The following is a 240,783-nucleotide window of genomic DNA, read 5'->3' as shown; positions in this document are numbered from 1 at the left end:
GGCATCACCAGGGTGGGCGTGTGTACCCCACAGAGCACTGGATATTACTGCTAGTGTTGCAATCTCCCAGGCCATCTGAGCACATCTTCATTTATACCTGGATGTAATGGTTTAAGAGCGAATCCCACGCTCCTCCAAGATTTCCAAGAGCATCCATTCTTCTCATCGTCTCCTGTAAAAATGTCCGCTTATGATTTGGTGTCTTTATTACTGGAATGTTTTATTTTATCTCTTCTATAGCACCTTTTGGTGGATGTTGAACCTTTTATTTTATTTCCGCCCCAGATAAACAGAAAGCTTTGGCGTAAAGCAGATTGACTAAAGGCTTTTTTGGGGGGCTGCAGTTTAGCACTGCAGAAAGAGTCATTATGGAAAACAGTATGGGGGATCCTCATGAAATTAAAAATAGAACGCCCATAACCCAGCAATCTCGCTTTGGGTATATAGCCACGGTAAACAAAATAACTAACTCAAAGGGAGTCTAGAATAAGAGCTCTCACAATTTTGAAGGTGAGGACCTAGCTATTAAGATCACAATTTGGAAAATCAATACACATTGTTTTGTGGCTGCTACTCCGAGCCAGGCACTGCGTTAGGCACAGAAGGAAAAGAGAGATGAAGACTGTGTTGGAGGAGACAGAAACCTCAAGTAACAATCAGACGATGCAAAGGTTTGAGAAGACGGGAGGCATCTTCCAAGGGCACATCACGGGGAGCCAGCCTTGCCCTGTGGGAAGCAGGAACGCCGGGTGGGGCAGGTGACGCTTGTCGCCGGGTGGGGCAGGTGACGCTTGTCGGCCCTCAGGGAGAAGAGACGGCTAACCGAGCACAGCACATCAAGAACAGAGGCATGGAATTCAAAGTAACTTGCTCAGAAGGAAACACTGGGTTTGGAAAAGGCACTCTAAGGTTTCATCTTTTCTATCTCTCAAAAGAATAACGAGGGTAACAAGCATTCAGATCACCCAAAATCTATCCCTTCTGTTGGGTATGTTTCTCTTTTGGTCCCCAACTCTGATGCAGAAAACACATGTCATATTTCTGATACAAAAGCAAGGGCTGTTTCTGGCTTTAGATTTATGGCCTGGAGAAAGTACTGAGAAGGATACCTGGGAAGATGGTGGAGCTTGTGTCTATTTCACCACAAATGGTACAATAGTGTCTGGGTGACTCAAGAGAAATCTGCAGGCTCCCAGAAGGCATTGGGAGTGCATCTGAAATCAGGCTAACAATAAGACACAGGTTCTCTTGTGATTTCTGAAACATCTCTTTGTTTAATCATAGAATCCTTTTCATCTTCCATTCATCATAAATAATCCACTTCATTACTTTACCAATCCTTTTGAAAAAATTTGGTATTTAGCATAAACAAACACTGAACATTAGCCAGAGGTGTGTTAATTTAAACAGAATAGGAAAGAAACTGAAAAAAAAAAAACACAAAAATTTTAAAACTTAGAAAAGAACTTAAGAATAAACATTATCACCCACTAAAAAAAGTCAGATTTCCTAACAGCCATTAAAAAAAATCCAGTTGGAAAAATGGGTAAACATAAATATAATCTAATTATTTCTTTCATAAATACACTTAGACAAAACAAATGCATAGAACAGATAGCTTGACAGTACATAAACATAATAAAGTATTTTCAGACATGAATAATTAAATCCCAATAAACATGAATTAAAAATAAATTTTAATTCTGTTTTTTTCTTTATGGAAAAATATGCCACAGCATTTGTGTAAAAAAAAAAAAATAGGCATAAACATATCACTAAAGCCACCAAAATTCACCATGTAGATTATTTAAAAAAAAACTTTTTTTTTTTAAGCAAAAGATGTTATAGTATTTTCAGTTGAATTCTATCCCATAATCACACACCTACTACAGGTGTTTGACAAGAGAGGTAGATAAGTTGGGGGGAAAAACAGTATTCTAATGCTAGCTTTTATTGTAACTCAATTTCACTTACTCTGAACTTTAAAGAAGTTTACAGGAACAGAACACAGAAACCTTTCTGAGCTCCATTATTTGTAGGCATCCAAAGTATCAAGCAAAATTACAAGCAAAAGTCTTGACAATGAAAACTCTTGACAAATAGCCCATTTAGCATAGTTTTATGCAAGGTCTGGCACTAGCTTTAAAATTGACACCGAGGATAACTGTTCTGAAATTTGTGAAATTCAGTGATGTGGAAATGAGTCAGAAGAAGCACACAGGAGATGAGACCTGGTAGTAACAAGAATACAAAGTTACACTATGGATAAACTTGATAGCTTCCTAAGGAATTATTTTCTTTTGTTGACAAAACAAGAAGACAGCTGCCGAGGACAGTGTGGCCCGGTGTGACCCCAGGTGCCGATCTTGTCTGTCAAATCAAGAAAGACACGTGGAGAGGATGTCACAGAGGGTGTGCAGGAAGCAGAGAGAGTGTCCCCTGATTGTACATATTGCTTTATTCTCTCTTTGGGTCCAGTGAATGCTCTCCAGCCATCGCAGAGGCAAATATTCCATACTGTTTTGAAAGCTGAAGCCCAATTGGGAATGAATTTTACTTAATAGTTTGGCCAATAAGTGGTTTTGCATTTTCTGTGCCCACTTTTCTCTCCATTTGGCTAGAAAGAATGTGTATCTGTAACATCTGTTTGCATCTATGACCTTCATATTTCCATTTATTCATAACAGCAATCTGATTTAAATTTTTTTAATGTCGCAATCCTTTGTCAAGTTTGCCAAGGAAAATTTCATTCATAACTTGTCTCAAATGCCGTAAGTATGCTTAATTCAAGGATGTAACAGGCTGCTTCTGGCTAAAAGGGGTGATTTGTGCTCAGCACATCTATGTAACAGGAAAAAGTTTTTCTCAATCGTGGAATGTGAATATAGTCCATCATTAATTGCTGCTGCTCTCAAACTGATAACAGTTTTGTGTCTCACATTGGCTGTTACGAGTTTGTGAGTGTGTTGGAAAATAGGAAAGAAATTGGAAGAAAAATGAAAAATCTATGATTTTGAAAATCCTGAAAACCATATCTTGTAGTTTTCCTCAAAACATCACTTAATTGACTCATAACTCAACCATCAGGTCATTTCCTTGAAGCAGCTTATAGTAAATTTAAGACACATAATATCACAATTTCTGATCATGGCACAGAGGAATTTCTGTGTGGAAACTATTTGAAGGAATGTCTAAAAAAGTGATGTCAAGGAATGCAGATAACTTATGCTTTTCAGTCTCTGACTCCTGCGGAGTTGATAAGAGGCATGTCACAGTTGTAGAAAAAAAATCACACAGTAAATCAAAGTACTTGTGATTAAGACTTTGGAAGTTCTCCCCGTCTTCGGAAGGGCATTCCTCTGATGGCACGACCTCCTTTCGAACAGTACAGTAGCCATGACAGAGTTGTGTGCACAAAGCTGGGGCTTTTGTCACTTATGATAAACAACTCCAAAATGCTGCACCACCCCTGGCAGTAACCACCAAAGTCGGTTTTGGAAATAACGCTCTTGTCAAATACATTTTTAAGGCACTTCAGCAGTTATATCATTTTCTGTGTGTAAAAAAATAAAATATGCATCGAAGCAAAATTCACAAGTACGCGTCTCAGGACTGTGCACAACCCTGTACATATGTACATCGCCGCAGACCGGGCACCGCCTGTGCTATACGACTGGCCTCGTCAACTTCACTCCCTGCAAGAGAGGAGAAGATGCAGTTCAGAGCTGGACAGCACCCATGAGCCGAGTGCAAGTGTCAATAAACACCAGATCATCGATGCTACGAGAAGGAAGAGGCCCACCCAGAGAGCACTAGGTAACCACTGACCCAAACCTCAGTGACAGAGACATCGCCCGCCCACCTCTCTGGCCTGCAGGCTGTCACCTCCCCGGCCTGGCCTGGCCACTCACACAGTCCCCTGTGCACTGGGGTTGGCCGCAGGTCTCAATCGGTCTTGTCTGCAGGGCCATCGGGGATACCCTTGTGATGGGTGCTCTGTGTTTGTTTTTGTGCTCAAATGGGAGGGATGACATCCTAAGCCCCTGGCGTATTCTAAGTTAGACAGTGGCCCCAGTGTGGGAAGATGAACAGCGCTGTCCAATGTCGTCTCCCCCTTGGAAATGCTTCTTATCTGCACAACAAATGCCAGGGCTTTGGGACATTTAGAAAATTTCACTCTGATTAGTTTGCTATTTGCTATGGCTGTATATTATTATTAGGGTATCAGGATTTTCAGATAATTTTCTTCATTCTTTGTCAAGATGTATATGTAGAAATTCTGGTCCATAAGGCACACATACATTGATAAACGTAAGCATAAGTCTAACTGAAAGTTTTCAAAATGGGTAAACAGTAAAGAATAAGGTACTAACATGCTCCTCTACCAACCTGAGTGGGAGGACCAGGCCTGGAGCCGTGCCCAGCGCAGAGTGGCACTCACGAGCGCTTTGTTAAGTAACTAAATGAGCGACGGTGTTGGGTGCGTTAATCTTCCCAGGTAGGAGCCTGGGGACCTAGGGTGCATCTTCGAAAAGCAGTGTGTACTTCTGTCTGGAGTGTCCTCATGGTGCAGGGGAAAGGTTTTGGGAGCCAAAGAGACCAGGGTTCAAGTCCTAACTCTAACACTGACTAAAGCACCCACACGGCCTGGGGCAAGTTGCTCACTCTCTGAGCCTATTTCCCAACCTGTGCAGCGGGGGTAGCGGAGCTGCTGCAAACAGTGCTGCAGACACTAATGGACAGCAGTGACAGGAACGACAACCACAGCAGCTAGCTTTTGTCAGACACCTGCCACATGCTCTCCCACAACTCCGAGGGGGAGATTTCAGCATCAGTCCTCGAGTGGCAGACACTGAGGGGCAGAGCCGGCTGCTGGCTGGCTCACGGGTCACATGTGCTTTGAGTGTATTTACTGAACCTTCATCCCATTGCACCATGCCCTTCAGTATGAGCAAGTGGAAAAGAGCTTTACAAGCTGCATCTTAAGTGTAATTGTCCTTTTATAACCATACAAAACATTTAAACTCAACCCTCCTGCTCAGACTGAAGTGGACGCATGCATCATTATTGGATTTAGTTAAGGAAGTATGTCCACTGAGAATGAGAACATGCAGTGTGTGAACAGCTAACACTCAGAAATAGCATTTCAATCTGACTCGGATCCAAATAAGATCTGTCCGGAGTCCCACCTTCTGCCGCGACACCATCCACGACTTGATCGTGGGCACCAGCACGCTCCCCAGGAGGATCTGCACCGGGTGGTAGATGAGCAGAGGGACGGAGATTAAGGAGAGGTGCTCGTGGCCTGCGAACACGATCTTCAGCATTGGGATTCCTGATGGACAAAGGGAGGAAATCGAGAGGCACATTCAGTCTGTCATCAATTAAGGACATTCTCCAGTAACATTGGAACTTGGAATAGGTCATTGCTGCATCCCCCGGGGGTGCTCACAGGACTGGAAAGGGAAGGTCTCAAATGAGTCACCAAGTCGGTTCATCTTCTTTTCACTACGTAAGCTCTGAGCTCCACCTGGAACCAAGGAGAGCACAGAAGGTGCTCAGTATTTGAGGGCACCAGTATCTCAGTATCTCTTGCTGCATGAGCAGCCTGTCTAACAAGGGGAGGGGAGGAGACAGCGTGGAACAGAGTTGCTTCAGGAAGGCTGAACAATCCCAGAGAGGCCAAAGTTCAGAATGGATCCTTTCTTGCTTAGTCGTGAAATAGGGAGGCCTTCCTGACACCGTTTCAAAGCCCCAAAGTTCACTTTTGCGAGCTGGAAGGATATGGTCAGATAACGAATGGTACACACTGCTGTAAGTAGGAGGGTACTTTAGCCAAATGAACATTAACAAAGGCTTTGCATGTTCTCATTTGGCCAAGGGTCTCAAGGCGTGTTATACAACATTGCATATGGCGGGCGAACTCTAAGACGAGCGCTGACTGTTTAAACCCACATTGAAAGTTTTAATGGAATTCAGGTACATGAACACTACTTCCTGAGTCTACACTCTATTACACCAAGGGCGCGGTGTGCATATTTTGTAAGCAGCTGACTATAGTGTGTATCGATTAAGCTTCCATAACAATCCAAACATTGGCGGTTGAACTGTTATTGCCGATGGTTTTAATACGGCCCGGTTGCCAGGACGGGTGTGTACTGTGTGTCAGCTCTGTCACCTGGGTCGCTGTGATAGCTTAGCCTTCTCCTCGGTTCTTTCGAATAGCTTCTGAAAAGGACCCCAGCTCCCAAGCTCTCACAGCGATGGCACAGAAACCACCTTTTATTATAACCCGGCGAGGGGAAGCTCTGCGTTTTCAATTACTTGTGCTTCTGGTGAATTTCAAGCCTTTACTAAACATGCATTTTCACGCTGCCTTCCTTCTCCTGGCCTCACGTGCCATTGCCGTAAACGGAAAACACTCCACTCTTCCCGACAACGTCCCTCAGAGCTGCAAAAGTACAGGATAAGGTTTTTGCACAGGTTCTGTTTTCTTGCCGATATAAAAGTCAAAGGTTTCTCTTAAAAAACAATACGCTCAATCTGTTCACAGTTGAAAAGCCACATCTGACATTGGAAAGTTGTTCTGATGAGAAAAGGAGAAGTGAACACACCCACCCTGTTTCAGGAAAGATGACTTGGTCCAAAGGGATGATGCCGAGAAGCTGGGGACGGGGGTGAAGGAAAGGTGCGGCTCCAGGGAGCGCATGAAATATGGGAATGTTTGCCCCTAAAGGTGATCAGAGCAGGGGTTTCTGACCCCAAATTCGAGGACCGTGGCTGCTGGGCTACAACGCCTGAGGTGTCCTTTCCTGGCTAAGCCTCGGGCTCAGAGTCCCTGGGCACAGAGGGAAGCCAGGGAGACAGTCAGGCAGCTGCTGCGACCGTAAGTCAACAAGAAACCGACTGCAAGACATACAAGGTGCCCTAGTGTCCGAGACACCGGAAATCCACTGGCTGTGACCGATCAGGTCGAGAGACAGCAATGCTAAGGGTAAAAGTGGTTCGCGTGTACTGAGCGCTTACTAGATGCCATGCACGTCCGTCTCGCGCTTTCCCACGTTAACTGAACTAGGCCTGGCAATAACCCGGGGGCTGATGAAACTACCCTGTGCACGTTCTCCTAGTGAGGAAACGGACTTTCCCCATGGTGACACCGGCACTGCAACGCAGGCAACTTGGGTTTGCAGGTCTCCATGTCAGGGGAGACGCCGAGGTCTTCAGTTCCGACGCCATGGGGACTGCAACGCCTCGAAGCAGAACAGGCCTGGGGTGCAGAAAGCTTTCCAGGCAGAAGTCCTGGTGGGCTCCTCCTCCTTGGCGGGGCTCCTGTGACTTCCTGTGGATGAGGGACCAAGCGACTGTAGGGACCACCCCGGAGAGAGAGAGACAGAGACGAGCCAAGTCCTTACCCCCAAGAAGCTCCCGGTGTACAGTGACCTCTACCTTCTGTGGACCCGAATCCACCCTCCACCGCACCGGGAGGAAGGTCCCTCCTGCCTGTGCTGGACTCCCCACACCACCTCCTGTCCAAGCCACCTTCCACTCTGCACCGCAGTGACCGCTGTGGAGCACAATCTCATCACGTCAGATCACGCAGGCGTTTACCGAACGGGACAAGGGCCTTCTGACTGGCCCCCACTCCCTCTGTGTCTCCCCTCCCCTCCCCTCTCCTGCCCCTGTGCTCAGCCATGAGGAGCACCCGTGCTTCCTTCCTCGCCAGCCCAGCCGTGCGCCATTCCCACGCCCTGTTCCGCCTGTGGGCCTTCGCACTTAAGCTCCTTTTGCCTGGAATGCCCATCACCCACTTCCTGACCGGCTCGGCCTTTCAGCCCTTCATTCTTAAGCTGCATCCAAGGCTGGCTTTCAGCTCTGTGCTCACCAAACCTGGGGCTCACCCCAGCCCAGGGTCCCAGCACTTGGTATCGTTGTGCGTTTTCCTCACTGAGCTAAGCTTCTTAGGGTCTGAGACCATTTCTTCTTCAGCTCTGAGCATCCAGTAGGTGCTCAAGAGGAGTGCGTTGAATGAATGGGTTTGTATTTTTCCAGATTCCATCATAAAGTTACTGTGCTGACTATGACTCCATTTTGATTACATTCATTAACTAGGTAAAAAAAAAAAAAAGTGCAATGATTTTAAAAAACCAAACTCACTAGAAAGAGTTTTCTTTTAAAAGTAAAATTTAAATATAGGACTCTTTTCATCTCACCATCACAGCAGTAATATAAATGAAGGAAATTAATTTTAATGCTCCCAGGTACTGATTCTGTGTCACCATGGCTGACAGGAGCCAACGAGACTTTATGAGGTGGCATCTGACTTTATGGAACTGAACACTAGGCATGCATTTACAATTTTACAGGGACTTTAAGCTGTCATGCTGAAAAATGTTTATAAAACATTAATCAAAAAGTGCCTCTTTAATACAATGCATTGTCTGAAAGATGTTAGAAGGCGCACACTGTAAATGGATTCTTTTTCTGACTAAAGTAATTTCCACCCAAAGCATTTCCCCACTGCTCTACACGCACACCGTGCGGCTGGATAAAGAGCCCTTTCGCGGCACGTCACTGCCTGATGCGAGCACTTGGCAAATCCCTAATGTACGGCACGCCACATTTCCATGTCGCACATGACACACTCGTCTAAAATCGCCCAACAGAGTTTGACACGGCAGCATCTTCCATAAGCACAGCTTTCAACAGACATCTGCCCGGTAGGAACTTCAAGTGCAAGCTTTCTTCTTCTAACAAGCAAGGAAGGGGTTTCTTTTATCCTTTTCTTTTATTCTTTGTTCCCAGGATGGAAGGGATAAAACAATACGAACCAGAACAGCCGCCCCCCCCCCCCATTTTAAATATGTTTATTTTATGTTCTCTGAATTACAATATTCCCTTTGTATCAGTGTTCGAGTTTCAAGTCACTACTTTCTACTGGATGAACTGTTTTCTATTTTTCCTTGAGAAACAGATATCCGTCTTCAGAGATTAAACATGGGCCTTTGTAGAATTCCCACTAAAGGGTTATTTATAGTTCACAATATAAAAACTATTGACTTCATATCATTATTTAGAGTTTATTTTACTTGTAGGTACACACTGTTCTCTATCTTTCTCCCTATCTATCTATCCATTCATTAAAAAATACTCTTTGGGCCTCTGCTGTCTGTGAGTTACAGTTCCCATGCTGAGGACATAAGGAGAACACAGGCAAAGTCTCTGCCTTCTTGGGGCCTTGACTACCTCAACTTTCCCCCAACTAAGGGATGAGTGTCCCCTTTCTGTCACCGGCTTACCCAGCTTCTACAACTCAAACTTGGGGGGTCACCTTGACTAATCCTATTTGTCTTTCCAGCTCTGGAGGAAGCCACCAGCTCTACATGACGCTCCTGCAGAGTCTCCCCTCCACCCACCATTCCCCTTCCCTCAGCTTTCACCACACCTTCCCAATTCAGTTCCTCAACAAATCAAGCCAAGATGACTCTTCAGCCTCCTGCCAGAGCCCGTATTCAGACTCTTCCCTTCATCAACGCTGCAGACCAGTCGGATGCATCTTCCTAAAGCCCGGATCCATGAAAGCCCACTCCCTGCTCAAGAATCACAAGGACTTTCCAGAGCCCATTCATCGAATCCTCTACCCACTCAACCTCAGTGCAAACCACTGTTACCCGCCCCCTGGAGTAAGTGCTCGCTGCAGGCCCAGTGCTTTGCCTGCGTTCTCTCACGTAATCCTTCAGCAACCTATGGTGCCGTTTTCCCACTTAAAGATGAGGAACCCGAGGTTTCGAGCAGTTAAGTGACTTGTCTGCCATCACACATCAGGGCAGGTGGTGGAGGCAGACTTAGACCCCAGTCTACTTTACTTTTCATCACGAAGCTATGTTAACTCCATGAAACCCAACTTTCCACTGCCCCTTGCCCTCACGGCCCCGGCCCAGCCCTGCCTTGTCTTTGTAGAAGCTGAGCCCGCCTGGGTTTGTCCTTTCTCACCAGGTGCCTAAATCCTACCACGGGTTCTCTGGGCTCCGCTGTGTGTTTTCCTCCACCATGAAGGTGGCCCCCGTGGGTGTCTTCCTCTTCTTTGTGTAGGTTTTGTTTCCCCTGAACACAGGCAAAGGATTATAATTTTCGTTGACTCTCCTATGGTGTTTTTAAGCGCAGCGCAGGACGGTGCTCAATACATAAGGGATTGATTATTTAGGAACAGGTGCTAAGTAATGTTTCCTGTTGAAAGCGACAGGATGTGGAACACATACCTGATGCTCCACTGGACTGTAAAGGGAATTGTTCACACACACCCTCTGGGGAGGACTGTATTTTATAGGATAAAAATAGGAGCAGGAGAGGAAATATTTTGAAAACGCCCCTTGTGTCTTTTGGAATCTGATATTACGTGACTTTCTCACGTGGCTGAGAGATGGTCTACTCCACTCACCTGGACCATTTCCTGTCTTTCAAAGACCCGCTCGCCTGAATTCACACGACTTGTTCCCATTTAAGTGCTTTCTCCAACTCTCCACTGAGCTCTGGAGAGAGCTGCTGGCCAATCGGGGGTCCAGTGGCTTCTCTCTTTAGTTGTCATGGTGATTTCCCACTTTTGTTTCGTTTGTTCTTAGTTAGAAGCATCCATAACTTTACTATCCAAATGCCCTACACGTTGTTATTTGAATTCTCGCTCTTCCCGGTCAGTGGATCTCTCAGGAAAGCCCATGTTTGCCTTTAACAGTCATTGGGATAGACGGTCTCCCCAATCAAAATGCAGTCCAGCAAGGCGGTCAGTGTTTGAGAAACACGAACCCTCTTGTCTGGCATCGCTAAATGCCAATCTCTGTGTCCCCGTCCCCAGCACATGTACACACACACACACACACACACACACACACACACACCCCACAGTCTTTCTCTCGGAGACAAATAGTCACAGAAAATCAAACTCACTGGCACTGATTTATTTCCATGACTAAACGAAGGGGCCATTCTGTGCCATTTCTAGAGCACGAAACGATGCTTTGATAAGGTCCAACAGCAGTTTTGGAATTTGGTTACAAAAGGCTTTCAGGAAGGATTGTCCCAAAGCAAGCTAGTTTTTAGTAACACAGATGTTCCATGCAGCGATCGATAATCCATCCTACCCAGGAGCCTGCACGGGGCAGTGCAGTGCAGTGGGAGAGGCCTGACAGCCAAGTCAGAAAGCCCTGGGCTGGACCCACTCCCACCCCTTAACTCCTGAGTGACCATCATGGGGCAAGTTACACAGCCTCGGTTTTCACATCTGCAAAATGTACCTACTTTATAGGTTTTTTTTTTTTTTTTTTTTTAAGTGAAATAATACACAATGTCTGGTAAGTAGTAAGTCTTCATTGTTATGTGCCAGACACTGGGGTCGGTGCAGTGAACAAATGGGCAACCCCCCCTCCCCCCCGTCTTATGCTCTTACTCATTTAACCAGGAGAGAAGACAGAGACCAAGCCGAAGCCAGGCGAGGAGCAAGCCCACCGGTCACAGGGGGCTGAGAAGACACAGCCCTGCTATCAGAAGCCGTCAGGCAAACGGATTCAGCGAGCCTCTGTGTTACCCCGATTTTTAGAGAGGGTGAAAAGGAAGGCCACCTGCCTCCAGTTGAAGGCAGGGGGGCCCGGGCCCATCAGAGGCCGGCTGATCAGCCGAGAGCTGCCCAGGTGTGGCCTCTGACAAGCACCAGCGGGCACTGCAGCGGGTGGTGCAGTGAGGAGCACAGAGGCCTGAGGAGCCCCTGGGCGAAGAGCTGTTTGACAGCATTAGCACAGCGCACCAGAGGGGGAGGCCCGAGAGGAACAGTTACACGGGAAAGGTCTGAAAGGGAGGGAGGCGCTCCTTTCAACGAGGGGCTTGGGTGGCTGGCCTTCGACTCGCTTGGAATAGAAGTGGGTTCGCGAGCGTTTTCGGCCCATTGGGAAAATCAAAGCTTGTGTTTTTGCCTTCCGTTACCTGGGCTGTAATGCTACCACTTGGCTGAAAGTTTTATGTCAATAAAGATGCAAACTAGACCAAAATGAGCACCTGGTGTTGCTTTTGTTTTGAAATAGGCACGTTCTGGTGGGAAAAGATGTTTAATGAACGGGCTGAGCGGGCTCACCAGATGCTGGAATGAAACATTTAACTTCACCCAGGGAAGGTTTCGGCCTCGGAAGATGAGGCGCACCCTCACCTGTCTGGAAGCATCGGTGGAGTAATTAGCGAGCAGGGAGTTAAGAAGAAGAGCTGCGCGAGGAGCCTGCATTCGAACACGGCTGCGTCTCCAGGAGGCATCGCCATGCTGAGGGAGACCAGCGGGCAGGAGGGCAGAGAGAAATTTTCACTTTTCCAGGCTCTGAGTGAAGAGTCGTCTGTCTTCTGAAGAGAAAGTCTGGCTTCTGTTCACACTCGAGGATGTGAGAACATCAGAAATAGAAACGAGGATTTCATATGACAAAAGTCATGCAAAGTCACCAGAATGTGTTGGACAGGGTCATCGACACAGAGCCGGCCGTCTGATGGCCCTGGAAAGCCTGGTTTAGTTTCATAGGCTGTTTTAGGCGTGTTGTCACATAAATGAAGGAAAAAGCACGTGGACATGTTAAGTCTGAGGCAAAGAAAACAGTTTTCCCTAAAGTTTCGTATCCATAATCCTCTTACCAGTGGACAGTGGAACTTCCAGAAGGCTTCAAAAATCTTAGTTAAGTGGTAAATGTGTGTAAGCTGTGATCCCAATGAACAATAATTGTTTTTAATGTATATATTTTTTAAAATTTTAGCAACATGGTGATAATCACCTCTGGTGATAACTTTCTTCTTCCTCTTTTTTTTTTTTTTTTTTAATCCTCACCCAAGGATATTTTTTAATCCTCACTGGAGGATATATATATATATGTTTTTAATCCTCACCCGAGGATATATATATATATTTTTAATCCTCACCTGAGAGAGGGAGAGAGAGAAACATGAGAGAGAAACATCGGTTGTTTGCCTCCCGCATGCACCCTGACCCGGGCTGGGGATCGAGCCTACAACCAAAGTACATGCCCTTGACTGGGAATTGAGCCCGAGACCCTTTGGACCGTGAGCCTATGATCTAACCACTGAGCAACCAGCTAGAGTGGTAACTTTCTTCTTGATGGTACCATGTGTATGATGTACACAAACCTCAGAAAGGATGCCTTCTGACATAAAAGAACAAGGCAGTTTTGATTTGGGGGATTAGAAATCAATTATTTATCCTTAAATCCACCTCTTAAAAAGGCTGCCTCGGGTTCCCGTGGTGTAACCTGACCAGATGGCGTCCTGCCCACTGGCTTCTGCCCTTCATTTATTCTCAATGAAACATGAATTGGGCAGTTTAGACCTCATGTGGAAGACTCTTAGGCAGAAGAAGAAATTAAGGAAACTCTGGGAGCCATTTCTGGAAATGATGATGTTTTTTTAATCTCCTCTGTCCTCCTTAACCACTGAGTACTTAAAGCATCTAATAACACAGAGAATTGTGGATTCCACAAATCGGTACACACGAATGGCCAATTTTATGAACAATTAAGTAGGTATAATCCTGTCTTGTTAGAACACAGTGGAACATAAATGCAGACACAAAAGGTGGTCCAAGGAAGTGGCCATCAGCCCCGGCCGCGCCTCAGAATCACCTGGGTGGCTTTCTCAAAACTATGCCTGAAAGATTCCGAGTTAATGGGTGGGGGGAGGGGTCCCAGCACTCCTGTTACTGGACGGCTCCTGGGTGATTCCAGGTGGGCCAGGTTCAGAGCCGAGTCTGGTAACAAGGGGGAGCGAGAGGACACCAGGAGATTCTGGAGGTGGACCGAGGAGCCGCTGCAGGTCAGCTCTGTGTGAACTGGGGGGACCTCTCTGAGGTTCAGTTTTCTAGTGTGGACAATGCAATCAATAATAGCTATTGTGCAGGGTTGCTGTGAAGAATAAATGAGATGATAAGGCAATCTATGTGCCTAATACAGTGCCTAGCATGTAGTAGGCACTCAGGAAATACCAGAGCCTTCTGCTTTTAATGTTTCAAAGCGTCCTCATATCTATTTTCTGATTTAATGTTCGCCTCAACCTTGTGAGATAGGAGAAAAATATAGGCTTGCCAGTTTGGATGTCTCTATGCCTGGCTGATTTAGAATTTCATTTCATTTTATTATCAAAACTAGAGGCCCGGTGCACGAAATTCGTGCATGGGGGGGGTGTCCCTCAGCCCAGCCTGCACCCTCTCCAATCTGGGACCCCTCGAGGTATGTCCGACTGCCCTTTCACAATCCAGGACTACTGGCTCCCAACCGCTTGCCTGGCTGCCTTCCTGATTGCCCCTAACCACTTCTGCCTGCCAGCCTGATCACCCCCTAACCACTCCCCTGCCAGCCCAATTGCCTCTAACTGCCCTCCCCTGCCAGCCAGGTCACCCCTAACTGCCCTCCCCTGCAGGCCTGGTCCCCCCCCAACTGCCCTGCCAGCCTGGTCGCCCCCAATTGCCCTCCCCTGCAGGCCTGGTCCCCTCAACTGCCCTCCCCTTCAGGCCTGGTCACCTCTAACTGACCTCCCCTGCCAGCCTGGTCGCCCCCAACTGCCCTCCCCTGCAGGCCTGATCACCCCCAACTGCCCTCCCTTGCAGGCCTGGTCACCCCTAACTGCCCTCCCCTGCAGGCCTGGTCCCTCCCAACTGCCCTCCCCTGCTGGCCTGATCGCCCACAACTGCCCTCCCCTGCCGGCTATCTTGTGGTGGCTATCTTGTGTCTACATGGGGGCGGCCATCTTGTGTGTTGGAGTGATGGTCAATTTGCATATTACGTCTTTATTATATAGGATAACTCCACACAGGTATTTTTTTTAACTCACTGTGCATTAGCAGTCAAGCACAAAAACAGTCTAAGCAACCTGCACGCCCCAGCTCTGACCTTCCCAGTGCTCTCATTGGCAGTGTGCATGAGGGGGTCACTCAGAACAGGTGCAGCTCATTTGAGGGCAGGACTCAGTGACCTCACAGTCAGCCTCAGGCAACCATGGAGCCTCCTCAAAGCAGCTGGGCACAAAACTGGGCAGAGCTTAGCACCCAGCACAGCTCTAGGACTTGCTCTTTATTTTTTTATTTTATTTTTTAAATATTTTTATTGATTTCAGAGAGGAAGGGTGAGGGAGAGAGAGATAGAAACATCAATGATGAGAGAGAATTATTGATTGGCTGCCTTCTGCATGCCCCTTACTGGGGAATTAAGCCCGCAACCTGGGCATATGCCCTTGACCGGATTTGAACCCGGGACCCTTCAGTCCACAGGCTGGCACTGTATCCACTGAACCAAACCAGCTAGGGCGGGACATGTCTTCAAAGTTCTCAGGCAGTCTGCATATCAAGGAGTCCATTAATTAAATTTATCACAGACAGTGACAAGTCAGTAATTTCATCAATAAAAACCTATTTCTGAATTCATTATGCTAATTAGTAACGTCACCTGTTGGGTTGATAAAGATAACACAAACATTTGTGTAGCTGCTCTGATAAAATAGTAGCTGACTACCCCAGTGAGAATTTTCCATTTGAGTGACTGTCCCTGGCATTGAGGTCTAAACTGACCAGTCCAGTCATATACCACACTGCCAATACAAAAGGATTTTCAAGTGAATTACTTCATATAATGAGCACTTAGCACAGTTTTTGCCTATTAAATACTCAATGTCAGCTGTTATTATTATTACTACTTCTATTGAAAACATAATAGAGAAATAATTTTTAAAATCCTATATAATAAAAGCCTAATATGCAAATTGTCCCCTTGGGCAGTCGTTCAACCAGGAGTTTGACCGCTCGCTATGACATGTGCTGACCACCAGGGGGCGGCGCGGAACATGGCGGGCATCACTGATGTGGCGCTGGCAGTGGGTGGGAGTGGAGGCACTGCTGGCCCTGATAGGCCCTGATAAGAGCGGGACCACAGCAGGATGGTGGAGCAGGTGAGTGGGTGGCGCCAGGCCAAGGCAAGTGCAAGTGGGGGCCCAATTGCCCCACCGATTGCTCCGCAGACAGCAATCAGTGGCGGCAGCTGGGAGCCGGGGGGCCCGGCCCTGATCAATCGCTCTGCAGGCAGGATGATGGAGCAGGTGAGGGGGTGGCATCAGGCCACGGCCGAGTGCTAGATGGGGCTGCAGAGTTGTGAGGATGGGGGTGCAACCTGGGGCCTGATCCCCGCAGGCCACACCGAGGGACCTGTGCATGAATTCGTGCACTGGGCCTCTAGTAAATCAATAAAAGGCTTAGAAATGTTACAGAAGCTGAACTAATAAAATCTAAATATAGGTGATCTTATATCATATGGGTCAGAAAATAGCACCAAATGACAGATCCTCCCCGCCCACCCCCCCAAACCCCCAACCCCCCTCCGGTCTCTTGAGCATGGTAGTAAAATCTACTGGGCCTCTTTAAGGGTCTGTCCAAAGGCAGGGGTCCCCGAACTGCCCTTCCTTAAAGAACTGTAATTCCAGGGGCGAACTACAGGGCAGAAGCATTTACGGCTCTGCCCCAAAGACAAGCTTGTATCTTCTGTCTTTACTCTGACTTCGGTTTCCACGTCAGTAGTCTATTGTCGGACAACACTGTGGCTCTTAGCTTGCAGGAATGGAGGACAGGCAGCCGTGGCCTCACAAAAGGCGGGGGTGGGTGGTGGGGGAGGCTGGCTCATCAAGACTCACTTTAAATAGGGCACAACCTTTTGTTAAGAAAGAATGAAAGGAATGAGTACCAGTTTGTGACTGGGCCACATGAAATATGTTTATGGGAACAATGATAGAGATTAAGTACTTAAAAACCATCTTATAACCAGCAATGCAATTGGAGGTAATTTTCTTTTTTAAACAACTGATAAAGCCATCCAAGCCAAGCTTAGCTCATAGTTACAACGGCTGGAGTAACACAGCACTATTTGGCCTTCTAAGCCCTTTTGTACCCTATTATCCAATCGGTACAGGAAGTCCAGAAGCCCAGACTCCATTCTCTACAAGATCTAGGATAAGTTCTTAAGTTTCTTTCTATGCTTTCATTTCTGTGTATGCAAAACGGGACAATAATTGCTGACTTGCTAATATTCTGCCTTGTTCAGGTACCATGACATGATGAGTTAAGTGCTTTTAAAAAGTGCTTCCCAATTGTAGGGAGGGTAGTTTTATTAAGATAATAATCTTTATGTGCCAAGTGGAATCACAGATAAGCTTTAAGGGAAAAGAAAAAAGAAAGGCAAACTTTGGTATTTCAATTCCATTTCCTCTTGAGAAAATAACCTAGATGCTATTAAATGATCCTCTCAGCCCAAGTTGCAGGGAATCGTTTAACCTTCTTGAAAAGCTTCCAAGTAAAACTGAAAACAAGAACCATTTCAGCCCGGCCGATGTGGCTCAGTGTTTGCGCATTGACCTATGAACCAGAGGTCACGGTTCTATTCCCAGACAGGGCACATGCCTGGGTTGCTGGCTTGATCCCCATCTTATAACCAGTAGGGTACATGCAGAACGCAGCTGATCAATGATTCTCTCTCATCACTGATGTTTCTATTTCTCCCTCTCTCTTCCTCTCTGAAATTAATAAAAAATATATATTTTAAAAAGAACTGTTTCAGATTTTGTTGCTCCTCTGAACATCTTTGCAGAGTATTATGGTATTTTCTTATCTTCAGGAAGAAGCGACAGCCAGATTTCCTTTCCTGTAATACTGTAACATCACTCACAGAACCCTTCCTCTTGAGTACTTGTTTCCTTTCACACAGAGCAGGGGAACGGCTGTCCTACAGAACGGAGACATCCGCTGCTGAGCGCAGACGCAGACACATGAAGCTGGCAGGAACCTCAAGCTCAAGGCCACCTGCTCATTTCACAGCCGAGGAAACTGAGGCCCACAGCAGTTCAGGGATGTGGTCCAGCTGCTGGTGAGAGAACCGGAACTTGGATCCTGACTAGACTCAGGTCTGTGGTTCTTTCTACTCTTTCCAGAAGCTGATGTCTACAGAAAAGTTATATTCTTTTTGCTTAGTGCATAGTTTCTGGTCACAGCTCAGCTACAGACTCACAATGGAGTATAAATGTCAGGAGGAAGAGCTGCTTGATTCGCCTTTGTACAAAGAGTCTATAGATGGCAAGACACATACTGGACTTGCAATAAGTGTTGATCATGACCCTCTACTTAACATTTACATAGCATTCTTGCCATTGACATGCTTTGCAAATAAGAAACAAGCGGGAACCTCACACCGGACTGCCGATCATCAGTTGACATGTTCTCAGAGTATATGCGTTCATTTTGCCATTTAAAAACTTTAAAAACGAATACAAACATACACTTCACTGAAGGATCTCAAACACCCTGAAACGTTCTCTTTCCAGGTACGGTGAGGAAGTTTCCTACGTCTATTAGAACTCTAGATAACAAAAGTGACTTGAATACTCAAGAGAAAAGACAAATAAAACACTAATTTCACAGGGCACCTGGGATCGAATTTCTTTCTTGATGTGGTCTATTGACCCACTGTGCGCGCAGCCATGTTAATAGGGCACGAGCTGCCCTCAGTCTCTGCTGTGTAAAACAGCTCTGGTTACTGTACGAACATCGGCGTCAAGCTGGAGAGGCTCTGGGAGAGTCCACGGCCTTTAGGGCAGCCCACAGCAAGGGATGCTCCTGACAAAATGTAAGATTATCTGCAGCCCTGAGCTGAAACCACGGGAGCACACGGACAAGCCGGTGGTATTGTTTCCGACGGAGCCCCTGATAGTCTGCGCTTCCTCCGGAGCCTCCTCTTGCTTCCTCAACGAACTCCGGGGAATGGCATCATGTCAGGCTTTCCAGATGGATTACGTGAAGCCATAGCTCAATGTCATTTTCAATAGGAAGCCTCATAATTAAAGGTCAAATAGTCACTTCATCTGCAATCAATCAATAGAAAAAGTACTAATACGAAGAACTAATCAATCAATGGCAAATGCACTAATAAAAGCAATGAATCAAATTCAGCATGTGTGTAGGTGCGAGCACATGGAGGAGATCGAGACAGGGCAAGAGCAAGAACAATAAAATAGATCGAGAGTGTACATACAAGACAGCATTCAGAAGGCTTCTCACGCAAAGTTTTCACCTCTGGTTCTGTAGTTACATGGGTACCACTTGGACTGCAATGATTTATTCTTAAATACGAATACTGGATGTAATAATGAATGGTATTCATAAGATTCTATATGAGATGCTGAGTGTGTGTGCGGGGGTGTGTATGTATAAAACCACTTGGAGAATACTATGACAGTGACTGCCAAAGGTATAGATATATAATCTAAATAACAAGTAGATATAATCTGTTGTATTTCAGCTGTGTGTGTAAGGTGAAGGTATAGCTCCAAGTGAAATTATCTGAAATTTCCTCCTTTGTTCTGAAATATGAATTGCTCGCACTTAGTGTGATGTTTTTTCATGTCCATGCGGATAGAAGTTGCATTAGGCCACTGTTGTGACACATCCTCTGTACCAGTGATGTCGGGCACCAGGAGATGGGGACATGTACTCGATCTGGTGAAAACAGACACAGTAAATTTATAGGGTGTAGCAAGGCCATTCTAGCAATAGGATCCAAACGCCCCTTTGCTATATGGGAAAATAAGGGGGCTCCTGAGACAAGGGAAGCGGCAAAGAGGCCATTTTTATAAATGCTAGCCAGGTATGATCAAGGCACGATAAAATGGCCAAGTTGGAACTAAAGTCTCTAATGTCAGAGCTAAGGAAACAGGCCTGGGAGGTACCAGAGGAAGAGTCAGGATGAGTACTTAGGTTTTATAGTTCCAAGAGAGATTGAGTCTGTCGTGTTACAGAAGTAACTTAGGATTTACACTCCATGGTTACTTAGGTAACTACACTAGTATTGTATTGGAGAATCTAAGTACCTGTTTCAGGAGAGGACACTACAAAAGCAAACAAGTCCAAGTTCCCCCAACCCTTTTCAAGAAACAGCTACATCTGATTGGTGTGCAGAGCACCTACCTGTTTGTCTGAAAATTCGCTTTCAGAAAGCATCAAGAACAGAGAGTATGGCCCTGGGATTATGGAAAGGAGAGACAGAAAGGAAGAGGGAACAGGAGTTTTGCTTATAGAGAAGAAGAGGATGCTGATTGTGTGCTTTGAGGGGTAGAGTTCATCATTCGACACATCCAACTCCAGAACAAAGATCATGGAGAAACCAAAATATGCCCCGTTGGGAGGGGCGAGCCTGTAGAAATGCTGCGGCTCAGCATCTGCTCGAAGAACACAGGCTCAGGAGACCCCGAGTTGGGACATCTGAGACATTTGCGGGCACCCACCTCTGGACTCCCCACCTTTATAACAACCCCTTACTTTTTAGGAGACCGGGAAATCCAGACATCACATCACAATAACCACACGGGGAGAAAAGTGTCAGATGATTTTGTTGAGGTCAACGATTAAACCACACCTGTTACATGAAAATCTACAAGACAGACTGGGAATGGTAACACAGTCATAACTAATATAGTTAAAAGTAACTAGTAACTAGTAATACAGTTAAGAGTACCTGCTAGGTGCCAGGCAGCACACTAGCTCTTTTGGGCTAGCTCATTTAACCCATAGCAATTTACATACATTCTGGCATGAACGGACTACCTGTTACATATAAGCACTGTGCTAGCTATTTAACAAATTTAATTTTGATCTTTACAATTGCCTTACAAAGTATTACCACCCCATTTTACAAATGAGAAAGCTGAGGTTCAGGAGGTTCAGTGATTTGTCCAGGGTCACAAAATCAGGACTGGAATGTGGCTTTCAAAGGTCTTTCAACTTCACTTTGATCTTGATTATAAAGAAAACCTACCAAACATGCTACAATGTATGAACAGTATATTTAAAATTAGCTGAATCCCTAGATAGCAACTGCTCCTCAAAGAGTTTGTCCAATTTCTAAATCACTTTCCAAACTTGGCGAGAGTGTCAGACTCAGGAGACCCCGAGTTGGGACATCTGAGACATTTGTGGGGGGGGGGGGGGGGGGGGGGGGGCGGTTAGCAAAAACATGATGAATTGTCTGTTTTCTAGGTTCAGACTGAACTTGAACATGAGCAGACTCACAGCCACGTCATGATTCTTCCTTCTCTTCAGTGAGTCACAAGCCAAAATGAAAAGGAGTTTTCCTACGATTTTTTGCCACAATGCGCCTATTAGCCCAAAGAGTTTATGAGTGATGTATATTTCAATGAAGTTCTGATTACTTAATGACTTTTAATGACTAGAAACATGGATTCTGGATACCTAAACATGTTATTGGGATAATGCCACTAAACTGGATAAAGCTAAGTAGAAAACAGCATTTTCCTTCTTGATCTATTTTGGTCCATTAAATAAATACTTATTTCACTTTAGATGCTAATCAGATTGAGTTAATAATAATGATAATGTGTTTCTTAATCGACACAACATAACATTCTGAAATGAACTTCAAATTAATGTCAATATCCAATTAGAGAAATAATTTTATTTCCACCTTGCCCCAAGCTTCCAGAAAATAAGTTAATATTTTCCAGGGGTAATTTTAGAGCCTTCCAAAGCTGAGTTTTTGCCCATTGTGCACTCCCATCCCCAGCTTTTAACATTAACATTCCACATTGAAAACCTTTTATGAGAATCAAAAACCTTACAAATTAAGCTAGATCCTACATTTTTAAACTTAGGCCCTCCAAAATTGGTTCAATCATATAATGGTATTTCAAAGCAATGGCCCATTCTCATTTTGCTATTGTCCTTTAACCCAGTGGACGATACTCCATTCCATTTAATCTGAAGCACTGCTTGAATCTCAGACTCATAATACGTAACTATCTGAGGGCTAAACTAGTTTGTGAGTCTGTGAGAATCACTTACCCAAAGTGAGGGATTTGTGTGTAGAACAGAAAATGATAGCCACAGTGTCTGCTGGTGTGAAACCCGAATTATTCCTAGGGGCAAGAGAAAACAGTGCTTTACGAATACTTTCATTAAAAGCCTATTTAACATACCCTAAATCAAACGTAGTACCCACCTTCGTGTTACATCCCTTTAACCAATCCTGGAGACAGAAGAAATTCTATGCCCAAATGTCTGAATATCTTTACAGAGAATCATTTCTGAGTCACTTATCCTTGGAAGGGAGACGGTTTTAAAATGGGTGGTGGAGGTTTCCTAAGATCACATATGGAATCAGCTGGTGGCGCAGGACTCCAGGAAAGTCGCCGGGAGGCACTGCTGGCTAAGTGCCTAGGCTATCACCTGATAGCAACCTGCTGGCTTGACAGAGTCACTGTGTCTGCAAAACTGCTCACTCAATGAACAACATGTCCTTTGAGAAACGCATGGTATGAACAAAGACTCAACATCACAGGTTTTAGTAAAACATTATCATTTTTTAGGAGTTCCCATATATCAAGCCTCCTCTCAGGCCTCTGCATGTAAACATATCAATCCATCCCTGCTCACAGCTGAGAAAATGGAGGCAGAGCAGGCGCCTGGGACCCAGCGCCCCACAGCCAGGGTGTGACAGAGCCGGGATTTAAGTTAAGTCTGGCTCCTGTGCCTACATAGCTCTTAACTGCTATGTTCTACTATTGCTATATAGTATGTTAAGCATGAAAAACCCTCACTTAGCCAAAAGCCATTGAATGGTATGAGGGTCAGTACTGGTGAATATCATATTCAGATTTCCTGTTTCAGATTATAAAAACTTAGAGACCAGGACAAAGGCTGGAAATGTCATTATTATCATTGTGTCCTTGACATGTTAGAGATGATTCCTTCCTGAAGAATGAGGGTGTAAAGCCACAGTGAGTCCGTTCATCCTCTGCCTTGGACCCAGACAAGAGTCAGCAAATGGAAAGACACGCTAGACCCGGTGTCATGCATACAGCTGCAGATGTATAGCACTCTATCCGGTTTTTAAGGATCTCCACAAAAAGAGAGCCCACTATTTCCTTTAGTAACCTCAGCCTCATATATGACTTCCATTGGAAGAGCAATCTTCCCTAAACAGGTCCCCACATCCTGTTTTCTCTGTGACACACTCACTGGAGGGAGAAGGGCCGTCTCCTGCACATCATCCCTGTCCCCTGTTACCAGGTTGACAGCATTTAATTGCCCTTCGGTCTTCTTGCCTCTGAAACATCCCATGTGCTCATGCTTCCTAAACGGTCTTACCTCCAGCTCTTTTTCTGATAACAACTTTCCAAACTGCATTTCTGGTGTCCCCCCTCAATTGAAAATCCTCCGTGGATTTATGTCACTTGAGTATAATAAGATTGCCTTGCCGTTCCCACATTTCATTCTCATATTTATATTGTGATACCATTCTTATTATTTGTTTATTTTTTTAATTAATTTTTTTGTGTTAATCCTCACCTGAGGATATTTTTCCATTGATTTTTAAGAGAGAGTGTAAAGGAGGGGGGCGGGGAGAGACAGAGAGAAACCTTGATGTGAGAGAGACACATGGATTGGTTGCCTCCTGCATGAACGGCTCCCCTCCCTACCCAACAAGAGCCAGGGACCGAGCCTGCAACTGAGGTACATGCCCTTGACCAGAACTGAACCCAGGACCCTTCAGTCTGTGGACTGACACTCTATCCACTGAGTCAAACTAGCTAGGGCCCACTCTTATTCTGTAAACATTGTACTACGTGGCCGACATAGTCCTTGATCCCCTCATTTATCATGGAGGCCGAATGTGAAAGGAAGACAGGTATGTACTCCATAAAAGAGAAAGAACAAGAGTAGGGTGGGGGTGATTTGGAGTGGGGCCAGGATTCTCTCAAGCTGGGCAGGGGAGTGGGTGATGATGGAGCATGAAGAACCTTCTAAAGGCCAGCCCACAAACAGCTAGTGCGCTGGCCTTTAGAAGAACAGGCAGAGACATGTGCAGGCTCTCCAGGCTGACTGCGCGCAGGGACACTGGCTTGTGACAAGGAGTGTGGCCTTGATAAGTGGGGCCAGGAGGAGGAAGAGGAGTAATCACACGGCGCGGTGTGAAACTGAAGATGATGAGAGGATGCAGGAAGAACCAGAGCAGGGGCTGGAGGTGGTGGGACAAGACACGAAGACAGAATTAAAAGAACTTGTCAAGTGTTGGCCTCTATGAAATAAATGTTGCCTCCCTAGAGCTTAAGAGCACAGCCTTTTGGGAAAAATGCACCAGAAGTTAAACTCAGACCATCCTCTGATAGGACATAAAATGGTGATGATAGTGCCTGCCTCTGAGGGCCACTGTCAGGATAAACGCCAATGTTTGTTTAGAATCTGGCATGCTGCAAGTGTTTAGTACTTGCTAGTTATTTTACGGTTACTGTTGCTTTGTCAAAGGAGGAGGGATAGAAGAAATGAGAAGCTTTGAGCATGTAGGACTGAGAAAGGCATCAAGGCATTGTGGGAAGTGGGGAATGGGAGGGCCCAGTGCTGTCTGGGAGGAGCCTAGGAGCTCATGTCCAGGTGCACTGAATTGGAAGTGGTGAGAGGGAAGAGTGTCCAGGAAATCTGGTGAAGAGAAGAAGAGGGTCATGGGAATGTGATTACCTAGAGAGGGAAGATGCAGCAGGAGAAACAACGGGTGAGGCCAAGTGCTCAGAGAGGCCCCAGAGGATGAGACAGGGGTTTTAGCCTCCGAGGGGCTGTTTCCTCTGGTCTGAGCTGGGAACAGAGAAGACAAGGTGAGTGAAAAACTACAGAAAATTTCCAGGTGAAGAAGCGGAAAATGGAGGCAATTTATATCAGAGATTTTACTTTCTATGTAAAGGGAGAGTCACTTCACTCATCCATAGAGAACTGGAGGTAACACGGAGGCCCGGGAACCTAAGAAATTAGAAAAGCTTGAAGTAGGCAGATTGGGGATAGAATGTACAGTCAACTGTGTGGGAATGAATGCCACCTTGATTGCAGACCATGCAGTGTAACCAGCGGGGCTAGTGTGGACTGCCCCAGCAATGCCTGGGGCTGCAACCCTACGGAGGCCTTTCCTTCTAGTTCTTTGCTCCCTCGTTTATATCAAGTGGTTGCTGCATCTGGATTCGCGCAGTTGGGTTTTCTTCCCAGAGTCGGACAATACCCTCTCCTTTGGGGAACTTTGCTCTGCTTCGTATTCGTTCCTTTCCAGATGAGAGCACATTCCCAATGTGTCTACATCTCTCTGGCCAAGAAGGCGCTGACTTAAGCTGGCGCGGCTGCCACTGGTCAGAGCAGCGTGTACAGTGGCTGAGGAGGATGTCTGCAGGGACATGCTAATGCCTCTGCTCCAGGAAGCAGGCTCAGCCGGGCCCACACTGGGCGGTGACAGGCCTGATCTCAGGCAAAACTGGCCTGTGGCTCTGTTGACAGGATCTGCAGTCAGGAGGGAGGATCAGTAAATCCAAGTGGAATGTTTAAGGTTAGAAACAATATTCCCCTTAAACAGGGCTGGCCTATACCTATTTAGAAAGTAACAGACCACTTCACATCTCGGACCTTGGGGAAAACCAACAGAGCGGCCGCTCACCTAGCCCTCCAGTCACGATGTCGTTGATGCTGATGAGTAACCACAGCAGGGAACGTTGATTGTTTTCTAGCACTTCGCTGCCTGGACTTTTCCTTCTCTGAACAGTCTCCTAAGGTAGCTAGTATTATTACCTTGCTTTTTCCACAAAGGGAACTCGAAGCACAACTGCAAGTCACACAACTAGAAAGTAGGCTGCCCCATGTCTTGGAGATAAGTTTACCTCTGAGAAGAAAAATTATTTTTTTAAAAATCACCAAAGAAAAACCAACCAAACAAAAACCCACCACTAAATGTAGTGGGTGAGAGCTGCTATCTTGTTAAGTGACCTTCCCTCAGCCATACTGTGCTCTGCACTTACCCATAATGACTCTACTTTCAGCAATTAGCATCTCTATTGTGTCTGCTCACACGTTTGAATCACATTACTATTTATTTTCTGATTCGACCTTATGTCTTTTTAATATTTTCTTTTTATCCTGTTTTTATAATTCTTTTGATCCCTCTGGCCTCCCTTGAGATGTTTATTTCCTTTCCTTCCCAGCCAGTTTCTTTATTCGCTCTTACAGAGATTTCCATCCACGTTTCCCACATAGCATTTCGTTTGCCTCCCTCTGTAGTACCCACAAAGGAAAACATGTCAGAGGTTTTACAGGGAGAATCACACAATGTGGAGCAGAAAAGCTCCTCAGAGAGTCCTGTGTGAGTGCTATTAGAGGGAACATCCACGAGAAATGCTTTCCTTTGTTGACCTCTGGACCTGTGTTTTGTTTTCACTCATTTTAGGAGGTGACCTCCTCTGTCATTAGCTGAGCAGCATAAAGAGTTACCCAGAGCTCTGTGGCTCCGCTGCCTCATCTCTGAAATGGTAAGAGACTTATCATTAACCACAGGTTGTCTTCCTTCTCTCCCTCCCGCCCTCCCTTCCTCCCAGGGCTATAGAGAGAGGCCCATTGAGACCTGGGATTGAAAATGTACTGATAAAGATTAAAAGACCTGCACAAATATTTGAATATTTGTTTTCTTCCTTTTCCCTTGTTAATGCTTTCTTTTGTCACTCTAGTGACATTCTAGGTTTCTATTCCTGTTATCTGCTTATCAAACTGTCTTTTATATATTTTTAAAAGGCTCCCAATGACTGCTTTATTTTTCTAAGCCTTTTCAACAATTTTCTTTTCTTCACTTTGACAGCTTTCCAAAGTTGTAGAAAGCGTAGGTCACCATGGACGGCTGAGTCTTGGTTTGATGAATAAACTCTCATTTCCTAGCAACAGTGACACAGAAACGTCTAAAAGAATGTATTACAAAACCAGAAATGTTAATTCCCTCTCTTCCATAATTAGTTATTGAAATAATATGTTATTTGATATAATAAATATTCTGCAGTAGCTAACATTTACTGAACACTTACTATATGCTAGGTGTTATGCTGAGGGCTTTGTGTGCACATTATTCAATTCTCCAAATGCCCTGATGAGATAGTACTACTACTGTCTCCATTTTATAATTGGGGAAATTGACAAAAGTTATAGTTATTACACAGGATTGAAACTCAGGTCTGTGTGGTTCTAGAGTTGGAATTTATAACCCGAACACTATTCTATAGACAGAGAGATGAGAATACACTCATTACTCTCAAGTGTATTTTAAATACTCAGAGCAGAGGAGGCTCACATGCCATGTCCGTCAGGCTAAGCGGTATTAACCAGGGAAGCAGAGTGTTGCAGGGAAGTTGGATTTTTCTAGGTGGGTCTCTCCAGGTTTAAGCTAAACTTCCATCCTCGGAGGTCAGTGACATGCTGTACAAAAAGACTGCTTTCCATGCTGAGACTTTTGTGTCTGGATAATTGGATTGGTTTGAGATATACTGAATTGGTAAGAAAAAACCCCACAGGCCACTTTCACCAATTTTAAGTAGAAAGGAACAAAAAGTGGGAAAAGAAAAATAAATTCAACAGCATATAAACCAATGGGTATTAGTTCCAATTTTTGGTGTCTTTGATTAATTTATGTGTGTTTCTGTGTAAACCTGAAGAATTCAGTTAAACATTCTCTAAAAATTTCCTAACCAAAACAAGTGTTATGAATTTTTAAAGAACTTGAAGTAGTTTATTTAATGCAGTAGAAAAAGCATGGGCCAGTGCTTTTGGAAATGTCAATGGCAGTGGATTTCAATGCTAGGTGTGCCATCTGTCATCTGATTTTGGGTAATTTACTAAACTAAACTGCTCCAAGCGTGGGCTCTCATCTGCAAAACAGCAACAAAAATGCCCAGGATCATAGTCTTTGCTGTCAGACTTACAGGAAATAACTCATGCACAATCCTTAGCACAGTGCCTGGCCCTGAGCAGGGTTCGCTAAATGTTGGTACCGTATTTTCTGGCATATAAGATGACTTTTTAACCCAGGAACATCTTCTATACACCCAGTTGTCTTATACGCCGGAAAATACGGTAATTTTCATTCCTCCAATAAAATCTCCAGGCATTATAAGGCTCTCAGCATGAAAAAAAGAAAAAAAGAAAAGTGAAAACCATCTACTAAATCTTGTCCAATTGCAAATCCCCAAATGTTAATGGAATATTTGGGGCTACATACCCATTAGCCAGGAGCACAATTACAGTCACTCCATGGTCTTGTTTATCAAAGAATGTGATGCCTGACACCAGGTCAAGCACATTCAAAACCCAACAGAACTTCAGTGAGGGCACAGGCCTTATGAAAGTCCAGTCTGCTTCAGGCTGAAAATCCTCAGTTTTCATTCAACTATTTGTGATGTCACCTGTCCTCCTTCAGCAGCCCTTGTAGTGGCTATTCTGTGTTTTTCAAGAACTTGTCAGTCCCTCACTCATCAGAATTTGTCAGAACCCCCTCTCTGCATCTCTATTTGCCGAATTACTAGCCATTCTTCATGACCCAGGTCAAACCCCATCTCTTCCAGGAAGCCATACTCCATCACTGACTTTGGAGGTGCTTTCTTTGAATGGACTAAGGTTGGCTTACTGTACCACTCAGGACAGGTAGTTATCCATGCATATATCTAGTCTATAACTCACGCAGGATCGGAATTATTTCTTATTTCTGGCATTCGCTATGGTAACTTTCTCATACCAAAGGCTTACATAATTTCTGATGGAAGAAGCTGCATTAGAGGTGAGCCGTTAAGACCAGAGAAGATGAACGAGGGTATGGAGACCAATTTTGATACGGGGACAGCCTTAGCAAAGACAAGGCATGAGAACGCAGGAGGTTCTTTCAAGGGACAGCAAAGCCCTTACCTTAACCTAAAGCTTTGGCAGAAAGATTGCCAGTGGTGGTGCATGAGACTGGCCTTGCCTTAGCCCCCCAAAGTGAGCTTCACTCTGCAGGCTCTGGATAACCAATGAAACTCTCGGAACATGAGCGCTACTGTCAGAACTCTGAGTGATTCGAAGCAGTATGAAATGCACTGAGAAGTCAGGCCTGGAAGTGAAAATACCAGTAAGATATCCATTGCAATAGACTAGGGCAAGAAGAGGTAACAAATCCTGAATGAGGGAAGTGGCTTTGGAAGCACAAAAAATATTCCTGAAGTAGGATCAAGAGATTAAAAAAAAATAATGATGTGAAGGGTTCTAGTCTGAGTACCTCTGTGGATGGCGGTTCCATTAACAGTAAATAAACAAATGAGAGAGAAAGAGATAGTGTTGGAGGAAAAGCTGGAGCCCGTTCTGAACATCTGGAGTGTGAGCTGTTATGATGACAATAGGGTGAAGTTATCTAAATGGTAAGGGATGAGTCATGCTGGACTCAGGACAGACATCGGAAGGGCAGGTCTGGGCTCTACATTCATCAGCTCACAGCTCACAGCTCGAGCCAGTCGAATGGAGGAGCTCCCAAGCACACGATGTGAACAGAGGAGACAAGGGCCACGGGCAGGTCCTTTCCTAAGTCTCCCCTGGAGGACGGCAGGAGCAAGGTGGAAAGGAACGGCCAGGCGGGCAGGAGAAAAACTGCAACAGCATGGTGGCACAGAAGTCAAGTCAAGAGCATGCGTCTTCATTTAGAAAAGCACAACCAACAAAAAATACCAAATCACTTACCTTGTTGAAAAGATGAAGGTTAGAAGCATAAAACCCAGCTGAATAGAAAATACTGGGGAGAAAAAAGGATTGAGTCTACATTAGCACTACAAAAGCAGTGTCTATAGCATATTTACTGGTATGCTAAGTTTGATCTGAAACTAATGGGAATTCAAATAGAAAAACAAACAAGCATAAATTGCTGAACTAATACAATCATTTAAATTAGTGGGATTCAACCTGTTCTATTGAAGATATCCCCAGATACAATCTATGAGGTCTACTACTCACAGCAAATCTAAAACCCTGTTTGATTTAAGATTTGGTTATTAAATTTGTGCAGTTTAGAGCCAACTGGTTTATACTACGAATATTTATAGCAAATAGCGTAAGTGTGGTAGGACATAATAAATATTTTGGAATAACACATCTTGATTTTTAATAACGTAAGATTCTTCGATGTTACAATTACCAAAAGTTGTCTTTGGTATTATAGGATAAATGGAACACAAGATTTCTTTTCTTTTCTTTTCTTTTCTTTTCTTTTCTTTTTTTTGTTAACAGCCCATGTTTTAATTACTTACTACATTTTAAAATATTGTCCTGAGCTCTGCCTGTGCCTCGATAGAGGCTGAGAAGTCAAAAACAGCCAGGATTAAATGACCTTTAAATCCAGACTGGCCTCTTCTGTGGTTAAAGTGTAGGGACATCCCCTCCCTTCCTGTCATCTCTAGTCTGGAGCAGAAGTCAGCAAAGTTTAAAGGGCCACATAAAAAATACTTTAGGGCCCAACTGGCGTGGCTCAGTGGTTGAGCATCGATTGATGAACCATGGTTCAGTTCCCTGCAACATGGCCGGGTTGCAGGCTCCATCCCCAGTGTGGGGCGGCAGGAGGCAGCTGATCGATGGATTCTCTCTCATCGTTGATGTTTCTCTCTCTCCCTCTCCCTTCCTCTCTGACACCAATAAAAATCTTTAAAAAATACTTTAGGCTTGAGGGCCATATGGTCTCTATGACAACTATTCCATTCTACCTTCTAATTGAAAGCAGCCATAGATAACACATAAATGAATTTTTGAGCAGAGTAGGTAACTATTTTATAGTCTGCTACTTCTTATAATGAAAGGATATTACTTTGGGTATACTGTAATAGGAAGATGATGTAAATATTCACATTTCAACCAACTGTTATAAAATAATCCTATATAAAAAGAGAGGAATATGTAATTATCCGTTATGCCGTGAGGCGTAACGACCAACTGTGTAATGCCCGGATCATGGAGCTGCAGGAGGGTGGGGCATCGAACTTCAAGTGGGTGGCTGAGAGCTACAGGAGGGGGCAGGGCAGCAAGCTATGAGGGAGTGACAGGGGGAGCTACAGGAGGGCGGGGCAGCGGGTGGAGAGCTACAGGAGGGCGGCAGCGACCTACTGGCGCACAGATTCGTGTGCAGGGCTACTAGTAGTATATATTAGAAATCCTACTTTTGATTTATGATAAAGAATAAGAGTAGCTCAAGTTATGATAATATAAAATTGGCAAAAAGTGCTCAACCTAACATTTGAATTGGACAGATATTATGACTTCTTTCACCTGGCATCAACCCTTGCAAATCAGACATAAAAGGATATAGGAGAATAAGAATATGTGTATTATTACTGATGTCTTTATAAAAAACAGATGCACTTGGTAAAGTCACTGAGCACATTTAGTACGAAACTAAGTATTCTTTTCTAATCAAATTAACATTCAAAATGAATACAGGGAACACACATGCTATGCTTTGCTATTGAGGGGACAGCAAAGGTCTCCTGTCTCCCACTTACTTATGAACAGTATGACCACAAGGCTGAACTTATCCAAGTCAATGTTCGGGTTGGAGAACGTGCCGCAGAAGGTGGTGTAGATGATCATGAGGAGCACACTGCTGCTGATAGCACCGAAAGGAGGCTTCGTTCTTTCAAGCCAGTCCTTGATGTACCTTCGGACAATCTGAAACACAGAGATCAACAGGTGGCCTCTTTTCAGAGATATAGGGAGTGGGATGGGGCATCTCAAAGCGATTCTGACAGCAGGAAGACAGAAAGGAAAGAGAGCAATTTGGGTGATGGCCACAGTGGATTTCAAAGCATCCCTGCCACCCCACTCTTCTTTTGGGGAATTTAACATTTGTGCTGCAGCTTCCACTGGTGTCCATAATAAGAGTATGTTTTCAAGTGCATTCAAACCCATCCTTTATCACGCCAAATGCTCTTTGCTAGCTGTCACCGAGACATGCCCATTAAGCCTCCCCAAAGTTTATCTCCTCTGTTCATCCTAATGGATGTGTGTAATTATCACAGTCCCCTTTGCCTCAACAGACAATTCTGAGTGTGACTTTGGGAATCTTAAAAATCTGACATCTTCAAGAATTTCAAGACAGCAGATAATAGAAAGTGATCCATGGAACATATTAATATTTAAAATGTTAGCAACGCACCAGAAGTTTTTAATTAAATTATAACTCATGCTTGAAAAGCAAAAGTGCATGTGTTGTGGGAGCTTAAATAATTCAAACTCTGAATATCTAGAGTTTTTGTGAAGCCAAAGACAAATGCCATTTGCATGCTTTCAGAATTCCAGAATTAACACTTAACAATGAGTAAACCTGTCCTAACTTTCCTACAAAAAGGATCAGTGAAATATAAAGTTATAGAGCAATCCTCTCATATTTTAGAACCAAATCAGATATTTAAAATCAGGACAGTCTGAATATTGGTGATAACTTCCATTGGGACAGAAGCGTGAACCACTATTTAAAACCCTTCACTTTTGAAAGAAGCTGAACAAGCCCTATAATAGGGACCCCAGTTGAGACATATTACGTTTTGAGTCACTCATTATCCTGCCTAATTGAACATGAGACTTCACAACAGGCTGAATTACCATGATCCATTAGCAATAATGAGGTCAGGGGACTTCTCCTGACAAGGCTGCTGGGGTTCTGCCATCCTCCACGGCCACTAAAAAGGCTTAATTTGCCAGGGGGCATACCTTCACAGGTACTCAGGAACAAAACACACCACTCTCAGAACAAACCTTTGAGCAAATGGCTGTTCAATAAACCGTGTCTGTTCTCCTGGTCTCAGTGAGTGAAATCAGTCTTAGTAAGTGGAGTCCTGGCAGAAAGCTGACCGCGGGCACAAGACAGAGAGAGGAAGCTCGGGTGGGGTGGGATGAGGGGAAAGAGTGTCATATAAGTATAAATAGTGGTCAAGTTTTTTTAAAAAGTAGATCTTGTAATTAAATTTGTAAAAAATTATGTTGTTGTTGTTTTTGAGAAGTGATCCCAAACCACAGCAATTTATCTAGTGTTCGTTTCTTTCTTTAACGTTACAGTGTGGTGAAGTATGGGGAAATACGAGCGGCCTGTCACACAGTACTAGGCGCTGATGTATTAGAATGGTGTAAATTTAGGATAATAGCGTTCAAGGTGCCCAGATGGCCCATGTTCTCGTGTTACAGTGTGTGTATGTGTGGTGGTGGTGCGGGGGGCGGGCGGGGGGGGGGGGGCTGCTTATTCGAAGGCTACAGAGGAACTTCATTTAAAAGGTCACTTCATAATCTATTGTGTTTGGTAGCATAAACCTGGTAGTTGCCCAGATTTAGTACAACTCAACTCATTTAGGAAGGAAAATAAATGGAAATGACATGGAGTTACTGAAACTGATGCTGTCCTCCAACCTTGTTTAAAATAAAATGATTAAAAACACAACGATCTCTCTGCAGTAGGTTAGAGCATGTATGATTCTAATTCCAAACATAAAAGTGTCTTTCTTTCCCACCATTGCCCCTCTGACAAAATAAACAAATACATGTGAATTAGGTATATCCTGAAAGTCAAAGGCATTTTCAAAGCCAAGACATATTTCTAATCTAAGCAGCGATGGACTTGGTTAGCCTAATCATCTCTTTCTTCGTTACCAAGTGCTCAGGGGCTCCGAGCAGGGAAGCCTCCTTCAATGTGGCAAGTTCAGGTCCCTGAGTCCTGTGTCCTCCTCCCTAAAATGCGTTTCTTCTGAACACGTCAGGGCTTGGACCTGTACACTTAATCTCGATAAAGAAAACAACCAGCACTTGGGGATTGGAGAGACCGGCAAGTGAGACAATACCCCTAGAGGAAAACAGATCGTCTTTACTGTTTTTAGTCTTACAGTGATATTTATCTCTGTTTTCTAAGTAAACCATTTTATACCTTGCCAGGCTCTATAGAGCTTTTCCATCTTCCTCTCAAATTAAATTCACAAAGCAGCTGTGTTTGGCCTGTGTAGCCAGAAAAGTGTTAAAATGCTTCATAAGCGACTGGGTGAAGTAGAGCTGATATTGCCGTAAAGATTGATTTGGATATAAACTCCGGGAAACCTCTCCTTCTCTTAGTTCAGCCACTTTCACTTTCCATACATTCTCCATGTGTCAAGAATCCATGTCATGTTGTAATTCCCCAAACTTCTTTGCTTACGGGAATGTTTAAAACCGTACAGGAAATAAGGCTTTGCTTGAGATGGTCAGCACAACCTGACGGGTGCCTGAGAATTCCCTCTTTTGGGGAAAAACAACATGCAGACGAGGGGAAAGGCACTCTGGTGAGGGGGCCAGTGTGTCTTTCCTCAGAATCTGTGCTCATTCGTTTGCTCTCAGCGCTCAGAGAAACTCAGGCATTCAAAGCCAAGTCACAAATTCTCATGAACTTGCCTGCCTTTTCCTATGGAGAGAGAAGGGACAAATCTTCCACAGCTTTTTATTTTATTGTCTCACCTTCTGTATTTTATTTTCTTTGTTTTAAACTAAGCACCAGTAACGGTTACAGGGAAACTTGCATCCCTGTACTTCTAACAAGTTGAGACACATGTCAGTTACTGCGGGACCCGCACGACGCACTGGGAGACTAACACACCTCAGGTGACAAGTGTCCCTATTGGAGATAACCAAAAAATGTAATATATGTCACTCTAGTTTCTGGTGTTTTGTTGTTGTTGTTGTTGTTTTTTTCCCCATGGTATTTTCTTGCCTTTTCCCCTACTGGTATTTATATCTATAAACTGATTTTTGAGTGGGGATATAAGGTGGGTAATTTTCCATGTTAGGTCTGAATTTTAAAATGTATTTTTTCTTAAAGGTGGCTTCAGATTGTTTCTCCAATTTTTATCCTCTATTCCATTGACCTCATCAATTTTCATAAAGTGTTTTGTTTCTTCATTAATATTCTGTTGAAATGTGTAGTCGGGATATAAAATCAAATCCAATGTATATTTTGTAAAAAGTATACTTTGTAAAAAGTATAAACAACAACAATAAATGAACACAGTAAGCACCCATCATCTACTTAACATTTTGAAAATTCTTTCCCACTATTACTTCATCGTGTTGTAATGAGAAAGGTCATACAGATATTATCCTGCTCAGTTTACTGCTGAAAACACAGGCTTGCAGAGCCCAAACAACTTGCATAAAATGTTCCAAAGCTAGTTAGCTGGCTGAGCAGGAATATGACTTTCTTCTCCTGAGGGGTCCCTGGTCCAGGGAGCTCACCTTCTGGTTAGAGGAGATAAATAAAAAGCAAAAACAACAAACATCAAGAAGCAGATACTATCCTGTTAGGCAGAGGTTTACACTGGACAATAGCGAGCAAGGCGGGGGCTGGGGGAGGATGAGGAAGGGTCTTTCCTTTCTGAGAGGGACAGGGAGAAGGTGTTCCAAGCACAAGGACTGACGACAATGCAGTGTCTAAGGCAGGATCGGGCTGGCCTGTTTGAGAAGCAGAAGCAAAGGCAGTGAGTCCCGAATGCAATGGGCGAGGGGGAAAGTGTTAGGGGAAGTAGAAGGGGTTTGAAAATATAGGACAGGGTGGAATAACCCTATGAGGAAGTCGAGTGAGACGTCTAAGAAGTGTTGTATGCCATTTTACATCTGGGCTCAAGAATTTTAAAAAAGGTGAGACCAACTATGTGTTTCTCTCTAGCAAAGCTGGAGACCCAGGGGAGATGCTGCTGGGGACTCCGTGAAGGTAAATTCAGAGTTGTCTTCAGGCAATCTTTTTATACAGCTCACACCCTACGATGGAGTATGCTATTAAATATACTTATTATAATAGAGTCTCTGCTTCCAGGAGGTGCACAGATCAAGTATAATCTCCCCTGGTAAGTATTATGCATCAAGACCCTGGGGGACCTGGAACTGGGGAGACAGAACAGGTGGACTGCACGTCAGAGGGCGTCTCTGTACCGAGTCTTGAGGAATGAGTAGGAGTTTGCTGGCAGGAAAGATGGGACAGTAAGATAAAAGGCATGGGGCCGTGAAGGGCCTGGTCCGGGAGGGGAGCTGCATATGGCAGTACAAGAGTCTAAATGAAGTGGGGGAGGTGACTGTGGAGAGGCAGGCTGGGGCCAGAGGATGAAGGGCTGTGTGGGCCACACAGCAATGGGCAGCAGGGAGCAGCAGGATGCTTTAAGGAGGGGAATAACCTGGCCTGATTTGTTTTTAGGACCACCCCAGAGACAGCAAAGACCTTGGGTCGGAACTGGAAGAGGCTCACAGCAGAGACAGTTTGGGAGGTGCATTTAGACAAGACAGGATGAAGATGTGGATGTGAAGATGCCAGACATGAGATTTCCAAGGCAGAAATGGGGGCACTGCCTGCCTGGATGGAAGGAAGGATGTAGGGGAGGCAGGAGGCAAGGTGGTTTCTACAGGTGGAGGCTGGGGTGTGATGGTTATCTTAGAATATAGGAGGGAGCGGTAGATGTAAATATAGCCACTTTGATACCTAGAGTACTTTTAAAAAACCACTTATACTACTTTTGGCTACCTTTACTATTTTATAATTTACAGTAATACTTTACTACTGAGCATGTAGAGGGCAAGAAATTTAATAATTTATTATTCTCTTTGGCTAAATATTCTTAATTATATAAATTATATAGCCATTTGCATTTAAAAAAACAGGTGAATGACTGACAAAGATATTTTCTTTGTCCATATGTTTTAAGCTGAACATTTATTATTAACAGACATATTTCCAAGATCCACTAAGAGAAGAATGTATGAGCCCTGGCTAGTATATGAAATTATTTTCAGAACCAAGAAAATAAGTATGGGTTTAAGCTAATACTATCCACAGTGTAAACTGTCTAGATCTGAGGAGGGCAGGTAGGTATTTTTATATCTCTATAAGATACAACATTTCCCTCACTGATCATAGAACTCTCACTCATTCCCTCCCTCATTCATTCATTCATTCATTCATTCAGCATATATGTATTGGGGGCCTATGATCTGGGTATGTAATGATAAGCAAAACAAATATGATTCCTATACTCATTATAGTCTAATCAAGGAGACAAATAGTTAACAGGGAAACAAATGATAAGAAAGTAGTGAAAAAGGACAAGAAAGGAATCAAATGAGGTACTGCAATAAAGATAATCAGGAAATCAGATAGGTGGTTCAAAGAAGATATGAATTAAAGAGTCAAATGAACAATGAGCTGGGGTGGGTAGAAAGACACTCTAAACAGAAAAATTAAGCAGGAATTGAGAAAAAGACAGGAAGGCTAGAGTGTAGAAAATGTGGCAAATAAGTTAGAGAGGTAGATGGGGGAAGTAATATTTATTCAGATTCCTGTTCTGTGATCAGCACTGTTCAAGTATCAATCATATTTAATTAAATTGTATTTTTGAGTGCTTTAAAATCCTTCCCCCTTATCCTCAATTCAGTCCCTTTTCTAAGTATAAAATGAAAATAAAACCAAAATGTGCCTGTATAGTGGATGCTATGATGAGCCACCCAGTTCCATCCCTTCAGGAATGGGCTGCTTAATTGGCTGAAAGATCTCAGTTGAGCTCTTTTGGGAGTTGCTGCTGACTGAGCAGATTCACCCAAGGGCACACCTCCCATGGGGAGTGGGAGGGACAGGAGTATCAAGATAGGAACTCTGGAGTAGGCAGGACAGTCTGAGGGGTCCTCCCAGCTCCAGGGCACCCCTGGGACGTGTTGAGGCCACTGCAGGATTGGTTCACAGTACACCTCCTCATCCCATCCTTCCTTCACTCTCCCAAAAGTGTTGAGCCCCAGGGTACTTCCCCACATGGAAACACTGGTCTCAGTGTCTGTTTCCCAGGGACTCTAACCCAAGATAGCTTGTAAATACTACATGTCTATACATACACGATTTTTTATAGTTAATATTTCAAAGAGTTGCCTTCTGTGTTGTATTGTAGGGAATTTGATAGTGTGGTGATGACAGATGCTATGGAGTACTTACCTGTGTCAGGCTCTTCAATGACAAAACCTTTATATGCATCCTTATGTCATTGGATACCTTTTAAGATGGGCATTATTATTATGTGATTTAGTAAGTTGTGAGTCTGGAGCTAAGGAGATCAAATGATTTGCCAAAGGTCACACAGCAAATAAGAGGTAGAACTAAGTCTAGAACCTACTTGCTCTTAAACCCAGGTCTATGCCCTTAATCATCCAAATATATTCTTTCCTAAAATTCACTCATTTAGTAGCACATTAAATTCTGTAGTTCTTTACTGTGGCTACCTGTGAGTAGAAAAACAACCTTGTTTTAAAACCTATATCTTATAATTAAATTACATGGTTATTATAACCTTGTTACAAGAAATTAATTTGTAAGAATTTATTTTATTGTCCAATTCAATAAGAATGGTAAAGGGAAGTAAATTTTCTAGGATCCAATGTAAGAGCTTATAGAATTAAATGTTTATTTTACCAACTACACGATCACAAATAGGATACCTGCTGCTGGAGGAGGCTCTGAGCAGCCAAAGACAGATGCTTGCTCCCAGCAATGGCCCCAAATGTCGAGACCTTACCGGAGGTCACAGAACAAGGTAACGGTTTGCTAAATGTTTCAAGTTAGCTGCATAGCTCTAAAGAAGGGATAATAAATGTTAAAAAAAATATATCAAGATTCTGGGCAGATGTCCCTATCTATAGCTATCTATAAAGCATATTGTTATTCACTAAAAAAATAAAACGATGAGAATACTGTGATTGATAAAACCTGTGTTGCCCAGTCTTATATTTTCATTTAACTGTCTCTTCCTCTATCTTTTTCTCAATTGTCCTGACATTTTGTAAGAATTCACAATTTGATCTATAAAGAAAAGAGCAGATGGAATTGGAGACCTTACCTGTCCAATAATGAGAGGAACCACAACTGTCACAGAAAGCTGAGAAAAAATAGATGTAAAAGGCACCGAAGAGGATGAGCCGAGCTGTTAAACAAAAATATAAGAGGGGTTAGAGTTACTTGGAACCAGTGAGCAAACAGTGCTGTTAGACAAATCATGCAATAAGATAATTCTTTCATAATGCACCCAAAATTTGGTAGCTATATACAAAGAGCAAGTGAAGTTACTTAAAAATTTTTAAAATTTAACACAAAATAGACTGCTAAGTAGTTTAGTATACAATTTTTATTGGGACACTAAGTTTGAGGACAAACAATAATATTGTTTTACAATGAACTGAGATAGCTTATTATGAAATCCAATTCTGAAAAATAAAGCAATTCTGTGTTCATAGTGTCTATAATTGTATGGCATGATATTTCACCTATAATCATAGTTTATGTGATTACCATTTCACCTATCACCTACCTAAAACAAACAAGTATATCTTATTCTCTTATCAAGGTGATATCTTAAGTTATGAAAATGAAATATTTTCTAACTTTCTTACTCCTTCAAAACAAAGGCAATGAGTCTCATAGTCTTTAATTTTTTTTCTTACACCAAGTCTAGCAAATGGGAAATCCTGAACATGACTTATTTTTCAACTTAAAATGTCAGTATACCTCTCCCAAATGTGTATGTCTTAGCACTGTTCATAATTCCTATTTTTTAACCCTTCCTCACTTTTTGGCTCTTTCTTTGCTAATTACTGCATTCTCAGCTTCATAAGAGCCAGCAGCACAAGATGGAGTTTGTCTACAAACACAGTTGCACCCTCACATTAGCCTCAACCACCAAGAACTGCTGTCTTCCTATGAACTTGAATGTTTTTCAAACCTCCTTCTGGTTTTCAAACCTGACAAGATACTAACCTGTTCCATAGATGTTTATCTCTCTCATAACTCCCTTCTGCCATCACATTCTCTCAAACCATCACTAACAAGCTCCCTGGCCCTTGGAATTTGCAGTCACCCTCCCCCTGCAGACCAAACCTCAATTTCCATAGTTACCTACATTTAGTTAAACTTGGAAATACCTTTTGGAAAAATTATTTTTGTAAAATACATTGAGATGGTGATGACTGAGGGCATAGAATGTTAAATGAAACAAATCAAATCTTTAGATCAATGAAGTCAGTAGCTCAGGATGAAATGTGAGATCAGATTCTGTGTGAACTGACTCATCAGAACCTTTCTCCACCTGGAGTAGTTTATCAGGTTCTGCACCCTCTCGCCAGCCCAATTTAGATGCATTCAAAAGGCTAAGAATGTATGTCCTGCCCATTGGTGCTGGCACTCATTCAACACTACCTTCAACACTGGCCACTGGTTTAACTCATAAGTTGTAGCCCTTTCCTCCCTTGACCGAGACACACTAACGGAATGAAGAGAGGGAAGCAGGAAACGTGGAACTGGTGAGGAGCAGATAGGATTCCTGATGTAGCAAATGCTACATTTTTGTGAGAGGTTTCTTTTAATGCAAAGCCGGAGTAGTAAAATCTAATTTCAGACTATTTCAGAGCAGCAATGTCCTGGAGGCACAAGGTACTTAACAAATATATTCTCTTCACAAATATCAATTCCAAGGATGCCCCTGGGGCAAGGATTGAAATAAAGAAAAACATATCTTACAGGAAATTGAAGCACTAGAAGAACAGAAAAATACACTTTAAAGAACAAAGTTTTCAAGTTCAAAACATCCAGCTCAATGGTCTATCCATAGGTTTGCAATGTTTGGAGACAGCCAGTAGTAGTCAGGGTAATAATAACTATCTATTAAAAGGTGATGATTCTTGTCTGGAAGCTCATGGATGATCTTACATGGCCCAGCTCCTCTTTCTATCTCAACTTTATTAAGTCAATACTTTCAAGGTATTTTAATGAACAATCATGTCACAAGCGATCGTCCCTCTGCCATTTCTGTGCTTAACCCAGTAACTGGCACAGAGAATGCATTTGTGGATGAATAAATTTGTGCAGAACAAAGAAATGAAGTAATGTGCAAACATGACGTGCTAAAAAATGACAGACTCTTATTCAAAACCATATCCATTTTTCCTAAAGTTAAACAAACACAAAACTTAAGTATACTAGTATATAAAAATATTATCATGTGGTATTATAGAACTTACATGGTATTTTTTCTCTGTTTATTACTAGTAACACAACTAATCCATATGTGCACCTAAACACAAAGGGCATACAGTCATGATGATAGCCATGTGAAGAAGGATGTGAATGTGTGTGTGTTCTGTGAGTGTGACTGTGTCTCTGTGAGTGTGTGCATTTCTGTGTGTGTCTGTGAATGCATATGTGTCTGTATATGTGAGTGTGTGTCTCTGTGAGTGTGTGTCTATGAGTGTGTGTGTCTGTGTGAATGTGTGTCTAAGGGTGTGTGTCTTTGTGTGAGTCTGTGTCTGTGTGAATGTGTGTGAATGTGTGTCTCTGTGTGAGTGTGTGTCTGTGTGAATGAGTGTAAATGTGTGTGTGTCTCTCTGTGTGTCTGTGTGAGTGTGTCTCTGTGTGAGTGTGTCTCTGTGAGTGTTTGTGTGTCTGTGAGTGTGTCTCTGTGTGAGAGTCTCTGTATGAGAGTCTCTGTGTGAGAGTCTCTGTGTGAGTGTGTCTCTGTGAGTGTTTGTGTGTCTGTGAGTGTGTCTCTGTGTGTGTGTCTCTGTATGAGTGTCTGTGAGTGTGTCTCTGTGTGAGAGTCTCTGTGTGAGTGTGTCTCTGTGTGAGTGTGTGTATCTGTGTGAGTGTGTGGAGCAGAGTGAGGGCAGCCTGTTCTCTGCCCTCAGCTCTCCCCGCCTCCTTAGATCCTTAATGCTGCTCCGGAGGAGAAGACCTAAGATTGACAGATCTTAACCCTGGAAGAGACTTGTAGCACCATTGCATTCCCTCTTTTTAAAGATGTGAAAACTGAGGTTTCTAATCGCTGCTTTATGATATGAAATTGGCTATGCTTCTCAAACACATTCAAGCCACCCTTCAGCCAAATCTGCTCCGTGACAACAGCTCTCCCACACTGGGAAGGCTGTTTGCTTAGCCATAGAGTATTCCTGCACAGCAGTAAGCTCAGAGATCAAATGGAGAAAAAAGTAAAATTGTGGCTTCATTACTAAGTTAATTTGGGGGGTTACTTAGCAGAAAAAAGGTTCCCCACCCCTGATCTAAAAGATCAAATTTGGCATAAGAGAAGTAAAGGAAAATCCATTTCAACTTCGGTTTTAAGAATGCCATGTATTCTAACTTCCATTCATCATTTGCACGGTCAGTGCTTGGAAGCTTCCTGCTCCTCGGAGACAGTGGAGAGGGCTACGGGGTGAGGGGCGGTTGCCATGGTCTCCAGGTCCCTCTGTCCTCTGCGGTGCCTATGATCTTAGATGCACTAGATGAGGAACACGGGTTAGAGCCTCCCTCCTCGGAGGCCTTGTCAGATCAGAGGCCAGAGCAAGCTAGCCAGAGATGTCATTAACAGGTTACACAAAGCCAGGCTGGGTCCGCGGGGATGCTGGGAGGCAATCCGGCAGGAGGGCTCCCTTAGAAGTGGCTCCGAGAGGAAGGGAACCTCAATGCGGGGCTCTAATTTGGCACAAGTCCTAGCTTTCGAATTGGCCGCCAGACGGGTCTTGGGTCAGTGTGGAGATGCAGGGGACCCTTGGGGAAGTTTCTGACTCTGTGAAGCATGCCTGGCATCCAGAAGAAAGAAGAGCGAATGCCGGCACAGGGCGGCTCCTGAGAGCATGCCTGGAAGAGCCGGAGACCCAGCCGTTCTGCATGCAGAGCTGACCTTAACTAAAGCAGAAGGAAGCTCGCTGTCTGGGGTACTCAGCTCATCACACTTTAATGAGGAACCTGTCGTGGTTTCTGCCGTGAAGACCAGTGTGTTTATGAGAAGCATCCATAATTCGCACTTGGATAGACTTGCAGGTTCAGAAACGCCTTGTTTGGTCAAGCAAGTGCTCTGGGCCTCACTGAGCTACCGAGGTAGCACAGCTTCAGTGGTGACCTACCTCCTGCTGCCAACCTGTGCTTCAAGACACAGTGCCTTAAACAATCCGGTCATCGGTTACTTTCTTTCAGGAATATAGTGCTGTGAAGCAGAAACTCACAAGTAGGTTTGTTGATTTGTTTTAATATCTTATGCTGAAAAGAAGTGATTCAGTGAAAATCAAACATGTGGAATTTAGGAGCTTTGTGTTCATTCACAAAGCTGTGAGCCATGGCACGCCCTAGGTCAGTGATGGGCAACCTTTTGAGCTTGGTGTGTCAAACTTTGCCAAAAAACTGAGCATAACTTGGGTAGTGTGTCACTTTGAGGAAAAAAACATTATTTCGCAAATGTTTCATCCTCAGGAGCAGCAAATGTTTCATCCTCAGGAGCAGCAAATGTGTCATCAGAAATGGCTACGCGTGTCAGTGCTGACACGCGTGTCATAGGTTCGCCATCACTGCCCTAGGTGCTGGGGATCCAGCCGTGCACTAAGCACAAACCCTTCCTCTCCAGTTTCAAAAGTTGAGTTTCGTGTGGGATCCACCCTTCATCTTCCTATGAATGTCCTCCCCCTCCTCACTGAGAACCAGAAGAGTTCTAGTCTCTTTCTAAGACTCAGTTCAGGCATTTCTTCTTTAGGAATTCTTTCCAAACGCTCCCCCCAAAATGCAGATGTGGCCACCTCCTCTTTTGTGGGGCCATAGAGTATTGTGGTGTCCACAGGACCTCTCAGCACCCTCGGTTGCTCTTGTTTGCAAGTCTGTCTGTCCCAGGAGTCTGTGTGCTCCTGAAGGCCAGGGACTTACTCAAGTTCACATTCCCCGTGCCCAGCAGAGTGGCTATGTTTTTACAGCTGGGGCACTGGTTCTTACACTAGCACATCAGAAGCATCTTTTGGGCAGAAACCGGTTTGGCTCAGTGGGTAGAGCGTCGGCCTGTGGACTGAAGGATCCCAGGTTCGATTCCGGTCAAGGGCATGTACTTTGGTTGCGGGCACATCCCCAGTGGGGGGTGTGCAGGAGGCAGCTGATCAATGTTTCTCTCTCGTCAATGTTTCTAACTCTCTATCCTTCTCTCTTCCTCTCTGTAAAAAATCAATAAAATATATATTTTTAAAAAACAAAAAAAAACAAGAAGCATCTGTTGGGTTTGTTAAAACAGAGACTGCTTGGCCCCACCTTCAGAACATATGGGGAAGAGGAAAGGCTGGTGCTGCAGAGCTGGGGTTCCAACTTTGAGAACCACTAATCCAGTACACAGCAGGTGCTTAACGAATGACCACGATACACAGGTAGAAAAAGAGGCCTGGCAACGTTTTCTTTCCTTCCCGTCCTTCCAACTTCAGGTATGTTACAAGGCCCTACTGAATTCACAGGCCCAGGCAAGGATCGGTGGGCTGGCCTCCCACACAATTGTCCTAAGTACACTAATGGCAGCAAGATTGTGCACGTTCTATGTGCCAGACACTGCTCTGAATGCTTAATGTGTGTTGAATAATTTAATACAGCAACTCCCCGAGGCAGGTCTTATCGGTACCCCAATTTTCATGAGGTAAGAGTGGCACAGAACAGACTTGGTCAAGGTCACCATAGCTAAAAGTGTCAGAGCCAGGATCCAAACCCATAAGTGTCGCTCCACAGTCTCTAACTTCATCCTACACTCTACTGCATGTTAATTACAGAGGGTAAGGAGCAGTGAAATGGGTAAGGGAGCAGGAATGGGCTCCCCCTTTCCTGACCCTGTGGGAGAAGGAGGGGAAGTGCATTAGTATGTGGGAGCTGGGGGCTGGGGGTTAGGGCTGCATGGAGATGGGGAACTGAAGGCAGGCAGAAGCAAGAAGAGGAGGAAAAGAAAGAAAGAATGGGTGTGTGTGGAGGCACTCGATCCACAGGGGTTGATGGTACAGCCTTTCTCAACTGGGGTTCCCAAATTCAACCACAGGGTCCAGAAAATTATTTGAGTGACATTTTCTCACCGCTCTCACGATGATACAAGACTAGTAACAGGGTAGCTTCATCAGCGTTAATCCAGCACATACAATGATGTCTTCTGGGCATTAGGACTTGAACTTGGCAGCAAAAGGCTGAATGGAAGCAGGGTTGGCTGCTATCAATCCATTCAATTCAGAAACTATTTGATTTGGAAAGAATCTGGGGGTCCAGTCAGTAAAATATTATGGGGCCAAACTAACAAGACACAGAAAGACAAACAAGTACCAATTCTTGACGGAGGGACGTTGACTGTCCGTAAAATCATACTTATCAACCTCCAGTTAGAAAACAGATGGTGCGTTTTAAATCTCTCCTGTAAGTGAGCTGACCTGTAAATTGTCATTAATGCACCAGGTCTTCCCTTGCTCTGCTGTGTAATCAGCCTTTTATCTCCTACCAGGGAAATCCATTAGCCACGGGCGTCTCCACTATGTGTGCCTCTTCTCAGCTATTAAAACATTATTGCATTAAATAATTCACCCTTGATGACTGGTCTTCGCTTTCATTAGCACCGCATTCAGGGAAAAATAAGGATAGATATTTATAGTGTATACAGTGGAATGACGGATGTTAAATCTCTTTTTGCGAGGAAATGGGAAAGACACTGCTTGAGACAGAATAGGACTTGTTCACTTCCTGTCCAGTGCCCACCCTTACCCTGCCCGTCACCCATTACCCATGGAGCCCAGTCCTGGGGGAAGGGGAAGAAGGAAGGGACTTGTTTCCTATCGCACCTTACTTTCTAGTGCCCACAGACAGATGTACTCTCCCATACCGCTCTCCTTTCCTTCAGAGAGAAGCCGACAGGAGTGTCCCTGGTCCCCAGCCCCCAATCCCTTCTAGGTTTCCATCTTTCCCCAGAAACTGCAGTTGAGCCTTTCTTTCACCCAGCTGCTCCTTCTCTCCAGGGACACATGCAACGGCGTTGATTACTTCCACACACAGATGAGTTTAGTGTACACCAGCTGACAGGCTCAGTGTCAAACTGGCTTTTATTTCTATTAAAATTAAGAACATGATTGTGAAGAATGTGGTTGATTCTGATTCAGCTGCCCGAATCAAACTAAAGCTGGGTCACTACCTGGAAGGCATGTATTTAGTTGGGAAAGGACCCTGTTTACTCTAGGTGCATGGTGTTTCCTTCTCTGGGAAGGAACGAGCAAAACAGGCTTCAACTGATTTTTCAAAGATAAAAAATATGTAAAACATGTCTTGTTGTTATAGGCTAATTTAAAACCTAAAATGAAAAGATTACCTTCCATAACTGAAGGCCCCAATGTACAACTGTAAGTTCCGGATACTCAAACCACACAGACATTTTAGTGGGATGCACCCAAATGAACGGTAAATTGGCATATCATGGTGCACAGAGGAAAGCTGTGGGGAGACGGACTTTGGGGACCTGGAGAGCTAGGGGCAGCGGTACTCAGAAGCATCTAGAAACAATCTTTGCTTCTAATCCCCTGACCACAGGATTTGGTCTTGTCAATATGAGTTTGGTTCAGGAACCAAAGTGCCTACTGTTGCAAACTAAACAGAGCAGATGTTGACGCTCCCCCAGAAGAGTGCTCTGAGTGTGGGGACCCTCAGCAAGGGCGGTGGAGGGACGCAGTGTCCTCCTCATGCTGTGCAGAGCAGACCCCGCCTGCTCAGCGAGCCCAGCAGCTGGAGTTGGGAGGAGCTAGGGGCAGGGAAAGTGTGGCAGAGGCGGCAGCGCTGTGCCTGAGCTCACCCAGTCACTGCCTCCCTCCCTTCCGTGGAGCCTGAGAAGTCCCAGACCAGCAGGGAGCTGGCCTCCGGGACAGTGGTCCTTAAAGGAGAAGGGAGGATATCAATGTCACTTCTAGCTAGAGCATTTGGAAATGGTGTACCAGGTGCTCCTCCTGGCCCTTTAGGGTTCAAAAGTCTGGGGGTGGGGGGAGAGCCCCGGCAGGGTATTTATCAAAGACTCCAGATTATTTTGCCTCAAAAAGTTCTCCCTGTGTGAGAACCACCGCTGTGCGTTTTACACACACAGTCAGAAGATAAGCTACTCTCGGGTTCAAGAGAATATGGTCCTCACTTGCTTTAGAAACGTTTACGGGAGTAAAACATTTGGGCCAATTAAATGGATAGTTTCTCTTTAAGTGTTTTGTCATCATTTTATACATGTGACTATCAATTATGCAATCATCACTGGGAACATATGACAAAAAGTAGAGTACTGCATATGACAGTAATGGCTATATTCATTGTTTCTATTGATGGATCAGAAGTTGAAGAATTATTTTTTACCACAGATAGCCATTTACTAGAAAAACTAATAATGACTGCAGCCTCAAGGTCAGGCCCGGATCTCTCTCCCTGACCCCGACCTCTCTCTTCCATGAACTCCTATGCAACTCAGTCTGAATAAAACAGTGTAGCGGTTAATTTTCCCTCTAAATGTCTTCATTACTCTTTATTCTTGTTTACCCAAATAAACTTTAAGTTTGTTCAAGGCAATAATTATGCCTTGTTCTTGTTTAGTCTTTCCTGTGTTACCCAGAATAAAAATATTCAAGAAGTAGCAATTGAGTGCTGATCGTATGTCTTAAAACCACTGTCTCCTGGGAGGATTGCTGTGTGAGTATCACCTGGAAGGGGTCCCCGGGGAGGCAGACTCTGACTGAAAACGCTTGTGCTCTTTACTAGTTGTGCAGTCTAAAGCGAGTTACAAAAACTCTTTGAACCTAAGTTTTCTCATATAAAGTGAGGATAATACCTACCTCTAAAGGTAGTCATGCTGTTCACATGGGATTATGTAATAAGTTCCCACTATATTTACTCAATAAGAATTATTCTACCTCTTTCTCTCCCATTACTATGGATGAACTCTGTGTTTAGGAGGCCACACTCTCCCTTTGTGAATGAGGACACACCCCCTTTCAAGATATGATTTTTAAAAAAGACAATTCAATTTCCAGGCGTTGTTTTAGTTTCTTCTGTAACATTAGAGGCCTGGTGCACGAAATTCGTGCACTTGAGGGGGGCGTCCCTGAGCCCAGCCTGTACCCTCTCGCAGTCGGACATCCTTAGTGCTCCCAGTTGAGCGTCTGCCCCCTGGTGGTCAGTGCGTGTCATAGCCGTTTGGTAGATTTGCATATTAGCCTTTTATTATATAGGACAGTGATGGCGAACCTATGACACGCGTGTCAGCACTGACACGTGTAGACATTTCTGATGATACGCAGCCGCATGCCGAGGATGAAACATTTGCTGCTCCTGAGGATGAAACATTTGCGAAATAATGTCTTTTCCTCAAAGTGACACACTACCTGAGTTATGCTCAGTTTTTTGGCGAAGATTGACACACCAAGCTCAAAAGGTTGCCCATCACTGATATAGGATAACATCACAAACTGGGTAAACAGAAATATATTGTTTCACAGTTCTGGAAGCTATTAAGTCTGAGATTAATGAGGTCATGCTCCCTGTGAAATCTGTAGGGGAGGATCCTTCCTCATCTCCTCTTGCTTCTGAAGTTTGCCAGCAACCCTTGGTGTTCCTAGAGTTGTAGACCCAACACTCCTTCTCTGCTTCCACCTGACGTGCATTCTCCTTGTGTGCCTCTGGCTTCTCTCCTATAAGGATACCAGTCATATTGCAGTAAGGGCCCACCCTACAGCAATATGACTTCACCTAAACCCATAGTCGGCAAACTGCAGCTCGCGAGCCACATGTGGCTCTTTGGCCCCTTGAGTGTGGCTCTTCCACAAAATACCACGGCCTGGGCGAGTCTATTTTGAAGAAGTGGTGTTAGAAGAAGTTTGTTTAAAAAATTTGGCTCTCAAAAGAAATTTAAATCGTACTGTTGATATTTGGCTCTGTTGACTAATGAGTTTGCCGACCACTGACCTAAACTAATTACATCTGTAATAAGCCTATTTTCATATAAGGTCACATTCTGGGGTACCGTGGGTTAGATCTTCAACACATCTTTTTGAGGGATACAACTTAACCCATAACAGGGGTGTTGATAAGAACAACAATACTACATCTTTTATGGAATGTGATCATATTTTAAGTTGCTTGGGGTTTTTTCCTCTTAGGAAATGAGGCCTGGCAACCCAAGTGTTTAAGCAATGCCCATTGTTTGTAAACTGCATGACAACCTAAGTGCTATATGCCTTGCATGCGAGTTAAAGTCACAGAACATAGAAGTGTCTATCAATGTTGGGTGATGATGCCCGTGACAACCTATTGGGACAGCCCAGGTGGCTCAGGGAGATACATTACACTTTTAAGTTCAGGGTCTTGGAGTTCCTTTCACTATTCTTGTTGCTCTATTATTTTAAAATGTTGAACCAACTAAAGCTCACAAGTCTGTGGGTCCAAGGGAGGGGGGAAGCTTGCAATAGTATAATGCCATAATATTAATCCATGGAGAAAATCTCTATGGCATGAAGATGGGAAGGAGAGGGAAAAAGTACTTCTCTAGTTCTTTAGTCATGAGCCAAAACAGGGCCACAGAGATTCCAGCCTCTGAGATACTCAAAAGTGCTACCCTAGGTCTCAGCCCTCTAGCTGCGGCTATGACTTCTCCCGGATTTTCTTAAGAGTCACTTGAGTTAGAGATGCCACTCTTTATTTCTTCTGCAGTGGAGAAAGCCTGGGCTACACGGCCATACACTTACCAGATACCTGGCTCTGTACTAGTCCTCTGGCCCACTGCAGCGGGACTGCAGACTGGCCCGAGCTGTGCATGCAGGGGATGCTCCTGGGAAGCTGTGACCCTTGTCTCGGAAACAATACCGAGGGATGATCCCAGGCCCTCACATCTGGTGAGCAGGTAGGTATGTACCAAGTCTTGTGTTTCAAACAAATGCAAATCAATATTCACTTCAGTTTCAAGTGGACTCGCTGCAAATTCTGAACTGGTGAAGTCCAACTGAATGAGGCTTGTTATGCTCAGAGAAGTAATCTGATTATTCGACTCCTCGAACCTGGTCAGAAGGAAGCTAACATTTCAGGAGAGAAGGAAAGGAGAGGGAAGGCTGGGCCTTTGTACTTAAAGGTAATGTCTTTCATGAATGATGCAGAATCCAACTGTTTAGTAGTATCTCTCCCTCTCCACTTCCTGCACAGCTTGTAAGAAATGAAGTCCCTCACTCTATTACTCTAATTGAATTCCAACTTGGGTAATTACCCTATAATTAAATAAATTTTCCCTATAGTTTTAATTCACTGACAAACAGTGCTAGTTAAACAGCTACATTTCACTCCTAGAAACACCCCCCTCCATTGCAGTGATCAGTAGAGTGATTTATATTTGGGAGATGGGTGTATGAAAAATGCACAGTTCATAAAATATTTTAGGTATCACTCATGATTACATATGCTTTTCTCAGCATGAGATAACATTAATTTCTATTATAATTTTTCATCTAATTTCTCATATGCTTAGTACCAAAAGAAATAAGACAGCTAATTAGCATTTCTTATTTTCTGTACAATTTTTGTTTAGTTAACCAGTAGCTTGTATTTTTTTTATTTCTAAAGCACATTTCATTCCTGGGAGGCACACTGGGGTAGGTAATATTGCTTCCCATACTACAGATGAAGAAATTGAGGCAGTATTCCCCAAAGTGGGGAAGCCTGTTACTGTGAGCCTCGGAACCTAAGCTTCCTCTGGTTCTGGGTCCAAGGCTCTTTCTATCAACTAAATGCTGGGTCACTAGCAATCACTTTGATTTTACTAATGAAAAACTAAAGAGCTGTACATTTGTGACCTATGTCACAGGCCACTAATTTCTAATAATTCATGACTTCGCCAGGAGTTGGAGGCTTAATAACTGGGCCCTGACACTGGCCTTGGATCATGGGGCTACAGAGACCCTTTGGGTCCACATGTTATTACTTGGTACAGCTCAAATGGGAGAACAGTTCAAAATGTGATGCAAAGTCATACAAAATGATTCAAATTTCAATTCTATTTTAATGGCCTTTCTTCAAGGATTGTAGATGGCTTTTAATAAAAGATATTAAAGACAACATCAAAATACTCACAAAAAGCAGCAGTAGCAGGGGTGTTATAACAATGCCCTGAAAGAAATAAAAGAGATGATGATCATTTATCAGCATAGAAATCAGCACACTTTCTTTGCCATTTTAAACTCTGATGCATGGAAATGCTTATCCTTTAATAAAACCTAGGAGATAAAGAAGAGGGAGCCCCAATCTTGGCTCTCTCCACCATAATGCCTTAGCATCTCGGTGATAATTATTTGTATCTGGCATCTTTAAGACCACAACCACCAATCTTCCTTAAACTCGTCTTCCTTTGCAAAACTTAAGTTGCCTTCCACGTTGCATGTGTATCACTCGGGTGGAAGCTGGCAAGCTTTCTCACTCCTAGGCTTTCAGCTCTAACTCAGATAAAGTGCCTCTTTGCAAGGGAAGACAGGTGGTTTAGTCCCAGTTGGGGTTCTCTCCTGAGCAAAGATTGAGTCAGTTGTGATGAATGAGACGCCATGATTTTGTAATGTGAACTGATCTCCCCTAGGAAATGAGCTGGGATCTCAGAACTCATTTTGCTTGATTAGACTCCATGTCTCCATGGTGGAAGGCAAGTCTTTCATCTAGTTCGGCCACACAGGACCACCTCCGTCCCTCGGCCTCCCCTAGGCAGGAAGGAGCAAAAGATTTGTTTTCTGAGATGACAAGGAACAGTTTGAGGCTGTTGTCGATGAGGCAGGATACAAACTTTTAGGTTTCTTGTAGATAAATCTTTTAAACCAGGTGTTTGAGTTGGGAGTGAACTGACAGGTTTCAGTAGAAAGCAGGAGATTATTATTCGCCCCTTAGTTCTTCCTTTATCTCTCCATACTTCACTATGATTTATAAAACAAAACACATTTCATATTTTTATTAATGAATTCTACTTGGAACTTTAAAATCCCAAAGAGTCTGTGTGCATGCATGAGAGAGAGAAAGGGAGACAGGCAGACAGACAGACAGACAGACAGAGAGTATACTCTGCCCGGGATCTATGGACGGTACTGCTTCATTGCTTTTGGGAAAGAAACCCTTTAGGAAGACCTTTTGTCATTAGTTACTACAATCTTTTGGACATGGCCCCAGAGGGACTGGCCTATCTTATGTGAACACTGCTATCATGACTTTCTTAGGAGTATACTCATTTGAATATTCACACATATGCCTGTTTTATTGTTAAACTAGAGGCCCGCTGCATGAAAATTCATGCACTGGAGGGGGGTGGTCCCTCAGCCCGGCCTGCCTCCTCTCACAGTCCGGGAGCCCGCAGGGGTAGGAGGCGACCCGGCGATCAGGGGAAGACGACACTCCCATCACACTTCTACTGCTGCCACTGCTGGCAGCGCAAGCCTCGGCCGGCCCTGGTTACCTGAGCCTCAGGCCAGCCCTGGGTGGCTGGGGGCTGAGGGACTGGGGGACTCTGGAGGCAGGCGGGCCCGGCCATGTGGCACGCCTGCTGTCCCGGCAGGGCTGAGGGGACTGGGCGCCGACATCTTGTGGCTGTGGGCGCTCCCATCTTTAAGGGCATGGCAGTCAATTAGCGTATTCCCTCCTTATTGGCTGTGGGTGCTGCCACCTTTGTGAAGATCTCAAATGAGTTCTGAGATCCCAGCTCATTTCCTAGGGGAGATCAGTTCACATTACAAAATCATGGCGTCTCATTGGCACCTGTGCTGCCACCAGCTGTGGGTGCTGCCACCTCCTCTGCCACCTAATTGGCATGATGGCCAATTAGCATATTCCCTATTTATTAGATAGGATAATAGAACACATGCTTTTTTATTTTTTTTATTTTTATTGGCTTCAAAGAGGAAGGGAGAGGGAGAGATAGAAACATCAGTGATGAGAGAGAATCACTGATTGGCTGCCTCCTGCACGCCCCACAATGGGGATCGAGCCCACAACTCAGGCATGTGCCCTTGGCCAGAATCGAACCCGGGACCCTTCAGTTCAAAGGTCGATGCTCTACCCACTGAGCAAAACCAGCTAGGGTGAACACATGCTTCTTGATTGTGCCAACTTTTGCAATGGACATTAGGGAATATAGCATTTTAATTTATGTTATATTTTTAACCTATTTACTAAAACATACTGTATATTGTGGCTTATCAACTCCATTAGTGTCTATGAAACAAGCTCTCATTGGCACATTTAGGAGAGCTACATGTGCAAAATAATTTATAAGAGTTATTGCCTTTTGATGATTTGGAATATATTCAGACATTAGTAGGAATTTCAGACTTTGGAAACAAAAATACTCGCTTGTTTCAGTCTATGTAGGAGCCATCGGATTTCAAGTCAATTTGTTTAAACATTTATTGAATGTCCACTTATAGGCTAGGCATTGTTCCATTAATTATAAGAATTAATGGAAACAGATCCAGCAGACAGGGGTAAGGATATTTCAGGAAGAGGGAAGGGCATCCACAAAACTATGAAAAGTTGAGCAATTGATCACCAAAGGCCTTGCTGGTCAAGAGAGGGAGCTTGGGATCCGATCAACAAATGGCGAATGACTGAAGAACTTAAAGCGAGGGTGTAATGAGTTGGTAAATAATTTAGTATATGGACAATGGATATGACTTAGTTTATAACCTAAGCAGTTTTTCTGTTGTCAATTCACTTAAATTCAGATAAAAAATAGAATAGAAACATATTAATGTGAATTTTGGATTACCAATAACGCTAATAATACTTCTGAGACACAGGTAGTATATCTGTCATAGGATAAGGATTTTCAGCCAGGAAGAAGGTTGAGTCTCCTCACCACTCTGAGGATATTTGTCTTGTGTTTGAGGAGTCATACTGGTGTCATATATAGTACACAGGGACCCATGTTCTTCCTGTTCCCACTTATTTTCCTTTGCAATAGTGGCATGGTATTAGTAATAGTAATAATACCAGTACTATTAATGGCATTTGGCTTCAGCACTTTTATGCACATTTACAATCTGACCCTCTTGAAGGAGTTAGGTTATGAAATAGCCACATTTCACAGATGAGGAAACTGGGGTTGAGAAAAGCCAAGCAACCAGACCAAAGCCACACAGAAAATAAATGGCGAAGCCTGGACTCGAGCCTGCTTTGTCCAACTCCCAATCCAGAACTGACTCCACTACCTCCCAGGTCCCTGGAGAGGAGATCTCAGTGGCCAGTGCAGTTTTCTAGAGCCCCGCTGAGGCATGTGGGCAGCGATTAGTTGCTGTAAGACCTTGGTCTCTAGTTGACAACTGATTCTTAGAGAGGACCTTATTCTGGGAGGCAGAGCACTATGATCTGCAGGTTTTCCTGCCCGGACATTTCAAGTGTATAGTCACCAACACACATTAGGGTCTTTGCAGTTCTCCCAAGGACTTATGATATTTGTTCCTAAAATAGTTAGATATTTGTTCCTAAAAAGTTCCTGGCAAATAGGATGTATTTTCTAATTCTGGATTCAAGATTCCTCATTATTTTCTCAAAAATGGCTGTTCAAGTTCATTCGCTAAGAATGAATTGTTACACAATGCCGAAACCTGCTTTGCAGCTGTATAAGGGAATGATTCCGCCACGATGTCATTAATCCGGACAAGAGCTCCATAATTAAGGTTTGGTGAAGCCATTAGAATTAGTACTAGAATAATAATAGCTAACGTTTATGGGAAAATTAAGATGTGCTGAGGGCTTAGTGTCTGTTACCTTATATAATCTTCACAACAACCCTATGAGCTAGGTACTATTATTTCTCCATCTGCTAGGGAAGGAAACTGAGACTCAGAGACACTGAGTGAAATAAAAAGAGGCAATGCTGGAAATTCAATCTTTAGCTTCCTGACTCCAGAGCCTGGGATCCTGAGTGGTGTAAACAAAATCTTTGCAATCTTACCCTGTTTCCTCAGGGTTATATTTTAAGACTAAACCTGAGAGGAGCTTTAAACTCATTATGTCTTTTTGATGACATGAAACAAATTGAGAAATAAGCCTCTGTGTGTCATGGCTGATGCACTTTTTAAGTCAGGTTTTTGCAAATATCAATGATAAAAAAGGTGACCTAAAAATCTTACTTTATAATAGAGTAACATGCAAATTGACCGCACCTCCGCTATGCCCATGATTGGACCTGCGAGAGGCAGGGGGCGGGACTCCAGGTGCCTATATGGCCGTTGAGAAAACCAAGATGGCGGCCGCCAAATCCTCTTAGTTCCCCGGGTCCTGGGGAGCAATGGCAACCCTAGAGGGGCGTGGTAAGGAAAAGCCAGAAGCCTCCCTGGGTCCCCGGCTGGATTGAGATGGGGGGGCGTGGCCGGGCACGGCCAGCAGCCTCCCGGGGGTCCCGGAACCCATCGCGACCCCGGGGGGCGTGGCCGGGCACGGCCAGCAGCCTCCCGGGGGTCCCGGGACCCATCGCGACCCGGGGGGGCGTGGCCGGGCACGGCCAGCAGCCGCCCCGGGGTCCAGGGCTGCATCGAGACCTGGGGGGGCGTGGCCAGGCACGGCCAGCAGCCTCCCGCGGGTCCCGGGACCCATCGCGACCCGGGGGGGCGTGGCCGGGCACGGCCAGCAGCCTCCCCGGGGTCCCGGGACCCATCGCGACCCGGGGGGGCATGGCCGGGCTCGGCCAACAGCCTCCCCGTGGTCCCGGGACCCATCGCGACCCGGGGGGGCGTGGCCGGGCACGGCCAGCAGCCTCCCGGGGGTCCCGGGACCCATCGCGACCCGGGGGGGCGTGGCCGGGCTCGGCCAGCAGCCTCCCCGTGGTCCCGGACCCATCGCGACCCGGGGGGGCGTGGCCGGGCACGGCCAGCAGCCTCCCCGGGGTCCAGGGCTGCATCGAGACCCGGGGGGGCATGGCCGGGCACGGCCAGCAGCCTCCCGCGGGTCCCGGGACCCATTGCGACGGGGGGGGGGCGTGGCCGGGCACGGCCAGCAGCCTCCCCGGGGTCCATGGCTGCATCGCGACCCGGGGGGGCGTGGCCGGGCACGGCCAGCAGCCTCCCCGGGGTCCATGGCTGCATCGCGACCCGGGGGGGCGTGGCCGGGCAAGGCCAGCAGCCTCCCCGGGGTCCCGGGACCCATCGCGACCCGGGGGGGCGTGGCCGGGCACGGCCAACAGCCTCCCCAGGGTCCAGGGCTGCATCGCGAGCCGGGGGGGCGTGGCCGGGCACGGCCAGCAGCCTCCCGGGGGTCCCGGGACCCATCGCGACCCGGGGGGGCGTGGCCGGGCACGGCCAGCAGCCTCCCCGGGGTCCAGGGCTGCATCGCGACCCAGGGGGGCGTGGCCGGGCACGGCCAGCAGCCTCCCGGGGGTCCCGGAACCCATCGCGACCCGGGGGGGCGTGGCCGGGCACGGCCAGCAGCCTCCCGGGGGTCCCGGGACCCATCGCGACCCGGGGGGGCGTGGCCGGGCACGGCCAGCAGCCTCCCCGGGGTCCAGGGCTGCATCGAGACCTGGGGGGCGTGGCCGGGCACGGCCAGCAGCCTCCCGCGGGTCCCGGGACCCATCGCGACCCGGGGGGGGCGTGGCCGGGCACGGCCAGCAGCCTCCCCGGGGTCCAGGGCTGCATCGCGACCCAGGGGGGCGTGGCCGGGCACGGCCAGCAGCCTCCCGGGGGTCCCGGAACCCATCGCGACCCGGGGGGGCGTGGCCGGGCACGGCCAGCAGCCTCCCCGGGGTCCCGGGACCCATCGCGACCCGGGTGGGCGTGGCCGGGCACGGCCAACAGCCTCCCCGGGGTCCAGGGCTGCATCGAGACCCGGGGGGGCGTGGCCGGGCACGGCCAGCAGCCTCCCCGGGGTCCAGGGCTGCATCGAGACCCGGGGGGGCGTGGCCGGGCACGGCCAGCAGCCTCCCGCGGGTCCCGGGACCCATCGCGACCCGGGGGGGGCGTGGCCGGGCACGGCCAGCAGCCTCCCGCGGGTCCGGGGACCCATCGCGACCCGGGGGGGGCTTGGCCGGGCACGGCCAGCAGCCTCCCGGGGGTCCCGGGACCCATCGCGATCCGTGGGGGCGTGGCCGGGCACGGCCAGCAGCCTCCCCGGGGTCCATGGCTGCATCGCGACCCGGGGGGGCGTGGCCGGGCACGGCCAGCAGCCTCCCCGGGGTCCATGGCTGCATCGCGACCCGGGGGGGCGTGGCCGGGCACAGCCAACAGCCTCCCCGGGGTCCAGGGCTGCATCGCGACCCGGGGTGGCGTGGCCGGGCACAGCCAACAGCCTCCCCGGGGTCCAGGGCTGCATCGAGACCCGGGGGGGGCGTGGCCGGGCACGGCCAGCAGCCTCCCTGGGGTCCCGGGACCCATCGCGACCCATCGCGACCCGGGGGGGCGTGGCCGGGCTCGGCCAGCAGCCTCCCCGGGGTCCAGGGCTGCATCGCGACCCGGGGGGGCTTGGCTGGGCACGGCCAGCAGCCTCCCGGGGCGGGGTCCCCGGCGATCGCCACCCTGGCCTAAATGGCTGGTGCTGAGAGGGATCAATGGGGCCAATGGAAGGAGCAGGTGGTAGTTGACCACGGAGGCCATCTGCAGCAGCTGGATGCAGAGTTCGGGTCCACGTTCTCCAGGTTGGCCTCCATGGGGCCCGTGTCGCACCCATTGTAGCCGAGTGGGCATGCTGGCATAGTAGCCCCAGCATGAGGCCAGCTTCCCAAGCCAGGCTGCGGAGGGAGGGAGGGCCTCTGGGCTGGGAGCACTCCCCGACCCCAGTGGACAGGGCACAGAGCAAGCAGCAGAGAGCTACTAGGGGTGGTGGGTGTGGTGGCCTGGCTTCCAAGAGGCTGGCTTCAACTGCTGTGGCCTGCGCTGAGGTGGCTGGTGGTGGGGGCAACTGCGTGGGCGCATCCGTGGCTGGGGCACTGGGAGACGTGGGACTGCAGCCCAGAAAGCGAGGCTCAGGAGGACCTGGTCACCGACCCCGGGCATTGAAGCCGCCTCCTACAAGATGGATCCTAGCCTAGGTGTGTGGGAAGCAGGTTCAGGAACCTCTCCCTTTGTGGCGCCAGAGCCCAGGCCTGCCAGCGCCCCAGAGGAGACCCCCACCAGGATCGGGGGCTTGACCGGTCTCTAAACCAGGGTGGCCATTAGCCCAGGCCTGCCAGCACCCCAGAGGAGACCCCCAACAGGATCGGGGGCGTGACCGGCCTCCAAACCGCCAGTGACCCTAACCCAGGCCTGCCAGCGCCCCAGAGGAGATCCCCACCAGGATCGGGGGCATGACCAGCCTCTAAACCGCCCTCAGCCCTAGACCAGGCCTGCCAGCACCCCAGAGGAGACCCCTGCCAGGATTGGGGTCATGGCCAGCCTTCAAACTGTGGCGGCCCCTAGCCCAAGGAGGCCTCCTGGCCGAGGACGCCTGAGTCTGTTCTTGACCTAGGGCCGGGCTCTCCCCGCAAGGGACTCAGAAGCCACCAGAGTCTAACTGCCAGTCTCTGGGAGTGCATCCACTGTCCACCAAAAAGTAGGGCCATCAAACCATTCAGTCGCAGTGCAGGCACAGGTCCGTGGCTGACGGGGTGGAGGCCAGACCAAAACAAAACAGCAGAAACACCCTGCCCACCTGGGCAGGTACTGCTGTAGTCCACATGGCCTGGGCAGTGTAGAAAGCGCTACCTTCTCCCAGGTCCTGTGCTGGCACTGCCGCCTCGCTCACCCTCAAGCCCCCCTGAGTCCTGACAGCAAAGTGTGTGGGGCATTCTGCAGGAGTTGTACCCTTCTGAGTGCTTTTGCCCAAAGACACACTTTGGGATGAATTCAGAGCCACATCTCATTTCCCATGAGATTGGAAGAACCATGTGAAAGGATTTTGACAAAAGCTTTCCACATCTCTGTTTATTCTTTTGAATCCATAAAATGACCTTAAAAAAAGCATCCGGGCCACCTAAGAAAGAATGCACTTTCTGGCCAGAGCACGCAGGATTCTTTTGCCCAACAGGTTAAAGGGAGCAGAGCTGGCCCAGTGGGAATGGCCCTGGTGCCCTATGAGGAGACCGGGGGAATGGGGTTGCCGAAATTCCATAAGCCTCTTGCCACCTTCTCCTTTGCAAACCACACCATCCAGATCCACCAGGAGTGGAGGCAACTGGGAATCACAGCCGTGATTTGGGACATGGTGAGCAAATCTTGAGGGGCCTCTGAAAACATCTGCAACTGATTATAAGACTGGTCTTTATTTAAAAAGAAATAAAAGAACAGCTTTGTTGAGATATAACCCATATACTGTACATGTCACCTAAAGTGTACAATGAACTGGTTTTTTAAAGTAAATTCAGAGTGGTACAACCATCACCATGCTCAATTTTTAAATATCTTCATGACCCATCCCCTCCAAAAAAAACTTCTACCCATTGGAATCACTTTCCTGATCATCTTCCCCAAAATAGATTGCACTTTAAAGGTGGGTAAAGGAAAGTTGAGGGAAGTTAAAACACTGCACAAAGGATATTGTAAGATGACAAAGCCCAAAGTGAAGATGATGTGTTTTCTTTAAAAAAATATATATTTTTAAAATTTCAGAAAGGGAGAGGGAGAGAGAGATAGAAACATCAATGATAAGAATCACTGATCAACCGAAACCGGTTTGGCTCAGTGGATAGAGCGTCGGTCTGCAGACTGGAAGGTCCCAGGTTCGATTCCGGTTAAGGGCATGTACATTGGTTGCTGGCACATATCCCGGTGGGGGGTGTGCAGGAAGCAGCTGGTCGATGTTTCTCTCTCATCGATGTTTCTAGCTCTCTATCCCTCTCCCTTCCTCTCTGTGAAAAATCAATAAAATATATTTAAAAAAAAAAAAGAATCACTGATCAGCTGCCGCCCCAGGCCCCCTACTGGGGATTGAGCCCGAAACCCAGGCATGTGTGCCCCTGATCAGAATCAAACCTGGACTCTTCAGTCCACAGGCCGATGCTCTCTCCATTAAGCCAAACTGACCAGGGCCATGTGTTTTCTTCAAGTTCTGCGTGGTTGTAATGGTCCCCAAATCTATACTAATAAAAGGGTAATATGCTAATTAGAGTGGTTGTCTTCCGGACATCTTTCCAGACAAAGCCGCAGTGGCTACAAAGGCCAAGGCTCAGGCAGCCATAACCAGCTGCAGTGGCAGCAGCATTGGGGTTATGGGGGTGGTGCCTCCAGAGGGAGGCCAGACGGGGGGCCAAGGCACAGGCAGTTTGGGGTGATCAGGCTGATAGGGGAGTGCAAGGTAGGGGCAATCAGGCTGGCAGGAGATCAAGGTAGGGGCGAGCAGGCAGGCAGGCAGTGGGGTTAGGGACAATCAGGCAGGCAGGCAGGTGAGTGGTTAGGAGCCAGTGGTTCCGGATTGTGAGAGGGATGTCCAACTGCTGGAAGTTGGACATCCCCTGAGGGGTCCCAGATTGAAGAGGGTGCAGATTGGGCTGAGGGGCACATCCCCTCACCCCCCCAGTGCACGAATTTCGTGCACCGGGCCTCTAGTTTAAACTATAATAGCAACCATCATTGGGAGCTGCAAAGTCATATCAACTTGTTATTTTCCCTCACACTCTGAAGCTTCAATTTGATTGCTTCTCCTTTCTCTTTCCCAAGTAAATTCTACGCCAATGGCTAAAACCAAGAGGTGGTGGATGAGCACTTCTAGCAAAAGATGTCACCACGCCCCCTCCCCCCGCCCCCACTGCAGATTCAAGGTCAAAACATAGTTTTAGCATCCTTGCAAGTTGGGAGGGTTTGTTAAGCTTTCTGATTGCAATACCTGAAGAATTCAAGTCACAAAGTGATGGGCTTTGATTGACTCTTAAAAAACCTTCAGAAAATCCATTTACACCTCTGGGAGGGAATGACTGGGTGAGTATATTTCCATGACTTTAGTGGAGAGGGGAAAACATCGAGATTTAGTCCATTAAATACAAACCTAAGCCCCCCCCCGCCTCCCCCCCCCCCAAACTCCCAAGTAACAACTAAAACAACAAAACTGTGGATACACTTCTCTCAACAGCAGCACTTGTCAAAAAGGCAAAACTGAAGTGAATTATAATATTTTTGTTGTTGTAATCCTCACCCGAGGATATTTTTTCCCATTGATTTTTAGAGAGTGGAAGGAAGGGAGGAGGAGGAGAAAGAGGGAGAAACATCAGTGTGAGAGAGACACATCGATTGGTTGCCTCTGCACTCACCCAGACCTGGGCAGGGGGTTGAACCAGGAATAGAACCCCAGACCCTCCCGAGAGAGAGGAAGAAACATCAGTGTGAGAGAGACACATCGATTGGTTGCCTCTGCACTCACCCAGACCTGGGCAGGGGGTTGAACCAGGAATAGAACCCCAGACCCTCCCGTGAGCTGGCCGATACCCCAGCCACTGAGTATTAACAAAAGGTTTTGCTACAACAACTCCTGTGATCACACGGATACTAAAACTGACTCCTTAGGCTTTTGTCTCCAGGATACTGAATGTCAAGCCTTAGGAAAGGTGCTTTCAGTTTTTAATTAAAAGGCAATAACTCAAGGTCTACAGAATGACAGAGTCTCAGTTTTGCAAGGTCCAGTCCTCATCTGATGTCTGACACCCTTTGACTGTCTCCCTTGCTTGCTCTGTGGGTGTGACGGCTGAACCTTTGCCAGAGATCCCCTAGGGAGACAATGTCCTTGCTCTCCAGGCACACACCGCCCTGGCTGGAGCTCTTTGACAAGGAGGAAGCTCTTTCTCACACTGACACCAAACCACTCCCATTGCTGCCCGTCTTCCCCTCGGAGAAACTTAGGGCGTGTCTTGCCCCTCTCCTTCCTTGTGATGGCTTTTCTTTTAAAATTTTAGTTTTCGATTGCAGCTGACTTTCAATATCATTTGATATTAGTTTCAAGTGTACAGCATAGTGGTTAGACAATTACATAACTTACAAAGTGTTCCCCCTGATAATTCAAGTACCCACTTAGCACCATACATAGTTATTACACAGTATAACTATCAGTTTGTATTTCTTACTCCCTTCACCTTTTTCACCAGCCCCTATCCGCCTCCATGGCAATTATCGGGCTGATCGCCGTATCTAAGAGTCTGTTTCTGTTTTCTTTCTTTGTTTATTTTGTTCTTTAAGTGGCCTTTTAACTGCTGCTTTTGAATGGTGTAAATAAAATCCCTGCACTCTAAAATTATCATTTTTTAGGGCTACATTTACAAATTTAAGAATAATGGTGAAGTGAGCTTTTGGGTCCCCACACTAAGTTTTCTCCAGGCTAAAAGTCCCAGGCCTCCTACTGTCCCTCCTGGGGGAGGGTTCTGAGCCCTCTCTTAAGACATTATCTCATCCAGATGAATCTCAGAGTACACAACACTCGCTTAACAAAAATTGACCAAAACTTGGAAATAAGTCCCTAAGAGGACTGCATGTCTTTTCTATGCCATCCTGGAGCATGGTCCAATAGGCCAGCCCAAGGGTTATTTTATTACCTAGAGCATATACCTTTCTATTTACTATTGATTAGAGTCTAGACTATGACAGTTCATGTTAACATATCAAGTTTTGTCCTGTTGGGACAGAAATAACTTATGTTTAGTAGAAAAAACAGCCACAAAGGTTATGTTTTTATTGCCCCGTAGGTATGAGCAAAGTTATTTTGCTATGCTTTTCTGATGGACCCTCATTTCTATAATCTCCTTGAAACCAACTTTACCATCCTGCTGGTTCCTCATTGTTCAGTTACTAGTAAATAAATGCTCGGTGTGTTTTCATTCTATGTTTGTAAGAAAGTCGTGTTTTCAACATTTGAAAATTATACTGTGCCAATTCCTTTACTCTGAACCTTGTATTTATATTCGACGCAAACCTCTCTTAAAAAAAATAAGAAAAAAAAAAGATTAATGCTAATGAGATTCCTAGGTTGTCTTCACATTTTGTCCTGTGGTCAGTATATAGCGCTATCTTAAAAAGTTAGAGCAAAGTTTATTCCTCAAGCACAAAATTATGTCAAACCAATATGTAATGAGTGAGACTGGCCAGTGTAACCTAAACAATAAATCATAAAGGGGTGGCAGGGAATATTTTGGAGATACCTACATTTGAACAAAACGACCAGGATATATGGTCTTCAGAGACCATGACCTGATAAACATGGGTGGCAAGATATATACTAGTGGTTGAGTGAACTTTATAGGAGAAAACAGGAGGCATTAGGAGCCTACAGAAGGGCTGTTGGAAAGAAGGTGCTGGGTGGTTGGTGGCTGAGGGCTCTTTCCCCTCCTCCTTCTATACTTGCCTCTGTAAAACCGGCCCTTCACAGGGTAAGACCCTTTCTCAGTGTGTTCATGGCTCCGTCAGGGAAGGAGGAGCGGGCATGAGCACTCTGGTTTATTTACCAGGCGCAGTGCACTGCAGTAAAGACAGCTGCATCAGACTATTGCAGCTAGACAACACCCGCCATTGAGGACACTAGGTAATCCTCTCTCGTCTGTGTCCATGCTTGCCAGGAAAATGTTGAATAACACGTTTGTTTCCCAAGTAGGGTTTCTGATAGGAAGAGAACGCACTCACTAGCTGACATGTTTGTTTCCCAGCACACAACCACCTTGGGGGACGCTAATGACAGCTAGTCTCTAAGTCTGCACAGCTAAGAATCCCTCTTCCTGGATGTGGTGACCCCATTGCAGGAATGGTAGCTGGCTTGTCTCAGGGACATACATTTAGTTAAACAAGCATTTACTGAGTGCCCACTATGTGTCGGACATCATGGTGCTGAGGGGAAAAGGATTCCAGAGTCCCCTAAGCACATAAAACTTCAGTCGTTTTGGGATGGAATTTTAAACAAAACTCCAGAAAAGTTTCTGTGAAGTCCTGGAGTTGTCTTTCATGGCTGAATTGTTGTTTGTTTGCTTTGCTTTAAAAGGAGAAACTTGAGGATTTTAAAAATTCATAAAAAGGAGCCAAGAGGGGGCAGGGGAATAGAGATTTTGTAAAGAGAAGGGACTGTGCCTATTACCCGAGGAGGCAGCAGGGAAGGAGTTCCAGTGCACAGCTGGACAAGAAGAGAAAAGGATAGATGGGTAGAGAAGACAGACTTGTATGCTTGATGTCAGAGAGTGGGAGGGACATTCATTGAAGAGCTTCTATTTTCTATGTTAAGCACAAAGTGAAGGGTTTTACTAAAATGAGGGGAAGACAGGCAAGGCTGGCGGGGCTGGCGGAGCTCAGTGGCTGAGCGTCGACCTATGAACCAAGATTCACTTCCTGGTCAGGGCACATACCCAGGTTGCAAGCTCGATCCTCAGTGTGGGGCATGCAGGAGGCAGCCGATCAATGATTCTCATCATTGATGTGTCTCTTTTCCCCTCTCCCTTCCTCTCTGAAATCAATAAAAATATATTAAAAAAATAAATAAAATAACATCAGGGGAAGACAGTTTCAGGGAAAGGGGAAAGTTAGTGATTGGAAACCTGTGCTGTGGCTGTTGGGAGAGAGTCTCTAAAACTGTGAAGGTGCTGAGGTTTTACCAAACTCTGAAGACAACAAGTTGGCCTACCGCTGTTTCATGGATGCTGGAAGAAGACAGGAGACTCCTGGGTCAGGGCCAAAGGAATTACTTCTCACAGCAGAGCAAGCAGCCTAAGCATGATGTTGGCCTCAGTTCCCCTTGCCTCCAAGTTAAGCGGGGTGGTGCAGCTGGGCACAGACGGATGCCTGCACACACAGTGGGTTGCATTACAGCAGTGGTTCTCAACCTTTCTAATGCCGCGGCCCTTTAATACAGTTCCTCATGTTGTGGTGACCCCCAAACATAAAATTATTTTTGTTGCTACTTCATAACTGTAATTTTGCTACTGTTAATGAATCGTAATGTAAATATCTTAGGCGACCCTGCTAGTGGTTCTCAACCTGTGGGTCGCGACCCACAGGTTGAGAACTGCTAGCAGGGTCACCTAAGACCATCAGAAAACACAGATATTTACATTACGATTCATTAACAGTAGCAAAATTACAGTTATGAAGTAGCAACGAAAATAATTTTATGGTTGGGGGTCACCACAACATGAGGAACTGTATTAAAGGGCCGCGGCATTAGAAAGGTTGAGAACCACTGCATTACAGGAAGGGGATGTGGAGTTTAGGGAACCTGAATCTTTTGTAATGGGCAGAGAGTATGCATGCCCTTTGCTCCAGAGGGAGATGCTATCTCTCTCTCTCAGGGCTGTTCACTATACAAACATCCTTGAAAAAATAGCTGGGAACCATGGGCAGTCAGTGCCTGCTCATGAGATATATGGAAATGTGAGAGACATGTGGAGAATTGTCTTCCAACAGAGGAAATGTCCAGCAGACCAACCCTGTTTTTATTGATTATCTAAACACTAGAGGCCTCATGCATGAAATTCGTGCAAGAGTAGGCCTTCCTTTCCCTGGCTGCCGGCACCGGCTTCCCTCTGGCACCTGGGACCCGGGCTTCCCTCGCAGCCCCGGCTTCCTCCGGAAGCACATCCAGTCTAATTAGCATATTATGCTTTTATTATTATAGATTATTATAGATTTGAGTTATCAAGCTCATTATTATTCCCTTCAAATATCATCACTGAGCTAATGTCCTTATATAAGGAAATGATCATTAGATGATCATTTTTAAATGACCCAGAAATCGTCTCTCTAAGATGACACTGATCCTTAGCACTCCTTGGACACTATGATTCAAATGAGTAAGAGTCTAACCAATGAAAGTGATTTCCAACTCAGAATTCTCTCTCTCTCTTTAAATGGGGGAATTGATATACATGTCTGTTTGGAATCTAGGTCCTTGCTAGACTGAACTGTGGTTGTGGACCAGCAGCATGGGCCTCACCGGCCAGCCTGTCAGGAACTGCTGACTCTCAGACCCCACCCAGCCCGACTGTATCATCATTTATATTTTTTGACAAGATTTCCAGGTAATTTATAGACTCATTAAAATTCAAGATGAACTGATTCAGACTCTGGAGCAGGGGTAGGCAAACCTATTCGGGATAGGCCCAGATAATTATTCTAGGCTTCACCGGCCATACAGACCAGTGCAATTACTCAACTCTGCTGGTAGAGCTGGAAAGCAGCCAGACAGTAGGTACACAAATGTCATGGTCAAACATGGCTCACGGGCTATAGTTTTGACCTGGCTCTGAAGTATTGTTTTGGAGTAGCAGTTATATTTAAAAAAGAAATGATAGTATAACAAACTTTTATTTTTAATGGTGTGATTTCTCGTGAACATATGCCAGCTTCTAAGCATTACAGTCTGTTCCTTTGTAACAGCTTATAACACAACTTCTTAATGATTCATTCTTCAATTTTTCTCTAGGCTGGAAACAAATGACCAGTTAATAGTGTGTAAAATCTACTGTCTTCCTCTTTTTGATATTTGCAGTGACATTTGCACATGGCCAGCTGCTGATTCTACTTCCTTTCTTTATGATTTTTCAAAACCAGCCATTCGGCAGTCTCAAATATCCACTTTCTCAGCACCCTGTGAGGTAATGGGTCTGGGCCAGCACATAGAGTCCGCTTATCCTGAGCCTACCTTCCTTTGGCCAATATTTGCTGTTTCTAATCTGAAGATGATTCTCTTTGCTGAAGGTGATGGAAGCAAAGGGAAGCGCCAGTGGGAGGGGAAGTTAAGGATGCTGAATAGCAGGCAGAATGTGGGGGAGTTGAGGCCCCTAACATCCTGCGCTATACAAGAGAAAACGGATAAGTGCAAGAACATGAATGAGAAATACCATATATGTTACTAATCAGAACTAATACTGTGACATGTTAAAGTTGAAAACAGGGCTGAAACTTACAATTTTTCTTATTACATTTTAACTGAAAAAGTGAATCTCAGACTCTGTAAACTCACAGACCTTTATCAGAACTATTAACAATTAACTTGGCTTTTTTCTATCCAGCTTAAGAGTGATAACAATTTGAAATTCGATGTCTTCTAAGTTCTTAGATTTAATATGTAATAAATAACTTTCTGAAGAAGCTTCTTAAAAATGCTTATCTATAGAGTATACATGGGACCAAAAGGCAGCAAAAGGAATTAGGTCAAAGTTTCTTTTTTGTTACATTAGCTTTTATGGCTGAGGAAATATTTCAGCCAGCGCTCTCCACTGGCACTCAGCTACATCCGATGTGCTGCAGTTTCCTTCTCCCTGGGAATACATGGGGCAGGCTATTGAGGATTATTAGCAGCACAACAAGCATTGTACACAAGAAGCACAGCTCTCTTAGAATGTCAGTAATGGTTCCATAGAATCCAAAGGGCAACCAAGGTTCCCAGGGCCGGAACCTTCTACATAGAAGCTTATGGTACTCCTGCTTCGGAATCCCTGCTTCAGTGATACCAAATACCACCATCCTAACAACTGCCAATATTTCTTTAGGTCTTTTATGTACTAGAAACGATGCTAAATGCTTTGCACACATTATCTAATTTAAAATTCCAATAATTGAATTGATTTTCCCAATATTATAGTTGAGGAACAAGCGGCTTATAGAGACCTTAGCTAAGCTGTAGGAAGTGCCAGGAGGCAGAACCCCAGCCAAAGGGATAAAAACAAATGTTGAGAGGTCAAGAGATGGTCCAAAGGGAAGAAAAGTTAGAAAAAAAGGAGGATAGTAGGAAACTTAAAAAGATATTCAGGAAGTGGATGGAAGAGAATCAATAGCAAATATGTAATAGAAATTTCAAAAAGGTCAAAGATCACAACACAATCTGCCAGTGGTGAAGGAATATATGAAAAGGATGCACCAAGTACCTCGCTCAGGCCACCAGAGTAGCACCGAATATTTACTACCCACTGGCTAAATGATTTAATGTGTCTCTGCCATTTTTCCCATTGGTGCCTATAACTGCATGGTACCTGGTACATATTAGGCACTCCATAAACATTCTGCTGCACAAACGAATGCCTGAAAGTGTGCCCACAAGTATTTCCCTCAGGGAGCAGCATATGTATTTGATGAGAAATACACATCTTCTGAACTGCTTGAAAATGCTTATGCTTGAAATAATGATGAGATGTTGACGTTTATTTAATGCCTTCTCTGTGTGTGTCAGGGACTGTTCTATGTTCTTTATCCGCTCAACAGACTTGGGAGAAAGGTGCCATTATGATTCCCATTTTACAGAGGAGAAAACTGAGGTGTGCAGACAGAAGTGCATGAAATCCCTAAGGCAATCACTGCCGGTGGGACGCAGGCCTTCGAGTTTGACATGCTTGCCCTAAGGTATAGGTGGGAGAATGGGGAGCAAGCCCCACGCTCTGGCTCCAGAATCCTCTCTACCATTATGTGTCCACATAGTGGTTAAGAGTTCTTTGAGAATTCAGAGATAGCAGAGAATTCTAGCTGAAAGAAATATTAGGGATAATTTGTTATCTCATTTTACAGACTGCAGAGTTAGGCCCGAGGGTGTGGTGTCTCTCACAGCCTCAGTTAATGGAAACACTAAGACTAGCACAGTGTCTTGAATTCCCTGCCCGGTTCTTCATTTCTGATACCCCACTGCTTCTCATAAACCAGCTGAGTAGAGCAAAACTTACATATGAGGACCTAAAAACTGTTACTCAGCACCGTTATTTAGCGTATGGATAAAGAAAAAATACGATATAGATAATAAAATTAGAACAGATTATAGAAGGGTTTTATGAAGAAAATCAAATCATGAAACAGGTGCTCATAAATTGCTAACAAGGCTATGGAAGAACTGTTTCGCAAAATTTTGCAAAAGCAAAGTAGAGCTGTGGAAGATGGGGGAGAGGGAGAGTAGGAGGGCCACTGAGGATAGAGACGGGGGTGATGAAAAGTGATTTACTTGGGGGAGATTTGGGAAGGTGTGTTTAATGCAGGCCTCTAGATGGCAAAATAATCTTCCAGAAAATAGTAAAATGATTTTCTTGTAAAGAAGACATTCAAAATAATGGTTTAATCAAAACTAGTGTTCAAACTCCTAAGAGACCTTTACACAAACAAGCAGCAAACAAAAGAACCGGCCTGTGTCTATGCATGAGAAATGAACGGGGTTGACACAGCGCATCCACTCCTTGTGGATGTGTCTAAAAGACAGCACACGCCGCCGTTAGACCTGGCTGTGACGATCAATACTGAGTGTAAAGATGGACAAAATGAATGGAGACAGCTGCACTCCACTTGCCTCGTCTCATATATCAACGGTCTGATTTACTCGTCGTTTTAATACTATTCCTTAGCCAGAGGCATTCCTATAGCTTAGGAAACTGGCCCTGAACTTCGTGACTCAGAGAACTTTCAGTTAGGGCAGTGGTTGGCAAACTCATTAGTCAACAGAGCGGCAAACTGAGGCTCGAGAGCCGCATGTGGCTCGCGAGCCGCAGTTTGCCGACCACTGAGCGGAAGGGCATGGATTAACAATGCTCCTAATAAAGGCCTGTTCCTCACAGGAGCGCCGTTGGTCCATATTCCTCTCCCCACCCCACCCCGCTGCCCCCACCACCTCCATCACCAAGGGGGAGGCAGGAGGAATCTCATATTCAGGCTAAATTTCGTGAGTCTTCTTTCCTGACCCCTCCCCACTACCACCAATGGCCAATTTAAACAGGCTTCTCCTTAATAATGTATTTCTTTTTATTAAATATCAGTGGCCCTCTCTAGGGCAGCGCTGCCCACAGCCTGACAATTCCTGGAGGCAGAAGGAAGAGCATGGAGGAGGCGAGGAAGAACAGTGCCTTGTCAGTTTATTAGAACTGGTAAACACTTGGCCATTTTATGATCATGTGACTTTTTGGCGCAAAAAGTTCAAAAATTAATACAAGTAAATCATTTCTACATAATCAAATTTCATCTTATGACCCAGGAAAATGCAAAGGAGGTAGCAAAAACAACTTTTAGTGCTTAGACTTTCATTCCAAAATTCCCATGATGAATTTCTAAAAACAGTCCTGACTCATGTTTGCTTGTATAATTACATACAGGGGATTCTCCTTAATGATTTAGCAGAGACTCATTCGTACGCAATTACTTCAGGAGCTACACCAATGGGCGTTGTCACCAAGGAGTTTTTCAGAAGGAATAGCCAATGTTTCCACTCAGAAATGGCTGTGGGTATGTTATTCACATCAGGTACTTATTTTTAAATGTACTCTGCTGACCACTTCAATATCTTGGGAATTTAAACGTGCCAGAGAGCACAAAGTGATCATCTGAAAAAACACATCAATGAATTTATCTATGAGTCTTTAAGGAAACTGAAATCTATGCCAACATAATTTTTCTAGTTCCCCAGTAGAGGGCAACTTCTACACACTTTGACAATTAAAGAAAAAAAAATCTATGCATACCACATCAGTAAGAACCATCATATGTTTAAAATAAAACAATACAGCTTGTGCCTATAAATGGATTTTCACTAACAGGTAGCTATAAAATGTCATGAAGCTTTAAATATGTAATTAGGAATTGAGTATATTTAACAATGAGTAATTAGCATTTTGTGATTAATAGAAGTGATCCCAGGAACTTTAAAGTAGCAACATTTAGGTCCTATGACAGAATTATCGGTAACTGAAATACAGAAGGTAAATGATAAGAGTACTGATCTTTAGTAAACATTTAGATTAAGTTTCATTATGACCAAGTTCCAAATATAGCTAACATAAAAGCATAAAGTCTTATTTAAAAAAGGCCAAAAAAGGGGGAGAGGAATAATAATACAAACATCTCTAAGTATAATTGAATCCGTTTATTATAAACTTTAAAATAACACTTATCAGTGTTCATGTTTTAAATGACATTAGATATAAGAATGCAAATGTATATATATTTATGTATATGCAAATAGAGTAAAATTCTACCATAATACATCTCATTACTATATAGATTTGGACACAATGTGATATGTTCTTATTCATTCACTCATTCAGTATTTATTTACTGAGCACTTATTATGTGCCAGATGCTATTCTACAAGTCAAGAAAGCAGTGTGATAAATCTGACAAAATTCTCTACCTTTTTGGAACTCATATACCCCACAATAAAAAATAATGTGCCGTAAAGCCTTCTGAAAAGATATGCCTATAAAATAGATGCTTACCATGTTTCATAATGCTGGCTTCTTCATCTTTTTTTTTTTTTTAATTAAAAAAGGATTTGTTTTTAATACAGAGAAATATTACAAGAAAAAATAAGATAGTTCATAATATTAATACTCAAAGAACCCTTGTTGATCTTATAGTAATGCATGAAATTGATTAGAAAAACTTTAATTGTATAGAATAAAAAATAAAAAGTGAAATTTTCTAGCATCCCACTGTCTCGAGATATTAACAGTTCCTGGAGACTCCTTCTAGAGATGAAAATAATATGCCAGTATCCACCCATCTAGTCCCTTTAAATTATTCAAATTCATAGGTTTCTTAAGACAATCATAATATATACAGTATTTTGCACATGGCTTTATTTTTTTCTCACTTCACTATGTTTCTTGGAGGTCTTTCCATAGGAAAATATATTAGTGCACCTCATTCTTTTATTTGACTCATTTTATTTTTAATATATAAGTATTTTATAACATCTTATCTTTAAAAACCTTAAAAATTCTAGTTTTAAAAGTGGTAATACAACTTTGAAACTAATAAGAGCTATGGTATGTGGTATTAGTAACTATAATTTAATCTATAAAGAGTGGGAATTCATGGACTTCAAAAAGAAGTCTGGAAAAAATGACATTTAATTTATTATAAAGCAGCAAATAAAAAAGTAAAAGGAATGAGCACCTGTTTTGCATAAAAACTTACCAATAATCCCATTAGATCACATACAATGTAATAACCTTCAAAAGGGTGTCTTAGGTTGTGAATTTAAAATAGTATTTTTTTATCAGTAAATTTTTATAATAGTTTTGTTATATAATATTTTAGGAGTTCCACTTAAAAATTTTAATTACTTTGTCTCATTCTATTTATAATACTGCTTAAACCATATATTTATATCAGTGCCATATTTGATATTAAAATGTGATCAGAATTTTTTAGTTTACAAAAATATTATGCAAAATAAAATACAAGACACTAGGTGGTGCTGTGGGACCTTCCACATAAACCAATGCAGTCAAGTGCTGCACTTGATGAATTAGTTGTGTGGCTAATTCTATGTTTAAACGTTCATTAAAAATTTTTTTTCTAGATAAACCAGTCTTCTAAATAATAAAAGCAACAAAATGCAAAAGAAAACTGTTGATAGATGACCTCTTTCAGGATGACATGGCCCCTTTCATAATCACATACCCTAACTCCTATGGTAAGCTATTAAAAACATCTTTATATAAGCAATGCCATTTTTGAGGCATGCCTCTCAAGAAACTGTTATTTTACACATATCTTTAAAGTTATTTTTCATATGTCTAAGAATAAAAAAAATCAGAAATTATATATTCTTGTCAAATAATTTTTGATTAGGTAATTTCCTATATCAGTCACAGTATATAGTGTAATTGTCTTAGGTTCAATTTGTTTCTATTTTTTCTGGTCTCCCTTGATATGACTACCTATTGTAGAGCTGTTAATTCAAATGCTGACAGCGGGGCCAAAATGACAAGGTAAATGTATGCATTAGGCCATTTGTAAAGATAATAGGGTAACTTAAAAAAAACAATATCTGCATTCAAATGCAGACGAAAAATAACACACACACACACACACACACACACACACACACACACACACCACTTAGGCCAAAGAAAACACATCAGTGGTCTGCATGTGGCCTGTGGGCCACTCATTTGTGACCTCTGACCAAACACAACATGCCCCATACCATTTATTAATAAGTGATGTTTTCTTAGGAGAAACCTAAAAATTTCAGTTCAAATGAAGAAGTGCAAATGACATTTCAGCTGTCCTTTCAAAATGTTTTTTTATCACATATGTATGGTTCTCCTTAAAGATAGAAATTACTAATGACTCAGGAGATGAACGGCAGTGGTCGATAACATTAATTCCGCATGATGAGTTTCTGCTTTGAAGAAAAGCATAGATTTAGCAGCCTTTTACCATCCTCATGGTCTTTCTCTCCCTGCATGTACTTTGAGGATTGTGAGGGAGGTGGAGATGAAGTATTTAATAGTGAATGAATAGAAACATATGATAAACAGAAATAAAAAAGGGGCAGAATTTATTCACACTGATAGTGATGGTGGAACTTACATTATAGGCACAAGGTGTGATTAAAAGGAATGAAAATGAATTTTTGACAAGTGAAACAAAACTCATCTAAAGGAATGTTTTTCCTCATCTGTCACTGAGAGAAGCCCAAATCATTTGTAAATGATGCACCATCCCAAAATGTTTTAGCTGTCTTCAGAAAGAGCTTGTGTGTCACATAAGAAAATAATATAAAATCATATCATTTCTGAACGGGAAGAGACCACAGAGATGAACAAGCCTCTTGTTACTTTAGCTACACCTCACAAATCAGTTCTTCCTGAAAGGTACACATGGTGAGGCTCCAGTCTCCAGGTGAGGCTGTGCCATAGGAGCTGAGTGCCCTGATGCTCACCAGAAGCCGGAAGCCATGAGGGAATCACAATGGACTTTGAATGGGAAGTGAGCCTTACACCAGGAACCAAGGCAATAAGATCATGTTTCAGGAATTTCAAATATTGTCTAAACACCCACAAGAGTCTCGGCTAACCCTGAAAGTCATTTGGACTTTTCAGAGAACTTAATGGGTTTAAACACAGATATATGGGAGAAGTGAGGAAAAGCAGAAAAAGATTAGAGCCAGGCTGCATGAATTCGTACCATTCACTTTTCAGACGGCCTGAAATGCCATCTCAGGGGAGAGTTTTTATACTTAATAAGCATCTTGTTTTTCAAATTGCATGTCCTCTTTGAGAATAGCAGTTCTCAGTGCGGTCTGGGACCTACGGGATCTGTAAGACTGTTTGGGGGGCTGGCAAGATAAAAACTAGTTTAATGATAACACTAAGACATTATTTGCCTTTTTCACCCTCATTCTCACAGTCGTACAGTGGAGTTTTCCAGAGGCTACAGGATATGTGACACCGAAAGATCTGATCCAGGAACAGATAGGAGACTCTGAAGCCAGACATGAAAGAGATTTGTAAAGTGTCAAACAACGATACTCTCTTCACTGGGTTTTCTTTTTGTTTTGGAAAATATAGTTATTTTTCACAAAAATATGTATGTTGACATATCATGGTGTTTTTGTTATGTTTTAAATGAATAATTTCCCAGCTTTAATTTCAAATACGATAAATACAGATAGGTATAACTTACATAAATAAAAGCTCTCTGTGGTCCTCAACACATTTTAAGAATGGAAAGAGGTCCAAAAAGTTGGAGAACACTGTTTTTGAGGTAAGCTGCTCACATCTTAGTCTAAATCCATTCCACTGTGTGCTAAATACCTACGTGAACCTAAAAATTCTATCACAATGAGACTTTGTTAGAAGACTTTGAGCAGGAAGCACTTATATAGACAAGGTGGGCCTGACTAGCTTGATGCAGAGGAGTAAACAGTGGCATAAGAGCTATGGGCTTAGGTGGAAAAAACCTGGATTGGGGAGGAAGTAGAGAGGCAGTCAGGAGTGAGCAATGGCAAATGTTTTTTTTGTTTTGTTTTGTTTTTGTTAATCCTAACCCAAGGATATCTTTCTATAGATTTTTAGAGAGAGTGGAAGGGAGAGGGAGACAGAGAGAAATATCGATGTGAGAGAGACACATCATTTGGTTGCCTCCGCACTCGCTCCCCAATCAGGGCTGGGGATAAAGCCTGCAACTGAGGTACATGCCCTTGACTGTAATTGAACCTGGGACCCTTCAGCCCGCAGGCCGATGCTCTATCCACTGAGCCAGATCAACTAGGGCACAATGGCAAATGTTTTGATTTTAAAATTTAGCCTGGGAGCCAGGATACATCTAGGAAGGGGTCTCTTCCTCTTACCTTTATTCTCCAAACTGAAGTGCAGTCCTTCATTGGTTCCCCAATAGTCTTAAAGACCCATCATGGCCTACAACAGCCTGTACGATGTGCTCCTGTCTACCTCTCCATCTCGTCTCTCCTCGTTCTTCACCTGACTTTCCATGCTCTGGCCACAGGCCCTCAGTCCATTTCCGTGAGGGAGATGCTCCCTTCTGCTGCCGATCTTAGTTTCTTTCCTTCAAGGCGTGGAGGAAGCCTTCCTGTCAATATCAATTTCCTCTGAACATGCACTCTCATGACATTATGGGTCTCCTTTGTGGCCCTCATCACAGTTGCAACTTTACATGTATTGGTGTGGTTCTTAATGAATATCTGTGTCTCCTCCACTAGTCTATAAGCTTTACAAAAAGGGGACCAGACTTATTTTTTACTGCATCTTATATTCTCTGTACATAGTAAAATGCCTGGGGCATAGTCGGGCTCAATTAATATTTTTGAATGAAGGGCTAGATGATTTCTTGCTTCTAGAACTGTTTAATAAGTATAATAACAAAAATGGGCCGTATTTATTGAGCATGCTTGTTTTATGTACTTTGCAAGTGAAATGTAATTTTGCAAACAAGCCCATGGAGAGGCACAATGATACCCCCACTTGCAGATGCAGAAATCAAGGCACACGGAAGTTAACTAATTTGCCCAAGGTCAAACAGTAAGTTTTGAGGTCAGGATATGGACTCAAACAGTTTGATTGTACAACACATAACATGATATTATAGTTTGTGGGCCTCGTTCAAAATTATGTCCCATAGAAATCAACAATTGATAAACTTTAGGAAACTAATTTGCAAACTGATAAGTGATTCTAATGGGGAACTAGAATATGTTCAGAAATGTAGAAGTATTGAACAACAACAATAAACAGCCACTTTTGCATTAGAACTTTAGTACCTTTCTATGATTCCTTGATTAAAAGAGAAATATATTTGTGCATCTGTTTTCTGAAAGTATAAGGGTGGTTCAAGAAATAATGACAAAAATGAAGTTCTCTTCCAGATATCTAGAATGAGATAGCACACCATTTGATTTAGAAAATATTCTTTGCCCTTTTAAAAAGGAAGTGAATCAAAATAAAGCAGAGCCTAAACTCTCACAATTAAATAAATATATATGTCCCTTCCCCCAACTTGGTTTAATTTGAATTTAAAAATTTCAGCTATTTTTATTTCTTAACTAACACAAGTTTTATTTATATTAACCTGGTCATTTGAAATTACAAATTAGTCTCATGAGTCTTTAAATGCAAAATATAACTGTAATCCAAGTTTATTTTTTTTCTGTTATCTCAACATTCCTAAGGATATATATCAGTATATAAAAAAATAAAATGAAAATCTAGAAATGCTATAAATTCTAACAATTTATCATCTAAAATCTAACAACTCATATCATCATGTTTAGGTTCAATTTTATATTTTTAGTATCTTTGTAGGTTCATTCAATACATAATTATGGGACATCTACTCTATGTTAGGCATATCCTAGAGGCTGGGGACACAATGATAAGGGTGGTCTGGTCTCTGCCTTTGCTCCAACTAGATATTACAGTATAGCTGGGGCAAAGTAAAAAGTCAAAGGCCACATAATGGAGTGAGTAAAGGCTGCAAAGGATTCCTAAAGAGGTGACATGTAAGACCAGAATGGTGAGTAGGAATGGCCAAGAGAAGGGTGGAGGTGAAGAGTACCTCAAAAGGGTCTGCGCAGGAGGGGAACAGAATGTACAAAGGCCCAAAGGCAGGAACGTGTGCTCATGGTGTTTAGAAGGAAAAGAAAGACAGGCGTGGTAAAGGGGACATAACAAATGCTACTCCCGTGACAAGAACCTCACACATTCCTCCTGAAAAGATAACCAGTTATATCTACTAGCCTTCTCATCTTCTAGTAAATAAATAAAATAAATAAAAAGGGCAATTAGATTAAGGAATAACTCAAAAGTGCCATTTGGAATTTAACTTTCCTTAGCACTAAACTTAATACATATAACCAAAACGTCAGCAAAACCAAACATTACTAGTATTGCTAAGTTGAGAGATGGTTGGAGTGGAGGACAGGGGAATAAAGTTAGGATCTTAAGAGTGTCCAAATCTTCTATAGCTGGCAAATGCTTTGTTCTCTGAAGAATATTTATTACTAGAGTAAACTCACTCCTTCTGGAATATTAGTTATTTAGCGAGGAGTTATTTCTATTCAGAAATGGAAAATTCAAAGACCAAAAACCCCTGACTATATGGTAATCTATATGGCTTGTGCACTGGCGCTGTCTGCGGGCCCGAGTCATCAATTATGTATAGAAATGTACAGCTCCAGCAGGAGCCGGTGTCGGGGGCCTGCCAGGGATTTCTTAAGGGGAACAAAAACATTTGCTTGTGTCTTCTTTTAGAAAACACAGAGTAGGTGAAAAGAGGAGGATCTCTGAAAGGAAATACGAGTAATCCTCCATACATATACTGACTCCTTATAATAAGTGAAACAATGAATTTTTTAAAAAGTACTTAAAGTGACACCAGAAATATAACTAAGGAGAAAGCCTCAGAAATAGATACAAGAAAGGCTGGCTTCAGTTCATCAAAACCACACACTTCAGAACACAAATTCATTCCTTCTATGTGGAGGAAAAATAACTAATGGGGGTCACCAAGCTCCAACCTCACGGAACCAAATTCAGTGCACTCAGTGTTTACAACAAGGAGTAATCACATTATGTGAAATAAAATGCCCTGTAACCCCCAAACCTGGCTGGCTTCTGAGGTGTGAGTTTTGCTTGTAAATGAATGAAGCATGTTTACAGACTGACCGGGGAGCACACGGACTATGAAGATTACTACGAAGAAAATGCAATCTAAGATATCTTATGGAATTTTCTCTATTATACCAAACACAACAAAAGCTTTCACTGGGATTTCAATAAATTTAGTTCTGCACATTGCTGCAGAAATTTAGTTATTCTCCCTTTCTCTAGTGGGTAGCCAGGGTAGCAGCTGGTGTGTTTTGTATTTAAAAACGGGAAAAAGACCTCTCGTTCTCTCTCAGTACCTACATAAATGCGCTTGAGAGAATTTGGAAAAATGATTTACTTTAAGTAAAATGACTTTTTTTCCTTTCCTGTATAGTATTTGACACATTTTTACCATACAATAAAGTAATTAAAAAAAATAAAAAATAAAATAAACATCTAAGGGTAAGAGTCATGCTTTCAAAAAGCATATAGATTTCTTCTAGAGGAAACTACAGCACATAAAAACATATTTAAATCCATGTAAATTTAAACACACATGCTTGAAAGTACATCCTCATTATTCAACACTTTCTGGGTAGAATTTATAATACCTGATTTTTATAAAATAACTCAGGTGACATGTAAATACTGTGAGGTAGCCAGACAAAGGTATCATAATTTTATATTACTTTAAAGAGTGTGTAACAGTCTCATTGTGTCATTTCTATACAGGTTAGATCACATGTCATATTATTCAGCCAAATTCTGTAAAACTGAAAGCATATTTAAAAATCAGTGTTAAAACATTAAGGAATGCCAGAAGCTGATGAAAATCAAATCAATTCCTTATTTCTTAGATTTGAAATGGGAATAATCTGCTGATCATTCACAGAAACTGTAATTTAGCAAAATAGATCCCTATGAATGCTGAAATATTTAATTTTTCTCAGCTTCTATTTCCTAAACAAATGATTTCTGCCTGTTAGAATGTGAAAAACTCTAACATATTTAAGCACATTGCAATTCACATGACACATGACACAAAAAACATGACATACATCAAATTAGCTACTTGTTACTAATAGAGTCTGTTAAAAAAGGCAAGGCCTCAGTTCCACAACCATTACAGTTTAATTTATTGACTTCTATATTTTGGCTTATATACACTGTTAATTGAACACTTTGCAAATTCAGTGGGAAACCTGAATTGAGGCCATTTAAAATTATCTTCCGCTATGAATTTTTAAATTCATATTTTATTACATACATGAAGTGGAAAGGAAATCTCAGTCACCTGTCCATTTTGTGACAGGTGCTTTACATTAATTATATCATTTCATCCTGAGAAATATATTACTGCCTTTTGCTCCAGGAAGGCAACTAACTTGTCCAGAGGTCACATGACTACTCCAAGCTCCTCATGTTACTCCATCACCAACAGCATGTGATGTCTTCCTTCTGCAAACATGTTGCTCCTTTGGCTTCTGGAATATTACAAACTCCTCTTTTATCTTCTCCTAGATCTTCCCCCGACACTAAATTCAGGTGTCTTATAAGACTTTCCCTGACCACCCACTCTGCAACACACACACACACACACACACACACACACACACACACACACACACAAACACACACAACTTCCCTCCTTGACCACTTTTTATTCCTTAATCTTGCATTATTTTTGTTCACAAAACTTATCACCAGTTGACATTATATTTAGTTACTTGCTTACTGTCTGTCTCCCCTACTGTTCACCCATCCCCACTCCAATAAAACTCCACAAGATTGGGATCCACAAGGCTGGAATCTTGTTTGTCTCTTTCCTCCTGTGGCCTCAGTCACTACATCAACTGGCACAGAGGGAGCCCTCAATATATGTGTTGAATGAATGGCTAGAAGTTGTGGAGCTGGGATTTGAATTCAGGTCTTTCTAACTCTAGGACTATGCTTATTTCACCAATTTTGGTTTAATTCCAGGTATAGTACACCTTTGTTAAGTTTCTAAACAGTGAGCTCATATTCTTTATAATGAACCCTAGAGCCCTGCCCTCTCTTCTCTACCCAAAACCTGAAACTAAAGAAAGCTGCTTTACAAAAGAAAGGGAGTGAGAGGTTACACAGTCCAGGGAGAAAGAAGAAAGGAGCTGCCTTTATTGTGCACTTCTTTTGTTCTGAGGAATATGTGTGCAGTACATGTGTATGGACATGTGTCTATTTGCATGTGTATACTTCTGTATAGGTATAATTCCTTTCTATTTCATTCTCATGGCAACAATACAGAGCAGGTAATATCTCTTACTTTGTGATGTGGACACAGAGGTTCCCAGTTATTTGCAGTCACCCAGGAAAGCCCCAACAATCTTTGTGCATGGGAATGGGTGTGCGCATGATAAAGACTATGTATAGGAATCTTGCCTTTTCTATCTGAAATGTTTTTTTTCAGAATACTGAAAAACAAAAATAACTGCACAGTATTTAATATTCCAGAATGCTTCTTTTCATTCAAAAAATCCTCAAGTAACTAGCAAAGAAGGTAGAACAGATAAAATGGTTCTCTTTTGGACAGAAACCATTCATTTGTTCTCTAGCTTAAAACAATAACTGTTCTTTCTATCACAGGTTCATTATCCACTTTCAAGCTATGCACGAAAGGCAGAAGCAAGACTAGTAGAGGCAACTTCTTGGGGAGAGTTGTCATTGGACTATGTAGCTGTCCACTCCCCTCTTCAAGATTTCCACCCAGGGTAAGTGAGGGAGCTTCAGAGAACTTGTCCTCGGAAGTCTGGGTAATGGGGAAAGGGAGCACCAGTGAGTAGGGCCTGGTCCCCTTCTAGAGAAGCTTGAAGCTGAGAGGCTGAAAGGGGAGAGAGGCTACAATGGGGCAAACTTCTAGTTCTCCATGGCCAGGCAAAGATGTGTCAGTTTTCCTATGGGTTAAGTGCTCTAAGGAAGAGAACTGAACTTGAGTCATTCTGACCAGGACACAAGTAGATCATTAAAGGCCAAGATCTGTGGCTGGAGTTTTCAGAGGATCACTGTCCCTGTCAGGCAATGATGTGTTCGAATGTTCCTAGTGAAGCAGAACCACTGAAAAACGCACAGATATGGTGATGGAAGAAGATTTGACTTGGGGTGGTGGGCACACAATGCAATATACAGGTGATATGTCAGAGAAGTGTATACTTGAAACTTATATGATCCTATTAATCAATGTCACCCCAATGGATCTAATTAAAAACCTCACAGAAGCACCCCCAGAAGAGAAAGATGTGCCATACTAGAGGGTTTCAAAGCCAGGTGACCACCCCAAGACACATTAGAACTTGTCCATTCATCTCTAATCCTTCCTTCCCCAATCTGCCTGATCCTTCAGGAGACAAAAGCAGGGATCCTACAGATCCCAATACAAAACATGTCTATTAATGTAGAAGGATCCCCCAATCTTCCTCCAGTCAATACCCACCCTGCCAAAGTTGTCACCATAGGTTAATTCTTCTTAACTTGAACTTCATATACATTAAATAATATGAACTCAATTGTGTTGGCTTCATTTGCTCAATATTATGCCTGTGAGAGTCAATCATGTTTTTGGGTGGGCCAATAGCTCATCATTTCCATTCATATTTCGTGTTTTATTAAATGAATATATCACAACTTACTTATCCATTCCCCTTAAGATGGGCATTTGAATTTTTTCCATTTTGGCTTATTTAAAAAGTTTCTATAAGTCTTAAACATGTCTTCTGGTGGACATATGCTCTCATCTCTGATGCACATACACCTGAGAGTAGAATTGCTAAGTCACAATTCAAGCATATGTTTAGCATGAGTAGATAGTGTCAAACAGTTTCTCAAATATTAAATAATGTATGAAAGTTTCAGTTATTAGAAATCTGCACCAATACTTGATAATCTATATATTTCAGCCATTCTGATGCATGTGTGGTGTATCTCATTGTGGCTTTAATTTGCATTTTTCCTGATCACTATTGATGTTGAGTCTTTTTTCATATTCCTATTGAAAACTTGTATATCACCTTTTATGAAAACTTTCATTCAAATATTAGCCCCTTTTTAATTCTGTCACCTATGTATTTTTTATTTGTATGAGCTATTTATATAGTTTGACTATAAGTCTATTGTTGGATACGTAACAAACGTGTATTCTAAATATCTTCTCTGACTCTGTAACTCACCTTTTATTTTCTTACTGTTGGCTTCTGTTGAACAGACGCTTTAATTTTAATGAAGTCCAATTGATCAATAATGTAATACATAGTTATGTTTTGTGACTTAAGAAGATCTTCTCTTGTGTTTTCTTCTAGTGGGTTGAACTTTTTAATTCCTGAAAGTGCCTGGACAACCTTGGGTTCCTCCTGAAATTTCACCCAAAAGGGGGACAGAATGATCTCACAGAGCAAGTGCAAAAGGGTGTTAATGAGTGACAGTAATGTTGCTCTCTTCTTGCAACTGATAGAGCCTAGCTCATTTAATAAGTCAGTTATACTTGGCGTGACCGTGAAGATTCATTTGAGAAGTATATCTTGTCTTTTTCTGTTAATGGACAATCCTCCTGATGAGTATATGAGACACCCCTGATTTATTAGCTAAGTTTATTGTAGATATGACATAGTTATACAGAATTAGTAGACTCTCCATCACTGATACATATCAAGTGCCCTAGGGCAATCCACACAGAGATGTGCTTCGTTTCTAATTTGGTTTTCTGAGAAATGGTATTTGCTATTGGAGTTTGTGCGATGCCCTGAAAAGATGCTGGGTAGGAATTTAGAAATTTTTCAGTCTACTTTATCACCACTTTCAGTCTACTTTAGAGCTACTAGTGATAGCTCATTCCTATCCATAGTTGATTTTCCATAACTTCACAAGGTTGGATTTGGATTTAGAATCTGTTTTTCTGTACATACCCATGGTCCAAAGCTAGAAACCTAAGAGTCATCCTTAATTCCTCTTCTTCTCAGTTGCTACATCGACACTCACCAAAGACTCTATTCTATGTCTAGAGTAACTTTGCAATATACATTTGCTTCTCATCATTCCCACTGCCACTGCTTTACTCCTCTAGGCCAATGTTCCTTTTCCCGTGAATCACTGTACCAGCCTCCTAATTAGTCTCCACCCCTCCAGTCTAGCCCTGCTCCAGTCCATTTTCTACATGTAATGAAGGTGGTCCCTCTAAGCTAATAATAACTAAGATTTTTATAGCACTTCCCCTGTGCTTGGTACTGTGTAAGCATGATCTCATTTAATACTTACAACAACCCTAAGAGGGTGGTGCTATAGTTCTCTCTTTTTTTTAAATGGTGACATTGAAGCTTAAAGAGGAAGGATAACTTTCCCAATGTCATGCATGTAGTAAGGAAAGAGTTCATAAGTCTGATCAGGTCACTCACCCCACTTGTCTGTACATTCATCAAATGACCCAGGTTTCCTCTGCACTGGGTGTCTGTGCATGCTGTTCCCTCTGCCCGGAACATTGTTTTTCTACTCCCTACTCCCCACACCCCCTTTCCCTAACTTCAGGCATCAGTACTCCTGAGGTCCCTAGGATGGGTTAAATCTCCAATATATACTTGCATAGCTCCCTATCTTCTCCTATCATAGCCTTTACCACATGTTATTCCAATATTTATTTAATTATCTTCTCCCCCTGTGAGGGGAGGGATGTTCTAGCTTGATTATTACTGTTCCTGTGGCCCCCACAAAATGCCTGACTTTTAGTAGGCACTCAACAAATATTAGTTTAAAAAGATGTTGGCAAAATATTTTGCGATGTGTTGCTTGTTCGATAAGAAATCCAATGGACCACTGGTTTTCCCTATTATTGTCCAGTAGAACTTTCTGCAGTGACGGCAATATTCCACAATGTGCACTGTTCAGTTCAATGGCCAGTAGCCACATGTGGCTATTAAACACTTGAAATGTGGCTAAGAACCTACATTTGAAATTTTATTTAATTTTCTAATTAATTTAAATTGAAATTTAATTAGCCACATGTGGTTAGTTACTCATGTATCAGACAGTGCAGGTCTATAAAATTCCAATAGTTTATGCAGTCCTTTTCAATGGAGACACTAAATGGCACTTCTATTTTAAAATCACTTGTAATATTATCCATATGATGAAATTTGGGAGCTCTTTTCTACAATCTGACTTATAAAGAATGACTGAGAATCAAATTGTCAGAGCCTCCATGAATGAAAGCTTCTACTTCATCATGCTATGTTGGTGGTAGTTGGTTAAGAATGTATTGCTTTATCCAACACCTGTGCTTGTCTGTACGTATTCTCTAGCTCTTTAGCTTATTCTATCCACCCTATATTACCCATTATGCTTCAGGCAGAGAAACATTAAAAACAAAACAAACAACAACAACAACTAAACAACAGATAGTCAATAACAAATGAGCCTTCAATCAAAGAACTATGGCAAACGACAAAAGCCAATTAAAAATCTATCACAGTTAAAAAACAAACAAACCACACACACCCCTTTAAATTCCACCCCAGTACACTCACCCTTAATACATGCTCAGTATTAAAATCTTTAACCAATGTTTGAAAGCATCCAGAAAGCTTGTCCCAGCATTCATTACACAATTAACATGGTCAGCCTCCTTTCTAATTAATTATTCGCTAAGAAGCCTAGCATTTCTTTGGAGCCCCTTCCCTCAACACCACAATGCTTTGAGAAATGACACATGCCTGTGTACTTTTCAGAATAAAAGGCAGACTTTAAGCAGGTTTTAACACTAAATGAGAACAGGGGTGAGAGAAGAGAAATCGACCCTTTTAGTAAAACTGGAGCTGGCAGCGAGCTGCAGGCAGTGCACAGCGTGAGAGCTGGTGGCTCTGGAAAGTGCCCATGTGTTGACAGCTGACTGAGTTGGAAGGCTTAACGGTGCAAATGTCCTGTCAGTGGTACTGCTGCAGAGGGCTCTCCTTAACCAGAGCTGCCCCAAATCTCCCAAGCTGTTGACAACCAATAGTGAGAAATTAGTTCTCTCTGGGCTTTGACATGAAATTAGCAAGTTACTGTTTTTACATAGGTAGGAACCCTGCATTGACTGCATTAACTGAAGAAAAAGGGGTCATTTTGTCCAGCTTCAAACTCTACAGGAATCAGACTTAGTTAAAGACCATAAAATATGACAGCTTGTGCCCCTTCCATCTTCTATAAGCCCACTACATATTAAACTGGTATTGTGTAACATTTTTACAATATGTAAATTCAACTTGTGTCACAGGTGAGAGATCTACAAAGTGAAAGTTTCCCCAAAAGTAGAAATTTTCAAAATAGGGAGTAAGTTAGCTTCAGTAAGAGAGAATCCCCACCAGTATGTAGAATCGCATGTGAAAATAAAGATGCTCCAGTCCGTGAAATTGCTTCAAGAATTAACACGCGGTGTTTGGGATTTTTAGAGCTTTTCCTAGGCATCAAGCTCAGCTGTAAGTTACTCTGAGAGCCGCCCAGCATATACTGTACTGGTAATGTCCTGGGTCTTTTCTTGAAAATCTGCAGCATCTGTCGGGAGATACTCAGGTACTTAGCAACCTGTCTTTTAGAAAATTTGCTCAATTTTTTAGAAATCTGAGTAGTATCACAGAAATGAGAAAGCATACTATCTTGGACAGGGACTGCATGTCTCACACACAAATATGCCTCCAGCAGGTACGTTCTATTAGAGAACAGGCCCTGGGTCCAGACATCCTGGGTTCAAATCTTGTCCTATCACTTAACTGTGTGACCTTAGGCAAGTTATCTAACCTCTCTGGGCCTCAGCTTCCTCAGTAAAATAGGGATGACCATAGTATGACATACCTTAGTGTTACTGTGAGGATTAAATAAATGTATACATGCCAAATGCGTAGTATAGTTCCTGGCACTTAGTAAGCATTCAAAAACTCTTAGTTAACATTACCATTATTAGTTTTTTGAACAAAAAAACTGAAACTCGTGAACACAAAGAGCAATGTAGTAGTTGTCAGAGGGAAGCGGAGGGGGGGTGGGAGAAGGGGGTCCTAATATATGGTGATTGGAGAAGATATGAATTTGGGTGGTGGGCACATGATGCAATATACAGACCTTGTAACACAGAAACCCACACCTGAAACCTATATGATCATAGAAACCAATGTCATCCCAATAAATTTAATAAAAAAATAATCTATATATATAAAAGCCTAAGTGACCGTCGCAACCGAAACAACTGAATGGACGACCTAACAGGCTGTGTAGGGTGACCAGGCTGGCAGCGGGGTTAGTGAGGGCCGACCAAACAACTGAGCAGCAGGCTGCGTGGGGCGAACAGGCCAGCAGCGGGGGCTGTGAAGGGAGACCAGGCTGGCAGAGGGGGGCAGTGAGGGGTGACCAGGCTGGCAGAGGGGGGCAGTGAGGGGTGACCAGGCTGGTGTGGGGGCAGTTGGGGGCGAATAGGCTGGCGGGGGGGCAGTTGGGGGTCACCAGGCCATCAAGGGGGGCAGTTGAGGCGATCAGGCAGGTGAGCAGTTAGAAGCCAGTGGTCCCGGATTGTGAGAGGGATGTCCAACTGCCGGTTTAGGCCTGATCCCCGAGGAGTTCTGGATTGGAGAGGGTGCAGGCTGGACTGAGGAGGACCCCCCCTCCCCGGCACCATGCATGAATTTCATGCACCATGCCTCTAGTTAAAAAATAACAAAACAGCTTCATATTTAAACATCAGATATCAGGGTAAACAGAAGAAAGGTCAAAAAGGAAACTAGGTCATCCTCTTTTGAATATGTTTTTGCTGCTAATACTGACAAGTAAATTCTACGATCCCACATGATGTTCTATGAATACTCACCTTGTGATCCTTATACTACGAGGGCTCTACAACAGACAAATGAGGCTTACTCCTAAGACCTGATTACCAATAGAACACCAAGTGGGTAAAGTTCGAGGCATTATCTTTGTTATTACAGTGAATTATTTATTCTGCAACATAGCTCAGGAATCCTAATATTAACATATTTCACAGCAATCAATCATATTCAATTTTGACTTTCAAATCTTTTTGAAACATCAAATGAAACTGCTAAGCATACAGCTTAATTGTATAGGCTGCTGATGTGGCCAATAATGCCATTAGTGGGCCCAAAAAGCTAAATCAGCAGTACCAAGTCTGAAAACAAAAGGGGCCAGAATTCTGAAGAAAAAGAGTTAAACCCACCAATCTGAACAAGATAAAAAACACTAAAAATAATTTGCAAAACAATTTTCCTCATGCATTTAATAAACATGTGTCAGAATAAACAAAAATCACAGAAGCTGAAAGTAAAAAAAATCAATTAAAATAAAGTCACAGGGCACGGTAGAGAATTATTTCTGGCAGTTATTTGATATAATATGGTTAATATTTCTAGTCAGTCAAATTAACACAATTTTGCCACTGTAGTTTTACAGTCACAAAGGCACACTCCCAAGAGACTTGTTCCAAGAATGGGAGTAAAAAATATTCTTTTAGGCACAGAACAACTTGACCGTTTTCTTCTGAACATAAGTAAGGAAAGAGATGCCATCCTTTAGAAAAAAAACAAAACTTTATTTGCCACACATTCACATGTGGCTCTCTTTCCCCTCCTTGATTTCCCCTTCAAAGTCCTTGGCTGGAAACCAGTCCATTTATATCAACAGATATGCTTTTATTTCTTATCGGTCTGCCTATTCGTATCATGTGTACCCCGCCATGTTATTGATTGGAAGAAGCTCAGGCAAGGCGGTGTCAGCTTATATTCCTAAAGGGAGTCCCCTGAGCAGATTGGTGAGGCACGTAAGGTCAAGTCAGAATTGTGTGTTTCTGTGTTAAAAGTGTAGGGCGCAAAGAGAAGAAGAATGTAGAATTCTGGAGCATGTAATTCCAACATTCAGCCTTTCCTGTCTTCATCTCCCTCTCCTCTTCCCTCCCCATCTCCCCCTTAGAATTCAGAGGTACTTCTCTGGGAAGAAGACTTGGCTCTGTAAAAAAAATATATTCTATATATTTTAAACCATTCTTCTCACTTTACATGCTTTCTTCTTTCTTTCATCTTTATGTATTTTCCCCAATGGTTACTCAAAAAATAGAGAAATCATAAGGCAAATCAAGTCACTAAATCATATGGCCAGAGAAATAAGGTCTTGTAACTCCCTTAAGAGGTTCATTTGGCCTTTTCCTGATGGCTTGTGAAGTAATCTGTATACTTTGAAGAAGGAGAAAATAAAGTTAACCACACTTGCCAGTTTTTATGCTTAGCACCATAAAAATTTCCACAACTGCTTTATTGGAAGAACCTCAAGATCCATTCATCAAATGCTTTCCTGAGACAGAGTATGTGCACAGCACTTTTTCTGGAACTAGGATCTCAAGGATGGATCTAGTGTGTTTGCCCTCAGGGAACTCACAGTTCATTATATGACAGTGTGAGATATGCTGTGACACAACATTAACAACAGGACAGAGCAACATGTCATGGTGCAAAGAGCTTGGGAGTTAGATTGGGGTCCAAATCTGCTTGTTCCACTTATTGGTGATTTTTTTTTAGATGGCACCTATATTCTTGAACTTAATTTTACCCACACATAACAAAGACATCGTATTATTTATCTAACATAGTGACCCTGGGAGATAGTGAATAGATACTAGTTTGCTTTGCTCCTTGTATACAAAGTCGGGAACAATTCGTTTGGTGTAAAGACAGTGAGATGACGGGAGGAGGGGCCAAAGAAAGGGCAAAGCTGAGAGTGGGCTTTGTAGGACAAGTAGGATTTCCATAGAGAAGATGGGAATTAAGGGGTTCTTAGCAAAGGGAGCATCTTAAAGAAAAAATGGAGCTGTAAAAGGAACATGGTTTTAAAAAAAAGCATATGTGTGTTTAGAGGCAGCAGGGCAGAGTGGTTAAGAGTGGGAATTTCGAGGTCAGCTGGGATCATGTTGCTTACTTGGGGTGACCCGGGGTAAATAACTTACCTACTCAGCTCTTTACTCTCCCCATGTTTTGCCCACATAATAACAGTACCTAAGTCACAGAGTGGTATTTCTCATTCTGCCTTTTGACTGCCCAGCAAAACGGTTTAGTGGTACTCTAAAAGCTACATTTTACCTCGAACGGGTGGAAGGTTACCTCCATCAGGCTACCCCCTATCTGCTCCCAGTGCTAAATCTATTTTGGTTCAATGGCTCCTAAACCTGGCTGTGCATCCGAATCCTCCAGGGATCTGACAGAAAACAGAGACTCTGGGTCTACACCTAGAGGTTCTTACTCAACAAGTTTAAGGTGAAGCTCAGAAAGCTTAATTTTTTAGAAAATTTCCACAGCGATCTGATGGACAGCCCATCTGGAGGCTTCCACTGTAGTCCTCTCGGAAGCCAGGTCACCTTTATTGCCCACTGAAGGAAACAGCATCTAGCTTATCTAACAGAACAGAGTCCTTTTCTTTTTAATCTTACAAAAACACTCTGGTTCATTTAAAGAAGGTGTTAATAAAATAATGTCATTTTAATTAGTTACTGAAAAATTTTGCAAGGATGATGACATAAAGGAGCAATGAATGACAGAGACAAGTTAACTTTTTTAAAAAGAAAATACTATTTTTTCAGATTAAATATTATGACATTGCCAAAATTAGTCGTTTCATCATTATTTACTCCATTCTCAGTTACACTTAGCAATGTAAATTATGAAATGAGAAATAAGTAACTCATCCTGGTCTCAACATCATTTCCAGGGAGGTCTAAATCCCGACTTGCCCGAGGCCATGTGCCCTTTCAGTGGGTCTGAAAGAGGATCAATCCGCCACAGCAGACAGCCCTACCTGCTTCACAAAATGACTGTTTATTGTATTAAAATCAGTTAGAGTTTCTTAGTGCACCTAAGGGTTTGTTGATCATTATTTGACAGGAAGTCCTACACAAGAAAATGTTGATTAAAAATACAAATATTCATCCCTAAAGTTATAATATAAAAATAAGTTTATGTGATTTATGAATAAATTCAAGGGCAGGACAAGATACAAGGCCTAGCCAGATAAGCCCAGGGACCAGGTGAAGAAGTACCATATTAAAAGTTTGGGATTTATCCGAAGAGGAAGGAGGAGATACTCAGAAATTTTAATGGTAAATTTACATTAAGAAAGTTTCTATTATAGTAGCTCTCAACTCCAAATACACATTAAAATCACTCAGGTACTTTAAAAAATGTCTAAACTCCCCTACACCAGGGTCCTAATTTAATTGATCTGGAGTGGGGCCCACACATCAGCAATTTTTAAAAAAACCACCCAAGTTCTTTTAACAAAGAGCCAGGATTGAGAACTGCCGCCCAGACTGGAAGCCAGGACACCAGCAAGGCTGTGAAGGACGATGGCTGAACCAGGACCCTGGTGGTGGGGTCAGAGCAATGTGAATACATTTGATAGCTATTCAGTTCTAAAATCAACAGGATGCACTGACTGGTTACCTGTGAAAAGTGAGGGAAATACATGAAGCAAAGATTATCACGAGGTCTCCTCTAGGGAAATGGGCCACTGTGTTGTTATTCATTGGCCTTGAATTGTAATGGACCTGGGTTCGGATCTGAATTCTACATTTTCTATTTTGAGTCTTTGGGCAAATTATATAATCTCTTTGAACCCTACACAAAATGAAGATAATAACACTTCACAGACGTATTGGAGAGTTTATGTGAGATACCATAAATAAAGGACCTAGGACAGTATCGATCACATACTAGGTGCTCAATACATGTTTTCCCTTTCCATCGTATAACACACAGCTACTTCAGGTGTAGCTATTATGAAGATTAAGGTGTGCTCATTTAAATTCCTGAAAGAACTAAATTTGTTTCAATACATAAAATTATTTTAATATAGTATTTAACAAATACTATGATTTCTATCTCTCAGCAGATGCAAGCCATTTAAAAGGATGCCTTGCATGTTGGAAAATAGTGAACTATCATATCTAGAAACACAGATACAATGAGAGGAACCATCTGCTTCTAATATTGTTAAAATATTTCAAAAACAAACAGTAAGGACAGACAGGAGCTTGATAATGAAAGACTGATGTTAAGAAAAGCGAAAAGTGTTCTAGTTTCAATTTAGAAGAAAGGGTTGTTGAATATACCTTGGGGCCTTTGCATCGGCTGCTCCCTTTGCCTGGAATGTTCTTTTCTAGAAATTGTCAAGACCAATTCCTTTGTGGCCCTTAAGCTTTTGTTCCTCTGAAATGAGGCCAACTTGATCACTTACTTAAATCGCAGCCTCCCACCCCTGCCCCAGCACTTCTGGCCCCTTTAACCCATCTAACTCTTCTTTTCTTTATCTTTTTTCTTCTTCTTTTTTTTTTCCCTTAGCACTAACATCTTTTTAACAAACTGTATAACTTATTTTATTTTTTATTGTCTGTCTCTTCCCATTAGGGTGTAAACTCCATGAAGACAGAGGTCTAAGACTGTTTTATTAATTTGTTATTATTATGCCAAGTTACTAGAACAGTGCCTGGCACAAAGCAGGTAGAAATAAGCATCTGCCGAAAAAGGAAATATTTTAAAACTGCAAACAAAATTAAAAATTCACAGGTATATATTGAAGTAAGTAATACAGATTGTAAGTAAGCATGCTATGAATACAAAACCAAGTCATCAAAATTAATTTTTTAAGAAAAGAACAGGTGAAGGGGTTGAAACCAGAAAGACTTGCTCGCTGGCATTAATCAATGCTCTCTCTATTCTTAGAGCATCTGTGCAAGGACTAGAGCAGTGATGGGCAACCTTTTGAGCTTGGTGTTTCAAACTTCGCCAAAAAACTGAGCATAACTCGGGTAGTGTGTTCCTTTGAGGAAAAAACATTATTTCGCGATGTTTATAGTTTAAATAACATAAATGTTTCATCCTCGGCATGCGGCCACCTCAGCGGCCGTGTGTCATCAGAAATGGCACTGACACGCGTGTCAGAGGTTCGCCATCACTGGACTAGAGGAACATAAAGGAGAGTATGTGTTTCAGGGGAAAGGCTGGCTTTGGAAGCAGAACTCTGGGCCTGAGGCATGACCTGGTGATGAGAACAAAGACCAGGACATACAAGTCTGCCACTTTGCTTTTAAGCATGTAGGGATGCTTTCTTATGCCAAAGAAGGGCATACATATCCTTTTCAACAAGAGATCAGGAGTACTCCCTGCCTAACCGCAGAGATTATAATAATTTATGTCTGGGCAAAATATCAACTGTGTTAGTTTTCTTTCTCCCTCCTCTCCCTCTGACCTTCCTTCCCTCCCTTCCTCCTTCTGTCTGTCCGTTTCTCTCTCTGTTTCAGAAAACATGGAAGAATGATGGCGATATTCTGGCCTTTGATAAAAATGTAATTCACAATCCAGCCCAATTTCCTAACCCATGGAACCTGTGACTCCCAGAAGTAAACCACCACGGTCTGGAGGGGCACAGTCCAGAGAGATTACCAGGGCACCCAGGACAGCCTAGGCTGGAACGACTTCATGAATTTCCAGAGAAGAAATTAAATTACAATGTAAAGCTCCACCCACATTATAGAGAACATGAGAAAAGGAAAGGTGTCTTAGTAATTCCATTTTGCATGATATGTTTTTTTTCTAGTCTTAAAGGTTTCCAGGAGATAAGAGTGAAATAAATGGGGTTTAGGCAACTCTAGAGAATACAGATTAAGATAGAGAAAATGCCAAACCAAATAAGCCTAGAGTCATTTAACGAAGCGGTGCCTGTTGATTGATTTACATTTGGCTTTCTAATCAGGTTGCACACAGAGTCCACAGCGCCTAACTTCCCACACTTCACATCCAGCCCGATCCTTGGCAGCGGAAAGCCCAATGGGAAGGCTGATGATGGAAGATCAGATAATCTGCAAAGCAGATAATCTGCTTCTACAATTGAGCATTAGAACAGTCTAGTAGGCCACCTGAGCCCCATAATATATATACCCTTTCTCAGCCCACAAAGAGAGCCTTTCAGGTTATTGAACCAAGCCCAGAGGCATCATGGAGGCTCACAATTAAAAGGCTTTGACCCAACTTCTGACCTTAATGTCCGCTTCCTGTGGAGAGTGTCTGAACTGGCCTAACAAAATTGCAGACTTAGGAATGCTGCCCAAATTACTTTCATTCCACCTTCTAGCTCACAAGAGCATTAGGATCCCATTTGTTCAGCTATCTGCTGGTCCAACAGCTCCAGTTTATATTGGTCTTTGTGACATGGATGGCTAACAATGTACTCAACTATTATCCCTTACTCCTATCAAAAGTGACAATCCTTACTTTAACACATGTATTTGCAGCTTCAGCTCTGTGTTTAACCTATGAGTACAACATGTTTTATTGATGCAGATTTATCAGAAGCTTCAGCAAGATCATCATAAACAAGTCATTGAGAAACAAGACCTCCTATCAAAAAGTTACTGGTTACTGTTAATACTGTAATTGCTGTTGCTGGTAGAATAAATGTATATTCTAAACTAGGACAGCTGGTCTAAAATCAAACAAATATTTTCTCTCATTTAATTGCCTGTGAAACTGCCTAAGTGGCTGAGGAGATCAGAAAAGTGAGAAATAAGCATCTTTGGAAATGAAAACCCCAATCTGGAGAACCTCTTAGTTATAAAAAAATTTTTAAAAATTTGATACTAGCAATTAAGTACTTTGTTCTAAATCAATGTACTTCTCTCTCTCTCTCTCTCTCTCTCTCTCTCTCTCTCTCTCTCTCTCCATATATATGTATATCTTTTTTTATATTCTCTCCAAGGAGCGTGGTAACAAGAGACTGTACTATGCTGAGTATTTCTAGACCTTCTGACCAGTGAGTACTGAAACAGATATATTACTCCTAGCTGAGAGAGGTAAGATTCCTGATTGCTTGAAGAATGGCTCCAGCTCTTGACAAATTATTCAGTTCAGAGTTCATTCAGTGATTCCTACTACATAAATATCTGCTTGCCAAATAACTATCTGTGTGTGTGTGTGTGTGTGTGTGTGTGTGTGTGTGTGTGTGTACAAGACTATGAGTGGGTAAGAAAAAGAGAGCTAATCTTCTGTGTCTTAGAAGTTGGAGCAAAATTTGATATTCACGGGAAGAACACTATTCAAAGGATATAAGTTGCAGGTACAACTATATAACTGGTCAAATGAAATTTTGTCTGAAGCCAAGTACACTGCATTAGTTATATTTTCTCCAGGTCAATCTACAACCCTATCAAAATCAGAAAAACAAAACCTACAACAATAATGAAAAGTAAGAAAAAAAAACCCTCCAGATCTTTGAAGCATATGTGAAAATTTCAGACAAGGCACACAGGAGACCTGAATTAACCCTGTACTCACTAATCAGGTTACAATAGTGTAGCAGGTTTGCAATATTATGTTTACTGCACTTGCCAAAGGATGGTTATGTAATTTCTTGGGAAGTGGAGAATTTTGCTCCATCAAAGTTACTTGCCATTAATATACAAACGATTCTACTAATTATGTTTTATTATTTTTTTAAAAAACCAGACAGATTCTGCTAGCTTTTTTTTTTCTTTCAGTTTCAAAGCATTTCAATTCACAACATATACTTAGTTTCAACTCATCAAATACTTTTTGACTACCTACTATGTACAGGGCACTAAGTTAGTTAGGTATTGCTAAAGGTACAAGTTCGAATTTCATCACAATTCAGAATAAAAGAAATCTGTGAGTCTTTTTAAAACTAATCCATTTAATCTTTTTGTCTAATTATTGCACCAGTATAAACTTGTACCTTTATACTGTTATAGGGCTTTTTCTAGTTTTCTTTTTTTAACATTACTAACACTATATTTAGAAAATAATCATTATACTCACAAAAACATATAATTAGCTAGTACCCTGCTCATCTCAATTCCAAGAATTTCAAAAACTAGATAATTTAGAGGAAGCAGATACAGATCTAAGCATTTATTAAATTTAAACAGTTCCAGAATCCCTGAGGAGTGAGGAAATGCTGGCCTTCGCTTTGGAGAACTTTTCATTTTATGCCAGATGACTCATTTATACTAATTGGAATTTTATCGGCAGGGACAGATCCGGGTTTTGTGGGACCTGGAGCCTATACAATCTGGGGGCTCTACTTTAAGAAAGAAATGCAAAATTAGTCCCAGGGTCTGAGAAGAGGCCCGAGCAAATGAGAGACCCAGAAGCTGAAGTTTCATTAGCTTCTGAGCAAATCTGTCTTTGGGTTTCAGCCATCAATCATGCGCTTTCATTAAGGACATGATGTAAAACAGAGCAACAAGTATCTGAAATTTAAGTTGGGGCGGAAACAGTTCTCTGAAATTTAATTACAGGAGCAACGTGGACTTCTGTGAGGAGCTGCGGCACCCCCCAGAAATCTGCTCTCACATCACCACGCACGGCATCAGGAGGGGGCTCAAGGTTAATCACTCATTTCCCCTTCCAATCTGTCTCCATTACTGTTGTGGGATGCTTCAATTAGTCATTCTCATTCTCTCCAGGGAGAGATGGCAGATAACTCATCCCAAACAGACTTTGCAGTTGGAATCGCTACACCCTGCTAAAGAAAAACCTTCGCTGGAGACAAGCGAGATTCCCTATCACGCACTCTGTACTTGTCAGTGCCACTCTTTCATCAGACAAAGAAGCCATAAGTCTTCGGGGACTAGAGGCCTTCTTTTCCAGTCCCCCCAAGGAGCAAGTTCTGTTTCTACCACACACTCCCCGGCCCAAGACAGCCCTAGGCAATTGTTCTGAAAATTACCCTGTTCCAGAAGCTAACCCCTGAAACAAAGGCCTAGCCCTAGAGTCTAAAATCTGCAAAAGGAGGTGCTAATGACTCTTTTAGAAGCATATATAGTGTCAACAGTTTACAGAAGACCCATAGAAAAATAATGGTATCTAAGGTAGAAGGAGTAATGCCTCCTGTCAGAGGTGGTGTTCAATCTCTCTACACTCACGGGATGAGATGAAGTTCTAATCCAGCAAAAGACTTTGCTGCAAAGGTAGTGCTTTGACCTCTGCAAGAAAACCTAAGTAGCTTGGGTTCTGTTATCATGATATGGAGATTACATACATGTTGCAATGATAGCAACAGGATAAAATAACACCTGTGAGCGGATACAGATTTCTAGTCATTTGGGCATTCCGGTAACTGTTCATTCTCCTGTAGAAATAAATTTGCTCAGGTCCTGTGTGTAGTGGTCTATTTCTGATGGGTCATTCCCTCCTTTGTGCCATCATTGGGTTCACGCTCTCACAGCACTGCTAGTATGTCATATAGCAATTGCATGTTCTCATGACTGGTTCACTCAGTAAACTGTAAACTCCCAGGGTTGGGGGAGGGAGGGGCGGCACTGGGGCTATTTTAGGTTTTGTATCTTTGAGTGGTGAGTAGAGGGCTTACCCATGGCAGGCAGTCAATGCGAAAACGTACTGAAGGAGAGGCATGGAATGTGTAATATTAAATGGTGAGATCTATGTATTTTAAAAATTGACTTTGAATTGTGCTCTTCGATTACATGTGAATGGCAGGGAGCCCAATATCTCAGGAATTAACATGGCATATTGAAAAGCAAATAATAAAGCTACTTTATTAAGAGTTGGAACAAAATATGTTCTCAATGGAACCAAACAGCCCTAAGTATGGAGCGATTTTTAATATATAGTAATGTATCCTTCCAGAAAAAAAATTGCAAAACCAAGAGATTAAAAATATTCCCAATGTGTTTAAAATGGTATCATTTATTTCAAAGTTCTTATAAGATGTCATCTTATGTCCTCACTTTCGTTTTCATAACCTTGCTATTTCTGCACATGAGAAAAATACAAAACTCAGTCTTGACTTATGAAACTCTCCTCTATTTTGAACCCTGAATATCTCAAGACAAAATTTTATCAGTATTGGGGTGCGGGGGTGAAGAGAAAGAATAAATCTAATCAATATTAATGAAAGTTTCCTTGGTACCTTCTGACCAGCTCTTGGCACCACCGCCCCCTGGCACGGCCCCCACCCTTGCTTTGTGCACGCAGACCTCTGAAATAGCGGACTGCCCAGCGTGCCTCCGTATCTGCCTTGCTCTGCTCCCTCATCACACAGTGTAAGTGAGCATTTGTGAGTGTTTTAGTGACTACTTCAGGTTGTGCCTACAATCCCGAATCCAGAAGGGGATGGAAGCCCCTAGACAAGATTAATTCGTTCAAGCTGGTTCTAGGAGTCTGACTGCCTCTATCACAATAATAGTAAATATTTGCATCATGATTATTTTGATCCAGATGTTGCTCCAAGTGCTTTGAATATTAAAAAGCAAATACCCATTTCTCTCAACTCCTTAGAAGTTACTGTCCCCCTTTATAGTTGGGAAACCTGAGGCTTAGAAAGGATAACAACCGACTGCTAATGTCACTGAGATCTGATCTCAGTCTGGCTCCAAAATCTGCACTCTTTACAAAGAACGAGGATGACACTGATGCTACTGATGACAACAGCAAAGTAGTATAGCTCATCCTAAGGGAGCACTTTCTGGAGCCAGGCATGTTCTAAGTAGTTCATGTGTGTTCTCTCATTGTTTGAATTTAATTTCTGTAACTCCTAATAGAATGAACATCTTTTTATTTATTGGCTATTTTTATATTCTCCTGTAGATTTCTAGTCAGATGTTTTGCCCATTTTTTTAACTAGATAAGTTTGTTCTTTGTTAACTAGGAGTTTCTCACGTATTTTTATTTTTCCCCTCAACTTAAAAATTTTTTTTCAAACCTCCAGAAAAGTTGCCAAGAATAGTATAATGAGCACCCATACACCCTTCACCTATATTCACTAATTACCAATTGCTAACACCTTGCCACCTCTCTCCACCCTCCACCCTCCAAATTCTCTGTTACGTGCAGATTTCATGATGTTGTGACACTTCGCATCTAAATAATTCAGTATGTATGAGTCCTCTTCTACCTTCTGCTATCATGGCCCTCACCGATCCTTTCTCCAGCATAATAACTTCTCACCACTTCCTGCACTGTGCATTTACTGCTTCCTTTCCTTGGAGTGGGCTTCCACTATGGTCCACATGTCCAAACCTTATCCACGCTTCAAGGCCCAACTCAGGTGTTCTGTGAACCATGAAGCCTTCCCTTCTCAATTCTCCTTATCTGCACCTCGTTTTCCATCACATAGTGCTTTCCTCCTGGCACCGGTTGTTTATATGTGAGACACATGCATAATTAAGGGGCTTTTGCTCTTAGGGGTGCTGGTGATGGCCTAGGTAATTTTAGATCTGCTTTCATAATTGGCAATTCTGCCCAAGTCCCTCAGGTGGGGAACCTGTGACTTCTCTATTAAACACTGTATGTTACTGTGGGAAAAGCTTGGGCCAGGAGTCCAGTGTCAGCGCCTTTGTTTTCAAACAGGGATCTGGCCCCCAGCGCTCACAGGTCTGACCGTCAGTGGGCCCACCACAGCCTTTCTGGCTGATCAGGACTGTGGAACCTGAAATAACTGAGCTATCATTTCAGTTCCCTTAAAGTCAGATGCCTAAGTAACTGTTAGGCTTTGCTCTTTAAATGAAAACAGGGGAAAAAAGTTAGTGCTTAGAATAATTTAATCAACATTCATTTCCATGAACTGCATAAACATTCTCCCAAACCACTGCTGTGTTTTAGTTTGAATATACACTCTTACGGAGTCTGCTAACCCTTTCAAAGCAGCGAGTAGTGCCAACATAAGCAGTAGACGAACCCCTTCCCCTCAGAAAGAACTTCAGACTCTATGGTCCCATCTTAGTGTCTTCATGGCCAAGGTTGGGAATCAGCTTCTGATATAACGGCGTGGGGGGGGGGGGGGGGGCGGCGGGGGCGGGGAGGTGGCTATTGTTCAGATACGAACCCCAGTTTGGAATTAGGAGGCCTGGTGGGTTAGCCTCCTGGCTGCGAGACCCTGGGAAAATCACTTACTTAGCAGCTATGCCCCTCAGCGTCCTGAGTCTCAGCTATAAAATGCAGGTGACCATTTCTCCACAGGCAGCTATGAGAACTTGCCAGGTAATGGATGTGAAAGCACTTAGCACACTTACCTACCTTAATAAATGCAATAAATGTTAGTTGAATGCAACTTATGGGAACTCAAAACATATTCTTTAGGGATTATGATAATGAAAAGTAATAGTATATGACATTACTAAAATGCGAATGTTTGAACTGTAATCTTTTAGTAGTAAAATCTGTTGAAGACATCCTAGACTCTGCTGTTTGAAAGATTACTTTTAGTCATATTTTATATACCTTACCCAAAGGACTCAATCAACAAATGTGTACATTCGTTGACTGAATAAATGAGTACATAACTGAAAATGAGATTTTTTTTTTTGTTACAAACATGCCGGTTCACAAGAAACTGTGTTGAAATTGGCAATGGCAATTTTAGTGTTTTATGGTTTCAATTACTGGTTGTAGTACTCCTAAAGCTAATAGTTATTAAGGCTTAAAGTACGCTAGTCATTGGGGAGTTGTGGGGAAAGATACAGAATATGTAAAAGATAGCTATTTAAATCAGAATCCTAGGACTGGGAAGGTTCTGAGCAGGAGTGAAGAAAACATGAACTATTTCCCTTCCTACTTCACTAGTTACGTTACTTGTAAGTTATTGAAATTTGCTGAGTTTCAAATTACCTGCATTGCAAGTACTTTAAAAAAATATATTTTTTTTTACTGATTTCAGAGAGGAAGGGAGAGGGAGAGATAGAAACATCAATCATGAGAGTGAATCACTGATCGGCTGCCTCCTACATGCCTGCCCCACACTGGGGATTGAGCCCGCAATCTGGGCATGTGCCCTGTCTGGGAATTGAACCGTGATTTCCTGGCACACAGGTCTATGCTCAACCACTGAGCCATGCAAGTACTTTTTGCTTAAATTCTAACCTCAGATTTAGCAGACAAACAGACAGAAAATTCAAAATGGAAATGAAGGCTTAATAATGATAGAGAATATGGAAGCAAGAAGGGCTTTAGGAGAAACTAATGCTCAGAGCAACTTGAAAGGGAAAAAGAAATAGACAAACAAACCTCAATCTATTTTACGTAAATGGAGAGATATTCTGAAGCTAGAACAGGCATGATCATCCTGCTAGTGAAATGTTGATGTGTTATGTAACTGCAATTTCTAATTGTTTACAAAATGATGACACATACATAATATGTCAACTTGACTTATAAAGTAAATGTCTGCTTCCTCAACAAAGGACATGCCAACCGTATACTCATGCCCTTAGTACAATAAGTTGTAATTATCTCTCTTTTAGCTTTATTAATAAAGTATATTTTATATTAAATTATACCAGAGCTTTTAAATATTGCTCCCTGCCCCCAAGTTTGAACACTGCAAATGTGTTAAGAGGAAAACAATGTCAGATAGCCATTTGTGACTGTGCAAATCAATGTCTCCAAAAAGAGCAGTCTGGACTATAGGTTATTCTTGTTACCAAAAAGAAAAACAGCCTGTGTGACCATCACCAAGGAAAAAAAGCATAAAGTCAAAACACTGCTAAAAGCCAACAGAACTGTTGAACTTTCTGACCTAATTTGAGTTGAGAAGTGTCCCTAGCCCCTCAGTTCAAGTCCACGCAGATATGTGGGGCCGTAGAGCTGGGTTCCATTGAGCAGCTGGTCCGCTGTTAAGGACTGAGCTACACAAAAGGCAGGTGGAGTCCCCTCTTCTGAAAGTCAATATGTCTTCTCTAAGGTCCCCAAACATCCGAACTCTAATAAGCAATTGTCATTAAAAGCTCTCATTATGTGGAGTAAGTGTAATTAGAGTGTCTTGCCCTCACGGGGTGAACTGCACTGAGAAGGCTGGAAGGGTTCATAAATTAGTGCCAAGTCACTGTCCCTCTATCTACCAGACAATCTGCTGTGAGGGAGAAAAATTGTATTTGTACACATTACGGCTAAAGCCCACCGGCCCCTACCAAATTAGCCTAAACACTAACTGTGGTTATTTGAGGGACTCCCTATTTCATTATGTGCCTCAGAAATAAAGGAGATAAAGTTTGCTGCCATCAATAACCCTGAATATATCTGCTGAATCCCGCAGATTCCAAGACATTAATAATTCAAAATCTTGTGGGAATTTTGTCATGGTGGAGATACGACTTGTCTGCAGACGGAGCTTGGGGGGTGCTCAGTATGATCTATTCTTGTATATATACATAACTGCTGCATTCATCATGACACAGAGAACAGCACAGGATTCTCTTGTATCTCTACAATTCCTGAAATTTTGGAATCTATGTTATAAAGTCGTTAATGCATAACGCAATATGTTTCCAATTTCACATGAAGAGCAATCATCTTGCTATGTCATTATACTTTATAGATTAAAGGCATTGGTAAATATATTTTCTCTCCCTCATCTCTTATACATATATGCCTTAACTCAAAAAACATTACATTCAGACTGAATGGTCAGAGGCAGTAAATAGGAAAGAAAAACATGTTGGGCTCTCTTGCTATTGGGAGACAACATAAGAGTGTATGTGTGTGTACATATGTGTGCACACATACACACATGTGTGAATATTTATGTATGTACATACACATGTACATATACACAAATACATACATTCATAGTGTGTTTATACATTTGTGTATGCATACATATTTGTACATACTAACACATATACACATTCATTCACATACTTATGATACCAGATTTACTGGCGGAATTGACAATGTCAGTTATGTCACTGACTCTTTTCCCAGGACCAATACCCAAGAAGTGATACTAGCAAAAATATCCACCAATATCTTCTCTAAAATGTCCCTTTAGAGATGAGCCAGACCCTCAATTCTTGGTGAAAGATTCTGAACCACTCTCAATACTAAAGCCAGGACAATCTTTCTAAAACTCAAATCTAATTATGTCATTCCCCTGTGGAAATTCTTCCTATCGCCCTTAGAAAAAAGCCCTAAATCCTCCTTAACAAGGCCCCCGAGACTCCGCATGATCCAGCTACCCCAGCCTACCTCAGCCTCATCTCCAGCCATCCTCCTCTTCATTTTCTGAGCTCTAGGCACAATGGCCTTCTTTCAGTTCTTTGAAAATATCATGAGTAATCCTGCCTTAGGGCCTTTGAACATGGTGTTCCCTTTTATCAGATGTTTTCCATTTAGCAAATTTCTACCATTGTTCAGATCTCAGCTTAGAAGTTAATTGCTCAGAGAAGTCTTTCCTGACCCTCCCAGCCCACCTCCCACAAAAAAACAAATACATAATAATTACTAAATATTACTATGTTAGGCACTGTACCCAACTTTGTACATGCTTTTGTTTTTCATTTAGTTTCACAACAAACCCATAAATTTAGTGTAATTATTTCCATTTAAAGATATGAAAATGAGTCTCAGAAAGATTAAGAAATATATGCAAGATCACAAAGCTTGTAAATGGTGGGAGAGGAACTCATTTAGATGGTCCTCTGATACATTCTCTCCACATCCTACATCTTTGGTTAACACCACATAATCAGTTGCTTAATATTTGCTTTCCAACTAGAATGTAACCCCATAAAGGCAGAAAGCATGTCTACCTTGTTCACTAAGATATCGTGCTGGTGCTGGAACAGAGGTGAGCAAATGTTGAATGAACGCATGCATGACACACGAGTCATTTCTAACACAAAGAAAAAGGCTAACTAACAAAGCTTGTGATCAGATGCTACCTAACCATTTCAAGTGCTGGATTTGGAAAGCTGAAACAGACATAATTTATTATTAAGTACTATATGAAGTCCAGCCCAGTCTATAGTAAATATAATCTGAACAGGAACTATATGAGGCATGTCTTTAGGGAAAGGCAATGCAGTGTGTACAACTAACTCTATACTGAAACCTATTAGTAAGAGCAATTTACTCAGGGCACTTTCTGAAAATTCAGTTCTCAATAGCATTCAGAGTAGGCTTGACAGCTCCCAACTCCAATTTCAAAGTACCAACACATTTTAAATCACATGGAAAAATTATGTGTAATTAAGGTAAAATTGTTTCAAAGATCCAGAGAAGTTCTACCTCAATGAGTAGAGCTGATTCTTGCCTCTAAACAGGCAGCATTACTCTGTATTATGCCAAGAAATCTAATTAAATGAATGTAAATTTTTTGAGCCTAATACGTAAGGCCAATTCCACTAACTCTTGGGACAGGTCAAGGTCAGCCCTAGATTTTAAATTCTCATAATCCATGGTTATAACATGAAAGAAAACCTGATTTAAGTCTTTATTTCAACATCCTATTTCATTAAATCTTTTATCTACCAGTGCTGCAACTGAAGAACAAAATAAATAGGTCTTGTTTCATAGTCTTCCTTTATCGCGTTCTATCATAAAGTGGTAAATGAGCATTGACATGGCCAAAGGCATGAGGTAGATTGCCATGAAAAATTTTCAACGAGTACAAATATCATACTTTCAGCCAAAAATTACAAAGGCAACTTGTACTAGATCAGCACAGATGTGAGGACACCAAGTCAAAAGTGTGGAGCAAAAATTTGTAGCGAGCTTACAGAGTGCACTATGTCAACACACAATAAATATGAACCACATGAACAGATGGAAATGTGGAAGGTCTGGGAAAGATTCAAAGAAATCTTTCTTTAAGCTGCTTTTCTTATCCATGGGATCATATTCTTCCATTTCCTTATTCATATGCGTATAAAATGATTGTATTTTTCAAAACCCATGCCATATTAGATATTCATGGACTTTGTTTCTCTGTCAGAAATGTTGACAGGGAGTGCTGTTCTGTGAGCAACATCTCTACTTCGATGGAGCCTTCGCCAATCATTTCCACCTTTCCGCCTAAATCTCTACGTTCTTGCTCCATGTTGCCATGTCACCTGTCCCTCCATTACATACTTCCTCATTAAAGCACAGTTTCTACTAACTTGCATTTCATATTTATATGCACATGTCTCCTTTTTTAAAGGAGAAGCTCATTCAGGGCAGGCTCTTCATCTGATTAAATTCTGCCTACCTCCACCCCGCCCCCAGCACTTTTTATGATGGATGCACATAACAGATAGAACAATTCATTTCATGAATAAATAACATGACTGTCTGTGAGTGGAGTACAGTCAGCTGCTAATATATATTTGCTCCCAATATATATTAGCATCAGGCATACTCCTGAGTGCGCAAATGTAATAACTTAAGTGAAAAACCAAAAACAAGTGCATTTACATTACACAGAATGATTTTGCTAGAGGAGTTTTATTATTTTAGTTATTCAATATTTCAATACATATTTTATCCTCTAAAGTCCCCATCTCCACCCTGTGCTTAAAGATAACACCATATATGTCATTTGTTTTTCTTTGCTCAATTATGATTTTATAGAATTTAATATTCATAAAAATCAATAAGATGTCCTCATAAAAGTAAGCCAAGTTGACTCTTGACTTTGGTATGAAAAACTGGTTAGTTTTCCCTTTGCTACACATCATGGATTGTTCTCATTACAGGTCAACCCACAAGGTTTTTTTCATCCACATCCTTCCAATATTAATCATTGCTTATTTTTTCTGACCCAGATCAACTCTACAACAGGTTGCTTATTCATGTCTGTCTAAAGAGAACTGATAAGGTGCTCTGGGCAGTGTGGTTCCGTTGGGTGGGCATCAGCCTGTGCACAGAAAGGATGCCGGTTTGATTACTGGTCAGGGCACATACTTGGGTTGTGGGCTTGATCCCCATTGAGAGGAGTGCAGGAGGTAGCCAACTGATGTTTTGCGCTCTCTCTCTCTCTCTCTCTCTCTCTCTCTCTCTCTCAAAATCAATTAAAATATTTGATAAGGCAACCAGACCAAAATCATTGGATATTTTGTTCCCCAGGTTAATCACCCTGCTTAGTCCAATTCTTGACCACAAATAGGGGTCATTACGTTAACTTTTAAATAAAGAGATAACTAATTAAAACAAAGTAATTCAAAGGGCTTACAATATTGAAAAACACACAGATACAAGTAGAAAAGCTTATTTCAATGGAAGGAGCATATTTAAATAAAAAGGTTCCCTCCAATGATGGACATTTTACCACAAGCTTTAAATAAAATGCATTATTTCGTGGATTATGGTATGAAAGTCAAAAGCTCATGGAAGTAGAAAGGGTTGATAGTTTTAGATTACATTACTCTAAAGAAAGAAAGAATTGTTGCTGACATCATCTTAAATACACTGCATATTGACATGTGTTTGAAGGAATTAAAGTTGTGTGGCACAAGTCAAAATCAAATTTAGTTCAATCAGCTGCAGCGTATTTTTAAAAAATACCAACATATTATGATATGAATATATGAAGAGGTCTATATCAATTTTGCTTTTTATGTAGCAAATTTTTTAATCCCTACTTATTTGCAAGCAAAAAATATGTACATTGGTGAAGTTGTGGGATTATGTACATATTTATTTCACCTACACCAACAAAATTCCTGTGCACTACCTTTTCAAAAGTTCACTGAAAAAAAGCAGGGAGGGACCTGCCCCTTTAGAAATTCAGTACTAAATGTTTAAACCTATAAAAGGCAAAGTCACCAAGATTTAAACATAAATAATAGGAAAAAAAGAGGAAAAACAACAAGAGAATTAAGTCAAACACTCTATAAACTGAATTCAGACTTTAGGGTTTTATAGGGCATTAATCTAATATATGCCAAATCAGATTTTCAAATTCCATAATATTTGATTTCTTTTCTAAAACTGGTTTACCCTCAATCCCAGAAGTTTTTCTTTCAAAGATAAACTACAATTCTAAGTGAGATTTCTATTCAATAGGAGCTCCGGTATTGTTTTTTTTAAGTATTTATGAACCATATTTATGATTTTTACTCTCCCTAAACATTACTTTTGACTTTAATAAAGTTAAGACTGATGTAAGAACTAAAAGATGGTTTAATGTGGATTAAATAATACTCATTTTTTAAAAAGGCCACTTGCACGCTATTTGTCAACTAAAATAATGTCAGAAATGTTTTCACACATCTGGGACTTACTTCCAACTTAACAACTACAAACAACACCGAAGTCAACCAGAAATTTCAGGAAAAGATAGGTCTGCTTTTGCAACACAATTCCAAAAATACATGTAACTGCTTACAGGTAACTTGACTGTCTTAACTGTGGGACTACAACCTTTAGCATGACAAAACCATCGCTGTGTTCTAGTTTACACCAGGAAGAATTTTCTCAGCATCCTAGGACTTTCAGCAATTAGCTTGACCTTTCCTTCGCACCCTGCTTAATGGGGCTTCTCATTAATGCCACTCCTGAACTTCGGGTCCCAGAGTGAGAGCATCCAACAGCAGTCCCTCAGTATAACCAGACCACTCATGCTGAAGCGGTGTTGACACTGAGTCCTGGGTTGTTCAAGAGCAAATGAAAGATTGCAGAAGAAACCCATGTATGCAGTCATACAGAGAGCAGGTCTGAGGTAGCTTCAAAACAGGAGAGCAGAAGAAACACCTTTGAGAATTCTCTAGAGTATGATTTAAGAATATAAAACAAGTGTGGAAACTAAAGCAGAAAAGAAACCCACCAGGATGAAGCAATAACAAAAGAAGTTATTGGTTGTGGGCAGAGACTCTGGGGACCCGAGTTTAAGAGATGGAGTTGTAAAGCACAGTTAGCTCTTCAGGCAGTGCCGACGGATGTAATGTCACAAGTGTGCAAAGCGCTATCGATAGAGCATTGGTATTTTCTGCAACATCATGCCAGCAGAACACAATAACTCTTAGGGGCACCCAGGGATTCCTGGAAGCAAAGGAATGTGTGTATTCATGAGCAAATGCCCTGAATGAGTGGAACCCCTCTTCTTTGGGACCCTCTCAACTAAAAAAAACAAAAACAGCCCTAACCAGTTTGGCTCAGTGGATAGAGCGTCGGCCTGCGGACTGAAGGGTCCCGGGTTCGATTCCGGTCAAGGGCATGTACCTTGGTTGTGGGCACGTCCCCAGTAGGGGGTGTGCAGGAGGCGGCTGATCGATGTTTCTCTCTCATCGATGTTTCTAACTCTCTATCCCTCTCCCTTCTTCTCTGTAAAAAATCAATAATACACACATATATATATATATATATATATATATGTATGTATTATTGATATATATATATATCAATAATACATACATATATATATGTATGTATTATTGATATATATATATGTATATATAAACAAAAACAGATTCTATTATGTACTGACAAAAATAAATACATTTCTTTATATTAATGAGTGCCCTATAATTTGATATTTATTTTGGCAATGAAATATCGATTAGGATAGAAGGAAGAGCCATGTGAAAAAGGTAATAGTTATGTACACTTACACACACTCATATGGAATCTGTGGCATCCATTATAGTTTAGGTATGTGGTTACCTTTCTGGTTAAAGATATGGTAAGAGAAGAAGCGCCAAAAAGATTCTTCACCACATAAAAAGTCAAAGAAGACAAATGAAGATCAAGAAAACTGGAAACAAAGCAGCATCTATAGGAGATGACATTGCTGTGACCACAGAGGAACATTGGGCGTAAGGAAAGTAGACAGCCTTGGGCCAGTGATCAGGAAGTCCCTTAATTTGACATAATAAGAAAGCTTTATGGACCACAGCATGCTGGCACTACTCCCCTTAGAAGAGAATTTCTGAGTGATGTAAAAGCCAAGAAGGAGGAAATGTGGCTTTGTGAAGGCTGGTTAGAGATGGACACGAAAGACAAGTGCATCCTGAAGAAGGAGAAAGGAAGGGAAAGAGGAAATAGCCAAGGTGGGAAAAGTGAAACCTTGCCTGTGAGTACGTATCAGAACCACTAACTGATCAGACTCACAGATCCCCTGGCTTTTTGTTCTAGCCTGAAAAGCGGTCCATTTATGCTACAGCTAATTAGCACATACCAGGTGCCAGGTTCCAGCAGGGACACTGGAGTGAAAAATGTAGACAAAGACCCTCCTCTCTCAGAGCTTCCACTCTAGTGGGTATTGATGCACAATAGGTAAATGAACAAGATGAGACTTGATAATGATAAATGGGGCTTGAGGGAAACAAAACAGGTTGATGTAGTAGAAAGCACTGGGCATGGCGATACTCTGGAAAGGCCATTGAGAAGGTGCCATTTGAGCTGACACCTGAGTGACAAGGAGCCAATCCAGTGAAGACCTGAGGAAAGAATGTTCCAGAAAGATGGTATGGCTCATGCAAAGGTCCTGAGGGAAAAACAGGTGTATTTGTGTTGCTGAAGTGTGATGAGTAAGGGGTCTGATATAGACAGGACCAAGGAGGAAGGCAGGGCTAGATAACTGGACCTTATTGGTTGGGATACAGAACCTAGATTTTATCTTACAGACACCAGAGCGCTGAAAACTGGGAAAGAGCTGAGAGAGAGTAAGGTGATACGATGTCAGGTGCATATTCTAAAAAGACTACCTTAGCTATGTGTGAAGTCAGAATTTTAGGGGGATCAGGGAAGAAGAAGAGGAACCAATTAGGGAATAATTGCAGCATAACAGTCTTGAATTTGGGTAGTGACAGTAAAGATGAAGAGAAGTTGATGAATTCAAGATATGTTTTAAAGGTAGATCCAATAGAATTTGAAGATAAATTAGATACAGGAAGGGAAGGGGAGATGGTGGAAAGATAAATCAGGAAACATACTTTTTTTTATTTATTTTTTACAGAGAGGAAGGGAGAGGGATAGAGAGTTAGAAACATCGATGAGAGAGAAACATCGATCAGCTGCCTCCTGCACACCCCCTACTGGGGATGTGCCCGCAACCAAGGCACATGCCCTTGACAGGAATCGAACCTGGGACCTTTCAGTCCGCAGGTGACGCTCCATCCACTCAGCCAAACTGGTTAGGGCAATCAGGAAACATTCTTAAATTCAAATGAGAAAGCATGAGGGAGAAGCAGTTTAAGGATGGGAATTCAATAAGAAAAATACCCAAAATAGAATAAAGAAAAAAATGAAGTTATCAATGAAAGGAAAGAAGTTGCAAACCTTGAATGACCCCAAGACTTGGAACAGCCACAGTCTGCTTGCTGAGTAAGGAGTCAGAGAGGGGCATCAGTCATTCGGCTGTGATCAGGGTGGTTCTTAGAGATCATAAGCTACTTTAACAACAGACAACAACATTTTCCAGGCTGGAAAGACCTACTCTATCCTACCCTCGCGACTCAATAGTGGCTTCTTGTCCCCTAGTAACTCTCGGTGCTCCGGCAATCCTCCCATCCGTCTGTGCTCCCAGCCTTCATCCCCCAAATTATGATCACCGGCTGGCTTGGTTCATCTTCTAGATGATGATGGATGACTTAATTACACACATAAAGGTAAGACTCAGATACAGGAGGGAGGCCAAATATGAACAAAAGGGCAGGGACAGGGCCCTTTTCCTGTGGTCATAAAATAAACTCAAGCGAAGCTTTAAAAATTACTTTTCTTTCCCGGTTAAGTAGCTCTCCTTATTTTTCAAGAGAGTTTCAAGAGTGCCCTTTCATTTTTCTGTTTCCAGATCTACCATCTTGGTCGATGTCTTTCTTACCCACACCATTCATGATTTGATAGATTTCTACTTTCCCAGCCAAAGAGTCCTAATCTTTCACTTTGTCCTCATGTGTCAATTCCTCTTCCCTCCCCCCTCCTCCTCTGATCATTTTATAATGAATTGGTAACCACAATAATGAAATTTACTGAGAAAACTAAATTTTGAGATGCTGCCATAAATAATGAAGTCAGAGAAATGATGAAAAGGGCTTTAATGAGGTTTGAGATATGGTTGGGATATTACAGATAGAAAATCAATTTGAAAAATGCTGCCAGCTTCATCCACAGGGGGAAAATTATGTAAACGCGCACATCTAAAGGAGAGGAGTAACTCTGAAGGCAATGCAGAACCGAAAATGGTTTTATAATAGAGAAAACTTGTTCTTTTTTGATCTACCTATCTCTACATCTCTATATCTGTCACTATTTTGCTATGATTACAGTTTAACTAGGTAAATGTCCAAGTATATTGGGTATTCAGATTCTGGGTGGACCAGTAAATATTAACCCTTTGCACTTGCTTGCTTTTTTCTCGATTCCTGCTACCGATGCTAGAGTGCAAAAGGTTAAGCATTTGACTATTATACTACTTTACACCATTGGCTCTACCTAATCTTGGAGGCGGAAGGAAGAGTTTATGGTTCCTCTGCAATACCACTTAGAAAAACAAGGCATAATTTTTGTCATTCCATACAGACTCTTTATCTTCCTCAACAGAGAAACTGAATTTTGTGGGCTCAAAACTAATAAATATTTTGAAGAAAAGCATATCTTTTTCATAAAGCCAACTACGCCATATACTGTACGTATTGTATAGCACCTTATACATCAAATAAAAATTAACTTTTTTTTTTTTACTAGATTATCAGGTCATAGAACAATGAAAAGCCGTAGTTCTCTTAAAGTAACTCCACCGAGACCTAGAAAACTGCCTCATGTCTGTGTTATTTAAACATTCAACAGATTCTCTGTCCTTAATCATTTTTTTGTCCTTAATTTTTTAAAATTAAATGGAAGCTATGAACTTTCTCTCTAGAAAAAAAATCCACACACAAAAATCAAAATGAGCCAAAATGGAAGCAGAAATAATTCCAAGAATTGTGACATATCCCTTAAAATGTAATCCTGCTTTAAATTTTTTTTAATTTCAGTTTTACCTTTAAAAATTTAGCACTTTTAATTATAAGATTATAGAAGGAATAGCTTTTTTTAAAAATCCTCTTACCCAGCACAGAATAACACACATGCAGGCACTTAATATCTCACAGTGAGGTTCGTGCTGATGATTAGATAGCTACTTTCACATTCATTTGTCTTTAGTGACTTTCATTATAACAAGAGTGAGAAAGAAAGGTCATTTCTAGTTTCTACTGTTTTGTAGTGTCACTTAAACCTATGAGTTATCTGTTCCTGGGCGGTTTTTTCTTTTCTTTTCTTTTTTCATACAGAGATGTAAGGCATTCACTTGCTGGAATAAAACTTACAAAATGAAGTTCATTTTGCTTGTCGAGTACAGATAAAAGGAAGAAGGGGGAGAAATAGTTTAAATGTAAAAGACACCCTTTCCTGAACTCCTGACCTAGTTCCCACAGTAAAATGAATAATTTAACTCCCTGCAACCTCACGTGTACAGACGTTGGGTGCAGACCAGTGGCCTTTTCACTCTGGATTTGTATAGTCTTTAGTCAGCATACCTCATCTGCATTTCCAACACCTGCTCCACTCAGCCATGAAGTAGGCTCTTATCTCTTGACTGTCTTTTATCTTTACTCTGTCCATCGAACCCCAAAAATGCATTATAGAGTACTAGAGGCCCAGTGCACAAAATTCATGCACGGGGGTCGGGGGAGAAGGGGTCCCTCAGCCCGACCTGCACCCTCTCCAATCTGGGATCCCTCAGGGGATGTCCTAGTTAGGCCTGCTCCCTGTGGTTCTCTTCTGTCTGCGGGGCCCGCTTGGCCGCTCCCGGGTCGTTGCAGGCAACGGCCAAGCAGAACCTGCTGTGTGCTGTCTGCGGAGCCCGCTTGGCTGCTCCTGGGTCGCCATGGCGACAGCCAAGCAGGCCCTGCTCTCAGTGGCCACCCCCGGGACTGGAGGACTCCAGCAGGGCTGAGAGGACTGGGCGCTGCCATCTTGTGGCTATGGGTGCCGCCATATTTGTGTTGGAGTGATGGTTAATTTGCATATTACTCTTTTATTAGATAGGATATTACTAAGCCTAAAAGAGATAGGGAGTAATTCACATGATCTTCTGAAAGGTATTTCCTATATCTTATCAAAAGGCAATTTTAAAATGAGTTACTAATTAATGTTGTCTTTCTTTACTGTACACCTCTCCTTCAAACACTAATATTAATTTTGTACAGCAAAAATAACAGCACCTACACTTCTCTGCACTGAGTACCTGCCTTATGTGAAAAGGAAATAAAATTAAATGCTATGATTGACAAGACACCATTTGTGAAGTACACAAATATCTTTTCTAAGCTTGTCATTATGGTGTTGTTATTAAAACAATGTTCATCTGGCTTAGCCTGCCTATCATGACGTATGTTAAAGTTTTATGTATATCAGTGTAAATATTAGCCCAATTTTGCCTGTCACCAATCTACTTACTGTCAATGACTCCCATGATTTGTCTTGTATTAAACAACTTCATACAGAGGACTGAAGCAAAATCACTTAAAGGCTGAGGCTCTTTGATAAAGAAATTATCCTAGGAGAGGAGGAAAAATGGGGAGTAGCTGGAAAAATCAATGGACTAACTCTGAACAATTTCTGGTTATTATCATTTTGCTTATTTCCATCATAACATTAATTATAATGTAATTATTGTATCTGTTGTCCATCTCCCCGTTTGAATGTGAACTCCATCTGGACTTCTCCAGCACTCACTCTATTTCTCATGTCCAGCTTAGGTCTAGACATACAGTAAACACTCCATAAATATGTTTTAAACACATGAATTTTAAAAATTTCTACCAGATTGAATTGGAAGGGATTCTGAAGAACCATTTAACCTTCCTTATTTCCTTAGAATATATATGCAAGAATAAAAACCACCTCATTTATCCAGGATCATTACAGAATAACATTTTCTACATAAGCTAATTTTCTCAGATAGCTAGAGACGATCCTCTTAAGATACCAAGACATTTTAATTATGTGAGTCATTCAAGCATATATCGTTATTTCTTTCTTCCTTGTTAAAAAATAGTAGGTCTGCCTTAGCTGGTTTTGCTCAGTGGATAGAGCATCGGCCTGCAGGGCCTGCGGGCTGAAAGGTCCCAGGTTCAGTCAAGGGCACATGCCCATGTTGCAGGGCTCCATCCCTAATAGGGGGCATGCAGGAGGCAGCCGATCAATGATTCTCTCTCATCATTGATGTTTCTATTTCTCTCTCCCTCTCCCTTCCTCTCTGAAATCAATAAAAATATATTTTTAAAAATAGTAGGTCTCACAAAAGTCAATCATTTCTTGATGCCTTACAAGCAAAATTATATAAAACTCTGTGCCATATAACAGCGATTCCCTGAGATATTAGTGAAGTAGGTGAGATTATATGTCCCTAAAAAGGGAGACCTATCAATAAGATACTCATATTTAATGTTTTTGTTGGTATAGAGCATTGAAAAGTTAAAATTAGAGAATATTTTAAAAGGAAGAAATTTTACATCTTTCGATAACTGGTTAAAATGGAAAGTACAGTGTATGAGAAATAATAGGAACTGGATTCTAGCTGTGGTTATCATTGCTAACTAGATAAGTTTGGAGTAGGAGCTCAATGAAGTGTCTATTGGATGAATGAACTAGAGAAACTGCACATGTGCGGACAAAGCAGCTGCCTTGTGGGAAAGAAGACAGTGATGGGCTGAAGCTGGAGGAAGGCAAGGGACAGATCACACAGGACCTTGCAAGCCAATATACAAGGGACTTGGGTATTTATCCCAACAAACATTGAAGAATTTGAATTAGGAAAATGACATGATAAGTTTGTATCTTTCGAGATCATTCTCATTGCTAAATGGAAAATGGAAGGAAATGGGCCAAAAAAAGGGATGAAGAAATCCGGGCAACTTCCATCTCTGGGGTTAGTGCACGTGCAGGTGTCTCTCTATGTGAGAGTGTTGGTGTCTCTCTAAGTGAGGATCTTATAACATACACTGATGTCATAGGTCGTTGGACATGACATCACAATTCAATTTGCAAAGTTTCCAATATTCTCTCTCAAAATAGAAATGCTCCCCCTCCCCCAAATCTTTTCCTCTGGAATAAGCCCTGAAATTAAAATGTACTTACACAATTACTTTTAGAAAATTCTAATTACTTAGACCCCCATATATAATGTAGTCAGTACTTTGAGCTTACACAAAACATATCTTTGAACAAGGTCCATAGAGGTTCCAAGTAGCCTAATTTTCCGAGATTCCTTTTGCTATAAATTTGGCTAAGAGCTGGCGTAGTATGGGAAAGAAGATAAGTGAGAGAAACACCAGTGATTTAACCTCCAGTGTTCCCTTAAGGACAAACATTTGTCACCTTGACAGCAAGGTGAAAGGTTTGCATCAAGTGTGCTTATAACAGGACTCTTCCCCCCTTCCTCCTCCCCGGGGACCTGTGATTTCTGAAAAGGCATTATCTGAACGGATGATGATGATGATGATGAGCTACAGAAAGGGCGAGGGGAGAGAAAGGGGTTGAGACCCACATAACTCAGAGCCTCAAACGGAAATGCTGCTCCAGGGACCGTCACAAAGATTTACCATTTGTGACTCTCCTTCCTAAGATTCCACTTGAGGCTGGAGTAATCAACCCTATAAATTAACACAAAACGTTCAAACAGTGCCCAGTGTTAACAGCCTGGATCCCACTGCTAATAATTATGAGTGTCTCATAAAGCTGAAGTAGCTCCTAGCCACTTTTTATACAAATCTCTGATATTATAGGATATTATATTACATCAGGTGCTAAAATGGGCTTGATTTTTGCTCTTGATGATTACACATAACCCATATTAGCATTAATGTGATGACACCCACATATGTTAAATTGCTTATATTTTTTTCAAAAGTGAAACGGAAAGGGATATATTGAAAGCTAAGAATTTTTAACAAAAGAATTATAGTTATTAACTTATAAGCATTTTTGGTCTTAATTTAATTTCAAGAATCAGTGGCATTCATTTACCATATTTTCCAGCGTATAAGACGACTTTTTAACCCAGGAAAATCTTCTATATGCCCAGTCGTCTTATACACCGGAAAATACGGTATATGTTCCTTTGATAAATGGAACTTTATTTGATATTACCTTATACTTTTACTTTCAAAAAAATCTTCAGCTGAAATTATTATAAAATCAAAATTGAATCTGAATATTCCATTTGAATATTCATTCATCACCTCATCATCACTGACTCTAAGTATTATCAGAAGGGCCAAACTTATTTTTAAGAAAATAAGCTTTTAACATAATGAACTCAAGCAAGCATAATTAATGAAAAACTAAGGCTACAAAGCATACCAAGAAATGTTTGGGAATGGAGGGAGAGGCATTAGAGAGATAGCAGCTGGAACACAGAAAGGATGAGATCAGAAGTCTAAAAGAAGAAAGAAAAAGAAGAGGAAGAGGGAAGGGGATCAATGGTCAACCTAAAAGAATCTCTTGTATTGGTTTAAGATACATGTGTCCTCCATTCATGAAGAAAGAACAGATAGCAACCATGTCCATCCCTGACACCTGCCTTTGGATGCCTCAGAACTATCACATAACTTACAGGTTCAAATCCAACTTAACCATTTCACTCAAAATTATTCTCTCACTTAAACTGTCTGTTTTTGTTCATGACAGCACAGTTATTAATCCTGAGATCTTTGAGCCCTTGGTCTGTGTGTGTTCCTTGCATATCCTGGCCCCTCTACTCTATAGATATCCCAGACTCTTTCATGAAAAACTTGGCCAGTGAAAGTCTCTAAGTAAAAAAAATGGCAGTATAAGTTATGTTTAAAAAACAACAACAACACAAGAGAGAGACCTTAGCTATTAGATTCCTGCTGAAACGAGCTGATGACTGGGCTTTGCTTCAACATCATAGGTAGAAATAGGGGAAAGCAGATGGGGGTAGAGAGGAAACAGTACTGGTCTAAGTAAACCTAATTGAAGCTGAAAGATGAGTACACAAGATTCATTAATATTATTTAATCTACTTTGTATACGTTTCAAAATCTCCAATAAAAATGTTGTTTTAAAGGGGCCAGAGGTTTAGGTAAATACTGTATCTAGAGACTAACTAAAAAGTCAAGGTATAGGAGTAGAGAGGGTTTTGGCCATGGGGATAGAGAGGGTCAGGGTGGCACCCTTTCTAAAATGAGCTGAATAATAAAAATAGAAGCTACCACTATGAACTTTTGCTAATGTGCCAGACACTCCGCTAAGCATCTCGGGGACTCAATCTTTAACACAGTGCTGGGAGGGAGGAATGCCTCATTCAAAACTGTGTAGTGAGACTTCTGTATTGGGACCTTGCATACAGTAGCTACAAGGTTAATATTAGGTGTCTAAATAATTGACTAAATGATTAAGAAAGTTTCTCCCTTTCTTTGTGCTTGTGGTTCTTTCTTTGTAAGAAAACTCAAAGGCTCAGGTCAGGGTGTTCATCATCACTTATCTAGACTCAGAGGAGTCTACACATTCGTCTTTGACACACAAACGCATCAACACACACATGGCTGCCAGGCCACTTCTCCTAAAACACTACTTCTGGAATGACATACTCCTTGAAAACTCCTCAGTAATGCCTTTTTTTGGTATCAAGTTCAACTTTAGCCTCTCATTCAAGGTTCTCCATAATACTGTCCCAAATAATTTCCACTAACCAACAAGAATTGGCTTCCTCCAGTAAACATCCCTCTTTTCACTGTCTCTTGCCTGTAACTGCTGATTCATTCATTCATTCATTCATTCATTCATTCATTCATTCTATATTGACCATCTGCTTTGTATCAGGCTCTCTATTTGCCTCTACATGTGTATATACAGAGAGATAACAATGAGCATTACAGGCACGGTCCTTGCCCTTGTTGGGCCATATCCATTCTCAGGTTGACTTTCTCCACTTGGGTTGTTCTCAGTTTTCAAGATCTCACATGTAACATCCTTCAGGAATCCTATTGTGCTCATGTTATCATGTCTTGCTCTCCCTTTCTTAACTGGTGTTACAACACATTTGCGTACTTGAATATTTTTTCCTGCCCGCCCCCCCGACCCAAATGTTTTATTTATGCATAAAATATCCTCAATTACACTAAATCTCTTTGACAGAAATTCTCTTATATTTCTCTTCACCACTCAACTTAATGTAACTCAACTGAATTCAATGATGTGTATACACCATGCCCTTAAATAGCATTTGGTATTGAAAAGAGTATAGAATACTAAGTCAAACTAACAATAGACCAAGATATAATTTATCTTTGAAAACAGAGATACAAAAATCTCTCAGGAAGGACTAGGAATATGAAGGACATAGTTATGTAAATAGATAGAGAACAGGAACAAAAGGGAAAATTTCTCCTGTATGGTATAACTGTCTCCCAATCAGGTTTATAATACTTTATAAGTTCTATAAAACATCAGTCTTTTTCATTAATTTTTGTATTTTGTAGAACATAATTCAGAGACCATACCATCGGCCAAAATTAATAGGGCTCTGCTAAGATGTCAATAATATTGATAAAAGTAAATGAAGTTTTTACTTAGTTAACTTTTTAAAAAGAAAAACTATTTTCAACAGGAGCAAAGATTAATAATATATATAGGATGTCCCAAAAATGTATAATTTGAATGATTATAAAGGCTGTAAAATACATTTCATTTTCAAAATTGAGCTATCTATCAGCTGCCCAGCCAGCATGGTTCAGTGGTTGAGCATCAACCTATGAACCAGGAGGTCACGGTTCGATTCCCTGTCAGGTCATATGCCTGGGTAGTGGGCTAGATCCCCAGTGTAGCGCATGCAGGAGGCAGCCAATCAATAATTCTCTCTCATCACAGAGCATTTGTTAATAAGTAAAATGATTAAGTGCTGGATAGTTAACCAAGTAGTATCTTAACAACAAAATCTGAACAGGTGTATACAGAAAGCTTCAAATTCACTAGAGAAGACTGGAATACTAAGTTGGGCTACTGTACAGAAATTAAGACATAAAAATATTAGATACTAAACTATGTAGATATTTTGGCAATTAAACATCTCTCTTCAGTGCTGTCCAACAGAGTTTTCTGCAATGATGAAAATGTTCAACATTCTGCACTATTCAAAACAGTAACCAGCAATCACATGTAGTTACTGAATACCTGATTTGTGCTTAAAGTGATTGCGGAACTGTTTAACTTCATTTCATTTTAATTAATTAAAATTTAAATAGCCACATGTAGCTTGTGGCTACCATATTAGTCAGATCAGCTATATAGGATACATGATAAAATAACAACCTATCTCCCCTGTCTCTGAACTTGGAAATAAAGGAAATGCAAAATCACTTTAAAACATTAGAAAGGTTTCAATGTCAGCAAGACTTTACTGTAGGGCATGGTGGGTCAATAAAAGGGAAAACCAGTCAGCAATGAATGCAGTGAGAAAGAACCTAAGAGCAACTATTAAGAAAACCTATCTAACTATCTAGGAAAGAAGATCCCTGGCCCAAATGATGGACCTGTCTGTTTCCAAGGACAACGTACCCTTGTTGTGGAGCCAGACACAGTCACTTAAAACACCTGATAGAATCAAACTTGGGAATGATCTCCTTACCTCTCTCCTTCCTCTAATTCCATTCCCACCAAATAAACTTTTTGTTAAATTATTTTCTCATGTGAATTTAAGCATGAGGAGAGAATGCATCAACCCAAGTGTCTAAGAGTTTCTCCTAATTGTTTTCCCCACTGTCAATTTAAAAATTTGACAGTTTGCTTTATGTATCATTAGCTTATGAATATGATTAATATGAATCCATCCCTGAGAGATGGAGCCACAGAATCGGTTTCTGAAGTAGGAAGTAGTAAATTTATGAGTTCGATATCTAAAAATGGATAATTCGAATAGACAAAGCAAAAAATCCCACACATAATATTACTAGAAATGATTCTGTTTAGGGAAGACATCATGCCAAAAAAAGAGGTCTCAGATCTTTAAGATATCAAGAGTAATTTCCAGTGGAGGAAGAAAAACTTCATTAAGAACTATGTAGCACCCCACATCTCCGTCTTTAAGAAGAAAAACTAGATCGCACTTTTAAAAACACATGTCAAAATACATACTCAGGTGACTCACTACTTACAGTTCCCATTTAGAAATGAAAGGCCAGCAACATCTAGGAAAACTAATATAGAGATGCATAATGCTATCTGAGTTTTTTACTAGTTTATATTTTTGTCACTAGAAAACCTGTAGTGATTATTGCACCAGGTTGGTAGAATCTGAAAAATAAGCCAGACATGACGGAAGACTTGTTCAAGACCAAGGACTGTTTTTTAACATTGTTCCTAGAGAGGGCTTAATGTTCTTTTTCAAATATATCTTGAAAATATGTACAAAAGGACAACTGCATTCTGTTGCAAGAGAAAGTATTCTTCCTAATCTAGATATTTTCTACTGTTACACACTTAAACATTTTTTTAACCTCTTGTCTGCATTAGTGGGAGTTGCTATTCAATTTTGTTAGAGCTGAACATTTAACATTTTGACTTTAACACTGTTTGGCTTAAAATTACATTAGGTAAGGATCCAAAATTCTAAAGGCATTTAATGGTACATAAACAGGATTCGACTATCTTTGAAGGAAAATGCCTCTGCATTAAAGGGCAAAAGATGGAAAGTCTCTACATATCTCTAACGTTTTTCATGATCATTACTTATTTTTTCCTCTTCAGTTTGAAGAGATAGAAGTAAATGAGTATAAAAGAAAGAGTAACATATAAATCTACTTTGAGGGGAGGGAAGGGTAAACAAGAGATAACCTTTCCTATTGCTGACTTTAATTATTATAAAGACAAAAACTGTCCTGCTACAAATGCATATATGTCAGCAGCTACTGATCAGGCATTTTGAATGGCTAATTAGGCTGCTATAACAAATAGAAATAGCAATATGTATTTTTTTAGGTTATCATAAGAAAATGGAACCAACTTTATCATTAAAAAATCATGTCTAATTAACTATACATCCATTCTTTTAGTATCTTAAAATTCTGTCTCTACTTTTCTCCATTATTTAGAGATATATGTCACTCCCCAAAACTCTTCCAGCCCAAGTCACATCTTTATTATTTTCTATATCTCACTGAACAAATTTTAACCTCTGACAAGATGATAAGACCAAAGTCAAAGCAATACTGTGAATTATAAACATATGAAACTGAAGTGCAGGGGCTGTAACAAGATGCTTCTGAAGAAGGAACTGTATTAGCTTTCATGTGCTCTCATATCATATTGCAGGTTCAAGTTATCTGCTTCCTCATTATCACCTTGGCTTTTTCCTTTTATTTTTTCTTTCTCTTTCTTTTTTGGTCATTTCTATTTTATAAGTACTTCTAATGCCTCTCAGATATTAATTTGATCTATTTTTACACACCATTGAAATGATTCTTCTATTTTTCAGATTTATATTTATACCTCTTCTCTAAGATACAGTACAATTTCTTTTCAGTCATGCCTAGATTTCAGCTCTCACTTGCCAATTTAATTGTATTATATATTTCACAATTTAAAGCAGGGTTCCTCAAACTTTTTAAACAGGGGGCCAGTTCACTGTCCCTCAGACAGTTGGAGGGTCGGACTATAGTTTAAAATAAAAAAACTATGAACAAATTCCTATGCACACTGCACATATCTTATTTTGAAGTAAAAAACAAAACGGCAAAAACACCCACATGTGGCCCATAGGCCGTAGTTTAAGGACGCTTGAGTTAAAGTATAAACTTTAATAATAAAATATCTTAAATACCAACAGTGCAACAATGATCTACAATGCCATATAATGGTAAGCACTTACAGATTCTTATTTAAAAATCACCGACTCTTTAAAAATATGTACTAATCACAGTTGTAGCAATTTTTCATGGAAAACTTTCTGATGTATAAAAATGGAAATTATTTCAACGATAAGAGCATATGGGGTGGTAATCTACTACATAGGGATAATCTCTCCTAATCTACTCTTAAGGGGTTAGTGTGAGAAGAAACCTTACAAATCACCCATTATCCAAGTTAGATGTGGAAATGAGTTTCCACACCCAATTTAAATCTACACTGTGAATATAAAGCAATATAAATTTCTTATGGCTGGAGCATTTTTTTATTGGGAGTAAATTCATACAATTTTAAATCACTTTAATATAAGCAAGAAAAGTTTGGTAGATAATCACCAAAGTGACATTGCACTTGTTGTAAAACTAATTCAACATATAATTGTAATAATTAGCATGCATTTTCAGAGCATATTATATACAAGATGTTTTACACTCTTAGATATATTTTGAGTGTTTTCCATGTGCTAGATACATATTTTGAGTGTTTTCCATGTGCTAGATACTATAAGAGTGCTTTCCATGTGCTAGATACTATAAGACAGAGCAATGAACCAAACCAAACCAAACCAAACAAATACCTTCTTGGAACTTACATTTGAATGGGGGAGACAGAAAAAGAACTATCTAACTAAATAAATAATAGATAGATAGATAGATAGATAGATAGATAGATAAATGTTGGAAGACAAGTATTCTAGGAAAAAAGCAGAGCAAGATGATAGGCAGTGCTGGAGATGGAGCAGGAAGTTAGAATTTTAAGCTAACTAGTTATAATCCTATCTAATAATAGACAAATATGCAAATTGACCGCACCTTTGCTACACCAAGCCACGCCCACCAGCCAAGCCACACCCACCAACCAATCAGGACAAGTATACAAATTATCCCAACAAATATGGCAGCTAATTTGCATATCAAGACAGCGTAGAAAGAAGCCAAGAGCTGCAGAAGGGAGCAAAGCTGCAGAGAAGCAAGCAAGCCGGGGGGAGGAGAAGGGAGGAGCGGAGGCGGGGCCGGGGGAGAAGGGAGGAACGGAGGTGGGGCTGGGGGCAAAGGAAGGAGAGCCGGTGGGCTGGCGGAAAAGGGAGAAAAGCAGGCAGGCTGGCGGAGAAGGCGGGGCGGGGGAGAAGGGAGGAGCGGAGGCGGAGCCAGGGGAGAAGGAAGGAGAACGGGCGGGCTGGCGGAGAAGGTGGGGCGGGGGAGAAGGGAGGAGTGGAGGCAGGGTCAGGGGAGAAGGAAGGAGAGCGGGCGGGCTGGCAGAGAAGGGAGAAAAGCAGGGGGGCTGGCGGAGAAGGCGGGGCGGGGGACAAGGGAGGAGAGCAGGCGGGGCGGGGTAGAGTGCAGCAGGAAACCCTATTGCAGGATTTTTCCTGCAACGGGAACGCTAGTCTATATATATAAAAAGCCAGCAACCAGAACGCCATAACGACTGGAACGACTGGTCACTATGATGCCCACTGTGGCCAGCAAACTGGCCAGATCAGGGACAGGGCCGGCCCGCCGGCCAATTGCCCATGGCCTCTCCCCCTAGCTGGCCTGACCCTGACTGGACCCTGATTGGGGCCAGGCTGGCCAGATGCCACCTGTGCATGAATTCGTGCACTGGGCCTCTAGTCTATTCTAATCAGTTATAATCTAGATGGAAAGTCATCAAAAGAACTAAACAACCATAAAAGAAAAGTTAGAGAAATTGCTTCAATGGGCAGCCAGCCTTAGGAGCAATGGATAGGATATGGGAAGGATGAGAATAATTCCAGAAAACAGGGGGGAGCAGGAAAGTGCTCCAACTGTTGCGGGGGAGGGAGGAGAGAGTGAAGCAACAGTGAATAAGGGAATGAAAAAAAGACACGAGGAGAGAGAGGGTGGGCTGCTCTAGGAGGATCCCCAAATGGCCAAGTAGGTGGTGGGCAATTCCGAGGCACTGCAGGCACGGGGAATGTGAGTGACACAAAAGTAGTGTGTGAAGACAGTTTATCTCACAACAATGTACAGGATGGCGAGGAAGAAGATAGGATGCATTGCCTTGGCTCTTGGAAATTATCAGAAGCACAATGTTAACAAACATTATTGCTTCTAAATGCATGGATAAAAAGAATATAAACTTTCAAGTGAAAACCTAGAAACATTTTATAAAATAACTACTTATAAGAGAATTGCCTGAATGATAAAAAGAAAACCAAACCACAAACATCGACTACTAGATCCAGTCCTCTATTATCTGAAACTCTGTTACTAAGAGAGCTATTCACCTTACTCCATAATCCTCAAGCTAGACACATTTTACCACTAGTTTGGGTGCACATTTGCAAGTTAAATGGATAGAGATCAAAATGAGGTTTCTATGCCTTAGCCAGTCTGGCTCAGTGGATAATGCGTCGGCCTGAGTACTGTAGGGTCTGGGGTTCGGTTCCAGTCAAGGGCACATGCAGGCTCCTCCTGGCCCAGGACCTGGTCAGGGCTCATGCAGGAGGCAACCAATTGATGTGAGAACACATCGATATTTCTCTCTATCTTTCCCTCTCTCTTCCATTCTCTAAAAAAAATCAATGGAAAAATATCCTCGGATGAGAATTTTTTTTAAAAAATGAGGTTTCTATAATTTTCCACCACTATTCCATGTACATCTCCATTTTACACTTCAAACAAATAATTTTAAGTAATTGTATTAATGTCATGTGTAATGTCCTAAGGCTGTCATGAGTGCTAATCTAATTATCTTCCAGGACAAGCATATATGTCACTAGGTAGATATGAGAGTAACACTACAAAGATGGACTTACATAGAATAAAACCCCAGCAGGGGCAGCAGAAATTGACTTCTTTAACAAACGATATCATAATCAGCCTGGCCAGTGTGGCTCAGTGGTTGAGTTTTGACCCAGAAACCAAGAGGTCACAGTTCAATTCCTGGTCATGTCACATGCCCTGATTGTGGGCTCGATCCCCAGCGAGGGGGAGGGCATGCAGGAGGCAGACAATCAGTGATATTTCCAGTGATATTTTATCTCTCATTGATGTTTCTATCTCTCTATCCCTCTCCCTTCCTCTCTCTAAACTTAATAAAAGCATATTTTTTAAAAACATGATATAATAATCAGGTGAGGTGCTTTCAAACTGTGATTTGTATTAATGGAACCCCCATATAATAGGCTTTGCTTTTTAAAAAATAGATTAGATATGCATTTTAACTATAAAACTAATGAACAGTAAATGTGAAATTTTATTTGACATCATGATAGGGAAGAACTACAATATGGAAAATATCCATATGGAAAAGGTGAGTATTTTTGATAGACATAAAACTTTAAACTTCTACAACAATATGCAAAGTAATGAATCCCAATACAAACATTAACTCAAAGTAGATGACAGACTTTAAATTAAAAACAAAAACTATAAAACTCCCTGAAGAAAGCACAGTAGGAAAATCTTTGTCACTTTAGGTTAAACAAAGATTTCTTAGATAGGACACAAAAAGCACAAGCCATAAAGAAAGAAATATAAATAAATAGATAAAAAATTTAAAACTCTGCTCTTTGAAAGACACTCTTAAGAAAGTGAGAGGAAACACTGGCAAAAAACATATCTGATAAATGGCTGGTATCTAAAACATATTTAAAAATTTACAATCTATATACTAGTATATAAAAGCCTAAGCAACCATTCGACTGTTTGCTATGACATGCAATAACCACCAGGGGCTAGACGTTCAAGGGGGGCTGTTGGGGGTGACCAGGCTGGCAGGGGGGGCAATAAGGTGTGACCAGGCCGGTGGGGGGGCTGTTAGGGGCGACCAGGCTGGCAGGGGGGGCAGTTAGGGGCGATCAGGCTGGCACATAGAGGCAGTGAGGGGCCATCGGGCTGGCATACAGAGGCAGTTAGGGGTGACCAGGCAGGCAGGCAGGTAAGCGATTAGGAGCCAGCGGTCCAGGATTGTGAGTGGGATGTCTGAGGGGTCCTGGATTGGAGAGGGTGCAGGCTAGGCTGAAGGGACCCCCGTCCCCCATGCATGAATTTCGTGCACCAGGCCTCTACTTATCTACATAAAGTATAGACACATTTGTAACTTATGTATCAAATACACAGGGCATAAGCCAAAACACAAATAATAGTTATATCTAGTTCTACCGGTATTTTTCAAAACTTCTATAATAAACAGATACAACATTTATAATAGATTTTTAAAAATTAATTTTTAATACAATGTTCCCACAATATAAGTTATATTTGGTAAGGCACTTTTATAAATCAGCTTTTGATATATTTAAAATGCTAAATCTGGTAGCTAATAAACTGCTTTTTAAAAACATGTAGTTTTTAAAAACTTAAATAAAATCCAGTTTTCTTTGGGGGTGCAATAAAAATGGGAGAGTTTTTAAAAATAATTTTGAGATAATAATCTACTATATTTTACTTTAAATTTAATAGGTAAAATAAGGTGTCCTCAAACTTTGTGGGGCCCAAACACCCATCACCAGCGGGAAATTAAGAATCAGTTGATCTGGGATCACACTGAAAAACAACATTTAAATCCAGGATGCCAAGAATCACATATTATTCTTTTTGTTGTTGTTTTGTTTTAGTTCTAGAACCTAGCAGAAGTCCACAAATGTTTCAATAAAATTGATACAAAGTCAAATGGCAATATGCAGTGATTAAGAGCTAAGAAATATTTTGATGTTTGATTTTTTAATTTCAGCCAACTATAACGTGCCATTACCAACAGCACAGACCACTGATTTTTAAAAGTGCTAAATCTTTCCTTGAAAACCTGCATCCATGCTGGAGTCTGGATGTCTAACAGTGCTTTCATCATAAAGACCAGTAATTAAAAGGAGGGTTCTTTTCGGTTGGTAGAAACCACAAGTTTACACAGGTATGCATCCTCAGATGCCTTCCCATTTCTTCCCACGTGTCCATATTTATTTTGGACTGGCAGTGGGGTCTGACTCAATGAAGTGAATATATTAATAAGGGGAAGTAATTCCCTCCTCCCCCACTGCACCCCTTGCCATATGTCCTGATAGGCTCATCTTAAGAACCTGTGTTGCAGATAAAGACTGGAAAATTAATTGTTTGGCTCACCACACTATTATCCCTAGGTCCCCCAAATATTAGCTTAATAAACAAAAGAATCATGGCAAATTTTTGTTTTGAAGAAACAGAAGCAGAGAAATGAGAACTATCTACCACATTATCATCAGCTTGTGGCTAGCTATTGGGCATCTCCTACTAAGGTCACATACTAGACAGTTCTGTAGTGCATCAGATTCAAATTAAGGAAATGTAGTTTTAGTTTTAATCAACTATTAGTATCATATTTCTTTGGAGGCCCTTTACAAATATCCTGCCCCTCCCCCCACATTTATATTTATTTATTTTTACATAAATGGGTACAGAAGAAAGTACTTTTCCAGTTTGGGAATGCTGACATTTTAAAAATTGATAAAAATTAAAATAAAAGCACATGGCATTTGTTAATGGGTAATAAAATAACTTCAGTCAATTGGCTAGTTCTAAACCAGTAGATTTCTTTAAATAGTAATGAAATCATTGCTTTAAAAAAATCCATCATTATTAAAAAAAAAAAAAAAAAGTTGCCTCAGCCTCCACCAAAATTAGATTTGTAAGTTGCTGGTCATTCCTATAATTAAATCTATGTCACAAATTTGCAAGAAAAATGGTCACTGTGACTAATGCATTTACTTGCTACACAAGTCCTGTCAGACAGCATAGAGCATTATGCTGCTAAAATGGAGTAGGTAAGGATTCTATACATTTTTATTAAGTAACAAAGGCCATTTTTTATTTACAATGTCTGTACTTTGCATAAGAGTTTGCTTTAGAAACACATCCAAATGTAGCTATCATAGGGTTTTTCTTACACAAGCATTATAGCAGCATATTTTTAACTCTACGAACATGTTGGGCAGCCATGCATACTGCCTTTCTAGACAAGTGTTATATAGAAAACACTCTAAGGAAAGAAACAGTTTCTGATTCTAGAGGTTTCCTCATTTGACCTCCCCAAATGGTGTTAATTCTCCCCGAGGATGAAGTGAATGAGAATGTTAAAAAAAACAGGGCTTCCCAAAGTCTAAGAACAGTGCTGTCCCAAGAGGGAGTCAGAGCAAGACAACTTAAAGGACCCATAGACAAAGAATAAGTGATTAAACTTACTCTCTTTTCAAAGAAATCTAGACTTCAGGAAGGAACAGTTCTTGGTTTGGTACTTGTTCTAACTTCACTGTTTTATCAAAAGGAGGACAGGCATCGGACTCAGAGCCTTACATATGCAGCAGAGTTAGCTACAAATTAACACTAGTTTTTTTTCCACTTGATTTAATTTCAGTTATCTTCTATTCATGACAGTATTTTTTTATTTACAGTGTTGATGTAAAGTTTTGCTTAAAAATCAATTTAAATTTTAAAAGTGAATTTTATTTAACCTAATAATACAAATAATATGTCAACAGGGTAAAACTCATAAAGGTGCCTGAAATTTGGAAAACACTGCATTAAAGGCAGTTCCTGTCTTCCCTCTTTCTTAAATCTTTGATTGTTATTTATTGTTTCATGTATTTATGCTTTGCGTATTGGCTTCAGTATTTAGAAAAGTGCCTTGATTCGAACAGGCTCAGTACTTGTATGTTAATTTTATACCCTACTTTCCTATTTTGTGCCACAGTGCTAACTGAGCCAATGGTATTTTTAAAGAGAAAGTAGTCTTTCTCAGCAATCTGGCTTTTATGATGTTCATTTGTTCCAAGAGGTGAGGAAATGAAATGCATGGCCTGACGAGGTGTTCCATTTCATAAGGTGGTAACCAGCTCTCTGTCGTTTGAACTTAGGGTAAGATATGGTAAAGCTAAGATAGGTTATTTTAAATCCTGGTTTTATCAAGTCCTTAACAGTAAAAAGGATGAACTTAAGATAACATCCTATTAGGTGGTGGTGAACACTGCTGAATAATTCAGTTGTTTGTTCTGGCAATGAAAATAAAAGCCTGTTTTATAAACAAGTCATGAACTTTTGGGGGAAAACCAAGATCTCAACCTAATAACTTGGGTTGGTTAAGATTTTAAGCAAATTAAGGGAAAATATCAGCATAGTATTCAGTATTGCACAAAATGGGTATTCTATAAACATAAATTAAATTAAAAATTGACATCCTAGATTTAGGTTACAGGAAAATCAAATTAACCATCGAATCCTCTCTGGGAGCATCCCTAACCCTCTATGTTAATACTTGAGATCTTGCTCTGGTTTTTTAAAAGCAGTGCTGCCCAGCCATCAACGAGTACCAAAGCTGATGTGCTTCTTCTCTAACCGTGCTAAGGGTGGCTGAGTATATTTTTGTCCAAGAAAGGAAGAATAAAAGAAGTTACTAAACATACATCCCAAGTTCTTAAAACATGCCATTTGTATTTGGGATTTCTTTCTCTCAGCAACTAAAATAGCCTAAGTTAACTATTCAAATCTTTCTAAAAAGCTGGGTGATAATGGCGGCCCAGCCACAGCAAAGAGGAAAGACAGAAGAACTAGGTAAGGGAATGAAAATATGTGCTGGCTAGTTCTTCAGCTCAATGCAAGGAGTCCCTTTCACACTTGATCTCACATGAAAAGAAACAAAACTAGTCATCTTAGAATAGCTTCTTCTGGTTGCAGCAATGCCTATTTTAAGAGAAGATTTATATTTTTTTAAAAAAGACAAAAAGAAAATAATTTCTTAATACTTTAAATTAAGAGTTTTAGAAAGCAAACAGTGACTCGAAGATCTTTTATGCTAGGTGTTATCGCATTCACTAAGATGACTTTGTCTATAACTGCAGCTGTTTCCAAAATCCTTATATTTCTGTTGCCATGAATTGCTAGGGTTTTCCTCTAAGGTCAGGAGTCACCAAGAAAAATAAACTAGGCTGAGGAGTCTAAAAAGAAGTAGTTCTGCCTTTTCCTTTTAAATTTTAAGGTATAATTCTTGAAGACACGGAAACACCAAATTCAGCCTCCAGACAAAATGCTAAAAGTCTAACAAATCATGTGACCAAAGTTTTTTTTCAACATAGTTGAATCTTTTTAAATTAAAGAAAGGATTTTTTAGCTGGAATTTTTCAAAAAGTAGCTAATACCTTTTTTTTTTTTAATCTTCCTTTTGATGAGGAAGAAACACAAGTTTTTAAACTTAAAGTAGATAGTTTTACATAGAAAATATGTATATAATTTTGTTAACATTATAGTTATTCAGGGTGGTTGACTATCAAATTCTATTAAAATCCCATGAAGGGAAATCTCAAAACACTTATTATGCTCCACAATTATTGTAAGCCAAACAATTTAAATAAGAGGAGGAGATAATGACATTAACTTTTTAACTTAAAGCAATCCTCTGTGGCATGATTTTAAAATATTCTCTTGGTCTGAAATTTATGTAAATTAAATTCATCTACCATTGGTTATTACCAGCCTAGCTACATTTTTAAAAAAGATGGTTTTCTGTAACAATTAGTTCTTTAAAACACTGTGTTTTAATTAGACCTGGGACATTATTAAGCTAGCTATAAATATGTACAATATTTTATTTGGTATACCCAGATGTCTGAAAATCAACAAGAATGCCCTCAGAGTTTTTCTTCAAAAATTCTTCTAATAAAAGCCTTTCATTCAAAGTTTTAATGCAATCTGAAATAAGTACTCTTTTCAGATTCCATTATGTAAATACAAAAGAAATGGTCACTCATAACCAGACAGTAATAATTGGATCCGTGTATTTTAGCACTCACAGGAGTGAAGTCAGAGATAACCAATTTCTTCATTATATGAATGTTCATGGCCACACACACCCAAAATCATGGCAGAGCTTGGACAAAACCTAGGTCAGTTATTTCTACCACATCACACAAGCATATTACCACATTTAATCCTCACCACAACTGCACAGTTTAGGTACTATCATTATCCCATTTTACAGAGAGGGAAGGTTATATGGTTAGGCTGGTATTCAATCAAGTATTCAGACAAGTCTGACTCAGAAACCATACCACCACCCATTATACTAAATTTTTGGAATAGGTAGATATGTTCTATTTATAAAGAAAACTCCCCCCCAAATTTTAACATGTACCACCCTTTTAAGAATAACAAAACATGAAGGTTATAATTCGGAGTTCAAATTAAGTCCTTTTCTAAGCCCAATAAAAGCATCAAATTCTCCCCGAAGACTTCTCATCTCATTCAACTGAGACTAATCTCTTTCTTCAAACTCCTGACAACTACTGTGTAGTGTTCAAAGTGTTGGCTGCCTCTTAAGACCCACTCTCTTCTTCCTTAGTAACAGAAATCCAAATGTTAGCTCTCAGCAGATTGCCACATATCCCAACCCCTCCAGTGGCTAGGTAGAATCACATGACTAAGTTCTACAATAAACTATTACTGCAAGTATGGTGCTGAAATTCTAGGAACGCTGTTTTAAAAAAGCAGACATAGCTTTTAGGGGCGCTCTTTGCCTGGTTACCCAGGTGTCGTTTGGCTGGAGCTCCAGCAGGATCTTGGATCCTGAGGCAGCCTTGAGGAAGGGAGCTGCATGCTGTGGAGGGAGGAGGAAAATGGGCGTCTGGGTCCACAAGGAGACCATGCAGCCTGTTTGTCATACTTGGACAGCCTCCCTCCAGATGTTACCTAATAGAGAAATAGCCTCTATCTTGTATAAGCTGCTATTGTTGTTGTTTTTTTGTTAAATAAGCTGAACCCAACTCGAATTGATTTAGTTCAGACTCATACATATTTTATAATCCAAGGTTTACTGTAACTATGATGGAAAAGGTGAAAAAATAAATTATTTCTTTTATAATATTTGAGCAAACATATCTCCAAACCATAATTTTCATTCTCAAACCCCTTCTGGTACTTTTCAACTTTGGGAAAGGAAAAGGAGGGAAATGAAGCGGGAATAAAAATGGAAAAAAAACACACTCTGCCTCTCTGCAATTGCTCTGTGCGTCCTCTCCTCTCCTCTCCACAGCTAGGTCCTTCCATTCTTTGAGGCCCAGCTCAGTGAAACTTTCCATCTGACCTTTGAATTCAGAGTGCATACTCCCTCTGCCATCTGACAGCCATATATCATATAGTAACATCTTTTGTTTGACTTCTTAAACTTTTACACTGTATTTCTTTGCCCATGTGTCATCTTCACAACATAGTGGGACCTGGGTCATATTTCTTTGCACCCCCTAGAGCTTCCAGAAAACTACCTCTCTGTGGCAGGACATCAATGAGCACTTTTGATTGATTAGTTACGTTAAGGAGAGATAGAAGATGAAGAGAGAAAAAAGAGCAGAAGACTAAGGAATGAGAATGTACAAACTCTTAGAAGAAAGCATAACAAAAAACGCTGAAGATTCCCCAGGCCAAGTTTGACTTCACTGGGCCTTACCCAATAATTGCGCCTGTAGAACAAATACCATGACTGTTTGCTGTGCACACGCCAGTGCAAAGCTTAACCTATACCTACTGAGCTGGTTTTCCAAATAAGGGACAGCGTACTTTGCTTCAGTTACTCAGACAATTGCCTCAACCTCACTTTCTTAATTACCTTAGACATCAGACAGAGTAAGAGATCCAGCTTAGGGAACCATGTTTCCATAGTGAATGTATATGATTCCAAACCATATAATGAAAACTGGCTTCTAGCAAGATCATCTTTAACAAGTTATTCTGTCAATGTGAAAACATATAGAAAATAATACTGCCACACATGCAATAATGACATAAAATATTATTGCGTCTAAAATAAGTAGTTCATGATATCGTTTTCATTAAGTAGACACTATTATCTCTCTTCTAAAACCCAATAATAATACAGCTTCGGGAATAACATGACTACTTCTTTAAAAATAAGATGTATTTTAAACATATTTTGCAGAAGCTACATAAGTAAAAGCTCTGTAACACTGAAACATTAAGATCTGTATAGAAGTATATAGAATTAACACATTTAAACATATCACATGTTTAAAAGCTTTCACTCCATTTAAATACATACAATAAGTCAAGAATATTTTATACAGAAGCAATTGATATTTTGCCTAGACCCATGAACCAGTTTACACCCCACTGATTCTAGTCTCAATTATTTGTACTACATATCTGCTAATAAGTTATGTACCTAAAAAGAAAGTTTCTAATTTATTTCCATGAATTCAGCATAGTTTTAGGGAGGGTATAAGTAAAAATATTCAATTAACAGAAAATTCAGCTTCTTTCTCATTCTTTCATAACAAGTCTTTGTTACATCATCTATTTAAAAAATAATGATTAAAAATGATAAAATAGTATTGTCCTTATCATTATATTGGTTCTACTTATGAAAGTTGGACTATTTTTACATAGAATTTGTAGTTTGCCTGTCAAAAAATATTGCATTTTCTTGCAAATTACTCATTAATTTCCTCATTTCAACTTTTTTTTCACATAGATTTCTCAGAAGAAACCAAGATAGTAGCTTCTTTGACAATGAAATGTACAAAATAAATGACATGTCAACAAGTAAATTAGCATTCCCTTTCTGACCAGCTGGGTCGGTTTCCTTTTCAAAATCCTCAGTCCCATGATACAAAATAATAATAATCTAAAAGACCTCATTAAATGATCAATATATTGACATAACCTCTATAAGGAGACACATAGTGTTTTAATTGATTCCATGAATCCATTACATGGAATATTAAACCCAAGTCCCCAATTACATTGTAAGATAAATTTTTCCTTATTTATTAATTAATTTTCTCCCAATTACAAATAATGGAGCATAAAAAAATTAAAACACTTTTATATTTAACTAAACAGTAAAAGAAGTCCAATTTCACTAAATCTTTCATACAGATAATACTACAACAAAAGTTATAATAGACAAGTTAAACCATGTTTACTTACCAGAAAACTTCCAAAGGCTGAATTAAATATTGCTGCTGCCTATAGAGAAAATAAATGGGGGAAAAACTTGCTGAAGGTGAATAGGAAAAGCAAAAGCAAAGGTTTTCATTGTCCCATCCCCCACCATTCAAAATCTTAAAACATTGACCCTATAAAGCAAAGTTAGTCACTGCTTACAAAAATTGCCAGTAGCCTATAGTTTACTAAGATAGATGAGCTGCAGGTTAGGAATTCATAAATAATGGGTCCCAAAAGCAAGCAGAAAAGGCGTGCATGAGATGCTCTGAACCTATATGACAGTACCAAAGAATTGTCACCAGTAGTAAATTGAAACCTTGTTGTTATTGATTTTGCTACTAAAGTTAAAACAATCAGAGGGTGATTTATTCATAAAAAATTTCATATTATTGGGAAGTGAAAAACTAGAATTATATTAAGAAAACATTAACTGTTCTCTATCAGGGAGCCGAAGTCCTCGGAGATACACCCAGCAGAGTGAGATCTGTGGCCTCCGTACAACACACATTAAAATTATGGACAGTGTTTTAAGACCATGGAAGTTATTGCGATTCCATTAATTCTAAGGTAGAAATAAGCAAGAAAAAGTTCTATTGGGAGTTCAAAATTTAAAGAAGAAATATTTGACTTTGCTTACCTAAATATCCAGGGAATACACAGAAGATGTAACACAGCTCTTAACTTTAAATCAATCACTGTATTCCTTGAAGCTACACCTGAATCCTAAAAGCTTCTCCTATTACTCAAAAAGGACAGGAACTTGTATAACATCCAATTTGATGAAAGAAAGGAGAAAGAAAGAAAAAAATAATAAAAGGCAAAAGGAGGGGTAGAGAAACCTATTGACACTTCCTGAAGATCCACAGCAGAATTAATTAATCATCATGGACATTTGCAGCCACTTCGTAGTACGAAGATGATGCCAGTCTAGCAAGTTTGAACAGAGTCCAGAGCCAGGAGCTAGGAGCTGCAGCGGACATGCCTTCTGCTCCAGAGGAGGAGGCGATGAGAGTGCATGGGTAATGAGATCCTTGGCTCCGGAGAGCTTAGCGCTCCTGTTCAAGTTCATAATTAATTCAAAGCTTTGATAATTTCATTAGATTTCTCCTTTGCTGGCCCCATCAATAAAAGATGGCACTGAGCCACACCTCCTCTGTGGCATAAACATAGGTATAGGCACAGACCAGGGAACCCTCTGCTTCATGACAGGGACAACGGCATATGGTGTTCCATGTTGCGCAGGGAGCAGTGGAAGAAACAAAGATTCGGCTAAATAAAACAGGGCAGGGGGCAATGGCAAACGAGAGCAACAAACACGTATCTTCCTGGAGTTCTGTTATGGATGATTCAGGAAAAAAGTTTGATGTGGGGAGGAAAAGAAGTAAAACGGTAGGAAGAAATGAGCTGTGGTGAGATCAACAAGGAACACTGCCTTCCTTTCTACAAAAATGCACCTCCCCACAAACAATGTTTATTTCCTGGTACAACATTCGGCTTAAAATGGGTTGATCTCTATTTTTAGTAAAGAATGAGGCCTTCCCCTTTGAGCTCCTCTCTTCCAAACTTGCTCCTTTCCAGTGCCTTTCCCCAATCTTAAACTAGCTAACTGATGGTGTTGCCTAGCATTAAAAACAAAAAGAGCCCTAACTGGTTTGGCTCAGTGGATAGAGTGTCGGCCTGCGGAATGAAAGGTCCTGGGTTCGATTCCTGCCAAGGGCATGTACCTTGGTTGCGGGCACATCCCCAGTGGGAGGTGTGCAGGAGGCAGCTGATTGGTGTTTCTCTCTCATCAATGTTTCTAACTCTCTATCCTTCTCCCTTCCTCTCTGTTAAAAATCAATTAAAAATATATTTTTAAAAAATAAATAAAAACAAAACAGACATGGATGGTTAGAAGTACCAAGGCTCGGAAGTCAAGTAAAATAAATGTCAATTACTATTCAAATCGCCATACTCACACTCCATCCAGTTCTCTTTTTAAACCCAAACACAAGAAATATATGTCACATGATTGGCTGTCTTCCTGCATTTTATAAAATGACGGTGATGACAGTGACGAGATATCTTAGGTACTCCAAGATGCTGCAGGCTCACTTATTCCTAGTTGCTTTTCTGACAGAGGTAATGTATTTGAAGTCACTCACCTACACTATCACCTGGTCCTACCAGGCAGTGAGCTCAAGCAGTCACTGGTGAAAAGCTTTGGGTACTCTGAAGAATCATGTAAGATCAGACACTAACCCAAGAATGTAGGGCTCAGTATTAATAGATAATTAAGCTAATAGTTGGCTCAATCTTGCATTTGTAGCATATAAATGAATGATGTTTTCCAGGGTTCTAAAGAGTGATGATAAATATTCAGAGTATTTAATTGATGTATAAGGGACATGTGTATCTTTTGACTTAGTGAGGAATAACCAGCTGTTTAGTATCATATACAAGGTTTCCATCTGGAGAGAGATGTCATTTCCTGCCTCAAATTTTATATCCTTACAACACTAAACTGCTTGTGATTCCCCAAACTCATCATGCATCTTCTTACCTCTTTCTTCCCTGGCCTGGAGTGTCTTTCTCTTTCCTCTACTACAGATCTTAGCAACTCAGCTTGGCCATTGTCCTTCCAAGAAGATTACAATCATCTCCTCCACACACAATGTCCCATGTCTGCTGCCACAACATCCTGAACATACCTCTGCCATGGCACCGGCCACACAATGAAATGACCTACCTGCCTTCCTGCCCCACTCCAGTCTGAAGTCTTCTAAGGAAGAAATCTGCTAAAGCTCATCCTAAGCTTCTACATGTTTGCTACGAATTGCTGAAATAAGTAGAATTCCCAAAAACATTCCAAGTCTACCTACTGTACCAAGTTACTCCATGTGTCTGGCCGAATCCAAGGACTGAAAGACACAAGACTGAATCTGACCAGGCCACAACCAAGCAACAGCAATGACAGACTTCAGTCTCCCACCCAACGTAAGCATCTCTTTGACATCCTATTTTGCTTCCTGTTACCTTCCTATTATGATAGAGTAACATAAATATGCGTAACATAAATAATGTTTTAAAATCTACCACTGCTAAAAAGCAATAGAGTTAGTTAAAAATCTACAGTTACCAGAAAATACTCTGCAGCTAAGAGGATGATTTGCCTATACTGATATGAAAGCACACTGATATTTAAAGTGAAAAAGCAAGTTTCAAAAGAGTGTGTGTAATTTCTTCAATATGGTTTTGTCCACACCACAAAGCAATTCTCAGACACCAGCTAGGTGTGCTACAAGTCAATGCAATTTGCCACTATCTACCTGAAACTAGTGTCAGCTCCCACAGGTTAAGGGCTCAGTCCCAGAAGAGTGCTCCCATTTTGGATGTCAATCACAAGTCTAAGTTGTCACCTGTGCTTCTGGCCAACTGACTATAAATCGAAGGTTCCCACAACCCCCTCCTTGAGTTTGATTCATTTGCCAGAGCAGCTCATAGAACTCAGGAAACCAGCTTCCTCACTAGATTACTGCTTTACTATAAAGGGATGTAACGCACAAGCAGCCAGATGGGAGAGAGGCACAGGGCAAGGCATGGGGCAGGGCACATGCCCTCTCTGAGTGCACCACACTGAGCACCTGCAAGTGTTCGCCAACCTGGAAGCTCTTGGAACCCTTCCATCTGGGGTTTCATTACACAGACTTGACTGATGAAATCATTGGCCATTGGTGCCTGAACCCAATCTCCAGCCCTTCTCTACTCCCCACAGGTCTGGGAGTCAAAGGAGAAGTTCCAAACCTCTAACACAGGTTAGTTCCCCTTGCAAACAGTCCTATCCTTAGGTTAGCTAGGGGCTTCCCAAAAATCACCTAATTAACAACAATAAACACCATTGCCTGCTCTCTTCCCTTAGGAAATTCCAAGGGTTTTAGGATCTCTGTGCCAGGAACTGGGATGAAGACCAAATATGTATTTCTTATTATAAATCACATCACATTCCTATTGTGTAAACATTCACACACACACACATACATATACACAGGTATGTGTAAGAAAACACTATTTTTTCTAAAAGGGATAAAAAAAATACTAACTATGGTTAAATTTGTTGAACGGGATTGAGCAAAGGTCCTTTTTATTTTTCATTTTGTTCATTTTGTTTATTTTGTTTTCTGTCCTGTTTGGCTTTTGTTTCTAACATGTTATTTTTCTATGTCACAAGGGTTATCTGGCCAGGGAGATGTTCAGCCATTCATTGTTTGCATTTTGAATTTCTTTGTATTAAAATGTAATAAATATTTCATGTTAAAATGAAATTAAGATTGCAATCCCTACTTTGTACATTAGAGGTATCTCCTAATGGCTGTCTGACAAGCTGGGGTTGCTCACCCCCTGCACCTCGCTGCCCTGGGGATGAGAGGCCACAGAAGGAGTCAAGGGCTGCTTCCAGGAGTGTCTCTAGTGTGTGAATCTTTGGTTTTGAAAATAAACCAAAAATCCACTATTATTTTTGCATTATAACAAACAAGGCTATAGAGAATACAAACCTATGAACTGAGATGGAACATAAGCCACCAAAGACAATTCGATCTGAAGGTAGAACTCTTCAAGTTATATGAGCAGACTCTCTTAGGATATGAGTTTCCTTTCCTCTGCCTACTAAAAGCCACACCTGAGACAGCTCACTGATTTTTAAATGTAGCATTTCATTGATCTCTTTTGATAGAAACAATTTAATTACCCATTCCCCAAGTAGAATGCTCCATCTACAAGAATGTTCCATTACAGCAAAAATTTTGTCTAATTTGTACAAGATTGTATTCTCAGTGCCTAGAATAGTAGCTGGCTCATAGAAGACCCTCAATACACATTACTGAATGAAAGACTGAGTAAGTGTATGAATGAACACTTCCTGTGCTAACTGAATGCCCTGCACAGTAATATTTTCATTAATGAACTCATGAAACCTACCTGAAAAGTATATACCTTGGTGTAATCACATCTGATAGGTAATTAGATCAATGCTAACTGGGAGAAAAAGTTCATATTGAGGTGATTTTTTAATACTATGTAGATTGGCTTTCTTTATATTACACATGTTTAGATAACATATTGCTTTCAGTATCAGCCCAATTTTACCCAATATATGGTGTTTTACTAATGTTTCATTATATATTGTACATCTTGTCTTTATTAAATTATTTTGGAAAATTGAGCAAGTTCAATAATGAATTCATTTCTTCCTAACCTACTTGGAATTATTTAAAATAAAAGTGTAAATTTAAAAAAGAAACCTGAAAACAATGGCGACAGAGAGTCCTCTGCTCATAAAAGCAAGCTTTCCCATTGCTGGATGCTTTTAAATGTTGTGAAGTTCTACCTTACAGTAAGCCCCAACCTTCCCTTCCTTACTGCCATGCACTGACCATGTGCCATGCTTGCAGTTCTGTAAATATCTAATCCCCTTTTCATTATTTTATGTTCTTAAATTTATCTTTATTGTTTAAAGTATTATAGATGTCCCCCCCCCCTTCTTTTCCCATTAATCCCCTCCCCCCCTGCTCCCCCGCCCCCCGCCATGACTGCACTTCAAATATATGAACACCGCTGGGCCCTAGCCACGTCTTCTCAGTCTTCTCTTATAACATTGTAAACTCATAATGCTGATCCAACACCCCTCTTTATCCTTCTCTCATCAGTGCACTAAATAAAAAACAAACATGAAATCCATTGCTTATAGTGCACATGCATAACCTACTGCAAGTTAATATTTGAAACGTCCAGTGTTCACTGTTGCATACTCTGCTTCCCCAATCAACGTATAATGTTCACCAAAATGTTAAAAGGGGACATTTATGGTTCTTTCAGAATTTCTAATAATGCTCCAAGCTGAGAATGTGTGGTAAGTATCTACTCTAAAGTAAGGTGTATATACATGTAATACTTATAAAAGACATGAAAACTAGGCCAGGGACCATTTCACATGCGGGCTATATGGTAACAACCTAGAAATTCTAGAGGAAGAGTAATAAAAGGATATTTCTAGGACTAGAGGGTCTTTTGACTTTTTCTTCCTCCTCTAGGGGAGAAAGCCAACCTGCCCACCACACCTCCCAAGCTGGGGATGGGGAAAATATATTCAAAAGAGCCAACAGTGGGGACAGGAGACATTGCCGGAAAGCAAGAATGGTATTGCTGTCCCGTGCTGGGTGTTTACTGAGGGAAAAAAGTACTGGCTAGGCTACCACAGGAGGAGAGCACCCTCTGAGAGTTCTGGGAGCATCATGCTGTATTCCCTAGGACTGGAGGGGTTGAGGGAGAATGATGTGTAAGTGAACCAGAGGAAGGTACTAGACATAGAGAAGTTAGTCAAAACCAGAGAGGGAAAACAGGTGAGTGGCTGCTGCCCTCTCCTGGGAATGCTGATCATGCCCACGGTGCAATAAGCACAGGTTCATCCTGCGAAGGGTGAGACCGAGAAATGAGACCTGCAGCAGGCAGAGCAGAACAGAAAGGGCGCTCCACTCTGGAAGAGCAACTAGGGACTCTACTTACTAAGTCAAGAAAGGAACACATGCCTGCATCAAGGGTGAGCATGGGCTTAAGTCATACTACCCAAGTGATTCAAGAACCCCAAACTCATGATTAATTCAAAGAACAGGGAAGACAAAATGGATCGAAGACCAGTGGAACTCCTAAGGCCAGGAAAGAAGCAAATGCAAACCGTCTCTGAGGTCACTTCCATAATCCAGACCAAAGTGGATTCCCAGATAAAATAGCCCCCACTGCAGGAGTTTACAATCAAACATTACAAACAAGGTCAGAAAGCTGTCTAGGACAACAGGAGCACTCTAAAGCAGTTAGGAAAGGAAGAGAAACTGAGTTTCCACAATATACTAAAGAAGAAAGTACTAGATAAACTAAAGACCTAGATTTGAAAGGCAAAACTTTAAGAAGAAATTATGAGAAATGCTCTTTATTCCTTCGAAAAAGGAAACAATTTTTTAAAAGTAAGACACAAAAAATTCACATGAGAAAGGAAAAGCTAGGATTGCCATGCAACAAAGTTCTGGCCAGTGAGAAATATATAAACTAGAGGCCCGGTGCACGAAGTGGGGGGAGGGGTCCCCTCATCCCAGCCTGCACCCTCCCTAATCTAGGACCCCTCAGGGGATTGTCTGACTGCCAGTTTAGGCCCAATCCCAGGGATCGGGCCTAAACCGGCATTTGGACATACCTCTCACAATCCGGGCCCGCTGGCTCCTAACTGCTCACCTGCCTGCCTGCCTGATCACACCTAATTGCCCCCCCCCCCCTCCCAGCCAGCCTGATCACCCCTAACCGCCTCTGCCTGCGGGCCTGATCGTCCCTAATTGCTTCCCTGCTGGCCTGGTCGCCTCCAACTGCCCCCCGTGCTGGCCTGGTCGCCCCTAGCTGCCCCTCTCCCCCGCCAGTCTGGTCACCCCTTACTGCCCCTCCCCCCTCACCAGCCTGATCACCCCCAACTGCTCCCTCTGCCAGCCCGGTAGCCCTCAACTGCCCCCCACCAACCTGGTTGCCCCCAACTGCCCCCCATGCCAGCCTGGTTGCCCCACACAGCCTGCTGTTCAGTTGTTCACCTGGTCGTTTAGGTCGTGACAGCCCTTGGCTTTTTATATATTAGTATTGATATAGGCTTGTCAGGCATGGGGCTGCAGTGGGGTAGGGAGGTTGGTTTCTGGCCCTGCCTTTCTTCCCTTCTTCCTCCCTAGAGCTGTGAAAGCTATCTTGCACCAGAAGAGAAAGACCAAAATAAATGCAGAGACAGCCTCTCTAACATCATGGAGCCTCAGAACAAATGCCAGCACCCCTACCCACAGCCATCTTGGTAAATGAGTCCCTGCTTGTTGAAGCTACTTTAAGTCTTATTTTCTATTCTTTGAAGCCTAACTGATTCAATCTTGTTCCTAAACAAGGGAGAAAATAATAAAGGACCAATCAGGCCCTATCTCTTGTTCCCATTGCCAATGGCATAACACAAAAGATAAGGAAAAGAAAACTGACTGTTGGTGATAACTGTTGGAGATCAAAGCTGTATTGTCTTACCCCAGAAAAGGTCCTCAACTATGTGAATTTATATCACTTCAGCCTCTGATTCACAAGAACTGACCTTAATATTTCTTTCTTTTTTAAGCATAGGTTCAGTTCAAAAAAGAAAAGACTATAAAGACATCAAAGACTGAATTCTAATCCTTGGGTTTCCATTAAATATAGAAACATAATATTGTCTTTTTACTTGTCAGACATATTTCAAAGTGTCATAGAAAAGTAAAATATTTTTGAATAATTAGGAACAAGTTTATTCTGTTTCCTTTAAAAGGCAATTATAATGGATTTCTGATAAGCATCTCAGTTGCTAGGACATTTTAATATTCACTATTTAATTACCACTATTTTTACTGTATAAATCTCATAACAAGTAAAATTTGAGTTATACATTTCTCTATTACACTTAAGTTCCACTGAACCATAATACAGAAGTAAATATATAGGACATCAATTAAAATGCAAGTTTATATACCATGCTCAACATTAAAGGGGCACTCTTCATTTGATTCTAGTATTTTGTTTACTGAATTTTTAAAGCAGCAATAGCTACAAAGTAAAATATTGTTCTGAAATCAGTGTTGAATATTTCTTCTCAACAAATAAATCTAAATGAGGACTATAATACTGCTACAAGGCATTCACCAATTTAAAGAAAGATTAAGTTTATAACATGTGCCATTAAAAGTCACAATTTTAATGACCACTTTAACTCCCTGTTCATATATATACAAATTAAGAGTAAATGACATCCAACTGCTTTTCTGCGAGTTAGCTACATTTCTTCCCTATTTCTAAAGGTCCATTTCTTGATACCAATGAAAAAAATTATTTAATATCCTTAATCTTGAAGTGCACTGGGGGTGGCTATTCTTATTTATAACTATTCATCTAAATTCAGGCAAGGAAAAAAATATATTCAAGTTACTGTTTCTGGGCACTAAATTGAATCAGGTGTCTTCTCCTCTTAAGAAAATTAAGTTGCTTTTGTGCAAGAGTGTTTTAATGAGAACAGAGCCTGCCGACAGTGATAAATGGGAATGACACCAGAGAGAGCATGTAAGCAGGACAATATGTGCATGTAACAGTCTTACAGCCTATTTTTCACTGACTATTCTGAATGACTTCGCTGTTTCTTAAGGGGCCTATTAATCTCAAATTTAGTTATTACACAACGTTTATTTGAACATATATTCTGCGGATGATGACAGTTAATAAAGGAAATCTTTCACAAGCTGTATTTTTACATATTGTTCCAACTACAGCTCCCAGTCATTTGATGGTATTGATGGAATAACCTATATTGTGCTGAGGCTTTTTTAAAAAAGGCACATATATTCAGATTCCTTTCTAAGCACATGGGGACTCTTAAATAACTGTTAAAATGCATACAAAAAAATCCTACTATGAAACAGTAAAAGTAATAGGACATCTTAACTGTTCAACAAAGATTGTTTAATGTGAAAACTGACCCTTCTGAGACAAACCAGATACCTTTTAACACTTTTTAAAGCTTTGATGCATAATGCACAATGCTTCTTGCATACCAATCTACATGCTCACAATATGCATGGAGCAGCGGAGGGAAGCCAAAATCAATTTTCTTGAGGTGCAAAAAGAATCAAGTAACACAGCAGTTTTGATTTTTCTCCATGGTGTGTTTTTTTAATTTTATTTATGTATTTTATTTATTTTTTTTATAAAACCCCATGTACTTAAAATAGCAGTGATCCTATATTTCTTATTCTGGTAGCATACTTGAAGGCTTACCAGAATTATTTTCACACTTTCCTAAAAAAAAAAATGTATTTATCAACTCAAATAACTTCGTCAATTCAGATTGAGGCTCTTGTTCCAGGAGAACTCTGTTAGGTTAAATATAACTGGTTCATAATAAGAAAACCTATTAGCAGAAAATACTTATAGTAGTATTTTTAAATCCCCCTCATAATTGAGATGAATATAGACTTACACACTTTCAATTTCATTCCTGTGAAATCTCAGTCTTCAAAGGTATTCAATTTCAATGAAATCAGAATTTTCAAGTGGGAAGGGCCCTTAGATACTATGACAAGCCCATTATACATGAAGAAACAGAACTCTGTGGAGATGAAGGATTTTTCCCAAGGTCATATTGGCTAGTGGCAAAGCTAGAAAGAACTCATCTCCCTATACCCTCTCTATTATACCCACATTGCCTATTTTACATCTTATTTTTAACAGATATTTGTAGATATATGATACAAAAATGGCATATACCAAAACACTAACTGTGATTATGTTGGGGTAATGAGATTATTGGTATTTTTTCCTATGAGCTTTTTCCTTATTTTCAAGGTTTTGTACAGATTACGTGTTTATTAGTAAAAAAGCATACAATAAATGTTTTATGTTAAGTACACCTAACATTTTAAAGGTTCTCTCTTTAATCTTTAGGGAAACATTGAACAATGCTGTGCACATATTAGGTGCTCAATCCATGTCTGACTAAAAATTGAGTGAATTTGAGGATAATGCCAAAAAGAATCCACCTAAACAGTCTTACTTTGTTATATTAACACTGAATACTCAGAGGAACAAACTGTGGGTGTGGATGTAACTCAGAATATCAATTATTAAATTTAAAATACATACTATTTATTTATAGCATATTAAACACTTAAATATCTATGATGTAGCTGAATGAAACCTACTTAAAATATTATATACTACTTGAAATGCCAAGTTTTCAATTATTCCTGAAGTTTCATTGTTTTCAATCTTTTGGGTTTTTAATCTCCTGTCAAAAAGGAATAAAATTATTTATTCCTTTAATTATTAATTAATTCAACACAGACCTATTAAACAATTTATTAAGCTCAGCACTAAGAATACAAAAATAAATGTCCATAGACTACTGCTCACAGTATAGAGCTAGGAGTCAGGCATCATAATGGCTATAATACAAGATCAATAGGATCAAAGTGTTATGGCAGCACAGAAATCAACTACTAAAATTTCCTTTAAAATGGCCTTTTTCAATACCTCCTAGTGATATACAAGGAGCACTTCTCTGATCAATTAATGGATGCTCTATTTAATGCCAACACATGAACTAAGCTCTCAGCACACCAACAGAGAAATTGCCCAAGAATTCCCCTAACACTTTGTTTAGAAGTGCATCCACAAAACCTAAGTGACAACCTATGTCAAACCATCTAATTTCTTGCAAATTTTAAACCCCACCTACCTAACTCTGTTATTTCTGCTCTTTTCCATCCATTAGGACTGGGAATCTCAGAGCTTCTTAAGAGGGCAATGGATCAATCCCTCAGCAATAACTCTTTCATCCGCTTTTCATTAGCAATAAAATAGCTTTCCCACCATCTTCTGGGAAATAACTTAGCACAGATTCTGCCGAATCTTACCACAGAACTGCAGTGGACTTCTGCACATCATCTAACCTAGGCACTTTTCCTCAAACAGGGCTACACTGAAATCACTAACAAATAGAACCAACCTATCCTATTCTTCGTGATTTCAGGACCAGAGACTACAAATCTCTTTTAGAATTCTAGATTTAAAGTTTATATTTTAAATCACATTTTCACTAGCAAGTCCTTTCCTTTTCTGCATTAACTTTTCATTGAGTTCATTGATATAGGAGAGAAATATGGATTGGCTGCCTCCTGCACGTCCCCAACCGGGGATTGAGCCTTCCACCCGGACAGGTACCCTGACTGGGAATTTAACTGGCAACCTTTCGGTAGATGGGACGGTGCCCACCCAATGAAGCCACACTGGCCTGGGCTGTTCTATATTTTTATTGCGGTGGTGTTAATACTCTTTATGTATTTTCCAAAACTAATCAAACTACTTTTAAAGGGTGAATTTTTCTTTCTGCAAATTATACATCCATAAACCTGACTTTTTAAAATCATAAAATTGTAAAAGTAAACAAACAGTAGAAAAATGTGACATTATGATTTAGCTTTTTTATATTTACTTGGTTTTGATGTTTATACAGAAATGTCAATAAGAAAATATTAATAAGTCTTTATTTAATGAAAACAAATAATAACTACAGTTACTATCACTACTAACTACCTATGAAAGCTTAAGATTCAGAGCTCTGTTTATAATTTGTAAAAATGTCTTTTTAAGTAATTATTTCAATAGTTACATATTGTGGATAATACTTAAGACTCTATGGCCTTATGAGACATTATTTTTTTAATACAACCTCCTTTTATACTTTTTTAAAAGATTTCATGTCAAATAAACTATTTTAATTTAAAATCTTCACAGATGCACCAGTGAAATACTAGAAAAACACTGATAATAAAGTCAGAAGAACTGATTTCAAAACAACTGCATCACATACTCAGCTGTGAAAACTCTAAATCTCAGTTTCTTCATTTTACTCAATGGGAATAACTGCATCCACTTCATAAATTTTTCTGAAGATTAAAGGAGATGGAAAATGTAAAAATCCCTGGGTATCCTACAAAGATATAAAGTACCGTATTAAGTAAGACACAGCAAGTCTTCATTATACAGTCAACCCTTGAACAACATGGGTTTGAACTATGTGGGTCAATTTATAGTGGATTATTTTTCAATAAATACTGTAAATGTATTTTCTCTTATGATTTTCTTAATAATATTATCTTTTCTCTAGCTTTATTGTAAGAATACAGTATATAATATATGTAACATACAAAATATGTGTTAATAGACTGTTTATGTTAAGGTAAGGCTTCCAGTCAACAATAGGCTATCAGTAGTTACGTTTTTGGGGAGTCAAAAGATATATGTAGATTTTTTACTGCATGGGGGGTGAAAGCGGTAGCACTGCCCCTAGCACTCACATTGTCCAAGGCTCAACTATACAACTATTCGTCTTCCAAGTCCCTGAAGAACTTGGGTTGTACATGGAAACAAGAGATGTCATCACAGGAGAAGGTTCACTAATGAACTGATCATTTCTAAAATGATTCCCAAGAAAGCGTTTTCCCTTCCCACACTCACACCCAAACTATTTCACAATAATATCTATCTCTGTACTTCAGTTTGGGTTGGTTTACCCTCACAGATGGTACAGTTAGACACCTGATAATACATTACAAACAAAATGCAAATATGTTGCTAAATATAACTGTAAGTCCTACAGAAGATGCAGGATTTCATTGAGTCAATGAAACCAGAACAAAGACAATAACAAGTAAGAAAAAAAATAATAATTGACAAGATAGGTGCTTGAAAGGAGATTAATCTGAATATATATATACTAGTATGTGTGTATATATGTATATATGTGTGTGTGTTTTTTAATTATTGTTTAAAGTATTACATATGTCTCCTTTTTCCCCCATTGACCTCTTCCTGGCCACTACCACCCTCTAGCATATGAGAATATATATGTATTTTTTAATCCTCTCCTGAGGATATTTTTCCATTGATTTTTACAGAGAATGAAAGAGAGAGGGAAAGACAAAGGGAAATATCGATGTGAGAGAAACACATGGATTGGTTGCCTCCTGGATGTGCCCCGACCAGGGCCCGGGCGGGGAGGAGCCTGCACCCAGGTACGTGCTCTTGACCAGAATCAAACCCAGGCCCCTTCAGTCCACAGGCCAACACTCTACCCACTGAGCCAAACCTAGTAGGGACAGGAATATTTTTAAATGAGAATACCTGTAAACATTGAAGATGCCTAAATTCTTTTTGCATATTTGTATATTTATGATTGTTTTGTAAAAATAAATAGGAGGGAGAGTTGTGACATCATGTCATCATACAATTTTCTTGGGAACACTACAATGATACCCCACCCTCCAAAATAATAATTGATTCTTTCTTCACTCACACCAAGAATTAGTAAATAGTTATAATATAACTGGAATTTTATTGACTGAATTACAAAATAAGCTTATTTTCATAATTTCTTTTCATTTTTTAAAATAAACATTAAACATATTTTTCAGTAATTACTACTACATAGTAATTTTCCTTTTAAAGTTAATTGACATTAAGTGAGCTTTCTACTGTATTATTTACTATTAAGTAATGTGGCTTTTCTTTTTTTTTTTTCATTTTAGTTATTCAAATTTTTATAGGGGGCCAAATAGAGCAATTCTTTTTATTTCTTATAAAAGCTTAGCTGAGGTTTAAAAAAAATTTTCAATGTATTACACTCAGCTGAATATAATTTAAATTTTCTACAAATAATAGAGTAACACAGGAAGAAATATTAGAGAGCGTCTCCCCAGTTCCCTAATCTTACAAATAACAACTGGACAGAAGCTCGGTGTGAGAAGTGACTTGCTCACAATCACACAGTTTCTGGCAGCAGCTGAGTCAGGATTGCAAGGAAGAGCTCCCAAACATTCTTCCTTCTCTAGGCCATTAATCTTTATTGGACTCTAATAGACTACGTGGATAAGATATATGTGAATATCAAAAATACACGGAACGGAAATTGTATAGACACACTAAAACGTAAAACACTAGTCAGCAAGCAGTGAAGCACTAAATCGACTTCAAATTTTTATTAAGGTTATCCTTCTGTTAGTGATTGAAGGTATATTAGCTTAGAGGCCCATGCAATAGCTATAACACCACAACTAATGGACTGCCAAGAGATGATTTAATAAAGAGGCCCAGCTGAACAACGGTGTGTGAGTAACTCTGACAACCTGAGGCTTTCTTCTGGTCAAACGTTTTATATCTGTAAGTGACTTTCTCTAAAGAAATTACCCGAGAAGATACTCTCAAAGGTTTCACTGTAATAACAATAGTCCAAACACTCTTAAGTTCAGAAGCTCCGAGATCTTAAGATGTGATTTAAAAAAAAAAAAAGGGCTGAAAGGTCTTGTCCCCAGATCCTTCTCCAGGCACCATTTATAACATGGTTAGAGGTCTAGTTAAACAATGCATTCAGCCACCACAATGCATATTTCTTTGGGTTAAAGTAAAATAAAGAAATAGAGTAACTTTTTTAATGTTCCCCTATAGATTTTACTCACATAGGAGCAACAGAAATTAGGGGTTGGAGATGTAATTAAAATGTTAAGATTCACGTTTCTATAAAATAGTGTGTGACTTCCTCCTCTTTCCAACAGGGACCAACCTGCATTGAGAAAACAAAAGTAGTGTGGGAGGAAACTATCAAATGAGCAAAGATTTTAAAATATAATAATAATGCATATGATTGATCAGAGCTCTGGGAAAAGGTCCTTGCACACCCTTTATAACCTTGCTGGAAGTGTCACAGTAAGCAGAAAAACTTTAAAAATATCATACATACCCTTGGCCCACCAATTTCATTTTAAAAAGTCTATTTAAGAAAAGAATACAGCCCTGACCAGTGTTGCTTGATGGCTAGTGTTGTCCCACACACCTAAGGGTCTCGAGTTCAATCCCGGTCAAGGGCATGTACCTGGGTTGCAGGTTCAATCCCCACCCCAGTTGGGGTGCAACCAATTGATGTGTCTCTTTTACATTGATATTTCTCTCTCTTTCTCTCTTTCTCCCCCTTCCTCCCTCCCTCTCACTCTAAAAATCAATGGAAAGAATATCCTGGGGTGAGAATTAACAACAACAAAGAATACAGATCCAAGAAACGATTTAGCTAATATAATTTTCATCATAGCATTATTCTATAATAGCTAACTCATCCAGGGCTGAAGTAAATCATTGTACATCCACACATGAGAATAATAAGCACTTGAAAAGAATGTTGTAGAACACTACAAGACATGTTCACAATATATTGTTAAGTGGACAAATAGAAATATAAAACAGTGTGAAATATATGATTTCATTTTATTAAACATATGTTTAGATAAAAAAGGTCTTGAAGATACACATATAATATCTCAAGTGTATCTGAACCCAGTCATCATTTGTCCAACTCTGGCCTTTCCAGTGGGATTATGGTATTTGTTTTGTTTCTTTGTTTTTGTTTCTATATTTTCTAGATTATTCACTAAAAATTACATGCAGATGTTTGTAATAAGAAACTTAAGTTAATAAAAAATGTCAATCAGCACTATAATATAAATTTTTTACAGTCATTCTGGAATATTGCCTGTGACTAGGAGATGGACAGTGAATGAAGAGTAACCTTTTCCCTTGATATGCCATTGGCCAAAAACTATGTTTATGTGATAATGTGAATCTAACCCTCCTCCCCCCAAAAAAGTCATTTCATTAAGAATGACAATACTTTCTGTTATTAGAAAAAGAAACCATGACAGTCATTATCAAAGCAGTCATTTGGGGGAAATTAAATTACAAATGAGGACAATTATGTGGAATGATTTTAGGTTGCAAGCAAAATGAATGAAGGTTTAAATACTTAGAGTCTCAGAGAATATCTTAGGTAAAAACAGTTTTTTATTTCCTTTGAAACAGAGTTTATTATTTACTCACTTAAAAAAATGTATTCTTTTACCTACTTACAATAGCACTTTTTTAAAGGAAGCTCAATTTCTTATGAAGCAAAGACCACCTGAATTTTCACATGAAATATTTCTACTGAGAGAATATTTCAAAAGACTGAAATTAAAAAATATATATATCCATTTATGGAGGCCAATAAAATATTAGGTAGCCAGTGTGTGTAACTAACACAACTCTCTCTCTCTCTCTCTCTCTCTCTCAGTGGTTTGTGCATCACATTTATGGCATGACTCATTCAAAATAGGTTTATAAAATAAATATTTTCTTTTTCTAGACACATTTGAAAATAAATAAATGACTTAAAAATAACCTTTACCTTTAAAACTATGTTTAGATCATCTTAAAATGAATTGATTGAAAACACGTTCCTAGAAAAATTTAAGAATAAAATGTTACCACAGACAAGCACTGCTAAAGTGCGAATTATCTCTGCTCAAAGTGCTATTACATTTAATTATTCATAAAACACCCCCTTGGCCAAGATATCGTAAGGAAGATTGAAGCATCAGATAACAGCTGGATTGAGAGACCGAAGTCACTCTCTGTAGGTCTTAAAGATTTCAGTTGAACTGAAGTCTTTATTAGACACCAAGTGAGCTAACATGTACTGAAAGACTCTAAGAATATAAATGAGAAAGTTACTGCAACCAGCCCTCCTTTTTTAACCATAATTAGCTTAAATTTAAGACCCAAATTGTGAACATAGTTTTAAAATTTTTTAACATGTCCTTTACCCTGATTCCTCCCCTTGTCTTCTGTATTTTTCTTATCTATCCAACCTTAAAGCTAAAAAGGTTTACTTTTTTTTTTTTTTTACAAAAAAATGTGGTTGCATTTAAAAATGTATTCCCTTAACTACTCTTTACATCTACTTTCTAATCCCCAACTCACTTAATTAAATTCAGGATGAATATAAATTATAATTAACATCTTTTGAGGGATTACATGTTCTAATCACAGTTATGCAGTGAATATTTGAAATGCATACATTTTGTTATATTATCTGAAATGCAAATTAGAGTCCAAAAAAGATGTTTAATAAAAATGTATAATACTGAAGACTTTATTATGGAACCTGAGAGACTAGAAATGAGATTAAAAGAGTAAAAGAACTGATAAAGTGCAAAAACAAATTGCTTCACCTCCCAAACCCCCAGAAATGGCCCCACTTGGCTCTCATTTAACCTAGCTTCAACACAGTTTAAAAACTGCCTTCCAAGAGCGTTCATTAATCAAACTGAATTTCATTCCCCTCCCCACCCCCAGTCAGGAGCTTCAATGAGAGATGATGCATAAAATTCTCCAAGAGCAAGAGACAAAAATCTGTTTTTCTGATCCAGGAATTTATAACGAAATGACTTCATTTACTTTACTTTCCCTTCAAAATAGCATTTTATAAGCAGAAGAAAAAAGCTGACATGTATTAAGCATCATCTGTATGCCAGACAATAAGTGTTATTTCACTTAATTCTCAAAATTATCCAATGAGGTATGCATTATTCTGTTTTATAGGTGTGAAAAATAAAGCTCAGAGGCGTTCAGTGCTGGAGAGAAATAAGTAAAATGAATCAGTGGTGGAAGTGGGACTTTTAAAACCAGCCTCTCTTGTGAAAGGACAATTGTGAGACCTTAGGAGGGAACGCCGGGACAGAGCACCTGCTTGCAACTGTCCATTCCAGGTACAATTTCTCAAACAAGCTGTTGGGATTTCCATGGCCTCAGAAGATACCTTCATCTCAGGTGGTGTGCTTGGATAGATAGAATGCCTCAAGAAATTTCATTCTGTGCTCTCAGGGCTCGTTCTGCCAAGTCCAAGTGCTTGCTGAGAGCCAGGTTTACTTCACCATGTTTCCAACAGTGTCCGGCAGTAAGGACAGGCTTTATCATGAAGTAAAAATCTGATTTATTCATGTATGCACAGTTTCCTTTCGGTAACTTTTCTCTTTTTTCTTCAGGGTATTTTTGCACATTTATCAGGCTGTTAGGCAAATTCAAGGGTTGCCTTTTATTCCCTTCAACTGTCAGCTTCTAGTTTTATTTGCCAAGTTTTACTAGTAGTTAGACTAGTTCTTACTTTTTCCTTTGAGATCATCAGTGTGAGATAATACCAAATTGCTAAGCTACCTAGCTAGTCAATCCTGAAATGTAGGTTTAAAAAAACAACAAAACTTGTTAGCATGTTTGTTTTTTCCTCGTTTATTTATGATCCATCCTCCTAGCTCTATGTGACGTAATTATCCCTAATGGGATACAACCTATTGCACAAAAATGGTATGGACACAACCCAAAGACTAGAGGGAGGCTGGTGAGAGAAGAGGGCTATGTTTCAGCATGTAATTTACCACTTAAAATAGCCATGTGCAGGCATGCACCAGAGGGCACTAGACTTAGCTTATCTAGGTCTGAATCCAGCTCAATAGCTAAAGGACCTCCAACAAGTTTAATTTAACCATTTCAAGCCTCCCTGTTTTTTCATATCCAAAAATGGGTGTAATATTAGTATGTAGTTGTAAGCATTTTGTGAGAATTAAATGAGACAATTCATGTAAAGCATTAGCATAGTAAGTGGTTAACAAATAATTAGCCATTACTAACTATATCATCATCAATACTATAGCATATTACTGTGGTGAGAACCATTAATAAAAGATTTGCCAAATTAGGAAACTGGAACTAGAGATAAAATTTCTGGTAAGTTTGAAAAAATAAGGACAAATAAACATATTAAGGTAGAAAGAAGGATGGCCAATAGGGTATGAGGCAAGCCTTTTAAAAAATGCCAAGTTTATTATTTTTTTACAGTATAACTCAGTGTGATTTTAGAATCATAACCTGTTATGTAGAACTCCAATTTAATATTTAGAGATTTTTGAGACCTAGAAAAACATTCAACAACAAAAATGTTATCATCTTTTGGGGGGAAACTTAAAAGAAGTGGGGGAGGAGGATGGGGAGGTGGAATAAACCTTTAAGAAAGAGTATGTCCTAAAATTTTTAATTTGGATTGGGGTTTAGAATAAAATTATCATTAAAGATGCCCCTAAACTCTCTTAAAAAGCAAAGGCTGAATGGGGAACACAAAGGCAGCGGAGTCACTGGACAATCTAATGGCACCAGGCGGGCAGAAACCAACTGCTCTGGAAAAATGTTTGCATCTTTCCTATGAAGTGTATCTCTACCCAGTCATCATTTCTCCCACTCCAGCCTTTCTTGTGCCTTTGTTTTCTCTTACCTTTCTTGTTATTTTATGACAAAATAACAATGTGGGGAAGGTGCAAAGAAGTACAGATGATTGATGGAGGTGGAACGGTGGCCATGAGCAGTTACCATTGGTGTCAGAGGTTGGAAATCTCAGTCAGAAGCTTCATGAAGCTGCCAAAGGGCAAGTGGATAATGAGAGCAGTAGGAAAGGTAAGAGAAAACAAAGAACACTAGGATCCACGAACTTAATCTGAGTATTATCACCAAAATCAACCCATTATTCAATCAACAAGCAATTGATGAACTCCTATTGTGTATAAGAAATGAGGATTTTTTTTAATATAAGATGTAATTCCTGTCCTCAAGAACATTTCAGCTCACATGGGAGTATTGGACATGTCAAATCCAGAGCTACTTTAAAGAAAACCAAGCAATGGACAAATGTTTGTTTAAAGCAATTAGACTATATAGATTTTCTTCAAAATAGACTTCCTTTAAAACTGAGTTTATTATTTACTCTGTCATGGGCTTCTTTCTATGTATAGTGGCTTTGTTTAGGGCAGATGTATAACGATGTTCTGATAATAGGTCTACATGATATTGGTGGGAGAACCAGGATGTAAAAAAAAAAAAGGTGTAATCAATCCTTTGACTATTTCTCTACCCATCTCATGGTCTTATGCTTCCTCTAAAGGCTTTTCTTCAAAGTCCTAACAATTAGCAACTATTATTAAAACTTCATGCATTTTTTAAAATGTCATTTTTAAGGAATGTGCTTTACTAGAGCTCCTCCTGAAATGTCCTAATTATACATCAGATTCTAAGATGTAGATACACACATTCTTTTAGCTATAGACATACACATACGTATTTTCAAGTACCCACATGCATATTCATGTATATGTAAACATATCCATACACATATCCACAACAACACACACACACACACACACACACACACACACACACACACACACACCTAACTAAATGGACAATACAAAGACATATAAAAGAATTTTGCTATAAGCACAAAGAAGGATTGCTTTGACAGAACTGGTTCCTTCTCGCTTTATTCTGTATGGATAAAGTCAAATTCACAATTACCTGTTCAGAAAATCTCTTTTCTAACATAATAGGTATCTATCTTAAATTTTTCAGAGTTTTTACTGAGGTGTTAAAATTATTAGAAAGAATTAGAATCATGTGGATTCTATTTCATCAGATATATGGTAACCATCCTACCAGCTTATGGAGCCTATACTAGACCCAGACTTTAAGCATTTGCTGACCTTTAGTATCTCCCCGAAGTTCCCATTTTTAAGTCTACAAGGCATTACCCAGGCAGGCTGGTCAGTTGGTTGGGACACACATGGACACTAATAACAATGCCCACTATTTCCCAGCCCCTCAGTGCACCAGGCACTGTGCACACACCACCCTCACAGGCATAATCTCATGCAGCAGGGCAGTGCTAAGTAAAAAAATGGATCTATTTAAAGTAGTTTCCAATTGTACAGTAGATTAAAAAACACAAATATATTATAAACAGTTACACACAGGAATATTTGGAAACTTCCCACGTTTAGACATACACTAACAGTCTCTCCAGAAGCTATCTAGAACAGTGACCGAACTAGACTTTCTTTTCTATTCAATTTTCTTTTAGCATTTGAAGTATGGCTTACTGTTAAAGAATATATCCTAGTATTGACCCTTTAGGTTAAATAATGTCTATCTGAATATTTTTGTCTCAAATTCTGACAGAAGGTAAGATCACCCCCATTTGGTGAGGCTCGGTGAGAAAAAGTTAGATAATCTGGAGAAAAAGATAAAAAGTCTTTGATCCATTGATATCCATTGAAAATGTATACAGCCATACATCCTATCTAATAAAAGAGTAATATGCAAATGGACTGTAACTCCACTATACCAACAAACCACACCCACCAGCCAATCAGGAGCGAGTATGCAAATTAACCCAACCAAGATAGCTGTGGCCACAGAGCGAGCAGGAGGCTTGGGTTTCCCCGGCAATGAAGGAAGCCAAGCTTCCCGCACACCCTGGCTGGCCGTGGACTCCACTCAAGGCTACAAAGTTTCAATTATAGAAGATAAATAAATCCCAACAAAAATGGCTGCGGCCATGGAGTGAGCAAGAGGTTTGGGTTTCTCCAGCAATGGAGGAAGCCAAGCTTTCTGCCCACCCTGGCCTGCCCTAGCCTCCGCTTAAGGCTACAAAGTTTCAATTATAGAAGATAAATAAATCCCAGATACCAGGGCCTCCGCTTTGGTCGCTGGGGGGTGTGGCCGGCCTGCAAACCACCTCAGGCCCCTCACCCAGGCCACCCACACCCCAAGGGAACCCCCACCCTGATCCAGACACCCTTCAGGGCAAACCAGCTGGCCCCCACCCATGTACCAGGCCTCTATCCTATCTAATAAAAGAGTAATATGCAAATTGACCATCACTCCAACACACAAGATGGCTGCCCCCATGTGGACACAAGATGGCTGCCACAAGATGGTCAGTAGGGGAGGGACCAGGTCTGCAAGGGAGGGCAGTTGTGAGCGACCAGGCCCACAGGGAAGGGCAGTTGGGGGGGACCAAGGCTTGCAGGGGAGAGCAATTGGGGGGGGACCAGGCCTTTAGGGGAGGGCAGTTAGGGGTGACCAGGCCTGCAGGGGAGGGCAGTTAGGGGGTGATCAGGCTGGCAGGCAGAAGCGGTTAGGGGCAATCAGGAAGGCAGGAAGGCAAGCAGTTGGGAGCCAGCAGTCCTGGATTGTGAGAGGGATGTCCGACTGCCCGTTTAGGCCCGATCCTACTGGGATCAGGCCTAAACGGGCAGTCAAACATCCCTCAAAGAGTCCCAGATTGGAGCAGGTGCAGGCTGGGCCGAGGGACACCACCATCCCCCTACCCCACCCCCTACCCCCCCACCCCCATGCACGAATTTCGTACACTGGGCCTTTAGTATTAGAATAATGATCTAATAACTAAAAATCATAACTGTAATTTATTAAGACAATTAAGTACCATTATTATGGCAAGTACTTAACCTACATCAGACAAGGTGATTTATATTCATTATCCTCTCACTTAAAATTAATAATACACCCATTTTACAGGTAAGGTGGATAAGCAGGAAAGTAATTTACCGGTATCTAAAACTAGACAGCTAGTAATTAGTAGAGCCAGGATTTGTACAGGTCTGTAGACACCAAAGCCCACACTCTTTTCACTATGTTGTGGTGTCAATATTAAAAATCTCAACTTGCCCAGCTGGCATGGCTCAGTGGTTGAGCCTTGACCTATGAACCAGGAGGTCATGGTTTGATTCCTGGTCAGGACACATGCCTGGGCTGTGGGCTCGATCCCCAGTGTGGGGTGTGCAGGAGGCAGCCAATCAATGATTCTCTCTCATCATTAATGTTTCTATCTCTCTCTCCCTCCCTCTCCGAAATCAATTAAAAAAAAGAAAAACTTCAACTAAAAAAAAAAAAAATGCTACTGAAATTTGAACCACCACTCATAACAAACTCAGAAACCCCCCAAAACACCCTTCTACTCCATCCAACTATTTCCTCACCTCCATCCCCATCCACTCCCAAAAGATAGGTGTATTCAGTTTAAGCTGCATCAAAAATAAAGAGCAATAAAAGTGATGTCAACATAAAATATAAGTATTTCAGCATTTAAATAACAACTATTTTATAAAATACAGTAGAATAACTGAGGGACCAGTACTAAGGAGTAATGAAGGTGCAAAAAAATGCACCACAGTCAGCACCCTATCTGGGTACCAATGTGTTAGAGCATCTTAGTTGGAAATAAACCAACCTAAGAGCCTGTTTTGGAAACCATTACCATGTCCAGTACACCAGTGTTAGGAAGAAAAGCAGTCCAGGAAGTAATTAAGAAATGAGTGCTTTTACAGAGTGCTCTGAGAAAAAGAACTTTCTAATAAACTTTATCTACTTAGAGTGAAATTTTCCTACAGACTTCCTTCCCTCATTTACATATCTGTGCAGGCCTATTCTTTTTTTTTTTTTTTTTTCTTCCAAGCCCCTTTGCCCTTTCAATCATGAAGCATATTACTCCACTGTCAGTGCAAAGCAGTTCCTAACAACAGGGAACCCAGCTGGGATAGGAAGAGGGCAGCAGGCTCATGCATTAACATAATAATCCAACTGTGTTCCCATAGGCCCTTAGGGCAGACAGCATATTAGGTAGGCCTCCTGTGCAGACCCTAGTGGAAGCTGCCTGATCACCTGCCTATCAACCTGTGGCAGCTACAGCCGGCTCAATAGCACCAGCTCCTGCCAAGCAGTGGTGCCCAATTACCTTACTACGAAAGACAGAAATCCATTTTTCTATGTCTGTTTAATATACTCAATGCATTTTCTTATTTACAAGTCGAATCTAGGTTTCTGCATCGTTTCCAGGGGACTGACTTACTGCCTTTTAACTTTTAAAAGACTTGTTGTCTAAAGGCCCTATCATTGCAGCAGGCAGGAATGAGACTGAAAACCAAATTTCAAATTCAAAAGCCCAGGTTGATAAAGCTAACTGCTTGGTCACCAGTCATTTAAAGATTCTTTCGTCCCCCATAGAGAGGACTAGAGGTGTGGGTTAGACCTGAATGGCAGCATCACTGTTTCCTCAAGGAGACAAAGTTAGGGGAAATCCTACCCAATGACTTCTATTTAAAATTCACATCCAAGCATATTCTAAGGTTCCCACAAAGGCTATCTTTGTGTACCCTGATCTTCTCATGTGGAGAGTACCTGGATTGCTACAATTGGCTGAAGGAAGAGGGAATCACAAGGGATGTGCCAAGATTATTTTTTTAATCTCAATTATTGAAGACTTGAAAAAAAAATGCTGGCCCATCGTATGCTTTTTACTGTTTCCATGTATGAAATCCATGTTTTATATTAATGCTGCTCAGCTGTGTGATTTTCTTTACAAGCCACAATACCTATCAAAAAAGGAAAAGCCAACGGCTATATTCCACTAAAGCAGGGGTGGGGAACCTTTTTTCTGCCAAGGGCCATTTGAATATTTATAACCTCATTTGAGGACCATACAAAATTATCCACTTAAAAATTAGCCTGCTGTATTTGGTCAAACATTTAATTAACTCACCCCTAATGCCTTGGCAGGGCCAGGCCAAATGATTTCACAGGTCTTACATGACACGTGCGCTGGACATCTCCCACCCCTGCTAAAGAGATATTACTTAAACATTTACACGTTACACAGATCCTTAAAACATCACAAATAGATGTTTGAAATTATAATTCACTTCAGTGAATTAAACACAGTAGCCCCATTCCTTGACAAAATTTACCCTTATAAAGGTGGCAAAAAAAGTGCATAATTTGACATTTTGGGTGAAAAAATACTTTTGGAAGTATTCCAAGTAATGCTATTTAAAAGAGCATAAGGCTATACCAATTTGGCTAGGGAAACATTTTCAACTGATCAAGTATTTCTAAAAAAAAAAGAGAGAGAAGAGAGAGAGAGAGAGTTTCTAGAATTTTTTTAATGGCTATTTTAATAAAAAATAAATCCTCGAGTCAAAGGTGCATTTATCTAACATTTCTATGAATTTTAAATGTTAGGGAACTAATACTATTTAAGCCAACCAACTTGATACGCTTTATGTGCATTCTAATAACTAAGCAAAAATTAAGTATTAAGGGCCATTTCTGTACATGATGATGGTTTTTACTGTCACACTTACCTCTGTCACTTTAGCATTAATAGTTTGTGCATTCATTAACAGATGATGGCAGCCATTCAACAATTTGTCAGTTCTATGGATTACCTCCAAACATACCACACAGGTTTTTATATAAGGTAAATGTCCTCATTAGGAACAAATCTGTTTGCTCTTTACCAAACAACCAGGAAAAATTTCAAATAAAAAAGGAAAAAAATACTAAAAGAATTTTTTTGTTCTTCTCTGAGTAAATCCTGAGCTATTGAGGGGTCTCTAAACAACACACTATAATATATTATACATTGGTGGAAGTATAAATACAAAATATTAAACTCTATAATAAATATGAATGCTTAGTTATGTATTAAACAGCAAAATTATACACATCCCCTTCTTATTTATGACTAAATTTAATGCCTCTTCCAAGTCATTAAATGTAGAAACCTGATTTTTGGTTAAGAAACAATAAACAACAGCCATGTGGTGACAGGATAAATGGTAGACTTTACCATTTTAATTCTTTGCAAGGGGTATGCTTCCACTCTGGGGTAAACAAAAGAAAGGCATTTACATAAAGTAGAAATCTAGCTATTCTATTAATAAGAACTTGATTTTAACTTAAACAACAACTATGCAGCTAGAATAATTTGGTCTCTAAAGGACGGCAGAGAAGGAAATAGGGGGCAGAGTTACACTATTATTTTTAGCATGAGCCACTGAATTTTAAATGAGGTTAAAATTTAAAGAAAACTAACCATTAATGAAGAAAAGTATTATCTCTAAATTTAAATGGGAGTAAATAGAAATAGCAAATGATGTGAAAAAAGCCATATTTATGTATAAGTATGAAACACCAATTTTAAAACCTGCCCCCTCCCCTCCCTGCAGCAGTTCCTTTAGGCTATATTTGAAATATACCACACATTCATTTTTCTCCTACTAGAGCCTTCCCTTCCCTTCAGAGAATTGCCCAGAAAGGACCCTCCCCTCCCTGTGGAAAACGTTTTGATTCTGAAGGACACTGTATACCAGTTCAGTTTGGTAGTATAGATATGGCTTCAGAGATGGTTTGCAGCGAGTGTATTTTGACATTTCTGCCAAGGATGAGATTAAGTATGAAATATCAAAATTACACGTTAAAATAGATGCCATTTTACTTTGTTTCTTCCTGAATAGCCCTTCAGCTGTTGAGGCACACACATTTTTCCCCAGGCAAAATCCCCAGGCTAAAATAACTAAGCCTCGCATCTTCAGGAAACCCAGCTTCCCCAACATCATTCTGAGGTATCTGATTATCTATCAGCTGTAGTTTCATTTCATATTTAATCATGTAAATCTTACATGAAAAAGGAAAAGTACTACACTTTTCTGTCAACTGCTCCAATTGGACACAGTCCATGACAATGCTTAATTTTCTATATCTTCTTTTTAAAATGTTGATCTTTATTTTAGCAATAGAGTGAGAAGGCTCAAGGATTCAAGAACTGATTATTTTTATACTCAAAGCATAACTTTCCTTCCAGGACTGCCCTCTCGAGCAGCCCGCTATCCCACATTGGCCATTGGGGAAAGGACTTCCCGTCTGCTGAGATCTAATTCTGTCATGTTAGAAGGTCACCATTTTAATCAGTATCAAGATGTTACAAGGCCATCACTCCAAATCTCAGGTGAGAATAAACATACATGTAAATTAGAACTAAAAAAATTTATCAAACCAGTAAAAAAGTAAATAAATAAGTAGCTCTTAAAATCTTTCAGATCATCATAGATTACAAAAAAAAATTAAGGTTAGACACTTAACTTCAAAGCTTTTGAAGCTAAGATAAATTAAAATGTATATTGAACCATCATATTCTAACAAAGCCAACTAGATCTATATCGTGAACATTTTTATTTAGCACATAATTCTATCACAGCAAAGTTTATAGATTACTACCTCAATACCCACTCAAGTACTAAATCATTATGCATTAGGTTATTAAAGAATTTTAAAAAGGGATCTTAGTTGTGTGTTCTTACAATTTAACTGTTATTTCAAATCAGTACCCATCCTGGAAGGCTACAGGCAGAATGCTGAAATAGAATTAATGAACTAAAAAAATGGAAAAGAAAAACAATAAATAACACGGCAGAGGGTGAGATAATATACAAAGAAAACTGAGTAAGGAAGATAGAGTGAATAAATAAAAAGCAGGAAATAGAGAACTAGTGCTCTCCACTTCCTCAAATTTGATAATATCTATTTTTTAAAAAGCATAATTAAACAATTCCCTGTGCACAGTGATGTGAGAGAGATGCCCCACACTAAGATGATACTGACAGTAAAGCTCCTGGAGGTAAATAGGAGATGAGGAGAAGGGAGGAAAGGGGGGAAGGTAGGGGATAGAAAAGGTAGTGGGGAGAGAGCGCCAACAGCCAATGAAGTAACCCAAGCTGAATACATTATCAGGTTAGTGTCCAGCAACCCTGGCAACTTATGAAAGATGAAAAGAGAAGTTACCCTTTGGTTTTCTCCTTAACAACTCCCTATTTTAAGTGTGTGTGTGTGTGTGTGTGTGTGTGTGTGTGTGTGTGTGTGTCTGCGAGGTGAGTGTCTTGCGAGTGATGGGGACAGGGGAGGCACGTGAGGCGTTCCATGAAAGGAGAACAACAACCCCTAAGCCCCAGCACAGTGGGATGCTACTTCCACCACTGGGCCTTAGTCCTGGAACTTGGACTCCCATCCCCTCCGGTGAGAAATTGACGATAATACTATGGTACTAGGAGGTGATTTGTTACTCTAAATGCAACTTGCTTAAAGTAAGCTATTAACTGGAACTTAGAACTATTTACAGTACAGTGGTCACAACTGACTCAACTTGCATTCAAAGTAGAAAACAGACAAGCAGACTGGTGACCGCAAGTGGTATTGTTCACAGCGGGTAGCCAGTAACAGGAATCCGGGTGTAAGAGCGAAAACACAGATCACCCTTTGTCACTGAAGTAACAACAAATTCTGCTCTGGGGGGGAAATTTCAGTTGGCTCTCCAGTTCTTTGTGCAAGAAGCCAATTTTATTCTTGCTTCAATACTGAAGTCTAGAAACAGAGTGATAAGTCAATTAATCCTTATGAACGGCTGCTAGGAGCTTCATTTTCCTCAAGGAGCTAAAGGAAGCCTTGACCACTGCACAAAGAACATGAAATCTCTGCGCTCTATTGCTAACACATATCTCCAATTAGGCTTAAAGACATTTTTACAGCTCTTATGCCAAGTGTAGATTGCTGCTAGATGTTAAAGAATGTGTTGCAGCACTTCACTGCTGAAGCTGGCTAATCGTGCTCTCGATAACAATGGTTTATGATTGTATCTCAGAAATGCAGGAGTAAGGCCTGTGCACAATCTTGTTGTTCCATGATGATGCTGAACAGACACAAAAACAAGTGGCAAAGCCAACCAAAACCTTTTGTTCTCTCTTTTGATACTCTCATCTAGAGGCTAAGACATCAAAAGTTACCATCAGATTTTTACACATCCTTTGGAATAAATTCAGCTAAAAGCACTTTAGGATGAAGACTAACTCAAAATAGCCCACGTATTCCTATTTTCCAAATTTTTATATGTGGAAACAATGTAAAACTGGATCTATAAAGCGAACAGGTGAAGGAAAGCAAGAATTTTTAATCAGCATTTCATTATAATACCAGTGTGAAAAGAAAGAAGTCAACTATTAATAAGGTGCCACTTTCCCACCACTGGGATTTATTCTGAATTCGTTTTAAGACCAGGAAGCTGTGACCTAAAAATCTCCACTCTGAGGCAGTTAAGAGTTGAAATAACACTACTTCAAAGGTAAGGATTGGAGCTTTAAGAACAGCTCTTTGTACACAAATACCACGTAGTTCCTGACTGTTGATTTGTAATCTTAACTTGGAAACATAAGGCCAATTTTCATGATAACGGATTGCACACTGGATAGCATATCTACTTTGGGTACGGATAACAGCCTAGAGATTTCAATCGAGCACATGAGTGCCTTTTCATATCCCTTTTTTGGTATGTGCACTTCTCAAAAGCACACATATCAAAAAAGAAAATACAGTCACTCAAATTTAAGGTAACTCCAACAAAAGGGTTAATTAGAGAAACAAATTTCCTCAGACTGTTAATAACGGGAATGACACATACTATGTGCCCATAAGTAATTCTCAGGTATCTTTGATCTTCAGCCCCACATGCTTTCTGTTGCCTACTGCAGCCTGGCCTCTGGGACTCTCTCAGAACCAGACATCTGGCTACTTTGTTGTTTTAGACTAATCTCCTCCCAGGAGAGCTCAAGAAATGACACCAGGCAAGGAAGGTCCTGGCAAGGGAAAAAACATTACGGCATTAGCAGATTTCTTTTCCAGTGGACGGGAGTATCAAAATTGTCTTCAAATTTCTACAGGGGTCTTAGGGGCTCTTCTGTTCTGTGGTCCTACTCCGGCATAATTTAAATGAAATGTATATATTATATCTTTAAGGCCCATCAATCATCTTTAAGAATTCACTGAATGTTAATCATAGAATATTACAATGTGTAGGAGAAACTTGTGGGGGAAAATACAAATCAGATTAATTCTTCACCCATCTGTTAGGGTTGGGTGATGGCTGATAAAACAAAGATTTTAATTGTTAGCTGAAGGGTTACACCAAAATTGTGGGATAAGGTCTCAGATTTGCAAATACAGTTGCATGCCTCCCATTATGCCAACTCCCATGCTGCTGCTTCTTTCAACTGGGATTTTTTTTTTAAAGAATCTTAGCTACTGATTTACCAGAAAGGTTTTATTAACGTGTGCTTCTGCACAGTGCCTCTGAGGAAACCAAGAGGGATCAAGAAGAAGTGATATAAGCTTTAAAACACACAGATACGGTCAGGACAAAATGTTATTTTTGAAGTGACACAGATCATCAATATATTTCCCAAGGCAACAAATACATCAACATCTTAATGCCTTTTTAAGGATTACTGCTCAATCCCCCAAATCTATACATTCTAAGAAAAAAATAATTTACCTTTTGTTACACAAATAGAATATAAGCCAAGTGGGATAACTGCTTCATTTGTGAACTTTAATATTTTATCCTAAAATCACATTTTATTTATTCCTAATATAGTCAGGTAATATATGAAATCAAATGTTACAGTACAATATAATATTTATATCCTTATACAAGATAGAAAATTCACCAAATTGCTAAAATATCTAATGCGCTCATCACATACCTACAGCTAAAAGAAAGTCCTTGTTTTACATTTGAATTGTCTTTACAATATTCAAAACACATAACTATAGAGTGACTTCTGCCTTCTACTGTATTTCATAAGTTAATGATACCAATACTCTATTTTATCATAACACCATATACTCTATTAATATCCACTGTAATTTCCAATGCAGATAAAAATTGTCAGAAGATGCATGTAAGAAAGGCAATCTTAGGCAATAATTATTTATTTATGATTAAATAATTTCCCAAGTAAAGAATTTCCCAGCAAAAGAATTATGTTACAGAAATAAGCCAGTCACAAAAAGAAAAATATTGTATGATTTTTATGAGGTTTATTATATGAGGTTTCTAGAATAGTCAAATTCATAGAGACAGAAAATAAAGTTGGTTGCCAAGGGCTTTGGGGAAGGGAAGAATGGGAGTTATTGTGTAACAAGTAGGGAGTTTTACTTAGGGAAGATGAAAATTTCTGCAGATGGATGGTGGTGATAACTTTACAACAATGTAACATACTCAATGCCAATAAACTATACACTTCAAAATAGTTCAAATGGTAAATTTGGTGAAATATGTATAGTTCACTATAATTTTTTCAAAAAAAGTATATTACAAACATGTATACTAATAAAAGGGTAATATGCTAATTAGACCATATAGACCAGACGTCTTCTGGACATCCTTCCGGACAAAGCCACGGCAACTGCGTAGGACGAGGAGGGCGGGCAGCCGCAGCGGTTGGCAGTGGCAGCAGCAGCGGGGTGATGGGAGTGGCTCCTTCCCCTGATCGGCCTGGTCGCCTTCCATAGAGGGAGGCCAGACTGCCATCAGTAGAACATCCCCTGAGGGCTCCGGACTGTGAGAGGGGCAGGCTGGGTTGAGGGGGACCCCCCCACACCCCAGTGCACAAATTTTTGTGCACTGGGCCTCTAGTAATAATATAAAAACTCAAAGATAATGAAAATTCAGAGGTCTTTGTTTTTATTATCTCTCCTTGACCAAAGATGCACAAAGTTTGTGAGAAGCATCACCAATCACACCTAAATTTATACATTCTTATCACTATCATTCAAGAAATGAGAAAAAAAAAATCAGTCCCAGAACACATTAGCAAATGGATTCCAGAGAGAATGTTTCCAAATTCCATTAGATGTCTCGAATTCTGTACTTTGCTAAGTAACAAAACTATTTCTCAATATTAACCAAAATTTCTAGAAGAATCAACAGAGGTAGAAAATTCAAAACAACCAATGAGATGTTTTTCACAATACTATACACTATTAGGTTACAATGGACCCAGGAATTAATTCATCACTCCAAGGGCCTTCTTATTTTCATTATTTTGAATTATATTCAGTGTAGTTCCAGTGTTCAGTATACTTTATCATATTCTATTATTTGAGAATTATATTCATATATTTTATATTAATTGTGATTAACTTTAGCTGAATACAAAAGAAAATACACCAAATAACAACAGCTTACACAAGAGAGGTGTTCACTTTGCTTTCATGTAAAGAAGCCCAGAGAGGCAATCCAGGGCTGGCATAGTGGCTCTGTGGGAAAAGAGACTATTCTTGCTACTCGACTGTCATTAGCGGGCTGTCTTGTGGCCTAAGATTACTCTAGTCATCAAGTCAACATTCCAGTAAGCAGAGAGAGGAAAGAAAAGTGCTGGCTGTGCCACACACTTTCAAGAAGATGTGCTGGTTGTAACATACAATACTTCCATTTACACTTCCCTGCCAAAAGTGGGTGACATGGCCACTAGAATGCCAGGAAGTCTAGCACATATGGTATTTAGCTCATGGCAGTGTGTCCAGCTGAAAGTTGGGGTTCTGTTCTAAAGATGAAAAAAGAGTGAACAGTAGATAGCCACCAGAGGTGTCTGACACATATTAACCAGGATAGTCAGTTAAATACAACTACTATTGTAGATAAATAATAAATGAGTTCTTAAAAAAGGAAAAACAAATTCATTACTATTACTGGTATCTGATTAGTACAATTCAGATAAAAGAATGGGAATTATCAATAAATCAACATGATGATAGAAAAAATTTTAAATTGGGTCAATATGATAAAATAATATCCAATTAAAGGACAGACACAAGAAATTTCCTTAAGTATGAATAAATAAATCAGACATCTACCAATGAGTTAATAGTCTGTGTTGGCTTAAATTGAGTCAATGTGGAGACCAGGCATAACTTTAGGTTTTTACTGAAGTCTATGATTTTCTAAGACCCCAACCCTTACCGCTTGCTGCTAATGGGAAAAAAAATGTAGGAAAAGGAACAAAAGAGTGTAAATCAGGATTATCAAACTAAACAAAGTGGGAAAGATCACATTTAACTCCCAAAGTAATAACACAACATTCAAAACTCAAGTACAAACCATAGGTCACGCATATAATCTATGGAGAGAGCAATGATGAATTTATCAATGATTAACTATATCCAATAGACTTTCCAAACACAAATATTTAAAAGGCCAGTAGTTGTCTAATAGCAATAACATAACTGTATAATGTTTGTAATTTGCTACATGTTCACACAACATTAATTTAATCATTTAACTAGATAACAATAAACATATTGCCAGGAGCTATCTTATAACTTAATCAATGGTGTGGATTTAGGGAGGAAAGTGAGTATATACTAATAGTGTTTCTAACATTGAAGTTAATTTTTTTCTTTATTTAAATAAGTGACACTTAAAGAAAAACCATGTCCATGGTGTCTTACAGTTTTAGATACCAGAATAACATTTGCTAGAAAGGAATCTATTTGCTGCTGTGTTCCTGGGTAGAACTGGCTTCTTGGTGGTGGAGTTTGGATCTGTGATACCAAAGCAAATTCAAGACAAAAGGCCTCTCATGTCTGAGGAGTAGTAGGAACCTCAGTTTTGCTTTTACTTTCTCATCATGCACGGAATGGAAGTTGCTGAGATAGTTATGGAAACTCTCCCAATGGCTAGGGCGATGGCGACCTTTTCTTTTAATTCTACAGCTGCCATGATGTAGGACACACAGGCTTGGCCTACCTGTGCTCCTAACCCACCTACACCACCCAAGTGTTTGGTTATTCCATTCACGTTTTATGTATCTACTATAGGCCCGGTGCACGAAATTCATGCCCTGGGGGGGTATCCCTCAGCCTGGCCTGAGCCCTCTCGCAGTCGGACATCCCTCTCACAGTCCGGAACCCCTCGCTCCTCACCGCCCGCCTGCTCGCTCCTTACAGCTCGGCTCACTTCTCCTTAGTGTTGCCACGGAGGTGGGAGAGGCTCCTGCCACCACTGCTGTGCTCGCCAGCCATGAGCCCGGCTTCTGGCTGAGCGGCACTCGCCCTGTGGGAGTGCACTGACCATGAGGGAACAGCTCCTGCATTGAGCGTCTGCACCTTGGGGGTCAGTGCACATCATAGTGACCAGTAGATGGGGCACGGAAAAGTTTTAATTCTGCCACTGACCAAGTATAAGGCAGCAATATTTGCAGCTGACAGCCTTGTCAGCATAATGCATGGCCTCCTGGGCCAGCCTGCACTCCTCACTCCCACATGCAGGTAAGTCTGTTACATCGACTAGACACTCGGACAGAGTTTGTGAGCAGCATCCCTTCCATCAGACCCATTCTCTTGGATCTTCCAACCAGTTTGTTATCTTAATCCCACCTGGAAGGCTCTCAAAAACTGCCCTAACCACCAGGAGGACCTGAAATCCTATCACTTCCAAGAGCTGACTCTAACCAGAACCCGGGGCCTAGCTCAAGCTCTAGGGACCTCTCCAGCCCCTCCTTACCCTCTTGCTCATTCACACTCAGCTGCTGTTCATGCTCCTGCTAATTTCCTCCTTTTCATTGCCAACCTCTGTGAAAACAGACTAGTTGAATTCTCTTTACACATTAGTTCCCCACTCAAATATTAGCTCAGTGCTCTGTAAATTGCAAGTGCTCAATAATTTGTTTAAGTTAATAGTACACTGACATTCATCTCTTAGAAAAATTTCAAGCCATCTTCCTTTTTTTTTTTTTTTAAGCCATCTACCTTTAATGAGGAGCCAACAAAAGTAGTATTCTTTCTTCTGTGACTGATTTCTGGAGTTATGCTGTTTTATTTGATACACTGTATAATGGGGTGAAAGTGTCCTGGAGAAGGAGGCCACACTTCCCGGCTGTGTGTCTTTCATCCAGTCACCTCACCACTAAATCCTAACTTGACCAACTACAAAAATCAGGATAATATAACATCAGTCCCATCTACTTCCCATAATTACTGGAAAGTTATAAGAGGAAAATACAGGTAAAAGTGTTTCATAAGATATGCAAAATAATCTAAATTTTATTTATTACAATAGATGACCTAAAGAAGCATTCTCATATCATTTTAATTCTATATATACTAAAAACTTCCATGGAAAAATCACTATTTATTTTAAATAAGGAAAATTTACCTCATTATTCATTTTTTAAAACTCAGGTATTTACTAATAGCTTCTAATGTCAAAATCATTTTTCCTATATGAGAAATTTACTTGACTAGATAGATTGAGATCACCCCCAATTAAAGGGAAAAGAAAAAAGACTAAAGGTCCCATTTTAGCTACTAAAATGTCTGTGTATGTTTTTCATCACTTAATAGGTTTGAAAATGCATCAACCTTATAGAAGTCGTTTATTTCCTTCCAGAAAAAAATCAACCATGTAACAGTCTCTTCCTTCCTTCCAAGCATTAGAAGCCTTTTATTTCCTCCAGGCACCATGCCAGCCGTTCTGGAGGACAACACCAGGTAAACGGCTGGAGCCGCTGATGCTGAGACAAAGCACAGTAGGTGTGAATAATTGAGAGAAGCAAAAATATTACACGAGACAGCCAAGTATGTATCTTGATTTTTCTATAGAATTTTATGACTTTTCTATAAAAGTCTATTTAACAAAGGACAAAGTAAAAATGGGTATGAATTATTGCCTTAATAAGGCATATTTAAATCAAGACACTGATGGGGCTAGATTTAAACAAATTCTTTCAAAAATATTAATCTATTCAAACATATTACTGTCCCAGTATATGTCAAGTACTACACTAGACACAGAGGATACAACTGTGAATAAGACACGTTCCCTGCCATCTAACGAAAAGCTCAGTGAGATATATGGGCACTCACACTATTCTGTGCTACATGGGTCTGAGGGCTAAACAGCTCAGGAGTCTGGTGGAGAGAGGCAAAGCTTCCTGAGGGGAGGCTTGCAGTCACGTATAACAGTCAAGGCCCACACAACTCCTTAGGGATCACTTTTTACCTTACTGCTGGCCTTTTGGTCTACTCGTGGGTCAAACTTTATTTTTCTCATCTGGGTAGTCTGGGCACCAAGCCATGTGTAGATGGAGAGCTCTTAGTGCCATCTGTCCTACCTCGTGTTAACTCAGAGACTGGCAGCAATGAAATCCAGGCATTGACAGCAGAATGCCCGGGTTTGCATCCAGCTCCTCCACTTTCTCGCTGTATAACTCTGCACAAGTTCCTTAATCCTTTTTTTGGTGTTAGTTTTCTCATCTATAAAATGGGATAATAATAGTACCTATCTCAATAAGTTGTTAAAAGGATTAAGGAACTAATATATGTAAAGCACTGGGAACCAGGACTGACACATATCAAGTACTATAAAAGCACTGGTTAGCCTTATTATTTTGATGGCAAGAGCTTACTGTGATCGCAGTTATCTCTTACTTTGGGTGAGTAGCTAGCTAAATTCACTCAGAGCGGAGGTTTGCCCAGAACAGGTGAGAGTGCTTCCCAGAATTATGCGATGTTGCAGTTCTGAGCCATTCCAGCGTCCTACCGTTCCCTTTTCCCTTTTCCCTTCTCGGTCAGAAGTTAGGAAAGCGTGGAACAGCGCTAGCACCTCTTCACATCCTGAGAGGCTTTGTCAACCCGAGGCTCCTCCCAAAGGGTAAAAGGCTCATTTAGCAAACAAGCTTCAAACTCAGTTAACTTCTTCCCTCTTTCTTTATTGATAATCAATTTTAATGAATTGGGCCTAAAGTTGTAAAAGTTCATCAACCATAGGCAATTGGTTTCTTAAAGCAGGCTCTTTTTTTTTTTTACCCTCAGACGTATTTAAACACAATTTGAAAATTAAAAAATTTTAAAGAGAGCCACATAAATTGGCTCCAACAAAAATTTCATTTTGATCTACAAAAAGATAACGCTATCAAACCAACAGAATTCATGTCTCTCTTTATAGACTACTTGAGCATGGTAGGTCCTTTAATGTCAATGCCAGATCTCATTTCTCATATGAAATTGTGACTAGGGAGCCCACCGTTAACAGCAATGTGCAAACTTACAGAGGGTAATTGGTAACTAAAACTACTGAGGAACTGGAAATACCAAACTTTGGAGAACAGAAAGAATAAATGCATGCTAACAACGCCATAGGACCCATGCAATAGTATTTAGGAAGGCTTATTTGACAAGCACTTAATGTAAATTCAAGTGAGAGTTAAGGCACATCAGTCCCTGTTGTCCTTGATAAGGGAGGGCCCCAAAAGTAGAAAACATTTTTCAGAGGCTGCCTCATTATAAACTTAAAAAAAGATTAGTTCATGTGGATAAAAAAAGGGGTCACATATTCAACCTGACAAGCTGGGGGGGGGGGGGGGGGGCGGGGGGGAAGAGGGGAGGGGCAGCGAGGGGGAGGCTGCATGGTGAGCCTTCCAAACTCAGACTGAAAGTAACCACAGGACTGACTGTCTGAACATAAAAATTCCTAACTAAAAGCAAGCCATGGCTGGTAGTCCTGGCCTAGGCCTGTGGCTGCCTTGACAAAGGTCAGCTTTCATCTTAAGTGAGCCCAGTGCATTGTTCTTATGTATCTAGGTCTAGGATAACATACCTTTTAAATATCAGAGTAATTTTCTTTTCCAGACCCCTGAAGGCATAACTGCAGGTAGTGGAGCAGGAGACCACAGAACCCCTCATTGTTGTCTTGCTCCCCACACACCCTCTCCATGTGCTGAAAATGTTAATTATTAACTATCCTGTACCCACCAATGTAAAAGAAGCATGTGTCTATTTTGACTTTTTATCCAGTCCCGGAAATTTCTCCACTTTGCTCTCTCCTGTGCTCTTAATCTACCACCAAAGGATTTCATGTAAAGCCTCCTTATGTCTCCTCCTTTTATTCTAATGTATTCTAATGTATAAAATAAGCTGCAAAACTGCCATACTCCGGAGCATTTTCTCAATCTGTTCCGATTTTGCTTCCAGACAACTGTTGTCAAGTTTGGCTCAAATAAACGAATAAAAATTCTCTACAAGTTTGGACATTACTTACGTCAACGTATGTATAACTACACAAATATGCTGTACCTCATACACAGAATTTCTCAGACAACCAGGTGAGCAAAGGTAAAAGTAGACATAAAACACCTGCTTTGATTCTTTAGCATGTGTGTCAGGTGTGCAGCAGCAAAGGGGTGGTGATATTGTGCCACAGTGTTGTAAACCGGCATTGTCCAAATACTTCTCATCCAAGATCAGGACCGTCCTATGTCTGTGGCAGAGTTGGACCCAAAAGTGGGGGTCAAATGACTTCAACTCCACAGAGAAGAAGGACTCAGAAACAGAAATCTGGCAATGCTAACCATGGTGTTGGAAGATCAGGCCCCTGGAAGAGACTCCCATTGGGGTGGGAAAGGAGTCAGTCAAGAAGAAAAGGGGGGTGTGGGGTGGGGGGTGGGGGTAATGGTAAGATATGTACACATATAATACCTCAATAAAAAAAATTTTTAAAAAAAGAAGAAGAAAAGGGGTGAGGAGAAACACAGGACACTGGGGGTGAGTAGCCATGGGTCAAAGGCTGCAGTTGGGTCACGGAGGATGAGAGCTGAGAACTGGCCACTGGATTTGGTGAACAGAAATCACTGCCAAGCATCAAGAAGACGCTCTTGGTTAAAGTGATAGAAATGGAAGACAATTTGAGAGGCAGGAAGGGAATAAGAGAAAGGCTTCTAAATCACCACACAAAAATCTTGGGAAATCTAGGTATATTTCACACAAGTTTTACAGCAGTTAAAACAAACATACTCAACTCTTCCTAGTGATCCTAAGAATGCTAAACCAACTCAGAAGATGAGACTGAAGTTAAAAGGTAGATATGGAAGAAGAGAGGGGATGGGGCATGTCTTGCTGCTGCCAAAGAGAAAGATCTGTTATCATTTCCCAGACAGCAGAGGAGCCCAGAGGGTAAACAGTGTACATCTGCCAGCAGGCTTGCCAGAGGGCTCAACACTGCCAGCCTTTTTCAGATACAAGATTCATCCAAGACGCCATTGAACTTCCACTGCAAGCAAAAGCAGTAACGGCCCCATTTGGCAGAGGAGAAAGGCAAGGCCCAGAAAGGCTAAGTGATTGCTGAACCTGACAAGTGACTGACAGATCAGATTTCCATCTCACTCTCAGCTCTCTCTCTGTTGATCAGATCTCCTCTAAATGCCTTTATAAATGTTTCAATGAATTGTATCTTTTTTAGCAAGATCAACTCCCCACTGATAATGCAAAATAACCCTGACATGTTCCAGGCCTCCCTGATAAGACAGAAATTGAACTTTTGTCTCCATTTGGACTGTGATATATCTTGATCTTTCACCTCTAGCAAAAACCGTCTCATAGCTGTAACTTTAAAGTTAGTACCGAGTGCTTCATTTGCTTTCAAAGCAGATAGGAAACCTTTTAAAAATACACTCAGGTTGCCATGACCTTCGTCTATGACTTAAAGAGTTCACCATATGTAATAATTTTCTTTGCTCAGGAGACATTCTTAAATTGTCTTTGAAGAGATTTGGGCACTAACCCCATTGATGAAATTAACACACACACACACACACACACACACACACACACACACACACACACACTTTTAGCTTGTTACCTTTCTACTATACCTGAAATCAGACCTTTCCCTAAAACATATTTGGAATTTACATGACTATCAAAGAATTCTAAAAACCTTCAACCTACTAAGTAAAATATAATCAAATGCCAGCTAAGTGTGTTTACGTTAAAAGAAGCGCACTGTCCTAACCCGGAACTAGGCAAGAGGACAGCCTCGTGCCCACAAGAAGCAAACAGGTCCCTAAACTGAAGAAGCTCTGGCTGTCCCACACACTGAGTGGGGCTGATCTCACTTGGGGTGCATTTTGTTCTTTTCTACATAAAAAAACCAAACACAACAATTTGATGATATGGGCCAATATAAAGCCATTCTACTCTGTTTTGCCTATTTTTGTGAGGTTTACAACATGAAACAGATTTTTTAATAGTATAATGTCACACTAAATGCAGGACTCTGGAAGGCAGGCTGTAGATCTTATTCTCCTATTTAATTATTTTCTCTGGTAGAAAATGGTGCCTACACAAACTGGGTGCTTAACTACAGGTAAAGTATCACATTCTATTTCTAAAGCGAGATGGAGCACAGTGGTATTTATTATTATTATGCTTTAAACTATATACTAGTATATGTATTTTAAATACCTTTTAAAGATCTGTTTTTTAAAAATATGTTCTTATTGATTTTAGAGAGAGAGAGAGAGGAACATCAATGAGATTAGAACATCGATATGCTGACTCCTGCATACTCCCTACTGGGGACTGAGCCCACAACCCAGGCATGTGCCCTCACTGGGAATCGAACAGATGACCTCTTGGTTTATGGGTCAAGGCTCAACCACTGCAACACCGGGTTGGCTAAAGATCTATTTTTTTCATAATTTTTTAAAAAGTAGAATACTGAGGCCCATTCATCACACATTCTAATTCAATAGGTCTAAGGTGAAGAAGATATTTTCCCCTAATCACCTCAGGTAATGCCAGTGGAGGTGATATACGGAATCCATTTTGAGAAACAAAAAAAACAAGCCAGGATATATAACATGCCTATAATCAGTATGCTGCATTAGTGCTCAAGGTGCCTTATCTTCATGGTTCAAATTACCAGGCTCAGCCTCAAACACAGATAACATAGAGCTTGGCATAAAATATTATTTTCAGATATGACAGGAGACATCTTCCTAACTTGCCCTGATTTATATCTATTCTGATTCTTAATGCTTTTCTTTCTTTTTCCCTTCAGATATTTGAAGGCAGATATTTTACAAAGCTATACAGCTTTGCAACTTTACCTGAGAATTAAGAACTCATACTGACAAAAATACCCAAGTTATAAAAACAGAAATTGTTTTGTAACTTCAACAATAGGTAATAAGGCTATTTTTAGGCAATGGCTTTTAGCTGAATCCTTCGCTATCTCAGCTTGCAAATAAAATTAAAAAAAAACAAAACTACTGAAGTTAAAGAAGATAACACATCTTCTCCCAAACCATACCTTTCTTGTTTTTTTTTTCATTAAATACCAGCTTAAGTGATAGAAAAATGAAATTTCTCTATAACAGTAGCATTAAAGCTACATAGCACCTTCTCTCCAAACTCTGGAAAATGATTTTCCCATTTCTTAAAAAAGAACCTTCTTTTATAAAAGGAATCTCTGTGGTAGAGACCACAAGGCAGAAGTTACTAATACTTAAATTTTAATACAATGATTTCCTTGGCAAGTCCCATTAGGTTTTAAACCTCTGTAAGGCTTTGCGGGGAGGGGAAATCATAGTTTTTAGCACAGAACTTTACATTTGGAACAGAAATTTAAACCAAACAAATGTATAGTTTCAAAGGAAGAATAAGAGCTTATCCTATATCTCTCATGTTGTAATGAAATAGAAAACATTTTTACCTATCTACTTTCTTATATTTAGAAATAAAATTAGGGTTCACCAAGTCTTATTACTTTTTGATTATTTAAGAAAGGAGAAGGAGTCCCAGGAAGTGCTAGGGAGGAGCAGGGCTGGCAAAGGCTCTGGTACCTTCTTGAATGGGAGACCAGGATGTAGGAGGTGAAGTCTTCGCTGCCAGAAGGTTTCACAGGGCAAGCAGGGCTCCAGCTCCCGAGGGCCACGGTGCGGCCCTGAGAGAGAGCGTGGATCCATCTATGCCATTTCGGGGACTCCTTTGTCCTCTGAGACCTCCCACATCTCTCATCTGAATTGCCTCCCGCTGCAGCCACATCCTGTCTTCCTCTTCTCAGCCTTCCCACCATGAACTAGGGACTCTGGTTCAATTTAAATAGAATTGATCACTGTTGTATTTAATTTGTGTGTTTTTTTAAAGAAAAAGTACAAAAAAAAAAAAAAAAAGAAAGAAAGAAAGAAAGAAAGGAACTAAACCCTCTCTCTCTCTCTCTCTCTCTCTCTCTCTCTCTCTCTCTCTCTCTCTCCATGTTCATCAATCAGACCATGTCAACAGCATACTTTTGAAAAGTTACATTTAAAACACCGGAATAAAAAAATAACCATCACAAAAAAAGAATCTAGCTATGTTGCCAATATTTAAATAAGAGTAGTTTAAAATTTAAAAGCCACAAAATAGGACTGCCAGTCAGCTACACCCTTAACAGTCTCACTTTTAATACCTAAAGCATACGCTAGCATCCCAGCGCCTGCATTGTTATGCATGTACATTGAGTTCCTTCTGCGGTTAGAAGTTACTATAAATTCTGTTGGCTCTCTGAAACAAAAATACCCAAGTTATAAAAACAGAAATTGTTTTACAACTTCAACAAAAGGTAATAAGGCTATGTCTAGCCAAAGTACAAGCAATGAGTTTAAAGGATGCAGTCACTTCCCACCCATGACAAAAACCTTTTGGTAATCAATAGTTTTATGAAAAACAAACAAACAAAAAACAACAACTTTAAAATGGAAGGCATATTAGTAACAGAAAAAAATCTCTTCCTAAGTTATATAACAACTGTGCAAAATAAAACCAAGAGAATCATTTCAAACGACACTATTGTGTCTGAATACATGAGGACATATACTAAACATGTATATATACTAAACATGTATATGTAAACATATGAGAGCATAAACTAAAAGTTAAGAAGTTTTGTAACACAAAGTGCAATAATAATAATTAAAAAAAAAAGGTTTCTTACATGCCATAAAGACTAGTCAGTTTGAAAGGACATGGAAATGCGCCCAGCAATTTTCCTACCGTGTTGAAACCCTCTTAGGAACAGAGCTGCTGCAGGGAGACAGAACAGTGAATCGCAGAGATGTAGACTCAGAACCGTCACCCAATGGCACCTGACGCTGAATTAAGCTTTTGGACCTTTTCATTTGCATGCACCAAAAAATTCACTTTTCATCCATAGACTAGGTTAATCTTCCCTTAAATTTACTTCAGCAAAAGCTTATATTCAGTTACTTTGTAACATTACTTTAGAAAAACATTAAACTTAAACTTACTATTTTTACTTGCTGATCATTTTCTTCCACAATCTGACATAAGTATAAGAGTCTATTCATTTCACATCAGAAGATACGTCCAAACTGGACTTCACAAGCTTCATTTCTGAAGCTCAATTTTCAATATTTGTGAAAAATTGCATCTTACTCCCCAATGCTTGATAGTCATTAAAGACTCACCATACACACATTTAAAGAACTAGACCAATGATATTAGAAAACAAAGGAAACGTTTGTAAACCAAACCTTATTAGCATACATTAATGTAAGCAAGTTAAATATCTACTGAGGAATGAACATGTAAATACACTTTTTATTGCTATATATTAATGACAAGAAAATGAGTGAACTTTGAACTTCTGCCAAAAGTCATTTGAGAACAAAGAGGTTTTTTTTGGCCTTATGGCTCTTAAGGGAATCACATTAGAATGAAAGAGATAAATGACACATTTAAACCCTTAACACCAGTCTCTGATATTCCAAAAGAAACCCTTTCCTCAAATTATTTCAAGGTGATAGAAAATCAAAGCAGGAATCAGTCTGACTCCTATAACTCCTCTATCTCACTAATTATTAGGTGAAAGAATTAGCTGGAATAATGAAACGCCGGGTTTCCAACTATCTGCCAATTCTATTCCTACACCAAAAAGCTAAATATGGCTAAGAAAACACACACACAACCGTGATGCCTGGCTTCCCTTTAAATGAATGACTAAATCTCAGCTGGGTCCTCAGTGCTGCCTGCAATGCTGCCGTACTCTCCAGCTAACCCACTCTCCTCAGCTCGGCGGCAATGGCACGTTTCTCCTCTCATCTCAACATTCATAGCACTTACCCTGTCATGACTCTCAGCTGCTGAGAAAAATAAAAGTCATCCAGCTCCCTTTCTACTGTACAGTTCCCAACATGACAGAAACATGCGGTCATTTCTGTACTTAAAAATCTTAACCCCACATCCCATCTAAATACAGCCTCAGTTCTCTATTCCCTTTATCACAAAGACCTCAAAATGATGCCTATAACTCTTATCTCTAATTCCTCTCTTCCCTTTTCCTGTTTTCCCTTTAACCTACTCCAAACAAGCATTTGCCCCCATATTCCAGAGAAACCACTCTGACCAAGGTTACCAGTAACCTCCATGTAGCCTAATTCAAGGGCCAATTCTCAGAATTCACCTTATACCACTTTATCAGCAGAATTTGACATAGCTGATCATACCCTCTTCCTTCAAACACTTTCATCATCTGGTTTCAGGATACCATGATTTCTTGTTTTTCTTTCCATTTCTCTAATTATGTTTTCTATGTTGCCTTTGCTGGTTAGTCCTCACTGTCACGACCTCTTAATGATGGAGGATCCCAGAGCTCAGCCCTTGAACCTGTTTCTTTTCTACCTATGCTCTCTCCCCAGGTGATCTTCTCCAATCTTGGCTTGAAATACCATTTACTCACTGATGACTCCCTAATTTCTATCTCCAGGTTAGACCTGAACTCTCAACTCTGTATCTCTAATTGCTTACTGACATTTTCATTTGGATATATAATAGGTATCTTAATAAAACAAAAACACAAACTCTTGATCTTTACCCACATGGATGACATTACGAGTGTTCACCAACATCCAGTTCTCTTCTCATTCAGGGCACATCAATGGCAACACATGGTGAAGCTATATGACTTGTTCTGGCCAGTTTAATGTGAGCAGAAGTGCCATGTACCCCTTCCAGCCTGGACAGTGAAAAGCCCATTGGTGACTCTCCAATCTCTCTCTTTCCCTGCTGTGGCAACTGTAAATGCTCTGTGTTCATACAAATGGGGCCTCCAGTAACCAGGTTTCCTTAATGACAGCAAAGACCTTCCAACTGACCCACATGGGACATGTACTACGAGCAAGAAATAAACCTATACAGGTAGCCATTGAGATTTTGGCATTCTTAGTTATCACCAGACTGATACCCCCCAAACCTGCTCTCACAGTACTCATCTCCTTATCAGCAACTCCATCCTTTCAGCTGCTCAGTCAAAAACCTTGAGGTCATTCTTGACACCTCTCTTTCTCTCACATTCCACATCCAATTCATAAGCATATCCTGTGCCTCCAAAATGCATAAGGCATCCAACCTCATTTTAGTGCCTCCACTATCATCCTGCTCTTCAAGACGCTGGTAAGAAATTGAAAAAACAAACCACACACTGGGAAGAAATATTTACAAAGCATATCCTATCTAATAAAGAGGGAATATGCTAATTGACCATCACTCCATCGCAAAGATGGCTGCACCCACAGCTGAGGCCAAGTTCCCATAAGGAGCCTTAACGAGCAATCAGCAGGGACCTGAGGCTAAGCCCTCCCCCGCCCCCATGGGGCTTGACAGGGGACCTCAGGCCATGCCCTCTGCCCTGGCATCAGGCTGTGGGACCTCAGGCTGCACCCCCCTGCCCCAGTGCCAGGCCAGGGGACCTGAGGCCACGCCCCCCCACCCGGCAGGATTGACGGGGGACCTCAAGGTGCACTTCCCATCCTAGTGCTGGGCTAGGGCACCTCAGGCTGCTCCCCCGGCCCCAGCGCCAGGCCAGGGGACCTCAGGCCATGCCCTCCACCAAGTGGGGCTTAACAGGGGACTTCAGGCCACACACCCCAACCCAGCACCAGGCCGGGGGACCTCAGGCTGCGCCCTCCTGCCCCAGCATCGGGCCAGGGGACCTGAGGCTGCACCCCCCTGCCTGGCTGGGCTTCACAGGGGACCTCAGGCTGTGCCCCCTACCCAGCAGAGATTGACAGGGGACCTCAAGGTGCACCCCCAGTGCTGGGTTGGGGGAACTCAGGCCACGCCCCCACCCAGCAGGGCTTTACAGGGGACTAAGGCTACGCCCCCCTCCTGGTGTTGGGCCGAGGGACCTGAGGCTGCGCCCCCACCACCTGGCGGGCTTGACAGGGGACCTCAGGCCATGCCCCCCACCCAGCGGGGCTTGATGGAAGACCTCAAGGCATGCCCCCACCCCAGTTTGGGCTGGGGAACCTCAGGCCATGCCCCCCGTCCTGGCTCCAGGCCGGGGGACCTGAGGCTACGCCCCCTGCCTGGCAGGACTTGACAAGGGTGGGAATGGCCGGGTCTGGATCTAGCCCAATTGTGGGGGGCCAGCCAGGTCTGGGTCTCACGCGATTTTGAGGTACATGTGGGTGGGCGGGGACTTGACTCTGGGTCCCGGAGTGTGCCCCAGACTGTGACAAGAGGAAGGTTTTCATATACATTTTGCTAATTTTCTTTCATCTCTGACACTTCTATTATAGAGAAAGGGCAAAGAGCAATATTAAATTATTTTCTCTAATTAATCCCCTTTTAATGTGCACAAATTTCGTGCACCGGGTCACTAGTATCTAATGAGGGGGAATTGGATCCAGACTATATAAAACTCTCACATCTCATCAATAAGTAAATGAAATACCCAATTAAAAAAAGCAAAAGATTTAATAAACATTTTACTAAAAAAGACATGGATATTAAATAAGCACATGGAAAGATAATACCACTTACCATCACTAGTCACTGGAACATGCAAATTAAATTAAAGCCCCAATGAGAGACCACTGCACACATATCAGAATGGCTGAAATTAAAGACTTGACAATGCCAACCATTGCTGAGATGTGGAGCACTAGAAACTCATACACGGCTGCTTGAAATGTAAAATGGTACAACCCCTTTTGAAAATACTTAGGCAATTTCTTAAAAAGATAAACATGCACCTGTGGTAAAAAGAAGAGTGCCTGCATATTAAAAGAAATGGTTCAATTAAAAAGCTATTTATAGGTGATTTATAACTATTTATTGGTGATTCCTCCCTTGGTTAAAATGTACTAAAACATATACCTACTAGATGATCCAGCCATTCTACTGCTAAGTATTCCCAAGAGAATTGGGAGCTTATGTCCATGTAAAGATCTGTACACAAATATCCATAGCCCCAGCGTGGAGACTACCTGAATGTCCATCAACAAGTGAATGGATAAACGAATCGTGGCACATCCATACAAAACAATACATCTCAGCAATAAAAAGGAATGAATTACTGATACACACAATATAAATGAAACTCAAAATAATTATTCTGAGTAAAAAAAAAAAAAAAGACAGAAAAAAAGAATATACGCTGTTTGATCCATTATATAAAACTCTAGAAAATGCAAACTAATACACAGTAACAGAAAACAGATCAGTGGTTGCCAAGGGAAGGAGGTGCTAAGAAGGACAGGAGGGAAGGATTACCAAAGGGTACAAGGAAACTTTTGAGGTAATGGACATGTTCAGTATCTTCATTGCAGTGATTCACAGATATATTGGTATACATATGTCAAAACATTAAATTGCTTAAATTTGTGCAGTTTATTGTATGTCAGTAATACTTCAATAACCCTGTTTTTAAAAATAATATAGCATGTGATCAAGAAATATTTTTGAAATTAATAAATGGATGAAAATAAAAATAGATGCTGAGAAGCAAACTCCTAAGGATGATTGAAGTGGCAACACCTTATATCTTTCCTTATTCAGTAGTATACTTTTCTATATGATGGACTATAAGTGGAAAATGGGTGTCATAAAATAGAATATACAAATAAGAGCACAGCACCCATTTCTGTTTAAACAGTTAGCCCCCTGACTCACCTCATTTCCACCGACTGCCTTGGTCAAAATCACTGCAGAAGACACCGGGGGAGGCATGCAACCCACAGTCTGCAAACTGAAAAATAAAAGAAAGTGCAATTATAAATAGCATTTTTCAATCATAAATAGTTTTCACTACATTCATTCTAAAATTGCAGAGCTGCGTAAATGAAAATAGAAGAGTGATTATCGATGCATATGCCCTGTTGAGTTCAGACCATTCTATGAGAGGCAATATGGCTTTACAAGTGCCTGGGGAAGCTCTCATTTCATTCATAGTTTTGGGTGACTTTATTTTTAAAATTATTTAAACTTTTATTATATAATTTAAAATTTAGTCAAGTTAGAGTAAGTGTAGTCATTAAAAGATAACCAAAATGTATATAATTTAGCCTGAGTCTTATTTCAGGTATCTTTTCCTTACATTTTTTTTTTGGTAGAAAGTCTTTAGGGAAAAATAAAACTTTAAAACCACTTCCAAAGTTCAAAAATATTTAACAAAACACAAGCTTACATGTGTTTATTCCTTTCTACAAAACAGCAATTCTCAAAACTTTCATCTCATGATGCATATATTCTTTCTGATTGGTGTTTCAAGATTCTTAGGATATATTCCCAGAAGTGGGATCATTGGGTCAAACAGCAGTAAAGGCTATATATTACAAACCTATAGCCAACATCATACTCAATGGGCAAAAAAGTAAAACTGTTTCCCTTAGGAACAGAAATGAGATAGGGATGTCCTTTCCCCACTCTTATTAACATAGTACTGGAAGTCCTAGCCATAGTGATCAGATAAGAGGAAATAAAAGGCATCCAAATTGGAAAGTAGGAAGTAAAGAAGCTTTTAATCTTTCCTTTACTAATGTCTCATATTTGAAATCTCTGCTTTAGTACACAACCCTTGCTGAACCTCTTACCCTTAACTGATTACACCACTCATCTGACAAATCATATGCTGCCCCATTTTGTTGGTCACTATTATACACACACACACACACACACACACACACACACACACACACACACACACATGTCCTACACATGAACTAAATTGGAAGTTCCTTTAATACAAGCAATCTGAGTTAATACCTTCCTATTTCTTGAGTGCAGATACTTGATAACTATTGGTTCTTTTTTTTTTTTTTAATAAATCTGTATTGTTAGGATTATTACATATGTTCCTCTTTTTCCCCCCATAGCTCCCCTCCACCTGATTCCCCACCCCACCCCATGCCCTTACCCTCCGCCACTGTCTTCATCCATAGGTGTAAGATTTTTGTCCAATCTCTTCTGGCACCCCTCACACCCCCTTTCCCCTGAGAATTGTCAGTCCACTCCCTTTCTATGCCTCTGATTCTATTATATTCACCAGTTTATTCTGTTCATCAGATTTTTTATTCACTTGATTTTTAGATTCATTTGTTGATAGACATGTATTTGTTGTTCATAATTTTTATCTTTACCTTTTTCTTCTTCTTCCACTTCTTAAAGAACACTTTTCAGCATTTCATATAATACTGGTTTGGTATTGATGAACTCCTTTAGTTTTTTCTTGTCTGTGAAGCTCTTTATCTGACCTTCAATTCTAAATGATAGCTTTGCTGGGTAGAGTAATCTTGGTTGTAGGTCCTTGCTGTTGATCACTTTGAATATTTCTTGCCACTCTCTTCTGGCCTGCATAGTTTCTGTTGAGAAATCAGCTGACAGTCGTATGGGTACTCCCTTGTAGGTAACTGTTTTTCTCTTGCTGCTTTCAAGATTCTCTCTTTGTCTTTTGCCCTTGGCATTTTAATTATGATGTGTCTTGGTGTGGTCCTCTTTGGATTCTTTTTGTTTGGGGTTCTGTGCGCTTCCTGGACTTGTAAGTCTATTTCTTTCACCAGGTAGGGAAAGTTTCTGTCATTATTTCTTCTAATAGGTTTTCAATATTTTGCTCTCTCCCTTCTTCTGGCACCCCAATAATTCGGATGTTGGTACGCTTAAAGTTGTCCCATAGGCTCCTTACACTATCTTCATATGTTTGGATTCTTTTTTCTTTTTGTTTTTCTGGTTGGGTGTTTTTTGTTTCCTCATGTTTCAAATCTTTGGTTTGATTATTGGGATCCTTTGATCTACTGTTGAATTTCTGTATATTCTTTATTTCAGACAGTGTATGCTTAATTTCTGACTGGTCCTTTTCCATTTTCTTGGCATTCTCATTAAGATCTTTAAAGGTCTCACTAAGTTCCTCAGAGGTTTTTAGCAGGTTCTTGAGTAACTTTATAAATGTGGTTTTGAACTCTATGTCCAGTCTTCTGCTTTCCTCCTTTTCTTTTATTTGTGATCTGCCTCTTTGTCTCCACATTTTAGCTGCTTCCCTGAGTTGATGGAGTGGCTTTGTGTGCGAGGTGTCCTTTGGGCCCAGTGGCTCAGCCTCCCCAGTTACCTGGGGTGGACACTCTTGGTGCACCCCTTTATGGGCTGCACCGTCTTGTTGTAGTTAAGCCTTGATTATTGTTGGTATCACTGGGCAGAGTTGACCTCCAGGCCAACTGGCTGTGAGGATCAGCTGTGTCTACACTGGGAAAGCTTCTGTGCTCAGTTTGGATGGGGCGGGGTCTCAGGGTGGAGCAGGCAGACTTGGTTTCCCGTCAGCCCCATCCTAAGAGGCTTGGGTCTCAGTGTCCCGTGGCAATGGCTGCACGCACCTCTGAGAGAAAGCTGCTCTCGAGCTTTGCCCGCTGCCAGACAGTCCAGTTTCTCCGCGAATGAGTGTGGGTACCCAAAGTCTCACCCGGAACTGGGGTACGGTGTAGTCGGGAGGCCCTGTTTCCCTCCGGAACGAGCAAGGCAGCCACGTATCCAGCCGCCCGGCCTTTCCTCTTGCACGCGCACGTCTCTGCGTCCCACACCTCTGTCTTCCGCAGTTCCCCTGGGTCTCAGTGCCCCACGGCTATGGCTGCATGCACCTCTGAGAGAAAGTTGCTCTCGAGCCCTGCCCGCTGCCAGACGGTCCAGCTTCTCCCCGTATGTGTCTGGGTTCCCTGAGTCTCGCCTGGGACTGGATTTCAGTGCTATGGGAAGCCTTTGTTTCGCTCCAGTTCGAGAAAGCCAGCCATGTATTCAGCCGCCCGGCTCTTTCTCTCGCACGCGCATGTCTCCGTGTCTCTGCACCTCTGCCCTCCACTGCTCCTGAGTCACAGTGTCCTTTTCTTTTTCCTTCTAGTTGTAGAATTGCCACTCAGTCAGCTTTCTGGTGGTTCTGGGTGATGTCTGCTTTGTCTTTTAGTTGTAGTTTTGAAATTGTTGTGCGAGGCAGCAGTATAGGTGTTCACCTAAGCCGCCATCTTGGTTTCTCCACTATTGGTGCTTAATATGCATTATACAGAGGTGGGCAAAAGTAGGTTTTCAGTTATAAGTATGTGAAACAGAGCTTACTGTTGTATTACTATTTATTAATTATTGTATTATTTATTTGTATGACAACTGCAAACCTACTTTTGCCCACCTCGTATATTGTTGCTCTAAAATGATGTCATCATATTTATGTGACATTTTATGCTTTTCAGCAAAATTTTATGTTCACTCTCTCAAACTCAATCTGGCCAAAACAGCCCTCTTGATTTTCCCCTCTTGTTCTAACTCACTTCTCTCCAGCTAAGTAAAGGATGTCACCAATTACCCAGTGGTTCATACCCAAAATCCAGAAGTCATCCTTGATTCCTTCCTGTCCTCCTCTCTCCATATCCTATCCATCCATGGGTTCTGAGAACTCCAATTTTAAAATATATCCTTTACACATCCATTTCTCCCTACTGAGCTGTTTAGCCAAGAGAATCATTTGCAAATATAAATCAGACAACACCACTTTCTCATTTAATTCCCTCTGGTGGTTTTCTGTACTGCTCAGAATAAACTCTGAATATAAACCATGGCCTACAATGCTGAGTGACTGGTTTCTGCCTACCTTTCCAACCCCAAGTCATAGTATTCCTCCTCCAAGTCAGCAGGCTCTGCCCACCATCGTCGCTTTCCTGACCCTCAAACACACCACGGTTATTCCTGCCTTGGAGCCTTTGAACGTTCTGTTTCCTTTGTCTAGAACACTCTGCCCCATGAACTCTACAATCTAAATTAATCACCAGCCTGTGCACCCAACCATTTAACGATATCATAGTGCTTTACTTCACATCACTTATTTCTATCTTAGTCATCTATTTACTTGTTTACTGACAATCACATCCAAAGTCTCTTCAATGTGCAAAACTCACTCTTGGCCCATTTTGTTCAGTGTTGGTTTTCCAATACTTATAATAATTCCTGGCATATAGCAAGAACTAAATAAATGATTTCCCCGATATTGTTAAAGCAGGCAGTAAAAGCATGATTATCTTCATTTTATGAACTGGGAAACTGAGGTTCAAAACTATGAAATGCCTTTCCTCAAAGTCACATAGCAAGTTAGAGACAGGGTCAGAATGCAATCTTCGGCCTTTAAGTTCAGTGTTTTAACTATTATACCATGATGCTAACATAAAGTCAGTTCTAAACCAATTCAAATAATTTTTTTTTAAATTATCAAATCCTTTAAATAAACATGACAACATTTTTAATGGAAGAAAAGATTCTAATAAAAATCTATTGTTAAATCAACTACCCAATCAAACATAAAACAGTGAAAAAGTAAATGTTTGTCTCCTGTACATATTTTTTCTTTTCTATACATTTTTAAAGCCATTATCTCTGTACATTTGGTAAGATAAATCACAAAAGTTAAAGCACCCAACTGACAGCCTATATTTATACATACATACAGATCTCACATCCTCTAGTCCCTTCCAGTTTTCTCCCAACACAACTCTTTTAAATTCCAAGAAACACAACTCTTTTAAATTCCCACAACTCTTTTAAATTCCTAGAACCTTAAGATGAAGGATAATAATAATGTTAAAAGTGTTTTTGTTTTCTTATAAGATATCACACATAAGTCGCTACAGAAACAATGTCACTAGAGATGTCCCATTAAAAGTGGACCCTCCAAGAACATATATGCATAGCCCATGGACACAGACAACAATGTAGTGAAGGCAGAAGAGTGGGGCTGGGTGGACAGGGGCAAACATAGGGGAAAGGGGGGGGCATCAACAATTTAAAAATTAATTAATTAATTAAAAAGTAGACTCTTCAAAATATTTAAACATACCCTTTCAAAAGCCATTCATTGATCGGTGTGATTGATAAAAGCTGAAGAAAAAGCCACATTGCTGCTGGGAAGAATGCAAGCGTAAAGATCTGAATGAAAAGATGCAGTCGTATATGCACTAAAGCACTGGTCAGCTCCTGCAAAAAAGGACACAAGATAAAAAAAGTAAGAAAACCATTTCTGAAGATAGGTTGGCACTAAAATAACATCACACAAATTGTTTTTTTAATTGAGATATAATTGATATATAACATTATATTAGTTTCAGGTGTATAACATGATGATTCAATATTTATATACTAAATGCCCGGTGCACAGATTTGTGCACCAGTGGTGTCCCTTGGCCTGGCCAGTAGGGATTAGGCTGAAACTGGCTCTCTGACATTCCCCAAGGGGTCCTGGATTGCAAGAGGGTGGTTCTCGGGTGACGCACCCCGGAATCGGGCTCCCCCTGGTGGTCATTGGGCATCATAGCTACCAGCTAGTTGGCCGGTCATTTAGGCTTTTATATATATATAGATATTGTAAATTGACCAGCACAATAAGTCTGGCTACATCCATCAATTTGGAGTTATTTCATAGCTAAATTTTTTTACCTATGCATAAAAGATTATGCATAAGTATTAAGAGAAAAATTTTAAGAGAAAAGTTATTGCATAAGAGACAAACTTTAAGAAAAAAGTTGATGATAGTTATGAAGTTATTCATGAAGATTATAATTTTTATATAAAATTTCTGAAATATTCTAATTGCTTTAAAATATACAATATATCACAATAATTCAGATTTGTGAAATTCTGGACCAGGACTAAGCTACCTACTGGTATATTTGAGAACTGTTGACACCGCAACAAACATGTATTTTTAACCATTGAAAAAAAATAAATCTTACTTAAAATTTTAGTAAAACCTGTCACAATTTTATATAATAATTAACCTCTGGTCATTATATCAGACCTAGAAAGGCCTCAATTTGGCAAGATGTTACTAAATTTACACACAGATCATAATTTTTAAAAATGTTCCTCTCAACAATATTCTATAATTAAAAACGGCTGTTTCCACAAAATTGACTCACTCGATTTCTTTATTAACATTTACTGAATAGTAGTTATATGCCATTCTCTGAGTTTGCCACTTTATGTATGTCATCTCATGTAGTCCTCACATCAACACCATTAGGTGGATGTTATTTTTCCTGTTTTCTGATGAGGAACTTGAGGTTGAGAGCTACTACACAGTGAAGCTCGGAATCAAACCCAGTAAACCTGTGCCTGTGTCATCCGACGGCCAGGGAGGGAAAGATTCCCATCCAACAGGACAAGCCAGGCACATGCTATGAGGCTCACAACTAAAAGGTACTCAGTTAAATCTGAGGGTTTAAATATATACTGACTAACAAGTGTTTGCATTTGAATTTCTTTGAGTTGTGTGGTTTTTCGGTGGAAATAAAACACATTCAGAAACTAGTAGAAAACTGACATAAAACATTCGGGCACTCATTAAAGTGCATTCAAAGTCACCAGAGAGTCACTGTAATAATAATGTCCTGACCCGCCCCCCCTCCAGTTCAAGCAAGACTTCAAGAGCCTCAGCCTCAGTGGCATGAGCCGGAGTTTATAGTTTAACAAACAGGAGGCCAGTGCAGACTCATCACTGACCACCACCTCCAGGATCTGTCTCAGAGGCTCCCACTATTTATCTCCCTGTGTGAAGACACACAGCAGTTCCATTTCGGTCACAAGATGTCCTTAATGATATCTAAGGAGCTTCCGGCAATCCGGGACTAAGGTAGGGAAACACTGGAGAGACCAGAAGCCATACCAGGTCCATGGATCAGAGCTGAGAGAAAGGGAGCCATCCTTGCTCTGAATCAGAAGTTTCACCCCAGAGACACTTGAGCACCAGCAGTTCCCAGAATCCTCAGCAGTCTTGAAACCAAATCTCACACAAATATACTCAGAGGCATTCAATAAATACCAAATACATATGAGTGTTTTCAATTGTTTAAATTGTCATAAAATGATTAGCCACAATGCAGTAATTAAGGCATTTGCATATACATCTCATAGAAATATGAAATGGTGTAACTTTTCTAAAAAGTAAATTGGGGATATATATCAGGGACTATAATACAATTTATATTCTTAGATCCCAAAATTTTATATCTAGGCATTTATCCCAATGATATAAAAAATGGTTACAAGCATTTATACACAGAACTGATCCTCACAGCATTATCCATTATGGAAAAATCTGGAAACAACTTAAATGTCCAACGATGAGAGAATAACCACATAAGGTAAGAATTAAACAGAGAGCTATTCTAAACCATGTTAAAACTGTATACAAGGGTGTAAGAGCACAGGGTCTCTCCCTACTTAATCAGCAGGTAAACTGGCACAACCTGTGGACAGCAATCTGGCAACTCATTTCTTCATTCAACAAATACTTACTGAGCACTTGCCACCATTCTAGGTACTTGGAGAATCTATCACAACTTTAACTGCACATATTATTTTGACCTATAAATTCCACTTCCAGGAATTAACCCTTCACCTGTGCTCCAAAATGTGGGAAATAACATGTTTTTAGTTTCCTTTGCAGAGTGTTTATAACAGCAAAACCTTGCAAATACCTAAATGTCCATCAATAGGGGACCAGGAAAATGTATCGTGACACATTCATAAAATGGGAGTACTTTTCAGGATACACAAAGAAACAGGGAGTTCTTTATATGTTGATATAAAATAATATCCAAGATAGGTTCCTGAGTTAAATAAGGTAAATTGGCAAACAGCATAAAATAACAGTTTAAAGGGATAGATACACATATGAATGTTCTGCATAGAATATCTCTGGAAAGATACACAGAAACTGTTATCTCCTGAGAAGAGAACTGGATAGATAGCTGGTAAAGGGGTGTAAGGAAGACTTTTCATCATATATACTTTTGTACCTTTTGATTTATGTACATAAAAGTAAACAAAATGTAAACTATTTTATTTTTCAACGTATAAGTGAAGAAAAATTAAATAACAGTATTAAATGACATGAAAAATTGTGTATACCTATATACATATATACATAATTTTAAAAATATTTTCTTTTTAAAACATTCTATATGTAAAATATGTTTAAGGAAAAAAAGAACTAAAAAAGCACAGAATGTTAGAACAGTTATTTTTACTCTTTCTAATCTTTCTACAATAGGAAAATACCACTTCTATAATCAGAAAAGAGTTATGAAAAATAAAATGCAGTTAGAGACTACTGCATGACCTAATAAATGACAATTAGAAACAATTGATATCACATCAGAATAATGGATCAGTAAGAACACATCAAAATGAATCACAAGAGCCTACCGTGTTGGGTCATAAGGGGCCTCTTAACAACAGGGAAATAACAGACGTGAAGTGTTTCCTAAGAAAGATTTTCAAGACTGTCACAAAAACATACTATTATAGATTTTCTAGCTCTTCATACAACAGTAAAGAGAAAATAAGGTAACACTGGAAAAGAAAAAGCAAGTAACACCATAAAATCCTGCTCATCTTTGTTTCTATCCCTGTGCCAAGCACGGTGTGTTGTAGTGATAGGCACTTGATAGGTTATTTGTTTAAATAAATTGGTCCTGCCATGGTCTGTTAAGTGACAAATCCTCTGAAACTGTAGGTTTGAAGTTAGCTATATATAAAATATATCTCAAATGTTGACATTATTACATTTCAGTATAGTAAGATTTCAGAAACCATTTCAACACATATTTCAAAAACTAGAAATCAACAGTTAAAAAAAATTAAGATTTAGCATTAAATCTTTTTAGCATGAAGTATTAACACAGAGTTCTTTATAATTTTAATAAATGAGCAAAACAAATTTAGAATACACATCATTACATCAATGTATGAGTAATGTTCAATATGAATCAAACTTGAATGGGACCACAATAAATGCTTTTAAATAAATTCAAGTCAATAATAACTCACCGTCTTCTGTGTGCAAAAGATTCTAAGACCTAACAGGATACAAAAATAGTTGTCCCGATTGAAATTAATTTAAGATTATTAACTAGAAAACAAATAACAAGATTGCTACCTTCTAACTTACAACTGTTCAGTTGCCCAAGAAATTAGCAGGGCTTAGAGATGGTTTAACATTACACAAAGATGCAATCTAGGGCATCTTAAGTTAAATGGATCTGGGAAATAACTTAATGTTGTATTCGTTTCAAAAGGGCCTTTCGTGGAGGAAATGGTTCTGATGGCTTCTTAGATACAAAACAAAGCCCAGGGATCCAGGCAGCTCATCATTAGATCCAAATTAGTTGGATGACTCTGAAGGTTTCCTAGGTGCTTACAGAAGAATTTGGTCCTTAGAGAAATGCTGATAACTGTGACATTCCTTCTTCAATTTCTGCATCCCACAAAGTTGGCTGCTTTACAGAACAGCATTAAGCAAGAAACTAAGTAGAGAAATCACGTCTCTTGCCAGATTTCCCATGGCACAAGCAACAGTTGTAACCATGAAGAAGCCACCAGGGGGCATAGTTAGAGCAAGCTCCCAAGTAGAGGACTTGGGTGAGGCAGCTGCTTCACAAAGAGCGTTAACCAAGGCCGGCAGGAAGACCTCAAGGAAGATCAGACCAGCAGCAAAGGAGTGGTAAATTCTGTCCCCCATTTGAGGACCAATAGAACTCTGGTGTTGACAGGTAAAGCCTATGCCCTCTAAGTACTAATCACAGTCCTTCCTTATCACTATAATTTACAAAAACTGGAATTTGACATATTTAGGAAATCCCATCCATGTCAGCTATTTTCAGAAGACCAGTCATCAGTGAGGATATTTAGCATTCTTGAGACACAATTCATCTGTCGTAGATACTACACATGGATCCCATCTATATCCCAAATGGAAAAGATTTATACCAACCTGCTAACTACGGAATGCATAAATTTAGTAAAACCATTTTTTTTTCTGTGTTGCTACTAGAACGATCAAAAAGGAGGTAAGTAAATTCGATCTTCATTCAAATCACACTTAAAAGAAAGATACCTGAAGTAAAGGCAAGATATGATGCACAAACAGAATTGTATGTTTTAAAATCATTTCCTTAAAAAAAAAAAGTAAAGCCTTCTTACACAGTAAAATTAACCTGTCTACGTAAGACTAAGCAGCTTAGAATGATGACTTTTAAAACTCTATGTAATTTCTTCAAAAGCAAATGGGTATTTTCTCCTATTTTTTTTTTCCATTATACGTCAAAAGGGAATCATATATTCTATTCATTCCTATCTCGGGTATAAAAATTTCTGGATATTTAATTCCAAAGAATCCCATATTCAGTGACACCTGGATCAATAAATAACATTACCTGTATGGCTTCATGGTAGAGTGAGATTTAGTATAAAAAGTACTAATATTTCCTCAAAACATCTATTAACATTTAATAACTATACAGTACTAGCAAAGAATATACATTTGTAAAAATATAAATTAGCTAAAAAAATTTTTTTAACAAGCATCACTTGTACAGCATCAGTCCTGGGAACAAAAGATAATCCACAAAGTTATGGAAGCCCAAATAAACATCTACAGCTTAAAGGGGCCACAGAAGGCACCACTATAGTTACCACCATAATCTGAGGAAGACCTGAAGGAGATGTATCACTTCAGCTGCCATCTTAAAAACCCATCTTCAGGTTCCATGCTGTTCGACTATAAGGTTTGTAGAATACGTACATACAAAACACAAGTCCTATGCTGAAGTCCAAGTTACCTTCTGTTATAGTGGAGCCGTCAGACTACAGCTACACACAGCTTTACAAAAGGATTCTGAAACTTTAAAATATTAAATACAAATTGAATTTTTCTCCCTGCTTTTCATGTGCCCCATGGGTGACAGTACCTCTGTTTTTAATGATAGTCCACTGTTAAAGAATATTGTTGCAACAGCAATGTAGGAGACAGTTATTTCTGGCTTCAGTGGTCCTAAAGAGAGAGAAATTAGGTACTGTTAGATAAAAGAGTTTCCAGTCTTCCAGTCTGAAAGACAAATCCACTGGAGAAGGACAAATGGTACTTTATTTCTTAGTGCTGACCCGGGTATATTACTGTCCTGACGGAGTTGAGCATTTGCTGTGATGCCATCTAATTCCAGAGAGAAGTTTCCAGAAGGCAAGGACCATGGCTGTCCAGCTCAGCACAGTATCCTTGAACCAGAAGAATAAAAATAAACTCAAAAATAAATTGCTCTCACATAAGAGAGCAGATAGTCAACATCCTTCAACATAGCTCCTAATGATATCTACCACAGTATCAGTCCCCAAATCAAAGAAGAGAATTTCTCAATGGATGAAGTTACTTTCTCTTCAGCAAGTATTATTTTATTTCTTCTAGGATACCAGAAATAAAAGCTTTCATTCATGCATATATTCAGTTCTCCCCAAGAGTATCCAATCTACAAATATTTATTGAGCACTTACTATGTGATTGAGATGATACAGATAGAGCAATAGAGTACTTAACAACATGTTAAGATTGTAATTATTAAGAAATTGTGCTTGGCCTGGGCATACTATAGTGAACCACATAGGCCTGATCTCTGCTCTTCAGAAAATTCCTCTCTGAAGTTAGGCTGACATCATCCCAGATGCATTAACATTGAGTACTATCAGGGGCAACCCTAAACTTTATACCAACAGTTTAAAATCTGAGATTATCTCATATTTGACATTCTATGCAACGCTCTTGTGCTGAGTTGAATAGCATCCCTCCAAATATTTGTGTCCCTCCAGAACCTTACTTGGAAACAGGGTCTTTGCAGATATAATCAAATTAAAATGAGGTCTTATCGGATTAGAGTGGGCCCTAATCAGTGCCTGGTGTTCTTATAAAAAGAGGGCAAGATGGCCATGTGAAGACAGAGGCAGAGACTACAGTTTATATTACCAAGGGACACGGTTGGCCGGGCAACCACCACAAGCTAGAAGAAGCCAGGAAAGAGTCTGCCCTACAGCCTTCGGTGGAAGCATGGCCCTGCCAACATCTTGATCGGACCTTAGCCTCCAGAATGTGAGAAAGTAAATTTGTTGTGTTAAGCCACCCTGTTTGTGGTAATTTGCCGTGGCAATCCTAAGAAATGAATACACCCCTTAAGCAAAACAACAGGACCGCATTCATGGCTCCTCCGTTCCCTGTAACTCTCCACCATACACCTACAGATGTTGTTCAGTTCCAAGCTCAGGAAAAATCACCATTCATTCAGTCAACAACTACTTATTGAGCAACTACTCTATTTTAGGTATATGTAGTACATCAGTGAATAAAAGGAGCAAAGATCTCCTCAAACAATGTCATAAATTCTTTTATGTACCCGGCCGGCATTCACACAAATCAGTTTGCTGAGATCTGAGACAAGGAAATAAAAGGGAAGAGGTAAGTGCTAACGGTATCACAGACCAGGGCAGTAAAGGCTGTTGAAAAACTTGAAAGAAGGTACATTATTGTTATGCCCAGTGAATCTGTCTCAGCAGCTCACACTTAGAAATAATATTTCCTCAACAACTGAGAAAGGTGGTTCAGAAGCAGATTTTAAAAGTCAAGGAGTCTGGCTTGTTTTGAAAGTAGGTGCTTCCCAGGAATTTTAAATACCATTTTAAAAAAACCAATAGCATTTTTATTTTCCTCCAGTCTCCTCTGTTTTTTTTATCAGACCTTATTCTTGTCAACTGTGGTTCTGCCCGCAGTGGTGCCTCCAGAATGCCCATGTAAGATGGGTCAGAGTTAGCAATGTGGTCGCAAGGGAGAGCCAGGGAACACACCTAAAGATGCACCTCCATAGCCAGCACGTGGCATCTGCTTAGATTGCATGTTTCTCTGGGGCAGCTAAAGCATCTACCTTAGTTGGCCAACAACCGAGTGTTTTAAGAACTCTTCCCACAGTTCACATGCACATACATAAATACACATGGTAACTGTTAACTAATTGGTGTAATTCAGTGGAATGGTTCTTGACTTCCAATGTTTTAAATCGTGGAAACAGGTTACACTGTGTGGTGTGTTTTTTTTTTATTAGATGCATCTCTGAATAACTCTAAACTGTGAAAAGACATGGGGAGGGTATTCCAGGGCTACCTACAAGATACCTTTTAAAAGGAAAGGAGGAAATTGTTCTGATTCGGAGAAACCTAAGGCCCCTCTGAGACATGATCACCGAGATGCCAATAGACAGCTCAACTTTTGAATGCGGAACTAGAAGTCACCCAGGGCTGCAATAAAAACTTGGTAAATATTTGCACAGAAGTGAGAGATGAAACTACTATTTAAAAATGATACCTGGCCCTCTCCAAGGTAATGATTATATCTTCTATGTCACCAAAATAACCAGATCCAGATCTTAAGATGGCTATAGAGCTAAAGTGGAAATGTAAATTTTAACTTTTCCTTTAAACAAAAGCAAAAAAATAAAATAAAATTCTTTATCAGTGAAAATGAGGTAGTAAAATCAAAAGAAAAAATTTAAAAATGAAGCAATTTGGGGGCTCCAGAACTCACTTTTTTAATGAGGGCTTGGGGGTGAAAAGGTAGAGAAAACTATTTGGAATGCTTAAGAATGCAAGGAACTATTATCCTATATAATAAAAGCCTAATATGCAAATTGTCCCTTTAACTGAGAGTTTGACCAGGAGTTCGACCAGGGGGTAGGGCCAGCTGGCCAACGGCCCATGGCCCCTCCCCCTGGCTGGCCCCGCCCCAGCCAGAGGCAGAGGCAGGCAGCAGGGGGAAGGGAAGCCCCGGTCAACAGCAGGCAGCTAGCAGCCACTAGGGACCCTACCTGTGCACAAATTTCATGCACTGAGCCTCTAGTTATTTCATAAAATCTACTCATCTTCAAAGTAAATTTCACTTCTAAACCTGATCTAAGATATTCGTGCCAATGTACTTAAGCTTATAGCATGTTTCTGGTTATGTTCTTTTAATGGAAAAATGAAGTAGTTTCCTTTTTAGGGTTTATGTATTATTAATGGCAAACATTTAAGTTAAGATGCAGGTAGAAATGAGAAAGTTACTCTGTACTTCCAAAGAAGTAAATCTTTCTCTTCCCAAGAATGCATAACACAGTGTTGAACTTGATTAAGCTCTAAGGTGTGCATAGCTCAGAGTTTCCCTGGGTCTCAATGAACAGATTAACAGTACCTCAGCATCTATATACATTTACATCTATTGCAGCTCTTTATTTTCACACTTCTTCTATTTATTGAAAAGTAAAATGTAAGTGAGTAAAAAGAACAGCGAACTAAGAATTAAATTATCTTGGCTAGTACCTATTATGCTTTTTGCCATTTGGAAAGTCATTCAACTTCTCTAACTTTAGTGTTCCCACATCTATAAATTTCCTGCCATTACAAAACTCACTAATTGGCTATAAAGATTTTAAAAATATTTTTAATATGTTTTTATTGACTTCAGAGAGAGGGAGACGGAGAGAGAGATAGAAACATCAATGGTGAGAGAGAATCATTGATGGGCTGCCCCCTGCATGACCCCTACTGGGGATCGAGCCTGCAACCAGGGCATGTGAACTCCAGGTTCATGGGTTCACGTTCAACCACTGGACCACACCAGCCGGGCTGAAGATTTTTTTAAAGGGAGGTCAGATGGTAGTTGTGACACTTTAAGTGTAGAAGTCTTACCTTAAAAATAAAGAGTGTAGCCCTGGCTGGGTGGCTCAGTTGGTTGGAGCATGGTCCCATCCACCAGAGGATTGCGGGTTTGATTTCTGTTCAGGGTACATACCGAGGTTGCAGTTTGATCCCAGTCGCACATGTACAGGAGGCAACCGATTGATGTTTCTCTCTCTCTCCCTTCCTCTCACTCTAAAATTATTTTTTTAAATAAACATATGCTTGGATGAGGATTTTTAAAAAAAGAGTGTAGTCATTAAGGTACTGATCCAGGCAAAAGTGAAGTGAGCATCTTAAGTTGAAGACTATAAAAACTTTTCCTATTTAATATAATATCTAGAAAACTGTTCTAAAGATTGTTCATCAATATACTGAGCCCATAAATGGAAATTCTGACTAAAAGTTAGAAGCAAAAAGAGGTGCTTTAGGCCATTCTAACGAGCAGAATAGGACAGAAACATTTTCAGCAACCATTCCTTTCCTTGTTCCTAGATTTTTGTTGGATTAACTAGTGGAGTGAAAGTGTTATTTGTCAATAATTGGAGGTTTATTTTTATTTAAGAGGTTTTAAGGTCAATAGGAAGTTCAACAGAAGTAACAAGAACTTAGCCTGACAGCCTATATAATTGTTTGCTTAACTTTTGGTTTTAGAGAAAGTAACTTTTACACATGGACAGCTATCAAAGAAATCGTGTAAGTATAACTGTTACCTAATACTAGTGGATTCTGGTCTGCTCCTTTGGGCTAAAAATCAGGGCACAGAAAACGTCTTTATTACAGAGAGCTTCTTCTTTATAATGGTTATTCATTTTTAGTGATTTTTCATGAAGAAAATGTGTATGGATTTTGCAATTGGTATGAAATAAGGGGGAGTCCTAGTCCCCAGTCCTTGCACTTCCCTAGCTAACTCATCCTAGGGTCAGTCACCTGATCTCAGGCCTCAGGATCTTCAACTGTGAAAGTAGCCTGTTGGCTTAAAATACTTTAAAGATCTGTTTGAGCTCTTAACATCCTACTCTTTTTAAATTAAACAAAGAAATGCATTATCCTAGATGGATGGCATGAGGACTAGTGAAAATGGGAAACGACATTTGTAACATAAAGAAGTTTCAATCCCCACAATCTTTGTTCAAGTCCTTCCTTTTAAATGTTCCCTGAAGCGACTTCTCAGTGAAGGTATAGAAGGGAGAGGGTAGAAGGAACCACTGTCCTCCTGAGAGATCATATTACCCCCCCCCCAGGCACCCCCTATCATGTTTTAACAAGGAGCAAATAACTCCAAATACCCTCCTGAGCACTTCCCACCATAAAAAGATTGCCTGCGCTCACTTCTCTCCTTATCTGTCCCTGTCGTATGACAGATGTATGAAACCTGTCAATTAGCCTGGAAACTGACAAACAAGGTCAAAAAAGACAGTACATGGAAGAAATTCAATTCATGCTTATGAAAAGTAGGACATGATTGGGGCGGGGGGAGGGGGGGACGGTTAAGGGCCATAAAAGGCTAATGATGTCTCCAGTCCTGTCCACCCATGCCTCCCCCCCGCCCCCCACATGACAAGGCTCCCACTATTCGGGATCTGAGGGTGATGTCAGCCCGCCCACCTTTCCTTGCCAAAACACACACTACAGAGCCCAACACAGCCTGCGTCTGTGAGACCACCGCTGGGTGCAGCCACCCCGCCGGCCCGCAGCACGCGGAAGTGGCGTCCCGTCAGGAAAGTGTGCGACGTGTCACTCAGCCGGGGAGCAGCCGGGGAGCAGCCACGCTGCACAGCATCCCTCCCGCATGTGGGCCACAACGTCTGAGCTGCAGGAGGAAGGGGTGTCCCTGCCTCTTTCTCTTCCCCTACTTTTTTTTTTTTTTTAAGGGGGGGAGGGGGTTGGAAATGGACAAGGTCATGGTGCCCACTCCAAGACAGACAAGGAACTCCTGGCACCCCAGCGTCCGTGGGATAGGATGCTGCTCTGGAGGGAAGAGAAGTTTCATTCCAGTCTCGGCCCCCTCACTCCTGGACACGGAGGAGACTCGCTGACCGTTCGCGGAAAAGGGAACCCGCGTTCCAAGTCGCTCGCCCCATTCTGCATGGCAAATCCCCTCTGGGGTCGGCAAACTGAAAACGTCAGCCCAAGGGCCAAAGGGCCAAAGGACACCCTGGGCGGGTCAGTGCCCCAGGGAGAGGCAGACACTCCCCCCAAAGACCGTCTCTCCCCTCCGGTCCGAGACTCGCCCGTGAGTTCCGAAGTGGAGCGTGCGGCGGCGCAGACTTACCCCCGTCCACCCCGATGGACGGCTCCAGCTTCGCTCCGGCGATCGCCAGCACTATTCCAACCATGAACCATTCTTTCCTCATTCTCTCCAGCAGCCTCATGTTGGTGAGGATGGGCGGGTTTTGTTTATTTGTTTGCCTCTTCTCCTTTTTGAGCGGAGACCGCTGAATCCCGGGGGCGTCCGCGCACTTTCCACAGTCCCTCTTAGCATGCAGCAGAGCAAGTCAAATTGCTACTTGTAAACGGAAGACCTGGGGGTTGCACGGGCGGCTTCGAGGAGGGCTGGGAGTAGTAGTATCCAGTGACAGGGAAGCCTCACTGAGCGCCGCCATCACTACCACGCGCCTCCGGATAGACGCGCACCGGCCGGAGCCGCTCAGGCCGCCTCTCCCAGGCGCGAAGGCTCTGAAGCGCACCTTTGGGCCAGGCTGGCCGGCGCGGGCCGGCCGGGAAAAGAGGCTGGCCGCCGGGTGGGGCTGACAGACTCGCCACTTCCAAGACCTGCGGAACCTTAGGAATGACTGGGGCGGGGAGAGCCGGAAGGCGCCACAGCCACCTAAGCCTTATCGAGGGTCCCTCTCCAACAAACCTATAGGCACAGGCAGCCGCCAGCGCCCCTGGAACACATCTACGGAGAGGTTCTCTTTTGCTTCGCCACGAGACTGTGGGAAGGGCCATCGTGGGCTTGATCAGAAATTTCTCTGTCAGCATCTGCGGCGGGGTGCAACCGGTTTTTTTTGGAGGCGCGCTTATTCGGAGTATTACGACGCTTCCCCGACGCCGGCGCTGACGTGTGCGCAGGGGGCGGGGCCACTCGGTCTCCAGTGCCCCGCCGGATCCGGGAGTCAGACGCGCTCCCCGAGCGGCGCGGAAAAGCCGCTTCCTTGGGGGCGTGGCGGCGCGGGGAGGCTTCAGCCGCGCGGGTGGGTAGAAAATTGGGCGCCCAGCCGATGCCCAACTTCGCTGGATCCCGTCCTTCCGGCGTCCGTCCGTCTGCCCGGAGCCCCCTTGCCTACACCTGCCGAGAGTGGGAGGGCTGCCAGGGGTGGGGACCAAGTCTCTAGGGAAACCGGACAACCAGGGAGGAGGGTCAGGGACCCCAAGGCAGAGAGGTGAAGGGCCGGCCGAGTAGAGAGTGGGGGTGTGTATGTGGTTGGCGGGGGAGTGGGGGGGGCTAACTTCCATCGCCCCACGTGCTACAGTCTGTCCCCCAGTTTCTACCTTCAGGTGTTTTCTGGCAGCCAAGTGACATTGATAGTTTCATGGACGACTGCCTACCATAGACCCTGCTGGACCATCAACGCCTCCCCCTTATGCACCCAAACAAAGAAATAAAATACTGTGTGACGTTTTGGAAATAGTCTGGTCTCTAATGGTTCAGTGGTTAACTACGGAACTTAACGTTTGGAAGGGACTTCGGGGATGGTTCAGTGATGCCAGATTTTAATTCTGAATGTATTCAAAGATTGAAAGAGACTCATCCCGTATTTCCCTAAAGTAATTTATCTTGATAACATGACTTGCTGTCCAGAAACTAAGCCGGCTTAGGGGTTGTGCCAGCAGTTGAAGGTTGCACAGCATGCAGCGTCATCTAATTATACATCAGGCAGAATAACAAAAAGTGAGCCTCAAGATAAAAAGAACTTAACATTAAATAATCTAAAAAGAGAAAGCACAGGAGGTGTGATAAAGTCTGATGTTAATTATTAGGCAGGCACAAGGTAAGTGGGCATACATGAAAGATAGTTTACAACACAATTATTTTCTTAGAGTAATTTCTTACTAGGTTAAAGAGTCATGTATCTCAGTCATTGAAGGCATGCCCTTATATTAAAAGATCATTAAACATTATGCTTACAGAAATTGAGCCAGTTTAACTTTATGACTGTTCACAAATTCTTGTTTACCAAGAACTCTTTGATCTGTGTAGAGCGGAATCTAGCTCATGAAAGGGTTTTTTATTTGTTTGTTTCGTTTTTAATGGTTACTTAAAGGAAAAGAATCCGGTACAGTGTGAATTTTGTTATGTTAAGGCTCGGATTGATTTCCCATAGCTGCTGTAACAAGTACCTGTAACTGGCTAGGAAATCACAGAACTCTGTTCTCTCATATCCTGAAAGCCAGAAGTCCAAAATCAAGGTGTTGGCCAGGCTGCACGTCCTCTGGAGACTCTAGGCAGAGACTCCCTTCTTGCCTCTTCCAGCTTCTGGTGATGGCATTACTTAGCTTCCTTGGCTTATGGCCACATCACTCCAATCTCTGCCTCTGTCTTCATATTGCCTCCTCTTCTGTCTGTGTCTTCTCATTTTCTGTGTGTCTCATAAAGACATTTGTCATTGGATTTAGGGCCCACCCAGTTAAGCCAGAATTATCTCATTTTAAGATCCTTGATTAATCTGCAAATACCCTTTTTTTTTCAAATTCATTGAGTATTGTTCCCCAAATAATTATGTCTACCTGGAACCTCAGAATGTGACCTTATTTGGGAAGTGAGTCCTGCAGATGTAATTAGTTAAGAGGAAGTCATGCTGGATTAAGATGGGTCCTAAAGGCAATGGTTCGTTTCCTTTTAAGAAGGTCATGCACACAAAGACTCACAAGAGACAGAAGAGGCAAAAGTCATGTGAAGATGGAAGCAGAGATTGGAGTGATGTGTCTGCAAGCCAAGGATTCACCTTGGAAACAACCGCCAGAAGCTGGGAGAGGCATGGAACAGATTTTCCCTCTGGGCCTCGAAAAGGAGCCAACCCTTCGGACACCTGGATTTCAGAGTTTTGGCCTCCTGAAGTGTGGGATAATAAATGTCCTTTTAAGCCATCCAGCTTGTGGTACTTTGTAAAGGCCACCCTAGGGAACTTACACAGTGTCACTCACAGATTCCAGAGATTTTCTGTGCACCTGTCTTTGGTGTGCCCACCATTCAACCCACTGCGAGGCCCTTTCAGCCTTCTCTTTTTTCCATTGCTCTCTTTAATTCTATCACTTCTTTCTCACTCATTTTTTTTTTCCCTGTCATTTTTTCTTTGCCTGGCCTCTGCACCTCAATTGTTCTTTTTGTTACCCATGCCATTGCACCTGAAATCATGCCAACCAAATGGTATAAAGCTAAAGCATGCTTCTCTAAAAGACACATGATACACATTCTTTAATAAATATGGTATTTTGTTTATTGAACAAATATTTAATGTGACTCCACTAAGTGCCAGGCGTGGCTCAATGCTGCTCATTCAGTTGTGGACCAAAAAAGACACAAAACCTTGCCCTCCAGAGCTTATAGTCTTGTAGAGGGGACAGATATCAACAAATATATAATTACAAATTGAGATAGAAAAAGAACAGGATGTTACAAATCATCTAGATGGGGAGGGACTCCCTGAGATCTACAGGATGCCAGGCAGGTGGGAGAAAGTCATTGCTCAGCAAAGAAGAGCTTGACACCATGGAATTCAAAGACCAGGGTAGCTAGACTAGCTAGTGAAGGGACAGGGATGTGGGAAGGGTGGAGAGCTAGGCAGGGTACAGATGTGTGTGACTTCTCATGTTGTGGTAAATGACTTGGAGTTTACTAACAGAAGCATGTTAAACCAGCTAGTGATGGCATGTCTCGTTTTTCTGGAGAGATTACTTTAGAAGCAGAGGGACAAATAGTCCAGACAGGAGTTCTAAGTCAATGGAGCAGGAAAAGGCAATTCGTGTAAGAACTGTTAAACAGAAAGAATTTTAAAAAATGATGGTCATCTTTAGAGCAATGGTGAACCAGTCTGAAATGACTTCCAAAATCTGTCCGATAGATGCCAGTGCCATCCGCTCAGCCAGGGAGTCTTTACAAAGTAGATTTGGGCACGAGATTACAAATTCAGTTTGTGTCTTGTGTTCAAGGCCAGTGGGGATTGTCACTAGAGATGTCCAGAAGGCAGGTGGAATGGAGGCTTGAGCTCATGAGAACGGAGTTGCTGTAGCTCTGGGGTTCTTCAACAACAGATTAGGGAAACTATAGGCATCAATGTAGCAAATATTTTCTTTTAATCTGTGTTACACTGGCTACTCAGTCTCTTTGAATGTGACTCAATACTTACAATATTTACGAATGCTTACTATGTGCCAAGAACACAGTGCACCTTATGATTGCTCTCATGGGCTTTATGTTTAACAAGATGGTGGTGGGAGTTCTCTCTCGTGAGGCTGTTGAAAAGAGTCCATGGGCCAGTGCATGTGCATTGCCTTGCCTGGAACAAATGCTCAGTTATTTACTCAACAAATTATATTGAGCTCCTACTTCGTGCTGGACATTCTTCTAGATACTGGAGTTACAGGGAACAGTGAGAGACAAGATCAGCTTTCCTTGGGTAGTACCATAATGGCATAAAAAGAAAAGTAGCAAGTAGTGATAAGTGTTACGATAAAAGTAAAACAGGCCACATGATAAAGTAACAAGGAGGCTATGTGAGTGGTGCAGGAAGTCTTTCTAAAGGGGCGCAATTTAAGCAGAGACGCCATTGGAACCCCTGATGGGGGAAATGTCCATGATGCTAATATCTTAGAGATGAGCACTTTAGGCAGAGGGAACAACTGGTGAGCAACCCGCTCCAAGGTGGGAATGATCCTGGCATTTGTATTAGTTTCCTGTTGCTGCTGTAACAAATGACTTCCGCTTCGTGGCTTAAAACAATACAAATTAATTCTCCTACAGTTATGCGGCTCAGAAGTCCAAAATGGATCTCACCAGGCTAAAAACATGTCAGCAGGTCTGCCTTACTTTCTAGGTTTCTAGAGGAATTCTATTTCCTTTCCTTTTCCTGCTTCTTGGGGCTGCCTGCATTTCTTGGTTTTCTGCTCCCTTCATCTTCCAAGCCAGCAATAGCCCAGAAATCCTACCTAATAAAAGGTAATATGCAAATAACCATCACTCCGCTATGCCCACGATTGGGCCGACGGCAGGCTGGGGGCAGGACTTGGGGTGGCCAATTGGGCTGACAGGATGAGCGGGGGGTGGGGACTCATGAGTCCCCCCCTTCTCCCCTGTTCCTCCCACAGGCCCCAACAGCCGGCACTGCGGGAGGACCGATGGAGCCGGCGGAAGGCGCTGGTGGCGGAACTCGGGGTGGCCGATTGTGTGGCTACCGGCACCAGTTTTCCGCCAGCAGCAGTTTTCCTCTGGCCACCCGCCGATCAGAGCGCCTCCCGATCGGAGTTCCTCTCAGGGTAGCTGATCGTGCTGGCTGATCGTGCTGGAGGGAGGCGCTCTGATTGGTGGGTGGCCAGAGGAAAACTGCTGCTGGCGGAAAACTGGTGCCAGCAGCCAGGTGAAGGAAGGTCTATTGCACGAAACTTCGTGCAACGGGCTTCTAGTATTTAATATATTCCCACATGGTGACTGGACACAGTAGAGTCTGTGCTTATGAGAGAGTCTCCCTGAGTTTGATCAGCTCTGGGATGTCGTCAGGGCAACTGCCCCTGAAGGGTAGTGAACCCACCACAGTAAGTATCTTCTTAGTCACCAGCAAGGTGGTCTGATTCTGGTAACTCCCCAATTGTAGTTGGCCATTCAAACCCCAATAAGTATTATTTTACAGATGTGAAAATGAAGAAAGATCAAGTAAGTTTTCCCCATGGCCGGTAAGTGGCAGAACCAGGCTGCAAACCTGGGTAAGCTAGACCTCAGGAGCCCAGGCAGCTGAACCCTGGGTGCTGTCCCATAGTGATTAAAAGTTTATATCCAAGCATCCAGCTCCTCAAGTTAAAACCCTAACTCTACTACTTATTGCAATGCCCATGTGACTCTGGAAAGTCACTTGACATAGTCTCAGTTTTCACATCTGAAACAGGGAATACCTCTTATGGGCTGTTAGGATGATGAGTAAACGTATCAGAAACATAACCAGTGTCAAAGATATTGTGATATTGCCTCCCCAATATCTTGACCCACATAATATCTCACATCTTTTACGAAAGCTTTTCCTGCTCCCTTGTTGTAGTGACCATAAAGTTATGTGTGTACATACTTTACTACGACTAGATTGGAAGCTTCTCAAGACTAAGAATTGGCCCTAGCTGGTTTGGCTCAGTGGACAGAGCGTTGGCCTGTGGACTGAAGGGCCCCGGGTTCAATTCCAGCCAAGGGCACATGCCCAGGTTGTGGGCTTGATCCCAAGTAGGGGGCGTGCAGGAGGCAGCCAATCAATGATTCTCTCTCATCATTAATGTTTCTCTCTTTCCCTCTCCCTTTCTGAAATCAATAAAAATATATATATATTTTAAAAGACTAAGAATTGTGGGTGTTTTCATTACCATCATTCACACCAGCTAATAATATTTGATAAATGTTTGTTGACTTGAATAGTTGATGTAGAATCAGCGTTACAATGTAGAAAGAAAAAAACAGCAAAATCTATCTTACGGTAGGTGATACAAAAGGTGTGTTTTATGATTCTTTAACTGTCCTCAGGTCTGGATAGCTGCAGGGTATCCTAGAAGAAGGTGACCATTGCAATGTAATAGGTGTCACAGGATGGAAGTGAGATGGCAGTAGATGGATGCTACAGTGGACCGGGAGTCCGAAAAATCTGTGTTCTAGCCATGACCCTGTTCTCATTAGCTGAGACCTCCAAGTGATAAAGTAACAAGTTTCTTTACCAACTCAAAGGACTCACGTAATAAATAAACCTGGTCTGTTTATACATTCAGGTTTCTCCTTACCACCTAATCGGGACCTGAATGGTAAACCTAGAATGATCATGTATGGTTAAGATGTGAGGGCATTAGGATCACTTATTGATTTAGTCATGTATTCAAATAATTCAACAAATATTAAACTGCTTTCAAATTTCGGCAGTTTTATTTACTAGCCATTTACTTTGGGCAAGTAACATAACCTCTCTGTGATTTGGTTAAAAAGTGCCTCATGGAGATATGTCCCAAAAGTGCCTATGTAAAGTATTTAGATTGGCAAGGAGAACATGCTTAAAAATGGATGGTGGTGATGGGAATTATTGTTGGTAATGTTTGTTCAGTTGTTCTGTGTCAGAAGTTAAAATATTCCTGGATCAGTTTATTGTCTCCATTTTATATCATGCTGTCAAATCATTTGTTTGGTAGCACATACCCTGAGTGTCAACACAGCCAAACCGTATGTTTTGGGTCATATATGCATGAGTGTTTAGTGTTGACACAGCATAAATATCTCTCATGATGATATGAGTATGGTCTTGAGTTACAAAGTCCATACCAGGCACATGAGTCTCTGAACCTAATAAATGTCTGATAACATGAAGTGAGTGATAAATGAAAAACAAGTGAAGAATTTAAAATTTAGTCTCCATTAATTCTTGGGTTTAAAATCAAACAAGTAGTTGCTTCCATGTGTTTTAAGTTAGCTGCTTATGCTGTAATAATTTACCTAAACCTCAGCAACACTTTGTGTCCTTGTGATGCTGCTAATTAAATCCATTCCCACATCTTCCATCCAGAATTTCTTAAGTCTTAGCCTGGGTTTAAAAGGAGATTGGAAGTTCAGGACTCCATTCAGATAACTTAAATAAAAGGCTACCTGGCGATGCATAGAAATAATTTAGGTGGTAGTGTTTGGTTTAAATTATTTATTACTGGTGGATAATTTGTGAAAATTATATAGGGCATAGTGATATTATTTATATTCTTTTTTTTTCAGAAGTTAAGTAAGTCATCACATTCTTTTTCATCACTTGAAACAATTACAAATTAAATGAAAAGACCCATAAGTACATAATCATTGACATGCCATGTAATCTTTGAACTAGCATATTTAAGAACAACTGTTTTGATCAGAGAATGTTTTTTATACTAGTGGATATTGCTAGCTCTAAAATGTTACCATGAAAGGAAATGCTGACTTATTCTAAATAGAGCAAAGATAAAGATATATAGTGGCCTTGCCAATTACAATGGTATCCCACCAATAAACACATAATTTGTAAACATATTGTAGCTAGCTAGCTAATTTCCCAAATAAATATCTGGTAGTCTGTTTCTCTCCGTGCTGCTAAAATGCTTTACGGAGATAGAGTACTACTTTCTGCTTTGATATTGGTTCTCTAGAACAACTCACACACTAATATTAAATAGTTATGAAAATTCCAACTCAAATAAAAGAGGCCATGCCTCACAGTGGATTAGGAAATATAACCACTCCCCTTTTCTCTGCACAGGAATTTAGGCACTTAGCTTCTACTGTATTTGTGTTAATGAGAGTTATGCATGTAGATTCCCTCCATTCAAATGCGATTATTCCCTCTTCACATTGATAGCAACTGGGTTTGTCAGCAGGGAAGTAATGCTACTTTCTTTAACCCATAGTGGGTGAACGTGTCTCTTTGCAGAAGGCCTTATGCTCCCATGGTTTGTGGAAACTCTCCATCTAATAGTTTCTCAGTCTCTTGAGTGGAAATCTGTCTCAGGAAATTAAGGGCAAAGAGGAGAGTAGACAGCAGTGGATGATAAGCTATTGGGAGGCACAGTAAATAATGGAGGGAAATGCAGCCCGAGAGAGAGGGATCATTTAAGGCTATTAGATGACAAATCCACTTCAATGCAGTTATTACACCTGTAAATATAGAAAAATGATAATGTTGACAACTCTTCATCACACAATCTGTCTCATTAATAAATGATGAAGGGTGGAAAGAGTAAAAGAAATAAGGCCAGCTCTGTGCATAACAATATCACAGAAGCGCTGGGAAAAACTAGCTAAGCTAAAACAAAGACGGAACATGGCTCCATTAATGAAGAATGACTGAGGTGAAAAGGGAAGATTCAAAGGCATGTACATGTAGAAAACAGTATGGATAATACAGGGCTTTTTTGTTTAAGATAAATTATATAACTTTACCTTACATTATCGGGGAAAAATCAGTATATAATACTTACCTGTGTAATTTTGTTTTTAATGTTGGTTTCCAGGGAAAAGATAGCTGCCTGCGTCCCTCTAGGGCAAGTCAAAGGTCATTGACAGGGTGGCTGCCCACCTCACAATCCTGAGAGAAATGAAAAACACATTAAAAGTCTGCAGAAGGCATTTTTATCTCCTCCTGGAAAAGTATCTATAGCTCTATCTCCAATTGTCTTCTAAGAGGGGGCATCAACTGGAGATCTAAGTCCAACTTAAGAAGAACAAAGATCTGAAAGACATTGGGGGAGCTTTAAGTCTCTGTGATTAGGGGACCTGTATACATTAAACTAGGTTCACGGAGCTCCCAAAAGCTACATGCTTCAAAGAATAGACTTGATTGATTAATTGATTGATTGGGCCGTGTAATTGGAATGGCCATTTTCTCCTTTTCTTCTTAGTAATAGAACTCATGATTCTAGCTGAGCACATAGCAGCCAAATACAGTTACAGCTTCCTTTGCAGCTAGTAAATGAGCATGTGATTAAGTTCCAGGAATGGATTCTAATGGGAAGTGCCTGATTTCTAGGAAGACCCTTAAAGGAAGGAGACAGTCACCTCTTTATACCCTTCTTCTTCTTGCTAGCTCGTATACAGATATAAAGGCTTAAATCCCAGCAGCCATCTTCCACCAAGACAGGCAGAACATCCCGGAGTTACCTTACTAGCTCTGGATGACCTCCCTCTAGAGTGTGTGTACATAACAGAGAAGCAAACTTCTATCTTGGATATCACTATTACTTTGAGTTTTCTATTACTTGTAGCCAAACCTAATCTTAATATGCTATGCATTTTTGAAAAGTAGAAAGTAAGCAGTAATCTCTTGATCTAAAGAGTGATTAAAAAAAAAAAGAAGTGAACTGACTAATACCTAATTGATTGCTTTAATTCATACAATCTTCTGAACTTACACAGTGCAAATGAAATTATAGATTATGTTGTTTTGTTTTTCTTTTTCTACACAATTTATTGTGAGGTTATCAATGTCAAATAAAATATTACTTTTCATCATTTTCTTCTACTCTGTCTTCTTGAACAATTCATTTTTCCTTCCAAAATGTTGCATGCAATAGTTGAGACCAGGAAGAATTTCTAACCACAGCTAAGGACCTGAACATTCATCTGAACATTCATATGCTAGTTACATGCAGCTGTCGTCCTGGTGGTCTTTTTACAGCTATCCTCTATGACAAGTTCTTGGAAAACTCTTATCACAATGACCTTCACATATCTTCAGAACTCATAGGCTTTGTTGCACCTCAAAGGCTCCATCACTGCCTGGAGGCCATGCACCTTCCTGCTGGGCAGTTTCAGTGATAAGATTAATGGTTAAGTAGAAAACAAAGACTGAAGTTTGCTGTTATGATTGGCCTACCTTTCTGGGTAAATTCAATCCGTGTATATTTGAAGAAAGACATTCTAACCTGGCAGCCAGAAACTGTATCTGAAGACATGTTAGAGCCGTACCATCCAGGCACTTGTAAATACTAATTTTGAATAACCTGCATCTCCTACCATCAATCATGAGGTTGTCTCATGAATTCCTAACTGACCCTGGGATAGAAACACTTGAACATCAAGGAAGGAAACAAGTACCATTATCATTCTCAGAAAGAAGTGTTAACGTTCTTCTTCTCCTTCAAGGGCTGTTGCAATTGTGTTCCCCTAGAAGGAGAAAAAATTGAGTAACTGGACCAATGGCATTTCCTAATCTATACAGTTGATCAAAGCAGAGCTCTTAACTTCACATCTCCAAATTACTAGCCTGCTATTTGTCCTGTACCAGAGGTGAGCTAACTAAAGTCCTTGTTCTTGTAAATGAAAACACATTCTATTTTTTTAAGTAGAGTTTTATTGAAACCTAGCCACAGCTATGCCCTTTTGTTTAGTACTACTGATGGCTGTTTTTACTGTAACAGTAGAGCTGAGTAGTTGCAACTATGATCACATCACCCAGCGAAGCCAAGAATATTTATTTTCTGGCCCATTACAGAAGTTTGCCTCTGCAAAAAATAAAAATAAAAATAAAATGGTTTGCTGCCCCCTCTCAATGTATCCTATACTACCTCAGTTAAGTAAAAGGTAAGGTTCTTAAGCTTCCTTTTTTGCTTAAGCTTTCCTTTATTAACCTAAAATAACTCCCCAGATTTGTCACTAGGTGCAACTTGCTGTTTTGCTAGGGCATGAGTGGCAATTTATTATTAAACTAGAGGCCCGATGCATGAAATTCATGCAAGGAGCTCAGCTCTCACAGCCCCGGCTTTGTCCAGAAGGTCGTCTGAAAGGCCATTCGGCTGTCCAGTGTAATTAGCATATTATCCTTTTATTATTATAGATCCCATTTGCAAATTTGCCTACATCAATCCAAAAAAAGCAGCACTTTCCTGAAAATGCAACATCAAGGCCTGAAGCCAAAACAATATATTAGTGGAACTTAGTACCTGCATCTTGAAAGTTATGTCCTCGACACAATTTTTGTTTCTTTCTGGAATGTAGGGGAAATGTGGAGGAAATGAAACCAACAAAAGGTCAAAGACACACACACAGAAAAATAGATTTAGCAGACAGATATATGGCTTAGTGAAATAAGAAAAGTTAAAGAGAGTAAGGACAATTTTAAAACAACGTAGAGGAAAGACAGTGTGAAAAGATGTATCCAGGGAGGCAGAAGTAACTCAGATAAGGTGAACAGTTAGACTTTCCAGGTCAGGTTACCCATTTTCAGTTGAAAGTGATCCACATTTCCACCAGGAGCACATAATCAAAAATTATTGTTAGAGAATCTATCTAATAATAGGGTAATATGCAAATTGGTCAGGACGCTGCTGTCACAGTAACGACCAATCAGCAGGCTGCGCACACAGCAGGCACAGGTGGGCAGGGGACATGCAGTGTCGCGGGACAGGGGCGGAGCTGTGGTGGGGCTCCAACCTACCTCTTTGGGGCAATCCACTGGGTGGGTGGGTGGGTGGGGCCTACCTCTTTGGGGCAATGGATCACGGGGCTCCTGCACTGTGACAGGGCACAGGCCAGGCTAGGGTACCCCCATCCCCCACCCTGAGTGCACAAATTTTGTGCACTGGGCCACTAGTCAATTATATTTGGATGTATCTGTTTGGAATTTTAGAAATTTAAAAGTGAAGGTGAACTTCAAAATAATTCTAGTACAACATACCCATTATAACAACAAGAGCCAATTGTGCCCTCCTAAAAATCCCATGCTGCATTGTGGCAGAGCTGGGACACGCACACCCCATGGGGGCCTACCCTTCCAGAAGACTTGTTTTAGTGGTGAATATTATTAAATACAAAACTCAGTTTTGAGAAAGAAAGTATGAAATTTTTAGAGATTTAGAGTTGTCTGAAACAATTGGAAGATAAGCCTTTAGTTCATTTGAAAGATAAAGTCAATTTTTTTTAAAAAAAAAGTCAGTTCTTAAGTTTACATAGGTTAGTTGCAAAATGAATGTAATGAAACAGTACTTGGATAACCGAGACATAGACTTAGATTAAGAATAGCAAAGGGGAAAATACTACTAATATTTTCCCTCTTTCCTCATGAGACAGGAATTTTAGGAGTAAAATAGGACAGGTTTAGGAAATTTTAGAAATTTTGGAAATTAAGGGGACCATGGAGGAAGCACAGAGCTGCAGAGCAGCAGAGGGTGTATTTCCATAGAATAGGGAAGCTGGGAAGCTGCAACAGGTGCATTTCCATAGAATAAGGGAACTGGGAACAGCAAAAGGTCTATATTTACAAAATAAAGGGAAGGAAGCCCTTCATCCAGAAGGAGAAGAAGAAAGCCCAAAGGGAATAGGAAAACAATAAGGAAGGAGGGTGGGAGAACCTCACATGGGACTCGTGAGGCCAGGAACCTTTGAGCCCAGGAGTTACTATAGTAACCAGTCTAAGGGGATAGTGACCAATCAGAGGGGATATTAAGGCACCAAGATCTACAGCCTTTATAAGCCATAGGGAAAAGGAACTCAGTGGGACTCTTTCCCCTTCCCCATGTGGGAGTCTGTGCTTGTTCTTCAATAAATCTCCACCTTTGCTATACTACCCTGTCTGTGGATTCATTCTTTGGGTTCCAATCCAAAAATTCAGTTTCACTCATGTGGCAAATAAATTAATTTTTAAAATTGAGTGTGAAAGGGCAGAGCAGGACAGCACAAAATGTACTGTACCCTCCACCCTGTGTAACTATGTATATGACTCCTTTTTCTTAGAAAACTGCGAGAATGTAACAATTGCATGAACCTGCCAATAGGAATGTAGAGAGGTGGACTCAGTCCACTTTAGGCAAGCTGCCCAGTGTGCCTTTGTGAACTGGACCCCTCACCCTACCCCTGACCAATCATAAACACTCTCCCTGCCCACTGCTTGAGACCCCCTTTAAAGCCTTTGTTGTGGCGAGAGAGGGTCTCTTTTTCCCCGGTGAGCGCTGGAGATGAGAGCTCGTGCTAGCACGAATAAAGGTTCTCTTGCAGTTACAGCGGGTCTTGGCTCCTTCCTGGGGGGTTTTTGGGGATTCTGAACACTGGGCATTACAGAGTGCTTTAGTTATTTTATCTTTTTGGTGTATTTTTCTCTGAAGTGTGTATCATCTTCCTTTTACCATATACTTTCAGTAAGAAATTTTCTTACTATTTTTTATTTTCCCATTCTTAAATGCCTTAGCGTTTATTTTCCTGAAAATGATCTCAATCACTTTATTCCCATAGTTTCTTATGGAACCACATTAGAGAACAGTGAATCTATTAGAGATAGAAGCTAGAATAAAAAGGTGAGCCATATTGTCAGATATTTAGGAATATTAATTTAGGTCATAACAGTAAGTATATTTAAGTGCTTCTGTGTAGTTGGCAATAGCATATCCTCCTTACAAGTTCACTTCTTTGTCTTTACTTGAGTGGCAGATAATGTTTTCTGCAGCTCTTCTTCTGCTGGGTACCAGCTGCATTGTCCCAATGGCTTTCAGAAAGAGACTAATGGGCCTAATCCATAAATATGGAGGAGAAGCCGGAGGAAAGGCAAGGAGCTCTGTTTATTGGCCATTAGTCATCAATAAATGATAGCAGTGTTAAACAATAAACACAGAGCTCTGAGAATATCATTAACATTACTTACAAAATAAATGTTTCTGCGATACATCAGTGTTTGATAGACAAATCCCCAGTGGGCTCTAAGATTGGATTTGTCATCTGTTGGGTTTGAAACTGAAATCTCTTTTTAAAAAGCGATTTTGGGGTTCTTTGCTCTGATGGGCTTATAAGATGACTATAGATTTAAAAAAAAAACAGTAATAAGATCATCATTTCCTCTGATTATGTGCCATTTCTTCACTGAGTTAACTTCATGAAAAGCTGGGAATATCTGAAAAATATTTTGTTCTCTTCACAATATGGGTTCCTATACTTGAGGTATATGTTATAAGAAACATGCCTACACTCACAGACTACCTAACCTAAGACAGTAAAGTATAAACCTGAGACCTTAAGAAGTAACTAACCACAAAACAAGATAAACTTAGTTTTGTCTTGCTTTCTAGAAGAACATAGGAAAAAGCAATAATAAAGTACTTTGTGAACAGTCTGTTTTGCTCTCTGTTTCTTGAAATTATATGCCTCCTCATTGGTACCACATTGCCAACAGCTAGGGTCTATCAGATGTCCTAGTATTTTTCCCATTTGTTGAAGTTCCTAAAACCAGACACTCTAAGAACAATAAACAGGGACAGGATAAACATGTTTTAAATTATCCCATTTTCATGCTTTATGACTTTTTCATGATCGCTTTAGTCATCTATCTAAAGATTTATTGTGAAGGCTAAGTGGTGATTACAGATGAATACACTTCTCAAATCCATTTGAAATGCCTTCCTTTAAAACACTTAAGGATGTAAGACAGTGAAAACCTGAAGACTTCAAACTTCACATCCACCATTTAAGTAAGTTACCTAACTACAGTCATAGGTCTGTTTCTTCATTGATGGAACAGAATAGTCACGAAGTAGGGTTAACATTTGGCAAACTTGAATTCTCAAAAATCACAGGAAAGATATGATTTTGTTGTTAGTTTTAAGAATTGGATAAAAATCTCATGTTATCTTATTGAGAGGTAAGTGAGCCTTTCACTCCCAAGTGAAACATGCCATGGTTAAAAATACCTACTTCATAAGGTTGTCATGAGGGTCAAATACAGGTAAAACACCTAGCAGTAGAGTTAATGGTTAATAAATATTAATTCTTTCCCTCTTGTCCTTCTTCCTGTTTTTAATGGGAGAAAAGTCAACGATGATCCAAATTTGTGGAATAGAGTTCGGAACAGAATACGATGAAAGTCACACAGACTTTTTAATGAAAAACATACAATGATGGCAAGACATCGAATGCCTTTCCAGAACCATAAAATTTAAAGGCAAATACCATAAAGTTTCCCTCATTTTAAAAACATAGACATAGAAGCACCAAAATGTTAACCCCTTCTCTGAAGTTACTTATCAAAATCTCCAAATTTGAAGTTCAAAATTTTTAATGACAGGCACATTATTTCTGAGATTGTATTCAGTGTATTTGCAGCTATATCACCAACAGTAGCAAAATCACCAGTTATTTCAGGTTATATTTTTTTCTTCTGTGAACTTTTAAATAGATACCCATTACACAGATCAGGAAGGCAAACAGGGCCTAAGGGTAAGTCCACAGTGGATGGCAAAGTATGGGGTTATGAGGGGTCAAGGGCACTGCAGCTGCTGTGGCGGTGGCTGTTTTAACAGGCTGTTTTGTTTCCGTGGTTGTCATCATAGACCTTTGCCTCTTACTCAGATTTCTGTTTCCAGTGCTGAATCTGTGAAGCTTAGTTCTATGGGACTCCATAGCTAGGGCTCACTTGCATGGTTGCCTGGGCTGTCTACCAGGGCCGCACTCCCAAGACTCATTTTCTTCCTGGTTCTCCCTACTGTACTTGTTGGCTTGGCCTTCTATCAATACACAAAGGTTTCACCAAGTCATCACCCTCTGCACCCCGTGTGACCTTAGTGTGTGATCTCTGCTAGTCCTAGGCCATCTTTTGCTTGATAAAGACACATCAGTGCCCTCAGCCAATGTTAGAGCATCCCCTAGTATGCTTTGCATGGGTAATATACAGTGTTTGCATACACATAGCTCCAAATACGTTCCAGAAACATGGCCCCATTCACAGACCATGACCATCTGAGGGATGAGAACCCCTCCTGTCATCAGGCTGAAGGTTTTCCAGAGTCACTTTGATGTGGTTTTAGAGTAATCCCAATGAGATGGCTTTAATGTGGCCCAAGGGACTATAGCTAATCACAAGCAGGCTTGGATTCTGCTGCCGATCAATATGCTCAAGACGCCTCTAATCTTAGCTTTCTCCAGATAGGCTCCCATGCACTTGGAGGCTCTAAGACTGAGCCACACTTTCAGATGTTCCTGAATCACCAAGGACACAGGACCAGGCCATTGACTTTGGATGCCACATAGCAGAGCAGACGAATCGTACACAGCAATCCACGCTAACATTTTGCCTTATTTGCAGCAAAGGCCCAGCTATGCGATCAGTCTGCTGCTACTTGGCAAAGTGCACTTCAATTTCAAGCTGATGTGTTTACTTTCTAGGGTTGAAATTGTTGTCAGCAATTTTTATTTTAAATAGACGTTGCAGTCACTGGCCTTTTAGAATACTTCATATTTACAAAGGTGCATTTTATAAGAACATCCTAAAGTGCTGTATGAATATCATTTCATTTATCCTTATAACATCTCTGTGAGGGAAAATAGCCCATATTACCCTCCTCCATCATCACCAGACCCGGTGTTCCTGGGAAAGCACACCAAGAACTCACACAGGCCTGTTAGGGTTGTATATGAATGTTCAGGCTCTGGTCAAGGGTTGGGGGGCATAATCCTATCACCCCAAGAGAATGACATTTTCATGCGGGCAGAAGAATGGGGTGTGGGAAGAGAAGGCTATGAAATAAACCTGTAGTGTTGAAGGCCCTTCCTCTCTGCCCCCCTCTTTCTCTAGTTCCCCAGTTACCAGTTATTGTTATCACTACAGAAAGGGCATGGACGGGAGGAATGGAGCAAACTGGTAGGTGAGCCCAGGAAGTGTTAATCCTGTTAGTTGCTTTTGAAATACCTGTGTTCTAGATCCGAGACCAACTGATTTTTATTCTATAGAATTTTTAACTGATTAGGATAATCCACTAAACATACCCTAAGACCCTGGATTAAGTCCATTTGATTCGACTATTTAAATTATTCAGTAGAACTTTGGATAATTATGCACTCTATTGACAAAAAGTGCTGGGAGGGGTGATGGTGATAGAAATTTGTGTCTCTGTTTCACCAAGAAGTGAGGAAATGAGTATTTATGGAGCGTCTACAGTGTGCCAGGCAGGAGCTCTTTTACAGGAGCTCATCTATGCAGTTCGTTGAACACTGAAATTTAGGAGTTATGATTACCATGCTGCCTTCCAAGAAACCAAAGCCCAGAAAGAATAAACAACTTACTCAGGAAACCACTGACACAGCTAGAAAGTAAATTACAGAGTCTGGATTTAACCCAGACCTTTCTAATTCCGAAACTCTAGTTAGGAGCTGCCTGGGGGTTGTTCTCATATGCTAATGTGAAGCTACTCAAGAATACTACAGAAATTCTCTTACTAGAGTCATTTGTATTTGTTCCCAACTAGTTTTTGTCTTTTGTACTTGTTTTTGAATTACATTATTTCATTTGATGTTACCTAGACTAATAGAACATGAATACAAAGAAAAGAGGTTTATTGTTTTCATGAAGACTAACTAGAATGCTTTGGGAACACTGCTTAAAAATTACTGTCGTATAGACGTGGGTGAGACAGCAGCAAAATTTTGGGCAAATGTATAAATCTAGGATTCTACACTGAGGTTGTTTCACAGTTCTTATTGCACCTTACCGAAATGGAAACTGAAAATTATAGATGGTGCATATGGCTGTGTGTTATAATAATGTTGCAGTCATAAGGAAACCCCTCTAAAGTATGAAATACTTATTGTGTGAAATGTTTGCTGTGTGGAGACCCCAATACTCTGTAACTTCCAAATTGGTGAACACCCCACTATCTTGATGTGAATGCCCTGAGTCCTTAAAGTGTAAACGCCCTGCTCCTAGCATAAGGCACACCATCTGGCCCACACTGATAAGACACAAGTTGTTTACTACCAGTATATAAGCATGGGACGTTCTTCAGTTGACATCTCCTGCCTAATGAGAGGAGGACTTCACGTCGCTCCGTGAGACGAGCCCCTGATTGACTGCTCTGCTGTGTGAGCCTGAACCAACTGCGGCTGCCTGTCTGTCTCCGTCTTCATCTTCGTCGTCCATCTTTCGGTGTGCATCGCCGGGTGGTCTTTGTTGGAGCCTAGGACCCACTAGGAATAGGTAAATAAACCTTGTGTGATTGCATACCAATTCTTTGTGTTCGTGTGTTCCGGTTCAGCTCAGCTGTCTAGACATTGAAGTACCGGGGGATAGGCCGTTATTGCTGATTCCTGGTCACCTGCGTTTGTCCCACTAAGTCTAGACAGATAATTAATTAATTGGGGCATAATTGGGACACTGTGATTGTTTGGGAAAGATGCAAATTCAAAGAAAAGGATTTAGCCTTACATCCAAAGTTGTAAAAAGGAATAGACATTTCTATTTTCAGTGTATATATGTATTTACATACAAACATACACACATATGTAAAATATATCAGGTGTACATAAACTTAAACCTTGAGAAGGTAGTTACCTAGGTCTCTGCTCTAACTGCCTTTTTCAATGGAATCTCCTACAAAGCTTTCATTCTCTAATCTGGCAATCTTATCAGCTGATCAACTATTTATATTTCTACCAATTGGAGGGACCCCATCCATGAGCCTAACTCTCCCTCTGAGTGAGAAGTACTGAAGCGATCAGAAGGAGAAATAGCCAAGTGGGATTCCAAACAGAGTTGAGATAAATATAAACACTGAGTAGTCAATAAACCATTCAATGCATGGCTAGGTCTTAATGTTAATTTAGAAGCTCACATTGTGTAAAATTATATGTCTCTGGGCTTTTATGCTCTTGCTTCTATTTGCTTTCATTTCCTAATGAAAGCTTTATTTTGAGAACTGCCAACCGAAGCATTTTCAATAACACTGCTTTCCCAGTCACCCCACATCGCAAACCAAGAAGTCATCCGGACTCTTCCTCACTCGCACTCCAACCCTCAAGTGTTCCATTGCCACAATGTTTGTTCATATCTGCCCCTGCGTTGGCAGGCACGACTAGATATGGGGGCCAGTTTCCTCAAGTCCGTGCACTAGGGCCAGCTCCCACTCACCTGCATCCCTGCCCCTCACTGTTTCATTCTGTGGGATCCTGACAGAGTCAGAAAGAAGGCTGATAACATTCTCTCTCACTTCCTGTCATTTGCTACATGATAACAGGACATTCTCAAAGTTAAAAGGTTTCCTGATGCGTGTTGTTGAAATTAATTTTGCTGTTCTGCCTGCAGCTACCGAGGTCAGTGGTAAAAATTGGAATTGTTACGTAGCCTCCCAATAGGGCTTCTTATTTAACCACCCACCATCACACTGCCCCCTCTCATCTCAAATCGGCGGAGTTACCTTATTTATGTAGAATCCAAATCTCAGTTTGTAACTGCTCTACTGAAAGCCAATCAAGGTGCTCTTGGTTTGTTAGACTGAATCCAAACTCCTAGACATGCCACACGGGGCCTCCTGTCCTCTGGATCCCTTCCTGTTTTCATAGGTGCACTTTGTCTTCCCTTCCCCCAATAGGTTGCTCTTCTGCACAATTTCTGCTCATTCGTCAGGATTCACTTGAGTGTCTCCTCCTCTAGGAAGTGCCCCTGACACCCCTGGGACACTAGGTGACACTGCCTCTGATTGTGTCTCCATCCCCAAGATGCACCTAATACCCAGTATGTGGAAAGAAGCCAAGGAAAACTTGCCAACATGTCAATAAGCAGAGAACAAAGGCCACTGTGCCCCTGGTGGGTCAGGTGAGCTGAACCAGTGTCCAAGACAGCTGTGGATTCTAGCAGAGCCCTTGGCATGTGAAACCAGAAAAAGCCCAGCTGTGGGACCAGTCCTCCCTGTCTGAGTTACCCTCTGCAGGGTATTATTCCACAAATGCTAAGGTCGGTTTTAATCTTGTGCTGTTGTATCAAAATATTCTCTCTATCTACCTTGAACAACACCTTACTTTTTATACTTATCTTAATCTGCCCGGTTAAAGTATTAAGAGGAAAATATGAAAAGAATTAGAATTCCTAGCAGCTTGAGCTTGCCTTTTGGCATTCTAAAAAAATTATAAATTTGATATGGCAGTAAAGTGAATTCTTGAGTTATTCTAGTTCTTATACCATCTTTAAGACCAATGTAGAATGGGAATTAGTTATTCTTAGAGTCTGGCATTCATTTCATTGGGATGGAATATATTTGGAAATTATCACTAAATTTAATATTTCTGATTCTATAGCTATTTACATATGTGTCCGATATTAAGAGGCTCCATTTTTCTATTCTGATCATTGTACCAAGTAAAAATTATATTTTATATACTACTAGAGGCCCAGCGCACAAAATTGTGTGCAGGTAGGGTCCCTAGGTCTAGCCTGCGATCAGGGCTATTTTCTGCCCACTCGCCAGTGCCTGGCCACCACTGCCGCTGCCAGCCACTTGGTTCCCCTCGCAGGCCCTCATCCTGCCCCCCCCCCAGGCCCTTGTCCCACCATGCCACCACCGCCAGCCACGCGGTTCCCCTTGCCGGCCCCCCACCTCATAGCGACTGGTTGAGGGGTCATTCCAGTCGTTATGCTTAGAGTCTGGCCTTTTATTGTATAGGACTAGAGGCCCATTGCATGAAGATTCGTGCAATAGGCCTTCCTTCCCCTGGCTGCCAGCACCGGTTTTCTTCTGGCACCTGGGACCCAGGCCTTTGCTCTGGCCACCACCTTTCGTCTTTGCTCCGGCTGGAGCCTTCAGTCTTCACTCCAGCCAGAGAGCCACTCCTGTAGCTCCCTCTGCCCCCTGCCCTCCCCCTCATAGCAGGCATCCTGCCCCGCCCGGCCGCTCTGCACCTGCATGCAATGCTGCCCAGAGGTCCGGAGCGGCTGGGGGGCAGGGCCATCGCCATCTTTGTCAGGTTAATTTGCATACGCACTCCTGATTGGCTGGTTGGCATTGCAAAGTGACGGTCAATTTGCATATTTCTCTTTTATTAGTGTAGATTATATGTAGCACTTGACAATTATTAAAACCCACATAATTCATTTACTTCTCACAATTTGTAGCATAGACAGAGCAGGTGTTATTATCCCCAGTTTACTGATAAGGAAGCTTGGGGTGGTTTCTGACTCTGAGCATGTTTGCTCAGGGTTAGCACTGGGTTAAAAACAAATAAATACATCAAATTACGTGATTCCTGGTAAAAGCCTGTGCACAGGCAGTTGAAGAACATTCGTTTTCCAGAAGAAGGAATCAGATGGGATGTAATATTTTGGGTTGGGTAAATAATTTTCTAAGTGCTAAAATCTATTGATACAACCCAAGGAATAGAAAATAATGGGTTCCAAAATGAATTCTGCCTTGATTTCTTTATCACAATCTTATATATAAGGACAATGGTTTTATTAGTCATTTTTGTTATTAGCTTATAAAAAGTTCATTTTACTTCTTTATTTTTTTAAATATATTTTATTGATTTTTCACAGAGAGGAAGGGAGAGGAATAGAGAGCCAGAAACATCGATGAGAGAGAGACATCGACCAGCTGCCTCCTGCACATCCCCCACCAGGAGATGTGCCCACAACCAATGCACATGCCCTTGACCGGAATCGAACCCGGGACCCTCCAGTCCGCAGACCGACGCTCTATCCACCGAGCCAAACCGGTTTCGGCCATTTTACTTCTTTAACCATCTACTCAAGTACATAATTCAATGTTTATAAAAAAATGAAATGTTTTGCCTAATTTCTGTAATACTGAGAGAAGCATATATACATCTCCATAGAAGGAAATTAAGACAGTGTTTACACTTGTCATGACTTTTGTAGCAACCAGTGAAACCATATGGGGGGAAAAAGAACTTCAGATTTTAATGACTAAAAGGTAAGGTCCAAGGAGGCAGGAAATTTGTCTTCTTAAAAACTTTTTTTTTAATTTATTGATTTTTTAGAGAGAGAGAGAGGAAGAGAGAAAGAGAGAGAGAGAGAGAAACAGAGATCTTTTGTTCCATTTATTTATGCATTAACTGTTTGATTACTGTATGTGCCCTGACTGGGGATCAAACCTGCAACCTCGGTGTATCAGACAATGCCCCAACCATCTGAGCTACCCAACCAGGGCAGGAACTGTATCTTTGGCACATTCTGAAGGCCTAGAACAGACCTGGAATGTAGTTGGTGCTTAATAAATATTTGTTGAGTGAATAAATGAAAGAATAAAGGAAACAAAGAAGTTGAGGCATATGACATTATGTTATTGGAGAAGAAAAATAATTAATTTATTCAACAAATATTTACTGAGCATCTAAGAAGTTCTAGACAGATTCAGAGGTTCTGGGTGAAAATCACCTGTTCCTGGCCCAGAGCTAGGCATCCTAAAGCAGTCAGGGCAACCAGGGAAGGTAGCTGGGAGGAGCTGCCATTTGAGATTTGAGTGAAGTGAGAAAGCAGGCCATGCACACATAACAGAGCCTGCCCGATGCGGAAACATTAAAGTAGATGCTGTATAGAAAGCACTTACCTCAGGGCCTGGTGCAACACAAGGATCAGAAAATGGTTGAGACAGGGTTCATTCAGGACACACACCACCCAAAATATTGCACTTTGACATATTGAATATTTCAAACTGAAGGGATGTGAGAAATGAATGGTGCAGAAAGGACTCTCTGACCTTACTCTGAAAGGCACAAAGCCCTCATATGAGAGGTGTCTCCCCAGAAAAGAACATCTATATCTCCAAGGACAGGAGCACACCGAGAGGAATGTTAAGGTGTGAGAACTTAGCTCAAACCCTTTTAGGTTTTTTTGGTCTTGTCACATATTTCTGGACTCTCCAGTCTTCATCAAACCGAACATAAACACATTTGGGTTTAATGCTTCATTGGGTCTTGATTCCCAGTCAGGGCACATACCTAGGTTGAGGGTTTGGTAGGGTATGGGTCAATGGTGATGTTTCTCTCTCACACTGATGTCTCTCTCTCTCTCTCTCTCTCAAATCAATAAAAACATATCCTTGGTGAGGATTTAAAAAAATGTTAGAAAACTATTTTTCTCACTTGAATGCATAGTGTAAAAATCACTACAAATCACCCAATACATACCTGACATTTTCTTTAGTGACCATGTAACATTTCATGGTATGGATGAACCACAGTTTACTTATCTACATCCCTAGTGATAAGCATTCCCTTTGTGTCTGTCATTTTTGCCACTATGAGCAAAGCCACACTAAACCTCCCTATACATGCACCTTCATGTACGGCTAGTTATATTTTTATAAAATTGCTAGGAGAGGGTGTTTGTGTGCCTGTCATATTAATAGATATGTCCAGAATTGCAGTCTCAAAAGATGTTAACAGTGTACATTCCCCTTTGTGTTTCATCCAATACTTATTTTTAGTGTTTATACACACATATAATTGGGGGAAACTACTATAGACTCTAAGTAATGTTAAAAAAAATTCAGTCATCACTCAAGTTTTACCTGGCTTGTGGATCTTGTCGTCTGCATTCAAAAAGTGAGTGAAACAGGCCTTCAATGAACAGATTTCCAAAGCTCCGCCGGGCAGCGGCATTGGTAGAACTGTAGCCGACAGCTCTGAGAGCCACAGTGGGAAGTCACTCTATTTCACCCATTCCTGAAGTCGAGACTGCTCTCTGCCTTCCATTTAGCAGAGGAAAACAGCCTCATTTTGCCAGCATTGCTTTTTGATCTTTATCCTGCTGCTATTATGATATTTGCTTCCAGCACCTGAAAGCAGTATGAAGATGCATTTGAAGTCATTGCATAGAATTGCTATGCTCCAATTTGCATTATGAACTTAAAGATAAAACAATTTAGAGCTTTAAGTCTTAGCTTCTTGTAGCATTCTTAATTTTTAAGTTCTGGAAAAAAATCAAGATCACCCATCAAAGAGATGTAATGCCATTAACCCACTGTACTGATACATGATGAATTATTTATCATCTAATTATTATAATTAGAGTTAACGTACAAAACACATTCAGACTCCAGTTTCCTGGCGACGTTCTGACTGATTTTCTGAAATACATAATAATTGGCCTATGTTGCACAGGTGGAAATTGGCATATCCTCCAGGAGATCTACCAGGTATAATAGTCTTTTAACCTTTGACTCTTGTGCCATATTTTCAGTCACTTGTTCAAATAAAAACATTAAATTAACCTCCACTGTAACCTCAAAAAAAGTTGTCTAAAGACACCTTAAATATTTTTGAAAGCCTGCTATTGTGGTTATTTGATCCACATCATAAGTAGCTATTCATCTCCAAGTATGCTAGAAAAACAATCTTGGGATATAAACAAAGCACAAACTAGTTTTGAATTCTCAGTCCAGTAGCTGTATATGAACAGAGCAGTGAGTAAGCCCCGAGTAAAATGCCCAGCAGTAATCACTGTGTATATGCCAGTCCCCAGTGAGCTGTATATTAATGTCTGGCTGGTAATTTAATGGCACCTCTAGGCATAAACAAAGGTTTATTAAAATAGTAAGTAAAATATTCCTGAACACTGGATTGCTTTTTAAATGCTCATATTCTGCTTCTAGAAATTAAGAAAATCTATATTGTGATGCTAAAAGACACTGATTCAGTCCACCCGTAGCACAGTTTTATTTAGGTTCTTTTTGTTTTGTTTGTTTTTTGTTAATCCTCACCTGAGGATATTTTCCCATTGATTTTTAGAGAGAGTGGGAGGGAGGGGGAGAGATAGAGAGAAAAACATCGATGAAAGAGACTGAGACACATGTATTGCTTGCCTCCTGGCATGCGCCCCAACCAGGGCCAGGGATTGAGCCTGCAACTGAAGTACCTGCCTTTGACTGGAATCAAACCCTGGACCCTTCTGTCTGCGGGCCGACACTCTATTCACTGAGCCAAACCAGTTCAGGCTATTTAGGTTCTGTTTAACACAGCCCACAGCAAAGAATCTACCTATATTTATATTTAATTTTTTTTTTCGAGGAGAAAAACTATAATGGTAATTAATAGAGTTCCTTTCTTTAGATTATTTTCTTCCATTTACCTCCTAGTTTCACATCCACTTTCTCCCTGCACAGCTCCCCACCTTCTTCATGAAGGCAAAATCCCTGGAAGCTTTTTTTTTTTCCCCATGAAAAACAATCAAATAATAAAAGCAAATCAATCTTACAGGAATTTTCAATTCATCTTGGACAAGCAGCTTTGAAGTTCTTGTGGTGTTCTTATAACAATTGTATCTGATATGGCATCTGGTGGTCCATAGATCAGAATCAATCTTATTTTTTCAAAGAAAATATTCTGAGGCTATTGCCAACACCACTGGCTGTTTCTTGTAGACTCCCAGCAGGTAGAATACACTGATCTCTTGGGAAATACTGACTTGAAAGAATGTGGTGTGTTGTATCACTATTCTCATGGCTGAAGGTCTTTTATCTTAAAGAAACAACAAACTGGTACCTAATGGTGTTATCTGTCCCGTCCCCTTCTCCAAATGACAATACAACTCTTTTTGAAGGGACTAGAGCTCATTATTCTGAACTTTCTCATAAATCTGTGTCTGTCTGTCTATCGATCATCTTAGTCAAAAGTCAGTCTAATATAATAAAGCAAGCAATGTGTGCAAGTTTGTCACTAAGAGCTTTTTTAACGTGGGTTTTGCCTTAAATTATCTCTTTCTACCTGGTACTGGCACTTTACCAATAGATAGTGCTTAGTATACAACTTTTCAATAGCTGAAAAGGATATTGAATGAGGAAACTTGATATTCATTTTTTTATAGTAGAAGTTTGCAGGAACTTGCAGCATAAATTTATTTTTACTGCAGATATAGGTGTTATTGCAATTTTAGCTATGGGTGCTAGCAAGTCACTTTGAGGTGGTTTTGTGAAATAGTTAGATCAGGTTTAGGTAGTTTTCTGAAAAAAGAGAATATATTTAAGGACCTGTGGGGGGCATCTTCCTTTGGTCCTATGAGTTTATATTTTAATCTAAAATCTATTTTATACAATGTCACCAAAAGCAAACATTGTTTTCTCACATTAAAAAGGATATCTTCCCAATCTCCATGTAGAAAATCTAGTTTAAAATTATAATCATTGGCACAATCTACTGTGATGAGTAATACTTGGGTGATTTATTTAGCCTCTAAAATGCATACTTATTCTTTCTGTCTTTCATTGATGCAGAGTGTGGGCAAAACAATGTCACTTTATGAGCTTTGTCTACTGGTTTTAGTAAAAATAATTGCTTTACCAATAAAAAGAATGACAGGAAGTTAAGAAATAAAGGATAGGCTGGTCTCAAAAGAAAGAAAATTGCCCTAACGTGAGGATAAAGTTTAATTAGGAAAGCTCTGTGGTGCTCCATCTCATAAAACTCATTTTATTAAATTTATGCCCCGTATTTTTGCCACACTATATTGCTTTCTGCACTTAAAATCCAGGCATGAGGATATGAAATTATTTTCCACTGTCATTGGCTTCAGGGGACAGGGTCCTGATTTCACCAGGGTCTTTGGTCCTCTTGCCCTTTTGTACCTTATTCAAAAGTTTCAGCAAATTTGACCTCTGAGAACACACAATTTCCTGTTAGCCTTATAGTTGGACTTTTCTGTTTGCACCTTAGGGCTCTGCTCGGAAGTAGGCAGTGTTGCATCTGAGCTCAGAAAGATGGGCCAATACCAAGTGAGGCTTTTGCCAGTTCACGGCTGGGCCTCGTTCCTTATTTAGGACTTAGTATCCAAATCCTATTTTTTTAAGCTCCATTTTGGAGTGACATGCTTATATAGTTCTTTCTATGATCCGCTCTTGAAAATTACCTGGCTAATTCTGCAAAATGTCTTTGTCTCCAACATTGAACCGTTCTTGAGAATAAAAAACCCAACTGTTTCATAAATACTGCGGGGGGCGTGGGGGGTCGCGGGGTGCGTGTAGCCGCCTACACTGATAACATTCAGAGGAGCGCTCAGCTCCCGGCTCCTTCATTTGCAGTGACTCAGTCTGACCAGAACATTCTTGTGTGGAATCTGATCCTGTTTGTCAAGAAGCAATATTCCCAATTTATACTTGAATTGCGTTTCAATGGTTCACTCATTAACTAGCTGCTTTGGAACTCACTTCCCAATGAAAACTGTTAAAAAATCAGAGGCCAAAATGCAAACAAAGGTGGTTGGGGCCTTGAGAGTACTATTAAGAGTGAAGTAGGCAGGGTGGAGTATGCATGATTTTTAAAGATTTCAGTGGAACGGAAATCACCGGACAAGAGAGCTCTGACCTTTATTTCTTATCAAATGCAGAGCTAAGAAGCAGATGGTACCCACACTGATCCACCCTGGGAGTGATGATGGAATTCGGGGCGGGGCCTATAGGGGTCTCCTGAGGAGGAACAATAGAGGGTGATTCATGACTTGTTTGCATAACTGGGTGATGATTGGAGAGAGGAGGTGAAAAGGTAGGGTCAGGCGTTGAGTTCTGACTCATTTTAACAGTTAATCAGGGCAGAAATCCTGGCCCTGTGTGAACATCCAGCACAGCTTTCTTAGCCTGCCTGGGGACACTGCTGGGCAAATAGTTCCGCATTCTCATAGAAACATAGAAATAAATTACCAGTTTTGTTTTTGTTGTTTTTTTAAATAAAAGAGCTTTAAGCAGAGGATATTCAGACATTATTTGGTACCCTTTCCTATGATTTATCTCCGAGAAAGTGGCAGACAGAATTTGGTCTCTCTTGCTTAGGAAAAAATAGACAGGGGTCCCAGTTCATTGATGCCATTTGCTTCCCTTGAGAAGAGTCATATATGATTGTGTTAGGGGGTCTGAGGCCTTGTGAGGGGTCTATAAAATACTATAAACTAAATACAAAAATTCACGGGAAAAGGAATTTTATAATATTAGTAAAAATGCAATAAAATAGTTAAACCTCAAATGCTAGCACTTGAGGAAAAGTAGGTTTGATTTAATGTGGGTGAAGTATTGGGGAGAAACTTGAGGAAATTCTGAAAGTGACTACTGTGTGTTTGGATTTGGGCAAATTTAATTTCAAAAGTTATGAAGTTTTCCTTAACACTAGAGCTGCACAGCACTGACCGGACAAGGATGGCAAATGCATGGCCTGCAGGCCAAAGCAGCCTTAGAGTGCATTATTTAAATTTTTAAAATTGAATTTGAACAGCTTGGGATGGGGGAAACATTCCACTGGACTTGTATTTCTACACCCTATTGCTTCACACATTATTGTGTAATTGGGTCCTGACTGTGTTTTTCGGACCTACATGATGTTACTTTGGAAGTCAGAGATGTTACGAAAAGCAGTGAAAGACCGAGACCAGGAGAGATAGAAAGGCAAGGGTTAAGGAAAGAGAAAATGATATTTGCATGGCAAATATTTATTTAGTTCCTATTATGCACTGCATACTGTTCAAAAGATTAGGTAAGAAACAATAAAATGAAGTTCCTACTCTCATGGAATTTATAGTTAGTGGAATTATAAGACAAATAAGAATTGTCAGGGGAGATAAGAAACATGAAGAAAAACAAATACAAGTGATGGTGGGAGCATAAAAAAGAGATGCCAATATGTAGAGTGTTCAGGAAAGGACTTGTTGGCAAGATTACATTTGAGCAGAGACTTGAAGAATTTAAAGAACCAGCATTCCAGGCAGAAAAATGGGAAGTGCAAAGGTCCTGAGGCCAGAGCATAGACAGTGAGTTAGATGAGAAAGTAGACCAGATAGAAGTAGAAGGCATGAGCGGGGAAGTGATAAGACCTGTGGCAGTGGACCAGATGATGTAGGGAACAGCTATCCTAAGAACTTTAGTTCCCCCTGAAGATGAAAACAGTGTTTTGAGCAGAGCAGTGATATGATTTCAAAAGAATGATCTGGCTTTTCTTTGAAAATATAGGGGCAAGGGCAGACAATAGAAGATTTAGGAGGCTCTTGTATTAATAATTATGGGGTAGATGGTTGTGATGGTGGGAGTGCTGAGAAGTGGTCTGTATATACCTTGAAGGTAGAACAAACGGAATTTGTTGATGGATTAGATATGGAGTGTGAGCAAAAATATGTGGAGTCAAGATTTACCCTACTTTTGTGTATGTTGAAAATTGACCATCACAAAAGTAGAGAGAGAGCAAGGATGACTCAAGATGTTGGGCTCAAGAAACTGGGAGAATTGAGTTGCCATTTACTTTTATGAGCAAAAATAGGGAGAGGAACACATTTGAAGGGGTGCAGTCATGAGTTCAGTCTGGGATATGTTAAATTTGAGATGTCAGTTAGACTTTTATATGATGATACCAAATAGGAAGTTGATTATATGAGTCTAGCATTCAAAGGAGAGGTCTGAGCTATAGATATAAATTTGGAGTTGTCCACAGATAGTTGGCACAGATAGTTGTCCACAGATAGTTTACATTAGAGAACTGAGTGAGATTATGTAAAGAGTGAATGATAAAGAAAAGATCTGGAGGTTCAATACTTTGGCACTCTCAAGTTTAGAGGTCTGGAATATGAGGAGGAACCAGCTAGGATATGATGCGGGGAGGATCAGATAAATAGGAAGACAAAATGAGCCAAGTAAAGAAAATATTTCAAGAAGGAGGGAGTGATGAATGGACACCAATGCTGCTGGTAATAGAGGATGATGAGAACTGAGAAATAATCATTAGCTTGGCAACATGGAAGTCACTGTTGACCTTTGAATGGTAGAGCACACAAGCTTACTTGGATTCCATCAGGAAATATTAGAAGAATTGCAGATAGCACATGTAGCTCACCATTTTGAAGGTTTTTGCTATGAAGGGGAACGGAGGGATGGCATAGCATCTGGAGGGGCTTGTGTGTTCAAGGTTGGGTTTTGTTTATAAATATGAAAATGATCTAGTTAGAGAGAGAAATATCAGTAGGTAGAGAAGACAAGTATCTTCAGGAAGGATGGTCTTGAGTGGAAGAGGAGATCCATTTTACACATGGAGGGGTTGTCCTTATATGGGAGCAGAGACAATTTATCCCATGTAACAGATGGAAGACAGAAGGTAAGCACAGAAGAAGGAAAGTTTGTGGGACCATCTGGAAGTTTCTTATAATTGTCTCTATTTTCTTAGTAAAATGAAGAATAGGGTCATTAAAAGAGTGAGAGTAAAGGATAAAGTGCTATAAGTTTGAGGAGAAAAGAAGGGTGCAAAATAGTTGCATCTGAGATAGCATGGATGTCTTGGAGAGTAAGAAAGGAAAGTGACTCATCAAAGGCAGTGGAGTTCCCTGGCAACAGTTAAGAGTCCACTTGAGATTAATAGTCAGGGATTGAAGCAAGATTTGAAGCATAGGTGTGTGTTTTCATTCAGCCGCCTTCAATAGTTCAGAGACCAGAAAGAGTAAGTAGAAATTTGGATTGACTAAGAACAAGTTGATGGTAGGAGAGTGGAACAAGGGATTTGGGATGTATGCATGGTAGTGATTATCAAGTTGAACTATTCAGTATTAATTGAAGACAGAGGTAAATTAGGACATGAAGAGGTGAGGGACAGATGCTAACGTCAATAGATAGGTGTTTCTCCTGCTGCTGAAAATGATTAGGTTAAGATGGAGAGATGGGATGTACATAGTGAGATGTATGGAATTGACATTATGAAGGGGGTACAGCTAATGACAGTGATCACTTGTAAAGGATGGCCATAAGAGCAGGCAGCTGGAGTGAGGTGAAGGACAAGGTCATGGGAGAAGAGGACATCCAGAGCCCAAGAGGTGAGAATGTGACAACGATCTTCTCAATGACATTGAAATCACCAAAAACTATGAGAAGAATACAGTTGATGAGAGTGACAGATTGAGCATGAGAATCTTCAAGGAATGATGAGAAGTGACTAGGAAGTCTGTAGATGATTGACACATGGAGCAGTGGATGACCAATGTCTGAGTTTCAAGGGAAGCAAAAATTTTACGGAGAAGGAAAGAGCATCTGGAATTGGCATTGAATACTCACAGCTGCAGGAAGAACAGGTTCCATCTAGAATAGAGTTAGGACAAATGTAGAGAAGACTTTGAGGATATAAAAATTTTGCTGATGGCAATGAATTTGAGTGTATAGTGAAAGGGTTTGTGTTGTGGGGAAGAATATGAAATTGGATCATATAAAGGGATGAACAGAGCTGTATGGGGATGTGACTTAAAATGAGGGGTGGTGTTGGGGCTTCCTTTGGGGACTGAGATAGCAAGGATGTATGCAATTTGCAATTGAAGAGAAATTTCATCTGCTTAAGCTATTTCAATAGATAATTTACCACCAGGACCAGTAGGTGGTACTGTTGGCCAAAGATAGTTTGGTTGCTGTTCAGCAGTTTAGAGATAGGGTATGAGGGCAGGGAGACACTAGGTAAAGTGTAAAGGATGCTGGTAGATTTAGATCTCTATTTCCAGATTAATGTTTCTTAGCATGGATAATTCTTAGAAAGTACTTGGACTTTTTTTTTTAATAACATAGCATTTTACTATTATTATTATTATTATTTTGTTAATCCTCACCTGAGAACATTTTTTCTATTGATTTTTAGAGAGAGTAGAAGGGACGGAGGGAGAGAGAAACATTGATGTGAGAGAAACACATTCATTTGTTGCCTCCTGCATGCGCCCTGACCAGGAGAGGGATCAAACTTGTAACCCAGGTATGTGCCCTTGACCCAGAATCAAACCTGCAACCCTTTCCTATGTAGGCTGACACTCTAACCACTGAGACACACCAGCCTGGCAGAATGGGACTTTTTAAGACACTTGAACATAGAGACAAGTATGGAAATATATAAAGTGCAGATGGTGCTTTGGCTTTTTATTTTCTGGATGAAAAAAATCAGAAACAGAGAAAGAAATGAAAACTGCAAGAATTTGCAGACTATCAAGACAATTCAGTATGCCTAGCCTCTGGGGTTTCTCCTACTTCACCTTGGGGACAATCGTGTACCCAAATCCTGGTAGGCAAATGTATGACAAGTCACTGCTTCAATTCTGATGTTTATCTGAAAACACGTGTTCTGTAAAAGGCAAAATTAGTTTTTGCTATAAAAACAAACAAATAAAAAAAACCCTACCCCCTCCCTCTCTCTTCTCCTGATTGTTTCGGGGATTCAGAACACAGAGCTTAGAATGCCAGAGGCAGTGACTTCCTTTCCAGGCGGAAGCAAGGCTGAGAGAGGCAGATGCTGATCAGAGTCTATGAGCTTTGCATATTCATATTTCTCAGTTGTTCAGCATTAGAGAATTCTGGTAATGAGCATGTGACAACTCTAGCAGCCTCTCTGTAGCTTGGGGGTTTGCTATTCTTGTGTTCTTTGTGAAGAACTGACTCATCAAATCAGGAGGCTCCCCCTCCCCAGCAAAAATTGAATGAGCACTTGTACACTGAAGTTTTCAACATCACCCACAAGATTTTTAAGGGCTTGTCAAAAGAATCTTCATAGTCTCTAACCACGAATAAAAATGATTTCACATGTCATCTCTATAGCACATTTTATTTCATGGGATTAATTTAATTGATTGAGCCGAATAGTTAAGGGTTATTAAGTGGTTGCTAGTAATAAGGAGAAATTTTGAAATTTTTAGGAAAATATACCATGTACTTTCTGACATGGTTTTATTAAATGTTTAAGACACTTTTTAATGTTAGTACAGTTATACCTTGATGAAACAATCCTCTAGGGAAAAAAACACCTAAAACTTCTTTATAAGGAAATCAGCCCCAAATATCTTTTCACTATCACATAAAGTTAAACTGCTTGGTATTTATTTGCAATTTTAAAAATGCCATATGATTATCTCTGCCCACATCTTCTATTTGGGCAAATATGGTCAAAAGTTATACCCTAACCAGTTTGGCTCAGTGGATAGAGCGTCGGCCTGCGGACTGAAAGGTCCCAGGTTTGATTTTGGTCAAGGGCATGTACCTTGGTTGTGGGCACATCTCCAGTAGGAGGTGTGCAAGAGGCAGCTGATCGATGTTTCTCTTTCATCAATGTTTCTAACTCTCTTTCCTCTCCCTTCCTCTCTGTAAAAAAATCAATAAAATATATATTTTTAAAAAGTTAATAATACCAGCCCTGGGGGGAAATATCTTCTAAGTTTCTCTGGGATGCATCATCCATCAAGACACTTGAGGACCAGGTTATTATTTAAAATTTTGTAAAAGATTCAAAGGCCATAGTTTAGGAGCTAAACTGAGGAAATTTTCTAGAGAGAATGGCTATTTCTTCTCTTAATTAAGAATTGCATAAAGGCCCGGCTGGTATGGGCTCAGTGGTTGAGTGTCAACCTATAAACCTGGAGGTCACTATTTGATTCCTGGTCAGTGCACACGCCCAGGTTGCGGCCTCGGATTCCTAGTGAGGGGTGTGCGGGAGGCAGCCAATCAATGATTCTCTCTCATCATTGACGTTTCTCTCTCTCCCTCTTTCTTCCTCTCTGAAATCAATAAAAATATATTTTAAAAACAGAGTTACAACAAAGGGCCACTTTTCCCCAGCTGTTAGATAGAGAGTGAAGAACTGACCTACTTCTTCCTTAAGGGTGAATCATTCTAAAATAATGGAGGGCATTCTAGAATAATGGAAATCTTCAGCATTTTGTTATAAGAAAACTTTTTTTCTCTCTGATACTTGAGCAATCTATTGCTTCCCAAGGCTGCTCTTTGGTGGCAGTGCTTCCTAGCACCCATCAAGGGCACCCCTAACTCTCAGGAGCTGTTTCTATATCAACAGTTCTAGTCTACAAGCAACACACAGTGGACAAAAGCATGGACAGTATTTGTTAAAAATTCCTGGACTGCCCCAACTGGTTTGGCTCAGTGGATAGAGCATAGGCCTGCGGACTGAAGGGTCCCGGGTTCCATTTTGGTCAGGGGCACATGCCCAGGTTGTGGTTTCACAAGCCGATCGATGATTCTCTCTCATCATTGACATTTCTATCTTTCTCTCCATCTTCCTGCCTTTCTGAAATCAATAATATATATATATGTATTTTCCTAGACCTCACGCCATACCTAATGCATCAGATCACTGGGATGGGCTGAAAATCTGCTTACATCTCTTACTGGCAACCAGTGTGCAGCTGTGCCCTGAAAGAACTTCTAAACCGAACTACTTTAAATGTCCGTAGAATTTCTCTGGGGAAGGAAAATACCATGAAATAGATTATGTCATAATCCTGGGTCTTCATCTGACTAATCATGAGTCAGCTCAGAAGACTCTTTTTGATGACCAAACCAACTTCTGATATTTTCTCAAAATCCATACTCATCCCTCTTCACCCCTCTCACTCTCAGCCCTCGACCTGTGTCCTACTTCATTGAGAAATGGGAGGGGTTATCAGGGGGCTTCTCTGATTCCTATATTTCTGGATTCCCTGAAAATTGGTCCTGACCTTCACTCTTTTTCAATAATTGTGTGAGTGTCTAATTCCTTGGAATAATTCAGGGGTCATTATGACTGACACAGTCTGCTCCCAACCTCTTCTTTTTATTACAAACAATGATTAAAGGCCCACACAAAACAATTTATACCAATTTGGATCTAATGTCCAAAGCTCTCTCATTTGGAATCACATATCTGACTGTTACTTGGCATTCTAATTGGATAAATGTATAATAGGCATTTCAATCTAAACATATTCAAAAGTGGGTTTCTGATATTCCTCCCAAAGTCACTGCCTCCAGCAGCCTTCACCACCTCGGTGTCTGGCAATTGTCCCCACCAGTTACTCAGGTTAATCACTTTGGTGCAATCCTTGACTCTTATTTTTCAAACAACTCACACATCTGTAAAACGTGGTAGCTTTGCCTTTAAAATACATTTAGAATAAGACCACTTCTAACCACCTGCTTTATGATCTCTCTGGCTCAAACCACTCACCTCTCACCTGGATTATAAAAGCCTTGTTCTCATAATGTCTTACCTTTGTAGTCTATTCTCAGCATAGTAGCCAGATTATCTTCAAAACACTTAAGGCAAGTTTTTCAAAGGTTTCCCATCACTATCACCTATAAGGCCCTCCATTATCTGGCCCCTTCACCTCTCTCACCTTTATCACCTACTCTTTCCCTTGTTCTCTCTGCAACAGCCACACTGGCCTCCTTACTGGTCCTAGAACATGAAATGTATGCTCTCGGGGTCTTCACATATATTCTTTCTCTCTTTGCTAGATTGCTCACATTGTCCAAATCTTACCTTCTTCTTGAGGCAGAAACCCTCTGCTTTCCACAGCCAGATTTTATGTGGGTACCCCTTCCTGGCCCCGGTGCTCCTCAGAGGAAACCTTTGCAGCTGAAGTATCCCTCCAAAATCTCAGCTGGGCCAGCCCTTTTCACATCTCTGCCCTTCCTACCAGTCTCGATGTGGCTTCTTCTATAAATCCTTGGTTATAAGATTTTTCTTCAGCTAGTCGTCAGTTGGTTATTCAGGTTGATTGCTTTATATTTTAGCTGTAATTCCAGTTTGGTCCTGGGAGGAGGTGAGCGTAGCTTCCACCGGCTCTGCTGCCATCTTGGATTCTCCGCCTGGTGGTTTTCTATCCATTGCTTCTGCAAAGAAAATGTTAGTGATAAATTGAGGAATTTAAGGCTATGAATATCTTTTTTATCCCCCAGGGAAAATGACATTGGGGGGCGGGGTGGGAAGAAAGCACTCGAGGGTAAGGAAAATGGGTAGTACTTCTTTCCATTTCAGAAACTGCTTCAATCTGCCTTTTCCCTCATGAGTCAGACAAATAAAGTGATACAAAATCCAGTCTATTCTTATGCCTTGAGGCATGACTGTAGCTAAACCATTAGGGGATGCAAATTGAATCCTCTCTGACTAAAATTCAGTGTATAACGTACTGTTTGGGCCACATGCAGAAGCCACCTATTCATAAATGGCTTTTCTGTGAACATTCATGGGCAAGGAGAAAAGTTTCTGACTCACAGGATTATTAAAAATGAAGTACTACTTTCAGATTTTCCTTCAAGTCAACAGACAATAAACTGAGAATGAAATCAGTTTAAGTCACTGAGTTTTTAAAAAACGAGACATTTCATTAACCTGATAGTTTACGAAAAGCAGTGCTAGTGGTGGGAAGTGGAATGCCGGTGCCTCACCTCATTGTTTGGGACCTGAAATGGCTCACAAGCAGGTTTGGCCTGGTCCATACAAATGGTAAATCGGATGGAAGCTTTTATGTAAAGTAAGTAAATGGACTGCTCACAAAATCCAAGGGCAGTAGTATTGTCATTCCTCAAAAAATGTAAAAATTAAAGTACCATTTCTCAGCAATTTCACTTCTGGGCATATACTCAAAAGAATTGAAAGCAGAATCTCAGATATACTTGTGACATTTGTACAATCAAGTTTATAGCAGCATTATTCACAGTAGCCCAAAGGTGGAAGCAACTCAAGTGTCCATTGAGAGATGGATAAAAAATATTATTTATATATATGTAATTTATATATTTTACTTATATATGTAATTTCATATATATGTAACTTCTTATGTGTATATGTGAATATTATTCAAACTTAAAAGAAAGAAATTCTGACACATGCTACAACAAGGATGAACCTTGAAGACATTATTCTAGGTAATGTAATCCAGGAGACAAAGGACAAATACTGCATGATTCCACTTATATGCAGTGCCCAGAACAGTCAAGCTCATAGAGACAGGAAGTAGAATGGTTGTTGCCAAGGTCTGCAGGTGGAGAGAGTGGGGAGCTATGGTTTAATGAGCACAGAGTTTCAGTTGGGATGATAAAAAAGTTCTGAAGATCAATGGTGGTGATGGTTGAACAACACTGTGAGTATACTTAATGCCACTGAATTATACACTGAAAAATGGATAAGATGATAAATTTTACATTATATGTATTTTACCACAACTTTTTTTTTTCCCAAAAGCTAATGGCTCTATAGATTTGCCTATTCTGGGCATCTTATATAAATGGAATCACATAATATGTGATCTTTTGTGACTTGGCTTCCTTCATTTCCCATAATGTTTTCAAGTTTCATTCATTTTATAGCATGTGTCAGTATTTCATTCCTTTTTATAGCTGAATGTTATTCCATTGTATGAACAGAACATATTTTTCCAGAGGCTGGAGTGAGGAGGAAAGAGATAGTGACTGCTAATGGGATTCAGGGTTTCTTTTTTGGAGTGATGAAAATGTTCTAAAATTAGATTGTTAGGATAGTCGCACAATCTACGGATATACTAAAAACTACTGAATTGTATGTTTTAAATTTCATGGTATGTGAATTATATCTCAATAAAGCTGGTAAAAAACAACCCCAATGTCATCGTAGATGTAGTAACAAGCATACGGAGTCTGTATCACAGATTTAGTAAGAGGCCTCGGCTCAAGCTGTGCCTCTGGCACTTATTGGTATGATTTTGTTCAAGTAGTAACTTCTCTCAACCTCACCTTAATGAGCTGTATAATAAATTAATACCTACTTTGCTGAGACAAAATGGGGACCAAATGACAATAGATATGTAAGTCTTTTTATACATTATAGTAACATTAATTGGAATGCAGAGTATATGTGTGTCTGTGCAGAAGGTTGCTGTCGGGTAGAAGAGAACTGGATTTATTCTAAATTGTTGTAAAGGGAAGAACTGAAATCATGGATATAATTCATAAGGAAGGTAGATGTTACAATGATAACAGAAAGACCTTTCCAAGGAAGATGCTGACTGCGTGCCCCTCACTGTTGGTATCCAGGCACCAACAGTGAGCTTTACAAACTATTAATGTCTGGATCTCACTCTTAGAGATTCTTAGAGGTCTAGGGCATAGGTTGGATATTAGGATTTTTAAAGCTCCCTGGTGATTCTTTTTTACTTATTTATTTACTTATTTATTTTGTTGTTAGTCCTCACCCAAGGATATTTTTCCATTGATTTTTAGGGAGAGTAGAAGGGAGAGGGAAAGACAGAGAGAAACATTGATATGAAAGAAACACATCAACTGGTTGCCTCCTGCATGAGCTCCGACCAGGGCCCAGGCCAGGCAGGAGCCTGAAACCAAGGAACATGCCCTTGACCAGAATTGAACCCAGGACCATTTGGTCCTCAGGCCAACGCTCTATCCACTGAACCAAACTGGCAAAGGCAAAGCTCCCAGGTGATTATCATGTGCAACTAAAGTCAAGAACACTGCTATGGAGAGAATGATTGTGTAACCACCAGCATAACTCAGCTGGGGGGTGTGGAGGTGATGTGGAGAGGTTCAGTTCTCCTAGCTCCTTCTCTCACACATCTTGTGCTTTGCCATGCCACCAGCTGCCTCTAAGTAGGTAAGCAACAGCTCCAGGTGAATCTGGAACAGATGTCAAGCTGGAATATCGTTCCAACAAGTACTAGCTCCACAAAGTCTTTTCTTTCTGTTAAAAAGAAATTCTCCTTTACATTGATACAACTGAAATTTAGCAGGCCTGAGTTGTGCACACACACACTCAGTGCCACCTCCTCCCCCTATTCCACCACCTCCCCCAACACCCCCCCACCCGTCAATCACCCTGAGGGCATAAATGTCCATGCCCTGGAAGGGAACAGAAGGCTTTCTCTACTAGGGGTGTCTAAATATAACATTGCATGCCAAATATCGCTATGTTGTATATATTGGCTTTGACAAATATTTTCTCTCTTTTTTTAAATCCAATCCTCTGTGCTCTAAAATATTTCATGAAAGGGTTCTCTATCGATTCTCCTTCTCTTATGGAGTTTTTGCATTTGATTTCTTATGTTGCATCAGCTTTGGAGGGATGGTTTGAACTTTCCTTCTGGTCATCTCTTTCTAATCATTCCCTACAGACCCAGGGAGCAGACCTCATCTTTAAGATACAGTCATTTTCTTTGCCCCATCTTGAAGCTGATCTCCAAAGACAGGGGTAACATGCCAATGGGTCAGTGAAAGAATAAGTGACTTTTTAGGGATAGTGTAGATGGGCTTCCTGTTTGCCCCGCTCAAGACAGAGAGTGTGTGTTCAGAGGACAGACCTCTATCGTGCATCTCGATTTAAGAGCTGACTTAATAAATAGCTAGGGTGGAGGTAAGATTGAGCTACCCATCCATTTCTCAGAGCCAGAGATTCCATAACTCATTAAACTCTAAATTGAAGATGGGGGATATTATTATTCTTATATTTGAACATACTGAATTGCTAAGAAATCTGGTATTCCTAGGACAGTAGAGGTAGGTGAATAAAAGAATAAGAATGTTCAGTGAGAAGGTAAATCCTTTAAGTTTGAGGAATTAACTAATAGCAAATAAGAGGTACTTTAGGGAGGAGAACTCAGGTTTTAGGTCTTTTAATGTGAGAAACTTCAAATGTATAACATCTCTGACACCTCAAACTTTCTATGGCCACATGTCACCAGAGCTATCTCTTTCTTTCTGAAAATTCCCTAAACATTATTTTTAAAAATCCTGTCAGATATATTTGCAGAGGTACATAATATTTTTATATGTTTGTAAGAGCCAAATGCTTGACCTGTGGACTCACTGGGGGTGAATATTATCATGTCCCCACCCCTTCAAAAGAAAAATATCTATCTTACTTATAAAAAGAATCTTTCACTTTAGGCTCTCAGGAAAAGTTTAAAATAGAAAAATATTATTTTCCTTAGGAGGTCTGATAAATAATTCAGACCAGCTATAAATCTTAATGAAATTTTTTTTTTCTTTTCAGTGAGTCTCAGTTCTTTCTCTGTAATAGAATATGGGTGTTCTTTGTCTGTTCCACCTCTAACCACCATACTTTCTGAAAAAGGCCTCTGATTTTCTTTTCTTTCTCATTCTCAATCTTGATGATTCTGGTGAAATTTATTCCATCCCTGATGCCAAAGGTGGCCATGTAACCCAAGTCTGGCCAATCAGAGCAGGGGTAGTGATTGTTCAGGTGAGCACATGATCCAAGTTAGGCCAATTAGAGACAACAATGTTAATTTCAGGACATTGTTGTCAGCTAACACATTTTCAAACAAGTTACCATTATATGTAACTGGGGTTTAATCTTGCTTTGAAATCCTGGAAGCAAATGTAGGAGGCATACCTCAGAATTATCCCACCCTGGGGAGAAAGGAAATGGGTATTTATATCCACTTCCCATCAGTCATTGGTTGAGGGCTACTGGTGGTGGTGGTGGGAGGGGCTCATTAATTCCCTTGCATTTGGGGTTCTGGTGGTCAGAGAAAGCCCTCAGGCAAAGAAATACATTTAGAAGTTGGTCCTGTGTGCATCAAAATAGTAAGGGAAATATGGGTGGGGCAGTGACCCATATCCATACACTACAATAAACAGTACAACATCTTGTTCCATTTATCGTAAACAGTAAATATCAGTTACCGATAATATTTATTCACTCAACAAATATCTATTGTACCATATACTTAGGTATATTCACTGTGCTAGATGCTGGGAATAAAACATAGCAGAATATCCCATTCCTCAAAGAGCTGACAATGTATACTGTAATACGTACAAAAAGGAGGCAAGAGGTTATGTGCTAATAATAAGGGAAGTGTGAGGGTGCTGGGAGAACGTACATGAGAAGGACCCAATTTGGAATGTGTTTTTTAAGCACCCTTCCCGGGCTCCAGCAGCAGGAATAAAAAACTTGGAAGGAGGTAAAAGATAAAATAAAAAGATGACAAAGATGGAAGGGAAGTGGAGATTTTACTGTACATCCTTTTGTATCATTGGATTTTATACTATGTGCATGTACTGCCTATATTAAAAAGGTGACTTTTCAAAAAGAATAATCATTCTATTTTAAAGGAGTAAGTCAACATAGCCAATAAAATTACCAACTACAGTAGTAATCTAAGAGGACTGTACAGTACTGATAAGGAGATGTGGGGACACAAGTTCTGTCCGGGTGATGTACATGTCACATGAAGGCATGCTTGGAATGGAATCTAGAACGTTTTAACCTAACATTGCATCCTGACCGGTCCCAGCAGGAAGCTCAGAGAGAGAGTCAGAGATGCAGTGTTTGCCATTGTTTCCAGGGCTGTCTAGGGAAGGGGCTGCTCTGACAGGCCATCAGCAATGCTGGGTCCTCCTCACGGGGCTCTGGAGGATGCTCAACAATTACTGAATTAAATTAATTTTATTCAAAGTGGATAAATTAACCTATCACAACTCAATAACACTAACCATTAAGATTATCCCTAGCTCCAATTTCACACTCACTACATAGCCCTTTGATTATAATTGGCTTCCCATGTAGATAATCCTATGAAAGCAGAGTAGGCTCTCTTAGGGAACTTTCTGGCCCCTTTGATAGTTATACATTTCTTAAATGAATGCATTGGCTCTTCTCTGCTTGGTTAGTGTGACTCAGGACCCCTAAACCTGGTTATTTCAGTAGGGTAAGCAGGAGAAAATCACCAGCTTACTTACAGAGCCAAGCACAAGACTTGAAGTACACTGGCCCCACTAATATACGCACTCTGTGAGTTCCTAAACCTTATTTCCATTTCATTTCACTCTAACTGCAAGTAGAATTTTGAAATTTATTGCTGTGATGAAGTTCATTCAACTCAGGGCCTTCCCATTGCTCAGATAGGAGGCCGTTGTTCACCTGGGCAAAATCCACATACACACCTCAGGATTTAATCATTGTTAACAGAGGACATGAACAGCAGGCGTAGAGTTGTGGAGTCTGCTGACAGGTTGGGTAGAAACCACAGTAAGAGAGGACTGAAGGCTTAAGTAAGCTACCAGACCTTGGTTAGGCCACATTTAGCAGGTTGGACCGATGTTTTAGCAGAAAGATGGTAAGATTATCAATGATTTTTACGTAGAAGCAGTTGGAAACATTTTACTTAAAGTAAAAACCCAGGAGACACAGCCTTGCTAATGTACTGCAATGCTGTCCACCTTTGTATACCTGTCTTCAAAAGTTTTTAATTTAGTCTATTAGGAAAATGAATTCCTGACTTTATCATGTTGGTGATCAAGAATTCGATTCCCTTCATCATATGCTTACTGAACACCCGTTATGTCTAGATCACTAGAGAAAGTACAAAAGTAAATTAGACTTTGTCGTTCTGTACAACCTAGGGCCACAAGAGTAGAAAAAATAAAATATAAGTCAGGCAGCAGGGAGACTTAATTCTAAATAATTCTACCAAATTTCTTTACTTTTCATTTTGCTGAAATACATTTATTTCCCAGAATATCTTGGGAGGGCATAAGAAAAGGACAAATATACAGATAATCCCCATACATAAAAGCTGGAATCCAAGGAAAACTGCTGTGTCCTTCCAGCACAGAATGACTCCCAAACTCCTATTTCTGCTTCCTGTAAACACAGCCCTTTTCAGCCAGTATCTGCTACAGGTCTGCCCTCACCCAAGTCCCTGCCTCCACCTCCCACACTGGAAATGTAAACGCCTTGGCCCAGTCTCTCACTTTGTTCATGCCTCCAGCTGTTATTGGAGCCTCCTCTTGACCCACAGCTGGCTGCCCAGATGCTGATTCCCCACCCAGCCCTGTTCTGATTCTCCATCAGATCTGGGGTTGGAGAAATTCTAGTTTGGGGGTTGCTCCAACCTTACAGGGAATTGGGCTGTGGACTGAGAAAGGTTCACAGCTCAATCAGGGCTCAGGGTTTGGGAAAGCTTAGGGGAGTAGGCAAATCCTGACTTCTTAGGAGTAATATTAAAGCTGCATTTATGACTTCAACAGACTTCTTTTTTAATTAAATGTATTAGGTGATATCGGTTAATAAGGTTATATAGGTTTCAAGTGTACAATTCTATGATCGATCATCTGTATATTGTGTTGTATGCTAGACTTCTTGAGCTTGTCACGAATGGTGTAATGAGGCCAAGATTTGGAGCTGACCTAGGTTAAAATCCCAACGCTGCTATGCTATTTATAAGCTGTACGACTGTCAGTAAGTTACTAACCTCTTTCAGCTTCAGTTTCCTTGTCTGTAAAATGGAAGTAATTTACATACCTTGTGGTATTTTCTGGGAGATTAACACATTATATTTGTAAAGCACCCAATACATAGTAGGCCCTTGATAAATGCTGACTATAATTATTGTTTTACACAGAAATGCAAATGACATTTGAAACCAATTTTGGAAACCTGCTTACTCATAAATTGGGACTACCTATAATCAATACCTCACTAAAATTCTTATCACTTTTAAAAAATATTTATCATCCCCAAACTGTTTACTATGGGACAGACAACTTTTTATATCTTTTTGATACAAAGGATAGTTTTTTAAAAATATATTTTATTGATTTTTTACAGAGAGGAAAGGAGAAAGATAGAGAGTTAGAAACATCGATGAGAGAGAAACAGCTGCCTCTTGCACACCCCCTACTGTGGATGTGCCCAAAACCAAGGTACATGCCCTTGACCGAAATCGAATCTGGGACCCTTCAGTCCACAGGCTGATGCTCTATCCACTGAGCCAAACCGGTTAGGGCACAAAGGATAGTTTTAAATATCTATTATTTAAACTTAGAGATAATCATGAAATGCAAAATAGATACTAAATAGCTAAAGGTTCATACTTTATGCAACAATGGGGTATATTCACAGAGAAATTGAATGTTTATTTTCTCTTTGAGTATAGTGAAAAAGAAGAAAA

General features: G+C 40.8%; 1 protein-coding gene across 2 annotated transcripts; it reads right to left on the bottom strand.

Moving 5' to 3' along the window:
• Window positions 1-1,254: 1,254 nt before the first annotated feature.
• On the bottom strand, window positions 1,255-197,350 carry SLC10A7 (solute carrier family 10 member 7). 2 transcript variants are annotated; one of them, XM_008143906.3, is made up of 12 exons: window positions 196,947-197,350; window positions 190,897-190,979; window positions 184,986-185,122; window positions 179,801-179,876; window positions 132,065-132,103; window positions 50,844-50,879; window positions 38,794-38,877; window positions 31,423-31,588; window positions 29,618-29,669; window positions 21,911-21,984; window positions 5,190-5,335; window positions 1,255-3,695 (listed from the first exon to the last, which is right to left on the bottom strand). In XM_008143906.3, the coding sequence occupies exons 1-12, from the start codon at window positions 197,044-197,046 to the stop codon at window positions 3,666-3,668; spliced, it is 1,023 nt and encodes a 340-aa protein (XP_008142128.1). In that variant the 5' UTR covers window positions 197,047-197,350; the 3' UTR covers window positions 1,255-3,665. The 2 variants fall into 2 exon arrangements, with proteins under 2 accessions (XP_008142128.1, XP_028007197.2); XM_028151396.2 differs by lacking the exons at window positions 1,255-3,695; window positions 5,190-5,335; window positions 21,911-21,984; ... (4 more) ...; window positions 132,065-132,103; window positions 184,986-185,122 and having other exon boundaries at window positions 179,802-179,876.
• Window positions 197,351-240,783: the final 43,433 nt, after the last annotated feature.

Source organism: Eptesicus fuscus, chromosome 6, assembly GCF_027574615.1.
Source record: "Eptesicus fuscus isolate TK198812 chromosome 6, DD_ASM_mEF_20220401, whole genome shotgun sequence".
NCBI classification, from domain to species: Eukaryota; Metazoa; Chordata; class Mammalia; order Chiroptera; family Vespertilionidae; genus Eptesicus; species Eptesicus fuscus.
Note: the sequence above shows the minus strand (reverse complement) of the source record. Positions and strands in the feature narration are given on the sequence as shown.

Coding starts and splice junctions, on each gene's coding strand:
- SLC10A7 (XM_008143906.3), bottom strand. CDS start 197,046: ATGAGGCTGCTGGAGAGAATGAGGAAAGAATGGTTCATGGTTGGAATA. Junction 31,589..38,793: donor TTCCTCTCATTATTGGACAG/GTAAGGTCTCCA, acceptor TCTGTGTTTCAG/ATTGTCCGAAGGTACATCAA. Junction 29,670..31,422: donor TGTGGTCATACTGTTCATAA/GTAAGTGGGAGA, acceptor TTTTCTCCCCAG/TATTTTCTATTCAGCTGGGT.